The sequence below is a fragment of the Symphalangus syndactylus genome, chromosome 24 (assembly GCF_028878055.3).
Source record: "Symphalangus syndactylus isolate Jambi chromosome 24, NHGRI_mSymSyn1-v2.1_pri, whole genome shotgun sequence".
Lineage (NCBI taxonomy): Eukaryota > Metazoa > Chordata > Mammalia > Primates > Hylobatidae > Symphalangus > Symphalangus syndactylus.
Genome location: NC_072446.2, coordinates 13,165,566 through 13,453,923, shown reverse-complemented (window position 1 = coordinate 13,453,923; position 288,358 = coordinate 13,165,566). Strand labels below are relative to the sequence as shown.

Here is a 288,358-nt window from a genome sequence, read left to right as displayed (position 1 = left end):
TTATCTCAGGCTATATACCTAAAGCAATCAGAGATTACCTAAAGAGATAAATACTAAAAATCTAGTTATTCATACAGCTTCAATTGCCTAACTGGGACAGAGTCACAAATATAGAAAACATCAAAAACATTAAAAGGAAAATATAGTATGAAAATATTTACCACAAATATAATGGATTAAGAGCTAATTTTCTTAAAATATAGGCTGGGCCCAGTGGCTCACGCCTGTAATCCCAGCACTTTGGGAGGCCAAGGCGGGCGGATCACTTGAAGTCAGGAGTTTGAGATGAGCCTGACCAACGTGGTGAAACCCTGTCTCTACTAAAATAAAAAAATCAGCCAGCATAGTAGCATGAGCCTGTAATCCCACCTACTTGGGAGACTGAGGCAAGGGAATTGCTCAAACCTAGGAGGCAGCGGTTGCAGTGAACCGAGATCATGCCATTGCACTCCAGCCTGGGCGATAGAATGAGACTCCATCTAAATATATATATCCTCATATAACCATTAGAAACCCACTAAAACCCTTTAGAAAATGAAAATATCATGAACAGATAATTGGTAGAAAAAATGCAAGTGATTAATGTGAAAAAGTGCCCATTAAAACCATATACCATTTTTGGCCTATCAACTTAGCAAATCGAAATATAGCTCTTATTCAAAGTTGGTGAATATGAAGTGAGGTAGGTACTTTCATACACTTCTATTGAAAGTATCAGTTGGTACAATCTTTCTGGAGAACAATTTAGTAATATCTATGAAGAGTTTTAAACATTCTTGTTTGTCCTTGTGATTCTCAATGCAGGAATTTAAGGAAATTCAGAAATTTGGACCAAGATCTAAGTCACAGAATTGTTTGTAATAATATAAAGCTGGAAAAACCTTAAGTGTTCAGAAAAAGATTCACTAGTTGGATCATGAAGAAATAGAATTTGTGTTTTAAGGGGAGGGAGAAGAAGTGGGAGAATTCTAGGGAGAAAGAACAGCAAGGGTGATAGGAAGGGTGCATGAAAATGCATTGCAAGTTTGATTTGGAAACTGTAGTGTGCTCTGGAAGGCCAAGTGAGGGGCAGATAAAAGGGGTAAGAAGAGGTGAGGCTCAGAGGCTTGTGTAGCGGTCTGTCTCCTGCATGAGAATTTCAGATGTAAGGACTCTGGGTTGGTTATGTTTATATCCTTCCAAGTTCCTAATAAGTGCTTAACAAATGTCTGCTCAATAATCAAGAGATTTCTTTCAGTGTTGAGCGGCTTTGAGTTCTGTGTTATTAGGTTATGGTTTTCCTCTATAGCTAGTAAAGATCCAGCAAAGTTTTTTTTTTTTTTTTTTAGACAGAGTCTTGCTCTGTTGCCCAGGCTGGAGTGCAGTGGCACCATCTCAGCTCACTGCAAGCTCTGCCTCCTGGGTTCACGCCATTCTCCTGCCTCAGCCTCCCGAGTAGCTGTGACTACAGGTGCCCGCCACCACGCCTGGCTAATTTTTTGTATTTTTAGTAGAAACAGGGTTTCACCGTGTTAGCCAGGATGGTCTCAATCTCCTGACCTCGTGATCCGCCCACCTCGGCCTCCCGAAGTGCTGGGATTACAGGTGTGAGCCACCGCACCCGGCTAGATCCAGAAAAGTTACTTAAGAAGAAAATTAATAAAGACTCTCCCTAAGTAACGTGGTTGATTTATGACAGGCATTAAATGATATTTTAAAACAGCCTTATTTGGACTTCAGTCAGTAGGGGGTGCACCAATGCTGGAAATTCTGATACTAATAAAGAATAGCACTTATTTGTTAATCTTATGGTCCTTTGTCCTGCTTACTATTTGTCCCTTCTTTGCCCCTCTCACCACTCTCTATCCCCCACATTAAAAAATTTCTCATTGCTGCACATACCACCAGTTATAAAACTGGATTTTAATAAGAGTTAATTTAATGTTGCTGTTTATTAAATTGTTACAAGTAAGTGTGACATTTTTGAGAAATTGCTGTATGGAGAAGAGTTTAAATTGTGCTTATTTATTCATGACACATTTTTTATCACAATAGGTGAGAAAGTATTAATACTAGTAAAAAATGGAGGTGATATTTAATAGTCCATGGGGACACAAATTCTAAAATTAAAAGAAGAGTAATAGTGACCTTTAGATAAAGCATGTTTCATAAAGTGCTCATTAAAAAGGAGTTCACTTTTGGAACTTTATTTTCTCAAAGTTCTCTTTATGAAATAGAATTAATAAAATGCCACAGTTTATTGAAATTTTAAAGAGTACAGAGAGCTGTGGTGTTGTGTAGAGAAATTGAGGGGGAAATAAAATTAGGTTTGTATATGGTATTTTTGAAACAAAGAGGAACCTAATTGGCATACTTAACATTTGAAGAATATAGCTAAAAATATTGTGCCAGAATAGTAAGCCCTGGGATCGAAACATACGAAATGAGAATTAGCATTTCCTGAGAGAAAATTAAAACTACAGAATTAAAGAAAGCACCATCTGAATATGAAAAGAGAGCCATTTGTGGTAGGGTAGAGTTTGGAAACTGGGAGGTGCCTACATTTCATTAGATGATGCTATTCTCTTTTGAAATGATGATATAGGGTGTACCAATGATCTTCTCCCTTTCCATTCCTTAAAAATGCTCATAAAGTGGCTTAAAACAAAGGAAAATATTGGCAATGTAAATGATTACTAAAGTGAATCATATGCAATCAAAAGTTTAAAAACTTTTGTGGAAGAAAAAAGAATGAAACTAAAATTAAAAAAAAAGCACCATGTGGAACACCTATTAAAAGGTACAGATGCTCAAAAGGACTCCTAAAAGATATTTCAATGTTGCACTTTCTCTGAATAACATACTTATAAAAAGTCACACAGATAACCTAAAATTAAAAGTTTATACAAAGATAGAGCAATGACAATAAATATGAGAAAGCAAAAGCTTTCCTATATTATCAAATAATATCCTATTTTATCAAATAATATCATATTTTATCAAATAATTCAAGATAAAACATATTATGTGAAATAAATGGGTGGTTATACAAAGATAAATATAGTACATATTTGACACATAATAATTGTGAATTTATATGCACCAAATAACATGGCAACAAAACACAAAAAGTGAGGGATAGAAGAACTTCAAGTAGAAGCTAACAAAAATTTAGTTACGGAGCAGCATTAAATTTCTTGTAATCAAGACCACAACAGGTAAAGTAAATAAAATCCTGCAGTCTGTAAGTTCGATATACTCTCCTTATAAGTATTCAGACAACACTTATTACTCTTATCACTTGCTAGTTTACATAAAATCAAATGAATAAATATCACCAGAGGTTTTACAGGCTGCATTGTGACCAAAATACAAGCAAAATTTGAAAGTAAATGCCCCAAGAATAAACAAACAAAATTGAAAATTACTGCAATATTTTAAAGTAGTCCCTCAAAGAACAACTGGGATAATGGGAAAACAAAGAATTCAATAAAGACAATTTAGGAAATAATAACAATATACTACATTTCAAAATCTATAAAAGTCAGTGCTTAGAGAACAAGCTTTAAATATTTTTATTGTTAAAATGAAAAAGAAAAAGTAAATTTATTATTCAATATTACATCTTAGGGAAAAAAGAACACAATAAAAGAATAAAAGATAAAGTTATAAATTGGAAAGCAAGAAAATAAACAGTAAACTAAGGCAAGAGTTGATTCCTTGAAACTTTGATAATAGACGAACCTGTGATAAATTTAATCTAGAAAAACAAAACAAAAAAAAGCCAAACATATAAAGTAGAAATTAGAAATGAAACAGAAACCCTATAGACATAAAAATTATAAAAATCAATGTTGATAATTATGCAACTGTATTTGTAGCTCTCAAGGAAATGGGTAATTTCACACAAAAATAGAAGTTTCTAAAGTTGATGCGAGATGAAGAAAATCTTTACACATTAATAAGAGAGGAATACATTCAGAAAATCATCAAAGAACTATTAAGATTTCAAGAAAGAGGGCTCTGAATCTGACAGATAATTACAAAAATATTTTAAAGAAATAAATAATAGTATTTTACAATGAGTATTCCTGACAGAAAAACACTTATTATGCTACTGATAAGGATAAGCACCCCAAACAACTAGCTAAGGTCATAAAAACAGATGGGGAAATCCTAAATGAAACCCATTAAAAAGACATTGGATTATGAAGTAAAATGTATCCCTGAAATGCAGGGATGGTTCAATGACAAAATGTAATACTGTATCAGAGAATTAAATGAAAATCCATACATAGCTATTTCCATAGATGTTGACAAGTAGTTTGACAAAATTCAGCACATATTCTAACTACACATTTTTTAAAAAAAGGCTAGAGGTATATTTTCTTAATATATTAATAGTTTTTGTTTGTTTGTTTGTTTTTTGAGACAGGGTCTCCCTCTGTTACCCAGGCTGGAGTGCAGTGGCGTGATCTCACCTCACTGCAACCTCCACTTCCCAGGTTCAAGTGATTCTCCTGACTCAGCCCTCTGAGTAGCTGGGATTACAGACGCCCACCACCATGCCCTGCTAATTGTTGTATTTTTAGTAGAGACTAGGTTTTACCATGCTGGCCAGGCTGGTCTCCAACTCCTGACCTCCAGTGATCCACCCACCTCGGCCTCCCAAAGTGCTGGGATTACAGGCACAAGCCTCTGCGCCTGGCCAATTTTTTTTTTTTTTTCTTTTTTTAAATCAAGGCCGGGCATGATGGCTCATGCCTGTAATCTCAGCACTTTGGGAGGCGAAGGTGGGAGGATTGCTTGAGCCGAAGTGTTTGAGACCAGCCTGGGCAACATGGCAAAAACCTGTCTCTACAAAACACACAAAAATTAGTCGAGTGTGGTGGTGGACGCCTGTAGTCCCAGTCTGGGACTCAGGAGGCTGAGGCGGGAGAATCGCTTGAGCCCAGGAGATCAAGGCTGCAGTGAGCTGTGATTACACCACTGCACTCCAGCCTGGGTGACAGAAAGAGACCCTGTCTCAAAATAAATAAATAAATTAAATAAATAAAAACCAAGCAACATTATAGCCAATGAACAACCTTAGAGACATTTCTCTAAAAGCAAAATGAAATTTTTAAGGTGCTGCCTTAATTTAAAATTGTTTTGAGATGTATATTCAATAAAATCAAATCAAAAATTAAGAACTAAGAATATGTAATGGATCCATAAAGACAAAACATTCATTTTCAGGGGATAAAACATGTAACTAAACCTGCTAAAAGTTGCTGGATACAGAACAAATCTTTAAAATCAATAGTATCCCTGTGTATCTGCATTAACATTTCATTAATTATAATAAGAAATAGTAGAAAATCCTTAGAAATAAGCTTAATAAGTAATAGATGCATGAAATACAATGAACAATTTTCTGAAAAGTACAAAGGAAGACATGATGGAAGGTAGAAACATGCTGTGTCCTGCAAGGGAACACATTTTCTAAGGATGGTAATTTTCCCCAAGTTCAGTGAAAATCCCCAGAAGATGTTAAACAGAACAAACGAAAATAGCTAACGTAAATAATTGTAAAATTCATTAGAAAAGAATGGTCATGTGAAGCCATAAAGAATTTAAGTAAGTGGCGACCAGCCCAGCTGACCGAGGTAGATATACCATGAAGCTACTGAAGTTTTCACTCCTAAGCGCTCAGGGCACAGATCCTCCCAGTAATGCCTAGAAGGAGCTCTATTTTTCTCACGGTGATATGCTTTTGTAAATTTTACGTAAGTAAATATTTTCTTCATGAGATACCACCCCTCACCCAATTGTATAAGTTTCGGGTGCCACAATACTTGAAGCCACCATGCCAGATATAAAATGATATTCTAAATCTATAATAATTAAAAGACATCCAGCTGGGTATGGTTGCTCACACCTGTAATTCCAGCACTTTGGGAGGCCGAGGTGGGCAGATCACCTGAGGTCAGGAGTTCGAGACCACCCTGGCCAACATGGTGAAACCCCATCTCTACAAAAATACAAAAATTAGCTGAGTGTGTTGGTGTGCGCCTGTAGTCCCAGCTACTCGGGAGGCTGAGGCAGGAGAATTGCTTGAACCTGGGAGGTGGAGGTTGCAGTTGAGCTGAGACTGCACCACTGCACTCCAGCATGGGCAGCAAGAGTGAAACTCTGTCTCAAAAAAAAAAAAAAAAAAAAAAAACGAAAAAAAATAGATCAATAGAACAGAAAAGCCAGAAGTAAATAAAATGATATGTAAAATGTAAATATGTCACATATACACCATGGAATACTATGCACCCATAATAAAGAATGAATTCATGCCCTTTGGAGGGACATGGATGAAGCTGGAAGCCATCATTCTCAGCAAACTAACACAGGAACAGAAAACCAAACACCGCATGTTCTCACTCATAAGTGGGAGCTGAACAATGAGAACACATGGACACAGGGAGGGGAACATCACACACTGGGACCTGTTTGGGGGGTGGGGGGCAAGGGGAGGGAGAGCATTAGGACAAATACCTAATGCATGCGGGGCTTAAAATGTAGGTGACGGGTTGATAGGTGCAGTAAACCACCACAGTGCATGTGTACCTATGTAACAAACGTGCACGTTCTGCACTTGTATTCTGAACTTAAAGTACAATAAAATAAAAGAAAGGAGAGAAAAAAATAAATATGGGAGAAAGTGTCATAAAAAATATGAAAGAACACAAGAACACATTATTTAGTATACGGTACTGGGTACAACTAGGTGATATTCGAAATAGTAACAACTGGTGTGGCACGGGCACCATGCACTGACAGGTAACAACAGTTACTGGCCATTCCCAACATATGCTGCCGAACCAGTGTGTATGGACTTCATGTCATCCCTGCTATAACTTAGGAAATTGGGAAATGTACTTTATTTATTTATGTGTTTATTTGTCTTGAGACCAAATCTCACTCTGTCGCCCAGGCTGGAGTGCCGTGGTGTGAGCTCGGCTCACTGCAACCTCCGCCTCCCGGGTTCAAGCGATTCTCATGCCTCAGCTTCCCGGGTAGCTGGGATTACAGGCACATGCCACCAAGCCTGGCTACTGTTTGTATTTTTAGTAGAAATGGGGTTTCACCATGTTGGTCAGGCTGGTCTCGAACTCCTGACCTCAAGTGATCCAGCCACTTCAGCCTCCCAAAGTACTGGGATTACAGGCATGAGCCACCATGCCGGGCCAGGGAATTGCACTTTAGATCTATACCCTATGCTATGTTGAGCTCCAGGTGGATTGGCACATTAAATTTAAGATACTCCTCATGCCTGTAGTTCCAACACTTTGGGAGGCTGAGGCAGGCAGGTCAGGAGTTTGAGACCAGCCTGGCCAACATAGTGAAACACCATCTCTGCTGAAAATACAAAAATTAGCTGGGTGTGGTCGTGAGCTCCTGTAATCCAGCTACTTGGGAGGCTGAGGCAAGAGAATCTCTTGAACCTAGGAGGCAGAGGTTGCAGTGAGCCGAGATTGTGCCACTGCCCTTCAGCCTGGGCAGCAGAGTGGGACTCCATCTCAAGAAAATAAAAAAATTTAAAATACTCGATTCTAAACTAGACTTTCTAAGAATAGAAGCAATAAAAGCCAAACATTTCAATAATTAGAATGTAGAGCATTTTTATAAAATGAAAATTAACAAAAATCAAAAAGGAAACGGGGAAAAAACGTGAGCATCAAATATGGCAAAGGGTTAATATTTAAAGGAAGCACTTTAATATATACCAATAACATGGAGGATCTGATGAACAAAGAAACAAAGGTCATAAGTGGACGATTAACACAAGAGCGAGGAGTAAACGAACATATGGAGAGATGTGGGGTTTCTAGATTGGGTAAAGACATGCTACGTAAGGTAACAAGGGGGTGCCATTTAAACTATTCACGAGTGACGTGTTTAAAAAGACGCATATTGCTGCTAACGCTGCAGTTGCACTAGTAACTTGTATGGTATAGTTCAAATTATTTTACTTGCTTATTACTCTGTTCAAATAATTTTCTCTTGAACAGAAATAAGAGAAATATATATTGGCAATATAAAAGTAGAATAATAAAAATTACGAGGTCAGGAGATCGAGACCATCCTGGCTAACACAGTGAAACCCCGTCTCTACTAAAAATACGAAAAATTAGCTGGGCGTGGTGGCGGGCGCCTGTAGTCCCGGCGACTCAGGAGGCTGAGGCAGGAGAATGGCGTGAACCTGGGAGACGGAGCTTGCAGTGAGCCAAGATCACGCCACTGGACTCTAGCCTGGGTGACAGAGCGAGACTCTGTCTCAAAAAAAAAAAAAAAAAAAAAGGAGAATAATAAAAATGTTTTTGCCTTTTTGCCCCATAATCCTTGTATTTGAGAAGAAGCATGGCATGGGGAAGAGAGCATGGAATTTCGTGTTGGAAATTCTAGGTTTGAAGCCAGGTTTTAATACTTGCAAGCTGGGCAATCCCAGGAAAGTTGTTTAATTTTCTCTCTGGTCCTTAGTTTTCTCTTTTGTGAAGTCAGGATTATCATATGTACCTCAGAGGGTTTGGCTGAAGGTTAAATGCAATAGCCTGGGTGTAAATGGAAAAGCTTTACGTTTCTGTGGCACCTCGTTCCTTTGTTCATGAATCTCAGTTTCCTTGTCTGTAACATGGGATAATAATACCTATCTCACAGTCAGAAGAGATAATGTATTCACTCATGCATGTATTCATTCACTCAACCTTTAGGGTTTAGGAGTTACTTGGTGCTGACCTAGGTGCCGGCCATGCGGAGGCAGTTGAAGCAAACCCAGTCAGCCATTCCCTTTCCAGCTGGAGCTGAGTCCAGAGATGGGCTTGTCATGTGGCCATCATGCCGCAGGCCTCAACAAACACAAATGCGCTGTAATTAGTTAGAATGACTCTGCCATCCAGGGCACATTCAGTGCTCCTCAAAAGAGAGTCCACAGTTGTATTTCCTTTTTGTGTCCTCTGTATAGAACAGAGGCTCAAATGAATATTCCATTCATCGGGTGCATGCATGCATAAATGTCTACAGGAGGGTCATTTGTTTTAATGAACAATCTGAAGTCACCTAAATGTCCAATATAAGAGGAGTGGCTAGGCCAGTGGGATTGTAATCACGCAGCAGAAGACTTTGCAGTCATTAAAATGGAAAATTCTGAGTATCACGAAAGACACAGAAAAATATCTGATATAATATTACACAGGAACAAAAGTAGAATAAAAATGACACGAACTTCACAATTATAAATATATGTCCAGAATCAGAGGGAATATTGAAAAGCAAACATTTTATTACAGCAGTGAGATTCTGGGTGAATTTAAAAAATTCCTTTTATGATGTGAAAATATTGTGTTAGCAATAAAATAACAACGTGATTAGAACAACCAGAAAGAAAATGGCTGCTGTGCAGAGAGAAAAATAGATGAATTTATTAAAATTTTTCTGGTTGAAGTATAACTTACAAACGGTAAAGTACACCTAAATGTACACTCAGTGAATTTTCCCACATACACACCTGCCTAAATGTACACTCAGCTGATTTTTCCATGTGTATACATCTGCCTAAATGTAGATTCAATGAACTTTTCCATATGTATACACCTGCCTAAATGTACACTCAATGAATTTTTACATATATATACACCTGCTTAACCTCCACCCAATTCAAGTTATAGAACATTAAAAATGGGTGATTTTAAGTGGGAGAAAATAGCTTTGGTGTATGTTGTGAGGGTGGACATAAAATCGACAGACAGTATTATTTTGCAAAAAATATCACTGTCTTCCTATTGTGAAGATAAAATGTTAGAATACATTAAAACAGCAGAGAATGTAAGGCCCATTTTTAGAGGGGATTCAGAAGTTGATAGATTTTCCGAGGCAAACAAAGTGAACAGACTTTTTTTCCCCTTTTTATACTAAATGGCCCAAATGGAGGAAAATCGCTTTCAAATGATTACATATAATATGCATAACGACAAATCTGACATTGCCAAAATCACATGCACAACCTCAGCTTTCCTTCCAGCAAGATAAACAAAGCCACACCGATAAATCTGACTGGAAATAGGCCTGTCAAATGCTATCTTCCAGACTTGGGATTAGAAACAAGGGGAATGTCCAAGAAGTCATTTGGCACCGGGAGAGCTGTGCATGTCCTTGTCTCTCTGCCTCAGCCTTTGCTGCACTTTCCTCCAATACGTGAGTACATATGTATATATTTCTCTCACAGCCCTCCTAATTCCCAGACCACAAACACTGAAGCCTTATATAATTTCACTGTGCTTTCTTTTCTGTTGTTGATTTATCTGAAGTGTTGCTTGACTGCTTCATCTTTCTCTAAACAGCCTCTTAAATTGCTTCAGCAGATCTAACCTCTCCAGAGACCGGAGACAGGCACAAAGCTTTATGCCGGACATTGCCAGACCCACGTCCGTGTGGGCGTTGAATGGATGCTACATGATGGCAGAATGAGTCATTGAGATTTAGGCGGAGAGTTTGGAGGAAGGTGCTAATGAAAAGGGCTCTGGTGCTGCAGGAGACATACGCAGGTCAGGAATAATGACGTCAGCCCAGAGCCGTGTTTAAAAATAGCGAAACTCTTCTATGAATCAAAATGATTCTATGGGGAAAAAACTAAACTGGTGATGGAAGGTTATATTGCTTTGTAAAAGAAAAAGTAATTTATGCTCGACCTCAAGAAAAGCAAAAGTTACAAATCAAAATAAACTCAGAAGTGCTTGAAGTAGGCAGAAACTCATCAAAACAGTTGGAGTGAACTTACCATGTTCTGTACACTAAGCAAAGAAAATTGCTAGGGGATAGTGAATAGCAAAGATGCCTGGCTTCCTTCCCTATCGTGGTCACCTCTGCAAGTAGGATTACCAGCTTCTGCTTTGTGACAGCTTTTGCTGTTTCTGATGGGTCCTTATGCATGAGAGGGTACAGTCGACAGAGCATTCACTGCTGAAGCTGTCAGAATTAACCCCAAAGATAAATGGAGCTGAATACGCTTTATGATTACATAACATGTCTAGACTTGACCAGCCCAGGCTGTTTGTTTATATATGTCTGGCATGCCAGATTCGACCTGACTTAAGTGGTACCTGCTTTAAGTAATTTAATTGGTTTTCTTTTCTTGATGGAAAATAGAAAGATACTTAACTACTCCAAAATCTCTTCCCTACCCCATGAAAACCTTTGTAAATTCTATTTGATAAGGTGATTAAGTTATTCAGTGAATGATTCTATACAAGCATATACTCACAAAAATAATATTTAAACAATACTATAGCTGACATGGAATAAATACCAAATAACTAGTCAGACCACATCTGTACTTTTACAGTTGATCTTAGCCAAAGGCTAAGAAGAAATGCACCTCTGTACTTCTAAATACAAAATCAATTCTGCAACATAAAAACATTCACCTACGGGAATTGGGATTCTGGCTTTCTTTTAGTAATTCACAAGCTTGTGGTAATAAGTGTAAAAATAGGAATTACCAACTGAGTAAAAATTTTTCTATTTATAAAAACTAAGCAAAGCCAATAATTAAATACTGTAGTTTTTGAAAGTATAGTTTTAAAATTTTAGTCTTTTTATAAAATTAGCTGTGATATATATTTTTAAATGAATAAATAGTACAGTAGGCTAGAGATCTTATTTATTTATTTATTTTTTTGGAGACAGAGTCTCGCTCTGTCACCCAGGCTGGAGTGCAGTGGCGTGATCTCGGCCCACTGTAACCTCTGCCTCCCGGGTTTAAGTGATTCTCTTGCCTCAGCCTCCCTAGTAGCTCGGATTACAGGCGCCCGCCACCACGCCCGGCTAATATTTTTATATTTTTAGTAGAGACAGGGTTTCATCATGTTGGCCAGGTTGGTTTCCAACTCCTGACCTCCAGTGATCCGCCCGCCTTGGCCTCCCAAAATGCTGGGATTACAGGCATCAGCCACCAGGCCCGCCTGAGATCTTATTTTTTTTCTTAAATAACCCAGAACAACTTAATAATAAAAACAAACAAATTAACTTTAGTTCCTGTTGTTCGCTTTATACATTATCAAGCTGTTGCCATAAAATATGAGATGAAGGTAGAGACGGTTTTAATGAGGCATGCTTGATTTTTCTTAGTTTGTTTCATGTACATTTTATCCATATGACAAAATATCAACGTGGAATTAAATATTATACAGAAAGAGGATATAGAAAGCAAGCACATTTTATTTTTGCTTTTATTCTTTCCCATTGCACTCAGTACTATAAATGAGTTGCAAATGAGGTACAGTTACAAGTATGAAATTGTGCTGTTTGGTACAGTTCTAATAATTTATATCAATGAAACGTAGTAACTGTTGCATGGAAAATGTGACTCCATCTACACAGACAGCAGCACAAATAAATAAAGGAAACCTGAGTTGGGATTACATAACGATAACAGTATGCAACATAAAATACTGTGGGTTGCATTAAATTTTTTTTTTTAAATTATGTGGATATCAAGAAAGGTAAAGAATTTGACCGAATAACTGGAAGTTATGCCTCTAATTATCTAATTATCGCCAAGCTAATTTATAATGGAAGAGCAGGATGAGAAAGATAATCATGTCTTCAAATGAAGTATCATGATTTCTCAGGGGCGAGCTACATTCTATGTCACACTGGAAAAGAGACAGTCATTGCCCTTTTCTTCTAAAAGGATTTAGACACATAGAACACATTTGTTCTCTAATAATCACATACCCCAAATTGCTTCAATCCTAAATAAATAGGCAGCTATTTATTTAGGATTGAAGCAATTTGGGGTATGTGATGATTTAGAATGGTCTAAAAATCAAATAGTCTTAAGAACAACCTTGCATCCTTTCCAAGCTATTCTGAACAATTGATTCTATGTATTAGATGCAATTTTTCAACCTTTTATGTTGCTAAAGATGTTCGTTTGCCTCAGAATAAATAACAAGCATCCTGCCTGTAAGACAGAGTAATACTTTTACCTTCATGATTATGAAAGATTAAACAAATATTTTAAAAGACATATTTTAGAAGATAATATAATCCAGAAACTTTATTATCCATGTCTGGCATAAAATAAAAATTTATCTGACATAAGAAAAAAGAAAAGTGACTGGCAATTAAGATCAAAGAATCGACAGAAATAGAGTAAGAGGTCATCCAGGTATTGCAGTTAGCAAACAAATACTTCAAAATACCTACGATTAAGATGCTAAAGAAAATAGAGACAACTGTGGACAAAATAGATAAAAGATGAGGTATTTGAAAATGAATTGGACGTATCGAAGAGCTTGTAATACTGGTTATGATCTCCAATACGATGTTGACTAGAAGTGGCAATGGTGGTTCTTCCTATCTTGCTCCTGGTCTCAGGAATGATGTCAGCTAAAAGGTTTCTGTAGCTGTACCTTTAAGATCTGGGCACTGTGCTATCTGTAAGTTATACTTCCATAAAAATCGAAACAAATCTTAGGAGATATTTTTCATTTATAAGTTAAACTGTTCCAAAGGGGGATAACCTCTGTCTCTTTTACTTAAAAAATGCAAATATGCTCAATCTAATCTCTTTTCAGTTTCTGAGAATTGCAGTTTCAAGAATTATTACTGATATCAGCTACAAATAAAACAAGAAAACAATTGTTTAGAAACCTCAAAATTGATATAAAACTATTCTGGTCAAGACATTTTTGTTAAAATATTGTTTTAAAATTTGGCAGTTGATTTCTGGTCTCATCATGATGCCGAAAGTAGATTAAATAGATTCAGCGAGCTATCTAGATGGGCCAAATAACAGATTTGATAAAGTCCCTACTACGTGTTCAGGCGTGACATTTGTCAGTAGCCAGCATAGTAACAGTTATGAGTGACAATTCGGGGAAGAGTCTGGGCTGAGAGTGTCAGTTCCCATCATGTGGCTCAGTCTCCGTTCCCTCTTAGCCTGGACAGAAACATAAAAGGAGCAAAGTGCTTTCAAGCCTGCATGGGAAGATGTCTTCTTCTTTACCCCTGGAATCAAAGAAGCGATGAAAATCTTTGTTTATTGCTTTCGTTAGAGACTCAAACACAGGCTATCAGATGTGCAAAAACGTTTTCTTTCACATAAAAGATTTCTGATGGCCATGTCACTTGTTTCAATTTCCTGTTCATTCCAGATACTGCTGTCTGGGAATGGGATTCAAATAGAAGATATCTTGCATTTATCCCAAAACATTCAGCTACCTGACATGAAATATGATGGGACATTCTTTTAACTTATTTCTTTGAATTTTTTTTTTTCACATCACCTCCAGTGTTTCAATTTTCTTAGCAGCCAGAGGCTTCTCCTGAGTGTCCCTTCTGGGTAAAGGTGGTCAGGGCTGCTGCAGGCCCAGGCCACATTCTGTCTGTAAATGGTTTTGCAGGCACATGTTAGACACAGATTCAATTCTTGCTTCTTGATTTCCTGCATGTCATTTTGGAGCTAACATACCTCCATGTACGGAGGCCCTGGGGAAGAGTGCATCCTGATGCCCTTGAGCACGGTGCACACACATGGGGGCCCAAGGGCCAAATCTAGCCAGCTCTCTGTTTCTGTATGGCTCCCAAGCTAAGAATCATCATATTTTTGAATGGTAGGAAAAAATCAAAAGGAGAATAATGTTTTCTGACACATGAAAATGATATAAAATTCAAATTTCAGTGTCTATAAATAACTGGAACGGAGCCACGTATGCTCATTCACATTGTCCATGGTGGCTTTTGCACCAGAATGGCAAAGTTGACTAACTTTGTCAGAGGCCTTTGGTCTGCAAAGCCTAAAATATTTACTATGTGGCCATTTACAGAAGAAGTTTACCCGTTGTTATGGATTAAACTATGCCCCCAAAAAAGATGTTGATGTCCTAACCACCAGTACTTGTGAATGTGGCCTTATTTGGAAATAGGGTCTTTGCAGATGATCAAGTTAAGTTGAGGTCCTTAGGGTGAACCCTAAACCAATACGTATCCTTATAAAATCAGAAAATCTGGAAACACATACACACACGAAGAGAATGCCATGTGAAGATGGAGGCAGAGATAGAGCTGATGCTTCTATTATACAAGCCAAAGAATGCTAAATGTTGCTAGCAAAACACCAGAAGCTTCCAAAGAGGCCTGGAACAGATTCTCTCTTGCTGCTGTCAGAAGGAGCCAACCCTGCTGACACTTTGGTCTTGGATTTCTAGCCGGCAGAACTGTGAGACAAGAAACTTCTGTTATTTAAGTCCCTCAATCTGTGGTGCTTTGTTATGGAAGCTGGAGCAGCATGTACCAGCTCCTGATGTAAACACACACATTATCCACTGAAAGGTGCTAATGCCCTTTTCACTTCATTGGGTTCTTAAAAGTGCCTGCTGTGAACAAACGCCACACATGTCACCTCCGTTTCTTCCTGTTGCCACCTGTGGAAAGGCATGGGGAGTGGCTTGGACGCTCTCTCAGTGATGAGGCTCCCTCAGGGATGCTGACTCCCTCTATGCACTCCGAAACTCCCCACAAGTGACAAGCACTTTATTTTTCTCAATAACGAATCAAGAACTGTCAGTTAAACTCCCACCTGAACCAACTTCTCATAGCTTCCTATTCAAAAATTACATTTTTTAAAAAAAAATCTTTCTTTTAAAAGATAAAACAAGGATGGCTGCATGTGATTTTCTCTCTACCAATATTTTCAAGAACATACACCAGTGGAAGTGCCCAGTAGGATCCCAGAATTTAGGGGAAGTTTCAGTGTTTCATTTTAATATTCCAGACAATAAAATGAGGAAATGAAATGTTTTGGTTCCTTTTAGGACCTGTTAAGGAGCCTAACATGCTTTTAAATGAGGACTCAATTAAAATATCGGATGGAAGCAAAAGATCATTTAGAATCAACAATAAATTCTCCCGATCTGCCTTTTACAATTAGTTACTTACAGCTTAAAAAATGCCAAAATCATTTCTAAAAATCATTCCAATATAGGCATAAGTTGTTAATGTAATGCAATATGAATACCTAAATATGCATAAAAAGACAAACAAGGGGTTGCTTATTCACCTTAATAACAGGGCTTTGGGATTCTTTTGTAAATGATTCATTTTACAAATGTTTGGTGGTTGTATATTGTTCTAGAATACATCTGTTGCAAAACAAAACAAAACAAAACAAAACAAACAAACAAACAAAAAAACCCCTCCAATTCCCAATCAAACAAAAGATTTACTGAGAAACTTTGAGATGCCCAGTTCTAATTCTGGTGCAATGGGAACAAACATACTGAGACATAAACTTTGACCTCAGTGAATTTATGGGATTCATTTTTAGCCTGCTTGTAAAGATTAGAAAATTATATAGTCAAAGACTAAATGGATGGAAAGACTTGTATGTACAGTTGGTATTCCAAACAGACAAAAATCCTTGCAACTGTCATGAAACCACAGGGAGGAGATGGACGAGATTCAGCCACAGCCTGAAGGAGGGGTATGACCTGGAGAGACGCAAAGAGGGGAGACGAAGGATTTTGTGTGGTGCACACCAGAGGCGGAACCCACTGTACTTGGAATGGTGACTGTAATGTTCCTCAGCAAGCAGTGAGCTTCCTGAGGGCAGGAGCTGTGTTTTGTTACTTTTTTGGTCACTAGTTCCTGGCACTGGACTGCACATAGAAATGTGGCTCGATGGCTGACGGATTGAATTAATGGTAGTGAGAATCCCAGCAAAATAGAAATAAATGAAGGAGCTGGAATGTTGGGAGTCCTCAAACATAAAGAGTCTTTATCTCCAAAAGTTACTTAACAGGGTTTTGGACTCAGAATTCATTTATTACCAAAAAAATCCTGTAAACACTGATCACCTTCCTGCAATAAATTTTGGCCTGTGCACAAAATTTAAAGGGGCACCAAAAACCTCAGTAATCAAGGTAAATAATATTTTAATGCAACATATGTTTTAAAATAAAAATCAATGCCAAAAAACTCATGATAAACAAAATATCACCATTTTAAATAAAGACAGGATTGGTATTACTGACTTTTCTTGTTTCCAGAGGGTGAAATATGCTCTTTTATTTTTTGAGACAGAGTCTTGCTCTGTCGCCCAGGCTGGAGTGCAGTGGCATGATCTTGGCTCACTGCAACTTTTGCCTCCAGGGTTCAAGCAATTCTCCTGCTTCAGCCTCCCGAGTAGGTGGGACTACAGGTACATGGCACCACGCCTGGCTAGTTTTTGTGTTTTTAGTAGAGATGAGGTTTCACCATGTTGGCCAGGCTGGTCTTGAACTCCTGACCTCGTGATCCACCCGCCTTGACCTCCCAAAGTGCTAGGATTACAGGCATGAGCCACCACACCCGGCCGACATATGCTCTGTACTGTTACCATGCAACTGAGGCTGGTAGGATGAAGGCCAGAATTGCCAGTGACCACTTTTGTCATGATGTGGAGAGCTCAGACTGAGAATGAAATCACAGAGATTCCATTAAATAAACTCTATGGAATAATAGAAATAATGCAAAAGAGTTATGTATTGACAATTACAAAGGAAGCAGTAGAAAAATGCCATTGCAATTCAACTACATTTAATGACGCCAGGATTCTCAAAGAATTGTCAGCCATTCTAGGAATCTCCTAGGCTCTGTGCATGGAGAAACAGGTTCCATTCTTTTAGGAAGACAGAATGAAGAAGAAAACTGATAAAGCTGAGAAGAGCTTGGGGAAAGCAAGGCAGTTAAAAGGAATAGCCCACTCGTTGGCACAGCAAGGGCAAGTCAGAGTGGGACTGGTTTGCTACTCAGCTCTCCTAAGCTATTTGACTAGAAAGGACCAAAATCCAATTCAAACTGGCTTAAACAAAAAAGGGGAGTGAGGCTTCCAACACAAAAAACCCAGCAGAACTTCCTTTCAGGCATGAGTAGATCCAGGGACTCAAACGTGACATCAGAACTTAGTTTCTTTTTGCCTCTTCTTCTGCTTTCATCTCTGTGGTTTCATTCTCAATCTGAGCTTTCCACATCACAGCAAACAGGGCCTCTGGCAATTCTGGCCTTTATCCTACCAGCCTCAGCTGCATGGGAACAGCAGAGAGCATACTTCACCCACTAGCAACAAGAAAAGTCAATAATACCGATCCTGTCTTTATTTAAAATGGTGATATTTTGTTTATCATGAGTTTTTTGGCATTTATTTTTATTTTAAAACATACATTTCATTGGCTGGGCATGGTGGCTCACACCTGTAATTCCAGCACTTTGGGAGGCCAAGGGTGGGTGGATCACCTGAGGTCAGGAGTTCCAGACTAGCCTGGCCAACATGGTGAAACCCCGTCTCTACTAAAAATACAAAAATCAGCTGGGTATGGTGGCATCCGCCTGTAATCTCAGCTACTTGGGAGGCTGAGGCAGGAGAATTGCTTGAACCTGGGAGGCAGAGGTTGCAGTGAGCTGAGATCGTGGCACTGCACTCCAGCCTGGAAAACAGAGCAAGACTCCATCTGAAAAACAAACCAAAAAACCCATACATTTCATTAAAATATTATTTACCTTGATTACTGAGGTTTTTGGCACCCCTTTAAATTTTGTGCACAGGCCAATGCCCTCTTCTCTTTCCAGCCTGTCTTGGCTACACCTGCAACATTACTCTGACCCTCCATACCCTCCAGATCCTAAACCATACATTTTGCCCCAAGGTATCTGCTATGGCTGAATTGTGCATCCCAAAAGATATGTTGAAGTTCTTTTTTTTTTTTTTTTTTTTTTTTTTGAGACGTTGTCTCGCTCTGTCGCCCAGGCTGGAGTGCAGTGGCACAATCTCGGCTCACTGCAAGCTCCGCCTCCCGGGTTCACGCCATTCTCCTGCCTCAGCCTCTCCGAGTAGCTGGGACTACAGGCGCCCGCCACCACGCCCGGCTAATTTTTTGTATTTTTAGTAGAGACGGGGTTTCACCGTGGTCTCGATCTCCCGACCTCGTGATCCGCCCGCCTCGGCCTCCCAAAGTGCTGGGATCACAAGCGTGAGCCACCGCGCCCGGCGATATGTTGAAGTTCTAACAGCCTGTACCTAGGAATGTGATCTTCTTTGGAAATAGGGTATTTGCAAGTAGAATCAAACTAAGATAAAGTCAACAGGGTGGGTCCTCGTGCAATATAACTGGAATCCTTATCAGAAGAGGGAAACACCACGTGAAGACAGAGACACAGGGAGAAGACGGCCATGACAACAGAGGCAGAGGCTGGAGGGATGCGTCTGCAAGCCAAAGAAGGCTGAGGATTCCTGGCAGCACTAGGAGCCAGAAGAGGCAAGGGAAGACTCCCCCCGAAGGTTTCAGAGGGAGCATGGCCTTGCCAACACCTTGACTTCCAGCCTGCAGAATTAGGGGAGAATCCATCTCTGTTATTTGGGGACCCCTGCTCCCTTTCTTTTAGTGCTTTATCACTGCAGTCCTAGGGAACGAATACAGTCCCCAATCTAGGGCCTTCTCTTTGGCTTTATCCTTGGGATCCAGAGACTCTAGAACCATATGTGAGCTTCTCTATATCGTCTTCACAATTTTCTCTCCCTCTGTCCACTGCTTAAATGCTGATGTGCCCCTGGATTCCCCTGTAAAGTCTTCGATGGGACACTTCTAGACAATCTCCCCCTCTATTATCTAAGAAGGAAAAAAAACTTGCTCCCATGAACTGGCAGCAAGAGGGGCCACTAATCTGTCAAGGATTGCTGGGTGGGGAGTTTCAGAGTAAACCGAAGGCAGCCAGCAAGCTGTGGCGTGGATTATTGCGGCATCCTACAGGACAGAGCTGAGACAATGGCAGTGGGTCAGCCTGGGTTGGGGAATGCAGAGCACTCATTACTGAGACGTGCAACTTCAAATTTACCTTTTACTCTACCCTAGCTAGTTACCTAGGTATAAATCCTATTGTTCTTCCTTCAAAATATATTTTGCCACTAGTTACCCAGACTGGAAACCTCAGCTCCCGTGAGAGTTCCTCCCCATTTTCACCCACCTTTTTCTAATCAGTTATCAAGCTTTAACTTTCAGTTATCGTCACTGCTGTGGCCACTGTTCAGGTTCACAGACCTTAAACAAAAATGTTGCCAAAGTCACATGCTAGTAACTTGAAGATCCGTTGGCCCCAAGCCCCATCCTTCTCCCCTAATGACATAAGATCTCAAGTTTTGTCCTTGGACGGTCAAGCCTCGCGTCAGTCCTGGCACAGAGTGATGCTTCATAAATGTTTCCTGACTGAATGAAGAATCATGCATTTTCCTCTCATTTCACTTAGTAGCATCTTCCAAACAGGATGTTTTTTAGACTTTTAGGACTTCCTTATTATTTGGTCACATAGGGCCTGATCTTCTACATTGTTTCATGTTGCTACCTTTAAGAAAAAACAGGGCATACATTGAATTTGAATTTATGCCCTGTTTAAGAAAAACAGGGCATACGTTGAATTTCACAGCAAGCTGTCGAGTACATGGAATTGCCATTAGGGGTTCATAAACCTCTTTTTTGGGAAGATGGGTGGGTGGGAGAGGTAACAGCAGGGAAAGATGAGCTTAGGAAACATAATTCTTAGGTTGAGGAGGAAGCATGGGTTGCAAAGTGGCACAGAGGAGGGCCCAATAAGTAATCTCTAAAGCTATGGCCACTAAGAGGAATGGGAAGGATCTCGCCAGTTAGAAATGACAGTGATGAAAGGAACAAACACCAGATAAAAACAAGTCACCGGTAATACAGATTAAATGAAAGCAATGCATGGTTCTATCTCCCAGAAACAAATAAAGGACAGCTAAGACCAGTTCAGAAACACTACCGAAAAAGTGGAATTCTTTTCCTCATGCACTTTGCCAAGGAGTTATTTGCATCTATTGTTATTTACTTTGGCTTCGCTATTTGATCCTATGAATTCTTAAAAAATGAGAATCAAAATCAAGCCAGTTTCAGTGAAGCACTAGCATACTGTGTTAGGAAGCTTGAAATGTATTCAGATGAAAGATACACAAAATGCTCATCACATCACTAACACAGACAAACCATATGCATCTTATCTAATGTGAGTACTCTATATATGAACTCTTATGCTTAAAATTCAGTATACATTTATTGTATATGCTTTATTCTGATCAACTCAGTAGTGCTTCTGAGATAGAAAAACTTGCCAGGTATCCTTCCAGCTTTTCCGCACCAAGTTGGGGAAAAACAGCTTTCAGAATTACCATGCTGAACTTTGATGCTACTCTGAGAAAGTCACTGCCTAATTCTACATCTCTTATGCAAACTGGGTGGCGCACGATTTCATTTCAACTTATTAAGTCAATTACCTGAAAAATAGACACCAAATTACAATGTATACTGTTTTTTCCCACTTTATAGAGAATCAAAATGTCACAGGTAGGTGGGATTTAAAAAGTTTTCTGCTTATGAATGATACATAATTTCAAATGACTCATAGCACTTGTTGAAATAAAGTATCCAACCTGGCTGACTCATAATACTGACGCTGGAGTTTCAAATAGAGTTTCCATTATCACACAAATTGACCCAATCTATGCATTGCACAGAGTTATTCTGACCATAACAAATTACTAGTGACCAGGCTATCAATCATTTAAACAAGCAATGCTATCACAAGATAATACACTTAATTACCTAACCCCATCTGCGAGTTCTATAGGAACTACTTTCATAACGTTAACAGAATGCTCTGGGATACATTTTAAAATCTTTTATAATTCAGACTCCATTGTCAAGCTCTGATGAAAAAGTAGGGCTCTTTATTCTCCTGTAATTTTGAAAATGGCTTCATTTCTTCTTCAAGTACATGCAAGACATTTTGGATAGTTTAAGAATACCGGTTTTCTTAAAAACGTTGGGTGAGAAATGTGGATGTCTGGAAATGAAGAAAAGCCAGATGGCTTCATTTGTTTCATCTCCTTTTGCACCTACAGAGCCTGAAGAGATCATACAATGCGTTCTTCACTTTGGTGTCTTTTCAACGAAGATTGAAGAGAAAAATAGAACCCTAAATAATTAAGACTGACTCATACTTGTCCGCTCGCAGCAATGTTCTACCCACTAACTTATAACACCTTTATGAAAAGTCAGATCCTCTACATTTCAATTTCCTATTACAATACAGAAGATGGACATTTTAGCAGCAAGACTTCAAAGGGGAAAACTTCAGATACAGACTGAGTGCACTTTGCATTCTGTCATTTATAAAAGAGAGACACTAATGGATTTAAGCAAGGACGGTGAGTGGGCTAGCTTTTATTCAAGTCCTGTATCTGTGTTATTTGGTGTTGCTGTCATCAACAACACCTTTTCTATGGGAAGAGGGTGCCCATTAATTTTTTTTCCCCAAAAGAAAACTTCTCTGCAGGGATTTCAGAGTTCTGAGGAAGCAGTAAGAATCTTCCATGAGCTGATTCTTTAGTTTTCTAGGGTTCTCATACAAAAATGATCTATTCTTTCAATCAGTATTTCCTGAATTTTGCTATGTGCAAAGTGAAATGGCACTTGGTCTCATGAAGTTTACTCTCTGGTAGGAGAGAAAGATTCTTAACAAGCAAACCGTCTATTAATCATAAAGCGTGATAGGTCACGAGAGATACAAGCACGGCAGAGAGACAGGAGGCCAGGTGGGAATAGGAATGGAGGGACGGTGCTTCCCTACTTAGGACAGGTTATTCAGCTACCCAAGGAGGGGACACCTAACCTGGAGTCTGAAGGATGGAAAGAATCTAGCCTCCTGATGAGCAAGAAGAACAGTTTTCAGGAAAGGAAATGGGGATGCTAGACTCCCTGAGGTCTGGATGGGTGGGGGTGGGGGTGGCAGGTGTTGGTAGAGGAAGGAGCAGCAGCATTCACACTTCTTAGCCTCATTCTCCAACCCTTGTCTCTCCCTTCCGCAAAGAAGGGAGGCAAGTCAGGTGCAGAGTCTGGTGAGGATATGGGGACTTGAGCCCAGCAGGGGTGACAGCAGCCTGCTGTGGGGTTCAGTATTTGCATGTGTATGTTCTTTAGCATGTGCCTCAGTCTCCCAAGTAGCTGGGACTACAGGCACAACCCCCATCGTGCCCAGCAACTAAATATTTTTAAGTGAAACCACTGACATTTTCATAACTTCACTTTATCTTCTAGTGAAAAGAAGGTTTCATTCTTCACACAGTGACACTAGGTGCCTGGCGCAAGCCTTCGCACCTCTGCTCTCAGGAAGGGCACAGAACTGGGAGCTGGGGTGCTTCTGGGAAAAAAAGCAGCAATGCCACACAGTGGCTCCCACCACATGGCAGTTATTATCCTGTTTCTAGGAACTTCCAAGTGAGATTGGTGGTGTTAGCTCGAGTTCCCTGATTTATTAGGGTTTTGTTTGTTTTTTGTTTTGTTGTTGTTGTTGTTGTTTTTTTTTTGAGACAGGGTCTGGCTCTTTCACCCAGACTGGAGTGTGGTGGTGTGATCATGGCTCACTGTAGCCTCCAACTTCTTGGGCTCAAGTGATCCTCCTGCCTCAGCCTCCTGAGTAGCTAAGCCTAAACGCATGCACCACCATGCCCAGCTAATTTTTAAATTTTTTGTAGAGATGGGGGCAGGGGAGACTTTCTGTGCTGTCCAGGCTGGTCTTGAACTATTGGCCTCGATCCTCCCACCTCGGCCTCCCAAAGTGCTGGGATTACAGGCATGAGCCACCACGCCAGGCCTGATTTATCATTTCCAGAAAGTGTTTCTTTTTTGCACTCTCCATGACCTCTCAGCACATCACTGTCCTAGACAAGAAAATGAGGTTATATTTTCTGATAAGCCTAGAGTGATGTGGCCGACTCAAGCCTCGTCTTGCGCACAGAGCCCTTCTGGGTCAGCCAAGTGTGAACAGCTTTTTTCCTTTGTTACAGGTTCGATAGTTCTTGGCCTCATTTGTAGGACTTTGTGTAATCTGCCTTGTAGTGTGATTAAATGTATATGTGCTGTCATTAGATTTTGAATACACAGAAGACAAAATTTACATCTTTATCCTTGCTCTATTCCTCAGAAAAATGCCTCAAACAACAATTCCTCAATACACAGTTATTGAATTTGAATTTCAATGTATTCTCTATTAATAGATATAATCAGTGCCAAACCCAAGATTTGTGTTTCAAGTTTAAGCCAGGATATACACTATATCAGTCAGGGGTTCTGATTACCAGCAACAGAAATGGATTCTCATTAACTTAAGAGGTTAGGAATTTATTGGAAGGCTACCAACAGTTGACAGAACCAATGGAAAGGCCTGGAAAATTGCCTCGGAAAGTAAGCAAGCACTGCGAGAACAGAAGCCAAGAGCATCAAGGGTCCAAGGGTCTCCCCCACTGGCAGCCACCTGTTTGTGCACCTGCCATTGCTGACCCTGGGCTCCTAACCTTTATGCCGCCATGTTGAATAGCCTTCAGGAGCTTCCATTTCTTGAGGGGCACATCCCAACATTTCAGAACCATGAACAGGGGAGCATGCAATCAGCTGAGCGTATATATGCACACATATCCTGGCTGCCAGGAAATGGGGAGGTGATTTATCTGTACCCTGTCTCAGGGTAGAACTGCATACTAGACAGTTTCCCCAAGCTATGATGGTATTACCAGGTTGGAGAGGGAGGAGGAGGAAGAGAAGGAGAAAAGGAGAAGGAGGAGGAAAAAGAAGGAGAAGGAGGAGGAGAAAAGGAAAAAGAGAAGGGGGAAGAAGGAGAAGGAGAAAAAGGAGGGCAAGGAGAAGGAGAAAGAGAAAGGGAAGAGGGAGGAGGAGGATGGGGAGTAGGAGGGGGAGGAGGAAGAGGAAGGGAAGGAGAAGAAGAGGAAGGGGAAGGGGAAGAAGGAGAAAAGGGGGTGGGAGGAAGAGGAGAAAGAATGGCAATGTCTACTAGGTTAGGGAAAAATTTTGGTTTTTGTTAACTACGAGTTTTTAAAGCAGTTTGCACAAAAAATTTGCTTTTCACAAAAACAAATCAACCTTCTGAACAAATTTCCCTAAACATTGAAATGGTTTTCATGAGTAGAAACAGGTTCAGTAACTAACTATATAATCTAAGTGACAAAGTCTATGTTAATAACACAAACATTCAATAAAATCAAATGTAAAGTATAAACACTTTTCATGTCAATACTAAGAAAGAGGAAATTCTCAGAATAGAAACCAGAAAATGAGAGAGTGAGTAATTAGGTCCCAGAGGTTGAAAGGGAAGAACAATGTAATACATATTCTCTCATTTCGCTCTGCAGGGTGTCTCCACCTGTCTCCCATTTGGAGATAAGGGACCGGTTATGACACTAACAAGTAGGTATGCGCCCAAAGCATGTTACTAGCCTAAGAATATGAACGACAAATCATGTTGTTTTCCCACATGGAATAGAAGTGCTCTTCCTAGGGCAGAAATGATTTGTTCATCATGACCACAATGATCCTCTGTACCATGTGTCTAGGCTAGAAATTCACCCCCCACAAACCTTCCACTTACTCCTAATTTCCATGAATTATTTATTTCAATGCTCCCCAAATAGTCTAGTTGAGTATAAACCTTTTCATATGCCTCAAACTACAAAAACCCTTGATTTTAAAAATAGAGCCTTGATTACTAATGCTATACCAATTTTTAAACATCATGCTCTGAAAAAATAAAAGCCTATTACTGTAAGTTTTATATTAAGTTTTTCTGGAAGTAGGTACATACAAATAACTGCTGTGCAATTTTGATGTACAGGAATAACAAAAAATACTTAAAAATGTTATTCATCTTGCCCATAGGATATTTATTCTTCAATTACTAATTACACGTAGGACTTTCAAGATGCAGAAAATGGGCACTTCTTTGGTAAGCAGTGACACATGTCATCAACTCCACAATTTTACTTTAGGATCCACAAAGTGGACCGCCACCAAAGAGGGGGGTCTTCCTTGCCTTGGTAATGACAACTACATACGCTATCATCATCATCTTTTTTTTTTTTTGAGATGGAGTCTCGTTCTGTCATCTAGGCTGGAGTGCAGTGGCGCGATCTCGGCTCATTGCAACCTCTGCCTCCCGGGTTCACGTGATTCTCCTGCCTCAGCCTCCCGAGTAACTGGGACTCCAGGTGCCTGCCACCACACCCGGCTAATTTTTGTATTTTTAGTAGAGACAGGGTTTCACCATATTGACCAGGCTGGTCTCGATCTCCTGACCTTGTGATCCGCCTGCCTCGACCTCCCAAAGTGCTGGGATTACAGGCGTGAGCCACCGTGCCCGGCCCTAAACGATCATCTTCTTAACAAAACGTTAAAGAACCCCAACACTATGATGGTCGCACAGCAGAGGGAAGAACAGACACTGTCTCTAACGAACAGTCATGATCAGTTTTAAAGGGTGGCCTCTAATTGTCCACGGGAACTACCTAGTTTTAGGATTTAATCAAACCAATGAGTTATTCCTTAAACCCAAATTATCTTTTTAAATATTTATCTATTTACTTATTTTTTTTGAGACAAGGTCTCACTCTGTCACCAAGGCTGGAGTACAGTGGAACGATCTTGGCTCACTGAAACCTCTTCTTCCTGAGTTCAAATGATTCTCCAGACCCAGCCTCCTGTGTAGCTGGGACTATACACGTCAGCCACCAGTGCCCAGATAATTTTTGTATTTTTTAGTAGAGATGGGGTTTCGCCATGTTGGCTAGGCTAGTCTCAAACTCCTGGCCTCAAACAATCCACCTGCCTCGGTCTCCCAAAGTGCTGGGATTATAGGTGTCAGCCACCATGTCCGGCCCTTGAACCCAAATTATTGAACCTGAACAACCCAATGGTTATATGTGATTGCTTATAAATTAAGCTGTCTCCACTGAAGGGCTTTTCACATAAATTTAAGAAAGTGTCATATCTCATGGATAATTTTAATGCATAGTATTGGTCGTATGCTAAAATATAGGGGAAAATTCTCACGTGCAAATAAATAAAGGTTTGTACAGGTTTGGTACCAGCAGGTTTTAAGGCAGGGAGTGGTGTTTTTTTTTTTGTTTGTTTTGTTTTTTCTTTCTCCCAGAGATCCAGAGATATTTTGGAAAGAATGAGTAACTTACAAACAAGAAGTCAGGAATGACAGGAATATGACAGGAAATGTAAATTGGATCAATATTTCTTTTTTTTCTTTTTCTTCTTTTCTTTCTTTTTTTATTTTATTTTTTTTTTTTTTGAGACAGAGTCTCATTCTGTCACCCAGGCTAGAGTGCAGTGGCACGATCTTGGCCCACTGCAATCTCCGCCTCCTGTGTTCAAGGGATTCCCCTGCCTCAGCCTCCCAAGTAGCTGGGATTACAGGCGTCTGCTACCACGCCTGGCTAATTTTCGTATTTTTAGTAGAGACAGGGTTTTGCCATGTTGGCCAGGCTGGTCTCGAACTCCTGACCTCAGGTGATCCACCTGCCTCCGCCTGCCAAAGTGCTGGGATTACAGGTGTGAGTCACTGCGCCCGGCCTGGATCAATATTTCTTGAAGGCAATTTGTCAATACATGTCCGAAGCCTTAGTTTTATTTTTTTCTCCAAGAAATCTACTTTTAGGGACATATATTGAACACACAATAAATTTGTGTAAAGATTGTGCCAAGGGCATGTCCACCACAGCATTGCTTATCAAAACAGAAAATTACTAATTTCAATGTCCACCCTCAGGGCACTAGGTAAAACAAATCGTATGTCCACACCGTGGCATTAAAAATGAGGCAGGAAGGGAAATGTAAATCCAAAACACGATGAGATACCATTTCACACACACTGCATTGGCCATCATCAAAAACTGGAAAAGAAGCGTTGGTGAGGATTGGAGAAAGTAGAATCCTCATGCATTGCCAGTAAGAATATAAAATGGTTCAGCAATTGTGGAAAACAGTTTGACAGTTCTTCAAAAATTAAACATAGAATTATCCTACAACCCAACAATTCCACTCCTACCTGAATACCCAAAGAGTTGAAAACAGCAACTGAAACAAATACAGGTACACGCATGTTTATAGTAGCTCTATTCACAATAGCCAAAAGGTGGAAACGACCCAAGTGTCAATCAGCAGAGGAATGGATAAACAAACGGTGCTGTAGACATGCAGCAGAATGTTATTCTGCTAAAAAGGAAGGAAGTTCTGATATTTACTACAGTATGCATATAAGCCTTGAAAAAATTATGCTAAGTAAAAAGATGCCAGACACAAAAGGTAACATATTGTGTGATTCCATTTATATGAAACATCCAGAATAAGGCAAATCCATAGAGACAGAAAGACTAATGGTTGCCAGGGGGCTTGGAGGAGGAGTGAGCTGGGGAGTGACTGCCTAATGGCTATAGGTTTTCCTTCTGGGGTGATGAAAATATTTTGGACCTAGGTAGAGGGGGTGGTTGTACAACACTGTGAATGTACTAAGTGACACTGAATTGTTAATTTAAAAATGGTTAATGGTTAATGTTACGTTACTTTTTCCCTCAACATAATAAAACGATGGAGAAGAATATTTCGTGAAAAGGGAAGATGTTCACCACATATTTGGGGGGAAAAGTGTAAAAGTAGGGAAATAAAAGTGGATATAGGAATTAATTATTGTACTTGCTAAAATAATTTTATAAATCGACACTATATATAAAAATATAAACACATATGAATATGTATTTTATAACATATAAAGAATATGTAAACGGACAGAAAGGCTTTACACAAAAAAGTCCCTAGTGGTGATTCTTGGGTAGGGGGATTATGTGGTAGGATTATGGTTGACTTAATTGTTTTCTTATCTGTCCTTCCAAATATCTCATAATGAGCATATAATACTTTGCATTAAGAAAGAAATTGTATAGGTGATATAATAAAAATAGGAATGTAAAATCAGGATTATGTCTGTTGGCTCATAACATGCATCCATAGAATCCAGTAATAACACGGATAGCTTTTCCATGAGCTCATCTGTATGGTCAGGCAAATGGTGTCCTGTGAAACACAATCACACAGTGGAAGGCAGGATACACCACGCTGAACAAACAAGTCAGGCACCCTAAAGTGGCTCCACCGTGCTATTCAAAGACTTCAACCTCTTAGTTGAGATAATATTGAGGTAATTATAGTAACATAATTAAGTTATATGACTTTGGAATGCACTAAAAAGAAATATACTTAAAAGAAATAGCATGTCAAGAAAATAAGCCAACTAACTGCATTTAAATAATTCTTTAACAAAATGTAATTTGCTTAAAATCCTTAATAAGAGCTCATTCTTTTATTCATAAAGTATATCAAAATGTGATCAATTTTACTATAATGAAATAAAATCTGATATTTGTTTACTATTTTTTACTACTATTGCAAGTTGCTGTTAAAAGAAAGCTACCCAACTGAAAATATCTGTATTTTCATCCTTTAAGAAAACTTGGTAAAATTGAAAAATTTCAAAACAGGGAATCATGTGACTATGAATTGCATGACTTAAAAAAAGATGGAATTATTCTATGAAAGAACGAGCTTTCACTGCCTTTCAAAAAATTTCAGTTTTCCTGCTTCTATAGTTACTTTAAATCTTTCAGGTTCTCTCTGTAAATACAATTGCTTGTCTAGATGTTACTAATTGTTATTACGAAGGTTCCCTTCTGATCTCACCTAATTTTCTTTCTTATTAGCAGAGGCTGACATTCATTCATCCAAAAAGTATTTGAGGAGTGTCTACCACATTCCAGACTACGTGCTCAGAGCCTGGTGGACTAAGCATCACTGGCCCTACCCTCAGGCCATAAGTGGGCTGTCCAGTGCCGAGAATAGCAGTGCCTCACAGGCATTTGGTACACATGTATTGAATACTGGCCTTAGGAGGAGGGATCAGGGTGAACCTGTGTGTACACATTACAGCCTCTCCCAGGGTTGTGGGTTGTCCATGTGAACTTGGGCATTATTACACTATGGCAGGTGGATAAGGGCTAACATCTATTGAGCATCCACTGAACTCTGGGCAGAACGCTGAGCACTTTACTTGCACTAGGTGATTCACATCCCATTGATCTAGGGACTACCATCACCACACTCTACAGATGTGAAAACTGAGGCCCAAGGCAGTTAAATATTACTTTCCTGGGGTCATACATAGTGAAACCTGGTGGTTGCATCTTCTTGCCAGGGGCATGGAGAAAGAGGAAAGTGATAAAGACCAGAGGTGTGTTCTTGGAACACCCTCCAACCAGGGGAAGAGGGGACAGCAGAGAGACAGGAGAAAGAGCATGGAGGTACTTCCTAAATTCCTAAATGTTCAATGAATTACGAGGATGCTTCAAGAAAAGCTGGCTCACAGGAAGTCTGGGCTGGAAGGGAAGGAGGGTCCAGAAGCATTTGGTATCTAGGAACTGGGGGCCTTCCAAGGAGCACCTTCAGCTACATGGGTAGGATATGGCTGAGTTCCTGGGCCTAAGAAGGCAGCTGAGCTATGGAGGCAAGGTGTTTTTCCCAAAAGGCTTGGGGTGGTGGGCATGGATCCGCTTAGAGGGATGTCTTGAGTGGAGAGAGAATCCAGGCAAGAATTGCTTCAGGCCAGGATGAGTTAGCAGAGAGGCTGAAGACATTTGAGAGCTGAAGGCCAGAGAAAGCTCTGAGAGGAGCTGAGGGACAGGGCACAGTGACCCCCAGCTCAGCAGAGGGCAGGGGAAGGAGACTTTTGGCTCTGATGGGGAACTGAAGAAGACATCTGAGTAAAATATTAGGCAGGGTGATCTGGCGCAAAGCGGGAATCAGGTGGGCAGGCAAGATTCAGCATGGCCGAATGGGCAGCTTGATGGCGCAGGCACTTGCTGGCTCCTTTGTCATTTCAGAGGGTGACTTTCTGTTCCAGGCTAGTGATACCATTTTTTTCCCCATTTGTGGTAGTTTCATAAAGTTCCCTTTTAAAATAAACCTACTTAGATAAAATAAATAAGTCCATTAAGGGAAGAAGAAAGCAAATAATGGTACAGATGGTGCAGGGGTGTGGCAAAAATTGTGAAGGGGTGTGGGTGAGTGAAGATTGGACAACATTGCATACAGGAGCACATTTCCTAGTTAAAAATCCTTTACAATTTAATTTTTAAAAATGTACAGTTAATTGCTTCACCTGCAATGCTGGAAACTGTCTAGGTGGGACCGAATCTGAGCCAAAACCAACACCCGCTCAGGGAGAAGAGGGTTGAGTCCTTGGCAGGGGTTCCCGGCTGTTCTTGGCAGAGAATGTGGCCTGGAGAAGCTGTCCAGCTGGCTCAAACGTGTGGATTTGCAGCTGTACACTCAAACTGGGTTCCATACTATTTTTTTTTTTTTTTTAATGAACTAGTTACCCTTATTTCAGTGCCCCATTAAAATGTTTTTGGGCTGGGTATGGTGGCTCATGCCTTTAATCCCAGCATTTGGGGAGGGTGAGACAGGAGGATCGCTTGAGCCCAGGAGGTCGAGGCTGCAGTGACCCTTGGTCACATTGCTCCACTCTAGCCTGGGCAACAGAGTGAGACCCCGTCTCAAAAAAACAGACAAAAAAAAATCAGTTTTATGAAATGCTTTTCCTTATGAGGATTAGAAATACTTGGATTTTCTCTGTAATGAGAATTATGAAACCAGTTGGGCCACTCACCCTCTCTAGCCTGGGCAACAGAGTGAGACTCTGTCTCAAAAAAATATTTTTTTTTTTTGGCTCACGCCTGTAATCCCAGCACTTTGGGAGGCCAAGGCGGGTGGATCATGAGGTCAAGAGATCAAGACCATCCTGGCCAATATGGTGAAACCCCGTCTCTACTAAAAATACAAAAATTACCTGGGCATGGTGGCACGTGCCTGTAGTCCCAAGCTACTCAGGAGGCTGAGGCAGGAGAATCACTTGAACCCAGGAGGCGGAGATTGCAGTGACCCGAGATCGTGACAGAGTGAGACTCTGTCTCAAAAAAAGGAAAAAAAAAATTTAATGCTCCTGTTCAGGCAATATTTTGTTTTGTCTTACTCTATAACTTCAAGGCATTTCGAAAGAAAATTAAAAATCTTTGCTCTAATGGGCTAAGAAGCAAAGGAAATGGACTGACAGGGTTTGATCTGACTGTCCTCTATTGCCAATATCATCGCATCTCTGCTGAGAACCCACAGCCTTTTTTGATTCTGGGCACTGAAACGTAAACAAGACCTAAAGACAAATGCCAACTTCTTATTAGATTTTAACCTTTCTTTCAGATTTTCTTTGGAATACTGAATGGACTAATCAATTTTCCTATTTTCATTCTAGAAACTCAAATAATACTTGCCAGGTAGAGATGAAAAGACAGTAGGTTCCAGAACTCTTTCCTTCTTCTAGGACATACATGGGGCGCACAAGCAGTTTTATAAGTTACAAACATATGCAGAGAATAAAATTTTAACATAAAAGTGTGGAAATGCCTCATAACATTAACTTTTATTTATGTATGGAGAAAAATCACTATATTCCCCTATTTACTTCATTTAAAAATTTCCTCCAGTGAAATACAATTAGTTGCTGAAAAAAGGTAACCCTAGGAACAAAATGCTGTGCACCTGTGTCTTCTAGACTTGCAGTGATGTTGCTGTGCCACCCTCAGCTGTCAGGTCAAAGATTAGTTAGGATGAAACTTTTCTGGGGCAGAATGAATGCATAATTGCATTTAAAAATGAATCTGCTTGATACTCAAGATTACTTGCCTGCTCCATCCGAGAGATTCATAAAGAAATTAGGTCACTCAGTAGGACCTAAGTTCAAAATTAAGACATTCCAATTTATCATGAGGACAAAGTACAGTTTCAAACAAAATCTTCTACATAAAGGAAGATTCAGCTAAACATCCATTAACCTAAAAATTAACAAAGGAAAACTTCGGTGACACAAATTGTGATTTTAGGGGGTCTTATTTTCTAGACAAGTTTTGAAAACATCAAAACATGGTTATGTAAACTGCTTCCAAAGATAAGACCCTTGATTACTGGTGCTGCAAAAATAGGAAACAAATATCAAATGATATAAAAACACCCAATTTGATTTTACAGGACTTCCTTCAAAACTCCACTTAAATTAAATGCAAATAATGTAAGCATATATCAGCCAGAAAGCTTATAATCCTTCTAATAAAATCCATATGGTTTTCAAGGAGGTTTTACATAGGAAAAGACAGACTTTAGAAAGAAAATACAAAAAATATGTACTGGTCTAAAACTTTAAAATAACAACCAGACTGTATACCTGGGACAGCGTGAATTACTGTGAGTAGAGAATCCTGTTTGTATTCCTTTTAGTGTCTGTTAGGAGGTTAGGCAGACAGTAATTTTTAAAAATGGGCTGGTAGGGTTTTGCTATTAACTTGCAAAGGTGACTTGTATACCATGTGACAAGGTATGTAACTGATATGACTTATTCAGATGCAACCACAATTTAAAGATTTCATACATTTCTTTATAAATATTCTTTAATAATCCAGAAAATATCACATAAATACTAGTATAGTAAGAATGGAATTGTGAACTCCATATTACTACAGCCATTCTTAGCATGTGTATTCCAGAGTGTTTTCCAAAATGGAAGGCACTGATGGAGATTTACTGTTCAGTATTGTAGGGGTTAGCAAACAATGGCCCACAAGCCAAATCTGGCTTGCTGGTTTGTTTTGCGAATAAAGTTTTATCGAAACACAGCCATGCCCACTTATTTACATATTGGCTCTGGCTGCTTTTGTGTTGTACCAGCAGAGCCTAGTCACTGTGGCAGGATCTTCTGGCCCCAGAATCTCAAATATTTTCTCTCTGGCCCTTTACAGAAAAGCTTGCCAACCTCTGGCTTGTAGAATCATTCAGAATTGTGATGATTTATATGTACTTTAATATCCACCGTGATAGCGAATTGGCAGATTAATTAATTTTGTTTCTCTTTGCTTTGTTACAGTCAAAATAAATTAGGTGTTTATTTTAGAACTTGTGGCTGATTAATGCTCAAAAAACAAATAAGCAAAATCACTCATCAGAACTAAATACTCTGCAAGTTATTTTCACAAAAATAAACGAGGCGGAGAATAAACAGGACAAAAAATGGGTAATATAAATAATGAGACTCTTATTCAAAGCTGAAGACGACCCTCAGGCTGCTAAGACAACTTAGGCTCTCACAAAAAACGATTAACCTTGCTCGCAATGCATTCACCCTCTTTTCTGTGAAGTAAACATTTCTTGTCAAAGGCATCCTGACAGTGGTAATTAAGTTCAGAAAGTTCTATACTGAGTGGGAGATGTGCCTGTATTGCTTGACTTTTTTTTTTTTTTTTAAATGAGAAGACAACATCTCATGGTAGAGAGCTGAACTTTCAATTTTACAGGTGAATTTTACCAGTTTATAAACTTGGGATGCAACTGTAAATAAATACATAATAAATGTTCTCTAAAATACGAGATATAGGTAATAAGAGTTAAGAGGAAAATAATTGCAGTGATCAAAACAGAATTTAAAAATAGAGGTAAAATGCATTGCTTGGAGCATCTCATAGGTTGGGAGAATGCTCTGAACCCATGCATCGCCCCGGTCAGAAGGACCACCAGGGGGCGCCTTGTTTCTAAGCTTTCCCTAGGGGTTGTTCTTGGTTAAGATTCCTGGATTGGTAAAGATTCTTTGGCGTTTTTGGAGAGATCCTGAAACTGATTAATCAACTCTGAGGCTTTCAGTTCCTTGCCAATGATCCAATAGATCCATCCCAGTGGGATGGTTATGTCCCTTAGATTTAGCAACCTGTATTTTAATTAATATAGCTTTCAAGCTACAAAGTTTTGTAAAACCTATAGTCAAGTGCAGCCCTGGATCTTTTTCATGTGAATTTGTGCTTAGGTTAAGATTTATTCCCCGAAGAACTGTTTATGGAAAACCAGAGGATGTATATTAGAGTTCTGGGAATCCAGTGTCTCTTTTCTTCATCCTCAGAGTATATGACCTGGAGCCAATGGCTTGACCTCCTCAGGCTCCAACTTCCCTAACTGCCACTTTTGCAAGCTGAGTTTATAAACATGAGTTGAGATAATGCCTGTGGAATGTCTGGCACATAGTGGGTGCTTCATACCATTTATCAAGCTTCTGTTATCCTTTAATTGTATTAAAACAAATAACAGAGATCCAGGGTTTTATGTTCATGCCTGTTAAATTTCTTCCTAATTTCAGTTCATCTTTCATTTTCTTTTTCTTTTTTTCTTTTTTTTTGAGATGGGGTCTCACTCTGTCACCCAGGCTGGAGTGCAGTGGCACGATCTCGGCTCACTGCAGCCTCTGCCTCCCGGGTTCAAACAATTCTCCCACCTCAGCCTCTCGAGTAGTTGGGATTACAGGGGTACACCACCACACCTGGCTAATTTTTGCATTTTTAGTAGAGATGGGATTTCACCATGTTGGCCAGGCTGGCCTCAAACTCCTGACCTCAGGTAATCCACCCACCTCAGCCTCCCAAAGTGCTGGGATTACAGGTATGAACCACTGTGCCTGGCCTCAGTTCATCTTTCATTGGTAAAAATCCTTCTGAATCTTGATTCATTCTGCCAAAGGACGCGTGTTCCCTTCCAGCCCTGGGCTACCTCTAACTTGGATTTTCATTTTTCTGAGCCTTCATCCTAGTTCAACATTCACAGTCAAGTGGAGCTCCAAGGTACAAAACCAGGCATTCTCCTTCCAGGTTGATAGCAACTGACACTTTTTGGGGGAAGCCTGTCATGTGTGATACCTTGGGGAAGACAAGGTCAAGGGCAAAGAGGGCAATGACCATCACTGGGGATGCTCACTGGGTTCTGGGCCTGAAGTCCACTCTCCCAGGTCCTCCTGCTTTCCTGTTGGATGCCAGTCACACCCTGGTCTTTTGGTGGCCCCTGGTGTCTTCCCACTTTGCTAAGTCTTTGATGGCTTGGTTCTGAGATGCATGTGTCCTCATTGCCTCAAATAGTGGAGAGGGGCCCGTGTTGTCCATCTTTCATCTGTGTCTGTTCTCCCCGTTTCTCTGGGTGTACCATGTCCAGCATTGAGGACCGGTTTTCTTCCTAACAGTCAAAACATTTATCTCAGTCTGCCTCGGACAATCTGACTTTGTAGTGCTCACAGAGCTTCATTTGCCTCACAGTAGATGGAGTTTTTTTTTTTGAGACGGAGTCTCGCTCTGTCCCCTAGGCTGGAGTGCAGTGGCGCGATCTCGGCTCACTGCAACCTCTGCCTCCCGGGTTCACGCCATTCTCCTGCCTCAGCCTCTCCGAGTAGCTGGGACTACAGGCGCCCGCCACCACGCCCGGCTAATTTTTTGTATTTTTAGTAGAGACGGGGTTTCACCATGGTCTCGATCTCCTGACCTCGTGATCCGCCCGCCTCGGCCTCCCAAAGTGCTGGGATTACAAGCGTGAGCCACCGCGCCCGGCCTGGAGTTTTTAAAGCCTTTTTTTTTTTTTTTTTTTTTTTTTTTTTTTTACTTATTTTTATCAAGTTACTGGCAACAAATTGCCAGGGCCTGGCTCAGAGGGCATTTAAAGGGTGCCACCTAGGACCACAACAGTTGCAATTTAAATCACAACCTAGATGCATGGTCAGTGCGGAGGAACACAGAGCCTTCCAAGCTCAGGGGAAGTGGCTTGTCTTGTGAGTTTCACAGACAGGGTAAGGAGTTGGGGAATCTTGTCCCAAAGGTCTGTGAGTCTTCAAAGTTCCTCTTACTATTTCTCCCAAGAGGCCTTATGGGTCCTCAGGCAAACATAGCTATTGATGACCAGATCTGGCAGCTCATACCCTTTTGGAGCTGGGCTCCAAAAGAGATTCCCAATGTGTCAATGCACGGTCTTTAATGTATCACTGACCTTATACTACAAGAAAGAATGCTGGGGGCAGCACAGTACATTTTAGAAATACCTCTATCAGTGAATTAATTTTTCCCTTAAACAGTTATTATTAAAGTGAAATTCACACAACATAAAATAACCATTTTAAAGTGAACAATTCAGTGACATTTAGTACATACGCAATGTTGTACAAACACTGCTCTTTCTGGCTTCACATATTCATCACCCCCAAAGGAAACTCTGTACCAATAAACAATTACCCCTCATTCCTCCTCCTTCCAGGCTGGAAACTACCAATCTACATCCTGTCTTAATGGATTTATGTATTCTGAATAGCTCATAAAAATAAAATTGTACAACACATGACATTTTGTGTCTGGCTTGTTCCACTTAGTTATAGCCTGTGTCAGTGGTTCATTCCTTTTCATGGCTGATTACTATTCCACTGTATGCACATATCACGATTTGTTTATGATCATCAGTTGATGGACATTTCGGCTGTTTGCACCTTTTGCCTATTGTGAATAGTGTTGATATGAACATTCACGTACAAGTTTTTGTTTGAACACCTGTTTTCAACCATTTTGGCTATATATCTAAGAGTGGAATTGCTGGGTCATATGATAATTCTATGTTTAACTTATTGAAGAAGGATTAATTTTTATGCATTTTAAAATTGTTTGTATTTTTGTTGTTGAGTTGTAAGAGTACTTTATATATTCTGGATACTAGATCCTTATCAAATGTATGACTTGCAAATATTTTTTTTTCATGGATTGTCTTTTCACTTTTTTGATAATGTCATAATTACTTTTTTCCTTTTTTAAAAGTCAGGTTTATTGAGGTATAATTTACATATAATAACGTTTACCCTTTCAAAGTATTCAGCAGCATGACTTTTGGCAAATGCATATAGATGTGCAGCTGCCAGAGTCAAGATGTAAGGTTCTCTTGGGCCCTTTTGAAGTTAATTCCCTCCCAGTGCTAATTACTTGTTAAGTTTTGTTATTAAACTAAATTTTAATTTTCTAAAATAATTAACTACTGTGGAACACCTAACTAATACTAGATCAATGATGCACCATTGTAGTATTTGTATTGACCCTGTGCAACTTGCAGAGTATTGACATTTTATAGTTTGAATTTACTCTTTCCTGGGACCCAGCTGCAAGGGTAACACTTGTTTCAGCTGTGCAGACTTGGAGTGCCAGCAGGAAGCACTGAAGCCAGCTCTTCTCTCCTGATGATTCTCCAAGAAGACTCACTCTGGTACGAATGCAGAGGCAGATTCCACTGTAAAATACATTCCATCAAATTGTTCCACATGCAATCTTCACACATCTAGGGCATGGGCGGAACTATTTCTTTCACAGTGATTTTTTCTAAAGACAAAACAGGACTAATGATTTTTCTGGTGTTTCAACAGACAAAGGAGGCTGGGCGTGGTGGCTCACACCTGTAATCCCAGCTCTTTGGGAGGCTGAGGCAAGAGGATCATTGGAGCCCAGGAGTTCAAGACCAGCCTGGGCAACATAGAGAGACCCCATCTCTACAAAAAATAAAAAATTAGCCGGATGTGGTGGAGTGTGCCTATGGTCCCGGATACTTGGGAGGCTGAGGTGGGAGGATGGCTTGAGCTTGGAAGGCAGATGCTGCAGTGAGCCCCGATAGTGCCACTGCACTCCATCCTAGGTGACAGAGTCAGACTCTGTCTAAAAAAAAAAAAAAAAAGACAAAGGAAACTGAAATTTGACTTCGCTCTGACCACCCGCCCCTGCTTATGAACATCTACCCTCCACTCCAAAGTTCCATGTTCTGCCATGGAGTTGCTCAGTTTCTTGTTGAAACCAGATGTTCTTGTGCTGCCCCCATCCTGCAGACGGGGTTCAGGCATATTTGAACCCTTTATTTGAGCTAGGTTGAATTGGTCTAGATTTCTAAAACTCGGAAGAGCCTGATCCATAGAACTGATACATGGAGGGAGGTTTCACAGAATAGGCCGCAAGAAGAAATGTGGGATTCTTATAAGATTATCAGGACACAGTCAGTAGGTGACAGGGAGAATAGCCTCCAAATCTTACACCGAGAAGTTCGTGATCTGTGTGGGCAAAGCAGTAAATAGAAACAACACCTTGAAGCTCAAGTCACGTGCTTTTAAGTCTTTCTGAGTGTACAGGATAAAAAAATGGGCAGCGTGTGATGCTTCCTCACGCAGGTGGGTCTTGGTGTTCATGTCATCTACCACATCACATTGAAATGATCTGTTTACATGTCTGTCATCCACACTAGATTGTCATCTCTTCAGGGGCTGGGCCAGTTTTATTTGACCTTGTTTTCACAAGGTATCTGTAATGTCTCAACGGGGGGACACTCAGCGCCTGTTTCCAGGGACCCAGGCTGCATCACCTTCTGCACTCAAAATGGTTCGCAAACACTATATCATCAGTTATACCTTCTGTGGGCTGTTTCTGTCTTCTCGCCTCTCCTTAGTATCTCTGCTACCTCTGAAGCTACCTTCATTTAAATTACATTCCCAGTATCTTTGAAGTAGGCAAGTAGATATTTAATGCTGAAGTCCAAAATATTCAGGTTAATAATGGAAAAGATAGCTATTGCTGAACAACTAAATGTACGGCATGATGTTAGATACTGAGCCAGAAAAATAATTGCTATAAAGGACACTCTTGAGTCCACTGGTGAAGCTGGAATACAGAGCAACACTACATGCATTATTCATCTGCCTTCCTATTCATTCTATTATTTTTTTCCTCCTGGTTCTAACTGTAGATAAGAGTTTTATGTCAAGGTAAAATTTCCTGAATTTGATAACAGTATTATTATATTAGAAACTGTCCTTTTCCTTGGGAAATGCACACTGAGCTACTTAAGGGTAAAGAGACATGATGTATGCAATTTAATCTCAGATGGCTCAGACAGAGAGAGAATTTATGATAAAGTGAATGTGGCAAAATGCTAGCCATCAGTGAATTTGGGTAAAGAGTATTGGGAACCTTTTGTACTATTCTTGCAACTTTTATGTAAGCTAAGCATTATTTCTAAATAAAGTTAATAAAAAGTTATTTCCAAGATTAAACGTTTTCTTTGATATTGACACTCCGTGAATAAAGAGCAGAAGCAACAGTTAGCCAGGATGGACAGGTGGAAGCAATACGTCCTTATTTATCCATTCCTCTAGTCCTGTTCATTTTTGCCCCTGATTCTGACTTCCTCCTCTTATTGTCTAAGTGTAGACATGCCCCAAGGCCCCTTTGCTTGCAGTCTTTCCCTCCACACTTCCTTGGTTGCTCTTGATTCCGCTTGTGGCTTCTGTCACCCAAGTATATTGCACACTATTGTGTTCAGGGTGCTAGGGCAGGTTGCAGAGGTTTGATTTATGGTTGTGTAGATAAAGCAGTGCACAGAGGTGCTTATGACCTGGATTTTCATGAAATCATGGACTTTAAATGCAGTTGGAAATCTTCAAGCCCTCACTGCCTACTCATCATCCCTGCTCCTGTTTCAAGAGACTAAGGAGGCTGGGCATGGTGGCTCACACCTGTAATCCCAGCACTTTGGGAGGCTGAGGCAAGAGGACAGCAGTTCAAGACAAGCCTAGGCAACATGGAGAGATCAGAGCAGACTGGTTTTGACTTTCATCACCATTCAAAGCAAACTATGCTAGGGAATATCACCAAAAACTTCCAACTGGAAATCTAATGGACAGTGTCCAAACTTTGTTACAGTCACCTCTTAAGAAGCTGTGTAATCTAGGATAAGAGTAACAGCAAAAACATACAGAATTTACTAATGCAGGCTCTGTTCTAGGCACTTAACATATAATTACCAATTTGATTATCTCAACAATTCTAGCAGCAAATTTTATTATCATTCTCACTTTACAGGGAGAAGCTGGGGCATAGAGAGGTTGAGTAACTGGACTAATTTAGTGAGTGGTGGAGCTAGAACTGTAGCTTAGGAATCTATGGCTTTATCATAATATTACACGGCATGCAGAATGCTCATCATGGTTCCTGGTATATAGTCAGTGTTCAATCCATGTTAGCTATTATTGTTATGATTAGCTATCGGCTCTGGGGTGAAGGTCTGGGTCTGATGGTCTGGCAAGAGCTGTGCTGCCCAACACGGGTTCCCAGAGCCACATGTGGTTGAGCCCTGGATATGTGGTTGAGCCCTGGATATGTGGTTCCTTCAGACTGAGATGTGCTTTAAGTGTAAAGTATACACTGGTTTGAAGATTTAATACACAGAAAAAAAAATCCTGATAATTTGAAAATATTTTGGATATAGTGGGTTCAATAAGATGCATCATTAAAATTAATTTTGCATTTTTTTACCTTTAAAAATATATTCGCTAACAAATTTAAAGTTACAAACATAATTTTACGTTTTTTAAGTACTTTTTTTACTTAATTTTACGTACTTACATTGAATTTCTATTGTTCCGTGTTGGCCTAGGCACTAGAGAGATAGCTTGAAGCCTGGAGCTTCCACTGGGAAAAAGCATTAGGCTCGGGGCACTGCTCAGCTGCGGATGGGAGAAAACAGAGACAGCCTTGGAACAGGATCCCAAGGACCTGCACAATTGCCAGCACATTCACACACTGCCCCTCTAAGCCAGGGAATTGAGGGCCGCAGACGTGAAAGGCTGTGGTGAACTTTTCCATTTTCAGCATAATTGCTTCAAACTGTGGCTGAGCAGGCAGGCCCCACGCACCACCTGCGATCAAACACTCAGAGGGGTGAAGGGTCCCAGCATTTCCCACCTCCAGGCTGGGAAAAGGCTTCAGCTGGCCTCACCGGACGTCCCGCCCCTCGCATGGAGGCCCCGCCTCCTTACTCTCACTGCGCCTGCTTGGCTGCTGGTCCAAGTAGATTTTTTTTCTGGTCACCTTGCTGTTTCCGGGTTACTCGTGAAGCTTCCGGGAACATGGTTGTCTTAAGCTCTTTAAAACCTACCTGCTAACGTAGTGATTTATTCTCTTCTCCCTGGGCTGAGGGGTAGAGGAAAAGTGCAGAAACTCGCACACTCGCTGCAGACTCTTCCTGAAGCATCTCCACCTGGCTGTGCCCTGTAAACTCGTAAGTCCAGTCTCTCCAAATCTGTTCTATGCCCAGTCCCCATAATCTTTTTCTCTTGTGTGCTGGTCTCAGTAAATTCTCCACCACTCTGGGCCATACCCTAGGCATCATCTCAGCCTCTCCTTCTCCTTCAGTCTCCTGGCCAATCAATCACCAAGTTGTGTGTGTTCTGCCTTCTAAGTATAGCTGGAACCTTTCCTGTGGTCTGTCTCCCATCATGGTCTAGGCCGTCACTCACTGTCACCTGAATCACAGCAGGGACTCCTTTTCTGGCCTTCCTGTTTGCAATTTGACCCACACACCCCCAGCCAAACACTGCACACTAGCGCGTCTTCCTAAAGCTACATCTGCTGGTATCCTGTGAATGCTGCTGTGAAGTCCAAGCTCCTACAGATGGTTTCCCACCAGGCCTTTTATCAGGTCTTGATTCTTCAGCCTCTTTACTCACCCTTCTCCCTCTCTCACTTTACAGTCTAGTCATCTAAGTCTTCTTCCTTTTTTTTTTTTTTTTTTTTTTTGCCTGAAATCCATCAACCCAGCCCTCTCCTAATACTACCTCTGTGCCGCCTACTCTCATCCTCACCCCAAAATTTTGCCTGCCAAGCTTACTCTTCCTTAAGGTCTCAGTTAGCCACCTCTTACTCTGGGAGAGCATCCTCTTCCCTTCTACCTTCCCCGATAAGAGCACTTTGCATTCTGCTTTATAGACTGATTTTGAGCATGGACTACTCCTGATTCCCATCTGTGGCTCAGCACTAGCAAAGTGCTAGGGCCATAGTAGTTGTCCAATAAACACCTGTTACATAAATGAAAGGATTCCCACAACTGACTGTTGCTAGAGGGCAGCCTATCTCTGGGTCTAAAAGACTTTAAAGCCTAGACAGATACTGACAGTTGAGCCAGTATGATTTCCGACTTCTTACAAAAAATGAAACGTCCACGATCAAAGGCAATAGCTCTCTACAACCCAAACTTCTTCCTTCTTGGCCAGCTGATGAAATGTTCACCTTTGCAGGTCCTACAGTCATTGCCTGCTCTCCTTTTTACTTATTATTATTATTATTTTTTAAGGGTGACCAGTATAAGAGTGGGCCAGTGAAGGTGAGACTGGGGCAAAGTTGGGTAGAAATGATTTCTGTTTAGCTTTGGGGAGTGAAGTAACTTTTCACAATTGCTAACTACTTGGTACTTTTCTTTCTTTTTCTTGTCTTTTTTTTTCTTTTTTTGAGACAAAGTCTCGTTCTGTTGCCCAGGATGGAGTGCAATGGCACGATTTCTGCTCACTGCAACCTCCTCCAACCAGGCTCAAGCTATTCTCTTGCCTCAGCCTCCCAAGTAGCTGGGATTACAGGCACGTGCCACCAGCCCAGTCAATTTTTGTATTTTTAGTAGAGACCGGGTTTCACCATGTTGGCCAGGCTGGTCTCGAACTCCTGACCTCAGGTGATCCACCTGCCTCAGCCTCCCAAAGTGCTGGGATTACAAGCATGAGCCACCGCACCTGGCCTACTACTTGGTACTTTTCATCAGCGTACTCTTTTCAAGCATTATTGCCAGATTAAATTTGAGTCATTTTGGAAGCCCGAAATATCCTCTGAATTATTGGATGTGGCTGTAAAATGTGTTCTCAAGGAGCCCCTTGTAAATTTCCATGAGCGGCTGTTATCCTAAGTCATATGAAGGCAGTAATCCATCAGAGTTACCCTATGTGCACAAGGAAGGACTGTTTAGAATCTAATTTTATCTCTAACTCTATAAACAGCCAAGTGGCACCATTTATTATTTTACATAAATCAGCCCTGAGACCAAATTCTCCTTTGAATGTGTCCTTTATTCTTTTCCAATACAGTACTGCCTAAAAGTCCCCAGTAGCTTGAAACAGTTCTATGGCCTTTGCATTTGCGGGGGGAGAGAAGTTCTGGAGGAATGAGAGGAGAGGAGAGAGACCTGAGAGGGAAAAGGAAACTCGTGTTCAGCACATCAGTCCAACCAAGCTTTGGGCTTGCAAGCCAGAACATCTAGATGAAAAGCAAAGAAGCAAGTCAATGAAGGGCCTATTCTCAACTTGGCTAGATGCCTTTTTCTATTCTCATTTAACATGTCTTTTGGAAAATAAGAAATTGTAGGTCTGCATTAGTCACTGTTAGGAAAACTTGTACAGGAATTTACTTTCTAGTGACTTGACTTGGAGAGTGGCTGGTATCCACGGGTCCTTAATAAAAGCTAGTGAGAGAACAGGACGCTGATGAAGACTGATGCTAAATGGGCCGTGTGCTTCCTGTGGCTCTAATGGAAATCATGGCGTGTTTAGCTTAATGGCAATATGGAAAATCCACTTCCTTCTCTCAGCCATTTTTTAACTAATATAATATTATAATATGATTCTCTCTTGTTTATCCCCTTATTTTTTATAGTTAAAAGTTTAATTTGGAGTTTAAATGTAATTTGAATACTGCCTGGAGCTCTCCAGAGACAAGGTGTGATATCAATTCCACAGAATGGAATAATTCTAATTTTCACATGGTGTTGGATGGCAACTAGGGACTACCATGCCTCATGACTGGGTATCTATAAGCTTCTACCACCAACCTCAGAAACAGTATCATGAGCAAGAGAGAAACTGATGAAAATAAATGTTTCTCTCCTTCCAGAGTCAGTTACCAGAGTGGAAAATCAACTTGTTATCTCTCCTTGCCATACCTTATAGGATGAAAATCTGGTCTTTAAAAAATACTTAGGAGTAAATAGCCCAGTTTCTTCTTTCTGTTTAGCTATGGGCTGAATTTCTGGGCAGGTAAGTCAACTGTAAAACGTAATCCTTTCCTGTGTGATTTTGGCTGCAGTGCTTGGGGACAGATTATATTCTTGTTGTTGTTTTTGCTTGTTTGTCATTCTCAGTCCAGTGAATTCTCCTCTCTAGCTTCCATCCACGGTTAATTTACACTCCCAGTATTTGACGTCCTTGGATGAGATCAGAAATGGCAAACAACTTTGAAAACTTTGTGCTCATATGGCTATTAATGTTTGCCTGTTGGATGTTTTTGGTTTTGGTTCATTTATAAGCTGATATTGGCTGTTTTTTTTTTTTTTTTTTTTTAAAAGTAGACTTTATTTTTTACAGCAGTTTCAGGTTTATAGCAAAATTGAGCAGAAAGTACAGAGATTTCCCATATACCTCTGGCTCCACACATGCACAGCTTCCACCACTGTCAACATTCTCCAGCAGAGTGATACATTAGTTACAATTGATGAAGCTACCTTGACACATCATTATCACCCAAGGTCCATTGTTTACATTCGGTTTTATTCTTGGTGTACCTCCTGTGGATTTGGACAAATTCATAGTGACGTGTATCCACCATTACAGTGTCATACAGAGTAGTTTCACTGTCCTAAAAGTCCTGTGATCCACCTTTTCCTCCCTCTCCACCTGCTAATTCTTGGCAACCACTGATCTTTTTACTGTCTTCATAGTTTGCCTTTTCCAGAATGTCACGTAGTTGGAATCATACAGTATGTAGCCTTTCAGATTGGCTTCTTTCACTTAGCAACATACATTTAAGTTTCTTCCATGTCTTTTCATGGCTTAGTAGCTCATTTCTTTCTAGCACTGAATAATATTTCATTGTCTGAATGTATCACAGTTTATCCATTCACCTACTGAAGGACATCTCAGTTACTTCCAAGTTTTTGCAATTAAGCTGCTGTAAACATCCGTGAGCAGGTTTTGTGTGGACATAAGTTTTCAACTCTTGGGTAAATACCAAGGAGCACAATTGCCGTATTGTATGGTAAGAGTATGTTTAGTTTTGTAAGAGACTGCCAAACTGTCTTCCAAAGTGACTGTGCCATTTTGCTTCCCACCAGGAGTGAATGAGAGTTTCTGTCTATATCCTCACCAGCATTTGGCATTGTCAGTGTTCTAGATTTTGGCCATTCTCAGAAGCATGTAGTGGTATCTTATTACTGTTTTAATTTGTATTTCCCTAATGACGTTTGGTGTGGATCATCCTTTCTTGTGCTTATTTGTCATCTGTAGAACTTCAGTGAGGTATCTGATAAGGTCTTTAGTCTATCTATTGTTTAATCAGGATGTTTGTTTTCTTACTGTTGAGTTTTTTTTTTTTTTTTTTTTTTTTGAGATGGAGTCTCGCTTCGTCGCCCAGGCTGGAGTGTAGTGGCGGGATCTCGGCTCACTGCAACCTCCGCCTCCCAGGTTCAAGCAATTCTCCTGTTTCAGCCTCCTGAGTAGCTGGAACTACAGGCGACTGCCACCACGCCCGGCTAATTTTTGTATTTTTAGTAGAGACAGGGTTTCACCTTGTTGGTAAGGCTGGTCTGGAACTCCTGACCTCAGGTGATCCACCCGCCTCGGCCTCCCAAAGTGTGGGATGACAGGCGTGAGCCACTGAGCCCAGCCACTTGTGAGTCCTAAGAGTTCTTTATCTATATTTTTTCATTTTAAGCTTTATTGACAAATGAAAAATTGTACAGATTTATGGCATACAATGTAATGTTTGATGTATGTATGCATCGTGCAATGATTAAATCAAGATAATTAACATATTCATCACTTCACATGTTTATTGCTTTTTATGGTGAGAACATTTAAGACCTACTCTCTCAGCAATTTTCAAATATACGTTGCATTACTATCAACTATAGTCATCATGCTGTACAGATCTCCAGAACTGATTCCTCCTGCCTAATAAAAAATTTGTACCCCTTGAGCAACATCTCCCTGTTTAACTTTTATTTTAATTTCAGGGGTACATGCGCAAGTTTGTTGTATAGGTAAACTTGTGTCATGGGGGTCTGTTGTACCGATTATTTCATCACCCAGGTATTAAGCCTAGTACTCACTAGTTATTTTTCCTGATCATCTCCCTCCTTCCTCCACCTTCTGATAGACTCCAACGTGGATTTTTTTCCTCTGTGTGTCCGTGTGTTCTCATCATTTAACTCCCACTTACAAGTGAGAACATGCGGTATTTGGTTTTCTGTTCCTGCATTAGTTTGCTAAGGATAATGGCCTCCAGCTGCATCCATGTCTCTGCAGAGGACATGATCTCATTCTTTTCCATGGCTGCATAGTATTATATGGTGCATCTGTACAACATTTTCTTAATCCAGTCTATCATTGATGGGCATTTAGGTTGATTCCATGTCGTTGCTGTTGTGAATAGTGCTGCAATGAACATACACATGCATGTGTCTTTATAATAGAATGATTTTATATTCCTTTAGGGACATACCCAGTAGTGGGATTGCCAGGTTGAATGGGTAGTTCTGCTTCTATGTCTTTGAGAAATCACCACACTGTTTTCCACAATGGTTGAACTCATTTACACTCCCACCAACAGTGTATAAGCATTTCTTTTTCCCCACAACCTTGCCAGCATCTGTTTTTTTATTTTATTTTATTTTTTTGAGGCAGAGTCTTGCTGTTCCCCAGGCTGGAGTTCAGTGGCGTGATCTCGGCTCACTGCAACCTCTGCCTCCCAGGTTCAAGTGATTTTCCTGCCTCAGCCTCCCGAGTAGCTGGGACTACAGGTGCACACCACTATGCCTGGCTAATTTTTGTATTTTTAGTAGACACGAGGTTTTACCATGTTGGCCGGGCTGGTCTCAAACTCCTGACCTCAGGTGATCCACTCGCCTCAGCTTCCCAAAGTGCTGGAATTACAGGTGTGAGTCAGAGCACCTGGCCCATCTGTTATTTTTTGACTTCTTAATAATTGGATGTTATTTTTAATGGGATTTTTAAAAATTTCTTTTTCAGATAGTTCGTTGTTGGTGTATAGATATGCTACTACTTTTTACCTGTTAATTTTGTGTCCTGCAACTCTACTGAACTTCTTTATTATTTCTAACAGATTTTTTGTGGCATCTTTAGGATTTTCTATATATAAGATCATGTCATGTACAAAGACAGTCTAACTTCTTCCTTTCCAGTTTGGATGCTTTTGTGTATCTGTTAGAGGTTTTTGCTTTATGGTTATCATAAGGCCATCTTGCTGATATCACTGTTTTTGTATATTTTGGATAACAGACATTTATCAGGTACATTTTTCTGCAAGTATTTTCTCCTAGTCTGTGACTCCATATCTTTTCATTTTCTTGACAGTATCTTTTGCAGAACAGAAAATTTAATTTTAATGAAGCCCAGCTAATCAGATTTTTTTGCCTGGCTTTGTGGGGAAAGACCTTACCTTTGTTTCTTTCATGAAAAGTGACTTTGGTATTGTATAAAATCATCTAGATTTTCTCCTATGTTATCTTCTAGGAGTTTTATAGTTTTGCATTTTACACTTATGTCTGTGATCCATTTTGAGTTAATTTTTGTGAAGGGTATGAGATCTGTGTCTGACATTAATTTAGGAAAATTCTCAGTCATTATTGCTTCCAACATTTCTTCTGCTTCTTTCTGTCTTTATTCTTTTTCTGGTGTTCCCATTATGTATTCATTATACTTTTTGCAGTTGTCCCACAGTTTTAAGATATTTTGTTCTGTTTATTTTCAGTCCTTTTTTTCTCTTTGCTTTTCAGTTTTTGCAGTTTCCATTGTAATATTCTCAAGCTCAGCGATTCTTTCCTCAGCTGTGTCCAGTTTGCTAATAAGCCTATCTAAGGTATTCTTTCTTTCTATTACAGTGTTTTTGATCTTTAGCATTTCTTTTGATTATTTCATAGAATTTCCATCTCTCTGCTTACATTACCCACTTGTTCTTGCATGCTGTCTACTTTATCCATTAAAGTTCTTAGCATGTTAATCATAGTTGTTTTCCATTTCCAGTATAACTCTAACTCTAAGATCCCTGACATATCTGAGTTTGGTTTTGATGCTTGCTCTGCCTCTTTACATTGTGTTGTTGTTTTTTTTTTTTGCCTTTTAGTATGCCATGTAATTTTTCCTGATAGCTGGACCTGATGTACTGGGTAAAAGGCAGTGCTATAAATAGGCCTTTAGTACTGTGGTGGTAAGCTACAGGGGAGGGGAAGCCTTCTATACTTTTCTGATTAGGCCATAGTCTTCTAGTGAGCCTGTGCCCTGGGACTGTGAGCTTCTCAAGTGTTTCTTGTTTTTTTTTTTTTTGTCTCCTTATATGGGACAAGATGGCTAGAATGTGCTGGAGTTGGGTATTTCCCTTTCTCCCTGTGGGGACAAGAGCCAGTTGGAGTTGGGTATTTCCCTTCTCCCACAAGGAAGGCTAGAGTTGGCTGGAGTTGGGTATATCCCTTCCGGCAGGTCAGTTAGGCTCTGATAAAAAACAACAACAACAACAACAACAAAAAACCCTAGCTTGTTAGGCTCTGGTTAAATAGTTTCTCTTGAGGGCAGCCCTTGTTAAGAAGAACATAGTGCTCTAGAGTATTTTAAATGTTCACTTTTTTCCTTCCCCTGCTGGAAGCATAAGGGGATTTTTCTCCACTATTGACTGTGAGAAACTGGTCCAGCTCTTGGAGGTAAAACTCATAAAAGTTTGGGTCCTTCTGGAGTTCTTTACTCTCAGACTTGTCTACACTGAGTCTCTAGCAATTTGTCAATTACAGTTCAGGATTTCTAGTATTGGTTCCCATGGTAGAGGTTTCTGCCTATAGGTATCTGCTCCAATAAGTTGACATTTCTGTATCTGCCTGTCTGACTCCCCAGTTTTGAGGGCAGCACTTTGCTCTTTCACCTCGCTTCTCTTATGGATCTAAGAGTTTGATTTTTCAGTTTGTCCAGCTTTGTATTTGTTGTTAGCTTGAAAGTTGTGACTCCAGCCTCCTTACATCTTCTGCAATAAGGCTACAGAGTGAAGTAACACAAGGCTCCTTCCTGCTGGGAGTTTCCTGTTGTATAAAGAACCCAAAGAAGTAAACTGTGATTACCCTGCAGTACAATATTGACCATGGCCAGTGTATGGAAAAACAGTTGCCTCTGTTGGTACCAGAGCCTGATTCTGTAGGTTCAAATCCTTGTTGTACCACTTAATGTCTTTGTGGTCTTGGTCATGTGATTTAACCTGTCTGAGCCTGGATTCCTCCTCTGTAAAATGGGGATATTCGTAGTTCCAATTTCCTTGTAGGGATTACATGAGTTATCAAATGTAATGTGCTTAGCTCAATGCTTCATGAATCATTACTACTTGAAAAACCGTGATGGTGTTGTTGTTGTTATCAGTATACTCACGGTGTTAGGGAGAAAGAGAAGGGTACACCTAACTCTGAAGTTTTATAGAGGAGGTGATGAATGAGAAGTGTTTTGAAGAATGAGTAGGAGTTTACCAGGATGGTAAGGAAGAGAGTGTTCTGGGCAGAGGAAATGTTGCTGTGATTGTCATACTCATGGAAAGCAGACTGGCATGTTTGGGAGCTATAGTCTAATAGGATTCAACATTGAATGAATATCTCTTCTGTGCCAGGCATGCTTCTAGATACTCAGATACAGTGGGGGAAACAGGCCCAGTGTCTGCTGACACTGCACTTAGATTTTAGTGAAGAGACAGTCAATGAACCAAGAAGCACAAGATACTTAGAATTTTAGGTAGTGATACATACTGTTTGCATATATTTCCTCTGGAAGCCCATTTTAATAAAATAGGGAGGTGGAGAGCTTATCAAGTAAAAGAACTCCCTAAATATTCTCTTGTCCAAAGGGAAGGGTGTGTGTGGTAGAGGATAGCAGTTGTAGTGAAGGAGCAGTGACCGGTGATGAAATCAGGGAGGAAGGAAGGCATCTCCCATAGGCATGAAGAACCTTTCGTCGGCAAAGATGTTGTCACTCTTAACTGTAGGTCAATGATCCCCAAGCTTTTGTCTTTCATACATTTTTACCATATTTGCAGAAATTAAAAGCTTCCCATTCAATTATTTATTTAAAATTTCTATTTAAATTCACATTTTAGCATTTAGAAAATAAATGCATGTATTTTCAGAAGGAAGTGTTACAGTATAGCTGTAAATGGAAGACCAGGCTTATCTGCCGTGAAAGTAGCAATTGGAAAAATTGAAATAAAAAATGTTTATCTGTGCACCACCCAAAACCATCTTGAGTAGCACCTTTGGTGCACTCCTTGCATGCTTGGTCAGTGATGAGGTGCTGGGGAGTCACAGAAAATGTTGAATAGAGAAGCAACATGACTTTTGTTAGCCAATGGAGTCAGGGTGGAGAGGAGTTAGCAAGACGTCAGGGATGCTGTCGCAGGTGGTGCCCCCAACTAAGGAAGTGTCAGGAGACAAAGCAAGACAGACAGATACAAAACACGCCTTGAGGTAGAATGGGATGGGGTGGAGGGATGATGGAGAGGAACGAACCAAAGAAAATGTCCAGATTTTTGGCTTTGGTATTACGAAGAAGCAAGTGTTTTCATGTTTCTGTGTCATTTGAACTGTCTAAGGCAACATTACTGGCACCTGGGCTGATGAACAAACTTTGGAAGTTAAAGGGCGTTAGACCTGGAGCCGTGGGCTTCCATTCCAGGAGTGAGCCAAATATATTCATCCTGGGATAGGGCCCTCCCACTTCCTCTTCCTAAAGGAATTATTTATATTCCGAAGGGCCTTAAGACATTGGGGAGCAAAGGGTTCTCTGTCTCTCAGGATGGGAGAGGTCCATAAGCTGTCATGTATAAGCTCCTAGATTCGTAATTTTGGGGTTCTTCTCCTGCCATACAGATCCTGTCCATGAAGGGTGACAGCTGGTTCTCAGTGGGTCCCTGTGGGACATGGGGCACAGGAAATCAGCACAGTTACTGCTGTGAGTGATCACTTTGAGCTCTGCTCTAGGAACCCAAGTTTGCACTCAGGATAAAAATGAGTAACTATAGATATTGAAAACTTTTCAGGTAGCAAGTGACAGACCTCCCAACCTCTATAGAGGTTTAAAAGCGATTTCCCATGATGACCTCATTTGACCTTCTCGAAAGTTCACAGCCAGCTGGGCAGACATGGGGCTCTTTTCAGATGGGGAACTTGAGGCTGAGAGGGGAAGGGATTTGCTAAAGGTTAGGCTGCTTGTACATAACAGACCTGGCTTCTTCTAAGTCAGTGGTCCTCCAAGGGGCTGATTCTGCCCTCCAGGGCACATCTGGCAATGTCTAGGGACATTTTTGGTTGTCACAGCTTTGGAGAGGATGTCATAGGCATTCAGGGAATGAAGGTCAGGGACGCTGCCGAACACCCTGCAGTGCATGGGATGGCCTCACAACAAATGTCCACTTTGCCAAGGTCGAGAGACAGTTCCAGAGACTTCCTGCCCCAGTCTTGTGCCTTTCTGTTACAGGGCAGCAGCCTCCTCCTTTCTGCAACATCCACTTGGTCTTGATGAAAAACGAAACCAACCTGCCAATCATGTCTTACCGAAGTTACCTGCAGTGGTGAATATAATAATTTTGAAGTTTTCTTTAGCATATAAATAATCCCTGCCTTTATTATAATATTCTGCAGGATAATGTCTAACTCAGTCCTAACCAACAGCATTATATTTGTATGTGTTTTCTTCAGGAGGCTATTATAATGAAATAAAAAGGCAGCGAAGCTCACTGGGAAAACAGCAGGCTGGGGCTGCCCTTGCGTTGGAAAATGCTTAGGGGAGGGAAGGTTCATTCTTCTCTCACCAGCCTCCCACTGCCCTTCCCAGGGGACTCTCTGATGTGGAAAGCCATAGAGTTCTCCAGCATTCTTCCCCGGGGCATCACGGCTCTGGCCATTCCTGTTACCCTGTCCTCCCGTGCACAGCTCTTGGCAGGCCTCTTGACTTAGCCATGTGATCCCAACTGGGTGAAGGTGGATGTCCTTTGGCCCACACTTGTGGCTGCCAGGGTATAGGTTTGGTGCAGAGAGTTAATTTTTGGAGAGCTGAGAACTCGAAACTGGTGGATGGACATGGCTTCTTGGATGGCTGGCTTATCAAGAGCAGCTGGCCATTTATGATTTGTTAAGGGCTTTTGCTTTCTCCTGGCCTCAGCTTCTCTCTGGGTCTTATCACAAACCCATTATAGTTTCATTTGATTTGTTTCTGGGTTTATTTTTTTTCCTCCCTTTTTGGTTATTGTTATTTTCCTGGGGTTTTGAGGATCAGACTGAGCGGGATGAGGGAGCCAAGTTACCACTTGGAAACCTCAGAGACAGCGAGATCAGATTTCAGGTCTAAGGTGAATTTGCTGTGGCCCAAAATATTCACTTTTTTTTGTCTATCAGCTCATTCCCTAATTGCCCTAATTGCAGTGAGCTGCTTTTTATCTCCGGGTCAACAGGGATACCTCAGTGATGCATTTAACTTCTTAGGAGGTAAGATCAGCCCCCCACCCATCCCTTATTCTGAAGAGGAGGATGTTTTCCTTGAGTTCAAACCCTAGAGCCACATTCTACATCATAATTCCTTCTACACCATAATTCAACTCAATTCACAAAACAGGGATCCAGCTTCTGCTTTGAAAGTTCCCATGCTTACCATTAAGGACAAAACCACAATGGGCAAATGTGGAATCTTGGTTCTGGATTCTTCCTGCCCTGGGATGAAGAAAGGCATGGCGGTTGGCTGGAGAGCACTGAGCCTCCCAGTTGAAGAGATAGGGCCCCGCCAGTGACTATCCCGCCCTCCCCTGTCTAATCCTTGCTGTCCTCTCTGGCTCTCATCCCTCTTCAACACGTCTTTTCCATCCTGTGCCACAATCTGAACACCTTGGTGGAATGCATCAGGCTACTCTCTGAATCTGGGACTCTGCATACGCAGCATCTTCTGCCCAACACATGTTCTCTTCTCTGGTTGTTGACTTGAGTCTTACTCATCTGTCAGGTGGGTGTCTGTTAGGGATTCAGCTGATTGCGTGTCACAGAAGATCCAAATAGGAGAAACTTCAGCAAGATAGGGGTTGACTTTTTTCTCTCGCAAAAAGAAGTCTGAGGGTAGACAGTTGAGGATGGTGTGCAGACACCTGGTCCAAGGGCTTTGCAACACTACTGACCTTTCCCCCACCTTTCTGTGTTGCAAGATGTCTGCTGCGGCTCCAACCATCAAGTTTTGGACTCAGGCAGGAAGAAGAGGAAAGGCAGGGGGCAAACTCGCAAGGACCACAAGCATCTTTTAAGGAGGTTACCTTGAGGTCCGCCTGGCCGCTGCTGCTTACCTCTCATCGGCCAGAACTGTGGCACAGCTCTGCAGGGAGAGCTGGGAAATGTAGTTTTTCCTTTTTCAGCTGAGCACATAGTCCTTTCTTCCTCCCATTACTCTAAATGTGGTTCTGCAAAGTATATTTAGAGAAGTGGAGCTTCTCATGTCCCATCCATGGCATTTTGTAAAATAGATTTTTATTACTTTGCTACCTTTTAAAAAATAAATGGAGCATATTGTACATCCTTTTCTCCATCTTGCTTGTCGTTGCCTAACAATATATCCAGAAGAGTTCTCCCAACATGTTTGTGTTATTTTACATCCCCACCAGCAATATCTGGGAGGTGCACTTGGCCCACATCTTAGCCAGTATTTACTGCTGTCAATTTTTTTTTTTTGAGACAGAATCTCACTCTGTCGCCCAGGCAGGAGTGCAGTGGCACGATCTTGGCTCACTACAACCTCTGCCTCCCGGGTTCAAGTGATTCTTCCACTTCAGCCTCCTGAGTAGCTGGGATTATAGGCGTGCACCCCCACGCCTGGCTAATTTTTGTATTTTTTAGTAGAGATGGGGTTTCATCATATTGGTCAGGCTGGTCTCGAACTCATGGCCTCAAGCGATCCTCCTGTCTTGGCTTCCCAAAGTGCTGGGATTACAGGCATGAGCCTTCATGCCCAGCCAGTGCTGTCAATTTTTAAAATTGTATTCACTCTAGTGTCTATAAAATTGTATAACACTGTGGTTTTAATTTTTATTTTCCTGTAACCTAATGCTGTTGAGCACATTTTGATGTACTTTTTGACCATTCATGTACTTCCTTTTGTGAAGGGTCTGTTCAAGACATTTACCTATTTTTATTGGGCTGTCTTTTTATTACAAATTCATAATCCCTTAATTGTTCCTGAATCAGACAGATATAGTATAGACATTTTCTATGAGTCTTTGACTTGCCTATTCATTTTCTTACTGATGTCTTTTGAAGGATTGATATTTTAAATTATGATTAAATGTATCAGTTTTTCTTTAAAAAAAAATGTGGTCTGTTAAAGAAGGAGCTGTATTCATTTCCCAGGGCATCCCTAACAAATGACCACAAACTGGGAGGCTTAGAAAAACAGAAATGGATTCCCTTGCAGTTCTGGAGGCTGGAAGTCTGAAATCATGGTGTAGGCAGGGCTGTACTCCCTCTGAAGGCTGTGGGGAAGGGTCTGCCCCAGACCTGTCTCCCAGCTGCTGGAGGCTGCCAGCAACACCCGCTGCTCCTGGGCTTACGGCTGTGCCACTCCAATCTCTTCCTTCATTGGCACCTGACCCTCTCCCCTGTGTGTCTTGTATCTTCTCTTCTGATAAGGATGCAAATCATATTAGATTAGGGCCTCCCCTACTTCTATGTAACCTTAACTAATTACATCTGCAATAACCCTCTTTCCAAATAAGGTCATATTCTGAGGTTCCAGGAAGAACATGAATTTTGGAGGGGTACTATCCAACCAAACATAGATATCAAGGCGATTGGCTAGGAAATTAACTATCTCTTTATAAAGTTTCAGCTTAGCTTGTGAGCACTGAAAGCATCCCCTCCTTCCCAGCATAGTAGCTAAATGGTAGTTGCCTGCTTCCTTGTCCGAATTCCTCATGTGTCAGAGGGCAGGGAACTCTATTTTGTTCCTCTCCCTGACCCCTGACTTTAAGTAACAGAAATCCTTAAATTGGCTAAAATTATAAAGGAATTTATTTTCTTGGCCAACAGGAAGTCCACAGGTGGGTCAGCTCCAGGCTTCGGAGTTAGGGCCTTAGCTTTGCTCATCCCCTCCAGGATGTGTTAGCTTCAACTTCAGTCAAGAAGCAAGATGGCAGCTTCCATTTCAGATAAGCATTTGTAGAGGGGATATTTCCCAGACTTCCCCAGCCATGTCAGGCTAGGTCACATGTCCTTTTGTCAACCAATTGCTGGTAAGGCCTGGCTTGGACTAATTACTTAGGGGTCACCTGACATTGGGGATTCAATCAACAAGACCCCTTCCCTGTATGAATGAGTATATTCTTGTTGCACTGCTGAGCCTGGGACACTGCTGTGCCCATGGTGGCTTCTTGATTGTGTGGTGACCGTGAAGGCTCCAAAGGCGCTGCTCAAAGCCCTAGAGGCATTTTGCAGGATCATGAGAACCAATGGAAACACGTTTTCCTTTGGCTTGGGCCAGCATCTCCTCATGACCACGGCTCCATGCCAGTACTCCCGGAGGTCAGTTGAGGGGACAACTTGATGTTCTTTCTTGGCAGGAACCAACTTTCTTTCTTGGAAAGTTACGTGTTCCTGAGCTAGAGCTTCACAGCTGCTCTGAGGTCAGGGTTGTGGGTGAACAGGCTCCGCTGGGCTCTGAGTGAATGTGGCTTGGCCTGGCATTAAGTTAGGGACAGACAGCTGCCCCCGTTAACCCAGGATTTTGGCTTTGACTGGTTAGCTGAGGAAGGGGGGTGGAGGACTGGAGATGACCAGTGATTTTTGCAAGCCAAGAAACTGCAGGACAAGGTCAGTCTTTATTTAGACCTATTTCTGTAGGAATAAAGAAGGTGATGGTGGTGTTTCTACTTCTAAAATAAGAGCAGAATGAGTAAATTCTCTTTGGGGAACACTTACCCATTGACCTATTACTTCCTTACCTGAACCTTTTCAGCCAGCTGTGGGGGGTGAGGTGTTGATCCCAATTGCATGTCAGGGGTGTCTGCCTTTCCCTTGCTTAGGACAGCCCCCTTATTCATCTGGGCCCTCCTCATTTTGTGATGAAAGATTCAAAAATTAGAAAAAAAATGATGCTGGATATTATAGTTAAATGTACAAAGCACTTACTATGTGGTCAGGGCTATATGTGGGTTATCTCATTTAGTCTTGACAGAAAATACTACCACGAAGTAGATAGTCCTATAATTCCCCATTTTACAGTTGCTGTACTCGAAGATGAGAAAGGTAAGGTCACCTGCTCAGAACCCTATAGCTGGGACATGGTGGGGTCAGGATTTGAACTCGGGTCTTACTGATTCTAAAATCTGAGCTGTTGCCTCCCAAAAGCCAGCTGCCATTCTTTTGTCACCTCTCTAATTTCTTCAAATAGTGAATTTTCATGGGAAAATGGGAATAGTTCTTCCCAGTGGCATCCTTTAGTTCAGCCATAGCTAAGTAATAAAAATGTGCATTTTTCTCATAAGACACAACAACTTTTAATGTATTATGTGTAAGAGAAAAAGGTAGGAAATGACCAAATGCCCATCAATAGTGGACAAGCTGAATAAACTATGGTAAATCCAAACAGTAGGGTACTATACAGTTGTAAAAAAAAGTGATGAATATCTTCATATATTTATATGGAGTGCCTTCCAGTATATATCATTAAGTGGGAAAAAACCCTACAAGGTGTAGGATAGCATTAATAGTAGTCTCCTTTTGTGTAACAGAGGTGAGAACATATATATATATTCTATTCCCTATATAAGAATATGTTTTATTCTTTTAAATATATATTAGAATACATTTTAATATATTTTAAATATATATTTAATATATAAATATATAATTTATAAATATTTAATATATAAATATATAATTATTTATAATATTTAATATATTTAAATAAATATTTAAAACATTAAATTTAAATGTATTTTAAATATATTAAATAGAATATATTTTAAAATATGAATATATATATAAATAATTTTTATCAAAGAATAAAATAATGAAAAGATAAACCAAAAAATTGCTTAATATGGATGCCTAGATGGGGGGAGGAAATTGGGTGAAGGAGGCAGACATGAAAGAGACTTGTGAGAAGGCACCTCGTTTTATAGAATTGGCTTTGGAGCCCTGTACATATTTCATGTAGTTAAACATGAAAATTAAAAAATAGCAACACTTAAAAATTGAAAACAAATTTTAATAAGTGAATCTAGGTGAATGTCAAAATGGTGCTCAGTTACACACACAAAAAATTATTTCAAATGACTTTTAAACACAGTATTTGGAATGTTTATCCCTAGGAGAATAATATCCTTAAGATCAAAGGAACTATAAAAACAAATCTTAACTTGTATCCAAAAGTCTTATTCAGTAATAATATTGGCATTGCTGTTTTGAAACTATTATATGATAATGTAGGTTAAAGTAAATGGAAATTATGTTAATAACTTTAGGAACCAAATTTTCAGTATAAAAGTAAAGATATATACATATAAAATCCAAAGATGTTAAATAAAGCCCTAAAATTTTAAAATTTAAATAAAATATATCAGTATAAATTCATGAGTTACTCTTCCCTTTCTAAAACAACAACAACAAAAACCCCTTACATATTTCTGTTTTTGTTTTTTTTAACTTGTCACTGATGAAGCTCAGACAATCCTTTATGTATTTCTTAACTCTGTCCATGGAAAAGTCCTGGAAATGACTAACCCAGTAGTGTTTAGCAATCACATGTCCAGATTATGGTCTCTAAATATCATTTTCCACAAAATGAACGAGAGTTCCTTAGAGAAATAGCCAGTTCCAGGTCTGGAGCAGGACCTATGCAAGTTGGACATGTGAATTTTTGTTCTGCCAGAAAGCAAGAAAGCTATAAAAGATTAATGGAATCATGTCAAAAGGAGGTAGGAGCTAACACCATGGGCTTCCACTGGCAAAGAGGGGTCAACCTGAACAATAAAAAAGAATAATTATTGCAGTTGATTGAAGCAAATCAATTATTGCCAAAGTGATACTGAGAAAACAACTTTTTGGTTGCTCCTGAACATCGATAAGGCACTAACTTATTCTGAAAATTTATAAGCAAAGAAATAAGCATTTACACTGTCTTATTGTGCCAACTGTATTTCGTGGTAAAAAGGTGATGAGGGAAAGTTCTTTGTAAAATAAATGAAGGAGGCTGGGTGTGGTGGCTCACAGCTGTAATCCCAGCACTTTGGGAGGCTGAGGTGAGCTGATCACTTGAGTCCAGGAGTTCTAGACCACTCTGGGCAATATGGCAAAACCCTGTCTCTACAAAAAATACAAAAAGGAGCTGGGCGTGGTGGCATGCACCTGTAGTCCCAGCTACTCAGGAGGCTGATGTGGGAGGATCACCTGAGGCCAGGAGGTCGAGGCTGCAGTGGGCTGTGATTGCACCACTGCACTTCAGCCTGGTTTGGAGTGAGACCAGCCTGGCTGGAGTGAAACAGAGTGAGACCCTGTTTCAAGCAAGAAGAAGAAGAAGAAGCAATAGTAGAATTATCACTATTTTGCTATCCCTAATGAAATAACACATCTAGGCAACAATCCTTGATGCTGCTAAAACCATTAGCTACAAAGCCAGTGGGGAGAATGGGGGAGATCTAAGGGGGATGAACCAGGCTAACAGCACTTAAACCCGCTGATCAATCTTAGCATCATTAGAAGTGAGGTATTCCAACATTATGCACCTCTTGATGGGATACGATAGTGAGTATGCAGCACCACCTATATTCTTAAAAAAACTTGAACTTGAATCTAGCATGAATCTCTCTAGTGCTTACTACCAGTCTTCAGAAATATGGGGAATAGGAGAACAAGTGAAATGGCACTGCAAGGAAGCAACCAGCTAAATTCAGAGTGTGAAACTTTCTACAGGAGAAATGACCTAAGGTGGGAAAGGAGAGTTCTCTAGATTAAAAAAAAAAATGTAAGAGACATAGTCAATCAACTGCAATATGTGGACCATGTCTGTATCTTGATTCGAGGAAATTAACTATGAAAAGAAACTTTTGAGACAATTAGAAAATGTTTCTTTTCCTGGATGTTAGATGATATTCTTGCTAATTTTGTTAGGTGTGATAGCAGCATCGTGGTTATGTAAAAAGTATCTTCAATTGATAGAGATGTAATCTAACAGTAATGATGATTAAAATAATACACTATCTGGTTGAGGCTTTCGGGCTTCGATGGCTGGGCAGTGCAGCCTAGTGTCCACCTGCAGCTGCCTTCTGTGTCAGTCCTCTGCCCCCCCAAGGCTGTAGAGCTTGTCCGTGCAGGTAGCAGGATGCTCCAAGGAGCTGCGCACCGGCCACACCATGGTCCACCTCACTATTCTCTTCTGCAAGGCCTATCACGGGGGCCACTTAACCATCCGCCTTGCCCTGGGTGGCTGCACCAACCAGCCCTTCTACCGCATTGTGGCTGCTCACAAGTGTCCCAGGGATGGCCATTTTGTAGAGCAGCTGGGCGCCTGTGATCCATTGCCCAACAGTCATAGAGAAAAACTTGCTGTCCTCAAACTGGACTGGATCCATCATTGGATTGGCTGTGGGGCCCACCTCTCTAAGCCTGTGGAAAAGCTAGTGGGTCTTGCTGGGTTCTTCCCTGTGCATCCTATGATGTTCACAAATGCTGTGAGACTATGAAGGAAACGGGCATCTGAAGTCCTCTTAGCTTCTCAGAAAACAGATGCAGAGGCTACACATACAGAGGCTACAGAAACACAAGTGAGCTGACTTCAGTGAACATAGCAGTGGGAACAGAGTCAAGGTCCTCTTAAAATACTGTGCAGAGATCTTAATTTTGTTAGATTCGGAGGTCAATAAATGGAGTGTCCTGAGTCACCCTTGCTCTTTTGGCCTGGCCTGCACAGGGCCCAGGGAGAGATTTGTTCTTGTGTGACACAAGGCTGGGGCTAGGTATTAATTAGCTTTTTTGGACTTTGTCTTGGGAAAGACAGTGGCTGCGGGAGGACTGGGCTTTTGAGTTGGGCTCTGGGTCTCTTGGACACTTTACAATCTACTGGTTTCCAATATTTAACTGCTTCAAAGCCCCCAGCCAGACTGTTCATGTTCATATCTTCCATATCTTCATGTTCATCCCACATGTGCAGGAACAATTCCCTTTCTTACTGATTTTGTAATTGGAGATTTATATTGTCTTGCTTAACACATATGATCAAATATACAAAAGGTAGATTTGTTATCAAAATTGCTTTTTGGCTGTAATAACCTACCTTTTAAGAATGAGAAAGTGCTGGGCTTAAGGGAATTCAGAATGAATCAAGATTGAACCATTCAAATGTGGCTGCAGTTTCTGCATGTATCATAGATGGAATCCTTCTGAGAATACTGGAATAGGGAATTATGACACCAAGCTAATTCAGCTGTGAACTTTATTCTTGTACTTTTCTTTCTTGCTGATAATTTTATGGAGCAGGTAAAGAAAGCTGCTGCATGTTAGGATAAACTGTGTACCAATAATTTGGATGACCTATGATGAGTGATACATTTTACTTCTTGTATCTTTTCCTTCCTACCTTGATGCCAGTAATTTATAAGGGATCGGTATAGTTCGAATGTATTTGAATAACTTCAGTATACTTTAGCTCTACTTTTTGATTTGATTCAAAGAACCATCCACTGGTCTCAAGTATTCCATGTGTTTTAAAAGCCTGAAGTCAGTGAGATGAAATTCAACATCAAGAATTTGAAGTAAAGTAACTTGAAAGAATGTAAAGAAAACATTGGGACAGTGGCTTATGCCTGTAATCTCAGCACTTTGGGAGGCTGAGGAAGAAGGATTGCTGGAAGCCAGAGTTCGAGACCAGCCTGGGCAACCAGCAAGACCCCGCTCCTACAAAATATTAAAAACATTAACTGAGCATGGTGGTGCTTGCCTGTAGTTCCAGGTACTCAGGGGGCTGAGGCAGTAAGAACACTTGAGCTCAGGAGGCCTGGGTGACAGAGTAAGACCCTGTCTCAAAAAAAAAAAAGAAAAAGAAAACATTAGGTAGTGTTAGGTATTTTGGCTAGAGCATAATAATTAATTTGATTTTCTGGTTTTCAAAAATTTGAATTGCAATAAAAGGATATTTCAATGTGCTAAAAAATCATAATAATACACTGTCTGGGATTTGCTATAAAACAATCCAGAAAAGAGTGGGTAGATAAATGAGGTGGCAAAATATTAAAACAATCACTGAAGCTGGGTGGTAGGTACATGGGGATTTGTTCTATTGTTTTCTCAACTTTGGTGTATGTATGATCATTTGCATAATAGGTTTTATTGTTAAATTTTATTATTTTATTATTGAGATAAAATAAACTAAAATAGTGTTTTATAATTAGACAATTTGTGGCTCATTTTTATAGTTCCTTGATTGCAGGTTTTGATGCACAAAAATGTTTGGTTTACTTTGCTCTAAGACTTGGCCCAGATCTCAACACCTCCCTGAAATGAAGGGTGTTCCCTGACTGCCCTCCTCAGAAAGAATCTCCCTGCTATGAAGTTCCAGGAAGATCCTGGTCCTTGTGTCACTCTAGTATGTATCCAGTATAGCCTGGTACCGTCAGCTGGCTTTTTGTGCCCTGATGTCAGGACTTTCAAATCCAGCAGTCCTGGGTTTGATGCCTGAGTCAGCTGCTTATTGCTTGTGTGATGTTAGAGATATTCTTTAGCCTTGGTTGTTTCTCTGCAAATGGACATGGGATAGTGGTTGTTGTCAAGGACAATGAATAGTAGGTGTCATCTCTTCCTCTAAAATGTCAGGGTTGGTGTTGCAGGTGGCATTGTGTCTCATAACTTCATATGTTCAAGCCCTAACCCCCAGTACCTTAGAATGTGCCCTTATTTGGAAATGAGACCACTGCACATGTGCTAAGTTAAGATTATCCTGGAGTAGGGTGGGCTCTGATCCATATGACTGGTGTCCATCCATGTAAGGGGGGAAATTTGGACCCAGTTAGGTATACAGGGAAAATGCCATGTGAACAGGAAGGCGGCTGTCCATAAGCCACGGAGGGAGGCTTGGAATGAATCCTCCCCTCACAGTCCTCAGAAGGAACTGACCCTGCCAGTGCCTTGATTTTGGAGGCCTTGGTCTGGAGGCCTATGAGATGATGCGTTTCTACTGTTTCAGCTGCCCAGTTTGTGGAACTTTGTTATGGCAGACCTAGAAAACTCACAGAGATGGGGTCCCTGCCTTCGTGTTCCCTTCAGCACCTGCTCAGTGCCTTCTTCTCATCCCAAAGGGAGGCCACAGCTGTTGTTCAGGATGTTGATGTCATTGATGACAAGGAAGAGCTTCAGAACTGGGCCGTGAGCCCCCATTGCTGCGCTCCTGTCTGGGGTTCTCAGCTTGGCCACTCCTTTTTTGTCTGTCAGTATTACTCATGCATTAGGGTCAACTCCCTCTCACCCGTCACTCCATGTATTCACGTACACATAGACACCATGCATGTACTCGTACACACGTACACATACCACACATGTACTCTCACACATATGCACACACACCATGCATGTATTCTCACATATGTACACGTATACACACATGCATGTACTCTCACACACGTACACATAGTCTCACCATGCATGTACTCACACATGTACACAGTCTTCATGCATGTACTCTCACATACACATACACACCATACATGTACTCTCATACAGGTACACACAGTCTCACCACATATGTACTTTCATACACATGTACACATACACAACATACATGTACTCTCACACACGTGCACACAGACTCACCACACATGTACTCACACACGTACACATACACACCATACATGTACTCATAGTCTCACCACACATGTACTGTCACACACATGTAAACACACACCATACATGTACTCATGTACACATACAGACCATACGTGTACTCTCACACATACACATCATACATGCATGTGCACACAGGTACACATACATGCCATGCACGTACTCACATACATGTACACACATACGTATCATACATGTACTCATGTACACACATACACATGATTTTGTTTCTACTACTCTAGAGCAACAATCTTGAACTATTTGCTAGAATGCTCCTGACCTAGTAAAATCTCAGGAAAGGCCAACAAGTCCTTACAAGTTGTAGAGGAATGATGTATTAACCTATTGGCCTAAACAAAATTCTGTGAGCCCAGTTGTACAAATGTTTGGAAGGTTAGGTCTGCGTGAGTTAATTCTGAGAAAAAAATGAATTCCTGGATTCTAGAAATTGATGTTACAGAGCTTGGGGCTGGTTGGGAGTGGAAGTCCCAGGAATGTCATCTTGGGGGCTCCAGATGGTTCCATTTCTCCAAGGGCCCTGACCCTGTGTCATTGCTGTGTCCAGCCCCTCAGGGGTGACTTTGACTTGGCAGAGTTCTTTGTGGTGGCTTTGGCAGCAGTGGTTCTAACAAATTCAGCCTGATGGTTTGAGGGAGCTCTAGTTCTTGGGTCCATTCTAACTTCCTAACTGCAAATTCCTGGAGTGGTCTAACTAACTAAAGGAACCACTCCTAACTACAAATGAGACCTCAAGAACAGGAAGGGGTGCAGAAACCCAGCTCCAGAGTAATGGTGAGCAGGTAGGCACAGGGGTCTTCAATGCCTGTGTATGTGGTTTTTGGCCAGTGACCACAATCTCATCCCTGAAAGTTTTGGGAGACCAGTTTATGTTACCTTGAAGAACCAGGGATTTCTTGTAACTATGGAAACATAAATCTCGGGATTAAAGAGTCAGAGAGAAAACTGCTATTGTTGCCTTGACAACCCATAAAACCCCAAGTCTTTGTGGTTAGGAGTAGAGATAATGTGCCTTCAATCTTTTAAGCTAATTTACTTGTGGGAAGGAGAAGTGGAAGTGGGCTTGGGCACCCTGTGGAAGCAGATGCTGCCCTGACTGGGTGTGTGTGTGTGGGTCTTCCCAGGCCCACCCTGCTGAGTGGCAGGTGTCAAATTCTGCCTAATAAACGGCCAAGATGTCCTGGAGAGTCTGTACCAAAGGACTGGCTCTCATGTTCCAAGGAGGCCCTTGTTTCTTGACTCTGTAGGTCTGTAAATGGAATGACTTCCACTCCTGTATTGCAGAAGTATCTGTTTTGAGCTGTTTTTGGAGGGGATGTGGCTACCTGAAGGGAGCCGAAATCTTTTGTTACTGGGACAGATACTCAAAAGCCCTTTCCCTCTCCAAGTTCCTGCCCCTCACTTTTTGTAAGAAAGGCTGGGAATTTAAGGTGTGCAGCTTCAGATGAAGCTAAGGGTTCTGAATGCATCACACAGCTTCTCTACCTGAGGCACTGTCACCCTTGAACCTGCTGATAAATGCCCGTAGGCACTCGGGGCCACATTTAGGTTTCATTTCTATGTTCCATCAAGAGATTATTTTTTCTTCTTTAATATCCTCAGTGGATATTGTGCCTCAACGTGGCATAAAAATTTCTGAGTTGATGTCCAGATGAAATCTGCATGGAGAGTGTCCTCATGGCAACTCTGGGGGACCGGCGAGAGGCTTCCTGTTCCAACTAGAGAACAATGACATTGCGTCTTCTTGAGGCTGAATTGCCAGCTCTCTTTGTTGGGGAAGATAGCAGCGATAGATGAAAGGAAAATTGGAGGAAAGGCTTTTTGAAAATCATTACATTGCCAAGTGTGGGATTTTGGATCCCTATTCAGTGGAGAGAACATTGAGTAAAATGAGAAAACAGCACACACAGAAATGTCTGTGATGTGGCTGTTGAGAGGAGCAGGTGGAGCGATTCCTACCCACCCTACCACGATCCTGGCCCTGTCTCCACAAGAGGTACGTTTCAATAGTTATCCGAATGTAATACATTCATATAGAGAGAATGACGTGTTCAGAAACCTGGAGAAGGTAACCAAATGGCCGCTCCTCTTTGATGTGCTGAGGGTTGGTCTTCTAGCCCAACCCTAGCTTTCTCCCCATGATCTGAGAAAATGGCTTCCCCCTCTCGGGGTTACATCAGGAAAGCTCAGTGTGGAGAATTCGGGATTACACAAATTTATCAATCCAAGGACTCCTCATTAAAGCACCAAAGGAGCCTTTTAGGGGAGATTTCACTGATTCAGCAGTTACTGGCTGCAACCTGCTCTGTTGGAAACACAGTGCTGGGGTTGTGGCCAGGGACAACGCAGGTCCCCATCCTGGGGGAGCTTCAGCTTGGAAAGTAAATATTCTTGACTGTGCTACAACCGTGATTTAATTCCCAAATGTGGACATTTCACAAATGTATTATAAGATGTGAAGTGTACCTTTATCACAGAACAAACAAGAAGAAGCCAACGAAGCCCGTGGGGCTACAGAGCTTTAAACTAGATTAAAAGCAATTATTTACTGAAATAGCCAATAACACACTCCCTGACCTACAAGGTGCCCGAGCCTCCTTTTCTTTTATTGGTTCAATTTCTTCATATTAAATGTGGACAAACATGGAGCATTGTCATGGAAAATCAGCACATTGGTGAATTAGAAACTGATCTGAAAGCACTAAAAGTGCAGGCGATGAATCCATTTTGACATGTTGCTTCCTGTTGACTTTGCAGCCATTGAATTTGCTGCTGATCTGAAGTATATTTCATAAAAAGCTGCTTCACTAATAAAGATCAGACAAGGATTTCTCTTATTAAGTCTTGGATAACGAGGGAAGCTGTGTACGGGTTATTCTGGGTGATTTCTAACTGCTGTTTGTCACACATGAGTGAGATTACATACATAAATTAATCATCACTGCCCCTGGATGCATTTTGCAAGTTACCTTAAAAACTCATTTTAAAAAAGCATGCAGAAAGTCTCATCCATCATCTCCATCTGTTGCTTTTTCCCTCCATGGCCTGGCATGGCTTCACACTGTGATATTCTTTTTTGCTTCTGTTTAAAACAACTACCTTTAAAAAATAAGTTTTGAAACTAGGGATTAGGGAATTGATTACGTGGTGACATGGTGCTCTTTACATTTCAAGAAGTGGGAGGGAAGCGGGAATTTTAAAGTGAATGAATCACCGGGGGATTAGAGGGAGCCACAGCACCTAGAGATGGAAGCGTTCATAGTGGATTGCATGGCTTGTTCTGAAACACTTGTGCTTCTGCTCTTTGAAGGCCAAATGGTGGAGAATAACTTACTTAGCTGATGCACAGAGAGCAAAAAGAGGGACGATGGGGGACAGGATGCAGATCAGTAAAGGAGCAGACGGACACTCCTCTGACAAGTGGGTTAACCTTCTCCTTGCTTCCAAGGGGAATGCTAGGGAGGAGATACCTCAGGCTCTGGCTCAGTCCTTCCTGGGTCTTTTCCTGCTGAAGCCAAGTGCATATAGAATGGTTTTCAAGTTCCCAAGTGGAAATGTCATGTTGTCCAAGAAGCTGTTATGCACAAGACATTTCTTTTTCACAGTCATCCATTCCCTAGTTTGTTTTCCAAGAGCCCCGATCCTGGGTAAAATTGTAGATGCTGGGGTCTCTGTGAGGGGCCAAGACATCCGATGAATGAAGTGGTATTTGGAACAATATTGCTGCTGATCAGAGGGTCCAAGGGAGATGTAGGTGCTGACATCACTGAAATCCTGATCTGGCCACGTTTGAACGAACCTATTTAAGCCCGACCTCACTTCCTCAAGTTCCTAAATTCCTCTTGACAACAAACAAGCCAGTCTGGGTTGAGTTTCTGTCACTACCAGAAAGATCTTGGCTAACAGGAAGTGAACTTTGGCTAAGTGAGAGCAGCTCCTGGCATGTGGTTAGGACACATTTGAGGGTCATTGTGGTTTTTGCTGTCACTGTGGTAATTCCACAGGGGCCGTGACTCTCCACCTTTCACCATTCCGGAGCACAGCCTCCTTCACCAGCCTCAGGAAAGAAGCAGGCTCCTGCAGCAAAGTGGAAAGCTGCTCCTGCTTTCCTGGTCTAGGATCAGGACAGCTGAAAGTTCCAGGTTTTGTTTTTAAAAATAGTTTTGATCAAATCCTGAAATTTTCCAGGGGTTCACAGTTGGAAGAGATTTTACCTGATAAGAAATCACTCCATTCCTCATGCTAAAAAAGTGACTGCTGATGCACTGTGGATTTTTGCTTCTCGGTGAGTGGTGGCTGGGGGAGGACTACAGAGTCATCTGTTGTTTTTGGATGTCTAGCACTCAGTGTCCCTTTTTCTGGTGACAGCATCTCTCTTTTCCCCTGGGGACCCGTGGTATTCTCAATCTGTGAGGTTCAGGTGGACTGACCAGCATGCATAGACGGAAGCCGTGCTACAGCTCACACCTGCATCATCCCGAGGAGGAAGAGCCCTTTCCAGAGGGAGCAGGGAGAGGTTTGAGAATTCTGAGGGTTCCACGTCATCTCTGCTAAGATTGCTTATTGGCTGTTGAGGCTCCATTCACCTGTATGTAGTGCCTGAATATTTCCACAACAAATGTGGAAGGATGATGTGATAGATTGTTTTTGTAAAAATGGCCACGATTCTCCATCCCTCCTCTCTCATTCTCTTTGCAATGTGACCTTTCTGCCATCCTCCCCACCCCCATCAAGAAGTGAGGTCCACTTCTTTATCCCTTGAATCTAGCCTGGCTTGGGGCTTGCTTTGGCTAGTGGAATATGGTGGAAGAGATGCTGAGCTTGTCCCAAGCCCAGGCCTCAAGCGCCCGTGTGGTTTCTGTCTGCTCACACTCTGCCTCCCTTGTCCCTGCCTCAGCAGCCTACTGCCTCTGTGTGGAAAAGCCTGGCATAGCTTAGTGAAGAAGGGGGACCATGTGGAGGAGAGCCTGATTGTCCTGAATGAGTCCCTCCTGATCCAGCCTACAGCCAGATGCCCCCCCAAACACGTGATGGAGCTCAGTCAGGTGAGCATGGGCAAGCCCAGCTGAGACCAGAAGAACCACTCAGCTGACCTCTACAGCAATGATAAATACTTATCAGATTAAGCCACTAACTTCTGGGGTTATTTGTTACGCAGCAAAAGCTAACTGTTACAGACGTCATCAGTTAGACTTATTAGGTACTAAATTGGTGGCTGTGGTAAAAAGTTGTCTGAACATAATTTAACTCCACACATCCCAGGAAGCTTTGGAAGGTCACTGACTTTGAAAGCGCAAGGTATTCTTGTTGCCATGGATACCCCCATTGAGACATTAGAGTGCAAAGAGAGAAACCTAGTGTTGCCTTGACAACAGGTTTGCAAATCCAAGTCTGGTAAAGCAAAAGACTACAAAGAATAGGAAGAATCAGGAGGAGGGGGAAATTAGCCTAAAGAAGCTTCACTTCTCCCAGCAAAACAACAACTTGCCTCCATGCAGTTGAGGGTCTGTTAGAAGAAGCACTGCCTGAATGGGGAGCTATAAACTGAACAACAGGAAGCCCTTCTCTTTTCATGGCCCATCTCCACAGCAGGAGAAAAGTCTCACAGCCAGGGAGCAGCATGAGGCACTGTCACTAAGTGCTTCCTTTAAGAGTTCGCAATTTGCTCTCAGCCAAGCTTCATTCCAAGAATTAGAGTTTCCTCAAGCTGGAAGGGGTCTGAACAGCACTGAGTCCCTTACTCATCCTCTCCATCAGCTGGGAGGGAAGCTGAGGTCCTGAGAGGGAAGAGGGCTGCTCACAGTCAGATGTGCCATTAGGATTTTAGTCTAGTCTAGTGGGTAAGCATTCAGGGCCCGGAGTCAGACAGACCTGGGTCCAAGTCCTAGTAACACCATTTACTAGCTGTGTGACATTCTGCAAACCAGCTGACCTTGTAAACTCTTGCTATAAGATGAGGATCTCACTAATGTCAGCCTCAGAGGGTGGTGAGAACTCAGTGAACTAATGCATGAGAAGCACTTACACAGTGTCTAACCTGCAATGAGCTTGCAATAAATTGCTCGTTATTCTTTTTACTATGATCACGTCACTCTGCCGCTACTCTTCAGACTCATCGAAGTAATACCAAGGAGGCCCAACTGGATCCAGAATCTCCCTCAGGAGGCTTGGTGGTCCATTTTCAGATGCCCTGTGTCATTTTCTGTATCATACAGTTGGATGTCACAGTTTCTAATTTTCAAAGCCATTGCATTTTCTATTTCCTCTTCCCAACAGCTTGACTGGGCAGGCAGGAGGGGCAACACTAGCTTCATTTTTTTTTTTTTTTTTTCACTTTGTCAGGGAGGAAATTGAACCCCGGGGAGGTTTGACGATCTGCCCAAAGTCCCTGGGAAGTTTCCAGCCGTTCTAGGGCTAAAGCTCAGCTCTCTCGACTGCATCTCCTTCCCACCCCCATGTGGCTGCCCCCATAGGACAGCGCATCCGTGTAGATGGCCCAGATGTTGGGTTTAAGGGGGAGAGAGAGAGGAAGTTTGGGGCATCTGTTTGTGAGAGAAAATCGTCAGCCGTGCGTGGAGATCTTATGCATAGCAAATAAATGATGGGCAAATACCCACTTGCATATTCAGAGGCACATTTCAGATGTGAACATCCTGTCTCACCAAAACAACCCCAGCTAAGAAGTTCTGTTGGGGGTGGAGGACTTTTTCCAAGCGTCTGTTTCTGTGGCGTCTCTGTGCATGGCCTGCTGTGATGAGGTAGGGGTTGACCCAGAAGTCTAAGGAGGCCACCACCCCGTAGGAAAGAGGAGCCAGCAGACAGCAGCACCGGGGGTTACTGGGGACCCCCAAATGGGGAAGGGTAGGGGTGTAGATAAAGTCAGCAGCCCTGTCTGTATTTGACAAGCAGGGCAAGGAGGAAGAAAGCTCAAGGAGAGCGATGTGCAGGTGACTCGATGACGGGGTCAGTGCAGGTGAGGGGAGTGGGCTACCCGTTAATTCCCAGGAGCGTGGTGGTCTTCCTAGCCCAGCCACACAGCTGCTAAGGGATCTTGCTTTCTGATGAATGTCTCTAATCGGGGCATTTGCTTTACAGCAGCATTTCTGGGCTCCAATCAGGCATCTCGGCCACAGAACATAAACCAGATTAAGAAGCTCTGTGAAGCGTATTTGAAGTCAGTGCCAGTTGAAAGGATATTAAAGTTTTGACTTCAAACTAGCTTAGCCAGGGCACACGGAGCAGGCAATACAGGTCTCCTCCTGCCAGGAGATCCTTTACCATTCCCCGTGAAGGTCAGGGTTGTTGGTTCAGGTGTGGGGACAAGGTGGGGTGGACTCCTATGCAAAATAATCTGTGTTGGTGGCAATGTCAGGTGATCCTCCAGCAGCTCGGGAAAAATAAACTCTTCCTATGGCCGTTTCTTTTCCCTCGGTTCTGAACGGGAGGAGGACACTGGGCTGCCTGTTTGTGTTCTATAACTCTAGCCTCCAGGGTCATTCCTCAGGCCCCATTGCCAAAGAAAAATCATGGCTGTGTTGGTGGTCTCATCTGGCCTCATGTTACCATAGGCTGACTGGAAGCACAGCTGGGTACAGAGTCTGATTTTGAATAAAACTGTCACCTCTTTTGTCCCTTGGCAACATCCCTCAGTGCCACATAGGGTTTGTTTTTGTGTACCTGATTCACCATCTGTCTCAGGGTTAGCAATCCAAGTTCTGAAATCATTTGGGCTTCACAAGCGTGATTAGCTGTTGATCTGGCTTCTGTTGACTCTAAACCCCGGGCTGGGGGATTACAGATGCACCTCAGCAGCCTGTGCGGTGGGGCCAGACGCCTCCGTGGGTACAGCATGTCCAGGATCGTTGCTGTCTATTGCTGGGCTCACCACCCCAACAAGGAGGAGGTCACGCAAGGGAACACAGAGCTTGTAGTCAGAAAACAGGGGTGCTTGTCAGGTCACCTCTCTGAACTTCAGATCTCTCTCGTGTAAGGGGCTGGCCCCTTCAAGAGGCTCAGTGTGGAATAAAATGGCTCTTATTGCAGTGGGCACGGCAGCCCGCCACTCCTCATCTTTGCTGGTGGAACCTCTAGTTGGTTTAGGTATCCACCCTCCTCCACGCTGGGAGTGTGTTCAGGATGAGGATCCCATCCCCGTGCAGGGGGTCAAGTCTGATTGGAGGCGATCATTTCTGGCTGTCACATTCCTTAGACCAGGGCTCAGTCTGGAGTGAGCAAGTATTTTAGGCCTGGCCAGTGAGGCAAAGATAACACCTGCTGGGGCCTTCGGAAAAAAATTTCCTTAAAAAGAGGCTCAAAGAAGAGAGATGTCTCTTTTCTTTGGCTGGACATTATTAGGACTGGATGTGATGCCTGTGACTACATGAACCATCTTGTGACTGTGACAGCCTGGGGACAGAGCTTGCACACTAGGGATGCAAGATCAGGGAGATATTAATAGAAAGGACCTGGGTCACTGCTAGGAGCTGTGGCTCCTGCGCACTCGCCATCCCTGGCCCCACCCTGCTGTAGAACTTCTTGATATGTGAAATGATACAACGTCCTTATTGTTGCAACCATTCAGAAGTGCTGGCTTCTGTGACTTGCAGATCAGTGCACCCTAAATGCATTGCTCCTCCGAGTGGCCCCAGCATCATCAGCATGGAGAGCTTGTGGGAAATGCAGACTCTGAGGCTCTCCCCACCCCCCCACAGCATCACCCTCTGTTCCTTAGGGAGATCCCCAGGCACTTTGTGTGCATACTAAAGTCTGAGAAGCTCCGCCGATGGGTTTACTTTTTGTCCAACATGTTCTGTTGAGGAGGACTTGGGTTTTGACAATAATGGGTTCAATTTTTTCTCAAGACAGAGTAGGACGTGTTAGCTATGCAGATTTTGAAATCTCAGCTATGTCAAGGAATTGGGGAAAAGCCCAGGGAGGAAGGTGGAGGGCCTAGCTGGTCTCTTAAATAAAATTATGAGAGAGTTGTTTGTTAGTTTCTGCTTTACCCAACCATTTTTCATTGACTCATGTTTGGGTACCACATTGATTTTAATCTAAAGCTGTGAGTGCAGTTAAATCTCATTAATTCAGGCCTCACCAATTTTGAAGTGATAATTTAAATGGAGGCTGGGCTGGCCGACGTGAGAGCAGGATTGAGAGCAAACTGTTCTGAAGGACTTGGGCCCACCAGGTGGGTGCAACGAGATGCTTCCAATTATAAACGACCCTTGGTGTGTTTGAGTTCAGCAGGAGCCACACTTGGAAATCAATCCATAAACAAAGAGTTATTGAGTGTCCCTTATGCAAACGTCCCCGGCTGGCAGAACACACTTGGTTAGAAGTTACTTTTAATCATTACCCATGCTGGAAGTAACAGATTTCTTTAGGAAATGCCATTTCTTAAGCAGCCTGTGTTCCTATCCTAGGCCACCTTCCCCATGTGTGCCAGAACACTTTGCTCTCCAACAGCCCCCTTTCTCTCCCCCAGTGTCAATTCCCCTTTACCCTCCAAGGTGTTTATAACTTGCTGTAGGAACTCTTGGATTGTAAAATAACATAAAGTCCCTATTGTTTCAGCCATTCGGAAGTGCTGGCTTCTGTGACTTGCAGATTAGTGCACCCTAAATGTCTTGCTCCTCCAAGTGGTCCCAGCAGCGTCACCGTGGGGAGCTTGTGGGAAGTGCAGACTCTGAGACTCTGTTCTTTAACAAGATACCCAGGTACTGGGTGTGCACACTGAAGTTTGTTTCTGTCCTTTTAGAAACAGCTCTCTGATCTTGATTCTATACTCTCCTCCAGCCATGCCCTATTTTCCTGCTTCCCTTTGTCTCCTCCAAGAGTTGCCTGCTCCCGTCTCTAGCTGTCCTCCATTTTCATTCAAACGCACTGAAATTCAGCTTCCCTGGCTGCTCCCTTTCCATACGCATGCATGGCCTGAGGCCACGCACTCACAGTCTCTCCTCTCCGCTTGCTGTCCGCGTCAGCCACCTTGCACATGCTTGGTCACTCCTTTTCTGGAAAGACTTTCTTGCTTGTCCTCTAGGACAAACTCTTGATTCTCTGTGAAGCTCATGGGTCACTCTGGCTCTGTCGTCTTTGTGGCTTCTCCTCTTCTGAGCTCTGGGTGTTGGGCTGCAGGACCGGTTCCTCGCTCTTTCCTGGGTAAGTGCTGGAGAGTGTGGCTTTGAGCGCCTGTTGGAATGCCGATGGGCTCCATGTTTATATTTCTGCCTGGGTTGCTGCCCCACCCAACTGATCCCCTCGCTGCCCCACTGCCCCTACCTACCTCACGACTCCTCATCTGAAGGGGTTCATCCCAGGAGGTTTGCTTCTTGGGTAAATTTCAACTCCATTCTTCCTTGGGCTCTGGGCAAAACTCTCGGAGGATCCTTGATCCTTTCTCTTTCTCACACCTTACATCTAATCCACCAGCAAGTCCCCTTGGGCCTGCCTTTGAAGTATAGTCTAAATCTGGCCATTTGTCCCACCTCCATCACTGTCTCTTGAGTCCATGTCACCATTCCATTTCCCCTGATCATAGACCATCCACTTCTCATGGCTCCCTGGCATCGTCATCTCACCCTAGGGGCTTTTCTTTGCCAGGCAATCCGTGGGATCATGTGAAAACCTAAGTCAGGTCATGCTGCTCTCCGGTCAGATCTTCCTATGGCCTCCCTCTCACTTGGGGTAAAGTCCCACGTCCTTCCCGTGGCCTCCAGGCCCTGCACCTTCCTGCTCCCAGCCAGCCCCACGGGGCTCCCTGCTCTTCCTCCATTGCCACAAATGCATGTTTCAGCCCAGATGGTTGACACGTGCTTTCCTCTATTTCCATAACTGGTTTCCCTCCAACGGGCTCACTCCTACTTTATTTGATCTCTACTCAAAGGTCTCCTACTTTATTTTCCAGCCTGGTGGTTTTGCCACCTTGCCTGTGAGATATTTATGTGTTTCCTGCCCGTGACTCCTTCTGGAATGGAGGAGCTTCAAGGGCAGGGCCCGGGTTGTTTGGGTTCCTGTAGCACCCTCCACCCTCAGGAAGACTTCTCAAATGAGCAAGTACGCCCACCAGTGGAACTTTTCTGAATTTGGGCTGAACTTTTCTGGCCTAGACAAAAGAGGAGGACTTTGGAGAGGATGCAGAGTGAAGTCTTCCACTCTTCCCTGGTGAGCTCACAGGGCAGCGCCCACATGGTGTGCCAAGCCTGGGAGACACTCCTTCGCTGTAGCCAGCCTGGCACTGGCTGGATGTTGGGCTGCCTATCCTGGGGGCCGCAGCCTTGGTCCAGTGTGAGGCGTTTGCAACCGTGCGTGTGCAGCACATGTGCGTGCCCACACATGTGGTGTGCGGTCTGTGTCCAGAAACAGACATTTATGTAAATTTTCATTTATGTAAGCACATAAATGAAAAGATGATCACAGATTGTGACGAATGCCACAAAGAAAATAAATAGGGTAATGCAATAGTCACGGTGAGGAGGGATACTAATTAGGTGTTTTTTAAAAAATCAGGTGTAATTACATATGGTAAAATGTACAGACCAAGTGTTTACTTTGATGAGCAGTGGCCAGCATGCACACTCCTGTTCCTGCAGGGGTATGGAACACTTCCTCTTCCATCTGTCTTCCCTGCCGTCCCGCCCCAGTCGTTCCTAGAAGGGCCCCCTAGATGACTGGCCAGGGAAGGCCTCTCTGAAGAGGTAGCATCTGAACTGAGTCCTGAAGGAATAGGAGGAGGTGGCCACAGGAGACCTGGGGGACAATGCCCAGATGGAGGATGGTCCAGGAGGCAGCGTGGTGGAGAGGAGTGGCTGAGACAGAGCCGCAGTGTGAGCTGGCTGGTGGGCAGACCACATTGGCCCTTGCCAGCTAGGGGGATGCACCTGGCCTTTATTCTCCATAAGATGGTAGCCACTTGTTGCGGGGCTGGAGATGGCAGAGGCAGTGTGACCAGGTCAGAGGTGGTGGTGGCTCAGGCCAGGGAAGTGGTAAGAAATGGATGTACTTTAAAAAACTTTTTATTTTGAATTTATTTATTTATTTATTTGAGGTGGAGTCTCACTCTGTCCCCCAGGCTGGAGTGCAGTGGGGCAATCTTGGCTCACTGCAACCTCCACCTCCCGGGTTCAAGCTATTCTCCTGCCTCAGCCTCCTAAGTAGCTGGTATTATAGGCACCCGCCACTACACCCGGCTAATTTTTGTATTTTTGGTAGAGACCGGGTTTCACCCATTGTTGGCTAGGCTGGTCTCGAACTCCTGACCTCAGGTGATTCGCCAGCCTTGGCCTCGCAAAGTGCTGGGATTATAGGCATGAGCCACCATGCCTGGCCTATTTTGACATAATTTTAGACTCACAAGAAGTTACAAACATGGTGCAGAGTTTTCCCATGGATCCTTCACCTCGCTTCTCCAGTGATAGCACCTTATGGAAGCACAGTGCCTTATTCAGCTGTCCTCAGCTTTTGCATGCATTCGTGTGTGTGTATGTTGTGTGTATATATGTGTGTGCATGTGCATGTGTGCATGTGTGTGTTGTGTGTGTGTATCTAGTTCTGTGCTGTTTTATCACCTAGATGCATGGAACCCCCAATGCTAACAAGACACAGAACTGGGCCTGGTGTGGTGGCTCACGCCTATAATCTCAGCACTTTGGGAGGCTGAGGCGGGTGGATCACCTGAGGTCAGGAGTTCGAGACCAGCCTGGCCAACATGATGAAACCCCGTCTCTACTAAAAATATAAAAACTAGCAGAATGTGGCGGCGGGCGCCTGTAATCCCAGCTACTCAGGATGCTGAGGCAGGAGAATTGCTTGAATCCAGGAGGCAGAGGTTGCAGTGAGCCGAGATCATGCCACTGCACTCCAGCCTGGGTGACAGAGTGAGACTCTGGCTCAAACAAACAAACAAACTGCGCAGAACTGTGTAGCCCCATGAAGTTGCTGCCTATGTGGCCCCTTCATGGTCACAGCCCACCTCCCTAACCTCTGGCCAGCACTCATTGGTTCTCCACCTCTGTAATTTCGTCATTTGGAGAATGCTATACATTGACTTACATGGTGTGCGGGATTGGCCTTTTTCATTTCACTCAGCACAAAGTCCCTGAGATTCCTGTATGTTGTTGGTACATCCCATGCTCGTTCCTCCTTCTGGCTGACTAGGACTCCATGGGGGGCTTACCTGTCCACCTGTTGAAGGACATTTATACCATTTATCCTATTAACTAGACTCAGACCATATGCAGACTTCAGGATTCCTGATGGACGTTGGACCCAAGGGCTGCGTGTGGTTACAGCAGAAACGAACCTCCTGGCCTTGGTTTCCTCATTTGTAAGATGGGCATAAGAACAGTACTTCCCACACAGCCTCGATGATGGGATTCAGGGAGCTAGGAAGGGCCTGGCACCTGGTAAGAAGTTGACCAACATTTGCTGTTATTAAAGAGACAGGGCCGTTAATATGCTTGGGGGAGAGAAGGTTCTCTTGGGTGGGTGTCGTGAGAGGCATGGCATCTAAACTGGGCCTGGAAGCACATTCCTGGCTTCAGCATCGTGTTCCTTCTCTCCCTGTGTTTTTCCAGCAGAACGTGAACCATCGTAGCCATTGGAAGGTGTGAGGGTTTGCAAAATGTGAAAGGGCCTCTAAGTTTCCAGGGTGCACTGAACTGCTGGCATCCGGCCTGGCACTCTGAGCAAACAGACACCTGATGGTTCTCCCTTCACCATACACATTGCTAGGGCGAGGCCCAGAAAAAGAAGTTTGAGGCATTTGGCTCCCCTCCCCTCCTAATGAGCAAGACAGGCTGTGTGAACATGCCCTGTGGATGTGGGTGCACCTTGGGGCTTCTAAACACCAAAGGCACTCTGGAAAGGCAAGGTGCTCTGTTTGGCGGAGCTTGGTGGTGATGTTGGAAGCTGCTGGTAATGTGATTAATCCAAATTTGAGTCCCAGAGATGAAAAAGCCCCCAAACTCACCCTGGGTATGGACACATCTGTGCCTTTGGTGTTTAATGGATATTCTGAATGGTTCTTGGGTGGGAGGTCTGGGAGTTGGGGACACTTTTCTAGCCTCTGCTTTCAGGACTCAGGAACCTAGTGTCTGGGTGGGGCTCTTGGCCCTGGCACTTTCTGCCAGTGGGACTTTGACAATGGCTGAGCTCTGTGAGCCCCCGTTTCCTCATCTGAAAGGAGGGCTAGCAATCCTCTTATCACAGCTGGTTGTGAGGCCTGAGTAAATGGGCGTGGAAGCGTGTGGTGCACGGTAGGCGCTCAGTAAACATGAGATGTGTCTGAATCCATCTCCCTTTGAAACACTCTTGTGGGCAAGGTTGAAGGAAATGCTAGACTCCCAGCATTAACCTTCCAGCATCCATCTTGGGTCTTGGGACCGCTTCTTGGTCTGGAGTTGGAAAAGGCATCCTCTCTGCCCCTTCCTTTCTCATATGTTTGAGAACAGCTTTGTGGTCATCAATACCCAAGTCACCATTTCTGTACTTCACGTTCTTCTCCAGCTCGCATTCTGATGTCCTCGGAGGACAGGAACCACACTCGTAATAAAGGCAATGATTCCTACTAATAGTGGGCTCCCGCGCTAAAGCCAGGGTCCTGGTCCAGGTGTGATAGCCTTCACGTGTGTCAGCTCAGGGGGTCCTTAGGAGAGCTCCTCATGGCGGGTGTCATCGCCTCTCACTTGACAGAGAGGAGGTGGAATTCCTTGCTTACTGATACATGCCAGTGTGTCTGGCTCCCGAAGTCTTGACCTTGAGGGGTTTCTTGCTGCCTACTCTGCCCTGCACCCCATGGTGTCCTTTCCTGTTTCTCCTCCACTCTACAGACCCCAGCCCCATGCGGGTGTCCCTCTGACCACCGGGATCTTTAAGGAGGGGCCTGGGCTAGAACAAGGAGGCCTGCTCCTTGGCACATTTTTAAGGGAGTAAGGGATTGAGTGGGTGATGGGTACAGCCCCAGGGAGGTGTGAAGCAGCATCTGCAGGCATGGCAGGGACGGCCTTGCCAGCCCTTGTCTCCAGGGCATGAGACAGATTTATCTCTATCCATCCAGGCATGGCCAGGTCTTTAGAGTGCTGGCATTCTTTGTGCCTCATTAAATTGCTCTTTTCTTCTTAAAATGAAAACTGTTTTCATTGTACTTTTTTTGATTATAAAGATGGTACATGATCACTGTAAAGAATTCGAAGCACACCGGAAAGCATAAAGATAAAAATTAAAATCCCTCCAGTTCTTTCCACATAGGGGTAACATTCTGGATGCCTCTTCTTTGGTGTCTCACTGTGCACAGCACACATACACCCCATTGTATGAGAAATTTCACACAAGTGGGAACATTGTCCTGTGCCGTTCTGTAACTTGCTGTTTTTTTCTGCACAATAATATGATAGAGACATCTTTGTAAGTTAAAAAAATAAAAACTGTAGCATTCTATCAGCATTTTAAATGACTGCCTTGCATTTCAGCGATGTCCCATAATTTAGTTGCTCAAGCTTCTTCTTCTTGGAGGTTTAACTCTTTTTTTTTCTTTTTTTTTTTTTTTTTGGCCATTGTCTGACTTCAGTAAACTGTCTTGTATATACCTGTTGTGAATGTGTTTGATTATGTTGTCAGGAAAAATTTTCTAGATGATTAATCGCTGTGCCCATATTGCCAAGCTGGTCTCCAGAAAGTTTCCTATTTTACATTCCCATCAACAGGGCTGGAGCAGGCCTGTTCCCTGCAGCCTTGCCAAGCCCACCTTTGGCAATATCTCACCTTCTTGTCAGTCTGGTGGATAAAAAATGTCATCTCATTTTCACCTGCTTTTCTTTTGATGATCAGAGAGGTGAAGTATCTCTTCATAGGCTCCTTGGACATTGGCATGGCTTCTGGAAATGTCTTTGCCTATTTTTTTTTTTCAATTAGGCACCTCGTCTTTTTCATACATTTTTGTAATCACCAGATTGCTACACTGGTGAATTAACTTGAATCTTCAGCAAACTTTCAACTTCATCTCAAGCACCCCGCAGCTGGAAGGTGAGCTGGTCAGGGCTGAAGGCAGTTTCTCCAGCCTTGCTGGCCTGGGTGAGCTGTGTCAAGAGCCAGCTGGGCTGAGGCTCTGCTCTGCTGAGGCTTCCAAGGCCTGACAGTGGCCCATTACACTGCTGACCACAGCTGGAAGCTTCTCAACTGACCCGTTAGGGCCTGTTCAACCTCTGGTCCTGCATGACTTCCGTAGGATCACTTTGGGCGGTTGCTATGCTTTTTCCAGTAGGAAAACACACCTCCCCTGTCAAGTTCTTATCCAAAGTCAATTTTTGTGATAATTTAAAGCAATGTATATGAATGCAGGTCTGTCCATAGGCACCTCCATGCAGAACCAGATGGCCCTGCCCATGGGCAGAACAAGTGGCCCCGTGTGTGCCTCGATTTGACAGTTGCCAAGGAGGAAAAGGGAATAGAAAGCATGGATTTTGGGTTATGGGTGTAGGGCTAGGGACACAACAAGCAGCAGATAAAGGCTGGTTGACTAAGTGAGGAAGAAGCACATGCTGGAGTCCAGGGGTCAGAGACTCAAGAGCTCATCTCCCTGCATTCTGTCATTTTCCAGCTTGGAAACAGACACTCAGAGAGGGGAGGCAGCTCAGCGGCAAGGGCGAGCCCTGGAGCGAGAGTGCATGCCCCCCCCTGGCTCTCTGCTCCTTTAGGCCCTGCTTGACTTCCGTGCTGCTCACTCTCAGGTCCCAGAGAAGAGCGCATCATTGCCATCAAGTGCGGGTCACTGGTCAGCAGTGTGGTGGGATGAGACGATGATAAGCACATGCCTTCTGGGCTTGGCCCATGGTGGGGCTGCTGCTCTTTTGGGCCCTGATATGGGAACACCTTGCAGCTGAGATGCTCCTCCTTGGTTCCCAGCAGATGTCTTGGGCATGTTTCTGGGTCAGCTCCCTGCTGGCTTCTCAGTGGCATTGAGGACCGCCCTAGAACCCTCTAATGTGGACTGTCATGCCCAGAATCTTGCTGAATGGTGGACAGAGAGCAGTGGCTGTAGCAGCCAGCAGATCCCCTGCTCCCCTCCTGCCCTCCCTCCCTACCAAAGAAGACTTGAAGTAGCAGAACCCAGGCCCAAAGCAGTCCCTCTATCCACGGTGATCTTGTGTCCTTGTTCGGTTATTTTCTTGTCTCTTGTCTGTATTTCCTTATGGGGACTGTGCCATCCTGCTCACCGCTGTCACCCAGCACCAAGGACAGTGCCTGACATGTAGAAGGTCATTGATTGCTGAATAAATGAGGAACAAGGAGACTGAAGGGAAAACAGCTGCATGGGGCTTTCTTTATCCACTTTTCTCTCTTTTGATCTTTAAGCAGATGGAAACTGTGGGCTTTCTCTTTAGTCTACTCTGAGAAGCTACAGGTGAGACACTGGACCTCTCAGTGACCTGAGAAGGACAAGAGAAACCCAGCGGTCCCACCATGGGCCAAGCCAGAAGCCATGTGTTTATTGTTGTCTTGGCTCAAGACACTGTTCTCACATGCTTGGCTCACCATAGACTGGCCGTGTGGTCCTTCTGTTCCCAACCTCTCTGTGCTCATCTGGGATGGGAGCATCTGTAGTCTTCCTCACAGAGCCCTGGAGCCACATGGGTTGGGGTGGAATCTCAACTTTGCTTCTTACTAACCGTACAAGCTTGGGGAAGTCATTCGGTCTCTTCATGCCTCAGGTTCCTCTTATAAATGAGGCTAATGAAAGCACCTGGCTTAGAAGGTTGTGGTGAGGATTGAGGAAGCCTCCACTGGCCCCTTCCCCTCCAAGATAGAAAAAAAACCCATCTGCATGGCAGCAGGAACATTGATTACTGGTTCCTCTACACCAGCTACCCCAGCAGTCGTCTTTCAGCCTCTCAGTAGCTCTAAGGAATAACGACTATTCTTCTTGTTGACCCATAAGGAAAATAAGCCACAGAGAAGGGACTCACACAAGATCACTGGGCTCATGTTCTACTGTTGCTGTAGAAAATTACTACAAATTTAGCAGCTTGAAGCAATACCCATTTATTATCTGACAATCTGTTTGTCAGAGGTCCAGGAATAGCATGTCTCAGCTGGTTCCCTGCTCTGAGTCTTACAAAGCTAAAATCAAGAAGTTGGCAGAGCTGGGTGTGGCAACTCATGCCTAGAATCCCAGCACTTTGGAGGCAAGATTGGAAGGATCACTTGAGCCCAGCAGTTTGAGACCAGCCTGGGCAACATAGTGAGCCTCTGTCTCTGCACAAAATAATAAAAAAAAAATCCAGGCGGCTGGGTGCGGTGGCTCACGCCTATAATCCCAGCACTTTGGGAGGCCGAGGTGGGCAGATCACGAGGTCAAGAGATCAAGACCATCTTGGCTAACACGGTGAAACCCTGTCTCTACTAAAAATACAAAAAATTGCCAGCCATGGTTGCGGGCGCCCGTAGTCCTAGCTACTCAGGAGGCTGAGGCAGGAGAATGGCGTGAACCTGGGAGGTGGAGCTGGCAGTGAGCCGAGACTGTGCCACTGCACTCCGGCCTGGGTGACAGAGTGAGACTCCATCTCAAAAAAAAAAAAAAAAAAAAAATCCAGGCATGATGGTGCATGCCTGTGATCCCAGTTATTAGGTTGGTGCAAAAGTAATTGCGGTTTTTGCCATGACTTTCAGTGGCAAAGCCACAGTTACTTTTGCACCAACCCAATACTTGGGAGGCTGAGGTGGGAGGATTGCTTGAGCCCAGGAATTTGAGGCTGCAGTGATCCATGATGGCACCACTGCACTTCAGCTTGGGCCACGGAGCAAGAACCTGTCTCAAAAAAAAGTCAGTAGGCTGTGTTCCTTACTGGAAGCCCTGGGGAAGAATCCACTTCCAAGCTTATTCAGATTGTCATCAGAATTGAGTTCCATGTGGCTGGGGGACTGAGGTCCCTGTTTTCTTACTAACTGTGGGCTGAGGACATCGTCAGGGTCTAGAGGCTGCCTCATTCCTTGGCTCATGGCCCCCTTCAAGGCCAGCATGGGCTGTCAAGTCCTTGTCATGCTTCGAGTCTCTCTTCCTTCCCATCCTGCCTCATCTCCTACCCTCTGCTGCTGCTTCATTGACCTGCCTTTCTCTTCTGCTTTTAAGGATTCATGTGATTACTTCAGCCCCACCTTTATAATTGAGAGTATTTTTCCTATCTTAAAGTGAGCTAATTTGTAGCCTTAATTCCATCTGCAAAGTCCTTTTGCAGCAGTACCTAGATTAAAGTTTGATTGAATAACCAGGGGATGTGGTTAGAATTCTGCCTTCCACATTACCCAGAAAGTAAATTGTGGGACAGGACACCAGCTCTGTCCTGAGATCCTGGAGCTCAAGATGCCCTCTGACACCCAACTGTTGCTGCACTTGCACGTTCATGTTTAAACCTGCCATGATCCTTTGCGGTAGATACTGTAGCTCCCTCTTGATTGCAGTCCAAAACCTCCCCCCTCCTCTGAGCTTTCGTCCTGATATTTGGCTTATTCTAGGATAAAATGTTGGAATTTGGCCATATTCTTTTCTTCCCCACCAGACTCCAGATTTCTGTAAGGCAACATAGCAGAGGCTACAAGTTGTCCCCCAAAATCCTTTTTCCTTTCTATCTCATAGCAACTGATCCCCCAGGTTTTAGCTGGGCACGTGGTTACCTGGAATAGAAATAGAACTTTCTACCTTCTCTTGCAGCTAGGGATGGCCTGATGACTAAATTCTGGTGGAAGAGCTGTGATCAGGAACGAATTATGCAGTTTTCATGTCCCACCCTTAAAGGGAAGGGGCGCATCCACCTTCCACACCTTTGTTCCTCCTGGAATAAGCTGGTGAAGCACCTTGGACTATGTGGGCAAGGGCATTTTTTAGGGAGAAAGAGCAACCAGTTAGAAGGAGCCTGGGTCTTTGACTTTGTGGATCCACCACCCACCTCTGGACTGTCTGTGTTGTGATTATTATACAGAAGAAAAATAAACATTCATCTTGCTTAAGCCACTGTTATTTGGGTTCTCTATTACAAAACCCAAACTTTCATCCCAAGACAGGCAAAATCCAGATTTTTTAGATGTTATATGCACTAATATGCCTTTAATATGCTCCCAATACATCTTTTTTTTTTTTGGAAGTGCATCAATGAAGCACTGTATACAAGATGAAAAATACCTTGCCTTTCTCACTACATTTTGTGTAATCAGTCTCTATTTCTGTTCACCAATGATGTCAGGATGGAGAACAGGGAGTGCCAAGATGTTACTTGACATCTCTAGGTCCTCAGAGGTGGTCAACTTCAAACTCTGACCTTTTTAGGTTCTCTTGGTGGCTCAAACTTTATAGGGTTATCAAACCTGGAGTCTGCATCAGCTCTCTGCCCCTGGAAGAGTTTCCTTTAATTCCGTAGAAGTTGAGCTGACACAGGGTTAGGGATTCTTGTGTGGAGTGGAAGTTGCAAAGCCGGAGTCAACCTGCAGTTTTTAACCTTTGGTTTATGGCAGTATCATGAACATGGCCACATCCTGGCAGAAGCCCCAGGCAGGTGGGAGTGGTGCCAGCAGAGCATTTATAGCAACTAGCACTGGGTGGAGGGACCTGGCAGTGCCCATGTGTTCTCTGGGGCACAGCTTGTTATTCTAAGATAGGCCTACTCTGACCCTGTGTCACATCCTAAGCCCTTCATTTCAATTCCCGTGTCATTTCTGCACCCACCCCCCAATTCCAAGACTGTGGCCCCTTCCTCTCTTGCTATCCCAGAGAAAATTGCTAAGGTCCTTTGGACTTCATGCATTGGTTACCTGCTTTCAGAAATGCATTATTTTCAAAATCCCAAACACCAGGTGTTAAATGTGTGTGAATTACTTGACATATTTAATTGCAGGATTAATGCTGAGACACAGTAATGTATTTAGGGACACATTAGATGTATTATTTTAAAACTGTGATTAACACCGATTTTGGAGCATTTTGGAAGACTAATTAAATGATTGAAAACCACATTCTGGCATTGCAGTGTTTGTTCAACAAAAACATTTGTGGAAATTAGGTATAATTCAACCACCTCATTATACAATTAGTTGTTTAATTCTGTCTGCAGGCATTTGAGGTCATAATCAGGATGAAGCTGTGGCTTATGGGGCATGACTGGGATTTAGGATGGGCCTCCTTGCTTTCCATGGTGCTGACAGGCTCCTCACTTTCAGGGTGCTGACTGGCTCCCCATGTTTTATGGTGCTGTCTTCCCCTGCCACTAGTCTCTTCTGCCATCCTTCAGTCTTGCTGGCCCCCGTCCCCTGATCACTGTGCTTGTTTGCACCTCACTGCACTCTTGCTTGCTCTCTGCTCTGCCTGTGAGGTCATCGTTACTGTTATTCAACAAATATTTTTGGTTTTTCTCACAAGCACATAATAGATTATGCTCCATTCCCACACCCCCTCAGAGTTAGGTCTCCCTAGTAACTAAGGCAATGTGGGCAGAGGGACACGTGCCATTTCTGGGCAAAAGCTTTTAGAACCCTGTGGAATTTACACCTTTTCTTTTCCTTTGCCATGGAAACTGGAGATTCTCCAGACAGCAGCTTCTCCATCAATCTGGGGTCTTGAAGTTACCTGCTTATGGACCTGAAGTATAAAGCAGAAACAAACCTTTATTGTTTTAGGCCACTGGGACTTGGAGTGCCTTGGTTCTGCAGCATGATCTAACTGGCCCTGATGGACACAGCCAGGGGATGTTCCCTTGGATTTTTCCTTGATCTTTGCTCTCTTATTTTTCAGACTGTTCCCAAATCCCCTGCTCAGAAAGGTCCTCTCTGTCCATTTCCCCAGAGCCACTTTCAATTTTGTTTCCTGCTTTTTTTTTAATAGCGGTTACTGCCTTCTGACATTATTTTATTTACATTTATAAATAACGTGACAATTTATAAATAAAGTGTTTCTCCATCTCTGTAATTTTGTCATTTGGAGAATGTTATACATTGAATCATATGGTATGCGGGACTGTTATTTTTCCGCTTAGGCCTTGAGGTTCATCCAACTTGCTGGGTATAACAGTAGTTCCTTCCTTTTTATTGTTGAACAGTATTTCTATGGTATGGATGTACTATGGTTTATTTAATCATTTACCTGTTGAAGGACATTTATTTACATCTATAAATACAGTCCACTCACTGTATTTCATTATCTCTAAGATGGAAACTTGAAATAAAAATAATTTTTATTTTCCATTCTTGTTTCTGTTTTTACTCCACCCAGCCCCCCTAAGTTTTTAACATGATTGCTCTTCTGAAATCAGGATGGCTCTTAGAGTCCACAGTGTGCTATTCAGGCCATGACACAGGTGAATTACCTGTGCAGGTGTGAACAACCAAATGACCAGTGGACACATGTAACTAATACACAACTGACTAGCATCAGTGCGCTGGAAAAGAATCCGAGATTGGACAATGGAGCCCTCTTTTAACCCCTATGAATGTCATGGTTGCAGGGACAGACTGGAGGACTGGGGCAAGTCAAATATGTTTAGTGACATTGCTGAAGTCGGACCCGAAGCAGAAAAACTGTATATAATTTTAAAGTGTCCTCAAAGCCCAGCACTCTTGACTTTCAATCTTTTTATGGATTCTTTGAAGAAATGCCATATAATGAGTGCTCTTGGATGAATGCACAGAGGATGATAGAGCGTGGAAAAACCCCAAACATTGATGAGTCTGAGTTGAACAGTGATTCAGAAGAATCGGACTCGGTGTAAAGTAGTTTGAGGAATAACAACCAATTTATTTCACTTGTATTTTCATTTTTATGTATGCACAATAGTCATATGTGATAAAAATCTGTCTAATTAAGTCTCAAAGAACTCTTACAATAAGTAAAATTAAAAATTCTAAGTGATAAGAATGCATTGTGTCATGGTTTAATTGGCAGCGTAGTTTTCTTTCACAGTGGAACAAAAAATAATGGTGCTTCTTGCAATTGTGTTTCTTAGAGGTGATGAAATGTGGTATTTCTTTCCGAGACTGCCCTTATCACAAAGACATCTGCTGTGTCATTCAGTTCAATTTTAGTTGAGTTTAACAAGGCCTCTGGCCATTTAGAAAGCTGGCTCATTTGGACTCAGAGGCTACCGTGGTTTTAAATTTGACCAGATACCTGGACTGGAGAAGAGCTAGAGTTTTGCTTCTAGCAAATCCATTGGGTGCCTAAGGTAGGCTGGCCAGAGAATCTGCTCCTGGTTGAGACTGGGCCCTCCACCCCATGGGAACAGTAAACCATGGAACTTAGGCACCATCACAATTTTTTTCTGCATTCATAAATCACCTGACTACTATTTAATTAATATTCTTCATTTCTGAAGTCTTTTATTTTTCAATAATTATAGATCCACAGGAAGTTGCAAAAATAGTACAGAGAGGTCCCAGGGACCTTTCACCCAGTTTCCTCCAATGCTAACATCTTATTTAACTATAGAAATTGCCAAACTTTTCAGAGTGACTGTCCCATTTTACATTCACATCATCAACTGGGTCTGGGTGACCTAGTTTCTCCACATCTTTGCCAGCATTTGGTGTTGTCATTTTTAATTTTAGCCATTTTGATACGTGTGCAGTGAAATCTTATCATGGCTTTACTTTTTCATTTACCATTGAGTTTGGAAAGTTCTTTATAATATTCTCTCTGGATATTGGCCCTTTGTCAGATACGTGGTTGGTGCAGGGTCTCTTGCAGAGCAATAGTTTTAAATTTTATTTATTTATTTATTGTGGCATCTCACTCTGTCATCCAGGCTGGAGTGCAGTGGCACGATCTCAGCTCACTGCAACCTCTTCCTCCCAGGTTCAAGCAATTCTTCTGCCTCAGCCTCCCGAGTAGCTGGGATTATAGGTGCGCACCACCACACCTGGCTAATTTTTGTATTTTTAGTAGAGACGAGGTTTCACTATGTTGGCCAGGCTGGTCTTGAACTCCTGACCTCAAATAATCTGCCCATCTTGGCCTCCCAAAGTGTTGGAATTACAGGCATGAGCCACTGCACCCAGCCAGTTTTTAATTTTAATAAAGTCTAATTTATCGATTTTTTTCTTTTATTGATTGTATTTTTTTGTGTGACATCTAAGAAGTCTACTTTGATCTTAGGTCTCAAAGTTTTTCTCCAATTTTTTTCTCTAAAAGTTTTATAGTTTTACATTTAAATCTATGATCCATTTTGAATTACTTTTTGTATGAGGTGTGAGGTGTAGAATACATTTTTCTTTTCTTTCTTTCATTTTTGCCTACAGAGTCCATTTGCTCCAGCACCGTTTGTTGAAAAGATTATCCTTACTCCATTAAATTGCTTTTGCACCTTTGTCAAAATCAGTCAAGCATATTTGTGTGGGTCTATTTCTGGGATCTTTATTCTGTTCTATTGATTTAGGTGTTTTTCTCCATTACTGTGGCCCTCTCTGGATTACTGTTGCCATACAGTGAGTCTTAAAATCGGGTAATGTGATTCCTCCGACTTTATTCTCCTTTTCAAAATACTTGAGCTATTCTAGTTCTTTTGCCTTTCCACATAAATTTTAGAACAAAATTAATATTTTTCTTTAAATTGACGGTTACAACTTTATTTAAATGGAAAACACATGAGTTTGCCATGTCAGCTAGAGCTGTACTGTGAAAGTCAGTTAAAATAAAAATATAATGATTATAGTTTAAAAAACTGTCTGTGAACCCTGTGAAATGATCCCATGAACCCCCAAATTGGCCTGGACCCTCATCTCCCAGCACCCCTGTGTTGCGAAGAGCACTCTATGGTAAACTGCTGGCTCTACGTGTCTGGGGAAACTCACATGGCTTGGCCACCTCATTCAGTGCTGGCTCAGTGGTGTCTGTGTGGCCCCACAGCAATCCTCTATGGATGGCTTGCGGCTAGTGTATTGGCCCAGAGGGCAAGCTCTGCCCAACTGTGAGGCTCCATATGGACTAGGTGAACCAATCAGATCCTCCCTCAGCACCGTTGAGTGATGGGTAGTAGAGAGTCAGTAGTTGGCAGGGGGAATAGGGTGGAAGCTATGAAGGAGCAGAGCCATGAAGGAATGAGGCACGAAGGAATCAGTAGACTCCCATGGGAAGAGTAACTGATTCCTCATAGTGGGAAGCACTTGAGCTGGGAGCCGTACCTCCTTTGGTCTGCCAGCAGCCTGGGAAGGATGGGAAACTAGACAGTGGGCACTGGAGCTGTCCTAGGTCCTGAACAGCCTTCCTTCCTCCTTGAAAGGCCTGAAGCTGGCTTGTGTTCTCTTCTTCCCCAACACCCCCCACCCCCACATTTAAGGTAGTGTTTCCAAAGCTTGGAATTCATAGCCATGGAAGAGCACAAGATGACGTTAAGGTGCACAGAACCTGGGATTAAATAACAACACATCACAGAATCAGCAACCTACCCCCTTTCCAGTGATCTCAGCGGAATAGGTTGTTAACACCTGGTCCTTCCTAATCCCTTTTAACAAAGAGAGGTGGCCTTGCCTTTACAGCATTTGATGAGCAATGCCTCTAGCAAAAATTTCAGAGTGCTTTTCTGTTTTCATTATGGTTTTTTACGTAATTTGCCTACTCATATTTTCAGTGCCTAGCACATCGTAGAGCTTCAAACTCTCAGCCATTGAATTAATTTGATTATTTTTCATTATTCTTTGATTTTTGTCTTTTTCACCTCAACTGACTATGAACTCCTTGAAGTCAGGGACTGTGCTTTTTGTTTTTATTTTTTTTAGACCAGGGTCTCACTCTGTTGCCCAGGCTGGAGTGCAGTGTCACGATCATGACTCACTGCAACCTCGACCACCACCTAGGCTAAAGCGATCCTCCTGCCACAGCCTCCAGAGTAGCTGGCACCACAGGTGTGCACTACCACACCTGGCTAACTTTTTAATTTTTGTAGAGATGGGGTCTCGCTCTGTTGCTCAAGCTGGACTTCAACTTCTGGCCTCAAATGATTCTCCCACTTTGGCCTCCCGAAGTGCTTAGATTACAGGTGTGAGCCACTGCACCTGGCCCTGCTTTTGTTTTTTCTTTGCCATTTTGCTCCTAGGGCCTAGAAAAGTGCTCAAACGCACAACCGTTGCTTGTTCTGGTGAGTAAGTAGGCAGGTGGAGAAGACACAGGAAAGTTGAGTCTAACAGGCTGGGCTTGGTCTCCATGCTGATGCCCAGAGGTAGCTGATGGAACTGGCTAGTGTGAGTCCCATTCAGTGTCTATGTCAGAAACTTGGCTGGTCGTCCCTTCCTTGAAAGCCTTATTGGAAGAACAGTGAGCTGTGTACTTGTTCCTCACACAAGCTTCTCTCCCTTCCCTCCTGGGCTGGGCCTTGCCTTCGCTCCAGCCACGGCAGGCCTGGCCCTACCTGGCTCTTCAGAGTTCGCACCCACCTGGGACTTCTCTGCCATGGAAGAAAAAACCATGTCCTGGGCCTGTGGACTTGGAATTGCACCTTCGGGGTCCTTCTGGGGAGGAGGATGGGTTGCCCGATCAGAACATGGCCAGATTTTCTTCTTAAAGGCTGGAAGGTTGGCCTGAGGATCAGTCTGAACTTTAACTTCACTTTCTCCTTTTCTTGGCCTCTAATAATTCAGTGTGTGCTGAAGATTATATTGCAACTCTGGCCAAGGATTTCTTTAAAAGAAAATCCCCAACCAGGCTGGACACATTACTGTTGTCAGCATGACCGTTAGCCTCCTTCAGAGTGAAGGTCAACAAATAATTTTCAGCTTTGTTTAAAGCCTCTTTAATGGATTCTATAAAATGCTCTAATTACCAGTGATTATCCGCTGAGTGCTCGCAAGCTTTTTAAAGCTTTTCGGTGCCCATTTCACTCTGTTCACACAGAGTTCAAGTTGTCTGATGTACTTAAGCAAGAGGAGGCATTTTGTTTCTTTCTATTTCTTTTTTTTTAAATCATGTAATTTGGAGTGTTTTTAAGGCAGGCCAGCTTTCTCTTTTTTTGATCTGAAGCAGAGTTTTTACTCTGCTTTCCATCTGTTTCCATCTTGTCACCCAACAAGAAATTAAATGCCATTTAAATGATATGACAGTCGCTTCCTTACCACACACAGTAGAACATAACTGCCTTCGATGTGCACAGAATTCTCACAGGTGTCGTCTCAGTTGAGCCCCACAGAGGGAGGCTGGAGGGGCTGCTGAGGCTGGGATTCCTCACCTTCTGCACTCCTGACATGGAAGCCTTGATCAGTTCTCTGTGGTGGGGGCATCCTGGGCATTGCAGGGTGCTCAGCAGCATCCCTAGCTTCTACCTGCTAGAGGCCAGCACCCTGCCCTAGTCATGACAATTAAAAATATCCTCAGACATTACCCAGTGTCCCCAGAGGGGGAAAAAATCACTGTTGGTTGAGAACAGTTGACTTAACCCATTTTCAGATGAGGAGATGGTGATGGGAAGGGCTTCCCCGAGGCCCTACAGATGGCGTGCTGTGGAGGGTCTGTCAGCCTCTTCTGTTGCTGCACTGACGACTCATAGAAACCCTCAAACCCAGCAGAGGCACCATTCTTTCCTCTCCTACCCCCTGTGTCAACCTCCCTGCCTCTCCTCCTGGTAGAGTCACTGCCAACATAAGTGCGTCTTTTCAGCAAATGTGTCTTCTGGAGTTGATGTGTTTCAGGCTTCTGTTCTTCTGCCTCCTAAGTTTCATGTCCTAGAGGACATCTCATTTGATTTTTATAGTGTCCAGAAGACTGTCTGGAGGGCCCTTGGGCGGGGAGGGCCTGTGAATTTGTCCCACAGTGCCTGTTCCTGTTGCCTGGCCACAGGCTGCCCCCATGTGTGGGCAGGAGCAGTGAGGAGTAGACCTGCTGGGGTGGGAGGGAAGATGTACTGACAGTGACCCACAGTTCTGAGAAATCATCTGTGGATGATCCGGTTCACACTCTGTTCATGAACCACAGCCACAGTCTCATGTTCATTGATAACCATTTGTGACACCTTGGTTAATTCCAAGCTGATAGTGTCCTTAGATGGTGAACTTTGACCTGACCCCTTCCCCACATGTATCCTTTCTGGCCCAATCTTGCTCTCTGGCTAAAATAATTGACTTGGGTCATGTTACCATTGGGCTGAGGGACAGAAGATTGTGTGTGTGTGTGTGTGTGTGTGTGTGTGTTTGTGTGTGTCATTGTCTTTGTAAGGGAGAGGAGGGGTTGGTCCTTTAAGGTCTTACACGTTTTGAAAATGTTGGATTAAACAAAGTGAAACAAGATTCTTTATTGCAGGACTTCTCAGAGCCTTTACCTGGTAATGTACTCTATGATTATTCCAGAGCAATACAAGATGCAACATTTCCCAAAGTAATTTGACCACAAGACCTCTTTTCTTTCCATGGAGTATCACATTCCACTGCGTGCATAATGTTCTGTGGGAAAAGTGTCACCTAGATATGAAAGTACACCTCACCCCACTTTGTGTTTGGCCATTTCTAAGGTGGCTTTGAAACTAGGAAGGATGAAAGATTGTCAGATATGGAAGCCCACACCCTCTTTTGGTTTGGTGGCTCTCAGTGGCTGGATTCTGAGCAAGACCCTGGAGGAGAGAAAATCCTTCTCATGTGACTGGACATTCCCAAAGCTGGGGGAGTCGGTCTGGAAGACCTGATTTCCCTGTCCATGTGAGTGGCCGTGGGAGTGGTATGGTCGGAAAAGAGGGGACCAAGGGAGCCCAGAGAGAGAAATGCCCACCCTCACCCTCCTTCTCCTCAACCGAAGAGGAGAGGTGCAAGGGGAAAGAGTGCAGGAAGAGAAAGGAGAACAGAAGTTTCCATTTGTACCGGATGGTTTTGTTTTTTTATCTGTTTGCAAATGTTCAGTGTAATGGTTTGAAACCCAGCCGTGTAGCTGCCGCCGCCCACACACAGAGCTGCCGTGGCACTGAGCTTCAGCAGGCAAACCATATCACCAGCGTCGGCCATTAAACCCGAGCCCACACCAGGGCAGGCTGCACACCTACCCCCCGTGTCCCTCTGCCACCCCCACCGCCCCAGCACCCCCGACACCCACCACCCTCCACACACACAATTTTTCTTTTTTTAAATTTCCAGCAGTCGGTTTTTCTCTAGAGAAGGCATAAAGAGAAGCAGAGGCAGAGATGGGACGAGCAGGGAGAATGCTCCTGCCTCATCGGAGCCACCGGTTTTCGGGAGAGAGCGGCAGCCCCCACCTGCCTGTGGACTGAGCACTTAAAGGTGAGAGAGGACTTTGTGATTTCTTTGTGCACCTGGAGGTCTGGGATGCAAAGCCAGATGAAGGGATCTTAATCATTGAGCCTGGTCTGTTGCCTCCCGAGTGATTCTATCAGGCAAGCATGATGGATGATTCCTTCCAAGCACACGCAGTTATCTCTGACACGAGCCCCACTCAGGTCCCCGTGAGATCTCTTGAACCAAGGGGCTTCTAGCCCCTCCTCCTCACTTTCAGCACAGGCTTGTAAACCTCAGATGTGGATGAAGGTGCCGTCCTGCCTTTGACGTGACCTGTTGATTTCCAACCGGGGCTGCTGGCCCTTCCTGTCTAGAGTGAGTAGTGACTCATGCTTTTGGGGCCCTCTGAAATGGTCCTCCATCCAAGGGGCTTTGGGAAGTCTGTTTCCCTAGTGGCCCCAAGCCCAGTAATCAAAAGCAATCAGACCCAGCTGTCCAGCTAATTTTTTTAAAATAGGCTTCCTTCCTAATAGAAATCAACAAAGTCTAAAATAGAAGGGACTCTAATAGGAAATGAAGCTGCAGAGTTCGGTGTGGAATGCAACAGGCAGGGACCTCGGCATGGAAAATACTAAGTGCAGATTACATGGCTGACAACCATGGGAGCAGGAGAAGGAGTGATCTCCCTGCTTATCGAGCATGTCTCTGGGTCGGAGGGGAGCTGAATGGGGACATCGCTTCCGGAAGGTTTAGACCTTTCACCAAGAAGGAGAGGAAAAAGTAAGAACAACAAAGATGGAGAAAAGGGGGAAAAAAGGCCGTAATGTAATGTACATGTAGAATAGAAGCAGATAAAAAGCTCCAAATTCTGTGCAGTCAGGGGATGAATCAGTTAGTAAAGATCTATTTTTAGTTTCCAAGATCTGCTGTTACATTTTGCCTGGCATTAATTAATGTCACAGGCATGTTCCATGCACAGGCTCTGAAGGGCCCTCGCATGTCACTCTAGCTGGAGGTACCAGCCCTTCTTAATGGGAGCTCTCCAGTCCTTTGGGGTCTGGTCTCTGACACAAACATGTGTCCAGAATGTTCTGCTCTCTGACCTTGTCCCCCTCTGGGTGTATCCGTTAATCTCCTCGCTCCGGCCCTTGGATGTCTGGCCACTGGCCAAGGGAGAATTGCAATTGTTATACTTTGTTTTTTAAAAGGAAAGGCTGTACAAGCTGAAATTGGGAAAAGACAAAGATGTTGGATCATGACTTAGAATTTAAAGGAAAGGCTTTGAGGGCAGCTCTCCTACCACAAGGAAGAATGAGGCCCCCCTCATCTCCAAACAAGGCTGAGTTTGACAAATCAGGTATCATAACTGGAGAACATCTTCCAATATAGTTTAGGCAAAGTGTAATACGTTAGCAAGAACTAATTATGACTGGGGTTGATCAGATGTTGGCTGAAATTGTGTGTGAGACTGATTATCTCCAAAAAACCTGTTCGTATTTCAGAGGCGAGGCTGTAAATCTGAAGAACAGCTGAAATGCAGGCATTATTGCATGCATGAAGCCTTGCTTTCTGAGGTGGTAAGGGGGCATTACAGGCGAGAATGAAAAACCCAAGGCCACATGGCAGCACACTGTTGGGACAGCTGTTTTTGTACATTTGCACCAATTATTAGATCAATAAGAAAGTATGACCACATCACGGACCCTAATTAGAAAAGACGTCCCTTATACTCTCTGAAATTTTTGAGAATATTCTCCTACTAACCTAGAGCCTGATGGGGCCATCGACACTAATTGTTCAGTGCCGTTGGTCAAGGCCAATGCATAGTCTTCGTTTAGTTCCTAAGTCATTTGTAGTCGGCCCATCCAAGACAGGGGCACGGACAATCTCATCAGAGTAGGCTGGGAGGGTTTCCATGATGGAATGGGGCTGGCCTCTCTGTTGAGGGGGGATATCCAAGGGGTGCACATGAGCTCTGAGGACCAGTGGCAAAGTCCCTGTTCCGTCCTTGGGAAGCATCACCACTGCTACATTTCTGATGTTCTGAAGACGGGTTAGAACAGAGCGTGAGAGCAAGCAGGGTGCTGACCTTGGGTCTCAGGTCTTGAGGCTCAATTCTACCCTCTTGCCCAGCCAGGAGATTCAGAGGTCCTGCAGCCTCCTACCTCAGACCCACATACCTGGTGTGAGTTCTGCCCTCCTGACCACACCCCTGCACCTTGGACACAGCTTACCTTACCACATCCTTCCCCAGAGCATCTTGTGCCTTGGAGAGCAGGTGCAGTTGCAGCGTTCTGGGCTGCGGGCACTCGAGTTCAGCCCTGGCCAGAGGCCGTGAGGGGCAGATCCAGGGGACGGTGTCTCCATTGGTAACGAGGGTCTCCATCCCTTCCAGGCTGGCCATGTCTGTGGCCACAGATGAATAGGATGGGTGCCCATCTTGATGGGTCAGGCAAGGTAAGGGCTCTCAGACCCCATCCTCTGTTTGAGATCAGACCGGAGGTGCCATCAGAAAATCAACTGAAGATTAACCAGCTTCCTCTGGTGCTCAGAACCTAGACTCCCTTTGCTGCTTTGTGATTTCTTTCTGTGTGTGGAGGTCTGATAAGCCAGACGAGATGAAGGGATGTTAATCCTTGGGCCCAGTCTCAATGGCAAAGTTCCAATTAAAGAAGATGTGACTGTGGCCTGGGGCTGTGCTGAAGAAGGGCTTTGCTTATGTCTCTTTGTCTAATCTCTGTAATGGCCCCGTGTGGTTGGCGCCTTCCCCAATACCATTTTATGGAGGAAGAAATGGAGTCTCATACATTTCATTTTACTTTTTGCATTGTATCTTAAAGATATAAAACTTTAACCTTATACTCCGTAATATATCTATTGATCTTACTCTAAAATAAGATCTCCCTCCTCCAAAAAAAATCGTGAAGGAAATGGTTCCCTCCTGAGTGAGCGCCAAAAGCCTGGGCTTAGCCTGTCGGAGCGAGAGGCTGCAGAGCCCCTGTATGGAGAGCAGACACCCTCCACAGGGCCCCCAACACACGTTTCATGCCTGAGCCTTGTCCCTGTGATGTTGACACTGTGTGGATGGCGGGGCTGGAACTTGCCCTGAGGGCCCCAGGGAATCTGGCAAGGCCCAGTCTCCACTGCCTTTTTCTGTGGAATGTTCCAGCTGGCCGGTGTGCACAGGGAAATCTGAGCCGAGGGCTTGAGGGGGGCTCTCGTCCCACACAGGGCTAAGGCTCTCCAGGGAGCCTCAATGGCTGGACCCCCATCCAACGCCAGCGCCAGCCCCCTTTGCCCCGCCATGGCCCGCCTTTTCCTCTGTGACCTGCTACGGGCCTCACATCCTGAGAGGAGCCCTAGAAACGGGCTCTGTTGATAAAAACACACATACCCTTTGCCACAGGAAACGTGGCCTCACGTTCACAATGGTAACCACCAGGCTTCTCACAGAAACCAGAGAGGAACAGATTTTAGATTTTTACCTCAATTAGGAAACACATGTTCTCTCGCTCTCCTTCCCTCCCTCTCTCCCCTCAGCAAGTCTCAATTTTCCTCACATGTAACCTCTGCCCTCCCTATCCTAGATTGGGAAGCTGCACATTTAGGAAATAGAGACCGTGTTCCTTTGAGTTTAGGTAAAAACTGTGAGAAAACAGGATATAAGTCGTAATGGAAACCAGTGGACCTCGGGTCACAGGTAGGGTTGTCAGATAAAATACAGGATGCCCAGTTAAAATGGGAATTTCAGGTGAACAATGAATACTTTGTTAGTATAAGCGTGTCCCAAAGACTGTACAGGATATACTTATACTAAAATATTTATTATTTCTTTGAAATTCAAATTTAACTAGGCAGTCCTGTATTTTATCATCTATGCATAGTAACCATAGCATAGGGGACCCACTGTATGAGACCCAGAACCATCATCTGGGAAGAATATTGAGGCAAACTTCTCCATCCAGATTAATTCCTGACCTTCTGAGAATAACAAACAGCCAGCTATGCTGTGGCCAGTACTCCGCGCCAGCACACACTGTCATTTTGTGGGCAACGAGCTCTCCTTGAGTCTGCCCAACGGAGGTGTGTAGTTATTTGTTGTCCAGGAGAAAAACAGAGGCTCAGGGAGGTTGGTGTGATGCGCCCGAGCACTCAGTCAGCTCCTGGCCTGTCTCTCTGCATAGTACTCGCTGGCTGTGGGCGGGCAGGCAGTGCCAGCTTCAGAGGAGCCATAATAACAGGTTAGCTTGGAAGTTCTCCTTGCAGAGATGGGAACGGCTGTGTCGACCATGCAAATCATATGCAAATACACTTGGCCTGCCTGCCGAGATGGGAGACCCATGAGCACAGCCTCCAGCCGTCCATGGGTTTCCGGTAGGGCAGGGGTACCAGGCTGATAGCGGCTGGGTCTCCGGAGAGGCCCATGTTCCCGGTGCATGTGGGCTGGGACACATGCACACACTTACTTTCCTGGCGCGGATGAAGATGCGAGGGGGCTAGTGTGGAGGTGGGTGCCTAAGGCTGGAGGGGGCGTGTTGATGTGTGCCTGACCTGCCACCCTGATCTGTGTATTCCCAGCAAGCCACATGGCTTCTGTCTCCTGGGATAACCCTTCCTGAGACTCCAGCACCCATCTCTGACAGAAGGAAGTGGCCCTTTCCCTGGGCACCCTCCTGCTGAGATGCCACAGGACTGCAGACCTTTGAGAATAATCCTAACCACGGTGATGGTACCGTGAGCGTTGACCGGGTGTTTATGATACACCCGACCCTGTGCTGAGCATCTTGTGCTTAATTCTCCCATGTGCCTGGGGTTCTTGTTGCCCTGACTTGACAGATGAAAACCTTGAGGCGTAGAAAGGTAAAATAACTTGGCCACAACTGGTGAGATACTGAGCCAAGATTCTACCTGAGTTCTGCAGGCTGATCAGGTGAATCGCTGCCAGGTGAATGAGGGATGGCTTTCAACACCAGCTCCTGGGCGTGGACTTTCTGAAGAGAACACTGTTTTGAAAAGTCCTTTATGGAGATTTGCAGTAGTTTTAGCTAAGATTGTTTTGTATTTGCTCTCTTAGAGTTAGTAGTGTTGACCTCAAATACTGAGACTGAGCTCCATGTATTGGAGATGTTCTCCACGAGGGAACGCTGAACCTTCGGGAAACCCATAGGGGGTGGCTGCCCAGCCCGTCTGTCTAGCAATGCTGCAAGGGGAAGGTGTACACCAAAGGCAGGGCTTGATTGAATGGTTGAACATGCTGGTGTGGGGGCCATATAGCCTCAGCCACAGGTTGTCTTTGCCAGTCTCTGGCTGAGTGGTTTGGGGCGAGCTGCCTCACCGCTATCAACCTCCTTTCCTCATCTGTTAAGTAATATTTGTAATGACAGCACCTCCCTCACACCCTAGCTTGGAGGTTTCACTAGTCTGTTGCCTGATCAATCATAATAGTTATTAGTCATTGCTGTTTGCCAGGCACCAGCTTAGGTGCTAGAAAGAGCTAGCAATGAGAAAAAAAAGTACAGTGCTCACTTTTGAAGATCTTAGGAGTCCAGAAAGCTAAGCTAAATCCACTACAATGTGAGACAGACAGAGATTCACCTAAAAGCGTCATAGGGACCCTGCTGCTGAGGTTCAGGAGTGGGGAGATCACCACTCACAGGGGGTTGGGGGGGCGTTCCAGGGGCCTTTGTTGAGGAGGCAGCGAGTAGGTGGACAGGTGGATTTTGGGTTTGTGGATCAAGAGAAGGAAGGGAATTCCTGGCTGAGGAACAGCATAAGCAAAGTGTGGAGGAGAGCCTGGGGGCCTTTGGTTTGATTGGAGGGTGCACGCATCCATCTGTGCATGCCGGGGCAGTGGGATTGGAGCTGGGGAATAGGGTACAAAGTCCTTGCTCTTATGGGGATTGCAACGTTAAGCAAATAATGATACATTTAATTTTTTAATTGCAGTTGTGATGAGCACCGGGGAATCTGAGCTGGTCAGGGAGCAGGTGCCCGAGGCTTCCCTGAGGGCATAGGTGAAGCTTGAGTAGGAGGCAGTAGGGAATGGAAAGAGCATTTCAGGCCATGAGTACAGCTCCCTTAGGGCCCCTGACATGGGCCAGCATCCAAGGAGCCAAAAGGCCAGTGTGTGGCTGTGCTGCAGGCAACCAGAAGTGGGGCTTGGGAAGTGGCTGAGGAGGTGGGCAGAGGCCGGCCTACATGGGCCCTGCTAGGTGGAGGACATTACTTTGTTCCAAGAGCAACGAGGCTACTACGAGGTTTTAGCTAGAGTGGGGATGTGTGGGTGGACTTCTAGGTTTCAAAAAGATCCCTCTGGTGGTGGTGGAGAAGGCTTTGCATGCAGCAGGGGTGAAGGTGAAAGGAGGAAACTGGACTTTGGCCAGCTGTGGACTGTACAACTTGACCAAAATCTACTTTGCCATCACCACCATCCTCAGTCCAACACACTCAACAACTCACTCTTTCCCACCTGAGCAGTGTCTCATACAGTCTCTCTTCCTGAGCTCAGCACCCACCTGATTTTCCCGCCACCCTTGCTGCCGAGCACACGTGCGTTGGCCCCCAGCCCGCATGCTCTGTGTTCTTCCCAACAGAGCCAAATCCTGTGGAACTGGACCTGGAGAGAACAGGAAGGAGTCAACAAGATCTGAAGCCTGCTCCAGACCCCTTGCCTGACTTTTGAGAAGTTCAGGGTCCGATTTCTGTTTGGCTCTCCTCCCTGGGCTGGGCGCATCTTCCTGGGACAGCCTCCCCCTGGGAGCGGAAGGCTTGGCAGGAGCAGTGGATTGCCTCACTGAGGGAGTGAGTGCCAAGGCACACAGGCCCAAGCGCTTATTCGTGGTGGAAGCTGCCCTGGCAGCCTGGGTGCCCCGCTGCCAAGAGCTGATTGGAAGGCTGGACGGACATGTTCAATGGTTCTGGGGGCTCACCAGCACACCCTATGAAGGGCAAATGGCGACCCCATCAAGCTGAACTCCAGGAGGTCAAGGACAGGGCAGGAGGAAGCTTTGGCCAGCATAGTCTTGGAGAGGGAATTACTGTCCTGCTACTTCCTACTGTAGCAAACTCTTTGAAAAAGCCACAAGCAATTTTTGCTCTCCCAAAATAGCTGAGAGATTGCATTAGACAATTGCTTACCAAGTACCTACTTGGAGCTGGGCTAAGAAAGAGAAATTTTCATCTGCTCCTTCAAGGAGCACATGGTATAGTGAGAAAGCCTGATGTATAAACCAGTCATTACAGGGCACTGTCCTGTTCAGGTGGTGAGGAGTGACTATGGTGGCATAGGACCCTAGAGGTGGTGGAGACTCCTGCAGCCTGGTGGGTCGGTCATGCTTCACAGAGGATGCTAGAAAGAGCTAGTCATAAAAAAAAGTGCAGCTCTCACTTTTGAAGATCTTAGAGTCCAGAGAGCTAAGCTAAATCCACTACAATGTGAGACAAGCCAAGATTCACCTAAAAGTGTCACAGGGACCCTGCTGCTGAGGTTCAGCAGTGGGGAGATCACTTCTCGCAGCGGGTTGGGAGATCCAGATTTGGTTTTCCCATGTAGGACTGGGGAAAGACATGCATGCAGAGACTGAGTGCTTCTCCAAGAATGCACACACGCTCATTCACACGTGTTAGTAACCCGCATGGAAGGTGCACATAACCATGTTGGGACAGGATCCAGGTGGTGCAGTCCCAGAGCAGCTTGACAAGCCCCAGACTCAGAGCAGCAGGCAGAAAGCACCATGAGAACTCAAGCTCTCTGCTCGAACCCTGTGAAGCCGAAGCGGGCTCTTCCCCAATCCCCTGCAACTGGTACCTGCTTTTCCTTCCACTTTCCTCCCATCCTGCAGAAACTCCAGTGTCCCTCTTCTGCAGACGCCATGAGAAGTTCCTCCTTTTGCACTGCCCTTGCTGCTTCTCTTGATGACTTTCTCTCGGAGACAAGTCCTATGCCGCTTGGAACAAAACTTCTCCTGTGGCCTAACCTCTGTGTCGTCTGTCCCCAGCATGCTGTCTGGCTTCTCTCCTGGCTCTGCCCACTTTATGGTGACCCTGACAACTCATGAGCCTTCTGCTGGTTTCTGCGTCACAGGGAAGAGTGCCCACTTAGCGCCTTGGCACTCACCGCACCCTCTGTCTTTTGCCCTTTGCCCTCAGATGTGCCCGGGGCTGAATCTTTCTTATCTCCCAGGTCTGTCTTCATAGACGGCCTCCTACCCCTCCCCTGTGACTCATCATACCACTCTATTCCTTTTCCTTCATTGCGATTTGCTCTAAAATCACTTCACTCATGTATGTATTTTCCTATTTATACCCATCTCTCACACTGAAATGTCAGTCCCATGACGGCAAGGGGGCCGCTATCTTATTCTCCCCTGATCTTACAGCTGTGAATAAAACTTGGGACATGCAGGGGAGTTAGTCAGTATTTGCTGGACAAGTAACTGTTGAATGCAGTTTCCCTGACACCTGGGAGGGATAATGTCTTCCTCTTTCATAGCTTTTTTTTCATTACAATCTGCCCGTTTGGCTTTTGTCATTGTTTCCCAATTATCTTGATTATGTATCATACAAAGACTATAGAACAGTCTAGTAAAGGCAAAATCTCTCAGAAGTAGGAGGAAGGGAAGGAAGAGATTGGACAAAGCCAGAACACTTGTTAGCAGGCGGGAAAGCAGGCAAGGCTGGGCACATGAATGCACTAATATTTTTGTCTGCGTGCAGCTGCATCTGTGTCTGCACATACATGCCTAGAGCACCCTGATGTGAATGGGAGCAGCTGGGATTTGGTGTTTTGGGTGACTGGCTGGCCTTGGTGAGAGGTGGGTTTGTTCCCATCTTGCTCATTAGCTGGTCAACTTTTCTTGCTCTGTGATCTTTAGAATGACAGGGTAGCAAATTTGTTTTAGCTCAGGTGCTAAATCTTACTGGGAATGATTGCCTTGGTAGTCTAGGTAAAGCTGGCTTCCGCTGCCCAGCACAGCAGGGAGGAGTCTGGGGCCAGGCCGCACTGTCCACCCTGAGTGTAGGAAGGAGAGAAGGGGCACTGTATTGTGATGTGGCTGCGTTAGGTAATCCCCGAAGCACTGTTGGCTCTAAAATTCCAAAAGTCTCCCCTCCTTTGGGAACGGTAAGAGATGGGTTGGAGACGCTAAGTGAAAGGAACAATTCTCCTCATCTGGGAAGGCTTCATCTTCAGAGTCTGGCCTTGAGACATGTGCCAGAAAACCCCTCCTAGAGAGGAAGAAGTAGGGTCCACCTAGAGGGTACTTGATGAGTTGTGTGCTTCCCCTCATGCTCAACCGAAGACTGAAATTCCCAGCGCTTAAAAGCGAGTCCTGTAAAAAGCTGTACGTATTTAACATACCCTGTATGACTTTAGGGATAAGTATGCACCTGTGAGACCATCAGCATCATTAAGGCCGTGGACATGATCACTTCCCAAAGTTTCCTCTTGCCTCCTTTATTATTATCTGTGGCCAGAAAACATAACACATGATCTACTCTCTTAGAAAATTTTAAGTATGTGGGCTGGGTGCAATGGCTCCCACCTGTAATCCCAGGGGGGCTGAGGCGAGCGGATCACCTGAGGTCAGGAGTCTGAGACCAGCCTGGCCAACATGGTGAAATCTTGTCTCTACTAAAATAGAAAAAATTAGCCAGGCATGGTGGTGGGCGCCTGTAAACCCAGCTACTCGGGAGGCTGAGGCAGGAGAATCACTTGAACCCAGGAGGTGGAGGTTGCAGTAAGCTGAGATTGCAACCACTGCACTCCAGCCTGGGCGACAGGGTGAGACCCTGTCTCAAAAATAAATAAATAAATGAAAAGAAAGAAAATGTTAAGTATGCAAAACAGACGCTCTGCTGTATACTAGGCCTCCGGAACTTAGCCATCTCGCGTAACTGAAACTTTGTACCCTTTGACCCTCACCTTCCCCATTTCTCCTCCCCTACTCCCTGGTGATCACCACTGTACCCTCCGCTTCTATAAGTCTGGCTGTTTTAGATTCCACATAGAAGTGACATCAGATAGTATTTTTCTTTCTCTGCCTGGCTTATTTCACTGAGAACAACGTCCTCCGGGTCCCTCTACGGTGTTGCAAAGGCAGAATTCTCAAAAGGCGGAAGAAACATCTCAACTAAATATTTTTTTAAAAAGAAGAAAGAACTTTAAAACAATTCTTTAAAATTTTATTTTTATTTTTACTTTTTACGGGCACATGGTAGGTGTATATATTTATGGGATACGTGGGATATTTGGGTACAGGCACGCAGTGTTTAATAACCACATCAGGGTAAATGGCGCATCCATCACCTCAAGCATTTATCATTTCTTTGTGTTATAAACATTCTGATTATACTCTTTTAATTTTTAAATGTACTATAAATTATTGTTGACTGTAGTCATCCTGTCGTGCTATCAAATTCTAGCTTATTCATTCTAACTATAGTTTTGTACCCATTAACCATCCCCACTTCTCCCCACTCCCCTACCCTCTTAGCTCCGTGAGTTCAATTGTTTTAATTTTTACCTCCCACAAATGAGCGAGAAAGAAGAAAACAAAATTAAAAACTAAAATGAAAACAAATCCTACTGAAAGTGTAGGGGCGGATCCCTGTGCTAAGGGAAGAGGGAAATGAGGCTAGGCTAGCTCTTTCCTCCGGCTGTGGATGGGATTCTGAACTCTGGCTTGGAGGTGTATTGGGTGGCTTATCATTTGAGCCCGGCCTCCTTCCAAAAAGGATTTGAGGGGACTTACAGTAAGAACATACTCAGAGGATAGACAGTGAGAAATAAAGCCAGAGTGAAAGGTCATAGGCCACCAAAAGGAAGAGAAAACCAAACCCTGGGAAGGGCCAGGGTCTCTCAGGCCAGAACTTGGATTCAAGGAACAGTCATCATTTGGTTTCATAAGGACAAAGGATTCTTGGCTTGGAGAAGAGTTGGCAGAGGCTAATATACAAATCTGTGTTTAAATCTGTTTATTGAAATGTTTAAACATATTGTTTTTGTAAATACATCCAACAGACACTGACTAGCCAGCCCCCCGAGTGATGGGTGTGGCAGGGTCCCAGCCCTGCCATTTTGTTCCCCATCTGGGCCAGTAAACTCTTCTCTTTAAAAAAACAAATAAAGAAAGCAAACTCCTTACATAAGAAACTTTTGGGGCTGCAAGGAGGGGGAGCCAGCTTTTCTTGTTGTAGTTGAAATATAAACATTTTTTTCTTTCTGGTCCTGAAAAAATCTACAAAAACAGTGGGTGACGCCAAAGAAATCACTTCAGATGCTGGAAATGATTTCATTTTCGCACTCTATGATTAAAAGTCGGTAGCCAAGTGCTCAGAGCCACATCACATCTTCCTAAGTAGGAATATACCACACCCTGCCCTCCTCTGGCTTTGCTTCTGTTCCTCAGGCGCTTTCATTATCTGTGATGCGGTGAGACCGGCCCGCGGCAACAGGGAGCTGCAGAAGGCGATTACTCCGGGGGAGCATTGGGCACTGAGAGGCTGTGTGCCTTTCCCCCAGGGCCCCACAGTCACAGCCTGGCGTGCTCAGGAAGCCAGCTTGATGGAGCCATCTCCGTCAACGTGACGGGAGCATTTCCAGAAAGGGTCCAGGGGGCATTTATTTCCAAACAGTCTGTGCTGCACAGGGAGAGGGGACGAGGCAACAGGTCAGCAGAGGTGAGGGGAGGACAGGATGCAGGGAACTTGTTTGTGGGTCAGGAGGACATTGTCTTGGCAGAGTTCTGCCCACTCTGTGCCCACTGAGTCACAGGTGATGGTGACGTGGATTGTCCGTTTTCTCTTCCTCACTTAGCCTTCCCTGGAGGAGTTTGGCCTGGAGAAATCAACCCAAACCCAGGCCATCCCTGTTGTTCAAAGTATCAGACCATTCAGCCCTGCGGTCAGCCCACTTCCCAAACGCTGGCATACACCCCCTGGGGGCACTTTTGTTTGGTTTTTAACTTTTTACCTCATTTATTTGACATTAGGATGGATTTTTTCTTTTTAATAAACTTTTTATTTTGGAATCATTTTAGATGTACAGAAAACCTGCACAGTTAGCACAGAAATTCCCACATCCCTTCAGCCAGTGAACCCCCACCCCGTAGCATCTTACATGCGCACGGGGCATTTGTCATGACTAAGAAACACATGTGGGTACATTCCTATGAACTAAACTCCAGACTTTATGTGCACGTCACCAGTCTGTCAACTGATGTCTCTTTCTGTTCTAGGATCCAAGCCAGGGTGGGTGGTGACTTTTCATATAACTTTTTTTAAGTGCCATAATTATGGAGTCATTTTAATGAATATTACAAAAAATATCACATCGATTATTATAGCTTGGGACAAATTAAATGATAAAAGCAAGTCAATTTGAAGAAGTGTGTTATGAAAATAAATAAAGATGACATGTGGTACAGCCCTTTACTTCACAGGCCCACCAAGAAGCTCAGGCTTGCTTAACACCAAGCAAACCCCTAACAAAGTCCTGGCGGGGCTGAGAGAAGGACTAGCAACCCAGTACCCCTTCCATGGCCCAACAGCGCCCCTCTCCCTGTTGGGATGCTGCGGAAGGGAGGAAGGAGGTGGAGAGGAGAGGAACTCTCAGTGGGAATAAAGTTTCCTTTTCAATTATTCAGCTGATCCTTGACCCCCACTACCATGGATAATCAAAAACTGGGTGGATGCATCATGCCTTAAATAAAAACATCGCTGAGGTGGCCCTGAGGATGTGCAAACAGATAATTGCATGGGGTGTTCATCCAAAGACACTCCAGGGGGAGGTACTTTTCTATATGCACGGAGATGAGAGCAGTGGCCATCAGCACAATGTCGCACATCTGAGGAGTGTTCCTTCCTGAGGGGGCCCCTCGGGTACAGCTTCCTGTTCCCTCGCACAGGGCTGGTGATGATCAACCTCCTCTGACAATGGAGAGAGCATGTGGAGGATGTTAGGGGAACCAAACCCCAAGAGGGAACCAGCTTCAATGGAAAGCGGAGCGCGTGCCTTCCCAAGGCAGGGCATTGCTGACCTCCAGAGAGGAGCCCTGGGTTCTGCTGCCTCCCCCACAGGACAAGGCATGACAGCACCTGCATTGGAATCTAGACTGTGCTTTGGTGCCTTTGGCATCAGCTCCCACCTGGTGTGTAAGTTTGTGGTCTCTCCAGCAAGCTCAGGGAAGTGAGGGAGTTGCAGGTGTCATTCATTCAGCAGGTGTGGGCTGAGGGCTGGCTCTGTGCCAGGCCCCGTGCTGGATGCTGGGTTCCATTGTGAGGCCAGGCACAGCCAAGGCAGAGACGAACATTCCTACAGTCACTCATGACACCAAGCTCCACAGGCCAGAGAATGGATGGATCCACAGGAATGAGAGACAGGCTGCCAGGTGCCCAGCCCTGGGGAGCCTCCGGAAGAGGAGAGAGGACCACCCATCATGGCTGACCTTGGGAGGACTTGAGTCTTCACAAATTGTGTTCCTTGGTATATATAAGAGTGTTAAAATAGACACAAGAAATATCCATCTATTCCCATTCATTTATTTGACACGTACTCTTGTGGCCATGAGTTCAATCCCCAGAAGAGGATCATGATGGTGGGGGGAGGAAGGATGTGGCGAGGGGCCGTGCAGGAGCCCAGGGGGCTTGTCTTATGGCTGCTCTTGATCAAACTCCTCTGAGGCCCCAGAGGTGCTCCTTCATCCCCAGCTTGCTTGTGAGGCTGCGTCGGCTCCTCAAGCCCCAGTTTCCTGCTGAGACCCAGCCACACACTTAGCCCTGAGTGTACCAGGTGGCTCCACTCAGAGTGCCGCTCCAGCCCCTCTCCCTGGGGCTTCCTGCCACGTGACTGCACATTTGGGGTCTGGAGAAGGGCCCAGGGACTGAACTGCAAAGGCGAAGGGTGTCCCTGCTCCTTCTGGACAGGCATGTGTGTCTGATGATGCAAGGCCAGAGGGGCATGGCTGATGAGAGAGTTATTCTTCCTACCCGTGAGTCTCCCTCGGACACACAGGATATCTCATGTCGCCTCCTGGTTTTGCTGCTTTTTTTTTTTTTCTAGCTGCATGAGGTAGTTTTGTTTGAAAGAATAGTCAATGCAGACTACAGTTTCCCTAATGAGGCTTGCTCTTGGCAAGTGAGTGAGATATCTTTTTGTTTGATTCCTTCGGAAAAAAGGGCCTGAGAAAGCAAGTTAACAATTCTTTGGAAATTATTTTTCTTTTTCTTTGGTGACTATTGCCACATGCTTAGTTCATTGGTTATTGGTTACATGCTCTGGAGAGTCTATCTGTACCATGGTTCTTAGAAAAATTAGAATGGGAAGGATGGATTTATTTGTTGAATTGATATAATTCACATACCATGTAATTCACTGTTTTAAAGTGTCAGATTCAGTGGCTTTTAGTATATTCACAAGGTTGTGCAACCATCACTGTGATCTAATTCCAGAACATTTTCAACACCCCCAAAGAAACTCCATACATTACAGTCGCTGTCACTCTCTTTGTTTTTTTTTTTTTGAGATGGAGTCCCGCTCTGTAGCCCGGGCTGGAGTGCAGTGGCATGATCTCGGCTCACTGCAACCTCTGGCTCCTGGGTTCAAGCGATACTCCTGCCTCAGCCTCCTGAGTACCTAGGACTACAGGTGTGCACCACCACACCTGGCTAATTTTTTGTATTTTTAGTAGAAATGGGGTTTCACCATGTTGGCCAGGGTAGTCTCAAACTCCTGACCTCAAGTGATCCGCCCGCCTTGGCCTCCCAAAGTGCTGGGATTACAGGCGTGGGATTACATGTTGCTGCATGGATACATGATTTTATTATTTTTATGGCTTTGTATATTCCATGGTGTATATATGCCACTTTTTCTTCATCCAGTCTACCGTTGACGGGCACCCAGGTTGATTCCATGCTTTTGCTATTGTGAATAGTGCTGTGATAAACATACGAGTGCAGGTGTCTTTTTGGTAGAATGATTTATCTTCCTTTGGGTAGACACCCAGTAATGAGATTGCTGGGTCGAATGGTAGTTCTACTTTTAGTCCTTTAAGAAATATCCAAACTGTTTTCCACAGGTGTTGAACTAATTTACATTCCCACCAACAGTGTATAAGTGTTCCCTTTTCTTTCTGCAACCTCGCCAACATCTGTTATTTTTCGACTTTTTAGTTATAGCCATTCTGACTGCTGTGAGACGGTATCTCATTGTGGTTTTGATTTGCATTTCTCTGATAATCAGAGATGATGAGCATTTTTTAAATATGCTTGTTGGCCGCTTGCATGTCTTCTTTTGAGAAGTGTCTCTTCATGCCCTTTGCCCACTTTTTAATGGTTTTGTTGTTGTTGTTGTCGTTGATTTGTTTATGTTCCTTATAGATTCTGGATATTAGACCTTTGTCGGCTGCATAGTTTACAAATCATTTCTCCCATGCCATAGGTTGTCTGTTTACATTGTTGATTGTTTCTTTTGCTACATAGAAACACTTTGGTTTAATTAGGTACCAGTTGTCAATATTTGTTTTTGTTGCATTTGCTTTTGAGGACTTAGTCTTAAATTCTTTGTCTAGGCTGACATTCAGAAGAGTATTTCCTTGTAGGATTTTTATAGTTTGAGGTCTTAAATTTAAGTATTTACTTCATTTTGGGTTAATTTTTGTATATATTGAGAGGTAAGAGTCCAGTTTCGTTCTGGAATTAGAGCAGCACTAAATCACTCTATTCAACATTCTTCTGCATATGGTTAGCTAGTTTCCCCAGCACCATTTATTGAATAGGGGGTCCTTTCTTTCACTGTTTATTTTTGTTGACTTTGTTGAAAATCAGTCGGTTTTAGGTGGGCAGCTTTATTTCTGGGTTCTCTATTCTGTTCCATTGCTCTGTGTGTCTATTTTTATAACAATACCATGCTGTGTTGGTTATTGTAGCCTTGTAGTATAGTTTGAAGTCAGATAGTGTGATGCCTCTGGCTTTGTTATTTTTGCTTAGGATTGCTTTGGCTATTCGGGCTCCTTTTTGGTTCCATATGAATTTTGGAATAGTTTTTTCTAATTCTGTGAAAAATGACATTGATAATTTGATAGGAATAGTGCTGAATTGCTTTGGGCAGTATGGACATTTTAATGATATTGAGTCTTATAATCCATGAGCATGGAATGTTTTTTCATTTGTTTTCTTTCAGTAGTATTTTGTAGTTCTCCTTGTAGAGCTCTTTCACCTCCTTGGTTAGATGTATTTCTAGGTTTGTGTGTGTGTGTGTGTGGCTACTGTAAATGGGATTGTGTTCTTGATTTGGCTCTCGGCTTGAACGTTACTGGTGTATAGAAGTGCTACTGATTTTTGTACATTGATTTTTGTATCCTTAAACTACTGAAACCATTCATTGGGTCTAGGAGTCTTTTGGTGGCATCTTTAGGGTTTTCTAGATATAGAATCATATCATCAGTGAAGAGAGATAACTTGACTTCCTCTTTTCCTATTTGGATACCTTTTATTTCTTTCTCTTGCCTGATTGCTCTGGCTAGGATTTCCAGTACCATGTTGAATAGAGTGATCAGTGCCATATCTTAAAAATAAAAACTAACTCAAACAAATCCATGTTGAACAAAATATCACCATTTTACATAAAGAAAAGCATCACAGAGATCTTTCACTGGGACCTCCCACCATAGTCAATTGCAGTGGAAATGCTCATTCTGGGCCCTCAGGAACCTCTGGGGTTACATGTGGAGGTTCTGCAAACACTTGTTCCATCCACATCTCCAGGAAAACGACCACCCAGGCTCTAATTCTTACTTGCCTGCACAGAACAACCTCATCTCTAATGCAATGTTTTTTTGCACACCTACATTTCTGGGCAGCAGGCTCTGTTTATAGGTTGTTAGGTCAATAGTAACAATTTCTAAAGAGCTGAGCGGTGGCTCTTTTTTTTTTTTTTTCTGTCTGCTTCTCTCTCTTCCTGTTTTCTAAGGGTTGCTACTGTGACGTTAAGTAATGTATAGGAAATAATTTACTTCCTATTTCTGGGCCATACCAAGTTTTATCTCTGCTTGAGTCTCTTCCAGGTTGCTTGAAATGGTGCTTTTCTCAGTTAAACGTGGACTTGACATAAAGGCCAAGCCACAGGAGGCTGCCCTCTTTTATTTTATTTTATTTTCTAAGGCTCAGGGAGCATCTCTCTGTTCTCTGAGATGCTGCCTGTAGTGTAGGAACTGGGAGAGAACACTAAAATGCCCTCTCAGCAAAGAGTAGCAAGCTCCCTACAGAGAGTGTGAGCAGGGGCTCTTGAGCTCATCTCTCCTCTGTGGGGCCAGCCTAGTGGTCCTTTCTGGACCTGTGGGTGTCTTCTCTGGGCAACCAGATCATTGTGTTTGAATCAGAGCATCATTGGCTGAAAACACTCCACTGTTTATAAAGGTATGTAACATGCTCCAAGACATAAGCATATATAAAATGTCAGTTAAAAAAAAACTCTTTTACTCTATGTTCTTAATGATATATTTATCTTCAAGCACGCAGTTAAAGGGAAAATGCTACGTAAAACTGTGTGTGACCCAGTTCAAGTAATTTTCTTGTGTGCTTAATACCGCTGTTGCTTTTGTCAAAATATTTACTACAATTCATAATGGCTGTCAGAAACCAGGTCCACAATCCATGTTCTACTAAACAGAAAAACATTTATAAGAAAATTTATTGCCTTAGAAACTGTTTTTTTTTTTTTTTTTCCCAATGATGAACCTAATTAAACTGAAAGTGTGAATTGGTTAGAAACATATTAGCCCAAGTATGTGTGTGTGTATATATATATACATATACATATATATGTTTTCTTAGGCCAAGTTTTTAATTTATATATACTATAATTGAAATATCAAGGTATTTGATAGAGCTACTATTTATAGCAATTCTACTGATCAGCCACCCAAGGGTAGCATTTTTCAATGAGATTTACAAGGGCCAATAGTCCATGTATTTATACACATATCTGACTTCCCAGTGTCCAAAATAGCAAAGAGCTGGAGGCTATCTCAGATCAGCCATGGAAGCCATGCTCTGAGAGGTAACGTGTTTCTCCTTTCCCGTAGCAAATCTTTCTGTAAGAATGAAACCAGAGATGTTATCTACCAAAATGCAACGAGGGACAGGATGCAACTTAGAAAAATGATAACATTAGCTGACTGGGAAAAACAGAATCAACGTCAGGGCCAGTTTAAAATAATATGCCTTTTAACTACCCTCGCTTTATTGCCCCAGCTAAGAGCAAGTATTTAGGACCATAGGCTAATATTAATCAGAGAGAACGCTTAGGTTCTGTGGCAATGTTGGGGTCTGTGAGATTTGCTTCCTTAGCTGTGCTTCTGCTGGGAATCTGGGGAGGGTTGGTCATGAAGGAGGAGTGCCATGTGAGCAGGATTACCCAAAAGCACCTGCCTAGGGGAAATGGGCTCACTCTCAGGGGCCATGGAGTTACCAGCTAGAGAGACTTTTCTTCTGGCAGAGACCATGAACATCATGTACGCAGAGAACCAAGACTGTAAAGAAGTCATTTATGCAGCCAAAAAACACATGAAGAAATGCCCATCATCACTGGCCATCAGAGAAATGCAAATCAAAACCACAGCGAGATACCATCTCACACCAGTTAGAATGGCCATCATTAAAAAGTCAGGAAACAACAGGTGCTGGATAGGATGTGGAGAAATAGGAACACTTTTACACTGTTGGTGGGACTGTAAACTAGTTCAACCATTGTGGAAGTCAGTGTGGCGATTCCTCAGGGATCTAGAACTAGAAATACCATTTGACCCAGCCATCCCATTACTGGGTATATACCCAAAGGACTTTAAATCATGCTGCTATAAAGACACATGCACACGTATGTTTATTGCGGCACTATTCACAATAGCAAAGACTTGGAACCAACCCAAATGTCCAACAACGATAGACTGGATTAAGAAAATGTGGCACATATACACCATGGAATACTATGCAGCCATAAAAAATGATGAGTTCATGTCCTTTGTAGGGACATGGATGAAACTGGAAAACATCATTCTCAGTAACTATCGCAAGGACAAAAAACCAAACACCGCATGTTCTCACTCATAGGTGGGAATTGAACAATGAGAACTCATGGACACAGGAAGGGGAACATCACACTCGGGGGACTGTTGTGGGGTGGGGGGAGGGGGGAGGGACAGCATTAGGAGATATACCTAATGCTAAATGACGAGTTAATGGGTGCAGCACACCAACATGGCACATGGATACGTATGTAACAAACCTGCACATTGTGCACATGTACCCTAAAACCTAAAGTATAATAATAAAAGAAAAAAAAGGGAGGTAGGGTAGCCTGTTTGGTTAGGGGAGTGGGGCAGGAACAGACACAGGGAGAGTCTACCATGTCTGGAGAAATCACATCTATGGTTTTATCCAATCCTTTGAACAAATGAACATGAGCCCCACTTTTCAGATAAGGAAAACACAGCGTGGACGGTTTAAGTGACTTATTCCAGGTTACTGGGTTTATAGGTAGCAGAGCAAAGGTTCAAAGACAGGTCTTATCTCCAGGGTCTGGGAACTTTACCCACCATGCTGCCTGTCTGGGTGTGGCATGGCAGGGAATGCTGACTTATGCTGGAAGGTCATACTCAGGGATTTCTGCAGAGTGACTTTGGGGCATAGGTAGGAAGCTTGCCAGTACTGAGAAGTACTGGCTTGTTACCAAGTGAGAGATCTTTGTAGGTTTTCATTGCTTTCCTTGTAGTTCCTTTTTTCTTCTTCTTTTTTTCTTTTTTGGAGCTGTAGTCTCGCTCTGTCACTCAGGTTGGAGGGCAGTGGCATGATCGGCTCACTACAACCTCTACCTTCTGGGTTAAAGTGATTCTTCTGCCTCAGCCTCCTGAGTAGCTGGGATTATAGGTGCTCACCACCACACCTGGCTAATTTTTTTGTATTTTTAGTAGAGATGGGGTTTCGCCATGTTGGCTAGGCTGGTCTCTAACTCTTGACCTCAGGTAATCTACCTGCCTCGGCCTCCCAAAGTGCTGAGATTACAGGCGTGAGCTACCGTGCCCAGCCCCTTGTAGTTTCTTTATGATCACTTTGTATTCATAGCAATGTTGGAGCTTTTCCAGATGTGGTAAATGGTAGTGATGCCAATTTTCCTTTCAATATATAAGGGTACATAAGGAAAAGTGAGTTGATATAAAGAAAATGAAAGGAAAATGGTCTGTGCAGAGTCGGTGTTTCTGCAAGGGTAGGCTGTGGTACTCATGGCTAAGGTGGGTTCTACATACACTATGGATGCTGCAGTAAATAACATTGACACACACTGGGAGGGTTATTCCTGTTTTGATTCTATTTATGTCTTTATTATTTTTATAAATTAGCCTCTTTGTTTTGAGATCACTGCAGATTCACCTGCGGTTGTAAGAAAAAAATACAGAGAGATCCCATGCGTTTTTTACCCAGTTTCCTCCGATAGCAAAATCTTGCAAATCACAATCAAAATATTGACAGTGATACAGTCAAGATACAGAACACTCTGTCACTGCAAGGATTCCTCGTGGACACCCCAACTCCCTCTTGCTCTCCCCCCTCTCTCTACCCCCCACCCCTTAACCCCAAGCAATCACTAGTCTGTCCTCCAGTTTTATAATTTGTCATTTCAAGAATGTTATATGAATGGAATCATTCAGTGTGGTGTGTAGCCTTTGGGGACTGACTTTTTTCATTCAGCGTAATTCTCTAGAGATTCATCCAAATGTTTCATGTGTCAACGGTATGCTCCTTTTTATCGCTCAGTAGTGTTCTGTGATATGGATGTACCACAGTTGGTTTAAATATTCATCGTCGAAGGGCATCTGGGCTGATGCCAATTTTTTTGACTATTACAAATAAAGCTATAGGAACCTTCATGTACAAGCTTTTGTGTGAAGGTAAGTTTTCATTTGTTTGAAATAAATGCCCAGGAGTGCAGTTGCTGGGTTGAATACTAGTTCCATGTTTGATTTGTTAAGAAACGGCCACCCTTTTTTCCAGAATGGCTGCGCCACTTCACGTCCACGCCGAAATGGATCCTGGCAACGTGGGCAGTGTTTCCAGATCGTCCCCAGCATTTGCTGTTTCACTATTTTTTTATTCTAGCCATTCTGACAGGTGTAAAGTGATATTTTATTGTGGCTTTAATCTATATTTCCCAGGTGGCTAAAGATGTTGAACACCTTTTCATGTGCTTATCTGCTGTCTGTATACCTTTTTTGGTGATAACTTTCTTCATGTGTTTGCGCACTTTCTAATTGGATTGTTGTTGTTTTTTTTTTTTTAACTGTTAAGTTTTCATAGTTCTGTATAGATTCTAAATGTAAGTCCCTTGTCAGATATGTTGTTTGTGAATACTTTCTCCAGATCTGTAGCTAGTTTTTTATTCTCTTATAAGCAGGGGTTTGCACAGAGCAAAAAAAAAAGTTAACTTCGATGAGGTCCATTTTATTATATTTTCCTTTTATGGCTCATACTTTTTGTTTCAAGTCTAGGAACTCTTTCCTACTTTAGAGACCCTAAAGATTTTCTCCTATGCTTTTTTTCCCCTAAGCTTTTACAGTTTTATATTTCACATTTAAGACTCTTTTAAATATTTTGAGTTAATTTCTATATAAGTAAGATGTGAGGTTTAGGTTAAGGTTTTTTTTTTTTTTTTTTCTTTTGCCTATGAAAGTCAATTGTTTCAGCATCATTTGTTGAAACAGCTACACTCTCTCTACAGAATTGCTTTCAACCTTTGTCAAAAATCAGTTGGCTGAGGCAGAAGTATTGCTTGAACCCAGAAGGCAGAGGTTGCACTGAGCTGAGATCGTGCCACTGCACTCCAGCCTGGGTGACAGAGCAAGACTCCATTTCAAAAGAGAAAAAAAACCAGTTGGGTATATTTGTGCAGATTGATTTATGTTTTTTGTTTTAATTATTCTGTTCTACTCATGTCTGTGTCTATTCTGGCAATACAGTCTTAATTACTTTGGCTATATAATAAGTTATCAAGTTAGGTAGACTGATTCTTTACACTTCATTATCTTTCTTCAAACTTGTTTGAGTTATTCCAGTTCTTTTGCCTTTCTATATAAATTTTAGAATAATCTTGTCTATGCCCACAAAAATACCTTACTAGGATTTTGATAGGAATTGCATTAAGCCTGTATATCAATTTAGGGAGAACTGACATTTTTACTATGTTGAATCTTCCAGTGCATGAACACAATATGCCTGTTTCTTATTTAGATTTTATTTGAGTTAGTTCATCAGTGTTTTGTAGTTTTCAGTGTGTAAGTCTTGTACATGTTTTATTAGATTTACAACTACATATTTCGTTTTTCATTTAATTTTGGTTTTCAACCATTCATAGCTAGTATATAGAAATGTAATTGACTTTTGTGTGTTGATCTTGTATCCTGTGTCCTTGCTGCACTCACTTATTAGTGTGAGGAGTCTTTTTTGATTCTTTGAGAATTTGTATGTAGACAATAATCTCATCTGCAAATAGGGATAGTTTTATTTTTTCATTTCCTGCTTGCAAGTCTTTCCTTTCCCTGTATGTATTTTGTATTTCTTTCTTGCTTTGTTGTACCTGCTAAAACTTTCAGTCATCTTCTGAATGAGAGTGATGGGAGTGGACACCTTTCTTTTTCCTGATCTTAGGGAGAAAACATTCAGCTTTTCACCATTAAGTATAATGTAAACTTTGGTGTTTTGTAGATGCTTTTAATCACATTAAGGTATTTCCTTCTATTTCTATTTTCCAACGAGATTTTATTATGAATGGGTGTTGAATTTTGTCAAAAGCGTTTTCTACATCAATTGATATAATTATGTGATTTTTCTTTTTACCCTGTTAATACGGTGGATTATACCGAATGCATTCCTGGAATCCTTGTTCAAGGTGTATAATTTTTTTTCTTATCACAGAATTCTATTTGCTGATATTTTGGGAGAGGTTTTGAGTCTGTGTTCATGAGGGATATTCGTCTGTAGTTGTCTTTTCATGCCGTTTTTGTCTAGTTTGGTCGCAGGGTAATACCTAGGTGCTTAAAATTAACTGGGAAGTGTTATTTCCTTTTCTGTTTTCTGGATAAAGTTGTGTAGAATGTGTGTTAATTCTTCTTTTAAAGTTAGAATTCTCCACATCAGGGCCTGGAGACTTCTTAGTAGGCAGCTTCAAAATTGCAAATTCAATCTGATAAATAGTTATAGTGTGATTCTCATGTGATTCAAATGATCTGTTTTCCATTAGGTGGATCATGGTAGTTTGTGCTTTTTGAGGAATTGGTCCATTTCATCTAAGTCATCAAATTTATGTGAGCTGAATTATTTACAGTATTCCCTTAAGGTCCTTTTAATGTCTGCAGGGTCTGTAGTGATAGCCCTTTTTCCTTCCTGACATTGATAGTTTGTGTCTTCTCTCATTTGTCCTTTGTCAGTTTTTGTAGAGATTCTAAAAACCAATTTTAGGCTGGGCACAGTGGCTCGTGCCTATAATCCCAGCACTTTGGGAGGCTGAGACGGGTGGATCACTTGAGGCTAGGAGTTCGAAACCAGCCTGGCCAACGTGGTGAAATCCTGTCTCTACTAAAAATACAAAAATTAGCCTGGCGTGGTGGTGCACACCTGTAATCCCAGCATGTTGCAAGCTGAGGTGGGAGGATCAGTTGAGGTCGGGAGTTTGAGACCAGCCTGGCCAACATGGTGAAACCCTATCTCTACTAAAAATACAAAAATTAGCCGGGCGTAGTGGCAGACACCTGTAATCCCAGCTACTTGGGAGGCTGAGGCAGGAGAATCTCTTGAACCCAGGAGGCGGAGGTTGCAGTGAGCCAAGATCATGCCACTTCACTCTAGCCTGGGCAATAGAGCGAGACTCTGTCTCAAAAAAAAAAGGTGAATTTTATTAATCTTGTCTAAGAAAAAGCTCTTTCTTTCATTGATTTTCTCTATTATTTTTCTGTTTTGATTGGACCAATTTCTTCCCCTACCTTTATTATCTCCTTTCTTCCGCTTGCTCTGGATTTATTATGCTTTCCTTTTACTACAGTGAAGTGGGAGTCTAGAGTCTTGATTTGAAACCCTCCCTCTTTTTCATTTTAAACAATTAATAGCAGTTTATTTTAAAACATTTTTGTGGGTACATAGTAGGTATATATATTTGTGGGGTGCATGAAATGTTTTGATACAGGCATGCAGTGTGAAATGATCACATCGTGGGAATGCTCCTCTTTTCTAATGTAAACATTTAGTGCTATAAATTTCCCTCCCAGCACTGCTTTAGCTATGTGCCACAAATTTTGAGATGTATTTTTGTTTTCACACATCAGTGTATTTTTTGATTACCCTGGGGGCTTCCTCTTTGACCCATGGATTATTTAGAACTGTGTGCCATTTCGTTTTCGAGTATATGAAGCTGTCCTGTTATCTTTCTGTTGTTGATTCATAGTTTGATTCCGTTGTGGTCAGAGAACATGCTTTGTATGATTTTAATTCTTTAAATTTGTTGAGGTTGATTTTATGGCCTGGAATGTGGTCTATCTTGATGTAGCAGTCTGGGTCCAATCAGGAAGTAGGAGCCGTACAATAGGCTAAATGAGAGAAGCTGATGATAAGAATTACTAATTATAATGAAGAGGGACTATACGACATAAGGGAACTCCATGTGGCCCCCTAGGATTGAGATTCAGCCTCTCAACTGAGAGAGACAGCTTCCATTTCTCCCAGCAAGGACACACATGGAAGAAGTCAGACCTCCTTGGAGGAGATGTGATTTGCCCACTGGACAGCAGAGGAGTTGGCTGGCTTAGCGAGACTGAAGCTTATCTGGAGTTGCTGGGCAAACAATGGGCAACTTTCAGTACAGGTGGGAGGTGGCAGGCAATCTACAACCAGAGACGTGGGTGTGTTATGGGACTCTGGCACTAGTGGGACAGAAGTCTCCAGAGCTCCCAGAAAGACAGTGTGCCGGCTGTGTGGTTGCAGAAGGAGCAGATCCATGTGAACCCCCCCAGCCACAGGCAGACTGTGCAACAGCTTTTGTTTTTATGTTGTGGGGGCTGCAGACAGATTACTGCTGGGCTGAGGCTGCAGGGTTGCAGGGGGAGTGAGTCGTGGGGCCTGTGGCTGGGAGGGGGAGCTCCATGGCATGTCCTCATACCCACACCACTGGCCCTCTCCTAGGCCCCTGCTGGAAACTGCAGGAAGCCTCTTCCTCCTGCAATGACCCTCCAACATCCTCTGTTGGAAAAACTTAGCACTGTGTCCACTTTAAAGGAGAAAATCTTTTAAAGTTTGCATCCTTTATCATACAGCATATATTGAATGGCATTTTTTGCAGCTGAGAGGCAATAAATTTCTATCTGGCACAGTCTATCCCTTTGCCTATGCAGCCCCATGTGTACCCTTTACATGCATTTGAACTTTCTTACAACAGAATGGCTCTATAGTTCCACCTAACAAGATACATCCATGCTTCTAGCAAGTGAGGAGGTTCTCACTTGTTTGAGCAGATGCAATCATTATACTCAGCACAGGCTGTATCAATTGCTCTTCAAATTCAGTCAAGATCTCACTGAATATTCTGTTCCCTAAAGCCTAAACTGTAAAGTTAACTTCCAATAACTTGTATATAAAAATTTAAAACATGAAGTAGGTGAAAGAAGTAGAGAATGATGAGTAAAGATAAAATAAAACTCATTCATATAACACACATAGAGACCATACACAACCCCCCTCCCGTCCTCGTTTATACAATTGATCATGAAGTTGTAGTTACTATCTGTGACTTTCTTCTTCCACCATCCATTCCACATCTTCCTTGACCTCAGCTGCCCTGGGTTCTTTACCTCTTGGAATATCTACTAACTCCTGAAAAGTTTGAGTATTTACTTTTCTCCCAAATTGCAGTTGTTCCAGTATGTGGCAACAGGTCCCTTTGAGAAGGCATAAAGAAAGACTTACAGTGTGTCCTTTTGGCGATAGTAGAGTGTCCTTTTCAAGGGGACCTGGGTTTCCCTTCAATCAAGAGCCTGTAGGTCTGCAAACTGCCTTAGTTCTGAAAACTGGGTAAAGGGCCGTGAGTCTCCATTCGATGACTGAGTCACGTTACTTGCCACCATACTTAGGACTTTTCCCATGGTTTCCTGTGATATCAGGTGATATCTTAGTAGACTGACTGGTCTTTCCCTCCAAGGGACAGCGTGATCAGTTAGTTACTGCTAAGATCTCTGCGAGCCAAAGAATTCGGATTCCTGCCATTCCCTATTGCTCCTGTGGCACGCTCACCTTGTCTTTGGCAATGAAGTGATGCCACTTGGTCCTCTGCTATTCTGGGACCCCCCAACAACCACAGTGAAATGAGGGAGCCTGTCTCAACAGTGATGTCCCCTACAGCTCTTCCTGGCCTGGAAAAAGAGCAACCACAGATCTTTTCGGAGATGCGGGTGCTCCCCTCATTAATGCATTTCTCAGTGCCCTCCTGAAGAGGGGCCTTCTGGGTCTTCTTGAGGCATGCCGCTGGGAGAGTTGAAGGTTGCCTGTGATACACCTGGCCCAGCAGGCATATTTCCTATAGTCTTTAGATCCCCTCCTCTGTGTCATGCCAGGGAAGCTCCAGCATTGCAGCCTCACTAAATGCAGGTCACCATCATTTCCAGATTTCAGTCAACCAACCTAGTAAGCTGTTAAAGCCACATCCAGCTGCACAACTAATACATTAAATTGAGACTCTCTGGTACGTGCACTCCTGTCAATGAATTTGGTCCAATGGCTGGTGGTGTTTTCTGCCCTCCTTGGTATAAACCCACAGAATCCATTTGCACACACATGTTCCCTAGGTTTCTGCTGACATATTAGCCAGGGCGTTCAGCTCTTCTGGTGTGTGAGCCATTTCCTTCTGGGTCATAGTGAGCACCTGTCTCCTTGGGCCGTGCTGAGATTTGACTCCAGTTAAATCTAGTTAAGTCTAGAGGGAGCAGGGGCTTGTTGTGGTGGGTTCTGAGAAGGATCAGTATTCCCTTTCAAGGCATCTACCCTAAGTGAAGGCATCATAAGGTTTTCCAGCTCAGGAAGTCTGGCCTCTGTGGACAGTGGAGGGGAAGCTGCTGCCACTTGTACGGGAGGCTCAGAATGACCCAGAGGTCAATGTTGTCAGTTTCTCTAGGTCCAACAAGATGTCCTCACCTCGAGTTTCAGGATCCCATTTTTTCCTGATTAGTGCCCAAATTTTCACATGAGAAGCTTGGCATGACTGAATTCAACTGCCATTTTAATTCAGTAACTTGCACCATTAAATTTTTTGTTTGATTTTCAGCAACATCAGCCCTGTGGCTACAAAAATGAGAGATTCTTTGAGGGCTGTCATGGAGGCTGTATGATCCTCAGATCATGACTCGAGGTGGGAATTAATGGGCCTGAGCTTGTCATTTTCTCTCTGTAAGTGCTCAAGGACACCAAAAGAAATCCATTTCATACCACATCCTTTATGGTCATCATTTTATGGTCATCATTCCTGCCATACAGCAGGAACAGAAGCCACTTGAGCTTCCAAGGCACATGTTCTAAATTGGCACTTTGCCACAATTGACCACAGGTGACAGCTTTATTAATTGTGATGCTTTTGTACCTCACGGGTTACAAGAGTCACATTTCTCATTGTCAAAGAGCTCAGCACTGTGCTTACATCCAAAAGCACAACCACACTAGTCCCTAAATCCCATCGTTAGGGATCTCCTGGGACCATTCCCAGAGACAATTCTGTAGACTTCTGTGCCCAGTCAGAAGACAGAAACCACCCAGTGGGTTATGCAGGGGAAACTTAGTGTAGGAATGATTAGTTATAATGAAAGAGTGACTATTAGGTACAAGGAAGCTCTATAGGGGACCCTAAGACTGAGGGAGAGTACTCAAGGAACAACACACTTGGAAGGCATTCAGGTCTCATCGGAGAAGCTGTGATTTTAGCCACCAGAAAGCAGAGAAATTGGCTGATTCAGCTAGACTTGAGATTGTGTGGAGTTGCTAGGCAAACAGCTGACAACCCTCTGGGGTGCTGCTGGAGAGTAGACCATGCACAAGCAGAGATGCGGGTGTGCATCTGGGAGCCTGGGCACAGCGGGGTAGAAGGCTTTGGAGCTTGTGGCATGCATAGAGGAAGTGGGGCTTGCAGAGGAATCGGCCATTGTGTGTGGACTCCTGGCCACGGGAGGCTAGCTGGCTGTACGCGGCTTTAGTTTGCCTGTCTGGAAGGCTGCAGATGGATTATCCCCAATCCAAGGCTGTAGGCTGCACAGGGAGCACTTTTGCAGCCTGCGGTTCAGACTGGTTCTCTCAGATACCCCCGCATAATGGTTGCTCTAGGTATGACATTTTATATATATATAGAACTTATCATAGTTTGCTGGTGTCATTATTTTACCAGTTAGAGTGAAGAGTAGAAATCTCACCTCCATTTTTGCACTCACATTTAGAATTATCTTAAATATTTCCTTTACATACATTTAGAGCCATATCAGACAGTGTTATAATTTTTGTTTCAGTAACCAAACATGATTAAGAAAACTTGCTCTGGAGTGTTGGCTCACACCTATAATCCCAGGACTTTAGGAGGCCAAGGCAGGAGGATTGCTTGGGCCCAGGAGGTTGAGGCTGCGGTGATCCATGTACGCACCACTGATCAACGTATGTGCACTCCAGCCTGGGTGACAAAGCAAGACCCTGTCTCAAAAACAAAAAAACAAAAAACAAAACAAAACAAAACAAAAAAAACCCAAAACAACAAAAAAAACTCAAAAGGAAATGTTTTTACCCACTTTTTTACTCTTTCCATTGTTCTTTTTCCTTCCTGATGTTCCAAGTTTCTCTTTTTGTTACTTCCTTTCTGTTTAGAGAACTTCCATTCTTTGAGGGTGGGCCTGCTGGTGACAGATTCTATTTGTTTTCATTTATTTGCGAATATCTTGATTTCCCCTTCATTCCAGGAGGGTATTTTCATATTTTCACTGGATATAAAATTTTGGGCTGACACTTCCTTTCCATCAGCTCTTGAAAAATATGATACCCTTTGCTACTTGCCTCCAAGTTTCTGATGAGAACCTGCTTTCATTAGAATTGTTTTTTCTGTAGCTAAGGCATTGTTTCTCACTTGCTTCTTTCAATATTTTTTATCTTTAGAGTTCAGGAGTTTGACTATGACGTGCTTTGGTGTGGATTTCTTTGGGTTTATCCTGGTGGTGGGGCGGTGGGGGGGTGGTTCTCTCAGCTTCCTGAACTTGTAGCTTTATGTCTTTTGCCAAATTGAAGCTCCTGAACATTATTTGAGCACTTTTTAAACTCATCTTCTTTCTCTTCTCCTTCCCAGACTCTGATGATAGGAATATTAGACCTTTTGTTAGTGCCATGGGTCCCTGAGGCTGTTCATTTTTTTTTTTTTTTTAATTTTCAATTTTCATCCTGTTTTCTCTCTGTTGCTCAGATTGGGTAATTTCTATTGTCCTATCTTCAAGTTCACTGATTCTTTTTTTCTGTCCTGTCCATTTTGCTGTTGAGGGCATCCACTGAGTTTTTACATTTTTGATTATAGTATTTTTCATTTCTATTATTTCCATGTGGTTCTTCTTTTATCTTCTATGTCTTTGCTGGGGCTTTCTATGTTTCCTTTGTTTCAAGCATATTTGTAAGTGTTCATGGAAACATTTTCATGATGGCTGCTTCACAGCTGGCAGGGAATCCCAGCACCTCTTGCATCTTGGGAACATTTTCATGATGGCTGCCTCACAGCTGGCAGGGAATCCCAGCACCTCTTGCATCTTGGGAACATTTTCATGATGGCTGCCTCACAGCTGGCAGGGAATCCCAGCACCTCTTGCATCTTGGGAACATTTTCATGATGGCTGCCTCACAGCTGGCAGGGAATGCCAGCACCTCTTGCATCTTGGTGTTGGCATCTGTGCATTGTCTTTTTTCTTTCAGTTTGAGGTCTTCTTGGTTTGTGGTATGACAAGTGATTTTTAATTGAGACTTGGACATTTTGAGCATTATGGTATGAGAGTATGGGTTTAGTGACCCTTCTGTGTTAGCTGGCTTCCTTTGCTACTGCTCTGGCTGGGGAAGAGATGAGTGGAAGTCGAGGTTCCCCACTTAGCCTCTGTTGGTACCCGTTGGGAAGGCCCTGTTACCTCCTGGGAAGGATAGTGGTGCTGCCTTTCTGCCAGGCCTTCACTGACATTTCCCTGTCTGGAAGAGCTAGGAATGCCTTGTTATTGCCTCCCACAGAAAGAGGGAGTGGATTAACACACTGTGGCACACCCACACCATAAAATAGGACTTGGCAAGGAAAAGGAATGAATGATTGGAGCACACAACAGCTTGGATGGCTCTCAAAGGTATTGTCCTGAATGAAAGAAGCTGGACCAAAAAAGCCACATAATATGTGGTTGCATTTATAGGACATTCTGGAAAAGACAAACTTACAGGGACAGAAAACGGATGTGTGGTTGCCAGAGGCTGGAGGTGGAGGAAGAGATTGACCAGAGAGGGGAGGCATGATTTGGGAGTGTGATGGCCTTCTTCATTTTGATTATGTTGGTTGTTACACGACTGTATTTACTTGTCAAAATTCACAGAACTGTACACTAAAGAGGGTGCATTTTACTGTATGTAAATTGTACCTTAATTAAAAAAATACATCCTGTTGAGAGACGGAGAAATTTGAGGAACATGATCTCTTGCCACTTCTCAGTCTGCAGCCATAGAATCATGTTGGGTCCTAACTGACATACCTTTTCTGAGTAACCCCCCTAGACCCGCTGTAACACGCATGTGTATTTCGCTTTAGTGCGTACACTGTGTCCATTTATAAAGAGTGCCTATCCATACCTTGTAGTTCTGACATGGGCAGTTTAAGAGGTAGGGTTAACTCATATAATATTATGAATCACGTCAGTATTTGGGACGCTTCTTCCTACCCTTTCTTTGAATTCAGCATTGCATCTGTTTGCTATTTTCCTGGATAATTATTGTAATTACATAAAAGAATAACCATCACCAATACAGTATTCTGAATTCATTATTTCACATCATAAACAAATCTGTTGATAGCCTGCTAGGCAATCACGAATCGTGGTGCTATGTAGCATTTTATTTTGTGTTCTAAGCCACGAGGAATCAAGATAAACCTCCAACACAGCCAGGCCCATCCTAGAAAGATCTGCCCTTGGCACACATGACAGCCAACAGAGGTCACCTTCCAAGTGGCCCTCAGTGGTGGAAGGAGAGCAGTTCTGGATGGCAGTTCTCATCCTTGTGCTGGCCTTGCCTTCTATCCAGCAATAAAGCTTTAGGCTTTGCTTTCTCCATTTGCCGTGGAGGAGAGTAACAGTCACAGCAATAATCAAGACAGGCCTCTTGTCACTTAAGTAAGCATGGCATCCCTAGTATCCATAATTTCAGGTCATTAGGTACCCAGACATTGTTCTCTCCATTTTGCAGACGAGGAAACAAAAGCCCAGGGAAATGGTATACTTGCCCAGAAAGAATTAAAACAAAATTGTTGAGCAGGCTAGCGTCTGTGGGTGCAGTTCCTCTGATTCAGTGTCATGCTGCAAACATGCCAGGCACATTCCCACCTCAGGGCCTTTGCACTGGCTGTTTGCATCCATTGGCCTTTGCATTGCAGGAAACACTCTTACCCCAGGTACCAGCATGGCTCATTCTACCACTAGGTTCCCATGTTAAAACCAGGCAAGTCTAGGACAAACTAGGACAAGTTGGTAAACCGTACACCAGTAAATGAAAGAGCTTGTGTTATGGAGCTGACATTCTTGTTAGGGATGCTTACCTGGCCCATCTCATTTAAAATTGCACTCTTCCCTCACTGGCTGGACGAGGAAGGTCTCTCCTGGGATTGCTCAGCTCAGCTCCATGTGGTCGCTCATCCTCCTGGGAGCTCATCTGGGCTTGTTCTCATGGCAGAAGCAGAGCAGAAGCGTGCAAGCTTCTTGGGACCTAGGCACACCATCCCCAATGCGACACGATGTTGCCTGGAGTTGAGGAGTGGAGAAAAAGTCTCCAGATCTTGATGGGAGGAGTAGCAAAGTGCCCTTGCCGAGGCCACAGAAACAGAGAGGTGTGAAGAAGCGAGGCTGTTTTTCCAATCTGCTCACAGTACTTCTCAGTACCTCCAACTCAGCCAGTTTTTCTTTTGGTTTTGAATTTTGTCTTATTTCCTTGTTTAATCAACAGATGCAGTGAGAAGCTTGTATTTTTGGCACATGTTGTACCAAAAATACTGGAAACACTGGAATCATGTTTAGCAGTAGCTGCGAGGGCCATGTGGGGCTGAGCCTGCTTGAAAGAACCAGGGCTTCAAGCCCCCTCCTTTCACTTGGGCATTATGAGTTGACAGCTAGGAGCATTACCAAGTGATGGAAATTGTTATTTTCTTGTGCAGCCTGTGAGGTTGAATTCAAGTGAATTAAATTTGCATGTTAAGGGACTCTGCTGTATAAACCTTTGGGAATTTCTGAGAAATCGTAGACCAGAACAGCATGGCTTGGCTCAAATAAGTGAGGAAACTCTTCAGAGGAGTTTCGCGTAAAAATGTCTTCCCTATTTCTCAAATGTGATAATTTAAGTCAGGCCATTCCTTTATAGTCTTATCTAAGGCTATAATTCATTCACTCAACAAATATTTATTGAACACCTACTATGTGCTAGGTAGTATACAGGGCCCTGGGCCATCCTGGGTCAGTGATTGATATTATGCAGTCATTCAGTATAATGGTTCAGAAAGAGTCTCATGCCTTGAAAAAAAATGTATTAATAACTCACTCTATAACTTGGATAGACTAAAAGAAAATATTCCTTTACTTTTCCATAGCTGATCTAATCTTCTCTAAGATCAGTGGGAGTGGAAGAAAAAACATGTATTTCTTGATTCCATTAGGCTTTTACTTTGGGCCAGGCATGTTTACAGTTCATTTGAGTATCACATGATGCCATGGGGGAGGTGTCAATATTTTTCCATTTTACAAAGAAGAAAACCGAGTCCCAGGGAGGCCGTGCAGCTCATCTGAGTCACAGGACTTGGAAATGCATGGTGGGATTTGGGTCGTCCTCCAGAGCCCGCTCTCTTTTAAACACTCTATGAAATAAACACCCAGTCTCCTTATGTCCCCATATGTCGTGTCCTTTTACCCATCCTCCACCCCCAGCATGAAGGACTTGAAGGGCGGGGGGTCCACCCTGGAGCCCTCATTACAGAGCACCTCTTTCCACTAGTTGTCCCCGCCCTGGCACCCTGTGAGCTCCACGACAGACTCTGTTCATATTATGAGAGGACCACGGTGGCTCAGGACAGTGCAGCTCTGGGGCCCCCACTGCCCGACTGTGCCTCACACCAGGTCACACATGGACAGCCTGTGAAGACGACTCTTTATAGAGTCCATCAATGGGAAGTTGGGGGACAACCCTGGTGTTACCCCCACTTGTACCTGCTCCTCTCTGGTTGAAGCCTGACCCTCCCACTTGCCTTCCTCCTACGCACCCATCCGCTTGTCACTACAGTCCAGCAAAGGGCAGAGCTTCCTTTCACATCCTGGATTTGTTTCCTGAGCCTGCAGTAACAAATGATCACACACTGGGGGGCTCACAGCAACAGAATGGATTTTCTCACAGTGCAGGAGACCAGCGGCCTGAAATCAAGGCGTCCACAGGGCCACCCTCCCTCTAAAGCTCTGGGTGGGGGGGGCACGGGGGGGGTCCTTCCTGGCCTCTTTCAGTTCCTGGTGGCTCCAGGCATTCCCTGGCTTATGGCTGGATTGTGCCCCGTCTCTGCCTCTGTCCTCGCACAGGTCTTCGCATGGCCTACTCCCTGGGTCCCTGCATCCTCCCCTCTTCTTATAAATACACCATCAGTCACTGGATTTAGGGACCCCACTAAATCTAGTGTGATACCATGTTGAGATCCTTAACTTAATGATATCTGCAAAGACCCTATTTCCAAATAAGGTCCCATTCGCAGGTGGTAGGGGCAGGACTCGGATGCTGTTTTGGAGAATACAATTCAACCCACCATGCTTCCCTTACCTAAAGCTGCCCTCACCTATCGGGCAGCTAGGCCCATATCTTTGCTGTGCCACTGTTAGAGGGGCATCTTCTCTACAGGAGAGTTCTGGGCACAGGTCCTGCCTCCTTGGAGCGTGAAATATTAAACAAAGAGCGAAGGTAATTTTGAAAAACTCTTCACTCTCATAAACAATATCTGGCTTTCTAGATGATCATTTTATTTATTTATTTTTTTTTATTTTTTTGAGACAGAGTCTCGCTCTGTTGCCCAGGCTGGAGTGCAGCATTTTATTTTATTTTATTTTATTTTGAGACAGAGTGTCACTGTCACCCAGGCTGGAGTGCAGTGGTACAATCCTGGCTCACTGTAGCCTCAACCTCCTCGGCTCAAGTGGTCTTCCCACCTCAGCCTCCTGAGTAGCTGGGACCACAGGCGTGTACCACCATGGCTGCCTAATTATTTATTTTTTGTAGAGACGGGGGTCTCACTATGTTGCCCAGGCTGGTCTCAAGCTCCCGGGCTCAAGCAAAGATGATCATCTTATGAGAAATCGTTTTTATTTTTTATTTTACTTTAAAAGTTCTGGGATACATGTGCAGAACGTGCAGGCTTGTTACATAGGTATACATGTGCCATGGTGGTTTGCTGCACCTATCAACTTGTCATCTAGGTTTTAAGCCCTGCATGCATTAGATATTTGTCCTAATGCTCTTCCTCCCCTTCCCCCCCCCCACAACCCCCCGACAGGCTCTGGTGTGTGATGTTCCCCTCCCTGTGTACATGTGTTCTCATTGTTCAACTCCCACTTATGAGTGAGAACATGCAGTGTGTTTGGTTTTCTGTTCCTGTGTTAGTTTGCTGAGAATGATGGCTTCCAGCTTCATGCATGTCCCTGCAAAGGACGTGAACTCATTCTTTTTTACGGCTGCATACTATTCCATGGTGTATATGTGTCACATTTTCTTTATCCAGTCTATCACTGATGGGCATTTGGGTTGGTTCCAAGTCTTTGCTATTGTAAATAGTGCTGCAATAAACATATGTGTGAATGTATCTTTATAGTAGAATGATTTATAATCCTTTGGGTATATACCCAGTCATGGGATTGCTGGGTCAAGTGGTATTTCTGGTTCCGGATCCTTGAGGAATCACCACATTGTCTTCCACAATGGTTGAACTAATTTACACTCCCACCAACAGTATAAAAACATTCCTATTTCTCCACAGCCTTGCCAGCATCTGTTGTTTCCTGATTTTTTAATGATCACCATTCTAACTGGCATGAGATGGTATCTCATTGTGGTTTTGATTTGCATTTCTCTAATGACCAGTGATGATGATCTATTTTTCATATGTTTGTTGGCTGCATAGATGTTTTCTTTTGAGAAGTATCTGTTCATATCTTTCGCCCACTTTTTGATGGGGTTGTTTTTCTCTTATAAATTTGTCCAAGTTCCTTGTAGATTTTGGATATTAGACCTTTGTCAGATGAGTAGCTTGCAAAAATTTTCTCCCATTCTGTAGGTTGCCTATTCACCCTGATGATAGTTTCTGTTGTTGTGCAGAAGCTCTTTAGTTTGATTAGATCCCATTTGTCAATTTTGGCTTTTGTTGCAATTGCTTTTTGTGTTTTAGCCATAAAGTCTTTGCCCATGCCTGTGTCCTGAATGGTATTGCCTAGGTTTTCTTCTAGGGTTTTTATGGTTTTGGGTTTTACATTTAAGTCTTTAATCTATCTTAATTTTTGTATAATGTGTAAGGAAGGGGTCCAGTTTCTGTTTTCTGCATATGGCTAGCCAGTTTTCCCAGCACCATTTATTAAATAGGGAATCCTTTCCCCATTGCTGGTTTTTGTCAGGTTTGTCGAAGATCAGATGGTTGTAGATGTGTGGTGTTATTTCTGAGGTCTCTGTTCTGTTCCCTTGGTCTATATATCTGTTTTGGTACCAGTACCATGCTGTTTTGGTTACTGTAGCCTTGTAGTATAGTTTGAAGTCAGGTAGCGTGATGCCTCCAGCTTTGTTCTTTTTGCTTAGGATTGTCTTGGCTATACAGGCTTTTTTTTTTTTTTTTTTTTTTTTTTTTTTTTTTTTTTTTGGTTTCACATGAAATTTAAAGTACTCTTTTCTAATTTTGTGAAGAAAGTCACTGGTAGCTTGATGGGAATAGCATTGAATCTATAAATTACTTTGGGCAGTATGGCCATCTTCATGATATTGATTCTTCCTTTCCATGATCATAGAATGTTTTTCCATTTGTTTGTGTCCTCTCCTATTTCCTTGAGCAGTGGTTTGTAGTTCTCCTTGAAGAGGTCCTTTATGCCAATCTTATTCTGCATGCCAGCCCAGGCTTCCCTGTTCACTCTGTCTTTCTTCACTGGAAGGAATATACTTCTCAACTCCTTGATCTTGGGTGAATCCCTCCATCTCTCAGCGCCTTATTCCTCTTGTTAGAATAATAACAGCACCTCCCTGCTGTGTGGATTAGATGGCTTAGGGCATGTGTAGACCTTAGGCCTGTGGCCTGGACATGGTGTCACATAAAGGTCAGCTCCCCGTGCTGTGAACCTGCAAAGCTTAGGCGGAAGATGTCTCAGGCAGATCAAGGTAACGCTGATGGGCTTGGGAAAAAGAAAAAGAGAAAATTAGCTGAATAATTTTCAGCAGATTTTTCCCATTTTGCATTATGCTGTGATCAGTGCTTGTACGTAGCATCTGTTTAATCCTCGTTATCCACATTTTACAGATGAAAATCCTGAGGTTAAGGAACTTGCTGAGCCTCACAGGGAGGGGGCAAGTGGCAAAACCAGAACTCAGACCCAGGCTTTTTTCTTCTTCCACCAAGAAGACAGGGGACAGGGATGGCTGAGCGCAGCTGGCAGGCCCTCCCTCTTGCCAAAGCCAACCTGACATCAAGCTTCTCCTTCCACACATCTGCAACCAATTGACCATCTACAGGGAAACCATGTAATTTGTGTATGAAAATTAGGCAATTGCGGGAGACACTCCTCTCCTCCAACTTGCCTAAGCTTTCTGCACACCGTGTGTTTGTTTGTAAACTCTCTTCTGGCCTGCTCTTTATCGTAATTGTTTAGGCAAAACGTACTGTGTCACTAAACAGAATGAATTTGGGTGAAGTCGTAGTGGGAACTAACATGGATTTGGCCCTGACAGGAAGCGGCCCTGCTTTTAGGGAGGTGTTGTTTTTAACCAGCTACTCTCACCCTCAGAGACCCTTCCAGACCCTTCTAGAATCTGACAAAAGTTAGGGCTGCTCTTGCTGTCTGGGAACATTCACCTGCGCACATAAGGTAAGTTGTAATTTCACTTTGGGTCCTGGCTGGCTTAGATGCACATTCAAGTGGGTGGGCGACTGAGAGGGGTTTAAATGCAGGGCCATTTACAAAGTGTGGGCCTGGTTCTGGGATGTTGGGGCACCTGAGGGCTGGCAGCAGTGGGGGAGTGTTACCCACTCCAGGCATGAGAGGCCAACGTGGGAACCGTGCTTGGACCTAGAGAGGGCCACCTAATGAAAGTCTGTCCCTGAGTAGAGGGACAAAGGCCACCTTGGAGCCAGGCCTGACCTTACCCTCCTGCCCCGACTTGCCAGCACCTCCCTTTGGGCAAGCCTAGCTGGGCGCCAGTGGACTAGGGAGCATGTTGCTACAGCCTTGCGGGTACAGGGTCTGCACCAAGGGTGTATCAGGTGAAGATTGTAAGTTAGGGAGGTGCTTCTCAAAGTAGAGGACCGTACCACTCAGGTGTGTGAGAGCATACATGGTGGCCTACAGATACATATTTTAAAAAATTTAATAGGTATTTATGTTAATGGTTTGTAGGGAAAATTGATCTTCTCTTTTTGGTGATGATTGATTTAGTATCCCCACCCCCCGCTTTTATGCCCAATTATTACCAGTATTTATTTCTTTTGGCCCCCTCGTTCCTGCAATAGGCAAAACATGACATCATGGTTTATACCTTGCATTTCTTGGCTGGTGAGGATAAATATCTTTTCACATCTCTTTTTAAAAACTGTTTTGATTTAAAACAATTTTCGAAGTTAATAGACAATTTTTAAGAGTAGTTTTAGGTTTGTAGAAAAATGAGGAGAAAGTACAGAGAGCTCCCATCCGCCACTTTCAGCCTGTGCCCCCACTGTTTTCCCTGTTATGAGCATCTTGCAAATGAGGGTGGTGCATTGGTTGCAACTGGTGAACCCATTGATAGACACCAAAGTCCATAGTCTACACTAGGGTTCTCTCTTGGTATTGCATGTTCCATGAGTTTTGACAAATGTATAGTGGCAAGTATTTAGTGTTACAGGATCAGAACAATCCCTTTCACTCCACCCACCTCTTCATCCCCTCCTTCTGCAACCCCTGGCAACCCCTGACCTTTTCACTGTCTCCATAGTTTTGCCTTTTCCAGAAGGTCATACAGTTGGAACCACACAATACAAAGTCTTTTCAGATTGGCTTCTTTCACTTAGGAACATGCATTTAATGTTCCTCTGTGTCTTTCTGTGGCTTGCTAGTTTATTTCCTTTTATCAATGAATCATATTCCATTGTGTGGATGTGTGTTTACTGATGTTTGTTTACTGAAGGATAGCTTGCTCACGTCCAGGTTTTTGCAATTACAAGTACAATTGCTGATGTTTACATCAGCGTGCAGGTTTTTGTGTGAATTTCAGTTTTCAACTCACTGGGCAATGATATAGTTCCTCTTCCTCCCTTTTTTTTTTTTTTTTTTTTTTTACTTTCTGAAAATTGCGATACAATATACATAAAATATAACACTTTCACCATTGTGAAGCATACAGTTCAGTGGCATGAAGTACATTCACATTGTATGCATCCGTTATAAAGCAACGGTGTTCCAGCCATGAGGCTCTATACAGGTAGGGTGGGGACTGAGTAACAGCGTAAGTGGTCCCCATACGCGGCGGAGTGGGCGATGGTGGTCCAGGATGAACAGAAGTTTGGGAAACTTGTAACTACACCAGCCATCTTAGTACCCAAGTTCTATCTGCTTAACGTGTCCAATATGCTTCTCCATGGCCTTCTCTTTCGGGGCCCTAAATGTAAATTCTAAAAACCTACTTATGGCATTTTCATGTTCTCTCTTTGCCCAGGCTCATTTATGGTTTGGTTTTGCAAAGGAGGGCTTGGGAAATTGTCATTTCTTCTCTTCAAGTTTCTCCCACCTCTTTGTTCCCCTCTCCTCCATGAAGCTGCACTTCTGCGCCGAAAGATATGACTGTTTGTGGGGGGAATTGGGAGGAGGTGGGGAGCTGCACACGTGGCAGGTGAGGGATGCGCCGCCAAGTTCCCTGCCTGCGGGAGCCTGGGGATGGCAACAGGGTGAGGACTTGGCATTCAGTCCAGGTGACCAAGGGGCTGTCCTGGACGCTTCCCTCACTCATACAAAGAGGTAAGCCTTCTAGGGAGCTGCCTTCCCAGCCCTGGCCCCCAGCTTCCCCATCAGTCCAATGGGGACAATAAGACTTGCCATCTCCCTGATTCAGAGTGAGCAAAATTGTCTGCAGCCTTTTGAGGTTTTCCTGAGAAAAGCGGCATCTCCCTGGTGGAAGGTGTTAGTCAGCTGTCATCTTGCCAGGAGGGATCAGCTGTTACTCAAAGGCGTCAATTTCGCTGTGATCACAGAACAGGCTGCGGAGAGCACAAAATGATCATCGTGGCAGGTGTGTCAGAAACGTAGCACTCTTTTCCTGGCATGTCTATTTTGAAGCCCCAAGCCTCCCACCCTGTGAGAGTTAGTTCTGGGCTCCTTTTCCTCTTCCCCCTACTCCCAGGTTGGGCTAAAGTTTTTGGGGGGCATGTGATGCTCAGCCCTCAGCTCCCCAGGCAGGCCCCCACTGAGACACCCCTCAGGTGACAACCCCCTCAATTTGGCCCCGTTTTCCCAGCCACTTCAGGGCCTTTCTGGGTGCTCTGGAATTCGTCCTGCAGCGAGAGCTCTGTGTGTGCCTCGTCCTCCTGCCTGGACGCGTGCTCCGGGCTGTTGATGCTCTGTGTCCTGGCACCCCTCTTTCCAGACTGCCCTGGGGAATGGAGCAGGAATTGCCACTGAGGTAGGAGCTGGACGGACTTATTCCTCCCTTCCTCCCTTCCATGACCTCCCCACCCATGACCATTATAACCGGGGGATTAGGATAACAGGCTCGTACTCATCCACTTTCCTTAGGGTTTAGGGCTTCTGGAATTAAAACGCCTTTACTGAGTTTCTGCCACAGGAACAGACAGAAGCCCTGCCCACCTATTCTCCGACTCAGCATTTAAGAGCCAACTTCAGGCAGTGCTTCTGTGTCTGATGGCTCCCTGTGGCCACAGAGCCTGCCCCGTGCATTCATGCACACAGCTGGAAATGCCAGGACATGCCTGCTCCCGATGCAGGCAGCTCACTTCCCCCTGGGGTGCATGTTCTACACGATCTCCTGGTGTCCCCCAGTGGGATTAAGCTCCAGTCACCCACAGTGGGGACTTGCTGGACATTTTGTAGCCTCCTTCACCTTTCCTTACAAGTGTTTCCTGGGATCACCTCCCAAATAAAATACTTGGAATGGAATCCTTTTCTCAGGAACCCACCCCGAGACAGCATCCCTTGCTAGAGGCGATGCATGGAGACTGCTGAGCTGATGGATGGGGGAAGAGACAAGGGTAGGAGGAAGACAGGGTGGGGGAGGAACCGGTAGTTAATAGTTCAAAATATTATGGCGTATAATTGAAAACTGAAATAAATGGAGCGCTTATTCTATGCTGGGCACAGCACTTGGTGTTTTCACATAACTTATTTAATCTGATCCTCCTGGTGGCTCTGCCCCAATGCCACTGTTCTTAGAGATGAGGAAACAGTCTCAGGGCCACCCTCTAGCAAGATGGTTAAGTAGAGACAGGAATTCAGGCCTACTGGTCTCCTGGGGAGGTTCCTGAAATTCTCAGCTAGTAGAAAGGTTGCAGCGTCTTGAGGTAAGCCTTTATCTTCCATTCCTATTAGCTCTAATCCATTCTAGTAGCCATCTGTTAATCTCTAAAGATTCCTGCCTTTACATCTTTCCTTAAAAAATTAGAACGTCTCAGATTGTTTTGAAGCCAGGGGCTCTGGCAGATGGCGTGGTGTGGTGAGATTCATGAGACCAGAGGTTTAGGAGAGGGACAGAGAGTGGGTGCAGTGGTCTTCTGGGTCCTCCCTTCTGCTCAGTGGTGTGCTGGTAAATGTTGAAACTGGCTTTCAGGATGAAAAAAAAAGGACTCACTTGTAGCATTTGCTGATTTTTGTGGTGTCAGTGCTTCCACTGTGGCCAGTTCAAGCTGTGAACATGATGCTACTGATGCTGAGGTTGGGAAGAGCCAGAGGTGTGACGTTCCACCACTGCCAGGGAGCGTTCCCACCACACCAGCACATTCCACATAAATGGCCCCAAGATCCCTGAGAATGGAAGATGCCATAGAATCCTTAGCAGGTGGTGAGCTCTGAGTATGTAGGAGCTGGAGTGAACTGGATGTTTCTTCCCCCCAGCTCCAAATCTACATGTAAAATCCTCACTCCCCATGTGATGGTATTAGGAGGTGGGGCCTTTGGGAGGTGGTCAGGTCATGACGTGGAGTCCTCATGAGTGGAACGAGTGCCTTATAAAGGGGGCCCCAGAGAGCTCCACTGGCCTTTCCATGATGTGAGGGGGCAGCAAGAAGACAGCCATCTCGGAACCAGGATGCAGGCCCTCGCCAGGCACTGAACCTGTCTTGGACTTGATCTTGGACTTCCCATCTCCAGAGCTGTGTGAAATAAATATTTGTCATTTAAGCCACCCAATCTAGGGTGTTTTTGTTATAGCAGCCCAAAATACTTTTAAAAAATTGAGTACATTTGCTCAATGAAGACAATACTTTTTTAAAAAATTGAGACAGTACCTGTTTACAATTGAGGTAAAATTCACATAACATTAAATTAACCATTTTAACTATTGGAAAGTGTACAATTCTATGGCATGTAGTACATTCATAGTTTTATGAACTACCACCTCTGTCTGGTTCCAAAACATTTTCATCACCCCAGAAGGAAACGTTGTACCCAGTTAAAGCCTCATTCCCCGTTCTCCCCCCTCCTCTGGCAACCACTATAATTTGTTTTCTGTTTCCATGAGTTTGTCTATTCCAGGTTCTTCATACAAATGCATTCATAAAACACGTGATATTTTGTGTCTGGCTTCTTTCATGTAGCATGACGTTTTCAAGGTGCATCCATGTTGTAGCATGTGCAAGCACTTCGTTGCTTTTTATGGCTGATTACGATTCTACGGTACCATATATTGCCGTTTGTCTATCCACTCATCAGCTGATGGACATTTCTGTCATTTCTCTCTTTTGGCTATTTTGAATAAAGCTACCGTGAACATGCATGTACAAGATTTTGTTTGACTACCTGTTTTCAATTCTTTGGGGTATATACCTAGGCGTAGAGTTGCTGGATCATATGGTAATACATGTTTAACTTTTTGAGGAACTACCCAATTGTTTTTAAAGTGGCTGCATCATTTTATATCCCCACCGGTTGTGTTTATGGGTTCTAAATTCTCCACATCCTCACCATCACTTGTTATTTTATTGCTTATTAGTTTATTATTATTATTTACTATAGCCATGGTTGGTGTGAAGACCTATCTCATTGTGGTTTTGATTTACATTTCCCTAACAGCTGATGGTATGAAGCATCTTTTTATATGCTTTTTGGGTATTTGGAGAAAAAAAATCTGTTCAAGTCCTCTGCTCATTTTTAAATTGGGTTGTTACAAAAATTATCTGGGCGTGGTGGTGCACGCCTGTAGTCCCAGCTACTCAGGTGGCTGAGGCAGAAGAATCGCTTGAACATGGGAGGTGGAGGTTGCAGTGAGCTGAGATCATGCCACTGCATTCCAGCCTGGGCGACAGAGTGAGACTCCATCTCAAAAAAAACAAAAAATAAAAAAATAAATTGGGTTGTCTTTTGTTGTTGCATTCTAGGAGTTCTTTATATATTCTGGATATATCATGCATATGATTTGCAAATATTTTCTCCCATTCTGTGGACTGTTTTTTCACTTTCTTGAAAGTATCCTTTGATGAACCGAAGTTTTAGATTTTGAAATCAAATTTATCTTTCTTTTGCTGCATGTACTTTTGGTGTCATATTTTAAAATCCATTGCGGCCGGGTGTGGTGGCTCATGCCTATAATCCCAGCACTTTGGGAGGACGAGGCGGGTGGATCACCCAAGGTCAGGAGTTCGAGACCAGCCTGGTCAACATGGTGAAACCCGGTCTCTACTAAAAATACAAAAATTAGCTGGGCGTGGTGGCACACACCTGTAATCCCAGCTACTTGGGAGGCTGAGGCAGGAGAATAGCTTGAATCCAGGAGGCAGAGGTTGCAGTGAGCCAAGATCGTGCCACTGCACTCCAGCCTGGGCAACAGAGCCGGACTCCATCTCAAAAAAAAAAAAAAAAAAGAAAGAAAAAAATCCATTGCTAAATCCAAAAAAGTCATGAAGTTTTAATCTGTTGTCTTCTAAGAGTTTTATAACTTTAGTGCTCATATTTAGGTCTGTAATCAATCTTAAATTATCCAGTTGTCATTTGTTTGTTTTTAACATTATTTGATTGTAAGTTTATGTAATGTATCTTTTAATTATGGCTGTGTTTCACAACTGGCTTGCGCACTTTTTGAAAATTTAACAATCAGCTCTCTTGGGCCACTGTGAGTGGTATGAGCCAGCTCAATGTGCCACTACTTCTGTGTTTTTTATTATTTTTAAACTTTTATTTATATATTTTTTGAGACAGAGTTTCACTCTGTCACCCAGGCTGGAGTACAGTGGTGCGATCTTGGCTCACTGCGACCTCCACCTCCAGGGTTCAAGCAATTCTCCTGCCTCAGCCTTCTGAGTAGCTAGGATTACAGGCTCCTGCCACCATGCCCAGCTAATTTTGTATTTTTAGTAGAGATGGGGTTTCGCTGTGTTGGCCAGGCTGGTCTTGAACTCCTGACCTCAGGTGATCTGCCTGCCTCAGCCTCCCAAAGTGCTGGGATTACAGGCATGAGCCACCATGTCCAGCCGTGCTACTATTTCTACCACACCCTGCTTAGAACCCCTTCCTGCTAACGGCTGGAATGTGGGTTGTTTTCTTGGGGAACAGAGCTGGGGATGGGTGAAATGTGTTTATGGTGCTCCTTGGTGATGGGTGTCTGTGGAAAAAGGATCTGGGGACCCCTGATTCTCTAGTCACGGGCCTGTCCAGAATTTCTTTCTTGAATCTGGCTTTTCCTTGTGATGTGAAGAGCATAGCTGGACCTCTCTTACTCCCTCCCCTAGCATTTGCCAAGTCACTCCTCTTGGCTTAGAGGGAAGCAGTTTTGTCCTAACTCAGTCTGGAGGGCCCCGCCTTTGAGCAGAGACCTGAGTCTTGTCTTGAGGCTGAGGAAGTTCTCCTTTTCCTAGTGGCATCACCAGATCAAATACAGGATGCCCAGCCACATTTGAATTTCAGATAAGCAGTGCTCAGTGTTTCAGTATAAGCATGGCACATGTGAGATTTGGGACATACTTATACCAAAAGTAATTCTCATGCAATATTTGGGACATACTCCCACTGAAGAACTATGCATTGTTTATCAAACTTAACTGGGAGTCTTGGATTTTTGTTTGCTAAATCTGGCAAGCCTTTCCTTAGGTCAATTTTTTTTCTTACTGTCTTCATCCTGCAGCAGAGACTCAGAACCTCAGGGTGGGAAGGCCCTGATTCCTTGTCCATTTTGCAGATCTGGAAACAGTCCCACAGAAGAAAAGGTATTTGTGCAAGTGCACGGAATCACTGTGAACTTCGAGGACCTTGACAAGCTGCATGACTTTTTCATGAAGTCAGCACATTTTCTGAGTGTCTCTGCATGTGGCACTGTGCTGCTGCCAGGGCATGATGGCGGCAAACCTGCCATGGACCTGTGCAGATGGCATGTTAAATAAGAGGCAGGATTCAGACAGATCTGGGTCCAAATCCCGCTTTGCCACGTGTCAGCTTGCGTGACCAGTTACTTCTGCTGTCTGAGCCTCAGCATTCCCTTTTGGATGAGAGTACCTTCCTCTCGCTTGGGATGAGAGTACATTCCTTGGGGGATTGTCAGGCTTCCGTTGGGTGGTGAAGTGCTTGGTGCAGGGTAGGGAAGATTTACTGCATGAGGAGAGAAGAGAGGTGCCCATGGTAAAGTTTGGTTGTTGTCTGCAGGTTGTCCAGCATCGTGGGCCATCCAGATGATGCGGAATGGAGGTTCCAGAACCCACCTGCCCTGCCCCTCCTGCGAGGGACCAGCCAGCTCCCACTCCTGGCCTTCCAGGGGCCCCAGGTGGCCAGGCCTCATCTCACCTGACCCTGGGCCCTGTCCTTCTGCCGCCAGAGCAGGGCCTGGCCCCCACCGTGTTCCTGAAGGCCCTGCCCATCCCACTGTACCACACGGTGCCTCCCGGGGGCCTCCAGCCGCGCGCCCCGCTAGTGACGGGCAGCCTAGATGGGGGCAACGTGCCCTTCATACTCAGCCCTGTGCTGCAGCCTGAAGGGCCTGGCCCCACCCAGGTGGGGAAGCCGGCGGCCCCTACGCTGACGGTGAACATCGTGGGCACTCTGCCTGTCCTGTCGCCGGGCCTGGGCCCCACGCTGGGCAGCCCAGGCAAGGTGCGGAATGCGGGCAAGTACCTGTGTCCGCACTGTGGTCGCGACTGCCTGAAGCCCAGTGTTCTAGAGAAGCACATCCGGTCCCACACGGGCGAGAGGCCCTTCCCATGCGCCACCTGCGGCATCGCCTTTAAGACCCAGAGCAATCTCTACAAGCACAGGCGGACGCAGACGCACCTCAACAACTCCCGGCTGTCCTCGGAGTCCGAGGGGGCAGGGGGCGGTCTCCTGGAGGAAGGGGACAAGGCCGGAGAGCCCCCCAGACCAGACGGCAGGGCCGAGAGCAGGAGCCAGGGGACGCGCGAAAGGGCCTCGGAGAGACCACTTTCTCCGGGTGCCCACGTGCCCCTAGTTGCCAAGAACCTGGATGTGAAGACCGAAGTCGCTCCCTGTCCAGGGTCCGCATTTGCCGACAGAGAGGCTCCTTGGGACTCTGCCCCCATGGCATCACCTGGGCTCCCCGCGGCCAGCACACAGCCCTGGCGCAAGTTGCCAGAGCAGAAGTCCCCGACCGCCTGGAAGCCGTGCGCCCTGCAGCGGCAGCAGGCGACGGCAGCCGAGAAGCCCTGGGATGCCAAGGCCCCCGAGGGCCGGCTGCGGAAGTGTGAGAGCACTGACTCGGGGTACCTGTCGCGCTCCGACAGTGCGGAGCAGCCGGCCCCGCCCTGCAGCCCCCTGCACAGCCTTTCAGAGCACAGTGCCGAGTCCGAGGGGGAGGGCGGCCCGGGCCCTGGGCCAGGGGGCACAGGGGCCGAGCCCGGGGTGCGAGAAGCTGGCCTGGAGCTGGAGAAGAAGCGGCTGGAGGAGCGCATCGCCAGGCTCATCTCCCACAACCAGGCGGTGGTGGACGATGCCCAGCTGGACAACGTGCGGCCCCGGAAGACCGGGCTGTCCAAACAGGGCAGCATCGACCTGCCCACGCCCTACACCTACAAGGACTCCTTCCACTTTGACATCCGCGCGCTGGAGCCGGGCCGTAGGAGAACCCCAGGCCCCGTGCGCTCCACCTGGACGCCCCCGGACAAGTCTCGGCCCCTCTTCTTCCACTCCGTCCCCACTCAGCTCTCCACCACCGTGGAATGTGTCCCCATCACCAGGAGCAACTCGCTGCCCTTCGTTGAGGGCTCCAGGACGTGGCTGGAGCCCAGGGAGCCCCGGGACCCCTGGTCCAGGACGCAGAAGCCTCTGAGCCCCGGGCCCGGCCCAGCCCGTCTGGGCTGCCGCTCGGGACTAAGCTCGACTGACGTTCCCAGTGGGCATCCCCGGGCCCTGGTCAGACAGGCCGCGGTGGAGGACCTGCTAGGCACCCCCACTGGCGATGCCCTGGTGCCCGCAGAGGACACACATGCAAAGAGAACTGCTGCGCGGGAGGCCATGGCCAGCAAGGGCAGAGTGGGCGGCAGGAAGTGTGGCCAGAGAAGGCTGAAGATGTTCTCCCAGGAGAAGTGGCAGGTGTACGGGGATGAGACGTTCAAAAGGATCTACCAGAAAATGAAAGCCAGTCCCCATGGAGGCAAGAAAACCAGGGAGGTGGGAGTGGGCAGTGGGGCAGAACTGGGACTTCCTCTGCAGAAAGAGGCAGCAGAGAGCTCAGGCGCAGTCCCCACCCAAGACAGGAGGACCCCTGTCCATGAGGACACATCCACAGGGGCGACGCCAGAGCCTTGGGGAAATCCACCAGCCCCGGAGGCCTCCTTGGTGACTGAGCCCATTAAGCATGGGGAGACGGTGGCCAGGACAGGAGATTGTGACCAACCCAGGGTGGAAGAGGCTATGTCATCCCCTGCACTGGGCGGCAGAGACAGTCCCTGTTCAGGCAGTAGGAGCCCCCTGGTCTCTCCAAATGGAAGGCTGGAACTGGGGTGGCAGATGCCCCCAGCACCTGGCCCCCTCAAAGGGGGTGACCTAGAGGCCCCCAGGACAGTTTTGCCAGACCCCAAGCTGGAAGGAGGTGCCCGAGGTGCGGGGGATGTTCAGGAGACCTGCCTGTGGGCCCAGACTGTCCTGAGATGGCCCAGCAGTGGCTCTGGGGAGGACAAGCTCCCCTCGGAGAGGAAGAAGCTGAAAGTGGAGGACCTGCACAGCCGGGAGCAACCAGAGCCTGTGGGCGCAGAGACCCCAGGTGGGCCCGTGCAGCCTGACTCTTTGTCATCCCAGAAGCAGGATGCCGATCCCGGGGAGGTGCCAGGGGGCTCAAAGGAGAGTGCCAGGCAGGTGGGCGAGCCTCTGGAGTCCTCTGGAGCCTCCTTGGCTGCTGCTTCTGTTGCCCTGAAGAGGGTGGGGCCAAGGGACAAGGCTACCCCACTGCATCCTGCAGCCCCAGCCCCGGGGGAGCACCCCCCGCTGGCCACCCCACCTCAGGCTCCTAGAGTCCTCTCTGCCCTGGCAGACAATGCCTTTTCCCCCAAGTACCTCCTCAGGTTACCTCAGGCAGAGACCCCCTCACCACTGCCCATTCCTTGGGGACCCAGGCACAGCCAGGACTCTCTCTGCAGCAGTGGGTGGCCTGAAGAAAGGGCATCATTTGTTGGGTCAGGACTGGGGACCCCTCTTTCTCCCAGGCCAGCCTCAGGCCCCTCCCCAGGCGAGGCGGACAGCATCCTGGAGGACCCCAGCTGTTCCAGGCCACAGGACAGGAGAAAAGGGGCACAGTTGGTGGGGGACAAGGGGGACAGGATGGCCACTAGCAGACCAGCAGCCAGGGAGTCGCCTATCTCAGCACCAGGGGATCCTAGGGAGGCCACCTCCTCCCCACCCACTCCAACGTGTGAGGCACACTTAGTTCAGGACATGGAGGGTGAAAGCCACCGTATCCATTGCCTCTGCATGGGCAGCATTTTGGCAAGGGCCAGGCCCTCTGGGGATGTCCCGAATCCCTGGGTACCCAACTGGGAGCTAGGGGAGCCTCCTGGGAATGCCCCAGAAGATCCTTCTTCAGGGCCCCTGGTGGGCCCCGACCCGTGTTTCCCCCTCCAGCCTGGCTCCTTCCTCACTGCCCTCACTCGGCCTCAGGGTGTGCCCCCAGGCTGGCCAGAGCTGGCCCTATCTTCCCACTCAGGGACATCCTGGAGCCACAGCACCCACAGTCCCCACAGCCCCCACAACCCCTTTCCCTCGCTGAAGGCTGAGCCGCGACTCACATGGTGTTGCCTGAGCCGCAGTGTCCCTCTGCCCACGGAGCAGAAGGCAAAGGCGGCATCTGTGTACTTGGCGGTGCACTTTCCTGGTAGCAGCCTCCGAGATGAGGGTCCCAGTGGCCCTCCTGGGAGCAATGGAGGATGGACCTGGACAAGCCCTGGAGAAGGAGGGCCGGCGCAGATGTCCAAGGTAAAGCTGGGCTTTGCCCCAGGGCCCGGGGTTGTGAGAGCGTGTCATTATCCCGTAAGACCTCTCGTGAGGGAAGGAAGTCTGAAGCCATCCCATGTAGCATCTGCTGTTCACTGCTTGCTTGTTCCTGAGGGAGGCTGGGGATACCACATAGATGGCAGGAAGGAATAAAGGCCCAAATGCAAACCAAAACGGAGTTGTGGAAAACATAAATTCCAAAGGAAAGAATTACTGTGCTCAAGACATTAGGTGAGATAGTTTTCATAACCAAATGTAAAACTTAAGTGAGCTTCCTGGTAACAGAAGCAAAAAGTAAAATGAAACACTCCATCAGAGAGGTGATCTCTCTGGATCATTCTAAGATTATAAACCAGAGACTCCCAATAATTGAGAGAGTCATTATACTGGGGATTCTGGAGAAGGAATTACTGTTGATTGGACTCAGCCCTCTCTCTGAGGTTCCTGGGAGCAGAGATAGAAGGGGGAAGGTGGTGGATGCTCACAGGTGTCCTCACTTGGTGATGCAATGATAATGCAGAGCTCCGCCTTGAGAGGGGGTTCACGCACCTGATTGTGATGACTGAGGGCTTAGTCCTGCTCTGGGGTGGCTTGGGCCACGGCCACTGAGGACGGTCCTGGAGGCTCAGCAGTAATTTCACCCTTGTGGACAGTGACAAAGGCCCGGAGACCAGAGTCTTGCAGGCTGTTCGGCTTTCCCTAGGTGGAACCAAAGTTGTGGGGAGTGCTGTTTTCATCGTGAGAGTAGCGGGTTAGTCAGGAGGGCTCCAGGGGTGCGGGGGCTCCCGGGAGGTGGGTTTAGGGGAGAGTAAAGGGGCCGGTCACCGTGTTTCTTTGGCCTCCAGTTAACACCGATGGCATAGGCTTTCCTCTGCGGACCGAGCCCAGGCAGAGTTTCGGGAGGTTCTGTCCAGGAACGCTCTGCCGTGGCCTGGTTGAACTTCTCAGGGGCTCAGGCCATTTAGCGATGCAGTATTTCCATTTTGATTTCTGAAGACAGGCATCTCGTCTGCAGAGCGAGAACCCTTTGGAGTTTTCCTCATCATGAGGACTTTGAGTAATGTGATGCCCACGTGCTTGGTGTTTTCAGTTCTACCCAACAGTCCCGGGGGTGATGTCCCAGCACCAGGTGTCTGAGCCAGAATGGAAGAAAGGCCTGCCTCGGAGGGCAAAGATGTCTCGTGGGAACAGCAAGCAGGGAAAACGGAGGATCAACCCTAAAAGGTAGGGTGAGTGGCCACCTCTGTCATTTCCACAAAATCCCAAGAAGAATTTACTATGGGATTTGAAAGGTATCCGTGTGCTCCAGAGAAAGAGTTCCTGTTTCCTAGGGTTTAGAGTTTCATGATTAAAGGATTGAATTTGTTTCCCCGTTAGTCCCCCACCCCTTACAACTCACACCTGTGTATTTTTTGATGGTGCCTTTCTAAGGCCAGCAATCCAGCAAATCTTTGAAATAACTGGGTTGAAAACACATCCATTCAACTTAAGTCCGGAAGAGAGAGCCTGTTAATTATTTACAGCTTTTATTGCGTTTTTAATTATGCAAGCAATGAATGTCCTTTGCAGAAAAATTAGACAATACGGATGAGCAAAGAGAAGACAATAAAACATCCTAGTAATCTCGCCACACAGAGATAATCACCGTGAACATTCAGGAGTGTGCCCTTCCAGACTTTTCTTCGCGGTATGCGTATGCACATATCCACTCCCAACAAACGGGAGGTGCTGCGGATTTTCCTGCCACTCTTTCATTGTGTCTTTCTTGGATTGTCTTTCTCCTTTGCTTAAAACCCTTCAGGCTGCAAATTCTCTAACCCCTGCCCTCTTTCTGCCCTCATTTTCCCTGTGATCTCCTCCTCTCCTGCTTGCCCTCCACCCTCACCCCATTCTCTAATCCACATTCTAATCCCAGATCCCTGATGCATCTATACTCCACACCTCAGCTGTCAACCTGTCAGCATTCTCCCCCTAGGCTGTCAGTCCTTTTTTTTCCTTTTTTTCTTTTTTGAGGCTGAGTCTCACTCTGTTGCCCAGGCTGGAGTGCAGTGGCGCGATCTCGGCTCACTGTAACCTCTGCCTCGGGGGTTCAAGCAATTTGCCTGCTCAGCCTCCTGAGTAGCTGGGATTACAGGCATGGGCCACCACGCCCAGCTATTTTTTTTTTTTTTTTTTTTTTGTATTTTTAGTAGAGATGGGGTTTTGCCATATTGCCCAGGCTGGTCTCAAACTCCTGGCCTCAAGCGATCCTCTCGCCTTGGCCTCCCAAAGTGCTGGGATTATAGGCGTGAGCCCCTGCACCCGGCCTGTCAGTAATTTATCCAAAGCCTGGATATTCTTCAAGGGGCGATCCAAATTCCTAACTCTCCCCTGTAGCTGCTCAGACCCTCAGTGGCTAGAGATGACCTCTTCTCTTTTGGTTCCCCCCTCCTGCCTCTATCAATGGTCTGCCGGGACCATGTTTCCAGAGCTAACATTATGGGGCACTTGCAGTGTGCCAGGCTTTCCCTAATCGCTTTCTGGTGTGCATTGTTTCAGGAGATCCCACAAGGTACTGCCCACGATGTGGATGGTATTATTAGCCCCATTTTTCTCATGAGGAAATGGAGACACAGAGAGCTTAGATAACCTCCCCAAGGACCCAGATTTGAACCAGCCAGTCTCCTTCTATAGCCTGTGTGCCGACTAGTTGCTTGTCTTGGTGCACCCCAGCCTGTCCTGGGCATGCTAGTGGCCTGGCATTTTCTAGATTTTTCTTGCAGTGCCTGAGATTCTGCATTTCTGACACAGCCAGGTGCTGGTGCTGGTGTGGCCCCCAGAGCAGGCTTGGAGGAGTGGGGCTTTCCTTTCCAGCATCCCTCTTTTCTCACGGATCACTCAGGGTCCTGAGACAGAAGCCTGACTCAAGGTAGTCTGCACAAAAGAAGGCCTCCCTGCCTGTGTAATGGGGCCTCCAAGCCTCATCATCAGCCCTGGCCCAAACTTGGTGGTGTGGGAAGGACAGTCTTCCAAAGGAAAATTCGAGTGCCGCTCTCGGAGGAAAGGGGAATGCATGCCATCCAGACGGAGGAGCTGCATTCGGGGCTCTGGAAAACAAGGGACACTGGCTAGTGGTTGTGGTCCTCCTCAGTATCTCACCAATAAGGAGGAAGCGCTCAGTTACATCTGACTGACAGCTGATGAGCCTGAAGCCTCCAGGCATCATTGGAAAGATGTGGGGAGAGGGAAGAGGATGGGTTGCCTCATGAACAGCTCCCACTTTCCCAAGACTTCAGCTTGACTAATTCGAAAATATTTACCCTGTGCCTGCTGTGCGCCTGGTTCCCACACCTGGAGGTGGCCGAGGAAACTTTCTTAATCCAGGCTGAGGGTCCCAGACTGGAGCCCAGGAGGCTTGGAGATATCACTCCAGGACACCTTGCAAACCCACTAGCAGCTCTTAGGCCAAACACAGTGCATGTAAGACCCTTGTTAGGCCAGTGCTTTAAAACTTTTGGCACTTAGCAGCCACATAATTAGATGTAAAGATTTCTCATAAAAATCTGGATTTCTAACTTTTATTGAAATATGGGAAGCTCTGAAGACACTGGGCCTGCCTCCTTACATGGCAACAGCCAGATGGAGATGAGCAGTGGCCACCCCTTGTGGGTAAGAGCTGTGCTCTCTGCTGCGCTCTCTAGCTCACCTCTCCCTAATGTCTTACCCTCGGCCAGCCTCTCTCCGTTATGCTATCTACCTGGCCCCCATAGCATTTGAGTTTGCAAATTTTGGCCTTAATAGCTGGCCTTGTGGAACTAGACGGCCTCTCCACTCAACAAATCACAACAAGAGCCCATGGATGGGCACAGGAGGGGGCAGGGGCATTGCAGAACAGGGAGGAGTCTGAACAAGGACTTAGAGCTCTAACCAAGAGCTCCTGGCTGGGTCAAATGAGGAGGAAGCTGTTGAGCTTTTTATATCCACGAACATTTATTGGTTGATTATGATTTGTTTATCATTGATCCTTTTGTTGGCTCGTGACTATCTTTTGAGTTAACTCCAGCTTCAAGGCCTTTGCACCTGCTAGTCTCTCTACCTCCACCTGTACACTCCTCCTCTTGCTCCTCACATGGCTGGCTCCCCTGTCTCAGAAAAAGCATCAGGACCATGACGGCATGGATATCTAGGCATGGACATCTTTGAGGGGAGGTATTACTCTGCCTACCACACTGTTTGTCCAACCACCCACACACATATGTTTGTAGATATTTATCCGTCCATCTGCCCACCCACCTACCCACCCATCCACTTACATATCAATCATCTATCTATCTATCTATCTATCTATCTATCTTCTATCATGTAACCCTTGTGTTCTGTCCTCAAGAAGGAAGCCTACTTCTTGATTCATTTTCCCACTTTCATTTCAGTTGTCTTAATGTTCTACAGAAAATGAAATACTGCAGCAGAGATTGCTCTATAGTCCTTAGCTCACAGAGAATGATACAGTTCTCTTCTAAGTAAAATAGTACCTTAAATGTTATATAACAATATATAGAAAAGAAAAATTTTAAAGATGATTATGTTGTTTTATGTATTTGGCACAAATCATATCAATCTGTGTTTTCATAATTTGCAAATCACCAATAATATATAATATTGTTTGGTGTCTTTAAAGTACTTATGAAAGTATCATAGTTATTTATCATTTATCATTCCTCAGCTTGATTTTTGAGGTCAACATTGTGTTTTTGAAGATCTCATCGTGTCAGGACATACTGATCAAATTCATTCATTCTGATTGCTGTAGAGTGTCTCATTCATGAGTGAGAGTTTGCCCTTCATTCATATGCTTCCTAATATTTGTTGTTATCAGATTTTTTAAGTGATGAATATAATTTATAGGATTCTATATATATCCTAGATTCGTGTGTATTATTTCCCTGTTGTATATGCTGCAAATATGTTTCAAAGTCTATTACTTGTCTTTTTAAGCCCATTTATTTATATGTACCCACATAATTGCCCATCTCTTGTCTTCTCATTTGTTTCTGCATGTCAGATCTTCTGGGATTATTTTCTTCTACCTAAATCATATTCTTTAGAATTTCCTTTATTAGAGAAGAAAATTCTCTTAGTTTTTATTACTCTGTAAATATATTTATTTCATCATTGTTGTTGAAAAATAGTTTGCCGGGTACACAATTCCAGGTTGACTGTTATTTTCTTTTTTTTTTTTTTTTTTTTTTTTTGAGAAGGAGTCTCGTTCTTTCACCCAGGCTGGAGTGCAGTGGTGCAATCTCAGCTCACTGCAGGCTCCGCCCCCCAGGGTTCACGCCATTCTCCTGCCTCAGCCTCCCGCGTAGCTGGGACTACAGGCGCCTGCCACCACGCCCGGCTAATTTTTTTGTATTTTTAGTAGAGACGGGGTTTCACCGTGTTAGCCAGGATGGTCTCGATCTCCTGACCTTGTGATCCTCCCGCGTCGGCCTCCCAAAGTGCTGGGATTACAGGCATGAGCCACCGTGCCTGGCCGACTGTTATTTTCTCAGCACATCAAAGCTATCATTGCACTATCTGTCAGCTTCCATTTTGTGGTAAAGAAGCCAGCTGTTAGACTACTCATCTGTTTTTTGAAAGTCTTTTATCTCTGGCTACCTTCAAGATCTTCTTTTATCCTTTGGTGTTCCATAGTTTTACTTTGATGTATATAGATGTATGTTGCTTTTATTTGTTCCGTTAGGAATCCACAGGGCTATTTTGATTTGTGGATTGGTGTCTCTCTGTAAAAAATTCTTAGCCATCATTCTTCAAATATTGTCTCTGTCCTGTTCCCTCTCGTTCCTTTCTGAAATACTGAAATAATATATATTAGTCCTTTTCTATCTTTCATATATCTTAATACTTTTAATAACCTTGTTTCTCTGTGCTATAATCTGGATACTTTGTTCAAATCTGTCTTTAAAATTTTACCAGTTTTTTTAATCTACTATTTTTGTAAAGCTTTATTAAAGTATAATTAAATTTTAATAAATTGCACATATTTAAAACATACAATTAAATACATTTTGACATATGTATATACCTGTGAAACAATATAACCAGGATCATGAGCATATCTGTCAAGCCCAAAAGTTTCCTCCTATCCTTTTGTAATTCCTCCCTTCTGCCCCTCCTGAAGTCCTTCCATCCCTAGGTAACCGCTGATGTGCTTTCTGTCACGTAGGATAGTTTGCTTTTTCTAGAGTTTTATAGAAACAGAATCATACAATATATGCTCTCTTTTTTTTTGCCTGACTTTATTCACTCAGTATTACTATTTTGAGGTTCATCCATGTTGTGTTTATCAAGAACACATTCCTTTTTATTGCTAACTAGTATGCCATTGAGTGAGTATGTCACAATTTGTATACATGTTCACATGTTGATAGACATTTGGTTTGTTTCAGTTTGCGGCTATTACAAATAAAATGACTATAAATATTCATATGCAAACCTTTGTATGGACATATGCTTTAAATTATCTTAGGAAAATACCTAGAGGTGAAAAGCCTGGATCATATGGTAGATGTATTATTAACTTTTAAAGAAGCTGCCAAATTGTTTTCCAAAGCAGTTGTATTATTTTACATCTCCACTATCAGAGTATGAGAGTTCCATTTCTCTACATTATTGCCAACACTTGGTATGGTAATTCTTTTTAGTTTTAGTCATTTGAATAGTTATGTAGTGGTATCTCTTTATAGTTTGAATTTGCATTTCCCTAACAAGTGATGATATTCAGCGTCTTTTTTTATGTGCTTATTTAGCATTTGTATATCTTCTTTGGCGAAGTGTCTCTTCAAATCTTTTGCGCATCAAAAATGGGTTGTTTTCTTACTGAGTTTTGAGAATTTTTTTAATATACTCTGATTATAAGTTCCTTATTGGAGATGTGATTTGTAAATATTTTCTTTCAATCTATGGCTTATCTTTCTATTCTTTTAGTAGCATCTTTTAAAAAGCAACTGTCTTTCACTTTGATGAAATTTAATTTACCTTTTTTTGTTATGTTTTTAGTGTCATAGCTTAAAAAAGTGTGCCTAAACAGAGCTTCAAAGCTTTTCTTCTAAATTTTTCTCTAAAGTTTTATACTTTTAAGTTTTATATTTAGGTTTATAATTCATTTTCACTTGGTGTTTACATATGGTGTGATGTATGGATCGAAGTTCTTATTTCTGTATATGGGTATCTTATCTAGTTGTTCCAGCATCATTTGTTGATCTATTTGTCTATTTCAATGCAAATTACCACACTGACTTGATTACGCCGCTTGACTCTAAGACTTATTATAAAGCTAAAGTATTCCAAAGAGTGTGGTATTTGCATCAAAATGGATGCATAGATCAATGGAGCAAAATAGAGAATACAGAAATAGACCATGCTGTGGTCAATTGATTTTTCATACAGGCTCAAAGGAAATTCAGTGGAAAAAGTATAGTCTTTTCAACAAATGGTTCCAGACCTGGAAAATGTCTCCATCAATAAGTTGAGGTGTCATCAGGCTTACCTCATCTGTTTCTCTTCTTTCATGGATCACTGCCTTTATTGCTCAATGTCCAAAGCCCTGAACACTATTGTTTTGTGTCTTTATTCAGTTTTTTGCTTGGGATGGTAAATCTGGTTATTTCTGCAAAGTCTTGATCAGAAGTCCTTGGCCTATTGCAGTGCCTCTTAGTTGATCTCCCCTACTTTTATTGGTCTTTTAAATTTTAAATTTAATTGTTGATGTGAATTATATTTTATTTCCAAAAAGTTTTATTTAATTATTTTTCTAACTTGCTTGATCATTTTACAGTCTTTTGCACTTGACTCTTATTTTCAACCTTTTTATTTTTTTTTAAAAAAAACACATCTAATGTTTTGCATCTGACAATGACAACATATGAAGTCTTGGCACATCTGACTCTGTTTTATATATTTGCTCTCACATATGTTAACTTATTTCCTTGTTTGTGTTGAAATTTTTGACTGTCAGTTGATATTTTTGGAACTTCGAGATGTGGGTTGAAGGTAGATTCCTCCAATAAATATTTGTTTTGCTTCCACTGGGTGCCTGGGGGTGCTCGTTTGTTTGTTGTTATGTTCCCCGGGCAGGCAGTAGGGGTAGGGAGTATTTATTTCTAATTCACCCACATACTGAGGGTATGCCTTTCAGAGGTCTCAGCTTTATGCAGGAAAGGAGGTTGGGTCTTCCACTTGCCTCTCACTGAAGAACATTCTGGGCTTCGAGTCCTGTACCCTCAACTGCACCAGAGCATGAAAATGGGAAGGTCATCCTCACCTGGTTTGGCAGATTCCTCAAAGTGAAAGCAATCTCTTTTCCAGGGTGCAGCTCTCACTTGGTTTTTGCCTTTGAACTATTTCTTATCTTTTAATCAGAACATAAATAAATTTAAATATAAGTTTAAAAAATTTTTACATTTTATGCTGCATTTTTAATTGTTTTCAGTATAAAGATAAGTTTGGTGGTAATCAGTCAGAGCATTGAGTCCACCGTGCTGTTGGAAATGGAGTTCTTTTTTTTTAACCTTGATAATGATGGTTTTTTCATTAAGAATTTATAAATTTTGATGTAGTCAGATGGGGCTGTCTTTTCCTTTACGGTTATTACTTTTTGGTGTATCTAAGAAATCTTTCTTTACTCTCAATTTCCTACTTTCAAAAATATGCAGATATGTTCTCTTATGTTTTCTTCTTATATGAATTCATATATATAGAAGGATTTATTTTTATTTGTGTTTATAAAGACAACTATGGACCATGGATTAAATATGGTTTTTAACTTATTTTAACCATGAGCAATGTATTATTTATACTTATATATATTTGATTGACAGGGTCTCACTATGTTGCCCAAGCTGCAGGGCAGTGGCTATTCACAGGTGTGATCATAGCACACCACAGCCTCACACTGCTGGCCTCAGTGGTCTTCCTGCCTCAGCTTCTGGAGTAGCTGGGAGTACAGGCATGCACCACCATGCCTGGCTTGGTTTTTATTTTTTTTAAAGCTTATCCGTATAAAAACAGAAGAAGAATACATGGCACAGATTGTCTGTGGCATACAAAGTCTAAAATATTTATTAGCTGGACCTTTGTATAAAAATAAAGCAGACCCCTGCATTAATCCACTTTTGCCCACTTACATGTTAAATTTTGGCTTCCCGTTTATACTTGAAGTTTTTTTCAGGGCCTTTCTTTCTGCTTTCATTCATCTCTATGTTTTTTGCCAACTACAAATACCACACTGTAATGAAAATGGTTGTTTTCATTAACAAAACTACATGAGTTAAAGGAGAGAGATTAGAAAATGCAGGATCCACTTTCAGAGTGGAAATGGAAAAACGCAGAAAGTTCATCTTCGGAAGCCTAATTGCCCTGACATTCACTAGAGGCATAGAGATCCGGAACACTCACAAAATACCTCCCTGCCTTGCCCAAAGCAAGCGCAGGACCATGGAATTAGATTTTATTGATTAATTTATAACTGTGTACTGTGCTGTATGAAGCATGAAACACTCAGAGACTTGTTCCTAGGAAGCTTCCAACAAATGGAACAATGAATTGTGAAGCCCCAAGTGAATGGAAATGAGTGAGGAGAAGACTGCAGGTTGTATGGGAGAAGAGCACTCTATAAAACCCTAAAATATACATTAGTCATTGGAGGGGAGAGTGGAGAAGAAAAACATCCTGGGCTTTGAGAATGCAATTCTATTAGTAGATAGTGCTTTTCCTCATGGAGCGGATGTTTATCTGTCTAAGCCATGTGTCTATTCACTTTAGTCATCACACAATTTACTTATTCAATGAGATAGCACTCTCAGTAATGAGAGCACAATTTCTGCAGTGAGGTAAAGACAAAGACCTACAGATGTGGCCCTGAGTCCACATGGCCTCTGCTGCATGTGGCCCCCACCACACGTGGCTGAGGCTCTTTGTCACGTTGGCCACAGCCCCGGAGCTTTGACAGCACTCCCAGGTCCTGCTTAGCAGGATACAGAGGCTCTGCCATCCACACCTCCACTGCACTTCTCTTTGCTTTGTTCTTCTCTGTGGGGTCAAGAGAGGAAAGTGAGGGAAATAGCACGTCAGATCTCGTAGTTTCACCCCAGAAAGGAATGTGTGTGCAGTGGGCTGTGTACAACTGCAAGACCCGCTCCTTGGGTCTACTGTCCCTCCCTGAGAGAGCCTGACAAAGGTGGCAAGGGGATGAGGAGCGTGTCACCCTCACAGCCGGGTGCGGAGGTGCAGCCTGACGAAAGTGTCCTGGATGGGGCCCCAACAGCACTGGCCACACCTTGAGGGGACTTGCATGGCTGGTGATGGAGATGAGCTTGCAAAACCTTCCTAAGCGAGGATGCTGCTTCTCCAGGAGGGGCTGCACACAGAACGTTTTGGGAGAACCAGGAGAGAGAGAAACGTACCCTGCCCATGACTAAACTAAACAGTCCTTTGAAGACATTGCCAAGGTCCGCTTGGGCTCTTCTTGGAGGCGAAAAGTTTGAAATTCCACCTTGATGAACTGCAAATTCAGAGGCTGGGCCTTTCCTAGCAATCTCCTTGTTATTTTGCTTGAGTAGAAAGAACACGGCTTGCTAATTTTCTGAAAGTAAAACCTCCCTGCCGTTCAAACTGTGCCGTTCTTAACACCTGCAAGTGTGTGGCAGCCACCCACTGACTTGTGCAAAGGTGACCCAGCAGCAGGTAGAAGAAGAATTCTCTCCACGTGCCACCCTTTCCTGCCTCCCTTTGTCTCTGCACTTTGAAATCTCTCTCCACCCAGGCCCTGCAGGGTTTGGTTCAGGGGTTTGTCGCTCCCCACCCTGGCTCAGATAGCTCTTTCAGGAACCTGTGTTCTTGACAACTGCTTCAAAGAACAAACCAGCCACCACTGCCTCCCCCCCACACCGCCAACCTAACCTCCCCCGCCGGGAATGACAGCTTCTGCCCCAGGCAGGGGAGGCAATCATGCCCAGTTGAGGGGAGCTTCTCCCAAACACAGAGGCCAGAAAAGATGAACAAAATGTCACTTTCTCATTGTTGCTGCCAGGAAAAACCAGCGCCCAAGAGGATACTGCATTCTGCAGATCTTATTTAAAATTCTGTGAGCAGCCCTGGTGATTAGGGGACTGCGGCTGGATCTTGGCGGTAGCTCAGATAAATGAGAAAGGAAAATAGCCGGTTCTGAGGGGCACTGTGGAGTAGAAATATTGTAAACTGAGGCTTGTAGAGGGAAGGGATTACTTGTGGCTTGACCAGGCAGTTAGAAGCAGTGCAAAGATCTTCTAAAAGAGCTTAAGGCATATTGCAGGCCTGGCTCTTCGTGTCATTCTTTCGCCTGTATAATGGGGGTGCTATACTAGGTTGATGGCCTGTTTGTGGTTGCACATTCCTATTAGTGAAATAATTTATAGCCTGCACTCTATTAAATGTGTATTTGTTCATTTACAAATATACATATATTCTACTCCATGACATGAAACAATAGAAACAAGAAAGGACATGAAACAATAGAAATAAGAAAGACTAGATGAAAATAAATGTAAATAGAAGCTCTAGTGTTTTTCTTTCTCTACTGTCATCATGCCTTCCCTCTGAGATGTGAATACTTCGTTTTGAAGACAAATAAATCAGATGATCTGGTAGGGCTCCTCCAGATGCAATGTCTGTGAAGAATGTTGTCCAATATGGGGGTCACAAATAAGAAAGACTAGATGAAAATAAATGTAAATAGAAGCTCTAGTGTTTTTCTTTCTCTACCCTCATCACATCCCTCTGAGATATGAATACTTTGTTTTGAAGACAAATGCATTTTATTTGAAGAAAATTTATTTGAAGACAAATAAATCAGATAATCCGGTAGGGCTCCTCCAGATGGAAGGTCTACGAAGAATGCTGTCCAGTACGGTGGTCACTAGCCACACGTGGCTATTTAAATTCATTAAAGTGAAATACAATTTAAGACTCAGTTTCTCAGACACACTAACTACATTTCAAATGCACGATAGCTACGTGGGCCTAATGGCTACTGTATTTGTCAATGCAGATTACAGAACGTTTCCATCATTGAAGAATAAACTGTTGGACAGTCTGTGAAGCAAGTAGTCAAGACCACGTAGCTTAAAACCTAATTGCAGCAACTATCCTTGACTAAGCCCTTGCTATGACTAAGCATCCTGGGAAGCATTCTGTGACCACCTCATTTAGTTCCTACAACAACCTCTGAAGCTAGGCGCATTATCTGGGGGAGGTGGGGGATGAGGTATGGAGGGATTGGGAGTTGCTCAAAGCTGACCAGCTAGTTAGAGGTTGAGCCCCATGTTCTCCTGGGCACCCTGCAGGGACTTCCCAGATTTTTCCAGGCACGTGCTCTCCAGGCTGGTTACTGCAAGTGTGCTTCTCTCTTCTACAGGTACAAAGGGAGTTTCTTGCAGAGCTGTGTTCAGCTGAGAGCCAGTAGACTTCGCACACCAACCTGGGTGCGAAGAAGAAGCCGCCACCCTCCCCCACTCGAGGGACTGAAGCCATTCAGGACCCCTGGGCAGACCTCTTCAGAAATAGCAGGTAATGCTCTCTTTGGAGGTGCAGCCAGACTGGGCACTTGAAGGCACCTGCCCAAGGCATAGACACTGGGGATTCGGGATGGGTAGCAGTCAGCTCCCAGTGCCGCAGGGGTCAGGCTCAAAAGGGAGAGTAACAGAGGCATGACGTCTATGAGAGAATCAAAGTGACCCTAAACTAGTGGGGAGGGCATGCGGTAGAAGATGGAGAATTCAATATTGAGAAGTCACCAATATCCTTGAGTACTGGCCACCTGTGCCAAGCTCTGAACCAGGTGCAGGTTCCCTCTGGGACCCAGGAGAACATGAATCACAGCTCTTGGTGCCTCTACTTTCACTATCTCTAAAAAGAAAGCTCACTCAGTTCTCTCTGCAGGGTCGTTGTAAAGCTAAAGTGGGCCTGTGGATGGGCTTGAGAGCCCATGTGAAGTAGGAAGATGGGTAGTTATGTGACGCTGCCGGGTACGTTGCTTACATGTGAAGCGGTAAGAGGCACACTCTTCACCATGCTTGGAAATAAATAAAGGGTGAACTAAGTGGGGCTGCTTCCTGGAAAAACGGCTATTTTAAGCTGCAATCGGCAAATGGTTCAACTTCTCTGGACCTCAATTTCCTCTCCCTTTCTCCCCTTTCCCCAGCATTAAGGAGCTCAGCCTTAGCCTTGCTTGATTGTTGATCGGGGGAAAATGAATACCCTGTGGGAAAGGCTGCAGGGTCCCATCTGGCCAGCAGTGCCTGAATTACCATCCTTCTGTGGTTCATTGTTTTCTGTTTGGCTCAAGGGCTAACCCTGGGCTCTGTCTCATGCCTGAGGTCTTTGGCCCTGGGGGATCCTTTGCTGGGGCAACTCCGCCTCCACCTTTGTGTAGTTCCAGCGCCCCCTACAGGCAGATGGCACTTGAGTGCTCTCCCCACACTTCTGCTCCCCAACCCCCAAAGCCTTCCAGGGTAGGCAAGGACATGGACTAGTCTTGTTTCCCCGAGAGAATTTAAATCCAGGCAAGAATTCATCTTACAGTTGGGGCCAGTTGTTGAAGAAGAAAGGTTGTTTTTGTTAAGGAAGGTCAAGGGTCAAGCCCCATGTGGGAGAGGCTGGGATGCAGGGGGGTGGGTAGGTGGAAATTCCATCAGGGAACTGGCTCTGAGGTCTCTTCCTCATCTGTGGCTCTCAACCTCACCTCCATCTCCCTCCTCTGTATCCAGTGAAATTGCCCATTGGGCTGTGCTTGATGCTGCCATGCCCCATGGAGGGCATCTCAGGGCTAAATGCTGGTCTGTACCACCAGGACAAGAGGGTGTTCTCCCCCATACAAAGGCCAGGGGACCATGCAACTCTCTGCTTTCTCATTGGGCTTTCCTGTGACAGCCACAGGTGCCATCGATGTCACCTCTGTGCTCTCCAGGTGCCCTGTGGATGCCCCTCCTCTCTCCTTAAGAGTTTTCCAATGCATAACCCACAGCTGGGAATCCAGGTCCAGCCCAGCACCCTCTGAAGTGCCAACTCAGGGCACCTGGGAATTATGCACAGAATTGTGTGTGTGGCGGTGACTTCCAGAGGCATGGGAACTCCAAGTACGAAGTGAGCCTCGGGGGTCATGGTACTTGCTGGCTGACTCCCCGTTCCCTGTTCCCATGGACTCTTCCCTTACTTTTGCCCCCATCAGCTCCAGTTCTCGAATTTTCCTTTATGGGGTAGAGCTTGGATGGAACCCCTGCTGAGACGCTGGCAGAGAGCTGGTAGCCCCCGCTACCTAGGAGGTTCTGATGGTCATTGGTGGAACCCAACAGAATCAGCCAGAGCTCTGCCAGTTGCCCCTGTGGAGGAGCTTATCACCAGCTCTCTTCCCAGCACCTTAAGGACAGCCAAATGGAGCTGCTCCTGGAACTCCCCGTCAGCCTCCCTGCTTAGCTCCCCAGGCATTGGACTCGGCACTGTGGCAGGGAGGGGAACTAAGGTGACCCCTGCTCTCAATAAATGTGATACAGGACAAAGACAGACAGACTGACCCACTGTCCACCCCTTAGCTCAGATGCCACCGGGAACAACATTGGCAGATCTGTTTGCTTCCCCTGGGACATCTCGTGTCTGTCTAGGATGTCGATGGTCTGTCAGTGTGAGATTCAAGGTGCAGCAATGCCTTGCAGACTCCAGCACAGATGACCAAGTATCATCATATGCTCAGCCTTATAAACACACGTGCATGACAGTTAGCACATGCTGAGTGCCCATGAGTGTGCATGTGGGTAATGAGTGTTTTCTTGTTGTTCAGCAGAGAACGAGGTCATCTCATTAGTGTTGGGAGAGGAACACAAAAAGGAGGCTCTTTCTGGAAAGATGGGGGTTCTTTTGGAAATCTGGATGTAGGGAGAACAGACAGAGGCTTTCTGGACTGGGGTTTGAGTGGATAAAGGCTCAGGGTCAAGAAGAGGGAACATGGGGAGGTCAGATAGCGTGTAGGTGGGCTAGGCACATGCTGGGCCCCCAGAAGATGTGGGACAGCCATTGATGACAGTGTCTCCACTTGGGTGTCACCTATATCAGTTTCCTAGGGTTGTTGTAAGAAATTGCCACAAATGTGGTGGCTTTGAACAGTAAAACTGGATTCTCTCCCAGTTTTGGAGGCCAAGAGGCTGATGCTCCCTCTGGACTTTGTAGGGGATGATCCTTCCTGGCCTCTTTTGGCTTCTGGGGCCTCCAGCTATTTCCTTGATTTGTGGCCTCACCTACATCTTGTGGCCTCTGCCTACATCTTCATGTGGACTTCTCCCTGTGTCACTGTGGGTCATATCTTCTTCTGTCTTTCTCTTATAAGGACACTTGTCATTGGATTTAGGAGCCTCACTAAATGTGGGCTTATCTCATTTCAAGATCCTTAATTTGATTACTGCTTCTGAGACCCTTTTTCTAAATCAGGTCATACCCATCCACAGGTTCCATGGACTAGGACCTCAGGGCCACTATTCAACCATCCTTACAGGTTTTATCCTATCTGTGAACCAACAGAAGTGACCTTAAAATGTGTTTGTAAACAAAAAAGGCAGAGACACACATGGACACTCAGTGCACAAGAATGCACATCATCTGGGCTCTCATTGTTTGTAAACCATTTTTGCAGGAAAGTTCTGTTATAAACCTAATACAATTAAAACAGAATTGTCCCAGCTGCTGCCAGCAGGACATGCTCCACACTTGGGGGAACAGTTGTCCAAGTGACCACGGGTAAGCCTTGATGCTGATAGCTATGGGGCCCAGTGGCTTCCCTTCAGGAAGAAAGCCCAGGGGCCGGCGGGATGGGGCTCCGCGGGGCCGCCACGTATGTGGATCATGTTTGTTGGAGCTGAAATCCGGCTGTGGCCTGACTTGTCCAGCTCACACGCTGGCCCTGAGCATAAGGCTGTGTCAGCTGCAGCAGGGACATCTGCTCCTCTCTCCTACTCCACAGGGGACGATGTCCACTGCAGGGCAGCTGTGAGCTGCAGGACGTGGTAGAAGCCCTAGCCCAGAGAATATCAATCACCGCTTCTTCCTTATTGAAGTGTCAGAGAGGGAACCGGGAAGGCTAGTAGGGCAAACCAGCAAGCTGGGGTTGACAGATCATGATGGACACCATGGAGTTGGAGGGTGGAAGAATGCTTTAAAATAAATACCACTGGAAATCAAAGGGGCACAGGGGTTTTATTACCAGCACTTGCCAATACCAATATTTCACTGTAGAGTGACAGGCACTCTGAGGGCACTGGGTGTTTGAAGACAAAGCACTGTCACTTCAAAGGAACCCAGAGCTGAGCCTGGCGGTCCACCGCTTACAAACAACTTTCTCGAGTCTCCTTTGACCTGGCACGTCCTGGATGGAGAGATCAGAGCTGGGTCCTCGGTGAGGGAGCTGACCTTGCGTGTGTGTGTGTGTGTGTGTGTGTGTGTGCTTGTGAGTGTGCCTGTGTTTTTTTCTTTCTTAGGAGAGATGACCTGTTTTCCATGGCGGGACAATGATGGGGTAATCTGTTTTGGGTGACCCAAGGGGCTGTCACTTGGGGAAACTTGGTAGAATCCAACAAAGAAATTGAGAATGACCTTTGTGTAGGTGGGGATCGGTGGGATTTATCAATTTAAAGGCAGAGAGAAACTTTAGATCCTAATCCTTATAGGCCAGCTAGAATCAGTAAAACATTCAGAAATAAGAAGTCATGAATACTTGCGTCCAGGGACTGAAATAAAATGTGATAGCTGATAATTTTGTCTTCTTTATTTTTTGGAGACATTTCCTGTCAATAACTTAGGAGGATGATGGAGAGAGATTTTTTTAAAAATATTTTTAAAAAAGAAGTTTAATTTCCCTCTCTCCTAAACTATTCCAAAAGCATGGTTCTAATCATTTGAATTAACAGATGGCTTGGCAGTGAAGTCATCTGTAAGCAGGAGGCCAGAGGAGTTATGAAGGATAAAGACCTACTGTGTAAGATTGTACATTGATTGGAGTCTGTGAGACTCCCCGGACAACTGAGTCTTTTTTCCCTAATCCTAAATCCAGTAGTCCATTCCATCCAAGTTTCTAGCTAGTGGATGCAGGAAACTTGAAATTTCTTTTTAAATATCAACTAAGGTGTATTTCCCAGGCACCCCAGGCTGAGTGTGACTAAGAATGGACAGAAGCTTTGCTATTTTAAAGAACATTCTTCCTCATCGCATTCGCTTTAGGATCAGGTCTGAGGGGTGCATTTAATCTCATAGACTAGGGTTGTCTCATTGAAGGGATTGGTAAGAAAGTTCTTAGATATCAAGTCATTGATGTGCCAGGGAAAACAGGCATCTACCTTATAATCCAGATGTTCTTTATGGAACACTGCAGTCATAAGGTTGGCTGGTTAGGTGGGAACATGAGAACTTTCCCTAATAGACTGACTGCTGGTAAATTTAGACCCCATTCAATTCTCTGTCTCCCTGCCTACCATCACAGCCATCCATGCCCTTCAGATTAATTTTCGCAATATCATGTAAATTGATTGCTAAGTGAAATTGCAAATTGTGCTCAAGATGTTGCATTTTGTGAAATTGATAGAAAAGACCATTGGCAGCCTACTGATTCACACCCATTGGCAGAATCAGACTAGGTGACAAATGAACAAGAGAAAAGTGACAAAGATGATAACTCTAGGAGAGTGACTTGAATATCAGAGGCTTAAGAGAAGTCTTTGGAAAAATTGATAAAGCTCTATAATATCTTTTTGGGGGGTGGGAGTCCTTCTTGATGACCTAGCAATTAAAGTAAATGCAAGGTAAATAGTCCATTGATCTACCCTACAATTTTATGTAAAAATGTATGTCCTCATCAATACTTGACTAAGTTTTGTTGATGTTTAACAATTAGCTCATAGTTTGCCATTATAACCTCCAAAATGGAGGTTAATTTTTGTTTTATCGTTGTGGGCATATTAGCTTATTTTCACAACTTTTGGTTTTGTCGTTTTTCCAGATAAATTCTCAAAGTCCTTAATACTATTCACTGTGAAATTGTGGTATTGCGAATGAATTGTGAATGAAGTCATTTTAGGTGGCCTTTCCCCTGTAGCAATGATCTCAACTAAAGAAGACGACGTTTACCAAGCTGCTAGGTCATCTCCTCCATGTTTGCATCCAGGGGCCTAGCATTGTAGCAGGTCCTCAATAAATGTTTGTTGAATGAACAGTTTAACAAACATAAGTTTCTTTACCTTGAGGTTCCTGAAGCTTAGTTTCAGGTGAAAGCACGAGCAAAGACCAGCCCCCAAATCTTCTTTGAGCATGAACAAGAGCGAGCATGCCACTTGGAGTCTTGGTTTCTGATTGTGTGTTGTGTCAATAATGGAAAAATCCAGTGGGTTACCAGTGGAATGGCAGTGGAGTAACCACAAAATTCAACTCTATGGAATCATTTTCAACCTTAGGGGTCATCTTATGTCACCTCCGTTTTACGGATGGAAGCTCTGGGGAGGTAAAAAGTAGTAACCGAACTGTGAATGTCCTTTCCATGCCTTTTAACCTGACGTCCTCTCCCACACTACAGTGGGGCCATGTTGTAAAGGGTGGTGAGGTTTGTTTCCAAAGCTGGCCCCCAAGGCACAATCCCTATTGTCAAAATTATCTTTGAGAATCCTGCAAATCTATCATAAGGGTACGATTTGTGTATACAACTCTGAACAGAAATTCTCATGCACAATATGTTTGAGGACTGCTGAGATGAAAGAAGGAAAGAAAAAAGGCCATCCTTCCATGCAGGCAGCTTTGAAGATAAACAGCAAATCCTCCCACTGAAGAGAGGTGAGAGAAATTCCTGTGTGTCCCTGCTTCACTGCGTGGTGTGTGCCATTTGGTTTTAGCATTAAGCCTCTAAAACTGCTGTGACATCTTAATGGATTGAGTTGTTGTGGTGAGGATTAAGCAAGATAGTGGAGTTGTGTCTTCTTGGGTCAGGGAAGGGTGAGCTTCAACAGTTAGGGTGTAGGTTAAATGCATGTGTGATGGAACTGTGCTGCCGTTTCATTTCTCACTTGGAACGCCTTTCTTACTCTAGCATAGGAGCTGGGGGGCAGTTTTCCACTGGACGGCTACTCCATGTCATCTTGAGTTAGCTGGTGCCACTCAGTCAAAGACGATCCCTTCTAGCCCAAGGAGAAATTCACAGCAAATCACGTCTTGAAAATGCTCTTCCCACTATTTTCCCAGTTAGAGTCTCACTTAGGAAGACAAGCTTCGCATGTATGTGTGTGTGTGTCTGCACATGTGCTCACATGCCCTTGTGTCAGTTTTCCATTAGAGAAGGCAATTGAAAATTACCCATCCATACGAAGGGTGACACCACCTAAGCAAAAGCTGCCGAAGATTCTCTGTTGTTGTGGTTACACAATTTCTGATGAGGTCACTGATCTGAAATGATTATTGTTCAGAATGTGAGGAGGTAGGGGATGAAGTCAACATCATTGATTTTGTTTGTATTTCGACTGGGACATCCTGTTCTCTGTGATCCTAATGCCCATCAACATACAGCCTTATTGTCATTCTCCTAATATGACAGTCATTGACCCTTGTGCTGCAAAAAATAATCTCATAAATAGATTTTCCCTGTTTTTATATTTATGTGCACATCTCTTTCTAGCCGATGACATATCAGCTTTGTAAAAAATTATTATTATTGAAAACCTCTGTGCTAAAAGTTCCATTAACTGAGACCTGTTCTATTTACTTGAATGCTTGGGTACATTAAAACATTCCGTGGTATAAAGAGTGCTCTTATATATTTCCTTAGAAACACATTTTGCGGAACTGAATGGAGAACATTGATGTGGTTGAGGTTAATTATTTGGGCTTTTGCTGGGCACATTGGAAGTTGTGCCGCTTCTCCTGGTACACAGACTAAAATTGGAACAGTGAAGAGGAGCTGAGCGTGGCCCTGTGCCCAGATGACACATCTGAAGTCATATTGATTGAGGGAGATGTTTTATTGAACGATAAGAACTACATTGAGTTTATGGTTTTGCAATTTCCTGCAGCTGGCATGGTTTATAACAGTAAACACAGCAAGGTTCAGGGCTATATTTCCAATGGAGATTTTAGAAAACTCTCAATAACTCAACTCAGGAGGCACTTTCAATTTAGGAAGCTCATACACATTTATTCCCTTGGACACACTTGTGATGAGTGACTTTTATCCTCTTTTGGCAGATGGAGAAACTGAGGCTTAGAGAGTTGTCCAGTGACTTGCCCAGAGGCACCCAGATGATTGATCTGGGGATCAGCACTGATTCCTAAATTGAAATCATCTAGGTGCCACCTTCAGAACTTTTGTTGCATCTACATGTCACCTATGTGATTCTTCACTTATTTTTTCCCCTAGGTGCACTTACAAAAAAACTTAAGTCCAATTATTTCAAAGAGAAGCTGTTTATCGATACTGAAAATGAAAAGTTAATATTATGTGCCATTAAGGGAACACTGCAAAAATATTAACACTACAATGTCTTTGGTAAATAAGTTCTAGCCAGAATCTGTTGTGAGCTGAAGTCCATGAGCCCTAGGAATACCCCTTTTGCTAAAGAGATTTGGAAGTGTTAGGGAGGCATTCAAGATGCATTAGCACCTCGTCGAGACTTTCTTCTTTCCTTAATCAGAAGATTAAAAGAGAATAGAAGAGAGAACAGCTTCATCATTGTGCAGTTCAGTTTTATTTAACTTTTTGCTTATCAATCACCTAAAATAACCACCAACCCCCACACGCTTCCCTGGGCCCCTCTCTTGGAGGGCCATACCCCCTTTTTTTCTGTCAGTAGGATCCTCATTGGCTTGCATTATCTCATCTAGAATTTCCTCAATTTTTGTAAGGCCTTGACCTGTATGGATTTAAACCACTGAACCAATTCAGCAGAATTGACTGCAGAGGCCATGGGCAACATTCTGCAAAGACCCTCCTGGAAGAGCCTTCCCTTCTCTGCTTCATTGGGCTAGGGTGAGAGGCACTCACCAAGAGTTTCGGAGGCAGCCTGAATCCCTGCATTTCTTTTCTTTTTTTTTCTTTGTGTGTGTGTGTTTTAAAAACTTTTATTTTAATTTCTGGGGTACCTGTGCAGGATGTGCAGATTTGTTACATAGGTAAATGTGTGCCATGGAGTTTTGCTGCCAAAGGACTATAAATCATGCTGCTATAAAGACACATGCACACGTATGTTTATTGTGGCACTATTCACAATAGCAAAGAGTTGGAACCAACCCAAATGTCCAACAACGATAGACTGGATTAAGAAAATGTGGCACATATACACCATGGAATACTATGCAGCCATAAAAAATGATGAGTTCATGTCCTTTGTAGGGACATGGATGAAACTGGAAAACATCATTCTCAGTAAACTATCGCAAGGACAAAAAAACCAAACACCGCATGTTCTCACTTATAGGTGGGAATTGAACGATGAGAACTTATGGATACAGGAAGGGGAACATCACACTCCTGCATTTCTTACTGATTGATTGAGTGAGATGGAGTTTCACTCTGTCGCCCAGGCTGGAGTGCAGTGGCGTGATCTTGGCTCACTGCAACCTCTGGCTCCCGGAAACCCTGCATTTCTAAGATTCTGGGACACTGATTGGGAGCCCATGGTGGGCATGCTGCCTGTGGCAGGAGGAGGTGGTACACACATGATAGAGAGATGGCCAGTGTGCCAGGGTGCGTGGGGGGATGGGCGCAGGTACAGTGGAGGCTCACAGGATGGAATGCGTGATAGAGAGATGGCTAGTGTGCCAGGGTGCATGGGGGACAGGCGCAGGCGCAGTGGAGGCTCACAGGATGGCATGCATGATAGATGGACAGTGTGCCAGGGTGCGTGGGGGACGGGCGCAGGCACAGTGGAGGCTCACAGGATGGCACGCATGATAGATGGACAGTGTGCCAGGGTGCGTGGGGGACAGGCGCAGGCGCAGTGGAGGCTCACAGGATGGCACGCATAATAGATGGACAGTGTGCCAGGGTGCATGGGGGACAGGCGCAGGCGCAGTGGAGGCTCACAGGATGGCACGCATGATAGATGGACAGTGTTGCAGGGTGCGTGGGGGACAGGCGCAGGCGCAGTGGAGGCTCACAGGATGGCACGCGTGATAGATGGCCAGTGTGCCAGGGTGCGTGGGGGACGGGCGCAGGCGCAGTGGAGGCCCACAGGATAGGGCATCACCTGCAGGACTTCTCAGGCCTCAGTCGGGGCCTGAATTTTTTTTCCTGAGAACAACAGGGAGCCACTGAAGGGTGAAGGGCAAGGTGCAGATAATCCCATTTAGGTTTTCTAAAGATCACTCTAGACAGAGTGGAGCAAGAATTGGGGTAAATAGAGTGGGTATGAGGTACTGATTAGAAGACCACTGATAGGCCGGGCACTTTTGTTCTTAAAAAAAAAAAACTTGGCAAAAGTGATGCTCCACCTAGAGGGGCAAAAAAGTTAAATTATTAGTTTTTAATTACATGTGTAATCATGAATAATACTTATCTTAACACATTAAAATGCAATAGATAAGGCTGATGTTCAGTTTCACCACTACCCCATCCCAATACTATCCTCAGGTAAAATGACAGTTTGGAGTCTGGAGTGCATCTGACAGATCTTCATCTCTCTCTCCGTGTGTGTGTGTGTGTGTGTGTAACACAGCAGCAGCACACTGCACATCTCATTGCACAACTTGCTCTTTTTACTCAAAAATGTTTTGTGGTTCCACACTGTGAAAACATGTAGATCTGTCTCAACTTCCTGAGCAGGGACAGAGTCCCTCTAGGTGGGAATACTCTTATTTATGAAGCCATTCTCCTATTAAGGAAGAGTTTGGTCACCACCAGTGTTTCACGCTTCCATGGTGCTCCTTGGACATACTGTTTATATCTCCTTAGCCCAGGCAGCGTTTGCTCTAGGGAATAACCAAGAAGAGAAATTGCTGGGTCTTTGAGTGTTGTGTTGCACATTTTTAATAGCCATTTTCAAATTGCTTCCCAGTCTATACTCCTACCAGTAGCATATTAAATACCTCTCTTTTCCTCCAGCTTATAAAACTTTTTCTTCTTTTCCCCTTGGATGAGTGAAAGATGCTACCTTCTATGCCTGTGGACAGCAGGGCCTTTCCAGCCCTCCTTGCTTCTCACTAGGGGTCTGTTATCCATTCTGTCCGTGGAAGGCTGGCATTCTCTAGTAGAAAAAAGAACATGGAGGGACAATAAGACTTTTTTTTTTTTTTAAATCACAGAGAAGTAAGTTTCTCTTGACCAGACGTTATGTCCACTGGGCACAATTTGATGTTCTCACCAAATATTAATAGATTTGTTCCTCAGCAGAGGCACGATGGATCAGCCTGCTCTGGGGGGACTCTCACTGCAAAGGACACCAAGGCCTTCCTCTGTGCCCAGCCAATTCATTAGACCCAGTTAGCAATTTGCAAAAGAGATGAGTTGATCTGCAGGCTGCCAAGCCCCAGTGTTACTCAGCTACCTCCCAGAAAGCTCAGAGAAGCCCTGGCCTCCCAGGAGCCTGAGAGAGCAAATAGTAATATGGGAGGCTTTAGGCAGAGGCTGAGCAGAGTCGTCATTCCTCATTATAAACAGAAGCCAGAGAGATGAATTTCTCAGCCCTTCCTGGGTTAGGGTGGGATTTGGGGCCACAGTCCAGACTCCCGGGATAAAATGAGAAGGTTCACAAAGCTGGGGCTCCCAATATGAGAGCAGTGTTTCTTTTTTCAAGCTTTTATTATTCCCAAACAGATTCCCTGGTTATCTTATTTTGAAATGTTGCTGCTGCAGGCAGAACTTTAAACTCTGCATGCCTGTATTAGGAGGGACTCTTTGGGGTATAAGGAAAAGAGGCTTGATTCAAATTGGCCTAGACAAACAAACAGAACCCAATTCATTATCTCACGGAACAGAGAGAATTGCTTCAAGCTCAGCTGGGTTCAGAGGCTCTGTAGGTGGGCGTGTTCGTCTCTCTCCATCTCTGGGCAGCTCTGGTCCTGCCCAGCTTTTCCGTGCTTGCGTTAGCGTGACCGTTTTTTTTTTTTTTTTTTATAACTGAGTCCCCAAACTCAATCTAACTGGCCTGGTTTGGTCATGTGGCTGTCCTTGACCCCGTCACTGGGGATGTTGAGCGGCCAGGTATGGGTCCTGCACCTGTCCTTGTACTGAGGGTTGGGTTGGGGCCATCTCTGCTACAGCCACTAAGAGGAGGCCGAGGAGGGCAGATCACCTGAGGTCACGAGTTCGAGACCAGCCTGGGCAACATGGTGAAACCCCCTCGCTACTAAAAATATAAAAATTAGCCGGGTGTGGTGGCATGCAGCTGTAGTCCCAGCTACTTGGGAGGCTGAGGTAGGAAAATTGCTTGAACCCAGGAGGCGGAGGTTGCAGTGAGCCGAGATCGCGCTATTGCACTCCAGCCTGGGTGACAGAGTGGGACTGTGTCTCAAAATAAAAAATACACAATAAAAAGAATAAATGAGAGATGGTTCCCCCTAAAGAAGAGGGGGTCAGGCAAGTAATCACAGCAGATGTCCCCTCTTCCTCCATGCAGACATGGGGAAACCATCTTACTCATGGCTTAATGCAATTACGTATGCATTTGTGAGCCACTGAGTGTCTTTTGAAGCCCCACGAGAGGAGAGGAACAGAAGATGGCTTGAGCCCTCACCTCAAGGAGCTTAGGAACCGGTTGGTGGACCAAGACACCTTTGTGAGACAGATGAGAGTCACGTGGCCTGAGGGTCCCAAGCAATCACTGGGGCCTGTTCTGTGCCAGGCAATGTGTGGGAGCAGGAAGAGAGGCAAACAAGACCATGACATGGCCCTGGTCCTTAGGGAGAGCCCAGTGTGGCAAGGGGAGCCGGCATAGACTGGTAAACAAGTCATTACAAATGCAGTGCGGTGAGCTCGCTGATATGATTAAGCTTCCAAATGAGGGATCCTGACAAGGCCTGCTGGAGCGGAGAGGGGAGAGTGTGCTAGCATAAACAGGAGCATAGCAGGGGGTGGGGCACGCTTCCGACGCTCACCCCAAAGGCCTCTCCATTCGGCCCCCCACTGCAGAAAGGAGTGTCAGCAGGGCATGTGGGAGAACCGAAGGCTGTCACTCTTTATCATGCCTTCTTTCATTCCTCGATCATAAAGAATTTTTGCCATATACTCTAAACTGCTGGGAATAGAGCACTGAACTACTATGTACTTATTTATCTAAAATGCTAAGTGTTTCCCTTAGCAATCACTAATAGATTCCTGTAGAAACGGAGTGCCATGATTAGAATTCTGATGTCTGTGCCAACAGAAGGTGAGAAGGCAACAATAGGTAGTGCACTAATGATGGGTTCAGTGGGGAGGTGGGTGGGTAGGACGATATAGTCATTGAAGGAGAAGGTTGAAATATGGGCATTTTAAAGATAAATATGTGTTTATGTTAAAAGTTGAGAGAGAGAGAGAAGAGAGGGAGGGAGAGAAACTCTCATACCTTTAATCCCATACCTGAAATGGGGACGGTTCTGCTTTTGAAAGACTTTCTGAAAACCGTTCTCATATTTGAGTTGGAAGACCCCCTTCTCAGCAGAGGGCCACAAATGAATCCTGAGTTTTGTTCTGGAATTTTCCTATGCAACGTGCTGGAACCAGTAGCCAAATAGAATCAGCGGATGAGGCAGGAAGAAAAATGAGGATCTCAGGGATGGAATTCAACAGGCTTCAAATGGGACACAAAGGGCAAGACTCACCCTCAACAAAATCACGGAGGCACCAGGCGCACCTTACGGGGTCTGTTTCCCCGACACCCACCTGCTGCCTGGTCTTCACAAGGGGCCAGGCCCTTCTGGTTTTGGAGGCAGATGAGCCTGTAGGATTAATTCTAACTAAGGTGTGAGTGGAACCTAGGGGAGAAGTAACTTTAGGGGCTACAGAGAGAAACCTTCAGTGACACTGACTCATAATGGGAAGGCGATTCTCTTCTCAGTTCCCTCTCAAGCCTCTTGATCATGCCATGGAGAAAGTCTTGTTTTGATTCCATTTTTAACACTTGCCTAAACCCCTTCCTAACCTCCCTTTTAATCAGAGAGAAAGAGGTTAGTTAGGTCTCAACATCTAGCTAGAGTTTGAGAACACAATTCTGTTTTTATTGTTATTTCTAAAGAAGAATCTGCTCCTCCTGATGCCAGACACTCCAAAGTCTCCTCAACCATCTTACTCCATTAACCTTGGAAAGCCTAATGTTTCCCTTTCTCTCTGTCAGCCTCCTTTGAGGCCAAGGCTGGTACAGGATAAATAATTTTGCTTTCTGGATTTATAGGAATTGGTTTGAGTCTTGACTTTTACTAGTTCTTTGGGCAAGATTTGTACCTTTTCATTGTCTCAGGTCCTCATCTGTAGAACGGGGCTGGAGTTTCTGAGTCCATAATTCATTTAATCTGGTGCCCAAGAACCCCATGAAGGCTGTCTAGGAATACCTGACTCATTTGCCCTTGAGATTGAGGAGAGGCTCAAGTTACATGAGACAGTGACTGTGAAAGTGCTGTGTGAACTACAAAGGACTTTACAGTGTGTGGTTATCATGGCTGGGAGGTGGCAGGGGTGAGCATGCGCTGAATTTTCACCCCAGGTCTGGACAAGACGTCTTCAAGCCAAAGGAGGGAGTCAGTGAACGGTGCAGGTCCATACTTCCCCCAGCAGGGAGCTCGTGGGGATTCGGGAGTACATTCTGGGCCCTTGAGTTTGTGCTACGTGCATGCCTATGGTACTCTTCCTGCCGGGGTGAGACTTGCCCTCAAGGTTGAGAAAATGACGAAACTGGAATAATCCTCCAAGCTCCAACTCGTCCCAGAGGCCTCCCTGGCAATACTGTGCTCTGGTAGGGACCCCATTGTCCTCTAGGTAAATGGTTCACACTGGCCCTCACCCTACTGCTGGCTGCTGGCAGGGAGCATGGGGAATCTGCTCCAAAAACAACCATTGCTTCCTGCAGTAGCATTTTGAGAGTTTCCTCCAAATGTTTTTCCTCATCTAATTTTCAGTATGGCCCCGTGGGGTCAGGAGGTGATGTGTGGCCAGCCCTGTCCTAATTAGGAGTCTTGCCCAAGTTCATACGTTGAGGAAAAGAAATGCAAGCTCAGTTCCAAGGTTTTTCCCTTGCTAAAACTCTTAAAATTTTGGCTTGCTTATTTCCTTAACTTCCAAAGGACATGAAAAAGTGATTTTTGTACCACCCTCCACATAGACATTAGCGATCATTTTCAGTCATTTTCAGCTTTCCGGTTTTGCTAGGAGGCACCTGGCGTGCCGGGAACGGACAAAAGCCATTTTTCTAAGTACTAGCGTTTGAAATTATTAAGTGTTCATTAAGCACCCCCGGGTGCAAAGCACTCTCAGAGATGTTTATTTCTCAATTTTCCATAATTTCCTTATTTTTTTTTCCCCTAGCTAAAGGCAGATTGAAAAACGAACTCAGTGCATTGGAGTCTGAATCATAGTTAATGTGCGACGCCCCCTCCCTTAACTGCGCTGTTTTCTTTCTGCCTCCTCCTGTCTCCCGGCTTATCAATCTGATAAAGTTCTTTTTAACCCCTACTCAGGGGCTGTAACTTTGCTTCATTCCCACGGGTATGGCAGGAAGCGATCAACGCAGAGCCCCAAACCCCACCCGCCCCACGGGCTGGGCTGGGGGTCGAGCTCAGCGAAGCCTCGAGAAGGCTGCAGGGCGCCCGGGCGGGCGGCGGGGTGGGTGCGGACCCCTGGCTGGGCACTCCCGAGACCCCCCTACCCCGGTGGGTGGGCGCCCGGGGGCCTGGAGAGCCGCCTAGCCACGTGGATGCTTCTGGAGGAACACAAAGCCCGGGCCCCCTCCGCCCCCGCCGGCGCCGAGCCTCAATCTTGCAGGAGCAGAGAAAAAAGGCTCTGTTTTTCTCTCTCTCTCTCTCTCTCTTTTTTTTTTTTTGACAACAACCTCACATAACCTCAAAAGTTACCCATGAATTTACCAAAACTTTTTATGAAACTATTTTAACCTCTGGTGGGGGTTAAAAAACAAGCCTTGTGAATTTATTACCCGGAAAAAAGCGCAGAGGGCTGGGGTTTGTAGCAAAGCCGCCTTCCAAGCTCCGTGGGGGCCCCCTAGCGCCCATCGCGGGCACCGCCGACGCCCGGCTCCCTCCTCGCTCCGCGGCGCAGCACGGCCTGGGGTCGGTCTGGCAGGGAGGCGGGCGGACCCCAGACCCGTGCAATCAGGGGCACCTGCTCTGAACACCAGGGACCTGGCGGTACAAATTTATTTTATGTTCGTAGGGGTTTCCGTGGTAGAACCAAGGGAGCAGGCTGAAGCCGAAGGAAGGGAGAGCAGGGTTTTGATCCTAGTTCCTTGGCTTCTGGAAATCGGCTGGGACCCCCCGCTGAACAAGCGACTGTCGTCACGGCCCCCGCACCAGACGACCCCAGCCTGTGGATGATGTTTCACTGCCCTCACATCAACGCCACCCAGAAATGCAGGAGTAAGAATGTTCACGAAGAGGGGAGGCAGGAGCCCCAGCTGAGAACAGGAGGAGGCAGGAAGGGGGCCTTGGAGGAGGTTGGAGGGGGGACATTATTTCAGTTTCCCAGGACCAGGGTGAGAGATGGGAGTGAAAGAAGAAAAAGGACAAAACGGGGTGCCGAGGGCTCTATTGGGTGCTCTCTGTCCGCAGGGATGTAAAGCAGAATGCAGGATTCTGCCGCAAAATGCAGGCTCCCAATCGCTGCACGGTGACCAGGACTCCCGGACCCTTCGCTTGCCAAGTGTGTGCGATGGTTCCTTCCTCTCCAGCTTGCAGACACACTGGTTCTCTTTCAGAACTAGCCATGTTTTTTAAAAGCACATGGAAAAATATTAATAAGCAAACGTTTTAACAGAGAGATGCAGGAGGAGCGAGCCGGCAGCAGCCTCCCAGCAGAGGCAGCGGTGCTCCAGCGGCTATGGGAACGGGCCTCGGAGGAAAGCACTCAGGCTCGCGGCCGAGTTTCACCACCTGTAGTCATGTCATCCTAGGGACGTGTCTCAGCTCTTCTCTGCCTCGGTTTCCCCATCTGTAAAATGAGGGTGATAGTAACACTACACAAAATATATCTAGAATTTGAAAGAGTGCTTTGAATCATATAGCCTTGGCTGTTGGGTGGTGAGAAGGCCAGCTGGCTGGTATTCATCTAGCTCTACGGGGAAGGCAGAACCCAGATTTTACATTAAGTAAAATCGCTCAATTTTTACAGGGTGCTAATTTAAACACACATACACACACGCATGGACGTGCACTTGCACACACACCCCATCTGGGCCCGAATACAGTCAGCTATTTTGAGACCTTTACTTCAAAGGCTGCTAGGAGGCCATGGGGCAGGAGGGAGGAAGGAAGGTGTCATCTCTGCCTGTCATCCACCACCCCCACATCCAGGCCACTTGAGCCAAACACTGAAACCAGGGTGGCCAGCACTCTTTTGGGGGTGGATGGATTACGGGGAAACATGTCCTTCTTTTCCGTTCCCCCCGGGAGAATATAGGAGGGCACCCACTTTGAGTACCCTCGTACCAGGAGGCCTTCAGAAGCCACCTTGGAAATGTGACGGTGCGTGGCGGGTGGGGGGACTTCCTCTTGTTCATGGAGACCTGCTTCCCCTCCCAACATGTGTGTGCTCTGCAGGCCCGGCTTCTCACCAGCCCAGGTACCTCGCCACCTGGGTGCTTTGAGGTGCCCATGGGCTTCTCATCCGTGGTTTGGTAGCATCCTGTTCCAAGCTGACTTCTCATGTTTTCCAGGAGGCCAACACTCTCCTGCACCCTAGGGCAGGAGAGCACTGGGTGGGGGGCACCTCTTCTGCCTCGTCCCATCCCAGCCTTCTTTTGTTCCCTCCTGATGGCTTACCCTGATGCCCTGATCATCTAATATACTCCAATTGCCCCATTGCCTTGACGAATCTGACTGTTCTTTGCACATCATCCAGCCCTGGTAGCTTCACTCCTTCAAGCATCCATGCATTCAGTAGCTGTTTGCTGGGCAACTACTAGGCGTTAGACATTGTTTCTTGAGGGGCAAATCAAGCACATTTCTCTGACTTTCGATTGTTTCTTAAAATGTTGAGGCTTTACAGTTTAACAGAGAAGGTTTAATGGTCATTCAATCTAATAGAGAAAACAAAAACAGGAATTACTTGCTACGGTGATTCCAAAAGGGCAGCCCAGAGAGAATACTGAGAACCAAAGACATGCATTCTCCTTCATCTTTGTCCAAACAAATTAAATATGTTATTGGATTTTAAAAGTCCGTACATTAATGGTTGAAAAGTAATTGGTTTTGTATGTTTTAATATGAAAACAATATTTTTAAAAATTGCTTCCTGGATTTGTAGGGTTTTTAAATTTTGTGATTTTTTTTTTCCTTTTTCATTCTGTAGAGTAGAATACTGCATGCTTTTAACTGGTGGGGGAAAAGCTCTTTATTAGTCTTTTCATTAGTCTATATCTGTTGTGTTCCATTGTGTTTAATTTCAATTAATCTGGATTCATTTAAGTAATATTCCAGGATAGGTTCAATGCATGTATTTTTTTTTTAACTTAAGAAATGGGGAACATTTTTTGGTCAATTTTAAGTAACTCTACATTAAAGCTAAGAAAACCCACTTAACGTGGTTTACCTAGAAGTCTCCTTGAAGAAGAAGTTGTTCTTTTTTATTTTGTTAGGTTTTGTGTTTACCTTTCCCAGTCTCGCCTTGGATTTTCCACGGCTGGTTTAGCAAGGCTTGCTTTGGTCCTGACAGCTCAAGTCTTTCAGTGCTTCTGAGGATGCAGGAGATATTTCTTCTTTGCTTCCAGTTTCACCACTCAATAAATTTGTGGAGTCACCAAGCAGTCATCTGTGTAGTTTGATAAGGCAGAAAATGATGATTTCTCTATTATTTTGCTTAGAAGGATGAGAAACTAGATTAATCAACGTCTGTTGGAAATGCCTCTTTATAGAAAAGACTGGCTTCTTTCATCAGTGTCATGATTTGTGGCTCATATGCAGACACATTAGATGGTTTTCCAGGGGACAGGAGCAGACAATCAAACTCTGAATTTTAAGTCTGTCATTAGATGACATGAGGTAAACTTTAGTCCACCTTTGTTATGGTTAGGAAGGTGGTGGGGGCCGGAAGGCCTCCATGGAGTTCACCCATCTCATTCTCTGGGGCATCAGGGAAATCGTGCAATGTCTGTAAGAGTTAGGAGAATGTTTTGGTATGGGTTACCATTCTTGGTAGAAAGAGACTAAAACCCAGCTCAAAAAGGTTTAAGCACAAAAGGGAACTTGTTTGCTCATGGGATGAAAGAGCCCAGGGTAGCTCCAGCTGGATCCAGGGATGTAAACAATGTCATCAGGGCTCTGTTGATCCCTCTTCAAATCAGAGTAGACGTTCCTCTGGGCTGCCTTCATCCCTAGGCACTTGGTGGCCCTGTGGCCCTGGCTTATATCCTACCTACTTTCTGTTCAAAATCCCAGCATCAGTGTGGGTCTTATGCCTGGCCCCGAACCTTCTACTTGGCCAGGTAGGTGGAATATGCTCACTCCAAGAGATGAAAAGGAGTGGTCATAAGTCACCCAGCTTACATTGAGGAAGAATGTTCCCTAAAGGAGAACTGAGGTGGGGCATGGCTGCTGAACACACAGCACAGATGTCGATCACAACCTGATCTGCTTCCTAATGGGTAGAGGTGCTCAGTGAGTTGCTCGGCCAGCAAGCTGCCTTCTCCATGTTTTGTGCTACAAGTGATGTTGGTAGTGGATGCTGTTGGTGTCCTGTCTAGAACCCCTCTCCACCAGGCCAGGCCTCCACCCATTCCCATCTTTGTCCCACCCTTCCCTGCTTCTCTTATTCCCTCCACATTTTTCTTGGGAGTACCCTCTTAATAAAGCACTTTCGCAAGAGCCCAAGTTATATGTAAATCATGAAATGCGGCTCTTTCTCCTTCATGCCCTATATAAGGCTATCACCTATTTTCTCAACACAAAGACTGAAAACTTTATAATATATAAATGTATAAAGATGTAGAAGAAAAAGGCAAATTTCTAAATATATTTATTTACCAACCAAAAATATATAAAGATGTAGAAGAAAAAGGCAAATTTCTACTGTAGTTTATTAATCTAGTTGCCTCTGTCCCTTTAAATCATGCATTACATAAAGTCTTAGTTTAGGGACATTATGTTTTCTGCTCACATTTTGCAAAGCAATTCTAGCTGAACTTGTAGCATGCATCTTTGATAATGTCTTTGTCATCACCAGAGCCACTTGTTTGAGTCATCTAATAGAGTTTTCAGAGCGTAGCATTTCACTTTCATCCCAGCTCTTTGAGATTTAGTCCTTTTAGAATCCAAGTACAATGCCATAATAGAGATCTATCCACAGCCATAAGCACCCATTCACCTGACATTAGGGCAGTCACTTTCCTTTCTCCCGTAGGTGCCTATTTGCAATTTCCAGCAAATAAGCATGTTCTCTTTTACTTTTAAATCAGCCTTTAAGAGATTTGTTTACAATGGCATCCAGTGCTCGCTTATAATTGTATCCCAAATGCTCAAGAATAATGACTAAATTCGTGTTAAAAGTTCCCCTTCCGTCACCTTTTTCTAAACCAATTTTCTCAGATGATGTCTGTAAGTGACCCAGACCAGCACTGAATGGCGTCATTTCAGGCTAATGTATCTTCCCAAACAGTATTTTGTAATTCAAAATGAAGTAATTGAGAGAGTTCTCTGTAAAATGGGAGCCTTTGTATGAATTCGATTTTTAAGGTAACTATTTTCTGAGATAAATTTTGGAGGAAAAATCTCTTACGCTGAGACATACCTGCTTCTTAGTGTCATAGGTGCTCTGAGATCTCATTAGAGGGGTTGAAATGGGACCAGCTCCACTTGCTTGACTCAGATGTAACATTTGGAAAGTAAAATAACATTTGGCTGGATATGAAGAAATGTCTTCTTTATTTTAATACAAACTGAAGTAGAAAAAGACCTAGTATCTAATTGGAGGATCCAGTCATACAGGGATATTTGGGAGGAACTCTATCTTCCCATGCATTATTTTAAACAGTCATTCGTTTTAACTTTCATTGTTTTGAATACCCTCAAACTTCAGTTATATTGATTCCTCATCCATATTATAATTGGTTTCCATTGTCTTATATTATGTAATAAGAATGGTAGTAGGAATAATCTTAGCCAACACCATCATAAACACCTCAGTGGGGTTTATGTTTCTGATGGATCAGTCACTATTATGGGCCCATTTTTTTTTCTCTTTCTGAAAAAAAAATAAGCGCCATAATGATAGTCATTTTAAAGATGAGAAAACATGCATAGAGAAGTTAAGTGACTTTACTGGAGGTTACAGGAAAAGCAAGAGCTATGAAATCTAGGAAGTCTGACTCCAGACCCTTGTTAGGAAATGCTGGGCTTTGCATTTCAACTACATAGGTTATAGTGATAATTGCAAATAAATATTCAGAAAATATTTTAATAAAAATATGTATATTAATCATCATAAATATATAACATATGCATGTTATATATCAAAGGTACCATAGGTATATTTGTAACACAGCAGTATCTACTTTCTATCAAGTGTATGTTTACCTGTTATGTAAGTTAGATATTGTTGTGTAGCAGACCACCCTAAAACTCAGTGTCTCATGACAACATGTGTTTATTACTGCTCATGGATCTCTGAGTCAGCTAGGTATTGTGCTGGTTTGAGCCAGGCTCGGCTGATCTTGCTGGGTTTGCTCATTCATCTGTGGAGCCAGCTGGGGGAAATGCTGGCAGGTTGATGGGAAATTGGCTGGTCTAGGATGGCCTCACTCACAGACATGGAAGTTGGCTGGCTGCTGACAGCCAGCCAACTTCCATGCTGCCAACCAACTTTCATGCTGCCAACCAACTTCCATGCTTGTGAGTGAGGCCATTCTAGACCAGCCAGTGGGTGTAGAAGACCAGCCAATGGGAACATCCTAGGCCTAGTGAGGCCATCCTAGACCAGCCAATGGGGGTGAAAGAACTTTATGTCTTCCATCCTCCCATGAAGGCTGGGCATGGTGACAGAGAGGGAGGAGAGAGAGAGGGCAAGCGAGTGAGCACAGGAACACAAAGGGCTCTTTAAAAAGTGATATATGTTAGTTGTACATTTTTTGCAGTCCATGTGATATTTTGATACCTGCATACAATGTGTAATGACCAAGTCAGGGAAATTGGGATTTCCATCACCTCACATGTTTATCTTTTCTTTGTGTTGGGAACATTATAAATCTTCTAGCTATTTTGAAATATACAGTAAATTGTCATATAATTCGAATTTTATTACTGTACTATCAAATACTAGATTTTATTCTTTCTGACTATGTTTTTGTACACCTTCACCAGTTTTTCTTTATCTGCCCCTCTCCTTCCCTTCCCAGCCCCTGTTAACCACTGTTCTACTCTCTACCTCTGTGAGATCTACTTCTTTAGTCTCATGTGGGTGAGAACATGTGATGTTTTTCTTTCTGTGCCTGACTTATTTCACTCAACATAATGACCTCCAGTTCTATCCATGTGGCTGCAAATGATAGAATTGTATTCCTTTTTATGGCTGAATAATACTCCATTGTGTATACATACCACATTTTCTTTATCCATTCATCCAGATATGGGCTCTTAGGTTGATTCCACATCTTGGCTGTTGTGAATAGCGTGGCAGTAAACATGGGAGTGCAACTATCTCTTTGGTATAACGATTTCCCTTCTTTTGGCTAAACACCTAGCAGTGCAAGGCTCTTGAGACCTAGATTGGGAACTGGCATGGCATCACCTCTGTTGCATTCTGCTGGCCAAGGAGAGTCACAAGACCAGCTGAGATCTGAGGCATGGGAAAATCAGCCCCACCTCCTGATGGTCCTGATGGGAGACCCTGAAAGTCACATTGCAAAGGGCATGAATACAGGGAGTGGCGAAGAATGGAAGCTCTTTTTCCACAAGCAGTCAACCATGCCTTCTACTTCAGGCATGTGTAGCAATTTAGAACACATTTGCTAGAAACTTTTAATAAACAAGTGATTAATTTTTCCTTATAACAAGGCGTCTGGGTATAGGTGGTCTGGTTACTATAGCTGGTCCAGGATATTACCATTGACGTAGGATCTTTCTCTGTTCCTGCCCCACCCACCCCTACTCTTTTCATTTAATTTTTTGGGTAGCATGATCGCAGCAGCAGGGTGAGGCACCATGCTTGTGTTTCAGGCAGCGGGGGGGAAGAAAGAACCTGAAGCCCTAAGGGGTATGCCTTTCAAAAGCTCTCTGGAGGGCTTCCAGCAATTCCTCTGTACAGCTCATTGTCTAGAACTGGGTCACAAGACTACCCTGGCTTTGGGGAATCTTGGAGAAAGAGTATTCCAGAGGGGCACTAAACATCACTGGAGTCTTACTGGTGAGAAAGAAAGGGGAGAATGAGAGTAGATTGACATCTCGCAGTGTCTCCCCCAGCGTGTAATGCTAATTTTCCATCTGAGACAGTAATATAAAATTTATTTTTAAAATAATCTTATTTAAGTGAAAAAAGGAATTCATTAAATGCTTGAATGTGATTACTAGTCTGAATCATACGTTGGCAAACTTTTGCTGTAAAAGACCAGATAATTAAATTTTTTTTGTCTCTGCTAGCCATTTGGTCCTGTTGCAACTATTCAATACCATTGTGGGGAGAAAACAGCTACAGACAAAAATGTAAACAAATGGAACCCCACCTCTACTAAAAATATAAAAATTAGCTGGGCATGGTGGCGGGTGCCTGTAATCCCAGCTACTTAGGAGGCTGAGGCAGGAGAATCGCTTGAACTCAGGAGGTGGAGGTTGCAGTGAGCTGACATCAAGCCAGTACACTCCAGCCTGGATGGCAGAACAACAGAGTGAGACTCTGTCTCACAAAATAAATAAATAAATAAATAAATAAATAAATAAATAAATAAATATAAATAAATATAAATAAATGGACATGGCTGTGTTTCAATAAAACTTTATTTAAAGATATGGACATGGCTACGTTTCAATAAAACTTTATTTACATAAATAGAACACAAAAGAGATTTGGCCTGTAGGCTATAGTTTGCTGATGCCTGGTCCAGATAATTTGCAGATATAACAAAACAATGAAGGCTTAATATTTGGTGGTTGACAGACATAGCAAATTTACCAAGGGTATATGGGGATAGCCAAAGTTTAGGAACTAGGCTAAAGTTTAGAACTCACACTGTAACCCTTCACATTACCATGGTATTAAGTACAATACAGTTTTGGCACTCTCATGAAGACTGAAAATGCCAATGAGTTTAAAAAGATACATAAAGTTTGTTTCTCTCACAGATAACCACCAGGTGAGAGCAGTCTGGGTCTATTATGGAGGCTCCATGGTGTGCTGGAGGCCAGGTTTCTTCTGTCCTATTCCTCTGCTCTCTTCACCATAGGTTTTTCCCTTATTTTTTTGTGGTCAGGGATGGCTGCTCCAGCTCCTGCCATTAGATCGGCATTCCAGCTGAAAGAAAGAAGAAAAGAGGAAGGAGAGAGTACCTACTTCCCTGTAAGGACATGTGGTGGATATTGCATGTATCACTACCTCTCATATCTCTTTAGCCAGAAATGAGTTACCCGGTCATACTTAGCTGTAAGGAAACCTGGGAAATGTAGTTTTTAGCAGAACAACAATGTACTGTAGCTGGAAAGTAGGTTCTTATTACTGAGGAAAAGGATCAGAAATAGGCAACTTGCATGCTCTGCCACATGAGCTAGAGATCTAGATAAGGTGAAAGTCCACATGTTGTTTTCCTTATAAAGAATGATTTCAGTTAGTCTTCATGCCAGAATGACATTTTCCAGGCACCATTTTCAGGCTAAGATTTCCCTTATGCTTCGACCATTAGTCTCTTGAGGCAGTAGTAAAATTTTATTCATTATTGTGCTCCCCAGCACGGTGTAAAAAGTCAAGTTAAAAAAATGACGGAATTTTATAATTCTAGTTAGAGAAAAACGTGTTTTTGCTTGTTTGTCTGAAGAAAGCAAGTGATACTCTTTCAAGAGTCTTATGCCTAAGCACTCATGTTCCATGTGCATGTTTATGAGCCTGGAGATGCACATTGCTCTCAATTTCTTCTGCTTTCAAACACTTCTGGTTGAAACCTTCTGCACATTCTTCCCACCGTCCGCCCCTTGCCGTTTGTAAAAGAAGGAACAAGGTCTCCCCTTTGTCAAGGCAGCTATGGGTGCTGCACCTGGGGAGGTTAGTTTTCTTCCTTGTCACTTTCAGTCAGTTATTGCTGCTTTTCCATTATTGCCCACTGAAGAATTCTCAAATTATATGGTGCGCTACACTAATAACAGAAGTAAAAACACCTTGCTGTGATTTACACAGAACAAGGCGTGAGAGATTGTCACCACTCCTTGAAAGTGTCCCATTATTTGTATATATTTTGCTGTTCCTTCCCAGTGGACCCCACTGATCACTGAGGGAGAGCTTATGGATAGACCTATACACCCTTCCAGAAAGCTAATACTGTATGTAACGAGAGAAGAGAAACTCTGGCACAAGGAATACACAAACCTGTGCTGGCTCTCACCTTCCGTTACAGCAACACTCCCTGCTGAAACAGGGCTGAAATGTATGGACAACTTTAATCCATTTCTTCTTGGAAATACCTTCAAAATTCATATTTAGCTTTTAAAGAGGACTACCTTTTTAAAGAAGAAAAAAACTGCTTGATAAGTGCAAATTGACATTAAATGGAGTTTAAAAAATGATCAGGGTTTTAAAATATGATTATAATCAGTGAGAATAGTGGAGCAGAGTCAAATCATTATTGATCTCGCTCATAGGGGTGGGAGGAAAGAACTGCTGTGAATTAATCAGAAAAGGTGATTTTCTGTAAAGCCCGTCCATCTGTGAATTCTCGCCAGAGTCCACCTCAGCCCTGGGACCCCCGAGACACTGGGCACTTAGTTAACCCTTTGATAAACCTTCCAACAGGATCTACAATCATGTTAAAGGAGAAAACATCTCTGTGCAGGGATTGTATCTGAGATTTGGAAGTGGAAAAGTAGTCAATGGTATAAATTTTGGAGTCAGACTAGTTTTCATTCATTAATTTCAGTAACTATCTCATGAGCATCTATTATGTGCCCCACACAGTGTTTTAGCTGTTGGAAAAACTGATGCTCATGGCAGATTACTCTTGGAGCTGATATCCCAGCTAGTGGGAGATGAGGCATGGACCACAAATGAGTGAATCAGAAAACAACATACAATGATGTCATAAAGACAGCACTAACAGGAATAACAGCCCCACATTTTTGGAGCACTATGTTCCAGATCCTAAATTTGGTGCTTGTAGTATCAACTCATTTAACTTTCTCCACCTTCCCTGCAGGAAGTTCTAGGATTCCTCTCATTTTATAGGTGAGGACCCTGAGGCGTGCGCGCACACACAGACACACACACACAGACACACACACACACACACACACAGAGAGACAGACAGACAGACAGACAGAGGCAGAGACAGACAGACTTGCCCCAGGTTACATGGCTTGGTGTTGGCAGAGGCAGGATTTAAATCCAGCAACTGGCTCTGAGGTCCAAGTTCTTAGCAGTTGCATTGTTACCTGCCTCTGCATGAAGGTGAGAGTCACCATTGTCTTTACAACCCAGAGGCACAGGAGCTGTTGTCTCTTCCCTTCCCATTCAGTACTGGGCACAGGACAGTGGCTGGTGCAGTGAGCTCACCCAAATGATGGCCAAGGTGTACCATTTTGGCCAAGGTTCTTCTCCCAACATTTGTCTTTGAGTCCCTCCTGCTGCGGTGGGGGAAAAAAAACTGAGTAGCAAGAACACAGGTGGCCTGAGAATGAAGGGGAACTCAGTAGGGTCTGTTTCCCCACTGGACAATAGTAAAGCCAAAACGCAAAGCAAATGACAGACCAACAAATACGCACGTGAAAAAACCTCAGTCTTATTGGGAAACAGCAAAGAATTGAGATTCTATGAAAGCCAAAGCCTCCATAAATGATTATTTCAGTGGAAGGAGAGTAAACAAGTGGCCATCCAACCTCTTCTCCATCCAAAATGCCTTGCATTCAATAAATATGGAAATATCATGTCCCTTTTAGGGGACTGTGGCCATTTGAAAGTTTTATTTTTCAGACCTACGTCACTCCTCCGCTTTATCCCAAACACATGACAGGAATCAGGACAAGAACCTTAAAGAATTTTCTAAAGCCCTCTCTAATTTTCTTGGGGATCAGAGCTGACAACACTGATCTGACAATTGCATGCCCGCTGTTGAGGAGTTGATCCTAGGGTGGGTCACGCATTCATGCGCACACATGCATCCAGCCACCCTCATCCCCACCTACTCGAAAGGAATAGAAGAGAAAACAACCCCGATGGGCCATCCTCTCCTGTCTGCTGCTTCTACTTCTGATGATGAGCAGCTTTTTCTACTATGGGCTTTTGGGTTCCTTTCCAAGAAGAGAAGTCAGCCAGGGCTCATGGTGGGCCACTTTGGCGTAGCCACAGAATGTAGAGGGGTGCAGTGCTGTTGGCAGGCAGGGCTTGTCTTTAAGGATCAGCCTCACCTTGCTGCACGCGCTTTCACAAGAGTTTCGGACCTTGGTTCTTCCTGTCTTTGCAGAGTTGTTGGATTGGTTGTCATGGTTGGTATTAAGAACTGCTTCATAATAAGCAATAAACATCTTCCAAACTAGAGTTTAGAACAATATCTAAGGCCATCTTGATGTGTGTGTGTGACCAAGGTCCCATGCTCGGTTTGAAGCTCCCCTGTTGTGGGCTTGAAATTCTTAATAATGTTGAGTAAAGGCCCTCCATTTTCATTTGCATTGGGCTCTGCCAATTAGATAGTTTGTCCTGACAGTACAACACCCCAAATACTGTTAAAGAAAGTGGCTTGAAATGAGAGAACTGAAAAAATAATGTGTTTATTTCACGGCCTATCAGGGAAGGAATGATACCCTTATGGTAACATCCTAGAAGAAGAGCTGTATTGTCCAAGTCCCAGAGAATAAGGGAGAAAGTGTAGACTTCCAGAAGGGTTTTAGAGACAGTCTAGGTTTTGAGACACTCAAAGCAACAGAAGTGAAAGATCCCCCCTGCAAACAAATCCCTTCCCCAAGAGAAAGGAGTTTTCGTGATCTTTTGAAGAGCACCTAAGGAATTGGGCAGTTGTTGTTGTTTTTAATAAACTTTAAATTTTATAACAGTTTTAAATGTACAGAAAAGTTTTAAAGATACTACAGGGAAGTCCCATAAACTCTGCGCCTAGTATCCCCTGTTATTAACATCTTACATTCGTATGGCACATTTTTTACAATTAATGACCCATTAACTATTGACCCATTGTTGTTAACCTAAATTCACCGTTTGTTCAGATTCCCCTGGTTTTTCCCTAGTGCCCTCTTCTTGCCATTCAGGGTCCCACATGACATGTAGTCATCGTGGCTCCTAAGGCTCCTCTCAGCCCCGGCTGTCAGTCACTGTCCTTATTTTTATGGCACTTTGGAGGACTGGTCAGGTGCCTTGTAGGATGTCCCTCTACTGGGGTAGGTCTGATATCTTCCTCATGATGAGTCTGGGGCTGTGGGTGTTGAGAAGGAAGACCACAGGGATGAAGTGCCATTTTCATTGTGCCACAGCCAGGATCCCCGCTGCCAACATGATGTTTCCCTGTTGTGATGCTGACCTCAAGCACCTGGCCACGGTCATTTTCTGCTTCTCTTGGGAAACTTTTGACCCACAGGGGTTCTGCTTTTCTCTGCCAAAAGTATCTGGTGCCTGCCTCATCTCTCTGCTGCTGCATGCGTTTCCTTTCGTTGTAACCTCTGACCCCTGCCCCCAGGAGTTTCCCCACTCACCCCACTTATGTTTCCTGTGCTGCAGGGTGCAATTAGTGTTTCCAGAGCAGAGTTAACCTAGGCCTTTATCAGAGCTGCTTTGTGAGACCAAGTTCATTATAGTCTTTACCCAAACCAGAACTTTATTGGAGACGTAAATTACTTTTATTTTCATTGAAAATATTTGAGATGAACTACATTAGAATCCTCACTGAGAAAATAGACCCTGGACCTATAATCAGAGGAGAGGTGCTACCAAAAAAAAAAAAAAAAAAAAAAAAGAACCGTAGGGTAGACTTTTGCACTGACACCTATTTCATATTTCATTATTTGCCCTGTACTATTTCATCAACTTTCATCTCCTCTCCTGGTATTTATTGGCAGATGGGCATAGCTTTCTCCCCCTCAGAGAACCTTTGAAAGAGTGAAGCACATGGCAGATTCTCTCCCAGTGAGCAGAAGGCCAGCGGATGCTCAGTGCTGAAAGACAGATAGCCTTGGGTCCTCACATGTAGGGGAGAAATATTTCCAAGGTAAATAGACTAATAATTTTTAAGATAGAATTTTTGCAGGTTGCTTTTGCATAGTGAGGTTAAAAATGTCTCAAACAGACGGGAAGGATAGAGGATACCAATTTTTCACCCTGGACCTCTGTCAGTCCCTTGCCTTCTGTTGATGTACTGTGGCCTCCCAAGTATGTTTGACATCCTTGTAAATTCATTCTTCCTTCCTGGTCTGTTTGAGATCCCTCCAAAGTCAGGAGACACTGGTGATGTGGCTGCATCTTTCTCTGTCTCTGTGCAGCCAGGTGAGGAACAAAAAGCACAGGGTGTCTGTCCATCCCTGCCTGCCAACGAGTCTTTTGGGCCAAACATGCCCTTTTGTCCTCATATTTCATCTCTCTCCTCTCCCAGGTACAGAGGACAAATGAATATAGAAGGGTCTTCCTGGCTTGCTTGGTTTCTCCCTTTGAAGAGCTTTCACCTTGAGAGCCAATTCCTCTCCTCTGCATGAGGGGCCGTTTTCTTTTATCCTTTTTTTTGTTTGTTTTTTGTTTTTTGAGACAGAGTCTCACTGTGTTGCCCACTCTGGAGTGCAGTGATGCAATCTATAGGCATGCATCACCATGCTTGGCTAGTTTTTTGCATTTTTTTTTTTCAGAGGTGGGGTTGCACCATGTCGTCCAGTCTGGTCTCTAACTCTTGGGCTCAAGTGATCCCCCTTCCCAAAGTGCCGGGATTGCAGGCATGAACCACCCACCATGCCTGGCTTAGGGCCATTTTCTTATGAGCCCTTTGCCTTCAAGTGGATGACAAAGATGTTTTTGGTGGAAAAAAGTCAACTCCTGCCCTTCTCTGAAGTCCATGCTATTGACAACTTTAATAATAAAAGTCAAAGTTTATGCTCTTTTTCTCCCCCATCCCAGTTTAAGACAAGAAGAAAAAGATTTTTTCCCTCTTTTTTTCTTCCTTTTAAAATTGAGGGAGAAGTTATGAGCATAACAAAACTCTCATCTAGAAAATGTTCCCGAACCTGCAATTACTGGAGTGTGGCCACCTCATCCGGAACTCCAGGACACATTTCCACATAATGTCCCTTTTAAAGGTTATTATCCACATCATGCCATTTCTGTTCCCCTCATCTTTTCCCACTCTCATTTCTTAGAGGCTACCTAAGGTTTCTCACCCAGAAAGAACCTTCATAATAATGAACTATACCTAAAAGCCTTTCCTAGTTAGGCGACCATTCGGGGAAGAAAATGGATAGAGTGGGAGAAGTACTTCTGAGATGAGATAGACTAATGATTTTTCAAAGTAGGTTTTTAGAAGGTTATTTTTCATGGTAGTCCTAAAAATTTCCTAAGAGGATAGCAGGGCTGTGGGATGCTGGTTTTCTCCACAGACCTGTCCCTGTCTTACCTTTTGCTTGTGAGCTTTTCATTTTGAGACAGGGTCTTGCTCTGTCACCCAGGCTGGAGTGCAGTGGTGTGATCTCAGTTCACTACAACCTCTGCCTCCCAGGTTCAAGTGATTCTCCTGCCTCAGCCTCCCAAGTAGCTGGAATTACAGGTGCCCTCCACCACGCCCAGCTAATTTTTCTATTTTTAGTAGAGACGGGGTTTCACCATGTTGGCCAGGCTGGTCTCGAGCTCTTGACCTCAGGTGATGCATCCCAAGTGTTGGGATTATGGGCGTGAGCCGCTGTGAGCTTTGTCGGCTGAGTTTTGGGAGCTCATGGAAGTTATTCTCCTTTGAGGGCTGTCAGGGCTATCTCCATGCTTGGGATATCTGTGAGGTGCTCCCCCCATGAAGATGTCTTTATTGATGATAAATGCTCATCCCAAACCACAGCCCGCAGCCATCCTTGGATGTACAGCTTGTAGTGCTATAGTGCCCGGAGCTGGGAGGAAGTGGTGACTGCCAGGCCTGACGTCTTCTGACTGATTTGTCTAAGCTCGGCCAGTCCCTGCCCTGCTTCCTCTTCCACCTCCCTAAAGTTGGATGGCCAGATTTTGCAAATACAAATACAGAACTCCCAGAATACATAATATTTTTTAGCATAAGTATGCCCTGAACATTGCATAAGTATAAGACATACTTATGCTAAAAATGATTTGTTGTTCACCTGAAATTCATATGGAACCAGGCATCCGTATTTTATCTGCCAACCCTTCCCTAAGGCAAAGTGGTAGAGGCCTCGGACCCTCATCCTTTCTGGCATATTCCTCTCTGGGGGCCTTCATCTGCCTGAAAATTTCCCAAATCTGAATTTTTCTTCTTAATCCTGATCAGTTTGGGTATTCCTGTTCATCCCTGCTCAGTCGGCCTGGGGCCCTTCTCACAGCTGGGTTGATTTCTGGGCCTTCCATTTTTCAAACACTAAACTGGTTGCCTCCGAAGAGCTGGGAAGTGTCCTGACCCCCCAGTTTCCTCTGGAATCAGTGCATCTTGATTTCTCTCTTTTCCTCTTTTCCTCTCTGCTTCTCATGTGGTCTCTGCCCACCCCTCCACCCCGGGCTGCTTGGCTTAGGTAAGGCCTGGCCTTTTCAAGACCTGGGGCACTTTAGCCAAACACCCTGACCAGAGGAGAGGAGCAGCCAGTCGCCTAGATTGTCCAACCTTGACTTCGCCACAAAGGAAAGGCCACATTTGCTTTCATTGTTTTCAAAGCTAATACGTGGAAGAAGAAGGGTTAACTTGCTTTTCTCTTTGAAATTCGTGAGGGAGACAGCATCAAAGCTGTACCCTTCTGGCTCAGAAAATACATCCAGAAGCTATAATGAGCACCGAGATGAGATCTTATATACAGGGTACATTTCTACGCTAAAACTACTTTAAATTTTATTATCCACCTCATGCTATTTCATCTCCTCTCGTCCTCTCCCCGTTGTATCTATTAGAGCCTGGGTATGGATTTCTTTCCCTGACATAAGTTTCATAATCATGAAGCATACTTGACAGTCACACACAGCAGATGCAGGGCCGCAAGAGGTTCAGCAAGGAAAATGGTAGCTTTGTTTTCCTCTCTATGCGAGAAATATCGGAATATCGGAGGTAAAATGGACGAGTACATTTCCCCAAATAGAAGTTTCGAAGGTTGCTTTTGCATAGAGAAGTTGAAGACTCCATGAAGTGATAGAAAGCATGTGGATATGACAATTATTTTTCTTTTGCTCCCCTTACCCAGCATCCTTTGGGGTACAGGCCCACTTCCCATTTTTCTTCCCCTTTCTCTACATTGACTTTTTTTTTTTTTTTAATAAATTTTTATGATGGCCTGAGTGAGAAAACCAAACCAAACCCACTCCCAGCGCTTCCAGTCCTCAGGTTTTGTTGGATGTTCATGCAATTTTCTCATTATTTTTCTGTCAGTGTTCACAGAAACAGTGTAAACTACTTGATTTCAAAACCATTATGTTAGTTTACTGCATGATCATTTAAGCTGTGTATTCTTTTGTGATTTGAATTTAGTCATAACATATTTTAAAAGATAAGCCAAGAAGATTTCTCGAATACATTTTTGATGACAACTGCTTACGGTTCATGTTTCCCCCCTTCTTTCATCTTTTCTTATTTGACTTTCATTTTACATCCTTGATTTAGTTATTCTTTCTTTCTGTAAGCATTTTTTTTTTTTTTTTTGAGATGGAGTCTCGCTCTGTCGCCCAGGCTGGAGTGTAGTGGCGTGACCTTGGCTCACTGCAACCTCTTCCTCCTGGGTTCAAGCGATTCTCCTGCCTCAGCCTCCCGAGTAGCTGGGATTACAGGTGTGCACCACCACACCTGGCTAGTTTTTGTATTTTTAGTACAGACAGCGTTTCACCATGTTGGCCAGGCTGGTCTTGAACTCCTGACCTCAGGCGATCCGCCCGCCTTGGCCTCTCAGAGTGCTGGGATTACAGGCGTAAGCCACCACGCCTGGCCATCTGTAAGCATTTTAAGCAGACCTTGTGACTTCTATTGAGAGAAGATTCTGGGGCAGCACAGTCTTACTTCTCCAGTTTTGTCTCACTCAAGAAAATACCCAGGTAGACAGCCCTGTGCTATGGTGAACCGGTTCCTCCAGCCCCCACCCCTGCCCAAGACCACCCCCAGGGGAGGATTCAGGGAAGTGCAAGCCTGGAAGACTCTAAAGATTACCTTTTCTCCCCTTGGGGAAGGTTTGTGTATTTTTTATTCTGTTCTTCTCATCACTACCCCCACCCACCCCCCACAGCCCCCCAGCTGCTGTCTATCCTCTGTGCGGAATTGTGTGTCTGCTACAAGATTCCCCTCCTGCGGCATTCTCCACCCCTTCTCCAGTTGGAATTTTCTGGATGCGTGACATTGTTTACACTCTTCTCCGGACAAGAGTTAAAGGCTACCTCCCATTTTCTGTCAGATCATAGATGTCCTTTCCTACATTGCTTTAGAATTGCCAAAGAGACTCCTTTTGTGAGTGGTAGAGTAGAATTCTTCAGGAAAGATGTAAAGGCTTTTTCTACACCTCAGAAATGGACTTTCTAGGCAGTTCTAATAATACCTCAATTGCTGCTCTTTTAAAAACATCTAGAAATGAGATTTACTGATTGATTTGATTGGTTTGAAAATTATTTCTAGGGGCCGGGCGCGGTGGCTCTCGCCTGTAATCCCAGCACTTTGGGAGGCTGAGGCGGGCGGATCACGAGGTCAGGAGATCGAGACCATCCTGGCTAACACGGTAAAACCCTGTCTCTACTAAAAATACAAAAAAATTAGCCAGGCGCGGTGGCTCACGCTTGTAATCCCAGCATCTTTGGGAGGCCGAGGGGGGCGGATCACGAGGTCAGGAGATCGAGACTACGGTGAAACCCCGTCTCTACTAAAAATACAAAAAAATTAGCCGGGCTTGGTCGTGGGTGCCTGTAATCCCAGCTACTCCGGAGGCTGAGGCAGGAGAATGGCGTGAACCCGGGAGGTGGAGCTTGCAGTGAGCCGAAGTTGCGCCACTGCACTCCAGCCTGGGTGACAGAGCGAGACTCCATCTCAAATAAATAAATAAATAAATAAATAAATAAATAAATAAATAAAAATATTTTTAGGGAAATACTCTTCCTTTTTTATTCCCTCTCTTTCCTAAATGTTGCTGTTGTCGTCCTACCTGTATTTTCAGGTGAGCTTTTGGGTTTGTGTGTAACTGAGCTTGTAAATTTTTAATGCGTTTTAACCAGACTGATGAAATGTACAGGAAGATAGGGATGCTACTGTGTGTCTAGGAGATAGTTTCTGAGGTAAAAAAGAAAAAAAGTCCTATAATTTAAGTTTTATATTATAAAATAATTTCTACAGCTGGTGTGAGGACAAAAGAGCACAGTAGATACTCTTGATTTCAATTTTGGCATTACGTATTTCAGAAGGTATTTTCACTAATTATATTTTTTTCTCCTCATATATCCTTTTGCTGTCTAAATTTTAGATACACACTTGTGGTCTGGGCACAAATATTAACGATTGATTTTAAATATGACTTTCCACTAAATATTGTTTAGAAAAAGAAAAATCTCTAAATGGGAAATCTTAAATTGATTACCTTTTATCAAAGAAATAAGAGAAATGAGTACCACTAAGAAAAGTAATGTCTGAGATAAAATGTATGATTACTTTAGAAGAGGCAAACTTTCAAAAAATTGCACTAGGAAAGAGAAATACCCTGGTACGGGTTGCTAGATTTTGATAAATGTGTTTTTCTGCTCTTTCGATGAGTCCTTCAGCCACATCTCTCTGAGGAACCAGGGCTGAGGCTTCATCACCAAGTCAACCCTCCTTAGACGGTTTTGTGAGGTGGCATTTTAGCGATTCCTCAGGCTGGTCACTTCAGACTCTCAAAGCAGATGAAGCGCCCTGGTAGTGTGGAGATGGGATGATTCATAACCCATCTCCTCTGTGGCATTTACCACAGTACTAATCATTGCGTAATTCTGTCCTTTTTTTTTTTTTTTTATCTTCAGCTATGTGTATACTACAACAAGTACATAGAATAGAGCTTCTTAATTATCAGCAATAAACCTGTATTTAACTCTAGGGCAAGGCAGGGCAGGGGATGAGGGAGACCTGTATTCTTTCTCTTTGTCTTATTTACTTTCCCTCTTACTGGAATCTCTTCTTTTGAATTCAGCACATAACTAAGGTTTTAAGTGACTGAAATATTTTAACTGGATTTTTTTCCCCCCACTAACATAGTTTAGGAAAATTCCTCTGAGGCTGAAGTTATCAACGCAGCTGCCTTTCATTGAAAAAATAGAAAAGCAAAGAAAACTGCTCAGACAGGTACTTTTCGAGGTAAAAGGTTTACCTAATCACGTTGAAGAGGTCGAATAGCTAAGTGTTATGTCAGGATGGTGATGTAATTCTCTGAAATCAAGAAGATGAGAGTTATTTCTTCTTTTTACCCTTTGCACTTGTGTTACTCTGCCATGAGTAGATGGAGGGAGGTGGAAGGAGGCGCCCTTGGTGTTTCTTGTGCCCCATCTCTCTGTCACAAATCACCTCAAAATGTTTTCCCAAGGAGAAACAAAATGGCAGCCTGAACTCTAGGACTCCCTCATCTACTCACTCCCTCCTTGTTTCTCTGACTAGAACTAATGGCTCTGTACCATCATTTTTCCTGTCAGAATTAATAGGGAGATATTCTTTTCCTAAAGCCATTAGTTAAGTAATATTGCTTACAGAATTGCTGAAACAGGATAACATCTCCTTCCCCAGGGTGTAAATCTTAAGAAATGATAAGGCAATTGCTTAAACACATCAATTATATCCCAAAGCCTGAACTTTTCTCTCTACAATTTTCATTTAGAGTTAAGAAAGTTTGAAATTAATGATCCATAAAGTAGATTCTCCTGATTCAATTTTGGCACTGAAGAATGCAAATAATATTAACAATTTTTTCCCTTCATTTAGTTTTCTTTCTTCCTCACAATTTATCCTCTCTTTATTTTAGAGCATTCTCTTCTTGTCTGGGCATGATTAAAGTTTTGACTTACCAAAAGATTTTAAGCATACTTTCCCCACTAAAAATGTTTTTTTGGAGAAAATGGTAAGTGAAGTGTTCTTCAACTGATTGCCTTTCATCAAAGAAAGAGAAGACGAATGAGAACCATAGAGAAAAGTGGTTTCTGGGAAAAAAAAAAAAAAGAGATTTAAAATTATTACTCAGAGAGGCAAAGTTTCAAAAAAAATAGGATAGTACAGAAATACTCTAGATTTGGCTAGAGGTGGAAAAAATATATTTTTCTCTTACTTTCATGAATCTCTCAGTTTTTCTGTGCCTGAAAAACTAAATTTTAGTTACTGGTGTGTGAAGATTTATCTCTGTCTTTCAGCAACCTGTTCTGATCTTCTGGTAAGAGGACTGACTTGACTTTTAGTTTTGCCTGAGCATATTCAGGTATAATACACTTTGGGGGTTTTCCTCATTATTTGGAGTCTGAATTTTAGAACCAATATGATTATGTGCCTCTTATTTTTCTTTCCAACTGATAATGCAATATCATGTTTGTTGCAAAAAAGAAAGCAGCATTGACTTATCCAAGGAAAGCCTGACAACTTCCAGCCACACTGCCCCTGAGGCCACCAGAGTTAGGTTGGCACACATCCTTCTACATCTTTCTCCACTCACATACAAATACAGACAGACACCTTTTGTTGTTGTTTTTTACACAAAGGCTCATACCAGATGTAATCGGCAATTCTTTTCTTCTTAATATGTTTTGTACACAACTCTAGGCCGATATGTATATAGATTGTTTTAATAGTGGCATACAATCCCCTAGTTTGGATGTACTACTATTTATCTATTCATCCCTTCCTTTATTGGTGGATGTTTATGTTGATGCCTATTGTTTTTCCTACCACAACTATTGCTGCAGTACACATTCTTGCCTGATTTCCCAAAGAGCGATTGCTGGATCAATAGTTTTATACTTATTTATTTCACCTTATAAGATATCACCAAATTACTTTTCAAAAACAGATTTACTCTCCCATCAATATTTTTAAGAGTATTTTTAAAAAGAAACTTTGTTTCAGCAAGAGAGCAAACAAAGCCACGGTGAAGCTTTGCTATCAGAGTGGGTGGCGCATGTGAGTTTCTTAAATAACAAGAGGTCACCACCAACCGGCCTCTCATTAACAAATTCAGGCCACAGATGTATTGGGTAGCACAATGCTACTGTCGTTTTGAAAACTAATTAGTTATGAATGTTTGAAAGCATGTGAAATACAGATTTCGATTTTTCTCCTGAAAAACAAACAGATCTGGTGAGCTGGACCCTCCAGCCTTCATTGTCTCAGTTGGCTGGAGTTAGGGGTCAGCCACCCCTGGGGCCTGGGCTTGCTGTTTGGCCATCCCCAGGCAGGCACCCGAATTAGCGATTTGTCTGGCTCCTGTAGCATTTGAGTTTGTGATCTTTGCTTTAAATTAGGGTTTCTCAACCTGGGCACTGCTGACATTTGGCGACACTCCATTCTTTGTTGCAGTGTGGGATGTGTAGCAGGGTCGCTGGTCTCCACCCACAACATGCCAGGAGCATCCCCTCCACTCCGAGTCAGGACCACCCAAAATTTGTCCAGACATCACCGTTGCTTCGGAACCACTGGTTTTTAACAAACCCACAAAACGCATTTTCCTCGTCAATTTTGAGATAAACTTTTCAAAGACTGTTCCTGGGCAGTTTTCATTATTTCATTTGATGAAGGAACACTGTTGAATTCTATACACGACCAAGCTTTAAAGTCACTGAAATGTTTCAAACCAGCCCCATTCACTGAGTTTGGAGAAAGTATCTGAGAGGAAAAAGTGATCAAAACATGTTCCTTTCATCTCAGGAACAGAAATGGAGAGATGACAGCGATTACAGATGGTTTCTGAAGTAAAACCTTTACCCAATTACACACACATAAAAGATACAATTTCTAAATACTGTATGAAGAGGGTTGAATACATCTCTGGCACAAAGGTAGACATTGGCTTTGTTCACTTTGGTTTTCTTCTGTGGTTTCTTTTGTTTGTTCATCACGAGCCTGGGCGAGCTCACCTCTCCCTCCTCAGTCTCCCTCCTTGGGCTCACATAATCCTCCTCTGAAAGTATTTCTGAGGTATTTGGAGCCAGCAAGAGGCCGGGGATGGGTCTGGGGGTCTCTCCAGAGCCCTCTTCTCTCTCTGTGCCTTCACTCTCCTTCTCTGACAGGACTTCCGACATCTTTTCTCATTAGAATTAATGGAGAAGTATTCTTTCCCCAAAGCTATTAAGTCATAGTGCTCTGAAATTGCTGAAACAGAATAATTTCTCCTTCATTCTAGGGCGTAAATCTTGAGGAAAGACGAGAAGCTGTTTCAGGTATATCGATAATGTCCCAGGGAAGAGACCCGCATAGACAATTTTCATTTAGTAACAAGAAACTTTTAAAAGAATGATACACAAAGTAGATCAGCCAGTTTCTGTGTTGCCTTTCAATCTTTCAAATGGCATTTTCTTTTTTATTGTCTTTTTTCCTTCTCCAATTTCATAATCCTATTTTCACTCTGTGTTTTAAGGGTACACTCTTGATGTCTGGACATGACAGAATTTTTAAAGCAAAATTTTAAACACCGCTTTGCACTGAATTCAGGATTTCTGCGAGGGAAGGGTGGTTATCTTGATTGCCTTTCATCAAAGAAATAGAAAAGAGATGAGAATTACTAAGAAAAATGGTTGTTGAAATAAAAGATTTGTTTATGATTACTTAGAGGCAAACTTTCAAAAGATTGCATTAGGATAGTGCAGAAATACCCAAGGCTGTACTTGATAAATCCATCTTTCTGGTCCTCTCCCACAACCCTCCCTGCCTGTGCAGCTGAAGTCGGGGCTGCTTCTCACTGCTCACCGCCCACTGACTTCTGATTATTTTTTGATTGGCATTGACATCCAACATCTCCCATTCTCTCTGCCTGAGAGGAATAAAACCTCTTTCTTCCATCATTTTTAGCCATTTTTTTTTTCGTAAAGAGGCATCATAAACAAAAAATGTAATAGGATTGCAGAAACAAATGAATTTACTGTCAAAGAAACTTTAGCATAACGTCAGGTATGCAACAGAGACTTAAAGAAAATTGGTTGAATAATTACATGAATAGATGATTCAGGGTCCTATTTCATGGCCACCTAGCACCTTTGTGCTTTTTCTTTCATGCTATTTACTACATTTGCTTGGTGAATTTTTTATATAATTATTTGCTTACTAAATTTCTTCCCCATTGAACTATAATTATCATGTGGGTGTGTCTGCCTCGTTTTCCAGGGAACAAATGCCCTGTGTTTAGCATAATTCTTGGCACGGTTGTTGGTTGTGCTTGGTGCTCAGTAAATATTTAGGCTCAGTAACATTGGCTTGAAAACAGGCTTAAAAATATTTGAATAAATAATTGTCCACAAAGTGATTACTTTTAGAGATCTGCCCAGCTTTCTTTAAGTAATTGCTAGCACCTTGTGGATCTTTTAATTCCAGGGATGCTTCTAAACAATTTAATCACGGATCAATTAATAGGCTGGGAAATTACTCCTATGTTCTTGTTTATATTTGCAGCTTGCTTAGAAGGTTGATTTTGTAGACTCATTTTTAGCCCTTTTTTAAAATAATAATTCAGTCTTTGGAATCCACATTCATGGAGTTTTGGTGTATTGGGACAAACTAAAAGAAATATGTCAAATTACTTACATTTTTAGTTAATGATATTTGAGCAATGCGTTTATAGCATTTTAATAAGGCCTAGACATTAGGCAGCTGGAAGAAGGTTTGGCATTAAAGATGTCTACAGTTATATTGTAAGTTTCCTCGTGTTGTTTATTTATTTCATTTTCTTTCTAAGTATTTTACAGTTTCCTGTAGCCTTTTCAAGATGGCCACACTTAAAATTGCTGTAACACTTTAAGTGGCCTCTTCCTCTAAATGTAGTCTGGCAATTATTTCTGAGGGAAATTATTAAAAACGCAGCCTTTAATCAGGGAAAGAACAGCACGGCACAGAGAGCTGTGATGAGAGATGGTCTCTCTAATAAGAGTCACATAATTGTGTAAGAGCGATTGAATTTCTGAAGATTGCATTAAGACAGTGGAGTTTGTAGTTTCTGAAGATGTAGGAAGTGATTCATATAGTGTGATGCTGAAGCCTCAACGGAATCACATTCTGTGATTTAAAATTTGGCCAGGGAACTACTTACTTTTTGAAAAGATCCATTCATTTAAAAGCAAGTTAGTGTCCTTCCTCAATAATCCAAATCAGTTTAACACACTTCAGTGACATTATTTGAGCATTTTTCACAATTATTAAAGATAATTCACTTTTCTCTGTAGACTGTAGGGTCAAAAACAAATTAGATCAGTGGATTTTCTTCCTTTACTTTCATAGATGAGTCAGAAGTTATTGGTCAAATGTGCACATGACCTTTCTGCTTAAGCTTAAAAACCAAAACAACCTGTTGGGAAGACATTTGGCCAATCTGATTATTTTCTCTACACTAATTGGTTTTACTTCTTCATTGAATTGAATGAATTGCATGGTTGTTTTGTCACTGTGGGGACAGAGCTTAATTCACTTAGAGTGAGCATTTGTGCTTGGTGAACGATGAGGCTAAGGAAATGCATATCATCACCATTAATTTTTGGTAATTTTTCATGAGTGAGAATGAAAACGTATCTTGAATCCACCCCTTTTTTCCCTTTCTACTTCTGGTGCCCTAGTCAAGCCATCTCATCTGGCTCCTAGATCATCCTAGTAAGCTTGTAACTGTTTTTCCCACCTCTACTCACCTCTCTCCCAAGTTTGGCTTCAAAATTTAAACTTCTTACCACAGTCACTTGTACCCCACAAGATCTGAGTCCCTGTTGACTTCCCTGCCATCATCTTGCCCCTGCCCCTTCATTCACGACTGTCCTTCCACATTGGCCCCCCATGGGTCTCTTGCTCCCCCAGGCCGCTTTCCCCTTTAAGGTCTCTGTATTGTTCCTTCTTTTGTCTAGAACATCCTTTGTGGACTTGTTCTTTCTCACTCTGAAGGTCTCATTTCTGATGTCGCCTTTCTGAGAAGTCTTCCTTGGCTATATAAAACAGTCGTTCCCAGCCACTCTTTGGATTAAGCCCCCTCGTTACTCTCTTTACTATCCCCTGCTTATCGTGACGCTGTAGTATGCTCCTCTCCATTTCTCATTAGTGTCTAGAATAGCCTCCTGTTAATCGTTACTGCCTGTAATACTCTCATTTTCACTCTCGGTAATATCCCCATCCTCGATTTATTTCCTTTGCGACCCCATCACAATAGGCGTCTGCTTCCTTGTCTTTGCTTCTCTTTCCCCATTACAGTAGAAGCTCTTGAGGGCCAGCACCACCTTTGTTTTGTTCTTCTCAGACTCTTCAAGGTGGAGCATGGTGCCTGGGTCATTGAAGGGGCCCAGGATGTGGTTGTTGAACAGGTGAATGGAGTACAAAAAGCCTAGTTCTGTGCCATTAGATTACCCGAGTACACGGGAGGGTCAAGAAAAGATTTTGTGGAAGAAAAAAGCATTGCTATCTTTCCCAAACTGTGCACTTCTCTACAGATTTTCCAAGTTGATTTGCTCAGGATTAGCACAGTTGGTAATCTAGTAACTTACCCCTTGAGATATAAGAAGTGGAACTGTTCTTTTGGTTTAAGATGGAGGATGGAACACATTTATTTACCTCGACTTTTCTCTAACAACCCACAAGAGGTTAGTAATTAAAGGTGTTTGTAATGTATAAGCTCACAAGGAGAAACAACTTGGAGAAGAAATGATGCCACCAGTTTGAAAACTGGAGTGCAGAGTCTGAATGGGAACTGATGTAGCTGACCCCAAGGAATGGAATCCTGATTTAACAGTGGGAAGACTCCCCACAACTCAGACATTCATGGTACCAGGTGTGGCTGAAAACAAGATTGATTGAAAGACTAAGAAGCAATCAGACTTCATTCCTACCCCGTTTCTACTTCTCAGAGCTTGGTAACTTCCGTCACCCTTGGAGAAGACTAGGGGTTTAGTCTCTGGACAGCATACAAAATGCTGGGGGACACTTGGCATAATTAGTGCAGCAGGGGAGTGAGGGGACTAGATTGAAAATGGGGTTTGAGCAAATGTGAATACTGCATATGAGCCCCCAGAATCTCTTCTCTAATTTTGACTCCAGAATGCTGGCAGCCTGGCTTCTATTTTCCAGTCAGGAGACCCGAGGACTCTTCTTGTAGAAGCTGACCAGTACACGTGGAGACCTGCAGATAGCTACTTCAGGGTTCCCACTTAAACAGGGCGACCACGTAACCTAACAGTAGGGCCCATGGTTGACCGATTGCACTTGTAAAGAACACCAAGTCAGCTTTTTTGTGCCCATTTCCTAAACATAAGCAGCTAAGATTGCTGTATTTCTCAGGAAAGCCACTAACCTAAAGAGAGAAATAAAAACAAACCAATGGAAACAAAGGAACTTGGAAGAGAGACTATGTAGTGGGAGACAAACTTCAACAACGACAACAACAACAACCCATTATTAACATTGCCGGGGGTAAAAGAGAGGATGTTAGAGCCATGAAGTAAGAACAGGATGCTATAAAAAAAGAACATGGGAAAGAACTCTTAGAAATTAAAAGCATAATAGCAGAAATAGAAACTCATTGGAATATAAAGTTGAGGAAATTCCCCCGAAAGTGAAACAAAAAGACCAAGAAATAGAACATCAAAGTGAAAAGATAAGAAAAATAGAAGATTATACCAGGAGATCCAATAACCCAATAAGGGCAGTTCTAGAAAGAGAGAAGACAAAACAGAAGGGAAAAACAATCAGAAATAACAGGTAAGTTCAAGAGTTATATTGTACAACATGGTAACTATAGTTAATAACAATGTTTTATATTCTTAAAAATTGCTGAGAGTATAAGTATTCTTGCCAAAAAAAGATAAACCTATGGGCTAATACATATGTTATTAATAATAAGCTAATTTAGCCAACCTACAATGTGTATATATTTCAAAACAATGCATTGTACATGAGGAAGGAAAAGGGAATAAAGAAAAACAGAACCACATTTTTCTAAAACCTGAGGACATGATTCAGATTGAAAGAATTGATTGAGTGCCCAGACAATGAATGAAAATAGACCCAGGCTGTGGTGACACCAGAAATAAAGAAGAGCCTCGAGGATTCCAGAGAGTGACATACAAAAAGATTTCATCCAAAGGATCATGAATCATAAATCGTATTGTCTCCAGACTTTTCAACAACTAGAACACAATACAGCCATGTCTGCAACCCCAAAGGCAAGTGATTTCCGATTTCGAGTGTCATACCCAGCCAAGCTGCCAATCACATCTAAAGAGTTATACTTCATGTACCCTTTCTCATGAAACTACTAGAAGTTTTGTGTTAGGAAAGCAGGAGTGTAAACCAAGAAAAAAGAAGTTGTAGAGGTTCAGGAACCAGGAAAGAGGTGAAGAGAATCAGCACAGTGGGGATGAAGGGAGACCCCAGGGGCACAGCCATGCTGTAGAGAAACGTGGTCCACTTGGAGCAAATCAGAAAGTTTCAAGGAAACATGTCTCACAGAATGAAATGAAACCTCAGACAATTGGAGAGGTGGTTGGAAAATGATTTTAGAAATAAGTCCATAGAAAACTAGCAAAATTCTTAAAAAGCAAAATCATCATTAATTCCAGGGAAAGCAGTTTTCGCAAGAAAGGCACATAATCATAGTATACTACAAGATTCAGTGCTGACAGGTATTCTCCTAAACATAATAATATAAACATGGAATATTCGCCTAAACAAAAACAGGCCATAGGGGTTAGAGAACTGTTGAGAAGATAGAGAGGTGGAATGTGTGCTCGTGTGGGGGGTCATGAAGTTTGAAGAGGAGGGGAGCTGGAAGAAGAGGGAAACCCTCCTCTCTCCCCATGAGAAGTCACAACTCCTACTTCCACAAGATGTAGTTCTATAACAATGTTATTAGACATGAAGGAGATAAAAGTCAAAAGACTCCCAAATGAGAAAAGATGGATGGGTTGGCAGGGGTTGCTGTTTTTCTTAATACATAGTTAGGCTTGACTTTTCAGACTGCACATGTGTACCTTTCATCAAAATAAAAGCAAATTTAGAAGTGGGTCTAGTGCTTCTTCTCTAGTGACACAGTCATTTTAAGATATTTCTCTGCTCTCATATCATGATGGAACCTGCCCTCTCTGAAATTTTGTGATCCTTTTGACTGGTATGCCAGGTCATCAGTGCGGGTGAAGGATGCGGGAAAGACAGGTACGAGAAATGCTGTTTTGTGGATATTGTCAGGGCCCTTCTTTCCTTCCACAATCACAACAATAACCACTGCAACAAAACAACAGCATCACAAAAGCCAACCTCATCCCTTGCTGCCCAGCACTCTAGTGGGAATTAAGACATGATTTATTTCTAGGTTCCCACCGTACATCGAGTGAAACGTCTATCCTGACTACTTGGTAGCGTGCCAGAGAATTCAAGCTGATCTAAAACTCACCTAAACAGATATGACCAGGAATACAACTCTGATGAGAAGAAGCAACATGAAATATAGAAATATTTTATGATATGTATCATTCAGGGATTTTTCTACTTTGAGAATTGGTTTTGCCATTTCCTTCCTTCATAGAGTGGATACATTTTATTTGACCAAATGTGAATTGGTTGGAGATAAATTGAGTTCTTATACACACCCTGTGAGATGAGGGTTAATGAGCTCAGAGGTGATCATGAAGTCATGGACAACCTCCCAGGAAATTACTCCTTGCTAATTTTATAATTCCAGTTGTATGTAAATGTGCCTCTCCGCTTTCAGGTCTGAATCTGCAAGAGGAGCCATCTCGTGCCACCTCAGAATCACCTCCTTGTTGTGGGAAGGAAGAGAAGAAGGAAGGTGACTGCAGACAAACCTCAGGAACCCTCTCTCTTGGTACAAGTTCAAGAACTGTCAGGGAAATGGACAAACGAACTGTGAAGGTGGGCATGATGATTTTCAGCTGCCCCTACCTATTCCTGGTCTAGATTTAGAGCCCTGCTTGTTCTTGCTGCTCTTGTTCAGTGTGGCAGAACTTGCTCGGATCACCTTATGAAGATTCGCAGCACAGAAAGCCCATTAAGACAAACAAATAACTCAAAACATTCTGTATCGAATGAGCAGCTTTGGTAGTGCAAACATTGGGATGATTTCTGATGATTTCTTTAAAAAAACCCAAGTATGTTATTACTGCACACCTGAATAGAGAGATGGCTGACAGATGCCACTGCAACATGAATTGCCCCCAGACAGATTGTGGGGCTGCGTGTTGAAAACCGCTAAAATACGTATCCAGACCACACTTGGAAAAACACTCATCTAGAAAAAAAAAAAAAAAACCCTTCAATACACAGTCCTATAAAATAGTGCATCCGCTTCATGAGCAGTAGTCACTTAAAAAAGGAAGCTGAGAACTGGTTAGATAATTGAGCGGTTTTGTTTTTCACAAAGCCAGATAAAAGCACAGGATCTCAGCAACCTATTTTGTATCAATCAGGAGCTTTATTCGAGTTAATGCACCAATTAGTTATTAATGGAAACTTATTGAGGGCGTCATATTGAAGTTCACGCTTGGTAAAGAATCATTAAGACCTCAAGACCTGTTTTCATCGAGGACCACGTTTCTGACCACATTTTTCTTTGTACCAATTAACCCCCCCCCCCATTTTTTTCCTTTGCACTTTGTTGCAGGACATTTCTCCATCTGCTGGTGAGCGCGGTGACTGTACTACTCACAGCACTGCTGCCACATCAGGATTATCTCTGCAATCTGAAACCTGCCTGGCAGTGGTTAATGATGCACCTCTACCCCCTGGCAAAGGTCTTGACCTTGGGTTGCTGGAGACTCAGCTGCTGGCCTCCCAGGATCCAGTCTCAACAGATCCCAAACCATGCATTTTCTCAGATGCTCAAAGGCCTTCTTCCTTTGGGTCCAAAGGAACTTTTCCCCGCCATGACATTGCTACCTCTGTGGCTGTCGTTTGTATTTCTCTGCCAGCGAGAACAGATCACATAGCCCAGGAAATTCACAGTGCTGAACCACAAGACCACAGCCAGACTGCAGGGAGGACTCTGACATCAGGCTCCCCAGACAGCAAAGCCACAGAAGAGGGCAGAGCACAGACCCTTTTGCCAGGGAGACCTTTATCTGGACAAAGAATTTCAGATTCGGTTCCACTGGGGTCAACTGAAAAAACTCATCTTGAAATACGAGCTTCAGAACCAAGTTCAGCTAGTTCACACCACAAGGAAGGGAGACACAAGACGTTTTTTCCTTCCAGAGGCCAGTATGGGTGTGGGGAAATGACTGTCCCCTGTCCCTCTTTAGGAGGTGATGGTAGGAAACGTCAGGTATCTGAATTCATCACTCAGAAAAATTCTGTGGTTCCTTCTAAGCCAGAGCAGCCCATAGAAATTCCTGAAGCCCCTTCTAAATCCCTCAAGAAGAGGAGTCTGGAAGGAATGAGAAAGCAAACTCGAGTAGAGTTCAGTGACACCAGCAGCGACGATGAAGACCGATTAGTTATAGAAATATGAAGCTTCCAGAGAAAGACGGTGTCTTTGGTCAAAGACTGTTGACGCTTCACAAGTAAATGTTGTCAGGCTGGCGGAAGAACTAAACTCTATCTGTGAAACACCTACAGATTAGGAAAGCCATTTTGAGTAATTTACCAGCCAAGTCCAACCAACTTCTGAGCCCCAACTCAGCCGCAGCGTTCCCCAGCTCCCCTTGGGAGTGCTCTGCTCATCTTCAAATGGTGCCAGGCAGGGCAGAGATGGCAAGGAAGCAAACTCTGCAAATGGTCAATGTGCACAGTGACTGGGCCTTGACTCCCAGCCTCGTCTTCTGCACCTGTCCCCCACTGCCTCTCTGCAATCAAATGGCACTAACCAAGAAAGCCACAATCAACACATTTCTCCACAAGTGGACCCCACACAGTCGAGGCAACTGGCTTTCTCCATTAGTAAACTGAGGGTTTGCTTCCAAGATGGAGAGCATACTTGGGATAATTGGAGTAGCTTGACAAGGAGACGGGGGTGTGAACTGGGCACAGAGATACTTCTGTTCATTTTGGAGACAAAATTCAGATGCATTAAAAAACTGAAGCTTGTTCAGAGTAATTCACGTCCTCAGTGGAGTTGTAAATACATTTCAGAATGCCTATGATCTGGTGAAATGCTGATTACTTTTAAATGTTGCACAAATAATGGTCAGATGATGCAAGTACATGCTTTTGTGCCTGGTGCCTTTGCTGTGGAGATCTCTGAGACTGTTGGTTTTTCTATGTTCTTGCAAAGGAACATTGTGTTAAAAGTTAATAGAACTCTCTGTAATGAGTCATTTTTTGAGAGGGAAAAATTCGCTTATTTTCCTCTGATTCTTTTTGTCATATTGTGCTCTGAGCAATTTCAATTAGAGGGTTACATTTTAGTAATCTGTACAGCTTAAACTGATGCCTGCTCATCGTGATGGGAGCCTTTAGATTTCCTTCAGAAGCTTCAAGGATACAAAACTAATTGGAGTTTTGATGCTGCTTTACATCTCAGTAATTTTATTTTCGGGGCCTAGTGTTACTTTGCCGTCAAATTAAATCAGCCTCTGTATTGTGCACGTCAGAACTGCACAGATAAAATTCCCCAATATTCCAAGCCGGTGCGCCCCTGTGCAGAAGAAAACAGCAGATCTACGTCAGCCAGCCCAGGGGGCAAAGCCTCAGATCCACTGCCTTCTTCTCCCCCTCCTTCCATGGGAGAGGAGAAACTTAAAGAGGTTTACATTGCTGCATTTCTATAAAATTTTATACTTGCTTTTGGGATGATTTTGTACAATTTGAAATTTGTAGCCGAGCTCTTTTGGTTTAACTTTGATTTAATGATGTTCATATGACATCTTGTACTTCAGAGACACAGCAGCAATGCAGAGCATCTCACACATATGAATACACTTTAGTCAGTCTGTGCCTGTGACTAAGTATGGTCAAATTTCAAGTATCTTTGTGTGAATTTTCCAATTTTGGTGTTTTTCACAGAAAACTTCAATGCCAGACCAGCTTCCCTGGTTACTTAGCATATATTTGTGACCATTTCATATGCACTCATAAATATCCAAGGATTTCAGGCCCAGCCAAGAAAAACATAAGAAGGGAGGTAAAAAGGATGTTGGACGTTCACTCAGTGTACTTTTTAAACCCAACAAAAGCGATGTGGTGATTATCTCCCTTTTCGAATGATTCATGCCACTGTAATGAGAGAGGCAGTGTAGGCAAATGGTCTGAGCCTTGGATGGAGATTGAAGTCCTGACTTTAGCTGGGAAATCTTGGTTAAGAGTCTCTCTGTACCTTAGTTTCCCTAAGTGAGAGTAAGAGTTGGACAAGATGAATGTATCTCCAGGTTCCAATTTTTCTGAGAATGGTTGATAGAGAAGCTGCTCTCTCCTTAAAATGCATGGACTCAATGGCTTGAAGATATTCCCCATGGGGAACCATTGCCACGGAGGCCTTGAATGCAAGAAGCTTGGGTGGGGACAGTGAGGAGCTGAAACACAAACACCTTCCACCAGTTATTGCTGTGAAGAACCTGAGCCTGAAGAAGCTCCATCTAATTTTTTCCCCAGAGTTCCAGATTTTAGGGTGCAATCATCCAGCCTATACATGTGGCTCATAGTTCAAAAAATTAAAAGCAAAACCAGAACTCTCCAGTTGGAATGGAGAAAACCTATCTGTAGGCTGAACTGGCTCCTTTGTCTTAGGAGGCACTGGTCAGGGGAAAAAAAACTGTCTTCCAGACCCCTCCTTTCTGGGTGGCTACTGTGGAATCAATGGGATCACCGGCTATAAATCAGTAAGTCATAGCTCCAAACAGCACCAACTTCAGGGTAATGGTGGAAGCTCTGTCCCTCTAGGAGCCACCGTTGCCAGCTGTCACATCCCAACCTAGGTCAAATATGGCGGAATATTGATTTCATCTCTAACTCCCTGTGTCTCTTACAAAGGTAAAGCAGGTAGCCAAACCACCTTGCTTCCCTGGTCTTTGCCTAGTGGCTGGCAATGTTTACAAGTGTACCTTACTTTATATCAACATGAGTTTGTGAAAAAGCTGTATGTCAATGGATTTTTTTTTAAATTAAAAATGTATTTTGAATGACCCTAAGGGAGCTGGCTCTTAGGAAGCATCCTAAGGTAAAGATTTTTTTTTAAATGAAGAATCTTTTTATAAAGCAATGAACAATCTCTGATTTTATAAATCTCAATTTTCCTATGGGTTTTCTTAAAGTGAAATACCATTATAAGAATACATTTTAAGGGTAACATCAACAACCTAGAACCCAGTTTGGGTAACTAAAAGTAAAATGTCAGTATTATCAATTGATAACTACCACAGTTTTATACTCTGCAAGTGTGTACTGCATGATGGTTAAGGAAAAACAAATTTATTTTAGAACAAAGCAAACCAGAGTTTAAAGATCAGGGATTTCCTTCTTTCCCCAGTGCTAATTTTCCCAGTGTTAATTTTATTATATCTTTAGGTAAGGGTCTTAACCAACTGATGCCTCAGTTTCTTCCACAGAGAATAGTTAGAGGGATGCTGTCATGAACTAAGGAAAGGGCACTGAATTTTTTTTTGCCCATCTCAAAAGTGACGTTTCCCCATGATGTTCAAGACTCACCAGGTTTCTCTCTCCACCTGTACCTACACCCAGCTAGATCTTGTCGTTAAAGATGTATGGAGGGAAGAGGTTTCAATCCTTCCCTCCTTGGCAACCTACATTGTTAAGTGACTCAAAGTCATGTGATTTTTGGTGGACAACTGGAATCCTCCTTCTTGTAAAACACATTGAAAAACAGCTCATCTCTCCTGTCAGGCTTAACCCTTGAGATTTGAGACAAAGCTAATAACCCCTTTGGTTCACATCTCACAGTAACCAGGAGAACCTATGGTTCATTTGCCAAGTGATTAAAAAAAAAGATGGAGGAGGGTGTCTCTGAATTTTAATGGAAACACTGCCAATAGCATGGTGGGTAACCTAGGGCAAGTCAGACTTTTTCTTCCTGAAATCACTCTTCTAAAGCTGAGACCGGAAGAGGAACCTGCAGAAGTGCACTGTGACCACAGTTCTTGGCATGAAAGATAAACAATTTGCAGTCTCATGCCAAAAAGCATTTCCTTGCATTTACATTCATTACTTAGAATGATCACATTATTCATTTTTTTCCCCAGCACAGAAATTTGCATTTTGCACAAAATTTGCCTGGTGCAGCAGATCTTTATAGTTATGGAAACTGTCATCATTATCGGAATGTGCTGCTGCTCAACTCCCCAGACATAATTTAATATGGTGAGGAGAACATGACCTGCCTGGCTCTATGGGTGATCATATTTCTACTACTGCAGCAAGCTGGGCTTGTGTATTTTTCCTCACTTCAGTTGTTATTCCCATCGTTCATGTAGGGAGGCACTTTGGCTTTTGAAACACTACATTTCTCAATACTTAAGCACAATTTCTTGTCTTTATTTTTCAGAACCCATTAAATATAAGGGTCAGAACCTAGAAAATCTTATGTGCTATATTTCTACCCTGTATGATTCTTTTCATCCATGCTTTGCACTTATGTAGGAATATACATAATTTGGTCTGAAGAAGTATAGGAACAGTTGAGCACATTACTTCACCATTGGAAGAATAGGAACCAGGGAAAAACATCAGCCTCTGCCACTTGGAGCACTAGAGGATGACGGAATGTCTTGTATATGCGGTCAACTCTTCAGGATTTACTACTCAATTGGTTGTTCACAATCAGGGAAATGATTGGCTTCTTGGTTGTTTGTTGAAATTTCTTTCTTTATATGGTTAAATTATTTTGTTTTGATAAAAATAAAACTTAAAATGCAAATGTCTCACGTGATTTGTTAACATTTTAACCAAAACCCCTGCAAATCATTTCCTTTATGAATTGGACATCTGATTATTCCTAATCATTGACCCAATGCCTCGTTGGCCATATTGGTATCCCATTCCACGCAACAAAGGGATTAGGTCATGTCAAATGATCTCACTTTCTTGTGGTGCTTCCTTTTCACACATAGCTTGTTTGTCATTATCTGCCATATTTTATAGTCTGTAACTTAGGAATCTGGTTTTAGATTCTTAAATGTAGTGAAACTTTGAAGCCACAGGAAGGCATGAACCACAGTGCAATAATCCAGAATCTTTTTCCCTTGGATTCGATGTTTTCTGGACATTTAGCATTATTCATTAACAGAGAAAACATCCTTAAAATCATAGCTTCTTATGAAGGTGATTTATGTACTCCTTGCAAGAATAAGTAGACTTACTTTTACAGCCCAACACAATATTATTAGTCTATTTACGTACCTCTTGAAGACACTTGAAGTCAGTGGGGCACAATTCATTGGAGGGAAAAGTGGGATTGAGGATATGGAAGGAACAGATATACTAATTGATGGCTCTTAATAGCTTTTTTTCCAAACTCATCAAACTGTAATCACCATTATTATAATTAATCTATTTGTTCCAAACTTCAGTCATTTGAGAACCATCTTAATGCTTTTTGCCATATGTATCAAGATGCCACATGTGGGTATGTTATTTACTTAATACTTTTATTTAAGTTATTTCTGTTAAAGAAGCAATTATTGCTCTAAGCAATAATGTCTATGAAAACTTGTTGAATTTTCTAGTTATTTTCGAATATACATTAAAATGTAGTAAAACTATTAAAAATTGTTCACGTGTCAGTTAAATATCATCTTCATATTACCAGTGGTGTACCCAGTGCACTTGGGGAAACATCAAGCTAACCTAAACGGTATATTTGCTGTTAGGTTCCCTAGTTATTCTAGCTCCTGTGAAGCAGAGCTCTGTCTCCATTTTTTTCTCCAAGACAATAGAACTGATGACCACAAATAGAATTGTGTGTTTCTTGGATAAGTTTCTTTGGTCAAACTGTACAGTTAAATAATTGACATTTCAAATCAAAGGATTTTGGTCTCAAAGGAATAATCACATAATGTTTTGTTGCATAAATATGTTTTTTTGTTTGTTTTGGTGTTTTGAGTGTTGGCTGATTAGTCAGTGAGTGCAGAATGATGTATAGGAATGCATAGTTAGGAATTCATGCCCAACCAGAAGCAATGACGTAAGTTCTGCTGAAATAACTGCCTCCATACTTCTAAATGTGAGGGAAATGGATTTGGCTGTACTAAGAACCACAGAGAGCAACTTTCAAGTCTCCTTAGTGTCAGCTTGTTGATCTTTGAGCGGTGTATGCAGAAAGAGTTGCTCAGTGGCGTCTAGGACCTTTGTTTCCAGCGGTGACAGACACAGTCTGCCTTCAGTTTCCTTCAGTTTCTGCCAGAGGCAAATTCAACAGCCTCTACCATTGAGCATCTTGGGATTAGTCCATGGCTATTTCAGCCCAGAAATAGGTGAATTATTTTTCTGTGTAAGGTATGAGTGAATGAATATCTCATTCCTATTGGGAATGAGAGGTTTTGTACCTGCAGCACCTGGGAAAAAGTGGCCCAGTTCCGTCTGTGGCCACAGAGATCTGGTTGCCTTCTGTGTGTATATTGCGTGCAATGGGGTATAACGCAGCAGGATTGAGGCCTCTTGGCTCCATCCTACATGAAAGGCCAGATATCTAGCCTTGCTTTTTCTACATGATGTGTAAACCACAAATGCAAATAGTCTATTTGGACATATTTTCCTGAAGGAACCCTCCTTACACACACACACACACACACAGAGAGAACATATTGAAAACTTCCTCAAAAGTCCTCCCCTTGTTAAAATAACTGGGTGGACTAGGGCCGATGAGTTAGGAAATGAGATGACTATGTATATGGCCCAAAAGGGAGCTCCTTGGAGGCAGAGCCCATGGTGTCTTTATCTTGGTTTTCTTAGCTGCTGGAAGAGTGCCTGGCTCATAGCAGGCATTAGTGCACTTTTGCTGAGTGAACAAATGAAAATGGCTCACCGAGAGTAAACAGGGAAGAAAGAAAGAGTCTAAGATAAATAATATAGCCCAACCCCTTCCTTTCTTTTTTTTTTTTTTTTTTTTTGTTGTTGTTGTTGTTGAGATGGAGTCTCACTCTGTTGCCCCAGGCTGGAGTGCAGTGGTGCGATCTCGGCTCACTGCAACCTCCACCTCCCCGGTTCAAGCAATTCTTCTGCCTCAACCTCCCGAGTAGCTGAGATTACAGGTGTATGCCACCACACTGGGCTAATTTTTGTATTTTCAGTAGAGATGGGTTTCACCATGTCCTTAAACCAAAATCATAGCTTCTTATGAAGGTGATTTATGTACTCCTTGCAGGAATAGGTAGACTTACAGCCCAACACAATATTATTAGTCTATTTACATACCTCTTGAAGCACTTAAAGTCAGTGGGGCACAATTCATTGGAGGGAAAAGTGGGATTGAGGATATGGAAGGAACAGATATACTAATTGGTGGCCCTTAATAGCTTTTTTTCCAAACTCATCAAACTGTAATCGCCGTTATTATAATTAATCTATTTGTTCCAAACTTCAGTCATTTGAGAACCATCTTAATGCTTTTTGCCATATGTATCAAGATGCCACATGTGGGTATGTTATTTACTTAATACTTTAAGTTATTTCTGTTAAAGAAGCAATTATTGCTCTAAGCAATAATGTCTATGAAAACTTGTTGAATTTTCTAATTATTTTCGAATATGCATTAAAATGTAGTAAAACTATTAAAAATTGTTCATGTGCCAGTTAAATATCATCTTCATATTACCAGTGGTGTACCCAGTGCACTTGGGGAAACATCAAGCTAACCTAAACGGTATATTTGCTGTTAGGTTCCCTAGTTATTCTAGCTCCTGTGAAGCAGAGCTCTGTCTCCATTTTTTCTCCAAGACAATAGAACTGATGACAACAAATAGAATTGTGTGTTTCTTGGATAAGTTTCTTTGGTCAAACTGTACAGTTAAATAATTGACATTTCAAATCAAAGGATTTTGGTCTCAAAGGAATAATCACATAATGTTTTGGCCGGGCTGGTCTTGAACTCCTGACCTGAAGTGATGCATCCACCTCAGCCTCCCAAGGTGCTGGGATTACAGGCGTGAGCCATCACACCTGGCCGCAACCCCTTTCTTTATGAAGATCCATCTCATTATCAGAGATGAACAATGGCATTATTCATCCATTTCTGAATTTAGCAACTATTTCCCATTACTTACTCCATCTTGTTAGTTCAGCCAATATTTGTTGAGTGCTTAAGTCTGTAGTAGGCACATGAGGATATAGGAGTGAAAAAGACATACAGGATCCATGGAGCTTTTATTTGGGGGCGGGGGAGGAAGTGTCATTTCAGGAGTCAGGCAGACACATATGTAAACTACATAATATCAGATGGTGCTAAGGGTGAAGAATGTGAAGGGAATGTTAGAAAGTGTATCTTTACCCTAATTCAAAACAATGCAAATAAAATGTTTAAAAATTGTCCTCAGTAGAGTAGAAGAAATCATTCTGTGCCTTAAGATGCAGCTCCTCGTCTGTTTCATGCCAGCAGCCTCATTTCTCCTTACGTGGAGCACAGAAGCTTGAAAGATGCTTTCCACTAGTCTTGTGCTTATAGTTTTTATTATCCTCCTGGTAGCTTCAATCCATGTCAGTGTCTTCTCTACCTGAGCATGGTAACTTGGGACTACTTTTGCTAAAAGGTAATTTCCAGGCACCTCAGCAGAAAGGAAATGAATGCATCTTCGATCCCACATAGCAAAGAAACCCAGGTCGACACTATTTTAGACCTAACTTCCTTGGGAGGAACCATCAAATATTTGATGCCTGATGTCATTCCCAAATTCTTTTTCTCAAGAAAGATTAAGATATCATGCCTTAAGGCAGTGTTTCTCAGAGGGGGCAATTTTATTTCCCAGGCATCTGTATGCAGAGGGCAGGGATTCTGCTCAACATCCTGCAGTGCATAACACAAGGCAGTTCCCATAACAAAGATGTATCCAGTCTATAGTGCCAGTGGTGCTGAGGTTGAGAAGCTCTGGTCTCGGGAGTTAGGGTGACAGTGTAGTGCCGGCCCCAGAAACAGGTCAGCCCTCACGCTGATGATGAAACTGGAGTGGAGAGAAAGACGTATCCTGGCAGGACCAGAGGCAGAGTCCAGGGCCCATAGTCCGGTATTTCTTCACAGCTGCATTAGGACATGTTTCTAGAGCCTACACACAGCAGGACACTAATTGGTGAAAATTTAATTAAACCCCAAAATCATCGCCCTGCCCTGCTGCATTCTACCTCGAGGAGAAAGAGCGAGGAGAAAGGATGACACGTCTATGGGAATAGATGCTGTTTGGTGCTTTATCATCCCCAAGCACACCTGAACACTGAGTAGACACTAAGGAAATATTTACATAGGGAAGGATAGGGTTTTGCTGTGAAAGTAGATGCAACCCAAATGCTCTGCAAACTTCTATAGCCAACTGGAATGAAAAAGAATGAACATCAATGCTGGGCGTCAAATGGAGAAAATCGAGAGTGCTTGTTTGCACCTTCTTCCTTTTAGGGGATATAGAGGACCAGGGGGTTTTGCCCAAGCTTGAGTCAGAGGCAAAGTGGTGACTGACACCAGGACTTCACCACTAAACTCCAAAATTTTTGCCATGACACCACCACTTTCTGCTTCCAGAATTTTCCATTATGCTCTACCGTCTTTGCTAGAAGTGGAAAGAACATTTTTATCAAGATTTTCTGCATCAGGGTTTGAAAATTTTGATGACTTTTTGGCTAACTGAAAATTACCCAGAAAATCAAATTATCTAGACTGCTCATCCCCCAAATGTTCTAGTTAATCAAGGTTTGATTGTGTTTGTTTTGCGAAAAGAAAACTTCTCTCCTAAGACATTTAGACTCGAATAGATGTGCCCGGCGCCTATGTGGTCTCATAATTTACGCAATTGAATTGCTGTTCCGTGGGCAATTTGGCAGGGATCACAGGCATAGATAAAGAAGATGTTGACAGCAAAAAAGACACCACCAGAAAGCCTTTGGAAGACAAACACTTCACATCTTCAATTATAAGACAACCCGATGCAGAAAGAGAATAAATTAATTTGAAAACCTCCTGCACAAAGAAAATAATGGAAAAATACGTCACAAGTAGTTATCCCTTTTGTGCTAAAAACAAGTGATTTGGAGAAAATAACTGCATGGGGCTGAATGTGTTAGTCTTATAATCTTCTTCTAGTTTTAAATTCTTAGGGGAGAAACAGAGAATAAGAAAAAAGAAGCTTTCATTGTTGCAACAAACATTTATTGGATATTTAGTATGTTGCCAGGCACCAGGCTACACTTTCTGTGACTTTTTCTACTCTTAAAATTACTTTCAATCATGTGAAAGAAACTTCTAGATGTCTCATTACTGATTCCAACAGTGGCTCTAGAAAGGCCATTTTTTTCTGAGGTTTTTGCAAAAACTGTTTTGGCTCAACTTAGAAGTGCAGCTGGGAATATCACTTGGTGTTTTTCTCCCTGCGAGCCTGAGTTCTCTGCGATTGGTTTATCCTAAGGTTTGGGGGCCACCCATTTGCAAGGAGAGGGCCTTAGATTACTAGAGATTATGAGTATTTCAGGTTGAGTTCTCTGGGAAGTAGGCTCTGAAATGGAGCTCGGGGTGCCAGGGGTTTATTAGGGAGTTACGATGGACATCCACATCTGTGTAGAGGAGGAGGAAGTGGATACAGGCAACAGCAGCCTTGGCTAACCCATGGGATGCTCTGCAGCTAGAATGGGCCTTTAAAGTTGGCTAGACCAGGACTTTAGACTCCTGCATTCATCAGTCACTGGATGTGGGCTGCCTGGGGCTACCTGAGAAAGTTGTGACCTTGGGGGAGGCAGCTCTCTGCAACTGAAGCAATCTCTGAAGGGACAGATTGCTGAAGGCTGCTTGCTGACAATCTTTCACTAAAGGGGCTCTGGGTGGCTTATCACAGCATTCACTACTGTGAGGCTCCATTGAGGACTGGCCTGCCTGCCTGCCTGCCTGCCTTCCTTCCTTCCTTCCTTCCTTCCTTCCTTCCTTCCTTCCTTCCTTCCTTCCATCCTTGTTTCCTTCCTTCCTTCCTTTCCTTCCTTTCTCCCTGCCTCCCTCTTTTCCTTCCTTCCTTTCCTCCTTCCTTTCTTCCTCCTTCCCTCCCTCTTTTCCTTCCTTCTTTTCTTCCTTTCTTTCCTCCATTCTTCCTTTCTTCCTTCCTCCCTTCATTCCTTCCCTCCTTCTTTCCTTCCTTCCACTCTCCCTCCCTCCTTTTCTTCCTTATTTTCTTCCTTTCTTTCCTCCATTCTTCCTTTCTTCCTTCCTTCCTCCTTTCATTCCTTCTCTCCTCCTTTCCTTCCTTCCTTCCTATCTTCTTTCCTTCCCTTCTCCTTTCTTCCTTCCTTCCTTCCTTCCTTCCTTCCTTCCTTCCTCCCTTCCCTCCTTCTTTCTTCCTTCTTCCTTCTTTCTTTTGTTCCATCCATGCATCCAACAAGTATTTATTTTGTGTCTGCCATCTGCCAGGCACAACCTGATGGAGAAGATGTCATTAAACAAAATATTATACATTATTTATTTACAACTTGATACATACTAGAAAGAGACCACACCAAGTGAGATGAGAGAAGATAACTGGGGGAACCAGGAACCAACAGAATCAGGGAATGTTTAGGCTGAACTAAACATTAATGAATTAGGATGAAAGAGAAATGAGTTTTCCAGGTGGAGGGAGCTTTGAGTTGGAGGAATTGGCAGCACAATGGGGGTGGCCCAGGGATAGTGGGGAGGGGAGAGAAGGAAGAGATGAGACAAGATCTGGGGATTGCACAGGCAGAGCTCAGGAGTTTCATCCTAAATACTGGAACCAAAAAATCTATACTGTGTCTGGAGATCTAGAAATGAGGTTCTGCTGGGACCAGAAAGCTAGAAGTTAGTTTAAAATTTAAATGTACACTCCTACCTACAAGGTTTATCTTATTCTTGAAAATGGGAGCTGACTAAAATTAAAATAGCTTCATTCAGTGTGAGCTGCACAATATTCCACACAGACTCATTGGGTTTTTGTCTCAGCATCCCATTTTCCTGAGCTTTGTAATTCTCAAACCTCATCTCCATGGAATAATCCAAACTGTGAAATGAAACACTTAAAGGGCCAGTCAACCATAAGATTTGAGAACAGCAGTCCATTAACCCTTGGATAAAGGAGTAGATGACTTGAATCATCTTGTAACTTTTGCCTTCATGTAGGGGAAAAGATAAAAAAGTCTCAAGACCACATCCAGATGAGTCCAAATATCTGCTGAAAACTGTTGTGTCTATGGAATTTACAGAGAAAGAAGTTTCTCTTCCGACTTATTTAGAAACAGAATTTTATTTTTTCTTATTTTTTTTCAAATAGATAAGATGGTAAATTTTATGTTATATGAATATATGTGAATATATATGAACATATATATAATATATATTTTACCATTTTATCCACTTTTAAGCATATAGTTCAGTGATATTAAGTATATTCATATCATTGCAAAACCATCCATCTCCAGAACTCTTTTCATCCTGCAAAACTGAAGCTTTGTAATCATTTAAACAATTCCCTGATCCCTCCTTTCAGGAAGGGTTGACCTCCCTCTCCTTTCAGGAAGGAGGGGTTGGGGAGTTGTTTAAATTATTTCCCTGGAAACCCCCATTCTACTTTCTGTCACTAAGAATCTGACAACTCTACATCCCTCATGTAAATGGCATCGTATAGAATTTGTGTTTTTATGACTGGATTATTTCACTTAGCATAATGTTCTCAAGGTTCATCCACATTATAGCATATGTCAGAACTTCCTTTCTTTTAAAAATTGAATAATATACCATTGTGTGTATATACTGCGTTTTACCATTCATCTGTTGATGGACAATTGGGTTGATCTTCATTTTCATGATTGTGAGTAATGCTGTGAACATGGATGTACAAACATCCTTTCGCTTTCAATCTATTTGTGTCTTTGGATCTAAAGTGAGTCTCTTGTAGACAACATATAGATAGATCATGTTTTTAATGCACTTTGTCAATCCCTTTGATTGGAGTGTTTATGCGTTTACATTTAAAGTAATTACCAATAGAATCTACCATTTTGTGATTTGTTTTCTATATGCCTTATAGCTTTTTTTGTCCCTGATTTCCTGCATTACTATCTCTTTTGTGTTTATATATATATATATATATATATATATATATATATGTTTTATAGAGAGGGTCTCCCTCTGTTGCCCAGGCTAGAATGCAGTGGTGCAATCATAACTCATTACAGCCTCAATCTCCTGGGCTCAAGCTATCTTCTCACCTCAGCCTCCTGAGTAGCTGGTACCCCAGGCATGTACCACCACACCCACCTATTTTTTTATTTAATTTTTTTTTTTTTGTACTGAAAGTGTCTCCCTGTGTTGTCCAGGCTGGTCTCGAGCTCCTCTTGCCTTGGCTAGGATTACAGGCTGGAGCCACTGCACCCCACCTGTTTTGGTTTTTTGCAGTGAAATGTTTTAATTCCCTTCTCATTTTCTATTTTTTTCTTTTTAAATTTCTGTTTCCAACTTTTACTTCAGATTCAGGGGATACATGTGCAGGTTTGTTACATGAGTAAATTGTGTGTCATGGGGGTTTGGTGTACAGATTATTTTGTCACCCAGGTAATGAGCAGAGTACTTGATAGGTAGTTTTTCCATCCTCACCCTCGTTCCACTCTCCACTCTCAAGTAAACCCTGGTGTCTATTGTTCCTTTTTTTGTGTCTATGTGGACTCAGCGTTTAGCTCCCACTTATAAGTGAGAGTGTGTGGTATTTGGTTTTCTGTTCCTGTGTTAATTTGCTAAGGGTAATGGCCTCCAGCTCCATCTGTATTGCTGCAAAGGACATGATTTCATTCTTTTCTATGGCTGTGTAGTATTCCATGGTGTATACGTACCACATTTTTTTTATCCAGTCTACTGTTGATGGGCATCTAGGTTGATTCCGTGTCTTTGCTACTGTGATTCATGCTGTGATGAACATACGCATGCATGTGTCCTTATGGTGGAATGATTTATATTCCTTTGGGTGTACGACCAGTAATGGCATTGCTGGGTCAAGTGGTAGTTTTGTTTTAAGTTCTTCGAGAAATTTCCAAACTGTTTGAGGAAGAGAATTTAAAGGAGTTGGGATCTGATAAAATTTTAGAAACTTTGATTCATATTTGGTGTTTCTCCCCGCCACTCTCTACCCCCATCTTGTTGTCTCTCACTTGCTCTTCATTCTGAGAGAATGGTGGAGGAGCATTTGAAAAACACACCTCTTCTGTCTTGAGGAAGAACAGGCTGTAATAACTTTGCAATCTTGCTTGGGCTTCACTGGGAACTCCTCACCTGCTGGGGCTGCTTTATTTTGTTCATCAGTTGTGGTCCTTATTTAACATAAAGTTTGAAAAGCTTAACCTTTTCAATTAGTAGCTGGGCTCTCCCCCATAGAGATCATCCAATTAAACACCCAGTTCCTGGGTTGGTGTCTACGAGTTGTCTTTTATTTGGTTCTTATGAAAAAGGTCCATATCCAAGAAGGAGCACATCAGGGAAAAGCACCTCAAAATGTCCTGTCCTGAAAGTGTCTTCAGAAGATAACACTTCAGGCTTGGAGCTTGGGAACAGAAGGTGCCTATTGGTCTTTAATTAAGGAAACTGTTGCAAATGAAGGGCATTTAACATCTTAAACCACCACTGGCTCAAAGGCAGCATGAAGCCTGCGCGTAACAAAGATGCATTTGTTGTCCCAGCTGTCCTGGTACCTGCATTGGCCTATACAGCTGACCTACAGTGAAATGCTTCCCAGCAGGGGAGATTATAAGTGATCTTGGACTCCTTGGGCTGTGACAACTCAATTTTCACACGTGGCAAAGAAAGTCAAGCCGCTGTCCCCTCCCGTGGGACACATCTGCCATAATAACAGAGCTGGAGAAGAAGCAGTCCTCTGTTCAGAGAGACCCCTAGACATGGGGACATGCAAGGAATGCTGAAGAATCAGAATGTCATTGTGCAGATCTCCTTACTATCTCATCTGGGGGAGAAAGAGCCTATAAGGAGGATGGAGCAGGAAAAAAAACCGCTACAGATTGTGCTCTGATTTTATAACCAGATTGTTGGAAATCACTGACAGATTGAATAAAATAATATGCTTTGGAACAGCAGGGAACATAAAGGTGGAAATTTAATTGACTTCTATCCTAAACCTAGGAGCTAGGGGGTAGGGGAAGCTGTATTATTAATCACCACTGTGGTCACGCCTGGTGGTTTCATGTGCCGTGAGAGGAAATGGTAGCTTTCAATTACATACATACGAATTTCAAATGACTACCTGGTGTACCAGAGAGGAGAAAGCGTGCAGACCAGGAGCTGTACCCCATGTGTGTATGCACTTGAGCAGAACCACACCACCCTGTAGAAAATGCAATTAGAGAACGGGGGCGGGGGGCAGTGAGTGCCATGGGGCGGGGAGCAGTGAGTGCCATGGAGGGGGGAGCGGTGAGTGCCATGGGGGGGGAGCGGTGAGTGCCATGGGAGGGGGAGCGGTGAGTGCCATGGGGGGGAGCGGTGAGTGCCATGGCGGGGGAGCGGTGAGTGCCATGGCGGGGGAGCGGTGAGTGCCATGGTGGGGGGAGCGGTGAGTGCCATGGTGGGGGGAGCGGTGAGTGCCATGGGGAGGGAGAGGTGAGTGCCATGGGGGGGCGGTGAGTGCCATGGGTGGGGGGTAAAGCCGTAATCTGTGAGGGCCCCACCTTGTCTGTTCTCTTTGAAGCATATGTTCTTTTTCTTCCTGCAAAGTGCTTGCAGTATCCCTGGCCTGAATGGATTTCAGATCTGCACTGACTATGAAATACCTCTGGATGCATTCAACCATTTTCTACCCTGAAAGTCAGAGGGACAAAAGGTGGATTGTGTGTGGCCTTAAATGATATTTCAGGAGTTCACTAAATGTCAGGATAAGATTAGGGGTAGCCTAGGAAGGGAATCCTCCTAATTAATGGGAATTCTTTAGCATATGGTGTTGCAAGATCCTCCTTTGTTAAGCTTCCAGAGTTTTTTCCTCTAGTGTTCAAACAAAAGGCAAGATTTTTGTGTTGGGGTTGATATAAGAATTATTGAGGTTTTTCTTTAACAAGAAATACTTTTACTTTCACGGAGAAGAGACCCCCCCAGCCCCCAAAATTAAAAAAAAAAAAAACTTTGTCTTGCTTATTTGCACATTGAGTAGCTACTGTGAGTCCAGCCTGTGCTGGACATCAGAGTCCTAGAGGTCCATAAAGACGTGTCCCCAGTCTCAGAAAGTGTATTTCAGTCCCAGTGTCGGCACAAAATAAGGTCTGCTGAATTATATTGCCTAAGCTGGAACTCTTGCATGTTCATTGATTGATTCAACAAGCCTTTCAAAGGCCTCATATATGCAGACTAATAGTCAACTAGCCACCAGATTTAAAAAAAAAAAAAAAGATTGGATTAGAATCAATTCTATCACTGGATTAAAAAAAGGATTGAATTAGAATCAATTCTATCTCTGACTAAACACGCGGGCTTTTTACTCAGACAGACCTGGACTTGAGTCTGGCTCTGCTATGAATCTGTCTGGCTTTGCAACTTCTCCATGCCTCAGTTTTTCCTTCTATACAATGGGGACAGGAAGAACCATCTCCCAGGTTTGTTGCATTAAATGAAATACTAATGCTTACTGTTTAGTACTGTTCTGAGTGCTTTGCATCTACTGTTAAATATTAATGACTTATTTCCCCAGCTGCTTCTGATTGAACCTGGAGTGTTTATTCATGATTTGGGGGCAGTACTGCTCTTTGATACCTTAAAAGTGATTGAGAACCCCAAAGAGTTCCTGTTACACAGTCTCTATTACAAAATAGCTACCCATATTTTTTGTATTATAAATTAAAATGGAAAGCATTTGAAACTACTTGTTAATTCATTAAAATATAACAATAATAAACCCATTACATGTTTTAAAATAGAAAACATTTTTCAGAACAAGGATTTAGTAAAAACAGGGGCATTGTTTTCCACGTTCTGCGTATCTTCTTTCATGTCTGTTGTAAATCACATTTTGTGTAGTCTCTCAAAAACTCCGCTGTGAGCTCCCAAGAGAATCTGACTATAAAAGGCCAATTACATCTTAGCATTATTGTGACAATCATGAGCCAAACTCCTTGACAGGGACTGGGGGACCTCAGGTCACACCTTGAGCACCCCTGTATTAAGTCACTTGCTCCTCAACACAACCCTCCAGGGTAAGTGCTATTTTCATTCCCATTTTATAGATGAGGAAATAGAGGCACAAACGTTTAAGGAGGTTGCCCAAGGCTATGCAATTAAGAGTAGCAGAGCTGGCATTGAGGCCCAGCTGGCTGTCCTCAGGGTCTGTGTCCCCACCACCACACCATGGTTCACGCAGAGAACCCAGAACACTGCCGGCCACAGGAGGCTCTGGGCAAACATGAGCAGCTGGACGTCCTTCTGTGATGAAGGTGATATCACCCCATTCTCCGGCGGTCAGTGCACTTCCTACCTAAGGCACTGGCATAGCTCTTTGAAATCCACGTACAGGGCTTTGGAAATAGCCACTCATAATCTGAACATTTCTTCGATTGCCTGAGTGTTCATTCTAAAGCATCTACAGGGCCTGCAGCCACTCATAGAGGAAGACTATGTCTGTCTGATCACCTAGAAACCATTAGAATGCCCCGGCTATCAGGGCAGCTCTCCTCACCTTGTGGTGAGGTCAAACCATCATGCACATTTGCAGACAACAAAGAAAGCAGGTACATTGAAGGGAGAATGTGGAAAATATAACTTCAGCGTAGACTTCTCCTGCTTTATCTAATGTGACCAAAAAGTTTGGGAGGTGATTGAAATAACTTGCATATGGGACTACACCAGGAGGCCGAGCAGACACAGTAGTGTTTCTCACTCTTAAAAAAAAAAATCCATATACCATTTACTCTTTTCGGCTCAAAATACTCCGCAGACTTTGCAACTTACCTCTTCCCATTTGCCCGTTAAAAAGCGGGGGGGGGGGGGGGGGGAAGAAGTGGGGGAAAGCCACATTAGAATTCATGGGAAGAAATGAGATTGTTTTTAAGACACAGGCAGATGGATTTCTTTGTTTAATTAGCATCAGTGAATTATTAATTCAGCGCAAAAAAGCATAGCTCTTTGTCACATAAGAAATCATCAATACCACAAGAGACCCTCACAAGCCAGGATGATGATAACTTACTTATATTTGCACAATGCTTTGCAATTTACAAGGCCCTGTTCTGTACTTCACGGATTTAACTCTGTTAACTGTGTGGAATGGAGTTTTTGCTCTGGCTGGAGCCAGCAAGACAGCACAGAGATTTTATTTCCTCACCATCATGCCCCAAATTATGGAGAAACACTCCAGATTTAATCAGAAGTGCCTGGGACAAGAAGTCATTAATATTCAACAATTTTTAAAATTGCATTCCCAAACTATGTCAAACTTTTTGAGAATTCACCTTGAAGAATCAAGAGGTGCAGGCCCAGCTCTGGGGAGTGATCCAAGCAGGGTCTTCTGTGAGCTTCATTCTTTTCCTTAATTGGATGGAGCTATTCACTACGGTGAGGTGACCCATCTGCTCTGATTTGCTTAGGACTTCCCCACTTTTAGCACTGAAAGTCCGGTGTCCTGGGATCCCCCACTTCTGAGTCCCAGGCAAACCAGGATGATTGGTCATCCTACATGCGACAAATGCCTGAAAGCATCACATACTACAAGTCCACACCCCTCTTTTCTTCATCTCCATGGTTTTTCTCCTGGCAGAGTTGCTTGGAGCTTCACATTTGACAAGTGCATTTGGTTTTGCTGGCCAGGGCTGGCCTTACAGCCTAACCCAGGACCCGCGCACCTCCAGTCTTCCTTTCCCAGCTCTGTCAGAGCAGTGGGGCACACTCATCCTCTTTGGGGGATATCCCCTTAGTGTGTCAGTCACTACGAGAGCCAAGGGGCAGTAGAGGTTCTTGTTCCTTCTCTGCCTCCCTGTGGCAATGGCTCAACCACCTGTCTTTGCTTGGCCAGTCTTATACTCTCAGTGAGGACTTGGAATCTTGGGAGTGACAGGTAAAGACTTGGGGACCACTAGAGCCTGCTCATGACATTGCAGTGGAGTTCTGAGGGTGCAGCAGAAGAGCCAGCTGTGGTGTCCGGATTCATGGTCTCTGTGGCGACTCAGCTTCCCTGGAACTGGCTTGCTTTCTGAATCTGATGCACCAACATTTTTGTCAGTTCTGTGAGCTCATTGATGTCCTGCTGATCCATTCCTTCAATGCTTAAACTAGCCAGAGTCAGTTCTGATGGCTGCAACTTAGAACCCTGCCAGCTATGCTGGGTCAAGAATGGTAACATTATCCATCTCCACCAACTAGTTTTATCTATCAATTTATCCATCCACCCATCTATCCATCCATCCAGTCATCCATCCTTCTATCCCCATTAATATCCTACCCCAGTCCCTTTCCCCTCTGCCCCACTGACCACCATACAGATGCGTTAATCATTTGTTTTCCTTTTTGCAAAATATGTGTTATTGCTTTGTATGCATATACCCATAGATATAAAAATATTAAGTGTATCTCTTGATGGACCTCACTTATGTCTATACTCACAGCCACCAACAAGATCAGGATACAGAAGACATCCAGCACCCAGAAAGGTCTCTCATGCCCCATCAGTCCATTACTATCCCCCCCATCCAGAAGTAACCACTTTCTGACGTCTATCACCACAGATAAATTTTGGGCATGTATTTTTTATGTACATACATGGTCTTGTTATATATCTTGCCTGTTTCTTCATATTGTTCAAGCCCTATGTTGTTAAAACCCAATGCGTTGCTAGGTTTTCACCTTGGCAACTCCTGACTTCTAACTCATGTGTACTACTCAGCAGGCAGGCTTCACCTGCTTAGCCTCGTCCATCCCCCAAGCTGCCTCCACTGCCGGTCACGGCATTGTGGTCATCTCCAGAGTCGTCATGTGTGGGAGTCTGCTGGATTTCTCAGTTTGCCGACACTCCAGAAGGTAAGTTTTAAACCTGGGGCGTGTGGGGGAGGGAGATTAATGGGTGAGCCTTTTTTTGTATTATGTCCTTGATGTTTTTGCTGAATCTTCAGTACCTCCCAGACAAGGGTGGCATGGCCACGTTCTGGATCTAGAATGCTCCTCCCAGCCTTCAATCTGATGCATGGCGCCTCCCACTTCCTCTTAGGCGTGCTGCAGGATGACACTAATGAGCCACAAGAAGGTCAAGTGTGTTCACTGGTCCTTCCTGTGAGGGGCTGCTCATCCTTCCTGACACTAAGCAGCCTAGAAATCCTAAGAAAAGTCTTTAAAGAAAGCCACAGAGAGGAAACAAAGTGAGGGAGAGTAAAGCCGAGTTTGCCTGTAAAATCTTTCATGTTTTCTCATTATGTGTCATCTGGCTGGGAACATGGTTCTCACAGCCCAGGAGGGCACAACTTGTTTTTATCTGGCTTCAGGGGCTTCCAGTTTGTGAAAGAGTTTCTGGGAGTGTTGCAGAAATGTGTTTTCTCTGTGGAGCCAAAAGTTTGTGGACAAAATAGACCGAAAGACAAAGACCGTGGAAGTGTTTGACCCACCCCGACGGAGCCGACTTGCTTAGGAAACAGAAAATCCTTCTCATCCTGTGCAATTTTAGGAAGATCAAGAAGGCTGTACTGAGGAGGATTTCATAGCTGAAGCTGATACAAAAAGAAAATAAATGAATGAAAGAAAATAATCACTGTCATCTGAGTATAGCATGAAAAATATCAACATGACCCTGATTTCATAACTCAAACCAGATGAAAAAAAACTGCACACCCAACCCCATACCAATTCCTCTGATTTCTTTCTTTTTTTTGTTTTCTTGAGACAGAGTCTCACTCTGTTTCCCAGGCTGGAGTGCAGTGGCACGTCTCGGCTCACTGCAACCTCCGCCTCCTGAGTTCAAGAATTCTCCTGCTTCAGCCTCCCAAGTAGCTGGGATTACAGGCACCTGCCACCACGCCTAGCTAATTTTTGTATGTTTAGTAGGGACAGGGTTTTGCCATGTTGGCCAGGCTGGTCTCTAGCTCCTGACCTCAAGTGATCCACCGATGTCAGCCTCCCAAAGTGCTGGGATTACAGGTGTGAGCCAATTCCTCTGATTTCTAATCAATTTTTGTGAGGTGGCATTAACAGAGTTCGTGGAGGTGGAGGAGGGACTGTGACAGTGGAACCAGCTCCAAGGCACACAGCTGCTAGGAGGGACAGTGGGGGTGATGGGCCCAGGCTCCAGAGTTAAGCAGGAAGGGAGCCGAGTCTGTATTTTTCCATGTATCATCTATGTGATTTTGGAAAAATTACCTACCTTCCCAGACCTTCAGTTGCACCTCTGTAAAATGGGGTTATCATTGCATGTCCTTCACAGGGTTAAACACACACGAAGTTCTAGAAGCAAAGAGGCATCAGAGAGCCTGGCACGCTGAGGTGCCCACTGAATGTGAGCTCTGCGTTCACAGGACAAGCTACAAAGTCCCAGTGGGGAGTGACCACGGAAACCCTGGGTCAAGGTGAGTGATGCTGGAGCCACTTGAGGTCTGTCCCCAGGGAGGTACCTCACATTTTCCCTTTCAGGTAATATGCCCATCCGCTTCTAGACACTTGTCCTACAGAAACAAGTGCCCGGAGACTTTTGTAGGAGGATGCAGCACTGTTGGTAACAGTGACTGAGTGGGAATAACCTAAACGTCTATCCAAAGGTCAATGTGAGATAAGCCATGGTGTGTTCATTCAATGGGATACTCTGCAGTGTCCAAAAGAACAAGCAAACCCATAAGTATGGCACGGAAGGGTGACTGGGTCCAAAAAGAAAAGTGTATACAAGTATTAATAAGATGTCTGCATTTTTTTTTTTTTTTTTTTTTTGAGACAAAGTCTTGCTCTATTGCCCAGAGGCTGGAGTGCAGTGGCGCCATCACAGCTCACTGCAGCCTCGATCTCCTAGGCTCAAGTGATCCTCCCACCTCAGCCTCCTGGGTGGCTGGGGCCACAGGTGCGCACCACCATGCCCAGCTAATTAAACAAAATTTTTTTGTAGGGATGGAGTCTTGCTGTGTTGCCCAGGCTGGTCTCAAACTCCTAGGCTCAAGTGATCCTTCCACCTCAGCCTCCCAAATTGTTGGGATTACAGGTGTGAGCCACTGTGCCCAGCCCAGATGTTTGCATTTTTGTAGAAATAAGGAAGAAACAATACTGTGTTTAAGTTGAGTATAGAAGAACATACTGAGAAGAATGTTTATCAAACAGCTGGTGGTGATTTTCTGGGAAGAAGGTGGTATCCTAAGTAACATGGTCATGTAATTGGTCCACATGGGGTACTTTGGGAAATGAAAGAGGCAGGCACTTTGCTAAAGCTGTGCAGTGGGTACTGACCTGCAGCCATGCAGGCAATCTGGGAGACATCATAGGGGACTTACCCTTTGGTCGCAGAGCACTCAGGACTCTTGTTTGTTAGTGGCAAATCCAAGTCAAATATTATTGGTTCATATTCCCTTTCCCTGAGTCCAGCATTCACTGGGACTGTGAGTAAGCTGGGACTGGACAGGGGAGGTGGGATCTTTTCTATGAGAACATCAGAGATGAGAGCCAGCTCATGGGGGATGCAGCGTTGACCAAGTTGCTGTGGGAGGCAGGGAGAACAGATGCTGGGAAGGTCAAACACAGAGACGTTTGCCTTGCAGTCCACTGCGTATCTGGATAGCATGCGAGTTTATAAGGCTGAATATTATGGGGAAATCCAGCTGGCAGAGGTGAGCACTGGGACAAAGGGGACCTTTCGTGAAGTCCCTGTGTGTGATGCCGGAGGCATCTGAGGACTTGGGGAACTCTCCCCCCGCCCACTATGAGAAATGCAACAGCATTATCGAAGAGAGGAGAAGAAAGGGAGGAAGATGGGCCAGGGATCTCGAAAGGATGTGGTTTTTTCCCTGCACTGGTTGTGCGAAGGAACTTTGCTTGAAGGGCCAGCAGTGGGAATGTGCGAGCATGTGGTGCCCTGGATAGTTTGCTTTCCTTGATTGGAAGCAGCTGTGGGCCTTTGACTTTTGAAAAGGACAGAAAGTTTGGTGTCTTTATGGTGTTAGAGGTTATGCCCGACGATTTCCTGCCTCCTGGGCCCCACTGAATTGGAACCATTTTTCATCCCACTCAGACATCCAAGACTTACAAGGGTTCTAAAGAGGTCTCCGAATGCCCCTCTAAATCAATCTCCAGACGTTTTTTCCCTGGGAGTGTTCAAACGATTCAATTATGGTGTGAGACTTTCATAGCCAGACCTCACAAGCTCCTTCCCTCTCTCCCCTCCCAGCGATTTGCGTCACTCATGATTCTGAGCACAGAAACTATCCCTTGGAGATCTTTCATGATCTAATTCTCAGGGGCCCTGGTGTAAACAGGAGCCTTAGAGCAGGGTCCCAGAAGTTACTAGAATGATCATCAGCTTAGGAGACAATGATTCTGAACTCACCTGGACCGTTTCCTTACCTGTCAATTGGGAAAAACAATAGTAGCTGCCTTAGAAGATTATTTTTTCTTTTTTTTAACGAATGTTTTTACTTAAATACATTTTTAATTTTAAAGTCACTTTAGAGTTACAGAAAAGTTGCAAAGAAAGTACAAGGAGTTCCTGCAAGCCTCTCACACAGGTTCTTCTCTTGTTGTATGTATGTCATCTTAGATTTCTGTAGTGCATCTGCCACAGCTGCAGAGCTAACACTGGCACATTACTATTAACTGAACTCCATGGCTGATTCAAACTGCACTCATTTTTTCCTAATGTCCCTCTCTGGTCCAGGATCCCATCCAGGACACCACCTCACATTTAGTTGTCTCCCTAGGCCTCTTTGAACTGTGACAATTTTCTCAGACTTGTCTTGATCTTGATGACGTTGACAGTTTTGTTTGTTTGTTTGCTTGTTTGTTTGTTTTTTTGAGGTGGAGTGTTGCTCTGTTGCCTGGGCTGGAGTACAGTGGCGTGATCTTGGCTAACTGCAACTTCTGCCTCCCGGGCTCAAGCTATTCTCCTGGCTCAGCCTCCTGAGTAACTGGGATTACAGACACCTGCCACCACGCCTGGCTAATTTTTGTATTTTTAGTAGAGACAGGGTTTCTCCATGTTGGCCAGGCTGGTCTCGAACTCCTGACCTCAAGTGATCTACCTGCCTTGGCCTCCCAAAGTGCTGGGATTACAGACATGAGCCACTGCGCCCGGCAGACATTGACAGTTTTAAAAGGTATAGTCAGGTGTTTTGTGGAATGTCCCTCAATTTGGGTTTTTGCCAGGTGTTTTCCTCATATTAGACTGAGCTTATTGATTTTGGGGAGGAAGATGTCAGAAAGGAAGCGTGCTTCTCATTAGCCTATTAGAGGTCCAGGCTGTCAATGGTAATGTTGGCCTTGATGGTATAGGACTATATTGAGAATTGAGTGACATCACCCATGTAAGGTGCTTAGGGCACATAGCAAACCCATGGTTAGACAAATGGGTTAATTGAGTCAGTGGTTATTGAGGATTTTGACTTTGTCAGGTAATGTGTCGGTTTCAGACAAAGAAGAATCAGACCTGATTCCTGTCCTCAAGGATCCTTTGGCCTGAGGTGTTGATTCATCCTTCATCTCCCATCCAGTGACCTTGATCCACTTTGCTTTGTTCAGCTGCTTTCCAGCAGTCACTTCCTGGCTGGAGTTAGGGCTATAGCTGTTGGCAACTGGGGTGTGTAGAAAACCAGAAAGCGAAGAACTGTGGCAATTTCTGGCTAGGGATGAAAAGCCCAGTAAACAAAGGGACAGAGTCTTTCAGAGAGTGATGGCTCAGCATGTGGCGGGGAAAGTGAACCACAAGAAGGGAGGAGATTCTCAGGGGAGCATTGTGGCCCAGACAGACATCTGCTTGGATCTTTTAAGACCTTCCTATGTAATGTGGCAGGATCCCTCCAAACGCCAATTCTTGGTTTTCTTGTATGGACAATGAGGACAGTGACATTTGACTGGCTTTTCTCAGAAAGTTCTACTCAACCTAAGTTGATGTCCAAGACCTTTGGGTACACACAGGTGCAAAGCCAAAGCCCCAGCCCTCAAGAAGCTCACAGTCTCAGAATGTTGTAAGGCTCCAAAGGCCCAGTGTATGGCCATGGAAGTCCCGTGGCCACTGAGTGGCTGGTCGTGCAGAATGAGGAAAAGCCTCCTTCATTTTTTACAAGAAATAGGTGCTTTTTAAAGGAGAAGCCTCCAACCAAGCCAACAACATGGTCAGCGTGTCTCCTCAGAACTCCTATGAATCCCGTCCTCATGCTTTTCCATTGAAATCTCTTAGGAAACAGCTCAGCAATTTGCTTCAATTCTGCAAACTTTATGGTTTCAAACAAGGCATCTAAAAAGTTCCTGATACTTGTTTTACTGGGTTCTTTTGCTCCAATGAACATCTGGTTGAAGTCAAATGGTTTTTGTGGCTGAGGAAGAAGCAGTGATGTGTCTGTGCACATTACCTTTTGTTCTTTTCAATTATTGGAACATATTTAGTCACACCCTTCTAATCAGTAAAGAGCCCACAGCACATTTAGGGCTGTAGGTGAACCATGGGGACTAGGGAAAACCCATTTTGTTTTTTTCACTTTTGAGGAAAAGTGGAAGATGCTAGCTTAGTACTAGGCTTGGCCTGATCTCTTGGGACTTACAGATGCTCCAAAGCTTACCAAAGAGCCTCTCGGCACTGTGCTGCCCAGCAGGGCTGTCTGCAACATCTCCAAGTGGCACCATATTGCACAGTGCATGTGCTCAAGCTCCGGAAGTTTTAAATTTATGCCGTTTATAAATTGCATTTATGTTAGCCACTGTTTTCCATAGAAAAGTTCAAACCCCAGAGGAATATTAACCAGTCCTAGAGCAAATCTACAAGACAATAGAAAATCAGAGGGCTCTACACTCTTTTTTCCTCCTCCTCCATTGACGAGAAACACAAGTTCTGCTTGGAGAAGGTAGATGGCCTCAAAAGGATAACACACATGAAAAGGTGCAAACCTGAGCTTTCATTTGTAGACATGTTGGTGCATCTGAACAGAATCCATGTGTGGAACCAGGTATACTTAACTCATTAAAGGTTCCTGCCATGCGTATTAGTTACTAGGGCCAATGGATTCCCTGTTCTGTCTGAGCTTATGAGTTGGATTTTGTCCTTTGTAAGCCACAGTCTCTTCTGAGTATTATACACAGTGCTTGGTGTACAAAGGGTTGCTCAGGAAGGTTTGTTGTCTGACCCGCTGAATGCTCTAAAATGCACAGTCCACTGGACAAGGGTTTTCCAACCTTGGCACATTGACATCAGGGCCAGATCTTTCTTTATAGGGCTGTCGTGTGTGTTGCAGGATGGTGAGCAGGGTCCCTGGGCTTTACCCTTTAGATTGCAGCAGCCAGCAACACTCCCTCCATATTAGTTGTGACCATCAAAAATGTTTGCCGACATTGGTAAGTGTTCCCTGAGGGTCAAATCACCCCCAGCTGAGTACCACTGATGTACATAAATCTACAATATCTAATTTTGAATAATTTATTGACCATCTTCTATGAAAAAGATTGGATTGGATGAGAACACCAAAACATAAAATAAGATGAAATGAAAGTCAAGATTTTGCTCCCCGAGCTACTTATGATTTACAGGAGATTTGCCATCCTGAAATGCTGAAGTGGAGCCAAGCCATGTGCATTCCAGGGGCTTCTGGGAGATAAATTGGTTTCATTCATCCAAAGCTACCAGTCACCATTCACCCGCTTTTCTGTTTGGAGTTATTTAATTTCTTCTTGAATGCTTCCCATCTTGCTCAAATTTGCACCCTGTCTCTGTCCTTCTCTCTCTTCATAATGAAGGAGGTTGAAGTAGGTAGAAGTTTGCTCATCACCCTAATCGCACTTATTTATTTAGAACAGCAAAATCCTCTCGAGATGACGAATTTGCTTTCTGCCAAAGTTATGCAGCTGACTGTTTATAACAGATCCTGTAATTAATTGGATTTTGTCACTAGAATGCATGTTTTTTTTTTTCCTTTGCTTTGCAGGTGTGAAAATCTCAGAAATGGCCTTGCAAGGTTGTAGCTTCCAGCCACATTAGCCAGAGGGGACCAGACCTTCATCACCTTAGTTTTTAAATTGGCTTTTGACATTGGACATAGTTTCTTAATGACACAACCATCTCCTCTGTTGAATCTGCACAGCTTTGAACGTTCATTATGCCACAGATTTGGTCTCAGCTTATTTTGGAATTATTGTTTCTCCAAGCTTACTTAGACAACCGCTGGCCTCCTTTTTGGGTTATGTAATTATTTTCTCATGCAGTCCATACCTTGCTTCCCCATGTGTCTAAGGCTACTGCTAACCATTCATAACTCTATTGTGAGACAGAACAAAGGCACCCAGTCTACATAACCTCACCAGAGGTGAAAAGCAACTCTCTCCTTACCCAACCTTTCCCACAAGGCTTTTCTGTTTGCCAGAAGTGTCAGTGTTCTTGACTCCACTGGGGAAATGTACCTATGGAAAAAACAAATCTAAAAATCGCATAACTGACTGCTCTCGTTCTGTTTTGCCTTAAATCTTATTAACCCTGCTTTGCCCAGAATTTTTTTAATCTCTTGAGGTAAGTTTCCAATCATCTCTCCTCCCTTCTTCCTACCCTGAACACACAAACTTTGGGGATAAGGGAAGGAGGGCTGTATCAAGAGAAAATGTCAGGCAACAAGAGGAGGTGATCGTCTATCCCTCAGTGCCACATACAAAGATTGATTTTAAATTAATTAGCCAATGCGGGAAAACAACAACAACAAAGTCCCCAGCAAGATCAATTGCTCAATTTGCCGTGTTTTTAAACCGATTTGATCAAATCAGTGGTTGATCTGAGGTCCTGCCTAGATGCGCCCATGTAAACATACATCACAAAACAGATTTTTCAAGGAAATCTAAGGGGCTGTTACACAATAAATAGTTAAACCCAAAACTGTGTAAATAGTAAATAATTTTGTTTCCGGTCGCTCACAGCTGTCTGGAACGGTTTACTATTTAATGTATCTGAACATCAAAAGAATCTGTTAACTTGAAATATTTTCCAAAAAGTCATTAAATAACATATTTCTTCCAAACAAAACCCAAGCTGGAATGGAAACCCTCACGCATATACCTACTGGTTAATTAAGGTTAGGATTCTCGCAAGAGAAAAGAACTGGTCAAAAGAGGTTGGTTCTGTCCAAAGACAAGATAAGTTTAAACATTATAATTCAACGGAAATTTGAATTATATTTCCAAAGGAAAGGAGAGGACCTGCTAGAGGATTCTCAGTCAGAAGTTGGCACAGATGTTTTTTCTTCTGCTGCAGATGTGAAATGGTAGTATCCGCTTACTGTTGTGCAGGGACCATTCCCCCCAGGACATCAGCCTCTATGCATCTATTGAACCAACATGACCCAAGTTTGCAATGTTTCTTCCAGAGAAAGAAAGCGTTTAGTCTGTAACAAAATGGCGTAGTTTGATCCTTGGGGTCATAGCCCCACTGCGGCACCTCGGCTTCCCGTTTGTGCAGAGAGGATGCTGGCAATCTGATACAGGACTTAAATGCAAAATGAATGCCATATTGGGGTTTGTGCCCTTCCATTTCATAATCACGTGACCTTTATTTCCTTTCTTTTCTGCTGACAATTTTTTCTAAGAGATTTGGAGCATCTCTTTCGCTTGAAATTTTTATGACCTTTAAAACTCCTGCCTCCGTTCTCCCTAAGACTGCCTTCAGAAAAGCTGCAGCTGATCCCAGCACATGACTCACACAGCAGCTACTGGTCACATTCCAAGTGCCTTGCTGTGTCCTGGGCATCAAGTGGCAAAATGAGCAAAGATCAAATGTCAGGAGGCCCTATCCAGGGTCACACGCTTGGCCACACTTCCCCTTTCGAGAGCTGGTGGGAGAAAGATTTTGAGCAGGGTCACCGAAGATAGTTATGCTCTGTAGGGGAGCAAAGAGAAGGAAGAAATGCTCTGCCTTAATAACTTTTTCAAAGACTCAGGATCTCCTTGGATGCCTTTCTGGCTTTGAACTAAAGTGCTCTGAAAAATCAACTTGCTTGGCTATATTGCCCTTGGTAACTTTTCTTGGGGAAGACAGGAAGCTTCCTCCATACCCTTTTTTTAAAGAAAAGTATTTTTTAAATTGTAGAAGCCGGGCGGGAAGCCAGCCTCCTGAATAGCTGGGATTACAAGGACACACCACCACACCCAGCAATTTTTTTATATTTTTAGTAAAGATAGGGTTTCACTATGTTGGCCAGACTGGTCTTGAACTCATGACCTCGTGATCTGCCCGTCTTGGCCTCCCAAAGTGCTGGGATTACAGGCATGAGCCACCACGCCCGGCTGTCATTATTCTATTTTTAGTCTTCTGAGGAGCTGCCATACTGTTTTTCACAGCAGCTGTACCATTTGCATTTTCACCAGTGGTGCTCAAGTGTTCCAGTTTCTCCATATCCTCACCAACACTGGTTACTTTCTGTTATTTTGATAATAGCCATCCTAACGGGTGTGAAGTGGTATCTCATTGTGGTTTTGATCTGTTTTTCCCTAACAAGGAGTGATGTTGAGCGTCTTGTCCTGTGCGTATTGGCCATTAGTACATATTCTTTGGAGAAAAGTCTTCAAATCCTTTGCCATATTTTAATTGAGTTTGCTTTTTTGTTGTTGCATTTTGATTTTTTACATATTCTGGATGTTAATCCCTTAAGAGATACGCAATTTGCGAATACTTTCTTCCATTCTGTGGGCTGCCTTATTACTCTGTTGATGGGTCCTTTGATGCACAAGTTTTTAATTTTGATGAAGTCCAATTTGCCTATTTTTTCTTTTGTTGCCTGTGCCTTTGGTGTCAATAAATCATTGCTAAATCCTATGTCATGGATTTAGCATGGAAAAAGCTTTCTCCATATGTTGTCTTCTAAGAGTTTCAGAATTGTAGCTCCTACATTTACGTCTTTGGTGAATTTTGAGCTAATTTTTGTATGTGGTATTAGCTAAGGGTCCACTTTTATTCTTTTGCATGTGGATATCCTGTTTTTCCAGGACCATTTGTTGAAAAGATTGTCTTTTCCTCTATTGAATGGGTTGGCATCCTTGTTGAAAATCATTTTCACATATATTTGATGGTTTATTCTTGGGCATGCCATCAGGAACTTTTACTGTATTCATGCATTCTTTCTTTGAATTTGCCATATTTTTATGTTATCCATGTTCTCTGTGCCTATCTCACTGTTCCACCAGATTACAAACTTCTTGAGAATGGTTTCTAGATTGTTTTCGTTAGTTTGTGTGTTGCCATTGCCTAGTGGCTTTATTTATTTACTGGGGCTAATCTGATAATGTAGTCAGGCCGGCTATATTGGCAGAAATGACCTGGCAAATGGGTTTGCGTTGATCCCCATTTGAAGCTTGCCTATCCTGAGCACGTTGTAGGATGATTATGAGTATTCTAATGATTTCGCTCTACCAGCCTCCTTCTCTAGCCAGTGAGCATCTTGGTGGTGCCTGGCCCATTGCTCACTTCTTAATAAGTGTTTTGAGCAAACAGATAAGCCCGTGGATAAAAAGCTGTTGAGAATATGGAGTAGCCACTGGAGTCTGCTACACTCATCGGGGAAGCGTGGCCCAGAGGGGTTGAATCACAGGTGGATTCTCCTTTTCCTTTTCAGTCCCCTTTTCTGGATCTTCTTTCTCTTTCTGGATCTAAACTTTGGATCACCTCAGGTCTCAGCCTCAGATCTCTTCTCCATCCACATTTATTTCCAGGCTAAGCTTATCCTGAAGCTTTAAATGCAATCCATTTGCTGACAACTGCTGAGTCCAAATCTCCAGATCCACCCTCTCCCTTGTAAGACTAGTGAAGCCACTGAGCCCTTCTGAGCCAGAGTTTCCTCATCTGTAAACAAGGGATACTATGATCTTCCTTGCTGCTGTGTATTATAGATACTGTGTGCCAATGCCGGGCACCTAGGAAGTGGTCAGCCTTATTTCAGTTTATCTTATTAAGAGTCAGCTGTAAGAAGCCCCTAAAGACTACTTATATTATCAGATATTCCACAATAAAGAACATTTGGAAAAAATTAAAACAAGAGTTAAAATGTGGAAATCTGCATGCGTGGCAGGCAGTTGAAAGCTACCCTAGACTACTCAGAGTGTGGAGGGTGTATACTGTTTGTACTTTTCCATGTTAATCTATTTTCCCAAAGGGTTTGTTTTGTTTTGTTTTGAGGCAGAGTTTCACTCCTGTTGCCCAGGCTGGAGTGCAATGGCACAATCTTGGCTCACCACAACCTCCACCTCCCAGGTTCAAGCGATTCTCCTGCCTCAGCCTCCCGAGTACCTGGGATTACAGGCATGCGCCACCATGCATGGCTAATTTTTGTATTTTTAGTAGAGATGGGGTTTCTCCATGTGGGTCAGGCTGGTCTTGAACTCCTGACCTCAGGTGATCCGCCTGCCTCAGCCTCCCAAAGTGCTAGGATTACAGGTGTCAGCCACTGCGCCCGGTCCTCCCAAAGGGTTTTTGTTTGTCAAATCCTTTTGTCTTCAACCGGTTGAGAGCAGCAATATCAACAGAGGCCAGGGTGATTTCAAACTGAAAATGACTGTGGTGTTGAGATGTGGGCCTGGTGATGCTGCAGGGCAGGAGAGCCCCAAAATTGGGGCTTAGCCCTGGAGGGTTCTTGGCTTAGCCCAGGAGAGACTTTAAGGGTGAGCCAGTGGTGTTCAACAGCAGCTTTGATTGAAGGGGCCATGCACAGCAGCGGCAGAGGGACCTCACCTTGCAGAGCAGGGCTCCCCCATAGGCAGTGAGCTTAGAGCAACAGCTCAGAGTTCTGTGGTCAAAGTTATACTCACTTTTAATTATATGCAAATTAACGGGTAGATTATGTAGAAATTTCTAGGAAAGGGTGGCAACTTCTAGATCATTGAGTTGCTGTCACAGAAAGGGCGATAACTTTCAGGTGTTGCCAAGGCAATGGTAAACTGACATGGCACATTGCTGGGCATGTCTTATGGAAAGCAGCTTCTACCCTGTCCCTGTTTTAGTTAGTTCTCAATTTGGTCTGGTGTGCAAGCCCCACCTCCACAGTCGAGTCCCATCTCCTACCTCAGTGAAAATGAGTGGGTTATGTAACCAATGCCCAGAGTCCATTTGCTGGGCTGGTGGTAGTGGGTTGGGGTGGTCCAGCCAAGAAAAGTGTGTCTAAAGAATGAAGGTGGGATGGGGCAGAGGGCCCAGCAGCTGAGGGAAGGCCCTCTCAGCATGCTGGGTTATGGGGAAGGCCTCCAAGAATAACTCTTTTCCTCTTCTTATCCCCAGAACTCTTCTATGCGAAATGTGCTTTGCGTTTGAAGTAGAGATGAAGGTTGGAATAGAAACTAGTTGAGCATTAAAGGAAAGGCTTTTGAGATATAACCTTATCTTGCACGTAGGGGCTGCCTACTCTCTAGCTGCAAGGACTATGGGGTATGAAGAATTCCCTTCACTCACACAGAACTTCTTACATTTTAAAGCACTTCCACATCTTTCCCTCTTACCAAGTTGCCCACCAAAATCCTAGAAGGCATTTTGATTCCTTTTCATCACTATTCTCCTGCCTCCGAACTTCAATTTGTTGCAAAATCCAGTTGGTTCTGCCCCCAGAATATTTTCTGAATCTCAGCTGACCACAAAGCTTTATTCCCTATCACTGTAACCCCAGGTTAAGCCATCTCATATTGGCCTACACAAGCATCCCACCTGGTTTCCTGGCTTTTATCCTAGATCAGTACAGCCCATTCTCTATATGCAGCTAGAGGGCCCAGAGGGCAGAGCTGAGAGTCACAGCGTGTGGGGCCTGGGCCTGGAGGATGGAGCTAAGAACCAAAGAGGCAGAACCTGGCCTAGACAACGGAGCGGAAAACCACAGAGTGCTGTTCCCAAGTCCTTGCAACTTCTTGAAATTTGTCCCGCTGCATCTCTAATTTGGTTGGGGTAAGTGACCCCTTTACTTAGTACAATTTCTCCCTTGTGGGTTGGAAATGTCTACCCTATCCTATCATTGTATTTTGCCTGTCCAACCACAGTATTTTGGAAGCAGGTAGCCTGTTTTCTAGGTTCACAGAGGCACAGATGAAGAGGAATTTTGTCTGAGGATGGATTGTACCCAATGTCTCACCCATACTGATTTAGATGGAGACTCAAGAAATTGTGGCTTTTAAATACAATAATGGGTTATGGCTCATTTACAGATTTGCAGAAACCCACCTCTTGTGTTTTCTATCTGGCCATGTGGAAGGTAAACTGCATCCTGCCTGTGTTTGCGTCACACTCAGGAATCACTGCAGTGGAAAGCTGCTCCTAGGATGTCCTTCAAGAGCCAAAGTAGAATTCTCGGCTGAGAGACAGACTGTTGCTAGAGCTGCCTCCGGACTGTCTCTCAGTCTCCTTGCAGCAGACATGATACAAAGTTTTTCACTTTACAAATAATTTTTCTACTTTGCAAGGGACTGATTTTTTGCAAACTAGGGTTGCTTTAGAGTCAACCTCTAGTAGTGCCTGACAGCTTCTGTTGCTCTGTAGTGAGCAAGGAGCACTTGCTGGGGGAAGGAAGCTTCGTTGGGCGATGGGAACAGAGGGGTGGTGGCAGCGCTTCGCCACTTCACGGGGGCAGCAGCCAGGCAGCCCTTTGGAATGTGGGGCACACCCTCAACTGTGATCACCCAGGGCCTGGTGAGACCTGCCTAGCCTTTGCCAGAGTGGAGGGACACTGGCTGGAAGTCCTCAGACCTGAAGCTGGGTCTTGCCTCAGAAGCAGCCCCACCAGCCAGCCAGGTGCTGGGAACTGCTCTCCCACTGGCTGCCCAGACCTGCCCTCCTGTGTAACGGGATGTTCCCTCTTAGCTGTTCTCTTCTTCACCTCTCAGCACTGGAGCACTTCCTCAGGGACCAAGGTTGCATTGCCCTGTTCTAACACCTTGGACTTGTCCTTCCAGCCACTGTCACATTTGTCATTTTGGCCCGACAAATGTTGCCTCCCTGCTAAAATATAAACTCCTAGAGGGTAGGGGCAAGGCCTGTCAGCATTGTGCCTGATACCAAGGAGGCACTCAAGTGTTTGCTGGATGCATAAACATGGAACAGAACTAGGGCCAGCCACTCAACCAGTCAGGTGGAGCGGGGGTGGGGAGGGTGGGTCTCCAAATATTTTTTATCATTGTTGTCATTGTAACCGAAACAATAACGGCTAATATTTGTGGAGTTATTAGGATGTGCATATTATCGTACACATGTATCTCACTTAAGGTCCTCCCAATCAGGATCTTAGCGAGCTAGCTAGTATCATTATGGTGATTATTTTTCCAAGGAGGAAACTAAGCAATATGCTCACAGCGCATACTTTGAGTGGCATCTGAACCCAAGCTGTGATGCACAGGCCCTTGCCACCAGCTACCCTGTAGGCAAGCTCAAGAGTGGAGCCTGAGATAATGTTATAAGGTGCATGGACGTGACACTGATACTAAATCGCATAATGATAAGGCTGCTGCCTCCTTCTGTTCCAATCCCGATTGCCCCAGGACAGCCTCCCTTTGATGACAGCATATTGTTAACACCTCCCCAACACAGAAAGAGAAGGCCAGCCAGGAACTCCACAGCCCACAGTCATATCTTGTTAGAATGTTAATGATGGTGTTCTGTGCTTCATTATATGTATTTTTATTTTTGTGAGACGGGTTCTCACTCTATTGCTCAGGTTGGAGCGGCACAATCACTCATCTCTTATGGGCTTAACTGCCATCATATGCCTGACTTTAGCATCTGGCAATCACTTATTCATGGTATTGAGGAAAAGGCAGATATGGGCTTAAAATTTTCCTACTATGAGCCTCACCAGGCATCTCATTCCTTCTGGGCTGACTTGGTCCTGATGGCCACAGCAGGGAGTGGGGACAGCTGGTCTAGCAGGGTAGCTAAGCTACATATGGAGAAGACTGGAGAATTAGGGCAGAAGAGGAAACCAAGGGTAACCTCTCTAGAACACTTGATGTATAACCAGCTCTGGTAACATATATGCAGTACATCCATATTTTAACCTACTTTATGTTTAATTTCCATAAAAACAACCACCCCAGTGGTGATGACAATAACCAACACTAACATGTTGCGTCAATTAGAAAGTATTGTTGTTCCAAGTGGAAGACAGATGGAAACGGGCTTAGAACATAGGGATTGGGGTGCCCGGATGCATGTCTGGTTCAGGTGAGGCGTGATGCACTGCCTCCGACGATGCCACTGCAGGCCTGATCCCTTCCAGGCTCCGGTCCGTCTTCCACGGCTTCACCTTCAACCTGAGGCTCTCCAGTGGGGCAGATGGCATCTCTTTCCTGGAAGCTCCAACCAACGTTGCTGATGAGTCACTGGCTCTGACTGGGTGACATGCTCATGCCTGTTTAAACACCTTTCCAGAGGGTGAGGAATGCTGTTCGGACTTTGGAGTCAAAAAGACCTGGGTTAAAATCGTGATTGCCACCATTCTTCCCAACCCTTGCCTACCTGCCTGGCTCTGGCAAGCCACCTCCCCTTCTGAGTCTCGGTTTCTGCATTCGGAAATTGGGGATAACGGCAGCACTCACACAGTGGAGCTGTGAGGATGAAACAAGAGAATGCGGGGGAGGCAGCGAGCACCTCTGTGGAGCATCTACCACGTGTCAGGCCCCAGCCTAGGTACTGGGGCCACAGCAGTGGACAGGGAGATGTGACCTGCGGCTTCTCGTAATGTCGCAGGGGTGACAGACACTCTCCAGATCAACCCAGAAACAGGATCAGAGAAAGAGGCATCTTCAGAAATGCTGAAGTATGCTCTAAGGAGAAATCCTGGGTCTTCCCCGGAGCATCAGCAATGGGTGACTCAACCTAGCCTGAGAGGTCAGAGTTTTCCCCAAGAAGCTGTCCTTGACCTGTAATCTGAAAAGAGAGTCGATGGGGCAGCCGAGCGTCCCTCATAGAGTCGCCGTATTTCTCCTCCCAGAACCCACGAAGTCCATTCCTACCACGTACTTCCATCTGTGTGGAACACTCCCCATCACTGCGTGGAATACTCCCCATGACTGCGTGGGTTCACCTCTTTGAGTTTCTGCTCAAATTTCCTCTTCACTCCAGTCAAAATGGTGCCAGTTTCTTCACGCTACATGTCTTTCTCTGCCCTTTCCATTACTGTCTTTTTCATCAAGCCCAATGTCATATTAGTTAATTCTTTGTTTTGTCTTAGTTCTTGGAGGCGTCTCATGGAAGCACCATCTTGTTCCCAGGGGTAATCTTAGTACGTAGAAAAAGTGTCTGACTCCCAGTAGGTGCTGAATAAGTAGTTGAATGAATAAAGGGACAAACACAGAACCCTTCTACATGTACTTTCACAGTGATGCGAGTTGTGACATCTCAGTAACTAGGAGTTTAATTCCAAGGTTTTTTTTTTTTTTTTAAAGCCAAATGATTCCCATTTCCTCCCCAATCCATCAGCACGTTCTGGCAGGAGATTTTGCTCTCTCAGAGCCCTACGTCTCTGAGAAGGTATCAGGTCAAATCCTGCCCCCCTGCATTTCTGAACTTGAATTATGACTTCTGGGCTTGATAGTGTTACTCTTTTGTTTAACTGTGTCCTGCTAAAGTGGTTTGAGCTCATTAAAAACACAATTGTGAAATTTCTTTCAGAGGAAAATGCGTCTGTGCCCTAGCTTGAGAAGTTCTGTGAAGTCCATTCCTTATTCTAGGTTTCGAAAGTTCCAGAATCAGGCAGCCTGCTTAGATTTCTGTTCTGCCTTCCCCCACCTGCAGTGGTTTCTCCTCCGTCCCATTGGTTTTTGCTGCCCTCTCACCATTCATTTCCTTACTTCTCTTTCAAGTTTGAACCATTCCCAGGTGTGAGGGAGGAGGAAAAGTAGGTGACATACTAGGAATGCAGAACCTTCAATGTCTTTTTTTTCTCTAACACTGGGGACAGAAGTTTAAATAGTTTCATGTAAGGAAAAAAAGCTAACTGGTTTTTTTGTGTGGGGTGGCGGGGAACCACAAGCCTCAACAACAATGAATCACCTGCACTCTCTAAATTCCTCTATTTTTAACCACTGCTCTTGATGTTTAACAGTGGCAACTTAGGTTTGGAGCCCAACTTCATGTTCAACTCAGCCAGCATTTACAAATGGATTTCTCAGGACCACGACAGCACTTTAGGCTGTTGTAGGACTTCATTTCCTGCTTATGGTAGATTGCAGATAGCCCCAATTCTTCACACCTCTCTTACTACACCCTTTGCCATGGTGTGCCCTCCTGTGTCACAACAGCTTGGCCATGGGACTTGGTTTGGCCATTGGAATGTTCACAGAGCCAACAGAAGCTTGCATGGGGCCTGTGTGTTAAGCTTTCATCTCTGGAGCCCCTTCTCCTGCTATGAGAAGGACATACCTGGCTTGCCTGCTAGAGGAAAAGAGGCTTGGGGAGTAGAGCTGAGTAATTCTCATTGTCTCAGTCAAGGTCAACCTGGATCCTCCAGCAGCTATCCCCAGACAAATGATTGAGTCCAGCAAGGGGTCTAGGCAGTCCACAGAGCTGCCTAGCCACCGGATGCTTTGCTGACCATCATTGCAGTTTGAGGAACGCTTGTAACGCACATTGTGTGGCAATGGATAACTCATACACCATCCTCAAAGGACTTCCAATCTGGTGAGAGGCAAAAGTTTGCACATAACCGTAATTACTACAACTATTATCACTGCTGGGTAACATTTATTCAATGCTTATTTATTTTGCTCCAGGTCCTATATTCAATGCTTCACTGTCATTTAGTCTGTGCGACAACGCTTATCCTCAGTTCACAGATGAGGAAACTGAGTCTCAAAGAGGTGCAGTGACTTGCCCAAGGTCACACAGCTAGGCAAGGGGGAAGTCAGTATTTTGATCCAGGTCTGTTTGACTTCAAAGCCCATGAGTGAGGCCATCATGCTTTCCTGCAAGTCTAAATGTTTTAGCAGCTACAGGAGGATCTCAACGTATTATTTTTTTAAACAGGCAAATCAGGTTGCTAGAAGGGGCAGCATTTGATCTGGGACTTAAAGTGGCTTTGGTCAGGATTTCATGCAATGAGGTGGGAATGAAGGAGTGCTTATGTGAATATTTTTATTCTGCAAACAGATCAAGGTATTTGGCAGCTGCTGGAAAGTTTTCCACATCCAGTAATTGGCTGCATTTGGTGGACACAGGGACTCATCACTGTATGAACTTTAAAGGGATACAGCTTGTGAAAAATTCCTCTGATAAAAGTCAAGTCTACTTCAAGGTAATTAAAACACACAGGTGTGTTTGTGGCATGTTGACTTAACTTATTCAAAAACATCTCTCCCATTTATCTGCGAAGATGCTTGAAATTCCCACCTTTGGCTGAGGCATTGAAGGCTCCAGTTAAAGTACACACATGTTGTTTAAGTTGAGATTGTGTGTGTGTGTGTGTGTGTGTGTGTGTGTGCACGGTCTGGGTCAGGGCTCCTAGGAGGGATGGGAAAGGTATGAGTTAGAGGCATTGCTGAAATAAAACAAATACCAAAATGCAAGAGATTCCAAAAACAAATCGACTTCCTTTATCCTTTTCCCCCAAGGGCTGGGTGCTGTTGAGAGATGGAATCTCTGTGCTCTTCCATCAGGAAGTGGTCTGTCTATGGGTGTGAGGCTCCAGGTTAGCGTTGCATTGGGTGGTTGTATAACGTGCTGCTTCGGGGTCCAAATAGCCACTCTTCCTCTCTTCCCTGCATAGTTTCTACTCCCACCAGAGATGGTTTTGAATGAGCACTTATGTCTTGCCTGCTAGAACTGTGGAATTTCAGACTTTCTAGAAAAAACTAAGTATTTATTTCAGTAGCTCTTCTCATTCCCTGACCGATGAACCAACATAGCTATTCTGCTGCTGGTTCCGGAGACAATTACCATTAGCAGCATCCATGTTCTTTACAACCTACTCCACTATCACAGTAAGCTGAGACAAAACACATCAGGATGCTTTTGACTGCAGGTGGAAGAAACCTAACTTGAACTGGCATCAGCAAAGATGGAGATGTCTTGGCTGATGTAGGTGAAAGGTCCAAGGAGCCATGTTGGGTCCAGGGCTTATGACTTAGCCTCGATTCCCTACTTCTACTTTCTACTGATTACTCTGTGTTGGCACCATTCCCGGAGAGACTTTTCACCTCATGATGACAAGTACTCCTGGCACCCGCAAGCTTCCATCTGATTTTCTCAGCAGCTCCCCAGAAAAACAGAAGAGCCTCTTTTCAAAGTCCCAGAACTGAATCTCCTGGGTCCTGAGCAGCCAGGCTTGGCTCATGGGCCTATCTCTGGACAAATCACTATATTTAAAGTTGTATTAATTTCTTATTTCTGCTGCAACAAATCATCATGAACTTATTAGTTTAAAACAATACCAATTGATTATCTTATCGTTCTGGAGGTCAGAAGTCTAAAAATAGGTTGGAAGGGCTATGTGCCTTCTGGAGGCTAAAGGAAAGAATTCATTTCCTTGCCTTTTCCATTTTCTAGACACTGCCTGCGTTCCTCTGCTCGTAGCCTTGTACCAGTCTGACTTCTGTTTCCATTGTCACAGCTTCTCCAACTCTGACCGTCCCCCTCCCTTTTATAAGAACATTTTTAAAAATTACATTGCCCACCGCCCCCCACCCCCGATAATCCAGGATCATCTCCCATCTCAGTATCTTTAATCACACCCTCAAAATCCCTTTTGCCATGTTAGTTGACATATTCACAGGTTCTGAGGATTAGGACATGGACATCTTTGGGGATACCATTATTCTTCCTATCTCAAAGATGACGTATGGTCTGATTAGTTAGTCCATAGTCACAAGCCTGGTCCTGGAGTGTCCCCCAAAACCACATGGACAGAGAAGGGGAGGGTTGGTTCCCCAGGGGAAGATGTGGTCCATTACCAGACCTGGAGGGATGGGATGCTGGCAGGGTAACAACAGCAAATGTCCACAGCAGAAAACACAGGAAAAAACTTCAGGACTCTCTTGAACAAGTTTTGTTCCTTTGGGGATCATCTGATTTCTTTTAGGCTTTGAGCACATTTTATCAACAGCACTAAAGTTCAGAATGCATTGTGATCATTTTATTTCACTGAGAATATTATACACAGTGTATATCATTTGTAAAGCAAGGGATTTGGAGCCTGGCACTTCCTGCAGTGCGTCTTAGAATGAACCATGTGTCAGTGAGGGGAGACACAGCTAAGAGTTGGACAACATGGAAAAGCACTTAATTACTTGGTTTCTGAGTAAGTCCAGGGTTCCTGCTGCAGTGGGTGGGTGGGGAGAAGAAATTCCAGCATGATGGAAAACTACATAATGTATTATGTTACTCTCCCTTAAATCCCTTAAATTAAAGGAAAAACAATCTTCAAAGAATCATAAAGCACATAAAGAGACAACTTGAGGGGATGCTTATCTGAGATAAATTGCAATATTCTTAACGGCTGGGTTTCGAATCAAAATATAAGTGGTAAGGTCTCAAAGTATCAGTCGCACATCTGCTGACTTGGAAAAAGTTGAGGAAAAATCAACACAATGACCAAGCCGTGCACTTGGCCGAGCCCCAGCAGTGTCCTGATACATGACTTCTCCTAGGGGCACATTGGATGCTGAGGCAGTGAAGGGGGATCAAGGAATATTGGCAGACGTCTGCGGAGAAGAATGCCTATTCATTCGTGTCCTCTGTAGAGGTCATCATTCCTTTACATGACCTTCCATCAGAGATTATGGAATGGAAACTAGACAGATGGAGAGGCAGTGAGTTGTCAATGATACACAGAAGAAAATGGGAACCATTAAAACCTTGGGTATGAGTTCCAGAGGCAGCGCTGCTTAAGCATTATGAACTCTGTCCCTGGAATCATGTGGAGTCAAATTTGAATCCTGATAGACTGCCACTTAATAGATGCATGGTTGCAGGCTGGTTACTTTGACCTTTTCGAGCCTTAGTTTTTTAATCTGTGAGATGGGGATAATGTTAGTATAAATTTTGTTGAGTTGTCACAGGGGCAAAACAATAATGGAAACCACCAGCTTGCCATCGAGTTACGTGAATTGTATGTTTCCTTTGCACATTGCTTAGCCTGGACCCCAGGAGGCTTTGTGATCTTGCCAAGTCTCCAAGTCAGCTTTACAATGAATTACTTCATATTTTAATTGAGGTTACCTTTAGTTGACTGAAGTATATTAATTTAGAAAGCAATTTTTTTTTTTTTTTTTTTTTTTTTTTTTTTTTTGAGAAGGAGTCTTGCTCTTTCACCCAGGCTGGAGGGCAGTGGCGTGATCTCGGCTCACTGCAGGCTCCGTCCCCCGGGGTTCACGCCATTCTCCTGCCTCAGCCTCCCGCGTAGCTGGGACTACAGGTGCCCGCCACCTCACCCGGCTAATTTTTTTGTATTTTTAAGTAGAGACGGGGTTTCACTGTGTTAGCCAGGATGGTCTCGATCTCCTGACCTCGTGATCCGCCCACCTCGGCCTCCCAAAGTGCTGGGATTACAGGCGTGAGCCACCGCGCCCGGCCAGAAAGGAATTTTATATCAATCACTACCATGCACAGTAAGCTTGATTCCACAGCCTGACAAAGGCTCCAAGCCTATGACCTGCTATCCCTTTGTACAAGCCTATGGCCTGCTATATCCGTTTTGTATCCCTTTGTACAAAAATCCCTTTGTACAGCTCTCTCTTTGTTAGAGAGCTGTTAAAGACACATCGAGTCATTGCCCTGGCCATCGTCAGAAGCCAGAAGAACAGTAGGAAAGGGAGCTCTTTCGCTCGAGAGCTGGTGTTGGCGAGTGTCACTGCAGGCTGCTGCCTCAAATCATGGCACCCGGCTTGCTTTAGGGACCAAGGACAATGCTGCCTCCTCTGATCATCCAGCTGAACACACTGTCTTCTTCTCTTAGCTCTGTGCAGCATTTTATGTTCTCAGCATCCTGGATCCTTGGCGATCTATCTCTGAACTTCCTTATCTCAACTAGAGTAGAAGACCCAGAGGGCAGGACCAGCTCCATCCTGGTATTTGGGTGGCACCTCCTGGTGCCTGAGAGGCTCATCCAGAGTTTGTTGATTTTTAGTCCCAGTGAAGACAAGTGGTGGTCAGCTTCGAGCTACTGAAGGCCATAGACCCAGAGAGTGGTCTAAGCAGCCATGATACCTCCTGTGTCTGAACATGGAACCCGGAAACCTCCTTCTACTCCTTTTCTCCTTTTAGCTGATTAGTATATTTTCTATTCCTCCAGCCATCCCCCAATCCAAGAACTTTTTATTTTGTTGGAGATGGAAATTTTAATTCCAAAGAGATAGTAATTATTATGGTCTGAATATTTGTCCTCTCCAAATTTATCTGTTGAAATCCTATCCATGAAGGTGATGATGTCAGGAGGTGGGGCCCTTGAGGGGTGATTAAGTCATGAGGGGTGCAGCCCTCATGAATGGGATTGGTGTCCTTAGAAAAGAGACCCCCAGAGAGCTGCCTTGACCCTTCCACATCTGAGGATGCAGTGAGAAGTCACCATGCATGATCAGAAATCGAGCCCTCATTAAACACCGCATCTGCCGGCACCTTGATCTTGGTTTTCCAGACCCCAAAAATGTGAAAAATAAAACTCTGTGGTTTATCAGCCACCTAGCTCATGGTGTTTTGTTATAGTAGCGTGAACAAACAAAGATAATACTAAAATGATCCAAATTCTAGCCCAGCAGGAACAGAAGATATTGTGAGTCTTGGGTTTTTCTTATTTTCAAAGCATCAAGTGGAAAAACAAACAAACAAACACTGGATTCAAGGGCTAGACAGGATGGGATGGGAGTGGGGGGATGGAGAACTTCAGCATCAGCTTCAATTCTGGAAGCTTGAGTGCTACTCTAGTTACTGCAGCTCTGCACCAATTTACCCAGAGTTTAGTGCTGTAAAACAACCATTTATTATGCTCATGGATTGTGTGGGTGGGAAATTCGGACAGGGTACAGCAGGACAGCTATTCCTCAGTTGGAAGTCTTGAAGGCTGGGAGCTCAAATCATCGGAAGGCACATTCACTCAGGTCAGTGGCTGACACTGGTGGTCGGCTGGGAGGCCTCGGTTTCTCTCCACGTACGTTTCTCCAGGTGATCTCTCCAAGTGGGCTTGTTAGGGCTTCCTCCTGGTACAGCAGCTGTGTTCAGACAACAGGTGTCCTGAGCTATCAAGCCAGGTGGATGTTGTAGCACTTTTTTGGACTCTCCTCAGAAACTGCTCTGGTCATTTCAGCTGCTTTCTAGTTTTCAGAAGCTGGTCGTTAAGGCTAGTAGAGGGCAGGACCCAATTCAACCCCGTTGTTTAGAGATGAGGTCTCGCTATGTTGCCCAGGCTGGTCTTGAACTCCCAGGCTCAAGCAATCCATCCACCTTGGCCTCTCAAAGAGCTGGAATTACAGATGTGAACCACTGCCCCTCCCCCAACCCCAAACCCATCTGTTATGAAAGGAGGGTCCTCTGACCACAAGTGCCCTGAGAAGTCAGGAGGACTTCCCAGTCTCAGACATTTTTATCTGAGCTGGAGATGGGGACAGCCTCCCACACATAGGACTTGGAAGGCTATGAAGGAAATAGGGGCTCTTGGGAGGTCATTTCCCATGGTGGGGACGGTCGTGTGAATGAACTTGGCCTTTAGGGAGACGAGCCTGACTCTCACCTGAAGCTACCCAACCCGTGCAGGTAGCTGAGGAAGCCCTGGACACCACAGGACCGCTAACCCAGGATCTTTGTTGACTTTGCTCCCAGGCCACTGCCCCACCCGCAGGCTCTGAACTCCTGGGAGGGGTAGGGAGCCAGCCTGAGGCGTGAGTCAAGAGTGTAAAGTACACCGAGCTCCTTGGCAAGCAGGCCGTTCGAGGGGAAGGTGTCACTCGGGGAACACTGAGAAATGTGTCTTTCCCTCAGCCCCTGACGGAAAAGATAACACCCCTTGAGCACAGCCTTTTCTCATCTGTTCTTGCTCTCGGATGGGGGGCTGCTACTCCGGAGCAGCGAACTGGCGGGCGGGGGTGAGCCTGTGAGTGCGCGTGTGCGTGTGTGCGCGCGCTCTCGTGGCCTTCCGGCAGCTGGCAGCTGTCCCGGCCCCCACCCCACCCTACCCCACCCCACTCAGCCGCGCCACGCCACGCCGCCCCCGCCCCTCGCTGTCCTGGGTGCGCCTCGGGCCGCTGCGCTCCTGGCCAGCTCCCCCCAGCGCCTGGGAGGCGACCCCCAGTGCGCCCGGGTTCAAAGGCCCGGTGAGGCAGCTCCAGCCCCTCTGGGGGGCGGGGAGGCGACGGGGGTGGTGCAGAAGCCAGAAAAGCCCGAGCCACAGCCGGCCAGCTCCGCACAGGGATGGGCAGCGCGCTCTGAAAGTTTATGACCGCCGCAGCCAACTCCTGGCCGGAGCTGGAGACGCAGCGAGCGATCAGCCGTCCTCGAACCCCCACAGCTGGAGGGCGAGGCCAGCTGTACCCGGCCCCAGTGCCCTTTCGCGGCCACAAGCGGCCGTCCTCCTGGTCCGGTGCTCAGGCGCCTGATCTGGGTTCATGGAGCCGGGGCTGTGGCTCCTTTTCGGGCTCACAGTGACCTCCGCCGCAGGTAAGCGCACGGGGCGGCGCGCCTCTCCTGGCGCGAGCGCACACAAAAGGACCCAGGGCGGGGGACCCGAGGCGCGGAGAAGATGTGCGTCGCGGGGAGCAGACTCTTGCCTGGGCTCTGCACTCCTGAAGACGCCTGGGGGCGGGCTGGGGAGCAGAAGCGGCGCACAACGACTACCCGCACGGGCTCTGGGGGTTGCAGCCCGCGCACAGGCTGGAGACCTGCTGCCTGGGCCGACTTGGTCAATTTTTCATGAAACTGGGGGCTTTTCAGAAAGTTTGCGAACTGTTCAGAGGCTGTGCCAAACGCTGGCAAAGTTTTCAGAAAGTATGCAAAATGCATGCAAGTTTTCAACGGGTGCAAATAGCTTGCAAGCTTTTCAGAGAGTGTGCAGATAGCTTGGAAACTTTTCAGAAACTGCGCAGAGCTTTGGAAACTTTGCAGACATTTTGCTTGCTCCACCCCCCTCCTCAGGTGTTTGGGGGTGGCGAGTGTTGAGGGGTCTGCACACTCAGGAGCCCCTCAATCTGCCTCCTGCAGGATTCGTGCCTTGCTCCCAGTCTGGGGATGCTGGCAGGCGCGGCGTGTCCCAGGCCCCCACTGCAGCCAGATCTGAGGGGGACTGTGAAGAGACTGTGGCTGGCCCTGGCGAGGGGACTGTGGCCCCGACAGCACTGCAGGGTCCAAGCCCTGGAAGTCCTGGGCAGGAGCAGGCGGCCGAGGGGGCCCCTGAGCACCACCGATCCAGGCGCTGCACGTGCTTCACCTACAAGGACAAGGAGTGTGTCTACTATTGCCACCTGGACATCATTTGGATCAACACTCCCGAGTAAGTCAGCCTTTTGTGGTGAGGAATGTGGCTCCCGGACCAGGCCCACATCTGCTCATTCCCAGGAGGACCTCACTCCACCCCAGCCCCACTCAGTTAGCCCAGAGCCTGCCCTGGCACAGCCTTTAGCTCTTGCTGGGGCCTCCTGCCAGCCCAGGTCTCTTCTGCAGGTCAGGGGTGTGACCCACATCCCCCCTGAGGGCCTGGCCCAAGAGAAACTCAATCCTGAGTTTGATCCTGTGGAAGGGGGAGCCCTCTCTCTGAATGAAGTGAACTGACCAGGGGGATTAGATACCTGAGAAGTCTCTCTGAGCCTCTTTTCTGAGACAGAGAAAGCCCCGAAAGTTTATCTCATTCCCCAGGGGCTAAGGGGGCTCATACTCACTGTTGACCCCGCCAGGATCCAAGGGGTTTAAAATTCCTTGAAAACATCCTGGTCTCCAGGGAGTCTAAGGGTGGGTTTAGCTGAGCCTGATAGAACCTGCACAGTCCACTCGGGGTGGAATTTCCCTGGGATGGGCTCCCTTCCTCCCTGCGGGCCCCCCTGGATGCCAAGGCAGGGTGAATTCACATCAGCTCGCCCATGGGCCTTCCACAGGCTGGCTCTAGTCACCCACTGCCATGGCTGCAGAGGGCCTTCCCTTCTCTCCTGCAGTCCTTAGGAACTCTCTTATCCTAGGGCCTAGATAGCACCATCCTGAATTTGTCTTGGGGTTCGTCCTGTGGGGAAGTCAGCCTTCTCCTGGGGCCATGTGGAGAGAGTGTGGCTCTGACAGGGGAAGGCTTTGATGACTCCCAGTGTTCAGGGAACCCCTCCTGCAGACACATCATCTTGCAAGCCATACAGAGGGCTTGACCTTGCTTGGGTCACCAACCCTCTGACACTGGCTTCCCCATCTCTAAGATCTGGGACTTGGATCAGATGCCTCTGAGTTCTGTTCCCTGGGTGTTCGTGGGATCTCTTGGGACTCCTGCTTGTACCCTGTTAGGGATTCTTCGCTGAGAACTCAGAGATGGTTGTGAATGCAAATCCCTGGAAGCCTGGAAAGGCAACTTTGCCACCATGTCCCAGAGCCATCTTGACTCAGGTTCCTCACGGTTACCTTTATCCCCAAGCCCCATAACCTCTGAGCCCTTGGTAGCAGCTTTCATGGGGCTCACTTACCTACCTTGTGTCATCGGCACCTCAAAAATGAAGTGCAGAGCAGGGTAGTAAACCTGAGGGGTGGAATGTCTTTCAGACCCGGGGACAAGACCTCTAATCACATCCACGATAGATCTGGAACGTCGCCCTATCATGCTCGAAGGGCAGGCAGCGGCTTCACATTGAGCCAGCAGGACACTTGCACAGGGTCCTGCACTCAGAAAGACTCTGGCTCGGCTTAAAGTCCTGCTGTCACTTAATACTTTCTGAACCAAGAGCTGCACATTTGCATTTTCTCCTGGGTCCCACAAATTCTGTAGCTGGTCATGATATCCTGATTTGCTGGCTGGGCTGTGTCCACCTAGAGGATGGGAGGTGCCTCCCTGTTTCTTTCCCTTTATGGGGAAGATAGAAGCTGTGAGTGTTGGGTCATCATCAATTGCCTCTTACTCTCAGACGGCAATGGGAGTCACCTTTCCTTATAGCCCCTGCACCTTGGCACCGCCCTTTCTGATTCTTAACCCGCGTCATTGTGCTCTGATCAAATTCACTTCACAGAATGGAGGGCACTGGGCAGTCACCAGGAACCGAGTTCTTGTCTTGGCCAGAATCCCCAGCTGTGAATCTAGAAGGAGAAAGAAGAAAGCTAATGGAATGACAGGCGGGGACCTGGGGTGGTGGGCAGGCGGGAGAGGATTTGGAGACCATCTCTTTCGTTCGTTGCCTGTTTACCAAGCCCCGGAGCACTGGCTGAGGAGGAAGCGATGACTTGAGACATGTCTGAGAGTCTCAACCAACACCCAGTGATCTGTTTAAAATTCTGTCTCATGCACCCTGCGATCGTTTGAAGTCCTGTCTCATGATTTCGAGTTTGTCCTGAAATGAAGCTGTGGATCTCTGACTTTTTCCAGGACAGCCAACTTGATAACTTTCCCCCTGAAGTGTGATTTACCTCTTCCCCTCCTTCCCGACCCTGGTTCAATTTAAACACGATGAAAGAAGGATTAAATCTGGTGTTTGGGCATCCCCTGAGCTACTTGGGAAACAAAAATGACAATAGCCAGACTTGAGCATTTTGAAATTAGACAGATAAAATAATTTTTATGAGGCAGAATTTCCCGAATGGCCTCCTTCCCTCCCTTCCTGCCTCCCTCCTTTCTTTCTTACCCTCCAAACTTCCTCCTGCCCTCCCTCCCTCTCCCCCTCCCTTCTTTCCCTCTTTTCTTTCCTTTCTTTTCCCTCCCTCCTTCCCTTCCTTCCCGAAACTCTGTAGATGTGTAGATAGGTCTATTTGTCATCTTTAAAATATCTCAGACAAGACTGCAATTTGAGAAAATGGGCTGTAGTGACAGGGAACACGAGTGATGGGGAGTAATCTAAAAAATCACTGAATTGAGCAAAAGAGGCACTGGAAGTGAGTGACACAGTCTTTTCTAGTGGTTCTGTCTCCCCACTAGATCACAACCCCACCTGTCACGTGTTCCTGTCTCCTGCTGTCATGCCCTCTTCATTCAAGGACTGGCCTCGTTCTCCAAATTTCTCCACCAGGTGTGATTTCTCCCTGTCCCAGCGGCAGCTGTTCTGGGCACTAGAAAGAGCCTTGATTCTTGTGCCTCAGTCAGGGGTCTTGAACTTTTGGGTGCTTTTCACCTTTCAGAGTCTTTCCTCCCATGGCCCATCCAGCTGCGTGAAGACAGAATCAACACTCCTAGTCGATCTTTGATGGACATTTCTCAGAGTACAGTCATTTTTGCTGCCTTCAAGGATCTGCGATGCGCAGGAGTCATGTTGGGAGTTACTACCGAGACCCGCTTTGCATCTCCTCGAGGAAAGTGAACTGTCTAGTCCAGGCTCAAGAGACTGGTTGGTCTCTTAAGTCTCTTTTGGAAAGAAGGTCTGAGATTCCTCGGCTGTCCCTTTAGCCCTCCTGCTTTTTTCCCTCCTTAGTCCTTCCAGACCCGAGCTTGGTCGGCCCTTTCTGTCAGCACCCAGCATGGCATGGATGTTCAGGAAATACTGGTTGACTTTTGGCTAAGTCCTGCCACCTGGGTACTCTGGCTCATCTTTGCTCTTGCTGAGCCCCTAAATCTCCAGTGCCTTCTCCCACACAGGAGGCCTCTTTCTCCAGGTGCCTGGCTGCTCCTCAGGGTCCTGCACATCCCTGTAGACGGGCGTGGGCAAGAGAATTTTTCTTGGGGATGTTGCCCATAACTTCCATGATATCTTCCCAAAAGTCCATGGCCCCAAAGAGGAACCAAATTTATACTTGCCCCTTCAAGGCTGCTGGGATCACAGCTCTTCAGCGGGATAGCATGATTTCCATTAGCCTTTCCTTGGCTGTCCCCCACAGTCCCCAAGTCATCCCACCACTGCCAACAAAAACAAAGTCCCAAATCAGAGAAAAACATATCCCATCCTATTGTCATGGAAAAGTTGCCAAGAATAAGATAGTAAGGGGACAGGTGGTGAACAAGAGGTCCGTGTGCTGATGTCTTTGTACACTGCGGCTGTTCTTTATGAGCAGACTGAAGAAACAGATACCAGGTAGCTGGGGCCTGTAGAAGTCAGGGTTCTCCAGAGAGACAGAACCAACAGGGTGTGTGGGTGTGTGTGTGTGTGTGTGTGTGTGCGCGCAGATTAGGCATATATCAGAAGTGCAGTTGCCAAAGGAAATATTTGGTTGCTCTTGGGGGCCATGGACTTTTATGGAGGATAAGACGGAAGTTATGGGCAATGTCCCTCCAGAGATATATATATGGAGAGAGACAAACAGAGACTTTAAGAATTTGGCTTGCACGATTATGGGGGCTGGCAGGCCAGAAATCTGCATGCCAGCAGGCTGCAAATTCCCGAGGGAGTTAATGTCAAGGAGGTCTGGAGGCAGAATTCTTTTCTGTTCAGGAACCTGTCTTTTCTGTGAAGGCCCTCAGCAGATTGGATGAGGCCCACTACATTTTGGAGGGTCAGCTGCTTTGCTCAAAGTCTACTGATTTAAATGTTAATCACATGTCAAAAATACCTTCAGGGCAACATCTAGGCTGCTGTTTGACTAAACAACTGGGCACAGTAGCCTAGCCAAGTTGACACCTAAAGTGACCCATAACGGGGATGTCAGCTCAAACCACATTTCACGGTGGACCAGCCCCTCAGAGCCTGGCTGAAGACTGAAAACCTGTTCATCCAATGGCTGACTGAGCTGTGAAGCACCCAGCAAAGAGCCCCACTGTGTTCCTCCCCGCCCCATGAGCTGAGGGATCCTGCCATCTGTTCATCCCTCTAAGGACATCTGACGGAGGCATTGTGATGCTGGATGGTAACCGTGTTTTCCAAACCAAAATCTGACACACATGGGCTGGCAAATAGGAATGTAGTTATGAAAAGAACAGGGCAGGATGTTGGGAATCATGACCATGGTGGAAAATTTGGGATTTACACTCCCCACTTGTGGAGAAGACTCCAGAACCCAGGAGTGCTGCCCTTGAGTCCTGGCCATGACTATCTGTGTGACCTCGAGCCAGGAGGTGCTGTTGCCTCTCTGTGACCCTCTGGAAGGTGCAGACATCAGCCGCTCCAGGACAGTGAGCTGCCAAGTCTCTCCTAAGCCCAATAGTCTGATCAGCTCCTATCAAGATGCCCAAGCCGGCTTCCTAGGCTGCCCTGGAGCAAGCCACACTTAATCCGGCAGGAATGCCATTTGTTTGGAGTTCTTTTCTCCCTTGAAGGCATAAAGAGTTAAAAAAAAAAAAAAGAATTAACAAAACATTTAAACTTGTATTTTAATGTGTTCTACCACAAAAGGGCAGCGTCACAGATTCTGGCTTTGCCTTCTGTGCTCTTCAAGAAAGGCATCTTGGCATGCTCTCAAGAAGAGATATTCCAAATTTTAGAACATCCCAATAGAACGGTTGGATCTGGAGCCCCAACTTCCTGCACATGAGGAGCCAGCTGAGCACCAGAATGTGATTTTGAGATCCTGATAAAAGTCACCCTGGGCCATGCGTGATGGCTCACACCTATAAACCCAACACTTTGGGAGGCCGAGGTGGGCAGATCACTTGAAGTCAGGAGTTTGAGACGAGCCTCGCCAACATGGTGAAACCCCGTCTGTACTAAAAATACAAACAATAGCCAGACATGGTGGCATGTGCCTATAGTCCCAGCTACTGGGGAGGCTGAAGCAGGAGAATCGCTTGAACCCAGGAGGTGGAGGTTGCAGTGAGCAGAGATCATGCCACTGCACTCCAGCCTGGGTGACAGAGCAAGACTCCATCTCAAAAAAACAAAAGTCACCCTGACCTGTGAGCCACACCTGGCAGTATCACTGTTGGACATGTGGCCATTTGAGGCAGAGGGCCAGTCTTTCTGCCATCATGGTTTTGGAAAGGAGTCATGAATAGTCTGCTACTAATCATGATGCCGAGCATGGATGGTGAGGATGGCCGACCATGACTGTGACCTCATGTCGTCTCATGGGATCAGCTTGACAGCCCCATTAGTTGGATGCTATTGTCCCTGTAGTTTACAGGAAGAAGCTGAGCCCAGGAGGCGGAGTCAGTTGCCCAAGGTTGCAGAGCTTGTGGGTAGGGACTGGGCTGCCAGCCCAGAAGTTTGGCCCTGAAGCCTGCCATGTAAGCCTCCTCCTGTGTGCCTGTTCCCAACATGGGCTTCTTAGGTGACTAATATGCCATCTTAGGTGACTCCTGCTTTCGTTCATTCAATATGTTTTCCCCGAGTGCCTCACCTGGGTCAGTACTGAATGGGGCTCTGGGACCCAAGAATGAATAAAAGACGTGGTTCCCCATCCATGACTGATTCAGGGTGGTTTTGTTCTTTTTGAGACAGTGTCTCGTTCTGTCGCTCAGGCTGGAGTGCAGTGATGCGATCATAGCTCACTGCATCCTTGAACCCCTGGGCTCAATTGAATCTCCCACCTCAGCCTCCCGAGTAGCTAGAACCACAGGTGCATGTCACCATGCCTGGCTAATTTTGTGATTTTTTTTTTTTTTTTTTGTAGAGATTGGGTCTTGTTATATTGTTAGGGCTGGGGTTTTGTTCTTTTTGATAGTGATGATTCATATATATAATTCTATGTAATCATATATTTGCCCTTTTGCAAGATTATTTTTATTAACATATGTAACACATGGGCAAAGCCCAAATCCTTGGTCCATCACAAGTCCTACATTTTATTTTGGAAATGTAGCCTTGGCTTGCATAGAAGCACGTGACTCTCCTTTAGCCTACCAGAGCCCTTGGTGGTTTCTCTGTGGGTAAGAGGGGCTGGTTGAGCGTGCACTCCAAGCAAACCAGAAGGTTTGTCCTGATGTGAGAGATGCTGGGACAGAGGGGGCTGAGTCTGGGGGAGAGAGCGAGGGACCCCCAGGCCATGAGCCCCATTCCTAGGGCAGGATTTTTCTTTTCTTGGCTGCTGCTCTGTGCCTTGTTCTGCCTTCTTGCTTCTTGGTGTGGTTACGGGAGCAGGGCAGACATAGGAAGTGGGGCTGCTCAAATCCATCTCTTCTTGCAGATCCAGCTTCACACTTTGGTTTAGAGACTCCTGGGGTTTAGAGAGAAATGGGGCCTGGGGCCACTCATCCAAATTGTCACATGGAGGAGGAACAGATCCATTTGTAGGGGTTAAGAGCTCAAACTGTGGGCTTGAATGCCTGGGCTGGAATCTGGATCTGCCACTTAGGAGATGTCACCTCTGAGAGCTTCAGTGTCCCCATCTGGAGAGTGGGGGAATAGATAGCACTCTATGAGGAAAGATGTTTTCAGGATGACACAAGAAAGTACACAGGGCGTGGTTAGCACAGCACCTACAATCTAGTAAACACTCAACGTCTTGAAGACGGTGGCCACAATGATAACAACACAACCTCCAGCCCTGCAAAGGCCCTTCCTGGGCCAAAACCAGTCCTCCTGCCAAATCCAATCCTGTGATTGGAGGATGTTGGCTGGTGAGTAGAAAGTCCTTTCTCAAGTGCTGCTGGGGTCCACCTCTTTGGACCTTCTGACTCTGATCTTAGCTCCTGGAGTGCCCCGGAGCAAGCCTGTCCACTCTGTCCCCTGCAAGATGGTCTGTTAGCCTCAATTAGCAGAAAGCTTACAGACTCTGGGAAAAGGTGTGCCTGGCTGTCTGCTGTTGCTGATAAGCAGCCTGATAAAGACTCTGTGGTCAAAGGTCGCTGGGCTGGGCTGAGATTCAGTCCCGCCCTTCCAGCCCCTCCTTTCTGCTTTCTATTGCTTCCCTCTCCCCTTGGTAAATCATTGGAAGTTTTCAGGAATGGGGCCTGGCGCTCTTTGCGGGCACTGGTCTGGGGCTGTGTCTGTGAAATAGGTGGTAGGGGTGGTGATCGGGGTGATTAGGGTGTCAGTTCAGGAGAATAGGAATGATCTGTTTACCTCTTTGTTAAACACCTATGCTGAGAACTCTGTGAGGCATCTGTGGCTCTCATGTCCTTGGTACGTCCAGCAGAGTAGATATAATGCCTTGTAATTTGCAGCTGAGGACCCCATGGGGCCCCAGTAGCCTCACCTCTGACCTCACCCAGCATTGCCTAGGACCTGAAGTGGGTGTCACCAACCGGGAGTCACCAGGAAGCAATCGAGGAAATCCCACAGACATCGATTTAGAAGACATCATTTCATGATGTGCTTTTGAGACGGGCATGTGAAAGAAGAGGGTGTTGGCCAGACTAAAAGGGACCCTGAGCGGCCGGGCGCTGTGGCTCACGCTTGTAATCCCAGCACTTTGGGAGGCCGAGGCGGGCGGATCACGAAGTCAGGAGATCGAGACCATGGTGAAACCCTGTCTCTACTAAAAATACAAAACATTAGCCGGGCGTGGTGGCGGGCGCCTGTAGTCCCAGCTACTCGGAGAGGCTGAAGTAGGAGAATGGCATGGACCCGGGAGGTGGAGCTTGCAGTGAGCCGAGATTGCGCCACTGCACTCCAGCCTGAGCGACAGGGTGAGACTCTGTCTCAAAAAAAAAAAAAAAAAAAAAAAGGGACCCTGAGCTTGAGGTTCTGACTGATCATGGTTTCAGGAATTTTCCCCCTCACATAACCATTTCTATCTCTTCCTTAGAAATTAGCGCACTTTTGGGTACCAGTTTTCAGTTGGAGTGGCATATTTCTTAGAACACTGGACGGCAAGATACTTCTTTAAAACTGGAGGGACTTAGGGCTAAATTTCACAGTTTGTTGGAAAGGTCAGTCCTACGAGATCTTTTCTGTTGGGGATGCACAGGTAGAAAAGCCCGTTTTCTGCCCCAGAGTCAGCAGGAGGGGTGAGTGGTCCAGGAACAAAAGCAGACTTGGTGGAATGCAACTCATCTCTGCTTGGGAGACAGAGGGACCTGAGGCTGGAAGGCAGTTTGATTTGTAGCAAGAAAACTTGGTACAAAGAGGTTGTGACCCTGTGTGACCCCGAGGGAGAATTTGGATTTCTGCTAGATGAAAGGGCCATTACAGTGAGGAACTTGGCCTTAAATCTGGAGGCAGATGAAAGGCTCTGATGTGGCTGGTCATGTTTGTTCCTGCAAGAATTTAATTAAAGGAAGCTGGGAGGCAAACAATGCTTCTGCTTTATGATTCTGGTTCCCAACCTCAGAGGGGGAGCTGTAAAGGGTGACCCTGTCTACGGCACAACCCCGCGTTCCAGTGTATTGGAAGTGGATGGTCTCTGTTTTGCATGAGAAAGTGACCTGGTCTCCTTCCTTGTCGTGTTTCAGTTGAATCAGAGTTCCTCAAAATTGGAAATGCACACACATATACACACAGACTTTTGCCCACTTTGGAATAGAAATTAATTGCACTGGGAAAATAAATTGCAGAGCATGGCGGAGTATAGATGGCCACATGTGAATGAATTGCTTGTCCGCATAGTTTTGGGAGCTTCGGAATCCCGGCTCACCCACCAAGCCTCCCAAGAACAGACAGACAGGCCGAGGCATCGGCTCTGTTTCTCGTCTGCCCCACCTCAGAGTCTTAGGAGGGCCAAGAGCTTTGGGAGAACTTGGGGACATTCAGAGGCTTGGAAGCACTGGCCTCCTCTTCTTTTGTGGCCTCCTCAGGGCAGACTTGGTGGGAGCTCTTAATAAACAGTAACTCAGGAACAGAACAGTCAGGAAGGCCTGTTCCCTGGCTCAGTAATTTAAAAACCAGAAACAGCTTCATTTCATACGCATTGATGACAAAAGTGCTGACAGACGCGACCAATAATGTGACTGGCCCGCTGGTGGACAGTTTCGCCTCACAATTTGGGGAGTGTAAAATAGCTCTGCCGAGAGTCAGAAGCAACTACATGAGACAGCAGAGCTCCGTGTAACTTTTCTGGATTTTTAGGAATCTGATTTCCATGGGTCTCTTGCAGGGCTGGGAATAGACCGGAGTAAGTGAGGTACTCCCTCATGTACAAACTTTCAGGAGGCACCAGAAAGTAGGAAAAAACAAGTCAAATACAATGCACTATTTTCAGAAAGCCAAAATGAGTGCAAAAAAATTCATAATTGACCAAATATTATTTTTAGTAAAGGCAGGATCCAGCCCTGGGCTTGCTCCACTTGCCTCACCTGCCTCACCCTAATCCCAGCCCTGGCATCTTGTTTGAGGATAAAGTCTGTGTCTCTGATAGAGACTCGGTAGTTTGAGGTAAGTGATAAATCTATCAGAGCTATGATTGGAAAGGGGTCCCGATCCAGACCCCAAGAGAGGGTTCTTGCACCTCGAACAAGAAAGAATTCAAGGCAAGTCCATAGACTAAAGGGAAAGCAAATTTATTAGACAAGTAAAGAAACAAAAGAATGGGTGCTCCATAGAGCAGTGGTCTGGGCTGCTTGATTGAGTATACTTACAGTTATTTTTCGATCATATGCTAAACAAGGGGTGGGTTATTCATGAATTCCTGGAACTGAGGGTTCCCCCTTTTTAGACCATATAGGGTAGCTTCCTGATGCTGCCATGGCATTTGTAAACTGTCATGGCACTGGTGGGAGTGTCTTTTAGTGGCTAATGCATTATAATTAGCATATAATGAGCAGTGAGGACAACAGAAGGTCACTTGGGTTGCCATCTTGGTTTTGGTGGATTTTGGCCATCTTTTTTTTTTTTTTTTTTCCACATCCTGTTTTATTAGTGGGAGTCTTTGTGACCAGTGTCTTGTGTGGACCTCCTGTCTCATCCAATGAGTAAGAATGCCTCACCTTCTGGCAATGCCGCCCAGTAGGTCTCAGCCTCATTTTACCCAGCCCCTATTCAAGATGGAGTTGCTCTGGTTCGAACACCTCTGACAGAGCTACCAAAAGGGCATTACGCAAGGACACAGACAATTAGGTTAGGTAGAAGATGAGCGTATCTTTAGTCATTGTGATGGTGAGCATAAGTCTTGCTCGTGAAACTCTTTTCCATCCTTAACCTGGTGTCTCCTGGAAATTAGCAAGGGTGTCTTCTCTTGCTTTCTTTAGATTATTCAAAGGCATGTATGATGGTGTCGGCATTTTTTTTTAATCCCTTTGCACATAACCCCATCTTTACGAAAATACTTGCTCCCTGTTTTCCCTCTTCTCTTTCCACTGCTGGGAACTATTTTGAGCCCTGTCTGTCTGCAGCTTTGCATAAAGTTATAATGAGGCTGGGCCAGGCAGCCACGGATTTCTCATGCTTACATTCGGCCTGGAATTCAGCAGGGTCACTGGGGGCTGGGGAGAGAAACTCTAGCCTAACTCATTTGATGCATTTGGGTTGTACCAGATGGAGGGAAACCTGCTAATCTGTAGGATTCCATAGACAGCTTAACTCCCCAAGTTTTGGAGGAGTTTGTTTCTCTAATTTTTTTTTTAGCCATAAGTCTTGAAAATCCCACACCACATAACAAAAACAGAGGTATTTTTCTGTTGCTCTCCTTTCCTTTGACCCCCTGGTGCTTCCTCCAAATATCCTTAAGTGTGCAGGTGCCTGTGTTAGGGGAGGAATAGGTCTATGGTCCAATGAGCTGATGGGATGATAAATTCTGCGACTTTGAGATTCTTTTTAATCTCAGTCTTATGGTAATAGGCCATGGAAGAGTGTAAACAGTTTGGGCTAAGGCTTTCTAAATACAGTTGATGAGATCCTGGGAACCACTTATCTTGGGTGGGGTGGAGCACCTCACTTTGAGTTTGGTGTTAGTGCTGGGGCAAAGGTCTAAGGCCTTCTCCAGTGATTGTGCTATTTAAGGATGTTCAAGGTATGGTGAGGGCCTTTGGAAATATCTGAGTGGGGTTTGGAGCCAGAGGGACCCTGGAGAGACCCAGCCAGCCCTTTTGTTTCTCAGGCCCAGAGGGAAGGTGCCCACCTTTCCTGTGAATGAGTCATCCTTGTGACTAGAAGCCTGGATCTGCCAGCCTAGTGAAGCCTCTGTTTTGCCTCTGGTACCTTACCTATCTATGCAGCCTAGTTTGTCCACCAAGGTGCTGATGTGGCCTGCAGGAGTTATTGCCAAGACGTAATTCTTCCATTTCAAGTAATCTAGAGGCCACAAGTAATCTAGAAGGTTTTCTAGGAAAACCCCTCAAAGACCAGCTGATTAAGGACAAAATAAGTAGAGATCCATTGAGTCAGCCAAGAATGTCATATGTTTGGGACACTGGGTAGGGCCGTGCAGTGATGGCTCATTTGGACCTTATTCATTCATTCATTTAACAGGTGTTTATTATTGAGATATTGGGACCTGATTTTGAGCCAGACATGGTGTCAGCTGCCCTGGATGGAGAGGTGAATGGGGCAGACACAACCAGTGGCTCCGGCTGGACAAGGTCCTGCTGTTGCTGAGCCAGGGGGTTGTGCCTGGGCCAGACACCATCTCTCAAATGAAATGAAGGAACTGGCCCTCCCTCTTAGATCTGATTGGTAGGGGTTAATGCTCAGTACTCTTTTTGAAAATGTATGTGATACTGTTAAAATTCTCAAACAGCCAAGTCCTGGGTAATTCCAAAGGTTCTTTGAGGGTGAAAGGAGGGGGATAAAGTAATTTTTTAAAAAGGCAACAATTAACCCACAGCACATTGCTCACTGCTTTTGGTATTTCCAAATATTCTAGACTCATGGGCTCTTTCTGAGGGCTGCAGGAGATGGACTTCCCACCTTGTGGGGTGGTGGGATGAACGGTCTGCCTTGGGTCCTCCCAACTTTAAGCCGTGAGAATTTTCTGCAGCAGAAGTAAAGCTATGAATTGCCGGTTCACTGTTCTGATGTTTAGGAAGCACGAGCTTTGTATAATATTCTTTAGAACCAGAAAGCCCCTGTGTGTGTTCTCTGCTTATATAATGAGGTCACTGAGGAGCTATGTTTCCTGGCCTATTTTCTTTCCTGGAGGTTGGAAGGGCACCCCATGGGCTGTCTGGCATAAGGCCTGGCCCACAGCAGACTTTCATAAGCATTTGATGAGTGGGCAAGGAATAAATTCAGTAGAAGACAAAACTTCTGAGGTGGTCAAATGAGTGTCCAGGGGTGGGCTCTGAGCCTCCTGGGAAGGAAGGGATGGCATGCCTGCCTCTACCTGCTGAAGGACAGACAGTGGGCAGTGGGCACACCTGGAGGAAAGGAGGGCCATAGCTTGCTTCCACCTGTGGAGGATAGACATTTCACAGTGCACACACTTGGGGGAAAGGACTCCAGCCAGCTTACTGTGCTGGGTTTGTCCTGATTCTGAACATGCTTTTGTGTGTGTTGTTGCAGTGAAGAAAATTTTTCCTTGTCCTCAACAGCTGGGGAGACTACAAGCCTTCCTCTTACACCCAAGAGGCCATGGTTGCCATCTCATGAAAGTGAGGTCCAGGATCAGCCAGAGTTCACTGGTCACAAGCAACAGAAACCTAGTCTAGCTGGCAAAGCACAGGAGGAGTTTATTGGAAGGACGTGGGAAAGCTCACAGATTGGAGGCAAGAAGAAGCCCTAGGCTCTGAAAGGAGAGGTGTTAGGACAGGATTGGGGGTCTAGGGGTGCATCAAGTGGACAAGGGAGGGCAGGGCCGCTTGGCAAATCATAGCTCCAGAGTGTTTTCTGATCTCGAATTGCCCCTCAGGAGTCTTGGGAGAGAGGGGGTCCTACTGGCCCAGTTTAGGTCTCCTGACCAGTCCTCAGGCAGAGGTAGGTGAGGCCCATCAATTGACTGCCCCCCAGAGACCTCACACAATGGGAGGCGGGTAATTCTCCAAAGAGAAGATGGCAGACTGGATCCTAGGAGACAAAAATAACCAATGCTGGCCTCAGGCTCCAGAGGATTCCCTGTTTCTCAGTCCTTGGAGCGCAGGTGCCCCTGTTCCTGGTCCTATCCTTCCCCTTTGTCTCCATGTGTTGTGCGTAGCAGTGTCTGCTGGATGTTTGCTGAAGCAAAGGGTCACTTTCATGGGCCTTTGAATAGTCAGCCACTTCCACACCAGAGATTGCATATGTCGGCATGCTGGAGGGCATTTTGTTTTTTCTAAGGGTATTTGGATTAATTTTTCTATTTCACCCTGTCTTAGTCATTAGAGCCACGTTCTAACTGGTTCAGATTACAGATGGTAAATAAAGGTGATTGACACTTTCCTCCCTGCCCAGGCAGACATTTCTAAGCTTGGGAGAGTTGATGAGTGGTGCCTTCTAGGGAATGTAATAAAGTCTGAAATTGAGCTGTAGTTAGAAAGCATGCGAGGGTCTAGAAGTTGTTTCTCCAGGGAATGGCAGGAGGTAGTATCCAATGACTGCTGGTGCCTGGCAGCTGGGGGCTGCCTCCTGACTGTCTGCTAGTGGGAAACAGTTGTTTCTCCTCCCCTTGGCCACAGGACAAGTTACAGAGCCACGCTTTCTGTACAATATGTCCCCTGGGCCAAAAGGCAATATTGCCTCTGCTTTCCCAGTTCAGAAGGAAAAATGTGAACTGAGGAAGTAGATCATCAACTTGACATGTATCCTAAGTGTGATATGAACATGTTCTATTTGTTGGGGAGACACTCAAGTCGCCAGCTGGGCTTTTTAAATGAAAACAACACCTCTATTTAAATGAAACATCACCTCTATTTGTAAAGAGGAAAATAGTATCAGGTACTCATTTTGTTCATGTGTCATCTGACCCATCTGCCTTCGCTTTATGGAATAAACCACTAGACTAGGAGTTGTAAACTCAGATGCTCCTGAGGGCCAGACACATAAAAAAGATGAGTGAAGGGGGCGGGCCAGGTATAAAACTACTGAAAATGGTGGGGACTGGGGCAGAATGGAGGGTTTATGCCCAGTCTCTGACATCATTACCCGGCTGCCATGCTGGAATAAGAGGTTGGTATTAGCACAACTTCCAATTCTTCAAGAAAAGCTGGAAATTGGGATGTTTATGTGAAATTTCCAGATTTAACAAAAAACACTATGGTTCACGCCTGTAATCCCAGCACTTTGGGAGGCTGAGGGGGGCGGATCACGAGGTCAAGAGACTGAGACCATCCTGGCCAATGTGGTGAAACCCTGTCTCTACTAAAAATACAAAAAAATTAGCTGGGTGTGGTGGCGTGTGCCTGTAGTCCCAACTACTTGGGAGGGTGAGGCACGAGAATCGCTTAAACCCAGGAGGCGGAGGTTGCAGTGAGCCAAGATTGCGCCACTGCATTCCAGCCTGGCGACAGAGTGAGACTCTGTCTCGAAACAAAAACAAAAACAAAACACTGTTGACTGAAAAAAGCTGACAAAAATGCCAATTTGCTAATCTCAGTACTGGATTAAAAGTGTGTGTGTGCAGGGCAGGGCCCCGCCCCTTGTCTGTCTTTTCATAAGTTTCACCTGGAGGCTAGTCCAGTGCCTGCATGTTGAAAAGCAGTTGGCAAATATTTGTTGCATGCTATTCAGTTGTGGGGGGTGGAATAAAAACTGGGTTTTCAATAGGGAATGACAGTTTGATAAGCTTTCCCAAGAATTTAGAATCTGGTCAGTGGGAATATCTGTGTCTCTTCTTTAAACTTCAGATATACAGGCCAGTTTCCTGATCAGAAAGATGGACAGTGTTATGAAAAGGCAACACGGAACTTAAAAACAGAATCTTTAAAACAAAAGTCAGCTTTCCTTATTTAAAAACTTCTTGTAGGGAGAAATAAAGCGTTTTCAGTGTGGTGCTGCAGATGAAGAATGAATATGGGAGATTTGGGGATTTAATATTTGATAACACTTATACATGATGTTTGGGAAAACGTGACAAATAAGAAACATTTGATAAACAAGACTCTGATGTCACCATACCAATCAAATAATGAATGTTCTGAATACATAAGTTGAGTGATAATTTATTAGATGAACACACACAACACCAGAGATTGCATATGTAAGTGTGCTGGAGGGCGTTTTGTTTTTTCTAATGGTATTTGGATTAATCTTCTCACCTGCTTTTCTTTTGCATGGAGCTTTGTGTTATAACTGAGACATGAACAGATGGAAGAGCTGCCTACTTGTATAAAGGATTGTATTCTGAAAACCCCGTTGTATTATAGAGCAATAGGCCCTAGCCACTGGGCAGGGCATGCTGGTCAAAGGTTCTCGGCCAATTTCACTTCACGTTCATGGTCCACCGTTAGGTCCTTCCTGTTCACTACTCAGTAAACAGCCAGCGATGAAGCAGGCCACAAATGAAATATAAATGCTCATGAGATATGAGTACATTATCACAACTGAAATAGAAGTGCTCATGAGCTGGTAATCTGGCGTCAGACCTCGGTAAGAAGGTGGTGTCGAATGAGGTGACCTGTGGCCTTGGGCTCCTTATTACCCTTCTTTATTGCTAAGTCAACCATCTCAAATGCCAAGCTTAGTAGATGGGACTTTTCTGATACAACTCACTTGACCTCCCAGACCAGATAAATAACAATAGTAGCTACTGTTTGCTCATGGCACTTTGCTAAGTGTTTTCCATGCAGAATCTCCTTTGCTTTGTCCAGCCACACTTTTGTTGACCAGGAAGTTGTTGAGAGGGTGAAGTGATCATCATGTAACAGAAGAACAGTATTATCAGGTCATGTGTCTCTGTGTGTACCTTGCACATACCTGTACCTACTGGCCTTTTTTCCTTTACCTGTTTTCATAGTCCAACAGCATATAACTCCTGAAGGCATGGACACATAGGGATATGCCTTTCTGTGTCCTTGTGACACTTACATTGATACCACGTATATAGTGGATGCTGAAAAATGTTGGAGATTCTTTCAGTGATTTTTGTGGTTATTGAACTCTTTAGGGTGAAAAGAATCCAGTCTCGCCAGACTAGAATGATCTCACCATGAACTACCAGTTGCTCAATCAATAATCTGTTCTCTTGGCCTTGTGTGAGGCCCATGGTGGGTAAAAAAGAAGTAAAAGACCTGCCCTCTCTTTTGAGGATCCGGTAATCTGCCTTTAGACTTGGGTAAGAAACACCGCATCTCTGGGCCCTGTGGGTTAGAGGACTGCCTCTGACGCCACTCTGGCCATGCCTCCCACCCCACTGCAAGAGTCTGGGACTCAAAGCCATATGCATCCTCTTCAAGACCATGTTCCAGGTATTCAGGGGCTGGAATTCCCTACTCACGCATCCCCAAGACCACTTCCAGGGCCTGCACAGGTATCCTCCAGGGCCTGACACTTGGGGATGAGCAGGGCTCCGGCTACATATCTCCAGGCCTGCAGGGTGACAGCTGCTTACAGGATGTGGGGTGGAAGGAGCTTGGAGGAAGTAGCCTGGGGCATCCACGGGGAGTGCTTGAAGCCAGCGCTGGTGTGGGATGGAGCAGGATGGCAGAGAAGGTACTGGGTCTCCAGCACATTTCAATACGGAATGGCCAGAAGCCCAGGATTCTAAATTAAAGGCTGGACCTGCAAGGCGGCATTTGGAAGCCACATTTGTCCAGATACAGGAGATAACACTTTTTCGTTTAAGGGCTTATCAGATGGATTGAAACCTTTAAATGATTAGCCCTGTGGGAGGTGGACCTCCCTTGTGAACTCTTGTTCCAGACTCTACAATGTCAGGGGCAGGCTCTGCTGGGCCATCAGCTTCCCTCACCTCCGCACAGGTCAGTCAGCAGACTGCACACCTGGAAGGCCCAGGCCTTGGTGGAGGGGCTTCTGTGCCTCAAGGCTGTAGGGGAGGGGAGGGGGCCGTGCTTCTCTAAACATTCTCTGAAACTGCCAGGGCTCGTTTGCATACCAGCACTTTACTGCGCTTGGCGGCTGGGGAAGTGCTAAGCCTGTCTTTATTAACAAATACCATGTTGCCTTGTTTCCTTACTTAAAACACTTTAGAGTGTTTTTGCTTAAGTTGAGTGGCTCTACACGTGCAAATGCATAATCAGCTGACAGCAGTTTCAAAATTGCAGGTCTCGCTATTGATGGAGAAATGGGAGTGTTGTTATTCCTTAGGTGTAATTTTCACCAAGAAATGGGGGGATGGATTTAATGTCAACACTTAGAGATTTAATGTGGCCCTATTACTGGAAAAATACACCTTTAGCCAAACCCTGCCTCAAAACAATGTCTACATTGTCTTGCTGCACTCCCTACCCTCATTTCCCATTCCTGAGAAAAAACGGGCTTGAAAGAGGGTTCAGCTCAATACAGGGCTGGATCCTGCCCTCTGTCTCCGTTTCCTGAGCACAGATGGCTCATCAGCGGGGCCTGTCTCTGCCTGGAGGGATCCCACCACCTCTGTTTCTGAGGAACTTGGGTGGGAGGGAGTTAGTGGGGAGAACAAGAGTCAAAGAACAGGGTGGGGTCAGTTTTAGGCTCTTGTGTCCAACCCAGCAGGGAGGTGGGGGCGGGGGATTCCCTCCAAGCATTAGGTCACTGTGGGGCGCCCTAGCCCAGTTTGCCCTCACCATCTCAAAAAGGCTTTATGGTGTGTGTTTCCAATGAAAAGAAATTCAATTTGATTTTATTTTGAAAATTCAGAGGGTGGCTGGGTACGGTGGCTCACACCTGTAATCCAGCTCTTTGGGAGGCCGAGGCGGGCAGATCCCAAGGTCAAGAGATGGAGACCATCCTGGCTAACACAGTGAAACCCCGTCTCTACTAAAAATACAAATAATAACAATAATAATAATTAGTCGGGCGTGGTGGCACATGCCTGTAGTCCCAGCTACTTGGGGGGCTAAGGCAGGAGAATTGCTTGAATCAGGGAGGCGGAGGTTGCAGTGAGCTGAGATCATGCCATTGCACTCCAGCCTGGGCGACAAGAGCAAGACTCTGTCTCAAAAAAAAAAAAGAAAAAGAAAAAAGAAAATGCAGAGGGGATGTCAGGACTCCCTTTGAAGTGGATAATTGGTACTACTCAGTGGGGTTCATGGAAACCAAGGTGGTTCATCTTTGGGGACCAGCAAGAAAACCAAGGTTTATTGGAAAAGCGGCTTTGGCCACATGTTTCTTCTAGCTATTAGTAATTTGTTCCTCAAATCAAGCTAGTAAGTTAAGCATCTGCTTTTAACTTCTTCCCACTGAGCTGCCTGGCAGGTGCCCCCTTTTTCTCTGGCAAGTGAGGATTTGGATGTGCACACTCACTAGAACCAGCTTTCACAGGTTTTGCTCTGAACCACACCGTCACACTCCTCCCGCCAACGCCAACCATAAACGAAATTGGTAAGCAGTTTCAAGCCTTCTTCATAACGCGGCTCTTCTGAGGCTGGCTCCACTTTCAGCTGCATGGCCAGGCCCTCACTCGCCTCTCAGAGGGCACGGAGTGTTCCTTCTGATGTTTGTCTCTTTGAGGAAGCAACTTTCAGAGGCCGGGATGCATCTCTAATGACTGTAATTGCATTTGCCATCTTCTCATTAGCACAAACCGTAAGGCCTGCTGTGCACATGGAAGAAACTCAGTTCAAGGCCCAGGTCTGGCCTCAGGCTGCGGGGTCTGATCAGGGCAGGTGGTCTGATCAGGGTGAAGACCCAGACCAGCACGTAGGTTGCCCCACATGCCCTTGGCACAGGAAGAAAAGGCTCTGGAAAGGGTGCTATGGTTGTCTTTAATTATTTCTCGGCTTTCCATGGAATGAGGTGGAGGCTCAGATGGTACTTCCAGAGCCGAGGAGCAGAACCCGGCCCGGAGGAGCTAGGCCGGCCATGGTTTGGTCTTGAAGAGAATGAAAGCCCACCCATGTTTGCAGAGCGCCGAGCCCTGGGGCGTTCAGGCCACACCTGCAGCTGGTGCCTTGGGTGAGGCTAAGGGCCTCACAGGTGCAGGCACACATGCCCAGATGCCTGCTGGGCTCCAAGAGGGCTGGCTGCTGCCCAGCTACCCAGACCCTCCATGTCCTCCCATGCCCTCAGCCCCAACTCTCTTCCTGGGGGTTGTGGAGGGCAGGGGGTGCACAGTTCACTCCAGAACCTTCCTAAGACCCAGAGCTGTAGCGGGGAGGGTTGTGAACACCAGTTTCTGAGACCTTTTCAGCCAGGCGGCGGTTCTCGCTCCACACCCTTGGGGGACCCTGAGCAGGGAGGCCTGGGTGTGCTCACCTAACGTTATCCTGTGCTTTGCAGACAGACCGTGCCCTATGGACTGTCCAACTACAGAGGAAGCTTCCGGGGCAAGAGGTCTGCAGGGCTGCTTCCAGGGAACCTGCAGCTCTCACATCGGCCACACTTGCGCTGCGCTTGTGTGGGGAGATATGACAAGGCCTGCCTGCACTTCTGCACCCAAACTCTGGACGTCAGCAGGTATGACACCTCCCTCAGCTTCACTCATTTGCAGATATGCATCAACCCTCGGCAGGGCCAGGCCAGGGGCTTCTCAAAGGAGGGTGTAGGATGGTTCAGTCATATCCTGACCCACTGTCGTCCTGTGGGCCAGAGAAAGGAGGTGCTGAGCCCAGAAAAGACCCAGGTCCTCAGCATCAGGAGAGCAGGAGATGCAGCATCCCCACCCCCTTGCTGCGTTTTGGAACAGAAGCTTCACAGTGGCCATAGCTGCATCTGGTTTCCAGACATATGTTTTTCTGGCCTGCACAGCCCTTTGTGAAAATCCGAATAAGTTGCCAACACTTAAAAGATTGAAGAATTAACCCCTGCCAAATGCATATTTTTAGCCTTCTCGAAAATAGCCCATGATAAGAGTGCAAAAGTCTTATGGGGCGGGGGGATCCCAGCACGTAGGACCATCTGGTCTCAGAGCCCCCTTCTCTTTGGCCACTCTTGGCTGGAACTGAGTGGGGGCATCTCACGCTTGAGTAGGACGTGCAATATCCATTTACCTGCGTTACTAATTTATCTTACTTTGTAGCCCCTGGAGGCTCCCAAGTTTGAGACCCTGTGGTCTCTCCTGGCTGCTTTAGGGAAGCTTGTAAATCACGTTGAATGGAACCAACAGGCAGCGTCCATGTTTGACCCAGGGGCTTTGAGCTGGTATTCACTTAACAGGTATTCCTGTTAATGCTCCTTACTCCTCTTTTTCTTAACTTCGGGCCAAGATTCATGAACCCAGCGAGGCAGATCAGCCCTTTCAAAACCCTTCCTGGTGCAGGCGTAGGTGAGCTGCCCTGACGCACACAAAAGACACATAGGCAGGGGTGAGCTCCCAACACCCCAACAAGGCAGACGGTAGCGCTCAAGACCCCAGGATCTGCCATCTGCGAAACCCAGTGTGAACTGCATGGTTTTTCCCTCCTTCTGGGCTTTTAAACATCCGATGAATGAGTGAGTGGTGAGTATATTCTGTACTTTGGTAGAAATCCACCCACCGAGTGCTCAGCCTTCAGAAACTGTGCCTGAGACGCAGTCCTTGGGGAACGCACTAATGTGCTCATTGGTGGGGAAGAGGAAGTCATAATTTGACACCGAAAAACCAGCCACAGGGAAAGGCAGGTTGATTCATTAAAACCAGCTCTCTCCCCACAGTAATTCAAGGACGGCAGAAAAAACAGACAAAGAAGAGGAAGGGAAGGTGAGAGGTGCCAACAGAGGCCTGTGTCAAAGGAGGTGAAGATGTGACATGTCATTCCTTCGGGGGTGGGTGGAGGGTGTTTTGAGGGGATGGCATCTGGTCTGGTCCAGTGGGAACCCCAGATCTCATGGGATGCTGCACCCACAGGCAATGGTGCCTTTGGTGGACCGTTTCTGGGGGCAGAGCAGGCTGAAGCTGTGGATAGCTGCTGTCACTTGCCGGGCCCTGGCCACCCTACTCTGTGTCCTGGGAGCCAGCCCTTGCATCCCTTGTAGCTCTGGGCAGTGATGTCCTGCCTGGATTTCACCTGGCCTGGACAAAGCTAGCCAACCACTGCTCTCAGAGGCCCCGCGGGCTGCTCTGCCCAGACCCACGCTTCGCCTCTGCTTCCTTAGCAACATGTGGTCTTTCTCCTCAAAAAAAAATCATTTCTTCTTTTCAGCAGCTGATTCTGGGCAGAGGTCAATTACCGCAGCTTGACAGCAGGGTCCCTTGGTTCGCCAGTTCATGTTATTATTTTTTTTTAACCCACCTGTCTTTTTTGTATGAGAGATCCTGAGGGTTTCCTGCAGTCAAACTGGGTTTATTTGTCATTCTATCAATCAGAAGTCGTTATTAATGACTCAGCGGCACATCTGCAACGGGATGGTAATTTATGTTCATAATAATAGCCTGGAGGTGGCTTGGGTTTCTACAGGGACTGATCAAGGGAAGATGAAACCATGCTCAGTATACAGGAGGCTTTCCAAATTGGTGCCAGATCGCTTCTAGTCTAGTCCAGAGAGGGATCTGTCAGCATCCATAATAAAAATGGAGCGGGAGGAGGAGGGCCGAGGCAGAAGAGACAGAGCCCGGGAGAGCATGAGTCAGACCCAGATGGTCCCACTTTGCCTCTTCATTCTTTTTCCTCTTTTTCTCTTCCTCACCCCAAATCAAAGCTCCTCTCAGCGAGGGCGGGATGTAATTAAACCCATCCATCCATTGCATCATTTATTCATTCACTTATGCATTCGTTCAGCAAAGACTTGTTGGGCACCTGCTACGGGCTGGGCACCCTTCTCGATGTTGGGGACATAGCAGGAACAAGGCATAGGATCTCTTTTATGGAGCTTAACTAGTGGCGGATGCAGACAGCAAACATGTACAATAGAAAGTGAGATTGCAAAGAATAACAGAAAGACATGGCAAGGGTAGGAGGCGTGGGGTGGTTGCAGTTTGAGATTGGGTTGACGTGGCCTCGTCTTTCTGACCAGGTGACCTGAAGGAAGGCTGGGAGGAGCCATAGGGATGAGTGAGGGAAAGGGATTTCAGGTAGGGGAACCAGTGAGTGCAAAGGCCCTAGAGTGTGCTCGGGGAACAGCCAGAAGGGAGCCCTATACAGGAGAAGCACACCGGTCCTTTTGCTGTTGTGGTGATTATTACCGTTCTATGTCACATGTTCAAAAGATGTGATTGGTGGTGCAGGTGTCCCAGCAGGAGCTGGAAAAGTGGTTCTCCCAGGTCTCTATGAGTCATGTAAAGCTCTAGTAAGAAGCTTTACTTGGGAAGAAAAAGTCTCTTATTAAGCCAATGTTCTTGCTTTCTTGCAAGATTCAAGTTAGTAATTCCCAGATTCACATTCTCAGAGCGGAGGCTGCCACCATCCTTAGCTTGTGATCATCAAGGATGGGGCCAGGCTGCGGGAGGGCCCCTGGCAGCCTTGTCTGCTGGTGTTATTCTTTTCACACTTTTCCAGTCGGGTGATAGGCTCGGAAATTGCTGAGAAGCACTGGGAAGAGGGTACGTACAGTTCCAATCAGGGAACAGGCTGGAGAGGCAGTGGGAAGACGTTCCCTTTTTCAGCTGCACAGAGCTACAGAGCTACGCTTTCATAACATACCTTTCTTTTTTTTTTCTCTTTTGCCCCCTTTCCCCAAGGTTAGGTTGAAGTCAAGGACAGACAAAGCAAGCAGGCTTTAGACCTCCACCATCCAAAGCTCGTGCCTGGCAGTGGACTCGCCCTCGCTCCATCTACCTGCCCCCGCTGCCTCTTTCAGGAAGGAGTCCCTTAGGAGGACAGGCCTGCAGTATCCTGGTCTCGGGAGGCTTCTGTCATTGCTCACACACAGTTCAGATTTCCACCTCTTTATGGACAAGGAGTGTATTTGCCTGGGGCAGAACACCCACCCAAAGAGTCCCCACTTAACAATAACCCCCCACTGCAAGAATGCCCAAATCCGAATGACCCCAGTTTTCCTAATGGGTAAAATGATCCCAGATGTGCCCCAGAGCATGACGCCCGCAGCTCCGGTTTCATGCAGGAAATTGTTTTTGGAGAGCTTTGGCAAGTTGGAAAGCCACTTACTGGCTTTTGACATGACTTCTCTTGGAGAATAAGTGGACTCCAAGCTAACTCTTTGCAAATGTAAACACATGTCCATCTTGTAATAAATGCAAAATGCCCGTGCAGCAGAAGCATGCGACTTTCATATCCTTGCCTAGTATAGGCTGCATGGTGTATGTCAGTGAGGGCCACGAGGCGTCGGCTTTAGATATAGATCATAGCTCTACAGGAGTTTATAAATTTGAAGCTTATGGGATTTTGGCAGAGAAATTTTCAGCTGCGCTTGATACCCACCAAAAGAATGTATCTCAAAAGAATGAAGGAAGAAGAAAAAAGGATCCTTGATGTTTGTGACAAGAAAAGGAGAAAGTTAGTATCTGCAATACAGAGCTTGTTCCTGTTCAGTGACTGACCCTCTGTATTCTGTATAGACACCAGGCCGATACGTAGTGGAGTTCCCAGGCCTTGTTTGCAGGAAGCCGACTGTAGAGACAGCCCCAGCTTAAGGCTATTAGGTTGAATATTTGCTTTCATGAGTAAATGTGGATCTTTGGGAAATGGCTTCAAAATAAGTCACGAACACAAATTCTTTGTAAATTATGTAAATTCCTGTTTATATAAATTGGCAACAACTTGCACTGTCTGACAGTTCAAAATCTCTTTCAGCTGCGCTCCTCCCACCGAGCTGAGCTTACCGTGAGTGTGGAAATGTGATCCTGCCATGTAAAGTCGCCTGCGCAGGGGAGGGGCTGCCCATCTCCTCACTCAGTCACAGAGAGATAAGAAACGGCATTTGAGTGGGTGTCCAGGGCCCCGGAGGGAGACATTTAAGATGGTGTATGACAGAGCATTGGCCTTGACCAAATGTTAAATTCTTTCTGTGTATTTCATAAGTTATTACAGGTATAAAAGTGATGACCTATCATGAGGAAATGAAAGTGGCTGATTTGCTGGTAGGATTTTGTACAGTTTAGAGAAGCGATTATTTATTGTGAAACTGTTCTCCAACTCCTTTATGTAGATGTGTTCAAAGTAGTCACTGTATATACGTATAGATAGGTAGATAGGTAGGTAGATTTTAAATTGCCTTCTGAATACAAACTCATATTCCTTACAGCCTGAATTACATTTTTAACATGCATATGCGCTGTTTGGCACCGCGGCAAGATGGTATTAGAGAGAAACCCATTAATTGCTCAAATACTCAGAAAGTACTGTCAAAAGCCTAATAAAAAACCTAAAGTTTACTCTGATTTGTGGGTTTTTTTCCTCACTGTCTTTATGTGCATGGTTGCGCATCGACTTTTCATGGACCTCTGGAGAGGATGGGAAGAAGTTGTAGTTTGGGAAGCAGAATCCATCTAAAGTCAGTTATGGAGCTAGATGAGGGGCTGCCTGAATATTAAGGAAGAAGTGGGGTTTGGGGACCGTTCCAAGAAGATAAAACATTCACAGCAGTCAGGAAGAGAGAAACCTGGGGAGAGAGCTGGTTCTTCCCCCAGACCATTGTGTCTTCCTAGCAATAGGGAGGCTTCCTTGTGGCCCTGCCAAAGATGGCTGTGCAGCCCTGGATTCTAGGGAGAGGGCACTGCTGGGGTCTCAGGATTCTAGGGAGAGGGCACTGCTGGGGGGCTCAGGATTCTAGGGAGAGGGCACTGCTGGGGGGCTCAGGATTCTAGGGAGAGGGCACTGCTAGGGCGCTCAGGATTCTAGGGGGAGAGCACTGCTGGGGCGCTCAGGATTCTAGGGAGGGCACTGCAAGGGAGCTCGATTCCAGGAGACAGCACTGCTGGGGGCGCTGAGGATTCTAGAGAGAGGGCACTGCTGGGGGCTCAGGATTCTAGGGGAAGGGTGTGGCTGCTGAGTTCTTGATAACCAGAAGGCAGCAATGATCACACCTGCAAGTCTTTAAAGCTTGCAAGATATCTCTGGGGATTGGGGATGTTCGCAAAGAGTGGGGTTTCCTTTATTTTCTTTCTTACTTCCTTTCCTACCTTCTCCACCTGCCTTTTAAATAAAGAATCAGAGACCGTGGGAGGCAGAGAATTGGACAAAGACAGGCCCAGCCGAAGAGCAAAGAGAAATCCAAGAAGAGGAGTAGGTTTGATGGCTACCTGATCTGAGAAAACCCAGGAGCCTCTTGTTTTAATTAAAGTCATTTTAGAGAGTTTTGACTTTGATGGATTGAGAGAGTTGGGTTTTTTCTGCAGGATGTGGGGCGGCACACAGCAGGAACTGCAGTGTTCACTGGAGGCACTAACAGGACCTGGAGTCCGGGAGCTGCCCAGATGCCACGGAGGCCCCAGGCAGAGGAGGACAGCCGAGGACTTCCAGGAGTCACGGGCAGTCTGAGGCCCAGACGTGGCAGGCTTTTCTGGCATCTGGGTGGAGGAATGAAGGGGCAATCTATGGATTTATGAGCAGGATTGGCTATGGAAACTGTGGGGCCCTGGCTTAGAAGGAGTAAGAACTTCAGATCATGCATTAAACCGTGAGCGTCAAGCCCTTCTGAGCCTGGGATCCAGTTCACCTGTGAAGGTTGCCTGCAGCTGAAGCCCAGCAAAAAAGGCTGTTGAGTCTGGAGACCCGGATTTGACACCATATCCTTTAGGGAAACCAGCTTTAAACTCTCCCAGCCTCAGATTCTTTCTTTTACCTTTTCTTCTTTTTTCTATGTGTTTGTCTATCTGCAAATATCTTTATTTTGAAATTTGTAAATGATAGTTTTTCTGGGGATAGAATTTTAAGTTGACAGTAGTAGCCCCTTAGTTGGAGGATGTGATTTCATTGTCTTTCGAGGTCAGTTATTTCTGGTTAGAAATTTCCTCTGAGACCAATCATGGGTTAATTCCTGGTGGCTTTAATGTTTTTCTCTTTATCCTAGACATTCTGCAGTTTCAGCATAAGGTGTCCAGGCAGGTATTGCCATTCAATTTATACCAGTTAGAATTGGTTTGACTTTTCAGTTGAAGGACCTCGCTCCTCCACTTGTTTCTGGAAGACTTAGTGTTCTCCTCCAACGCTGCCACTCCAGTGTTCTCTGGCATCTCTGGAGCACCTGTTTAAACTTTACTAAGTGCCTATTCTCTCCATTTCTCCTTTGCCTGCATACTTTGATATTTTCTTTTTTCCCCTATTTTTGAGTCTGAGTTTAGTATTGAAAACCCAGGACTGTCATTAGAGACTGTTGTGGGTTATCGAGGGGGTACATTTCTCCGGGAAGCTTGTTCCTGTCAGTCAATCCACAGTGGTTCCTAGGATCTCTCCTTGCACAAGGTGTGTGTGAGGAGCCCAGTACACACACGAATAAGTCTCCAATTTGTTCAAAGTATATGCCATCGTTTTAAGCCCTCAACATAATTCCATGATGTCTGTATTCTTTGTGTCCTCATTTTATGGACTGTGAGGTAAACTGGGGCACAGAGGGGTTACCAGCCTATGGTCACATAGCTAGAAATTGGTCCTCACCTGAACACATCGTGCCCACCTGTACTACTGCATAATTAGTTAATGGCAGCTGAGGGTGAGGAACGAAGGCTCAGAATAATTTTATGGAGAAGGTATTTTTAATTAAAACATTGAACAAGTAAAACTCTTTGATTGAAAAATTGAAACTATTAAAACATTCTATGTAGGGACTTCTTGCCCCCTCCCTGTCCTGTCCTCCCTCCCTCACCTCCGCCCCCAGAAAACCACTGTCACTACTCTCTGGAGTACCTTTTCATCTTGCATTGTGTGAGCGGGAGCAAACAGGAACATTAGTCTTGCTTCTCACTACTTTCCCACACAAGTTAGCATATAACACTTCTCACGACTTTCTCACACAAGTTGGCCTATAACACTGTCTTCCTCTGACACCACCTCTGCCACCGAGGGTGTGGGTTTTTTTCCTGACACCAAATACATGTTGTTTTCCCACACCAGTTATCCAATTCTACAACACCAACCGAGTGTCCAACAACTGAACCCAATTCTGACTTTATTTACATGGAGTTAGCATCAGAGCCAGCAAGCTAAGGTCTCAATCCTGCAAGACTGCCCCTACTTCAGACACCAGCCACACAAGTGGGGTTTCCAGCTGATCCACATTTCTTCCCGGCCTACTACAAATTTGGGGGTTCCATAAGCTAAGCTAGACCCCCATGTTTGAGAACTCATCAGAACAATTCCCAGAACTCAGGGAAGTACTGTGTGTACAACTTCAGCTTTCCTATAAAGGGTGTGACCCAGGAACAGCCCCATGGAAAACAGGCAGAGAACGAAGCCCTGGGAGAGGAGGTTTCCACCGTCCAGTACATCCATGTGTTGGCCATCGTTGAAGCTCCCTGATCTTACTTAAGGCTTGTTATGGCGGTTTCATTACCTAGGCCTGATTGATTAAATCATTGGCCATTGGTGACTGAACTCAAGCCCAGAGGTCAGGGGATGGAACAGAAAGTCCAAGGGCAGGGAGAGAGCTTTGTCCCCAATTACTCCTGTGCAAGTGCTGGCTCCATTGTGATTGGGCCAGCGTGGGTACTGTGTCCATCCTGAGCTAATCAATGGGCTTGAAGGTTACCATGTAAGGAGTGGCCTAGGCTCTCATACTGAGCTTTTGGACCCAAAGGAAGTTTGGATGCTTTTTCCAGAGGAAGGAAAAATGGATAATGAGCAGCAAAACCCATCAAGGGCCCATCGCAGTTACCTGGTAACCCAAGAGCCTTGATTAGGACGGTGTGCCTGTCTAGAATTACGTGGATTAAATGCTTCTTCCAAGAGAAGCCATGGATGGTTTCCATCAGTTTCCAGCCTCCAATATGAAATGCATCTCAACAGGCTTATTCAGATGCTTCTTTCCAACCATATGTGTTGTCCATGTTTCTCACTAGAGAAGACCTGGTGACATCTTCCTTTATTTCTCTCTATAACCTGTGGTCCAGCAAACAGCCTAATGTTATAAGTAGGAGAAAGATATGTTTTTTTGTTTGTTTGTTTGTTTTTGAGACAGAGTCTCGCTCTGTCACCCAGGCTGGAATGCAGTGGTGCTATCAGCTCACTGCAAGCTCTGCCTCCCAGGTTCATGCCGTTCTCCTACCTCAGCCTCCTGAGTAGCTAGGACTACAGGTGCCCGCCACCTCGCCTGGCTAATTTTTTGTATTTTTAGTAGAGACGGGGTTTCACCGTGTTAGCCAGGATGGTCTCAATCTCCTGACCTCGTGATCTGCCCACCTCAGCCTCCCAAAGTGCTAGGATTACAGGCATGAGTCCACATACCCGGCCGAAAGAGATGATTTAATGGGAAAATTGAATTCTGTTTTTGAAAGTGTCAGAGGAGACTTGCTCCCAAATCACAATGCAACGACAAGCCAGCGGCCAGTGAGCAAGTGACATCATGACAGGGATGCCCAAGAAATTATTATCACAACAATATCCCAGTCATACCTGAGGTCAGAGTATCTGGAGTTCAAAAGTTTAAATATCTTAAGTATGTATTCACTTGGTTGCTAGGATAAAAAACCAGGGGAACCTTCTTCCTGGTAATTAATTGATTAACCTTGGGACCTGGAATCAGGGAGCCCTACTTATAGGTATAGGTTTCGGGTAAGGAAACATCAGCCTGCATTGGAATTGCTATTAGACATTCTCCAAAGTGACTTAATAACAGAGGCACTTCCTAGTGGCTCAGGCAGCTTCAGATATGACTTGAGTTTAGAACTGTGGTGGACGAGCCTTTTCTCTTGGTAAATACTAAATCAGCATTTAAAAAAAAAAGCCAGTTCTTAAGAATCTCCTATTTCCCAAGCACTGAAGTCGAAGTGAGGGTAACTCCTTCACGGGGCTATGAGGCCTTCCATGATCTGGCCCTTGTTCATCTCTACAAGCTCATGGCACCCGACTGCTCCTGAAACTCCAGCCACAAAAGGCTCCTTGCAGCTGCCGGAATTCCTGTTCACCTTGTGACCTTCAATTAGACTGTTTTTCTGCCTAGAATGCTCTTCTTTCCTCTCGTCCTACCTCCACATCCCCTGGCTAGCATAGATTCCATCCCCTCCTGGTCTGGGTCCAGCCCCTCCATAGCTCTGTGTTTGATAGCACTTATCACAGGATGGCATGGCAGGCCATCGCCCACTGTCCAGTCTCAGAGCAGAGCCACACAGAAGCACAGTCCAGGCACCAAAAGGTGACTTGAGGGCTCTACTTAATCTCCCACACGCTGCGAAGGGAGAGACGAAGAGGATCCATGCTTTGTAAAATTTCCCCGTTTTCTCTCTTGCTTGTTTCCTTCACCCCTGCAGCTGCTCCCACCTCTCTCTCGACACGTCCTTAACGATGTCTTGCACAGTCCTACCAGAGAGCCTCTTGTCCTCAGCTCTTTTCCCCAATTCTACCTCCCAGAGGGTCTGGAGAACTGGCCCAGTGTGTGGAGATCCTCTGGGGTGGTGGGGAGGGTGAGGCAGTAGAAAACAAAGCCGAAGGGAGAGGAAGGCCCAAGGCTGGAGACCTCGTGGTTAATTTGTAAATAGTTTATCTTCTGCATACTTATTTTGTCACTTTAAAACATAACTTGTCCCCTCTGTTCGTCTCCCTTGGGAGGGTAGAGTTGATGTCTGTTGTGTTTGCTGCTGTAATCTTAGTACTTAGACAAGTACTTAGCACTTGATTGCACTCCGTAAACATTTGTTGAGTGAAGGAAGACACGAAGATAAGCACCACATGGTCCGTGCCTTGAGGGACTCACAGTCTAGTGAAAAGGCAAGCAAACAAACAGACGGATACCGGCCCAGGAGCTCAGGGACTGACAGAGTGCAACGGAACCCAAGGGGAAGCAGGTCTCTGCTGGATCGACGCAGTGTAGACACCTGCTACCTGACAAGGCTCTCCTGTCTGGGGACGTAGGCTCTAGGAGCCACCACATGTGTTCATCAAAAGGCATGCTGGTGTTTCTTGATTCAGATCAGTGCTAATTGTCTCCTCAGGGGAACTCGCAGTTCTCATTTTCTCAGCAATCGGGTGCGATGAGCCTGTAGAAGATGCTTTTCCAGAGCTGTTTTAAGACTTTTGCAGGCCCTGGGCACAGTCATTTTCAGAGGTTTCAGGCCATGGCACGGCGATGCCATGAAAATGCAGATGCATCCCATGCTAGGTAATTATCGGAGGACTGTAAGATTTTCCAAAATGTTTACCATATTTCCTCGGAAAATTATGTGGAACTGTGCTCAGTAAAAGTGACAAAGATTTTATATATATATATACACACATATATATATACATATTATATATGTATACACATATATATATACACATTATATATGTATACACATATATATACATTATATATATACGCATATATATATATACATATATATATACACACACATAGGCTGAATCTTGCTCTGTTGCCAAGGTTGGAGTACAGTGGTGTGATTTCAGCTCACTGCAACCTCCGCCTCCCAGGTTCGAGCGATTCTCCTGCCTCAGCCCCCACGAGTAGCTGGGATTACAGGTGTGCGCCATCACGCCCAGCCAATTTTTGTAATTTTAGTAGAGACGGAGTTTCACCATGTTGGCCAGGCTGGTCCTCAGACTCCTGACCTGAAGTGATCCGCCCACCTCGGCCTCCTAAAGTGCTGGGATCACAGGTGTGAGCCACTGTGCCCGGCTGACAAAGATAATCATAATTTGAATTTTCTTATGATTTTTAAATTTTTTGATTTCATTAAAAAGAAATTATTTATTTTGCTTGTGAGCACAAAATTATAAGCAACTCATATGGTTACGTATTAATAGAGTCACAGTTGACTAGTTGACATAATGTTTTGTTTTGAAGGCGTGTAATGAGGCATTTATCAGTTATATTTTGCAAGACTGTTTTTGTTTTTTCACCTTGCTTTGCTTTGTTTTGTATTTTGGAGCCAATAGATTCTATTTGTTTCGGCCCTCAGATACAGGCCCTTGGAAGGCTCCTAAGCCATAGCTTTGTTACTGTTAGGAATTGTCTGAGGCTAAAGCAGCTCTTGGCTGCCATATGGTTCTTTTCTACGTGGGTCCAAGTGTTGCCTAAATTCAAATGATCAATCAAGACAGAAAGCAAAATGCTTGACGTTTTGTTAGCTTTGTGTCAGTGAGCTATTGCTTTACAGCAGATCACCCCAAAATTTAGTGGCTTAAAAAATAATCTCCCTCCCACCACCCCCCATAAATGAGTGTTTCTGCTCATCTGGGCTGAGCTGGGCTGATCTCAACTGGGCAAGCTGATGCATCTGCAGTCAGCTGGTTGCTTGACCTGGGACTGGATGGTCTGGCATGGCCGTGGTTGGGGTGACTTGGCTCTGCTCCACATAGTCACTCATCTGCAGGGTAGCCTGGTTTGTCCTCATGGGTAGCCTGGCTTGCCCTCACGGTGAGGCTGAGGGGCCCAGTGGGGGACAAAAGTGTTAACGTTCGGAGACTTGGGTCTCTGAGGCCTGGCTCCTATATGTTCTATTATTTGAAGCAAGTCAAAAAGCAGCCCAGACTAAAGTGGCATGCAAATAAACTCTACCTCTTGATAGCAGGAGCCATAAAATCACATTACAAAGTGTGTGGATGTAGAACGAGGGGGAGAATTGGAGTTATAGCTTCGTAACAGCTGACTAGCAAATCTATGATTTATTTGTGTTTCAATATTACAAGGAAATGTTTAGCCCTCACAGAAAATATTCCTTTGCTATATTCAAATCCTGTCTGTTCCATACAATGTAATCAATGTTACCTTGATCTATGTCAAATGGCAATGATGCAAAGTGCACATTTGCTAAAGTGCTCTTTTACCACATAGAGCGACGTGGCATCAATGTGCGCACCTGGCCCTCGTGTTTTATCAGAAGTCTCGAAGGCTGGCGAGTGAGAGCTCGGGCTCCAGGCTCTGTAACTCTGGTTTTCACCAGTTGTTTTCTAGGTGTTGTTTGAGCGACTAAGTTAGCCTCTCTGAGCTCTAATACTTTTGTGACCTGGGGAGAGCAAGGTTGCCTTCCTCTTGGGAGTCGTTGTGAACGTTGGATGCGCATCAAGGGCTTGGCACAGGGCCAGACAGGTTGATCAATGTTTGCTCTTATTGAGCTCAGAACCAAATCTGTGTTCAGGGAAAGTTTGTTGAATGAATGAATTAATGATGCAAGCCCAGCTTTTCCAAGGGCAGAGAATCTGTGAGCAAAAGAAAGCATAGAAATTTATGCACCCTTTTGGGGTCTCTTTCAGAAGAAAACTGCTTCCTCATCTCCTATCTTATGTTGAGTGCCTGGGTTGTTACATAGCTGACAGGTGAATAACCAAGACAATTGAAGGATGGGAAGAGGGCTTTTTCTCAGATCTCTAAAATGCTTTTTTTCCTCTGTTAGAATACTAAAGCCATGATGACAGCAAAGGGTGACAGAATATGACTGGAGGAGTCCCAAGCTCTTTTTGATCCAGGCTTGGATGGGGCTGGGTGGAAGCTCCTCTTCTGATGGACAGTCATTGCTGGAAGACAGATGGGACATAATTGTGGGGGCCCCTGTGGGAGAGGTTTGAAATGTCTCAGGGAAAGAAGGGGCTGTGAAGGGATCCCCTGAGGACACTGGTAACATTTGCAGTGGGACACTTTGGCTCACAAGAAAGCTTCTGGGCATGGGAATTTCGGAGCCCAGATGGTGGGAAAATCCTCAAAAAACCTTGGGATTTGGGTCTCTGCAGCTGGGCAGCAGCTGTGGGCCTGGAATTAGAGCCAACCACAGGTGGTACCACCTGCTTCAGTGACCACATATTTCCCACCCTCGTCACGGAGGCCCAGCCATTTCTTCCTCAGAGTTTTGGGAAATGTGGAAGAAGAATCGGAGGAGACCATTTGTTGAAAGGATTAGGGAGACGGGTGTTCAGCCTGGAAGCCTCCCAGAGGCTCAGGGTTAGTTACCAAAAAAGCCCAGAACAGCAGAATGTGTGCTGTTTTCCCTGATGCCTCAATTAAATCATCCTCTGACGTCACATTTTCTGCACCTGCAGGGTTTGCGGTCAACACTTGGTAATGTGGACTCCATAAATTTAGAGTTTATAACTGTTCTGACAGAGCATGGATTGGAGCTTCTTTTTGAATTATCTATGAAAAAGCAAATTAAGAGTATAATCCTGACTGCATGGGATGTGCCCAGCCTTCTAACAGGAACAAACTCTTTCCTGGCCTTTTCAAAGTATCTGTTACTATGTAATAAATTAATAGGATATTTACAAATGGTTCTTTTCCAGGTCTACCAGATTTCTGATAGACCATATTCTCTTAGTTCTTATGGTACTTGAAGTAATACTTAAGGTCACACACAGTAGCACTTTAAAGTAGCTAATTACAACTATTTCCTTTATGATGCACATGGAAAACCTTCTTCACCTGCGATGAAACTGAATCGGTGTTAAGGCTCATGTCTAGAGTCAGGCAGCTTTGTTTTCTACCCCAGCTGGCCTGGTTGGTTCCTTAATTTCTCTGAGCCTCACTTTTTCCGCCTGTAAAACGGGAATGATCATATACCCAAGGACTCCTGCCAACAGTCAGCACCAATGTGCCAGGTGGACCACCGGAGGACTGCAGCCTCATGAAAGATCGCAAGCTAGAACCACCCAGCTAAGCCTCTCTAGATTTCTTGGCCTGCAGAAACTTTTAAGATAATACATGCTTTTGTGTTCTACGTAAATTAATACTACTTGTAATGGTACTGACATATAGGATTACCAAGGAAGATATTCATCAGTGCAGAGCAAGTGCTGAGCATGGTTTTAGCATAAGTATGCGTACATGGCAAAGGCAGGAAGTTTTACACTAATGTTTGAAAGGAAAATGTAGATAAAATGTACACGCTCACAAATAAGAATTGAGGTAGGGTTGTTAATTTCACAAATAGAAATCCAGGAAGCCCAGTTACATTTACATTTCAGATGAACAATACATAAAATGTTAGTAGAAGTATGTTCCATGTAATAATGGGATATTCACTGAAAAATTATCACGACTTATCCGAAGTTCAAATTTAACTGTGTTCTGTATTTTATCTAGTAATCTAGATCGAGGTGATTTAGTTCCTCATGATCCAATGGGCATCTGTCTCTGATGTGGTTCATCCCTTTATTCTCTAATTGAAAAAATATAAATTTTTTAATACTAAAATGAATTTTGGCATTTTTTTAAAACCTGGCAATAATACAGAGGAATTGACATTCTCACAGCATACCAGTAGAAGTGTAAGTTGGAATGGTTATTATATAAACAGTTTGTCAAAATGATTGAAGAACTTGGAAATGTTCATACCCAAGTTTTGATTACAAAGATATTTACCATAATGTTACTTAAAAATCACAAAATACCTGGAAAAAAACCATTGCTTAAATGATAGTAATAATCTGACATGTTTCTCTACATTTTCCAGCAAAAATCAAGACATCCTCTGAAGACTGTCAATGAAGATTTTGTGGGAGTGAGAAAAAATAAACAATAAAAATGTAGTCTTCTTGTCTGGCTATAGTCTGGCCTGGAATGGATATTTTGGAAGTGACTCGTCACGTGCAGGAAGGACTCTTAGGCCGTATGTGCAGGCCTCTCTGCAGTTCAAAGCTGATTTACAGAGCATCAGCACTGACTCCTTGACAGAGAGTCTGCGGGTCCGAGGAACTTGAAGTCAAAATGTGAGACTGAAGTCTCAGGAACACGCAGAATTCATATCAAGTTCCTTTTACACATAACTTGTTAAGAAGAGCATGTTTGCCTAAAGTGGGGTGCTCCTCACAGATTCTGGGAGCACAGAAGAGCTCAGGAAATGCTGGGGACAGAGTGGAGGCTGCGCTGGGAGGACCCTGGTGTGGTTTGGATATCAGCGTGGTGCCAGGTTCTCTGTAGCGCCTTCTTTCTCTGTGAAAGTGGCCACCTGTTGCTGAATCCTGGAATGTTGGATGGGCGAATGGGAGCCTGACCAAGCCCAGGCTGGAATTCACAGCCTGATTCTGGGGACTGATGGGTTATTGATTCCTTGTGACATTGACTTGCATGAGCTGACACCCCTTGGCCTTCGGTTGGGGGCTCAAAGAGTTTAGGGCGAGGGTACCTAAGAGGACAGAGAAGATGGAGGAGTACAGCATGCAGTTCATCTCTTCCCTGTCCACCCCTGTGGTGTGATTTCAGCCACTGAGGTTGATTGAGGTGGACTGTGAGCTCCTCCCTCCAGCTAGGCAGATATGGGGCCTACAGGAGGCAGGCAGGTGTCAGGCTTAGGAGAGTGCTCTGTGGTTCCTTCTGCTGCAAACCCTGGCGCAGCTTCAGGGCCAACTTCCCCGCTTGGCACAGTGAACACAGGGCCTAGGGCCCATGAAACTTTTAGGGTCCTATGAAAATATTTTAATTTCTTTTTTCTTTCTTCTTTCTTTCTTTCTTTCTTTCTTTCTTTCTTTCTTTCTTTCCTTTTCTTTCTTTCTTTCTTCTTTCTTTCCCTTCCTTCCTTCCTTCCTCTCTTCCTTCCTTCCTTCCTTCCTTCCTGCCTTCCTTCCTTCCTTTCTTCTTTCTTTCTTTCTTTTTTTTCTTTCTTTTCTTTCTTTTCCTTCCTTCCTTCCTTCCTTCCTTCCTTCCTTCCTTCCTTCCTTCCTTCTTTCCTTCCTTCCTTCTTTCCTTCCTCCCTCCCTCCCTCCCTGCCTTTCTTTCTTTCTTTCTTTCTTTCTTTCTTTCTTTCTTTCTTTCTTTCTTTCTTTCTTTCTCTCTCTTTCTTTCTCTTTCTTTCTTTCTTTCTTTCTTTCTTTCTTTCTTTCTTTCTTTTCTTTCTTTCTTTCTCTCTCTCTCTCTTTCTTTTTTTGAGACAGAGTATTGCTCTGTTACCCAGGCTGGAGTGCAGTGGTGCCATCTCGGCTCACTGCAACCTCCGCCTCCTGGGTTCAAGTGATTCTCTTGCCTCAGCCTACCAAGTAGCTCGGATTACAGGCATGCGCCACCATGCCCAGCTAATTTTGATATTTTTAGTACAGACATGGTTTCTCCATGTTGGCCAGGCTGGTCTTCAACTACTAACCTCAGGAGATCCGCCCACCTCAGCCTCCCAAAGTGCTGAGATTACAGGCATGAGCCACTGTGCCTGGCCGAAAATGTTTTAATTTCTTTTAAAATCAGATGAAAAAGCGAACATTGTAATAATAATGAATATGGATCTCCTCCATAATGTGATGGGCTGTGTGACCTTGGGCAACTTACTTTGCCTCTCTGGGCCTCTGTTTGGCTGTCTGTAGTTAAACAGACCACCTCATCTCTGGGACTTCAAAAGAGGAGAGGACGGTCAGCAGGGGTGGCCTGCTCAGAAGGGCCATTCTTTGTCCCCAACATCCCTCAACAACTCCAAGGGCAATGCCACCCCAGACCTCACTGCCAGGCCTTCCAGAGTCCAACAAACTCATGTCCCATGACCACAGCTCGTTCCCTTGATCTGTGTGCACCTGGGGATGCTGGTGGCTGGGAGGTGAGTTCATGAGGCCTCAGATCGGCCCTTGAAGTCAGTACTGACATTCACCCATGCTACAGACAAGGACACAGAGGCCTGGGAAGAGTCAGCAAGGACAGAAGCTGGGTTCACAGCCCCCCAGGCCAGCTCCAGAGGCTTCCATCTTCACCAGCTCTGTGCCTCTGGGCGTGAGACAATTGAACAGGAAGAACACAGGAAGCTCCGAGAAAAAAGAACTGAAACTGCACCAAGAGTCAACGATCTGCTGCCTCCTCAGACATGCAGCAATCTGACAACATCTATCAAAATTAAAAGCGCATGCACCCTTGACTTCACAATGGCCTTCTAGGAATTTACCCTCCCAACGCACTAGTGCACGTGTCTAAGATACAAGGCTCTGCCGTAGCAGAACTGCTTACGGCAATGAGTTGACGACCGCCCACACCCCCAGCCTCAAGTGAGGAGGCTCCAACTCCATAGCAGGCTGGCAGGGGCTGAGCTGTGCCTCTCCACTCCATGGAAATATTTCCTGGACCAAAACAGAACTGCACCAGGGACCAAGACAGACAGGACCTCCTCCACCCCATGGAAGCTAACATGGAGAGAGGTCCCAGTGGATCCACCAGAGACAAGGAATGTCCATCTTATCTTTCACCTAGAGTGGGATCCGGTGCAAACCAGCACACACAGGAGGATCCACCGTAGCTGCTGGAATGTAAGATGGACATACTGTGTGTGTATATATGGGAAACTTCTGGAAAATGCAATGTTGGGGTGAAGGAGGTAGGAGGCTTTTTCTTCCTACTGTTATATCCTTCAGTCATGGTTCATTTGGTTTTGCACTCTCATGAGCATGTATTATTTTATACTAAAAAAAAAAAAAAGAGTTTGAATTTCAAAACTTCCATGACCAGCTCCTAAGTCAGTGGGTCAGAGGGAATTCCCTGCTCACTCCTGGAACAGACCCATCCATCCCCCTGCCACCTTCCTGTGCTCTGCAGGAACCACATTCACGCCAAATTTGGAAGCAGCTGGGTTATATGCTCTTTACACCAGTGCTGCTGGACATAGACTTGGGAATTCTTTTTATGGAGGAGAGGGACCAGGAAGGCAGAAGTGCCTGGGGCCCAAGCACGTTACCTTCTCAGCAACCGCTGTACTCTGCATATTTGTTTTCTTGTGGAAGTTCTGGAAGAACGTGGAGGAGGCTTGTCCTGAAAAGGCTGGTGGGGCCAGAGGATGGCCAGTGGACCTGCTATCTGCACTCCTCGAGACGGCCACGGGGAGCCCCAGAGATTCTACCCATGTGGGTGGGGGTAGGAGCAGCAAGTTTGGTCTGGTAAATGTTAACTCTTCTCTAGTTGCACATGCAGGCCGGGATCATTCAGAAGAGACTTTAATATTTGGAAGCAGTGTTAATCCACCACTAGCAGGAGCCAGCCCTCACCCCAGACATGCATGGGCACCATCTTTGCCAGCACTGCCTGCAGAGGCCTAAGTGCTGTGGACTGCAAACTTGGCCCCATTCCTCTGAATGACCATGGCAAGTTCTTTGATCACTGCCTCAGTTTCCCCATCTGCACTGTAGGGATAATGATAACAATTTCTCATGGGATGGTTGTGAGAACTACATGAGATAATGCATTATATGTGCTTAGAATAATGTGTGCCAGGCACATGTTATCAATAAAAATAATGAGGAGGAGGAGACAAGAAGAAAGGGGTCTGCCTTGCAATCTTTTCATGTGTCTGCTATGAAACAACGTCACATCCATCACGATGGGCGGCCGCATTGTGTGGAGCGTAAGTCACTTCGGGGCCTTTCTAAATCTCAGCGGGGATGCAAGCTGGCTGGAGAAGGACCCTCTGGGTTACTGAGACATGCCCTGTGTCAGACTGGGTGGCCCAGAGATGTCATCTTTGCAAAGAATGGTGTATTGCAAGAGAAGAGATGGGACGCTGATGAGCAGGGAGGGTGTCAGGGTTCAGCTATGTGGGGACAAGCTCACTTTGTAGCAAAACAACATCTGCACCCAGCATGGGGAGACTGAGGGTGTTTGCTAGGGAGCAGTCGGGGAGATGGATCCTGATGAAAAGGAAGTCTTCCAGCCAGTCCTTCAAACAGCTCAGAAGGACACCGGAGCCAAGAGGGCCTTGTGGTAACAATTATGCAGAGCTGATGGAGCGTGGCCCTGGCGCTCTGGGGTTGGTCCTTGCTTTCTAGAAGCTGATCCTATGGGTAGTGGCATCCAGGAAGCCTTCTGCAGTGTAGTCAAAGCTCTAAGAGATGACAAGCTATTGCAAGAGCCCTGGGGGGCTAATCCATTCCAGAGACCACAGCACATGTGGCGATTAAGCCTTCAGGCCCAGAGGAGGGGTGTTGGGTGCAAACCCTGGCTCCTAACAGAAAGGCTTTTTGACTTGAGGCAAGTAATTCAACCTGTCCGTGCCCTGTTTCCTTCTCTGCAGTTCTCGTGAGGGTTCGATGAGATGATAAGGGTTTTAAAAGCAGGTGCAAGCTCCCTGTGATCTTTCTTCTGCCTCGGTATCCCGGCAGGCATTGAGAAGGCTGCTTGGAGGAAGGAGCCTCTGAGTAGGGCCTCAAAGGATGTGGAGGTGTACCCCAAGACGGAGGGGCATCTAGACAGAGAGAAAGCATGTATGCAGTCCCATGGCTAGGATTTGGGGGTGGGGTGTGTTTGAGTGTGTGAGTGTGTGCATCTGTGTTTGTGCATGTGAATGTGAATATGAGTATGTGTGCCTGTGTGTGCATGTGTGTGAGTGTGCATGCGTGTTCTTGTATGAGTGTGTGAGTATATGTGTATGTGTTTGAGTCTGGGCTTGTGTGTGTGCTTATGTGAGTGTATATGAGTGTGTGCGGTGTGAGTGTGCATGTGTGTGAGTGTGTGTGACTGTATGAGTGTGTGGGTGGGTATGCATGTGTGAGTGTATGAGCGTATGTGCTTGTGTGTGCATGTATGAGGGTGTGACTGTAGGCATGTGTAGTGTGTGAGTGTGTATGTGCTTTGTGTGCTTGTGTGAGTGTATATGAGTGAGTGCATGCTTGTGTGAGTGTGCATGAGGGTGTGTGTAGGAATGTGTGAGTGTATGAGTGTGTATGTGCTTGTGTGAGTGTGTGTGCATGTGTGTGCACGTGAGTGTGCATGTGTATGAATGTGTGTGCGTGTGTGTGTGTGTGTGTGTTGCTAAGGGAGAGGACTTAGCATTAGTGAGCAGCAGGAGACAAAAGGGGAAGCAAGTTTGGGGCTCATGCAGTCACGTGACAGGCTCTGGGGCTTCCTCTGCAGGCCTTAGGGAACAAGCCTGGTTTGGAAGCACTGAGGCTGAGGTGGTAGTGACAGGCCCTCACTTGGTTTCACCCTGGGGGTGTGGGTGGGCACAGGAACAATAGCTGAGCAGGCAAGAGGGGACAGAGGCTGCATGCAGGGCCTGAGCCACCTAGAAGGAGGCTGCTTTCCCAGCCCGGCCCTCCCGCAGCGCCTGTGTGCTCATAGGTAAATCCTCTTCCTGAGAGATTTATGGCTGGTGGCTGTGACAGCTCTCGTGTCCTTTGCAGGGGGAGCTTGGCTACTCCTGACTTGGGCTTAGGCAGAGCACAGTTCTCTCTCAGAAAGTCTAGAGGCTCTCAGCTGAGCAGAGCTTTAGGGCAGCCCCAAGTTGCTCTGTGAAACAAGGTGCCACCAGGCAGCCAAGGTGACAAGGGGCCCGCCATCTGACAGGGTGGCTTGGATTTGAAGAAGGTCACTGGACGTCCGTGCGGATGGCCCGGGGCCCTGGAGTGTGTCCTCCTCTCATCTGCACCTGGTCCTTGCCCCAGCAGCTGGGTGTGTTGTTAGGGAAGGAAATGAGAACAAGGAGTGCTCTCTTGGGGATGCCATGAGGGTGGCGCAGCATCTGCTTTGCACTGGGCCCATGTCGCTCCTTTGCCCGGTATGTGAGCTGGCTCAGCCCTGTGGGGATCAGACACTTGGGCATGTGCTGGGAGGCATGGCTTTTGACACTTGCCATCCTTTACTGAGCTCTGCGCACTGGCCCTGGGCTGTGCACTCAGCTCGCCTTGTCCCACTGAACCTCACCACAGCCCCCTGGGGAAGGAACAATCGCTGACTCCCTTCTGCAGATGTGGGAACTGGGGAAAGCAGTAAAATTTAAGAGGAAGTGGGCGAGGCTGACTTGGACTTTGGACCTTTGTCTTGAGAGCCCACAAGCTTGGCCTTGTCACCATTTCTTCCGGCGAGGGTTTCTCAGCCCCGGCACTCCTGACATTTTGTGCAGATCATCCTCTGTGGTGGCGCCATCCTGTGCATTGTGGGGTGTTCAGCAGCATCCCTGGCCTCAACCCACTACATGCCAGTAGGTCCCTCCTGTGACAACCAAAGATGTCACCTTGAGGGCACAGTCATTTCTGGCTGAGACCCACTGCTTTAGGGAAACGCTAAGATGACCTCGAAATGTCACCAGTTTCCCCTTTTCCTCCAACCCCAGCCTTAGTGCCAACCCTCTCTGCTTTCCTAACCTGCAGACAGTGAGCTCTCAGATTCTGTCACCAGCATGAGTGTGAGCCTCTATCAGCCTGGAGAGACGGTCCTGGAAGTGGACACTTCTGCCTGCCTTTCTGGTCACTGGTGCTGCCTTGAGCAGAGTGCCTGTGAGTTTTGGGGGATTGGAACGAGCCTTCAGCACCTCCCCGTGCCACTCTAGCAAGCCTTGGGTCACGCTCAGGCTAAGTTGTCTGAGGGATTGAGAGGGTGACAAGATCCCAGGGATGTTGAAAGTTGTCTGCAGAGCACTAGTGAGAGCACGGGGACGTCGGCACCCCAACACTCTGCCAGCAGAAGTCAGAACAAAGCCTCCCGTCATCAGGAGCTGGGGCCCAGACTTGAAGCTCGTGTGTTCTTTGATCCAGCTGTTCACCTCTGGGAAGAATCCCACAGAAGTGTAGGCATGTCTGCTGAAGGCTCTTCATCCCAGCCACTGTGTGACAGTGTGAGGAAGAGGAAATGAGTGCTGAACTGCAAAAATACAAAGAAGAAAAGCCAATGGCTGCTGCACAGATGAAGACAGACTGGTTACCAGTCTCTATGGTTTTACTCTCTCCCTGTAGCTGTACAATTAGCAATGTGACTTCGTGGCATCGCCCATCAAGAAGTGCAGACCTTGAATACAGGCTGGTCTGGGGCTTGCTCTGGTCAAGGGGCAGAACGAATGACAGTCAGCCTAGAATGAATGACAGCCAGCCTAGAATGAATGACAGCCAGCCTAGAGTTCCACACATCAGGAGGCTT

General features: G+C 44.6%; 2 protein-coding genes and 1 pseudogene across 6 annotated transcripts; all 3 read left to right on the top strand.

Moving 5' to 3' along the window:
• The first annotated feature begins 60,100 nt into the window (after positions 1–60,100).
• Positions 60,101–60,540, top strand: LOC129474404 (small ribosomal subunit protein bS16m-like; annotated as a pseudogene).
• A 32,008-nt stretch (positions 60,541–92,548) lies between these two features.
• On the top strand, positions 92,549–205,423 carry ZNF831 (zinc finger protein 831). Its single transcript, XM_063634208.1, has 7 exons — positions 92,549–92,816; positions 137,628–137,709; positions 138,143–141,913; positions 143,022–143,155; positions 154,362–154,513; positions 199,313–199,473; positions 200,222–205,423. The coding sequence occupies exons 3-7, from the start codon at positions 138,179–138,181 to the stop codon at positions 201,065–201,067; spliced, it is 5,028 nt and encodes a 1,675-aa protein (XP_063490278.1). The 5' UTR covers positions 92,549–92,816; positions 137,628–137,709; positions 138,143–138,178; the 3' UTR covers positions 201,068–205,423.
• Positions 205,424–244,961: 39,538 nt separating this feature from the next.
• EDN3 (endothelin 3) lies at positions 244,962–270,854 on the top strand. 5 transcript variants are annotated; one of them, XM_055265552.2, is made up of 5 exons: positions 244,962–245,405; positions 245,946–246,234; positions 265,880–266,056; positions 267,233–267,278; positions 269,201–270,854. In XM_055265552.2, the coding sequence occupies exons 1-5, from the start codon at positions 245,354–245,356 to the stop codon at positions 269,327–269,329; spliced, it is 693 nt and encodes a 230-aa protein (XP_055121527.1). In that variant the 5' UTR covers positions 244,962–245,353; the 3' UTR covers positions 269,330–270,854. The 5 variants fall into 5 exon arrangements, with proteins under 5 accessions (XP_055121527.1, XP_055121529.1, XP_055121530.1 ...); XM_055265554.2 differs by having other exon boundaries at positions 267,233–267,313; XM_063634212.1 differs by having other exon boundaries at positions 245,152–245,405; positions 267,219–267,278.
• Positions 270,855–288,358: the final 17,504 nt, after the last annotated feature.

What these genes read in the sequence shown, in the direction of transcription:
- ZNF831 (XM_063634208.1), top strand. Translation starts at nt 138,179, where the DNA reads ATGGAGGTTCCAGAACCCACCTGCCCTGCCCCTCCTGCGAGGGACCAG. An exon ending in GGCCGGCGCAGATGTCCAAG is followed by an intron (nt 141,914 to 143,021) that starts GTAAAGCTGGGC and finishes TGGTGTTTTCAG; the next exon opens with TTCTACCCAACAGTCCCGGG. An exon ending in CGGAGGATCAACCCTAAAAG is followed by an intron (nt 143,156 to 154,361) that starts GTAGGGTGAGTG and finishes TCTCTTCTACAG; the next exon opens with GTACAAAGGGAGTTTCTTGC.
- EDN3 (XM_055265552.2), top strand. Translation starts at nt 245,354, where the DNA reads ATGGAGCCGGGGCTGTGGCTCCTTTTCGGGCTCACAGTGACCTCCGCC. An exon ending in CACAGTGACCTCCGCCGCAG is followed by an intron (nt 245,406 to 245,945) that starts GTAAGCGCACGG and finishes TGCCTCCTGCAG; the next exon opens with GATTCGTGCCTTGCTCCCAG. An exon ending in ATTTGGATCAACACTCCCGA is followed by an intron (nt 246,235 to 265,879) that starts GTAAGTCAGCCT and finishes TGTGCTTTGCAG; the next exon opens with ACAGACCGTGCCCTATGGAC.